The following is a 277,194-nucleotide window of genomic DNA, read 5'->3' as shown; positions in this document are numbered from 1 at the left end:
GCAATTATTTAATAATTAATTTTCCTTAAGGGATATATGTGTGTGTGTGTGTGTGTGTGTATCTGTGTATATAAAATATATGATTAAAATTATATATGTTTATACTGTTATAGTATAACGGCTAAAGTTGATTGTTTCCCTCTGCAGGAAGAAGAGTGGAAAGTTGAAGACCTCCTACAAAAGAGAATATGTAAATCTAGGCTGCAACATAGACATTGATCTCTCTGGACCAACCATCTATGGCTGGGCAGTGCTAGGCTATGAAGGCTGGCTTGCTGGCTACCAGATGGCTTTTGATACAGCCAAGTCTAAGCTGTCACAAAATAACTTTGCCTTGGGATATAAGGCAGGAGACTTTCAGCTGCACACTAATGTGTAAGTATTATCTGAGCCTGGAAGAACTTTATCAGAGCAGCCAAACTAGATGAGTGGTGAGAACTTACTGTACGAGGTAAAAGATGGATGGAAAGAAGGGCGATGAGGATTCAGTTGGTTTTAAATAATTCACATTCTGTGTTTTCATCTTCAGTTCAATTCAGGTGGGGCCGGGCGGCAACTTTACAACTTTTGGTCATCTTCTGAGACTTTGTTTCAGAGTAATTTTGGTTTTGTTTTGTTACAGGACAGCGAGGGGCAAAAAAGCACTTTAGAATGTTAATTTATTTAGAAAACTGGAAATAAAATCTGTAAACTTCACTTCTATTTTAGTGGTAGAAATAAAGGAGCCTTTGATTACACTAATGCACCCTTTCCCCCACAACCAGAAAGTTTCTAGATCAGAAGTGCCCAAGATGGAGGAGAGAGGTGTGTTGCATCATACCCCAGTGTTTCCAGATATCAGCTTAGCTTAGCTCTAGTCTTGGTGTTCACGTGCGCTGAGAGGCTTTCAATTTTGTGTATTTAAACAGCTGTCCCACAGTAACACTGTTTTCAGTCTCATTCCCATTTTCAGTGTTCTTAACAAAAAAATGATAGCTGACTTAAGTCTCCCTCTGACTATGTCTCTTTATGTATCATTACAGGCTTGTTTTCTTAACTTAGAACAAACAAGTAAAGTTCCCTGCTTTTTTTTTTTTCTTTTTTCTTTTTTTTTTTTTTTTTTGGTCAGAATCACAAACCTTGTGGCTCAGCTGTTGGAAAGGCCCTTGCCATTCCACAACCTAAACTCATGTTTTGGGTCTAAAACATCAGGAGTCTGAGAGCTCCAGCTAGGAAGTAGATAGGCATGGATCCATGAAAGCATTCAGACTGTTGGTTCGTTGTAGAAGAGAGAACGATCAAATGATTGTGGGAAAGGGAGGGTTACTCTAAAAGTTACTATTTTTAAACAAGAAAATTCTTGACCCACTTTTATTTATTACGAACAGGAATGACGGCACTGAGTTTGGTGGGTCTATTTATCAGAAGGTTAATAATAAGGTTGAGACATCAGTAAATCTTGCATGGACTGCTGGCAGTAACAATACACGGTTTGGTATTGCTGCCAAGTACCAGCTGGATGAGAAGACCTCCCTTGTGGTAAGAATTTTGTTACATGAGCAAATATTTGAAATAAGTTTTCTTAAATGCTGAAAATTAGTTGTATGAAGTAATTTCTTCAGATATTGTTACTGAGAAGGTATGGTAGGTGGAAAACTGTGGGTTCTATTGTGGTTCAAATGTAAACTAGGCCATCATACATTGTATTTGTGAAACATGATACAAAAAAAAAAAAAAAAAACCTTCAAGGACTCTTTTCTCCACGATGGAATAGTCACCCATGTGTCTAACTTAAACTGTCGTGCTTGAGGCCTCTACAAAATATGTTTTCTTAAAAGTTAATACTAGTGTGAAGTCTATGAGAGACATTTTAGTTGTCTAATTCTTAACTAATGCATAATTTAAAACTAGCATAGTCAAATGAGAGGAGGTATTCAGGTGAGCTTACAGCCCTCTCCTAAAAATGGCTTAACCCTCAAAAGTCAATTCAGGTCCTGAGGTAAGTATTACTACTAACACTTGCAAATTCTTGCATAGATGTAAGCGGGGTGGAGGAAGAAACAGATTTAAATAATGAGGGAGATGTCTAGGAGACAAAACATGTCCACCAGGGAGTGAGAGTGAATTACAATATGTATGTACAGTGTCTTACTAAAAACTATAGTAGTAAGCATTTGTTAGGCTTTAAAACAAGAGTTAGTCCTGGGATATGTCTGCCGAAACAAGAAATAGGAAACACTGTTGTAAACAGATCAAAACTTAGTAATGTAAAAAGAGGTTTGCACATTCATGTATGTGTTGCTCATTTCTAAAAAGTCACTACTAAACTACTTGTGAACACTGATTTGTGAGCAAGACAGACTTTATTGGTTACTAAGGGACTGTAATAACTAGATACCTTAAAAGATGTAAGGAGACAAGGATGTGACAGTGAAGGACAGGAGAGCACGCTGTAGGAATAGTGAACCAAAATTTGGGGGTTGGGGGGGGGGGAGGACTGGAACTAATACTCAAGCCTTTTACAATTTGGAGTTAAATTCAAGGAACCTACTTACAGTTGGGTAGACTGGAAACTTTTTGTGGGGAAAAGGAAATACGAGAATGTACCTCTGCTCGAGGTTAGTCTACAAGAAGCTAGAAGTAGCAACACGTAAGCAGCCTTCTCGAGGCAGTGGGACTATTCTATTTGAGTATTTATACAGAAGAATGATTTCTTTTTCCCTGTAGGCCAAAGTGAATAATGCCAGCTTGATTGGAATTGGTTACACTCACGCCCTTCGACCTGGTACGTAAGTCCAACTGGTAGCAAGTCTAATTACAGCTATGTTGTGGTTTACTTTAATTTCCTCTCTTAAACAGAATAGATAGATTAAAAAAAATCATTAGAAATCTTACATAGGTTCACAGAAATGAAGGATGTGCTGAAGTTCCTAGAGCAAATGAGAAGCTTCGGTGAGGCTCAAGTACTTTGAGAGAGTTATGCAGGGATGCCAGTTCTGAACTGCATTCTATTTTTTTAATATTGGTCTCATTACTTGTTTTTCCAGGTGTAAAGTTGACTCTCTCAGGTTTGATTGATGGCAAGAATTTCAGTGCTGGAGGTCACAAAGTTGGGTTGGGCTTTGAGCTGGAAGCTTAACGCAGTTTTGAGTAAAGCAACAGATAGGCCCTGAGAGATGAAGAAAAAGTATACCCAGAGGGTTTGGCCTTAACATTACTCTGAAATTTCAAGAAGTGTGAACTTTTACTCTTCCAAAGAATTGCTTTAACCCAACACTGAAGCCCAGAAGGTGCAAACACCTCAAAGGAAGATACTTGAAGGCATGCATGGAAGTTGTAATGTTTGTGCCACATTCCACTTTTTAATGTTTTAATTGGGCTCCTAAAGACAGCATAGCATCTTGTTACAAAGGAAGAAAATCCCACATCTCCCCTCTAGTATATTGCATCCTGCATGTCTTACACTTCACAACCTTTTATAGAAATCGTCTCTGTGTTGTAGTGGAAACTTTGGTTCTTCATCAGAACAAAATAAAACCAGTCACAGTTGGAACATAATGTTTTTGTGTCTCACCTCTTACTAAGGCTCAGATAAGCACAACAGTGTAGAGCACTGTTGATGTTTTTTTTGGTAGAACTTTAAATATGGTTAACAGGTATATAATTTAACAAATCATTTGCAGTTTATCTACACTCTCTAGGCTCTCTAGGATAATATTCTTACCTCTCACATTTCAGAGACCTGCGCAATGAAAGCAGCTTTTTCATTAAAATTGTATTGATGGTATCAAATAGAGCAAACCAAAAGTTTACACATATCAGATATTTCGTTCCCATATAGGAAACAAGTATTAGGTAAGTACAATATTACACTTAAGGAAAAAAGTGCAAATCGGCAGAGTTAAGAAAATAAGTTCACAGTTCAAGTATATTAGGAAAATGATTATCTACCAATGACTGTGCAAGCTGATTGTGTAAGTTGTCCACTGTTCATTAGAAGGCAGCAAAACAATCAAGTGTAATGCCTAAGGGAAAATAGAGAAGGTCAGAAAGCAAGAATAGCTGCTATCTCAAGGCATGATTAACAACTTTTTCCAAGCAGGCATTTCCTACTACATCCCTGTGAAAAAAAGTGTTTGAGATTCAGACATTAAAAGCTAGGCCATGTGCATCACAGAAGCAGTAGGTGACAGTAGAAGGAGGGACTTAAACTTCCCTTTTCAGATGCAGCAGCTTATCACAGTTGGCTTCCTTATGTAGCATGTCTTCAGATACAACTGAAGCGACTTTACATTTGGTTTTGTTCTGGACTGTTTCTTTCTTCTACCTGAAGCTGCAGCCAGCTCCAATCTAGAGCCTAAAGAATAAACAGTTAAACCACAAAGTTCCAATACAAGCTTATAGTTGAGACTACTTCCCCTTTATTCTGGAAAAATTTTAAAGAATCAGATTTTAAAATTTCACTCCAAAGAAATTGCTCAAAATAATTTAAGAGTGAATCCTTTAATTTATTTAAAGGAAAACTTTAAACTACTTGTGTTACTCGGGATTTTCTTTTCAATAATCTACTTCAGTGAACAAGTCCATCCTCACCACCCCCTACACTGTTGTCCTTTGTTCCTGGCCAGCGTACTGCCACCACAGGAAGATCGTGATTGCCAAACTGCACTTCTACACATGTTTTTGTACAATAGCCAAGTCCTCTATCTCTCCAGGGAAGGGGAAGCCACAGTATGTCCAATGCCGTGTTGTTCAGCACAAAGTCAGTCCCCAAAGCATGGCTCCCATTCCCTGCAAGTAGGGAATGGGTTGGTCAGCTGTTCAGATGGCAGAGTGGGGGTTTGCATCTCCCACAAATCCTACTCTCTTCTTAGACAAGAGTAATATAGAAATAAATAATATCTAGTAATATAGTAGAAATCTATTAGCCATATTACGCATTGCTAGGAAAGGTACACATACAGAAGTTGGAAACCATAGACTTCCACAGTCTACTTATACAAAAATAGCAAAAGTGTTACCATAAGGCTCTGGTCCTGGTCCTTCATTGTGTCATGCATCACGTTTTCGAGTTGGCTGCAGAGTTTCTGTGATTCCAGCAGTAGCTCCTCACTGAAAAGGACAATTGTTATACAGTTATTTTCCACAGAAGTTTTGTCTAAAGAGATGCTGCCACTACCTTGGATGAAGAAATACTTGTAGGCAGGTATGCTGCGCTGCACTGAAGAATATTAAACTTTATCAGTCAGCTCATAAGCTCATAAGCTGGTGATTCATATTACAACTGAGAAAGTCAGTGGCATCCCCACATTTACTGGGACTGGGGAAAGGAAGGGATGTTCAAACTGGAATCAGGTTTTTACTATATCAACTCGCTGTTAGGGAAAAAAAAAAGTTACAGAACAGCCTTTAAAATAAAGGATTAAATATCATACAAGCAAACAAGCTAAAGTCTGTCATTCCAGAACTGTAAAAGGGAACCCCATTCCTCTAAATAAGCCAGAATCTTAAGTGTTTGGTATAAGAAGCTCTCCTTTATGATACAGCCCAGCTACCATTATCTAAACATGGTAACACTCCAACAATTTCTGCTGGCACTATACTTCAATAAGCACAACCATTTCAGATAAAACAAGCCCCTATCTTTTCAGGGCAGGGAGGTGAACTTATACATCATTCCCAGTTGTTCCTAAAGGAAGATTCACAAGCCCCAGGAAATCCAGCTATTAGGTAGAAAACACTGCTGACAGTGGAGGCTGAACACAAACCACAGAATGTAAGAAAGCCTTTATTTCACAAAGCAGGATCCCCAACCTTGTGCTGCTAACATTAGCAGCTACACAACTCCAGACCTCACCTCACCTTTTCCTGATTGATTCTGGTAAATTGTAGGTTCCAGAAGGGACCTGCAGTAGCAACTGACCAGGGCTATTAAGTCGTGATGTGTTCATGCTCTCTGGACTGCCAGTAACAGGACCACGTACTTTACTCTGAAGAAAAACACAGTAGATTTAGACTGCAGTTATTTCCACTTAGTTCCAGCAGTCAGGAGTACAAGAGCTCAGAGCTTGGCTTTAACCCCAATACAAATGAATGGCAAAAAGCAACCATAGGACGTACCATATACACTACTACTGGTTTCTTTTACTCTGTGCTACTTATCCTAAAAATACGGTTTTACTCAAAATCTTTTTTCTATTTCCACTTACACAAGCAATTTTCAGCAGGTTCCACAGTTCTTTCTGTCGTTTCTCCTGAAGCCTAACAACTGTATTCTCATCTTCATTCATCAGATTCATCACTTTCTCCACTCTAGGGAACAATTCCAGTGCCTTCTGCTTGCAAACTACGGTTTTACTGTTAAAAAAAAAAAATCAGGTCACAAATGGGCAGCTGCAGTAGGGGAACTTGTCTGAAGTTCCTTATCCTCTGTAGCACTCAGAAACCACATTAGCTGTACACATTTGATGTTTAACCTCTAGAACAAAACCCCGTTGAGAGAATGCTTTTTCCCCAACCCTCAATAAAAGTTGACTCCGAAGCTCACCTGAGTTGAGCATAAATGACCCGGACTTTTTTTTCAAAGGTTTGGATGGCCTGTAAGAGCAGTCGTACTATTTCTTGGCTGTCACCACTGGTCCTCTGATCTGGAATAAGAGTCAGATTAGAACACAGATAAATAGGCTCATAAGGCAAACACTGAGAGGATTCTTAGTGGTTTGTTTCCACTTCTTTAATCCTAAAACATCAAAAGTTCAGAGCACGCAAAAGTGAGTGGGATGAAGGACACTGGATTTTAGCTACCCTCTTCAAAAGGTGAGAAACAGAAAGCAGAATTGGAATGGCAGGTCTACTGCCTTGGGACTGTGTAGCTGCTGAAAGGAACAACTGCCAACTGCCCTTCGTGCATTCTACATAGAAACATAAGCAGCAGTGTATGACTGCAGCAACAACTTGCTCTGAGAAGAGCTCAGGAGAGTCTCACAATTAGAAAGAGGTAGCAGGAAAGCCAGGCTTGCCTGGTTTAAAATTGACTCACTGACTCTCCTCTCCAAAAAAGTCAAGTCTAGAGGAGGCCATATGCATCTAGTGTATAGCCAGGCCTGGAACGCAGAGGAAGTTTTCTCAATGCATTTACTGCATCTCCAGATTTCAAACTCACACAGAGCAAGCTGACCTTGACCTAAAATGTCTTTTACCTCTTGGCTTCTCTCTCAGCCTCCGGTACAGCTCTCTGGCTTGTTCTTCTCTAAAAGAAAGAGGCACAGAACAAGAAGTGACTTCTCCAAGATTGGTATTATGAACAGTTACTTCAATAACTTAAGTCTTCTATACACCAGTCTGCAATTTCAGACTGACAGGTCAGGAGTCAAAAACTGTCTTTTAGTGTCATGTTAAGTCCTGCCAGTCCCCCATAATTTGGGCTGGAACTAAGCTACACTAGCAACACTCCTATATATGAAGTTCAAGACGGTTCAACTCACAAATCTTCCAGTGTTCCTCCTTGTTTACGACCTAGTGGGCTTCGCTGCAGGTCCACAATGTCCGTCTGCAAGGCCATCATCCTCTTCACTAGCTGATCCACATCATCCTCCTGAAAGCAGGGCAGCACATAAGCAATGGGACAGTCTCATACTAAGAGACACTACCTCACTGGCTCTTCCTTTCTCACTCACATTTCCAAACACTCACATCAGCAAAATGCAAACAGCAGCCCTGGACAAAAAGGAATGAGAATGTTTTAATTTCCATTCAAGGAAATACGCTTGGTGCTCTGGGATAAAACAACTTCCAAGAACTTTTCTATGCTAAATTTGGCCCATGAAAAAGAGCCATTGAAGGGTCAGACTTCACAGTAAATGTACTGCTACTTCCCATGCTGTCATGCTTCCTTTTCCTTGCCACTCTAGCTGATGCTCTCCCATCCTACCAATCTCTGTTCTTCCCCTTCTTCCTCAGTGCACAACCACACCCTGCCCTGGGACCCCAATTTCTGCTTTTCACCTGAATTTGTTCATATGCAGAAACATGAACTGCCACTTGTCAGACAGTCATTCTGCCACTCTGCCTCCTCCCACTGCAGAAGGGCCATGTGTTGGCAGGGAGTCAAACGTTAACTAGTCACCTTTCACTTTTCATCTGGGACAAATGGTCCTTGGCCCAGCTGGCAGGGGTTACATTGTCTTATGTCAGAAGGCTGAATCCCTTAGGGGGAGCAGGTGCATAGCATGCAACAAGAATGGGAAACCACTGCCCTGTAAAGCATCAGTATTGAATTGCGAAATTCTGGTGTTCGATCATCTAATCATTCACTTTCCCATTCGCTTTTAACCTACTGTTCCAGATCCTCTTTTCAGTTATCCTGCTAAAACTCTCCTGGCTCCAGGATTGATTAGCAGGACAGCAAGGACATTCCTCAAGATCGCTCTTTTCCCTGTGTCTTACAAACACAGAGAGATCCATGAAGTACTGGCAAGGAAAAAGTGATGCAATCCAAACCAAGATAGCGCGATGTCTGGAGTCAGCTCAAGCACAAGAAGTTTTTATTAAAGGGAGGACAATGAGAAAAGCCTCTTTTTCTTAAGGCTAAGCAATTAGCTCTAGAAACATACCCGCCCACAGAGTTCCACAGCCTGCTCCATCTCTTTCCAGGCAAACAGCAGCTTCTCAGAAGCTACAGGAACAAAAGAAGAATGATGGCTTTTCTTAGGCTGATACAGGAAAAGGGAGGTAGTATACTGGGGCAAGAGGCAAAAGACCTCCGTTTCCTGATGCAATACTCACTAATTCCAAATTCAATCTGTTCTTTATACTTCTCCAGATCAATCTGGATGCTTGTTTTAAAGAAGTCCAGCTTTGCTTTCAGCTGCTGGGAAAGGGAGGCCATAGAATTCTTCATCTTCGACAGGGTACTATTGTAACGCAACAGATTCATCCTGCAAGGACAAGAAGGTCATATTGCATGATCAGACTATAAACCCAGACTTCCACATATATCAAAAGTAGATAGTGCTGAGTGTAGCAAAGACCACAGAAGCAGCTGTGTCAGAGGACACAACTCAGCTTTTCATTAGTTGTAAACAGCTCCACTCATGAGCTCCCCCCTGTAATAGGGTCCCATTCCTGCCCTTTCCCTTTCAGAGGGGAGCAAAGGCAGAAATAAGTATTCTAGAGAGACTGCCACCATACATGGCTGCTCGCTGTCCCTGCTGAAGCCGGTTACAATCCTCTTTCAGCATCCGGATTGTGTGCCAGATCTGACCCCACACTTTCCGCAACTGGAAAAAGTGGAGATTCTTCTTTGGATCCTGAACTGGAAACAAAGGGGAGGGAGGAAAATGTACATATCAGCATGAAGCCTCAAAGTAGTAGTATCACATGACAAGACAGACCAGAACATCACTCCTTTGATGAGCACGTAGCCAAAAGTCTACCTCTTACAGTCTATAGCTGGCTATCCCCTGGGGAGCTCCTCCCAGCATATCACATCTAACCCTTCCTTCCCTCAGTTAGGCTGACAAATGGAACGAACACTATACCAATTTGTTTTACTGCTTCTCCAGTCCCAATAGGCAAAGACTCTCTCTACTCTGCACATGGTACAGACCACAGAACATAGGCAGCCCTTTCACTGGAGAGATCCTCCCACATCCACACTAGAGAAAATCCTTACGGATGCAGTCAACACTTTCTGGGTGAGGACGCAAGGCAACCTGAGCCTCATAGGAAACTTTCTGGTTATCAAAGAGGAAGAGGAGGTCTGTGTCTGTAGCTGCAGCATCATTCACCTGCCAAAGACAAAAAAAACCCAACTGAGCTCTCTCATAAACAATAATCCTCAGTAACACCATAAACAGTTCTCCACAGTGGAGGAATGTTCTGTTTATAGTGTTACACCAAAGGAAATGGGGTGCCTATTCTGCAAAGGGTTAGGTCTGCGTGGTTACTACAACTAAGGACTGACAGAACAGCAGGGAAGTATGCTCTGCTCCCAAAGAGGGAACAGCGCTCGCTGATTCATTGAGCGGCATGGAAGGCAACATCCAGACTCACCTTGCTATCAGCTATATGCTTAGTGGCCAACTTCTGAGGAAACAATGCAAGTCCTGCTTCCTGCAGTAGCTCCTGGTCCTGTTCCGGGATTCCAGTATCTAACTGGATCCTGGCCTTCACAGTCTGCAGAGTTTCCTCCTCTGTCACAGGGTAGGTGTGTACAGTTCCCGTAACCATGTTCAAAACATGAAGCAACTACAAGAAGAGCAGTGTGATATGAGAAGAGCTGGAGATGCACAGGTCATGTTTGAGCAGAGATTCCAGGCCTGAGACACCAACCACCAAGAAACTGTTTCAGAGTACTTGGCAGGGCTCAAGAAGTTGCTTCACAGCTACTTCATAACATGATGCCAAAGTCCTTGTCCTCCAACAGCTGGAAGAGAGGCCACATGGCAATTAAACAGCTTCACCAGCAGAATTCTCCGCCAGCACACGGAGAAGCTATTTACTAATCCAAACAAGCTCAGTAAGTATTTCTCCTCAAATAAGCAAGAGGAAAGCACATGCCATTAGCTGTCATCCTAAATGGGTTTTTGTGCTGCTCCTCCTCCTATGCCTATGAATCAAGTCTCTTCCCTCATACAGCAGGGACACCTGCTCTGTGGAAAACTTTTCAGAGGAATTCAGGCCCACTGCTCACCTTCAGGTTCAAAATGTCATCCAAAGCTTTGAAACACCCATTGGGTCCATATGTAGGATCTGTACCTCTCTGCCGTGGGTGCCACATTAACATGAGCTGTAGCCATTTTTCCAATCTTCCAGCCAAAACGCTGCAGGACCAAAATAAGAACAGGGTCAGAAAAGACTGAAGTGCATTTGCAGCCACCATATGGCTTGGCTTCTGCAGGAGGACTGACACACAAGTCCTTTTTCTGATCACAAATCCACTGTTTAGAATGCAGAAATAGAGACTCTCTCTATCTACACAAGTCCGCTGAGGGACATAAGCACTGTTTGTATCATGCATTCTTCCTATCTACAGATTAACATAGTAAGGAACCTGGTTCACTCTCAGGAGAAACAGTTTATCCCCGCATGGCACAACAGATTTTCAGTCCTCACCTGTTTAGATTGTTTGGGTAAGGTAAAGTGCTAGAAAATTTGACTTCTCCAGATAAGTCTTCTGAAACGACAATATCCAACTCACTCTTCTGTCGCACTTTTGTATGCCTAATGAATTCAAGCAAGTACAGTGGTGAAATAATCACTTGTCTTTCCCAGCATGCGCATTAGTAGACTCTTACAGTTACTCTTGTTAGATGTTATCTAGATACTGCTTTGGTTTCTGCTACCTGCCCTGCAGGAGTTAGTCCTGATCCCCAAGAGAAGTATCAGAACTCGGGGGGGGGGGGGGGGGGGGGGGGCGCGGGGCTGGGGTGGTCAATAAACTCCACTGAAGTATCCATTCTCCATAAGGCAAGAAAGAAAGATATTAATTCCCCCCAAAATCCAGGGACTACACCCCTCCTTCACATAACCAGGACAGTGGTATTGCATGAACTCTTCTTATCACCAGACCCTGGGTCACTCACCATTGCACTGGCTGCCAGTTGGGTAGGAATGGTCGGAAGCCTGTAATGCACTCAAAGGCTAGTGTGCCAAAGCTCCAATAATCCACTGTCACCGTATACTTCTGCTGCTCCAGCAGCTCTGGAGCCTGAGACAGTTCACACACACAAGAGACAAAGCCACCCTTCTCTCAGCTCTCTACCTCTTCGGAGCTCATTAATATTTGTACAACACATTACAAAGACCATGCTGAACATGCTACCTTTAAAGAGCTTTGATATACTCTCAGAGTGAATGCTACACTCCTGCTTCTTATTTACAACAGAAATACCTAGCAGACACTGTGAAAACACAGTGTCAGCAAAACACAGTTACCTTTCCTTGCTAGAGCAGCCCAACTGTACCCCTTCTTGGGCAAGTACTTTGCCCAGCCCAAAATACAATTACGCTGTTGACTTCATCCCACAATGTGGTAGCTGCTCCTCTAGCCATATTCTTTCCTTACCAAGTACTGTAGTGTCCCAACGAAGGAAGTGCATAGGCTGCCCTGATCCAACTCCTTAGCATAACCAAGGTCAATGATTTTGTGTATTAACTGAAACACACAACAAAGAGCAAGGACTGGGGAGAAGTTCTCTTAAAAACATACCACACGGCAGAGAAAGCAAAAGTTCAGCTCTTCAAATCTATGCAGGAAAGGTGTCAATGAAGAGAAGCAGGAGGAAATAGGAGACTCCTGCAGGTTCCTAAGACCAAAGGTACATAAAATTGTCATTGGCTTGATATGCACAGGAGATGTTACTGCTAATTCAGATCTTTGGCCAGTCACTACAATCAGGTTCATTCATCAGTATTTTAAGTTGAAATACCAGGTATTACCAGAAGTCTAATACAACCTCTCATCTCAGTTGCACAGAATACTGTTCCTCCAACACAGAGCTCCAAGCTAGCTGTTACCCTGGGTTGAGAGCTCTCGCAGAGGGATCACTGTAACTGTCTGGCACATGCATGTTCCTCTTACACTTACTTGTCTGTGCAGCAAAGACACCCGAGTCCTGCTTACCCTTTGCTCTCCTTGCTGCAGCACAATGTTCTCTGGTTTCAAGTCTCTGTGGATGATCCTGTTTTCATGAAGGTATCGGAGAGCAGAAGCTGAGACACAGAAAGAGCTATTTGTTAGAACGTGACTAAGAGTACCTAGCATGAGCTCAGTAAGGATGCATTTTTACATGGTAGAAGCATGGCTTTTGAGTCAAATCTTGTACAGTCAATTGACCAACAAAGTATCGAGTTGAAAAGCAAGCATCAAACATTTCTGGACGCAAACAGAACTTGCTCTGTTGGCAGCTATTTTTTTCTGAAGGTATAGTAATCTCATTTCACCCAAAATCTTCCGATGAACCCTTTCCCAGATGCTGAAGATTAAAAATTATAACAGCGGCACAGAAGCAAAGCATGTCCTGCGGCTAAAGGAGTGACTAAACTCAGCTTTTCTCAGTACGCCTCTTTCTTCAACAGTCTTAACCTAAGATCCAAAGGCTGCTCTACCAGAGACTTTGTTCTGTCCTGTCCACAGGCTGTTGTTCTGCCCAATTTCACCTGCAAAATTCTTCCTAGGAAATTTCCACCTAACATACGGTTTCTGCTCACAACCACCAATCCCCCACAACTTGCAGGCTGATAAATTCCATTCTACGCTGGAAAGATAAAAACTTCATCTTAAGAATAGTAAGGCAGAATAAATGCCCTGTATTTCTCTCACTTGGTCAAGATAACACCTTAACATATCTTCCATCTTGTGGGTAAAAGGTATGGTTTTAGGAAAAACAAAACCTGACAGCATTTCTACAGTTTGTGCTTTTTGGTGCTAACTCAGGCCTGCGCCAGAAGGACTCACTTTCTGCTCTTTGGGACTTCATGTCCCTTCTGACAGTGCTGCATTCCCAGACGCAGCTCTCCTATGCAGTATGGAATGATCTGACTGGACTTTCAGGAGTTATCAACAAATATAGCCTTCTCCTGCAGGACAGTAACCCTAGGAAGACCAGCTAAACATGCATTGTAAGTGATCTGAAGAACAAGTTATAGCAACAGTTTAAAATGGTTCTGATCAGTTGTGGTTCAGATCATACAACTGGAGATTCAGAACTGTCCCTCTTCTCCTGTACACACATGCAAGTGCACAAACACAAACCGCATTCTAAACGTGACCTGTCACTGTCTCTGGTCAGTTCCAAGTATCTTTTCCTGATCAGGAAGAAGTAAAAGGATGCAGACAGCAGGGAACAAATGCTCTGGGAACACAAAGGACAGGAGATTCTGCCTAGCAGTAGGAGTACTAACAAATGCATGTTTCTCCTCTTGCCACAAGCTCACTTTCTAAGAATCCACCTACCACAAAAGCACTTTTTGAATCTCTTCTCTTTAAAGCCTTTGCACCTGTCTAGTTTCGCCTCTGCTGTGACCCACATAATAGCCCATGATGACAACATAGCTTGCTAAAACAATGACAAACAACAACAACAAACACCCCAAAAGTCTCTAGACAGCTCTCTCTAGTCTTTGCATCACACTGAAAACATGAGAACTGTCTCAAATTCTACATAATGGTTGCCCAAACGCTAATGGAAAACAACTGATCACACACACTCTGCAGTGCTGATGATAAGCTAATAAACTGAGGGTGGAGAGATGACGTACAATATAAACTGGAGTCACTTAGCAAGCGCTCAGCTATCCAGAACCTTCTGGGAAATCCTGAGTAACATTTTTGCTGGAAAAGAAAAATCCATCTCAACACTGGAATTGCAAGAACAAAAAATCAGATGTCGGCTTTCTTAGAGAGGACTGGTAGAACAAGACTAGAAGCATGTGTACTATTCAAGGCCTAAGAAGTCACTGTCACATAGCCTTTGAGTGGATTCAGCAGTGAAAGGGCTTCCACATTTGGGACAACTGAAGATACTGGTACAACTTACCAATATCAGACAACAAGATAAGAATAGCTTCTTCCCGCAAGCCACAGCAATTTTCCAGCTGATTCAGGTACTGCAAAAGAACAACACAGAACATACGTAATCTTTCCCTCCTATGTCTTAAGCAAAGGTCTACATCCCACAAACTCTCAAGGATGCAAGAAGTTCCAGGGACAGCAATGAAATGGAATTGGGACCTCTGGTAGCAACAGTTACCGCCCAAGGCCTTGGTCTACCCTGGAGAGGAGAAATGGCGGCTGGAAGAAATCAGCATCATCCCCATCCTCTTCCTTTTCCTGTCTCCACCCTTCATAGCTATTTCCCCTGTGTCCGACAGTATCAGCTCTAATTTCAGCTGTATGCTCTGGGTTTTATCAATAGGCAGGTTATAGCAAAAGTTAAAAAAAGAACTATCAAGGTTAAAATAAACTCAAATTATTTTTTCCTATGACAGAGAGAGGTTTATCAGTTCCAGGAAAGACAACACCCACAGATCTGCCCTATGATGTTCTTGGCCACACTTGCATCCTGTTGTACATCTCTCACACACACCCCCTCATCCTCTATGTGCAAATTCCACATGCTATCACTTGTAGCCAAACAAACATGGGAAGTTTCAGAAAATGCTTACGTTTTTACAAGAGGAACTTTATCAAGAACCAACCCACCAAATACTGTAACTACCATGACATGAATTTGGAAGAAGAGCAGAATTTAATAAATAAATAAATAAATAAATAAATAAATAGAAGAGGCTTTGCACTCCAAACCAAACTTTTTTGAAGAAAAACCCCAGGTCTCATCCTGCTGAGATCCCTTAGTCACCATTATCACCATTACCATCCCAGTGAACTCACCTTGCGGAGGTCTCCACCTTGGCAGTACTCCATGGCCAACAGCGGCAAGTCATTTGGTGCAAGCTTCTGCATCCCTTCAGGAACATCACGGGCAGCCACTACATTGGGATGGTTCAGCCTAGGGAGTGGAAATGAGGCACACATTCATACCACCACAACCATGGCAGACACCTGAAAGCCAATCACTCTACAAGAGCTCCACAACTTCATGTGCACATGGTTATCAAACCAAGCCCCAGAGGAACCTTAATCCTTTTAGAAATGGAAACAATGTAGTCTAGAGGTCTGCAATTCAGAGACTCAGCTCAACTCCTTGCATTGGGTGCGCAATTGGTGCGCACTGCCTCGGTGCACGGTCAGCGCATTGCTTTAGTGAACACACACAACAGATCTCAGCAAGGCATCTTCCTGTAGCTCCTAGGCAGGAGTCTAATGCAGCCTGTTAACATGCTTCAGAAAAGATCCCAACTACTTTCAGACTACTGCATCCTACACAAGTAATCCAGCATCTTGAAAGACAACCCAGCACACACATTAAGCCAGGCAAAAGAGCAGCTACACAGCAAAACTATTGTGACGCTGAAGACAATAGCGCAGCCTCTGAAGAACAAAGCCTTTAAACCTCAAGACTCGGGAGCGCAGGGAAAACACAAAGCAAGGTTTTCTTCCGCGCGCACCCAGCTGCTGCACACCCGCCTCCGTGGCGGGGCAGGCACGTTCCGGGAACGGCAGCAGGTCGCCGCCTGCCTCTCCCGCCGTTCACCTCAGCGCCGCCGCTACCGCCTCGCGCGCCGCAGGGCGGTGCCGCAGCGGCCGGCCCGTACCGGCGGCGAGCGGGAACGCGGCCCGCGCTCCGCCCGGCGCCGCCGGGAGCTGCAGGCCGCGCGCAGGCCGCGCCCCGGCTCGCCGGCGGAGCGGGCCGGCCTCACCTCTTCATGATCTGTATTTCCAGCGCCCAGCGGTCGCGGTTGCGCGGGCTCAGCTCCTGCCGGCACTGCTTGATGGCCACCTGCTCGCCGGTCTCCTGCGGACATAGCACGGGCGCGGCTGAGCGCGGCCGGACGGCCGGGCCGGGCCGCGCCGGGCGAGAGGCCCGCCGCCGCCTACCTTGTTGTGCCAGCGGATGACGTTGCCGAAGCCGCCGGTACCGAGGCGCTCCTTCATCTCCCAGGGGCCGCAGGTCTGCGCCTGCAGGGCCGCCGGCCGGCTCATGGCGGGGCCGCGGCGCTCCCGCTCCAGCTCTGCGGGGCCTGGGCCGCGTCCGCTTCCGGCGCCAGGGGCACGTGGTGCGGCCGCCCGCCCTCGGAGGGGCCGCGGGCCGCGCGGCTGCAGCTGCGCGGGGCGCCCGCCGGGGGGCGCTGCAGCTGCGCCGGGCACCTCGGCTGGCGGCGGCGCCGCCTCGTCCCAGCCGCCATCTATCCGCAGTCGGGGCCTCCGGGTAAAACGGGGGCAGAGTCACGGGCTGTTCAGTTACCTAACAGTGGCAGAACAGCTGTCTCCTTCCCACAGCTTCATTAAAATCTGCTAAATGTACTAAAATGTACTTTTTATCTCAGCCCCCACTACCCCAAACTAAAGTAGCATTCCGTGCGTTACACTGTTTTTAGGTATTGTTTTCTCCTGATCACTTGCTATGAGTTGGCTTAACTGCAGTGCTCTAAAGCCGCTGCAAACTCGTGCACAGCGGCACGGGGGAGGCATGCAGCTCGGCCTGCAGCACAGGCGGTTGCCTTCGCTGCGGGCTGCCAGGCCCACCAAGCAATGCGGCACCAGCTGGGGGTGGGCAGCAGGCCACAAGCATGGCACAGCTAGACGGACGGACAGATGGACACACACACAGACACACCCCCCTTCCTCCATTGCTTCCAGTCTTGGAAACATCTCTTACCTAACTGCAGTTCTGAAGAGATGCCTGCAGCTGGTGAGGTGAGGATTCCAGGACAAAACTGGTACTGCACAGGGCAGAGAAGGTGTCAGTGGCCACTTAAACACGATACTTGAGGAGTACAGAAAGTGGACGGCTTTATTCTTGGGGAGCATAATTGCTAGGCTTGGGGCACACACAGAAACAGTGCTATGCTAACTTCTGCACAGAGCCTAGATGACTCCAGACATGTATATGCTGCTTCTGTATGTCTTGACATTAACTGTTGTACATTCATCTTTCCTCTCATCTCTGAAATTTGTTAAGTCAGAAAAAGTCTGTCTTTAGAAAGAAATTGTTTATTACATCACTGTCCTGTAGCCAGAAAAGATTAAGTGATCTGTGCTTACCTTGAGCTAATTATTGTGAGTTCTGAGGACAGTAAGAAGAAAGAGCCTGTTGGGGAAGAAACTGCCAGTCTGATGGGAAAGGAATGCAACTGCTCCTGTGCTCGAAGACTCTTTGAGAGGGAGGGGGGGCAAGTAAAAGTGAAGGCAGACCAAAGACGAACAGTAGGGAAGCAGCCAATGCCTGCCTCTCCTGTATTGCTGTTCTTTTGAGAAAGGATTAACAATTCATTGTTTCTCAGTTACACAAAGAACTTTCTTCACTATAAATGTTTAGATGAGCTTAGGCATTCTGAAAAATACAAACTGTTTGATCAACCATCTCTGGATTGCATTTTGAAGGTGTGAAGCCAGCTGAAGATGACAGGTCTGAGCTATGAGTATTCAGGCAGACTGGATGAAAGTAAAGAATATTCAGAGTCCTGCTAGGCTGCCAGAATACTTAGCTAAGGATCTAGATGGGGTTCACAAGCCAACACTTCATGAGGCACTATCAGTACCTATTTATGTAAATTTTACATATTTTAATTTTATGTAAAAGTTTACTATCAGTAAACTATTTATGCTTATAAACTAGTTTTATGAAGAGCTGCAATACCACTTTTAGACTGCAATGCAAGCAAATCCCTAGTCTTTGCTGTTACACTAAATGGCATGAACTTGGCAAATTTTTCAACTGTTCTTTTAGGCTTGGTCATTTTGTATTAAGGATTCCAAAAAATCTCACCTACAATGTGCACATAGCCTGCAGCCTATTTCCTGAACAACTTTTACGGCTCTTCTTGGGTACAAAAGCTACCAATTGCTGATAAACAGGTGGATCTGAATCAGAGCACGGTGTACATGGGATGGGAAGACAACGACACACTGTGTCCCTAACAGTTAGAGCAGGTTAAAACCTCCTCTTAACCCAGGCTTCTAGAGAAGAATTTTGCTCACACATTCAGAAGCAGAGCTGTCAGATCAGGACACTGGTGCCTGGACTACTGAGTCTTTACAGAACAGCTGTGACCAGGCTCCCAGTTGCCCATCTAATTCCCCTTTAAACTAGATGATTGTCACTCAGGAAAGGCATAGAGAAAGCATGTTAAATCATAACTGCCTCAACTATTGTCTCTTCAGGAAAAAGAGCCAATGCTCTTCCTGTGTTAGTTAGTTGCCTGACAGGAAGTCCTTGGATAACCACAGCCTCTTCACCTAGTACCCAGTACCTATGTAAGAATAAGGAGCTGCTGCTGATAATCATTTTCAAGAGAGCTGGCTTCCTTGTCTTATTTACAAAGCCAAGACTGTTGGTAACTAATCAGAGTGAGGCCAGCCTAGGTGAAGACAGCACAGGGTGAAACAGTACTAGGAATCCTAGGAATTTATTCAAATAACAGAGCTCAGGGAAGGTGCAGAGTGAGGTGACTGCAATAAACCTGGCTGCTGGCATTGGACTGAACTTAGTTATCAGGACCAGAAATGCATCAATACATCCTACGAGAGGAAAAGGAGGTTGGGCAGTCACTGCCTTGAAAGAAGACAGTCAAGATCAGCTGCTCAACACATACCTTCCAGGACAAAAGCACATTGTGTATCCTGATTGCTCAGGAAGGCTGCTGCCCAAAGAGAGGGCCAGAAATCCTCCGCACCTATGGCAGCAAAGGATTGCCAGGAGGAGGATGCACAGACTTTTGACATGGTTATTGAGGCTTTATTAGCAAAAATCCACCTCTAGAGAATGCTGGCAACTTGTGGCCCTGCTGCTAGCATTCATTTTCAAAAAAGTCTATCCTCCTTTCTGCTAGAACACTTCATCAAATATTTCTGTGCATCAGAACATTCAAACCCAGTCACAAGCAGAATAGCGGTCGAATCTGAGTAGCTTTCTGCACGTACTTCAAGTAACTCTGAGAATAATCCCAAACAGGATTTTGTATGAGGAAGAGGTAGAGTGATGATAAAACAGATCTGTGCAAATACTTTATTCATACCACAACATACCTCTTTCACCTTAGCAGACAGTGAACTCTTCCCCCATGAAACCAGAATATGACTTCATTTTCTATTTAAATTAATAGAGAGGTTCACGCAAATATGCAACAGAGGGGGCTCTTGGACTTGAGCTGCCTGGAGCACTGCTCTCTTTACTGTCAAATTCTGCATACCAAAAAAAAAAAAGCACTACAAATGACACCTATACCACACTCTCTAGTGAGCCACAGAAAAATCTTTTTTCCACAGGAAGTGCCCTTAAACACAAGCTGTGAAAAGCCAGGAAATAAAATAAGTTTTTAAATCCCGCCCCCAACCACCACTTTGTTAGCATCTTTAATCTAGAAGTCCAGTAGCAAATAACTGGAATCTTTACAAATAATAAAAATTAACATCTGTTCTCTGCAGTGTCCAATCATCTTTTTCTCAACAATTGTGAGAAGTTGTTCTTGTTGTCCCTGTGGTAACAGTCAATACCAACTGTCCCTAAATCAGTTTCATGGCAGTTATGTTACCGCTTCCGTTGTAATGCTCAGAGAAACACATCTTATAAATCCTGACATAGATTTCCACACAGAGAAGAGATTATCATTATTCAGTCACCAGTGTTTCCTCTTTGCCAACGTGCTAAATAACCCCTGTCAAGTTTCCCAACAGAGAACTCTCATGCAGCTATTTCCTGAAAATGAAAGTCCCTCACGTGCTATTTCTTATGTCAGTGCTTACACTAAATTGTATCAGGAACCTCATTGCTAGTGAATCAGTTCCTAAAAGTTAGCACACATCTGTTACTATAACCATTACATCACTGATACGTGTCATATCCTAGCGCTAGGTTCAGATCTAAAACTGATCATTTGGATTTGTCCTCCACACCTTGATATTGTGTACTGTATGCTGGTAAGTAGACCACCATTTTCTAGGATGGTCAGTATGACTGAACATTTAACCCTTTGGTCCTTACCAGCTACTCCTCACTTCCAGCTAAGGGTCCTTAGGTTCTGCTCACTGCATGTAACTTGAGAGCTCCACTGACAGTTTCACCTCCAAGTAGTGCTGTTCATGGCATGCTCTGCTTCACTGACAGATCAGGCCAAAAATTCTCAATAGATATCGTTTGGACACTGCACATCATGCTCCTGCTTGCAATGGGAGCTCCTACAAGTTGCAGGCCTCTACTCATGTTAGAAATAATATATTCATACATTCACTGGGGCACTGCTCGGGCAGTTCTCTCACGTTCCTACAAGCATGAAGAAACAGCTCTTCATGAGGGATACATACTACTCTCTCTCTCTCTTCCTGAGCCTTAAGATGTTAAACAGGTGGGAAAATTGTTCTAAGGACTGAATCTGAGCTCTGACTGGAATGGAGAATGAACAAAAGCAGTCGACTGTAAAATCCAGTATGCCCCACTACTTTAGCAAGCAACCTTTCTTCCTACCCTGCACACACACACTCCCCAATACCATGGACGCAAGCCACCCTGTCCTAGATCATCCCCACAGCCTGCCCGCTATCTTTCCTCTGAAAGGAAAAAAAAAAAAATAGTTCTGCCCTACCGCCCTCTTTAGTCTCCACCCCCTTGAGTAGAGTTTTAAGTAGGACAGGAGCTGTTCAGAGAGATCAGAGCTGAGACGCAGAAAACATAACCAGACCAGTCTGTAAAGGAAATCATCAGCAGAATACAGAAGAGGAAAAGCCAAAAGGTAGGTGCTACTCTGCACCTGTTTCAAAACATGTATTTCCCATTTTAAACATCAATGGTGTTATTGTTAAATACTACTAAACATTATTATTTAATAATTAATCACCATGGTGCTTTAGTGGCATTTATCTGAGCTACTGCCTTTCAGCGTTTGAGGAGATTTAAAGTTGCTAGCTTTTAGCTGTTTCAGGAAAGCCTCAGCAAGCCATTCCAGGGAAAGGGCTGACAGCCTCAGGCTCTGACCAGTCAGCAGGGAGGAGTCTCCTACACAGAGAAAACCTGGCAAAAGAACTTCAAATCAAAGAAGAGTTATAAACGAATGTCCTGATGGCAAGGAGAGACCCAGAGAGGCAGCTGTGAAAGGATTATTTATCGTCTTCCTGGCAGGAGATCAGACTGCATTTCTCCCTAGGCTCCCAACCAGGATAATGGAGGGACAGAGAGGAGGAGGGCGGGTCTTCTTCAGTTCTCCCTGAACACTCTCCCTTCAAATACAGCCAAAATCACAGGAAATATTGAGAGTGATTCCCAAAAGGAAGCCGGACTTTGATATTGTCATTTCCTCCAATGCCTTCAAAGACTTCAGATTCTTACTGTTCCTTTTATTTCTTCTCTCCAAAAGAAGAGATTTGTCCACGGTCATACTTTAAAGGGAAACAGTAACAAGTCTGAATACTCACGTGCTCCATTTAGAAAAGAGATACAGCAACACTTTCTCCAGAACGCAGGAAAAGACAGAAATGATCTGCAATCCTTTTCTTTGAGCTAATTCAAGATAGTGGTTTACCAGGAAGAAAACCATTAGTACTGTAGATTCAGAAGCAAAGCAGTATTCGCTAATGGACAGATCTGGGACGCTGTAGGGGAGGGATTTAGGGGGGAGTCGTTTTTAATCTCTGTTCTCCCAATGACCTTTTTGTGACCTTGGTAAAATGCTTTTTTTTTTTTTTTTTTTAAATAGTTCTTTTTCTACATTTGTAAGATAACACTCATACCCTTGCTGCTGAGAAAGGCTGTTACGAAAAATAAAATCATTAATAGTTAAAATGTCAGATTTAAAAGTATCCCTGCTGATGATGCTTCAGCAGAGGTAATGCATCCACAGCATTCCTTATCAGGTTGATTCCATGTCTGTACTGAGTTATAAGCTGCTAACTCAATACTTGTACCATGTGTGGCATCTCATGAGCTGCTGGTCTGCTTGATTACCATGTAATAAACAATCTCCAGCAAAATGCTATAGCATGTTGGTTGCAGCATGTTTATTCCGCTTACTCCACTGCATGCTGGCTAGCATAAAGGTCAATAGGAAAAAGATTAGTATACTGCTGGCTCTTCTAAGAGTAGAAAGCCCTCGCTACAAACCTAGGCATCCATTGTAGCAATTCAGTCCATCCTTTAAAACCTTGATCCATCTTTAAAACTCTGTATTTCAGCCAAACCTCCAAATTCATCCTCCTCAGCTCCATTTCCCTCTTCTGTCTTTTTCTCTTTTTAAGGAAAGTATTTCCTTATTACCCACATGCTCGCTCAAAGTCTAATTATTAACAAAACAAGCAGCTTCTAATTCATTCTGAATTCCAAAAGAATTAAGCCTAACAGCCACTACACATTCAGAGTATCATATGCCTTTATGTCCTAGTATATGAAAGTGTAGAATCAAAGTGTCAAAATAACACATCTAGGTCTCTGACTTTTTGCTGGATTATTTCTCCATCAGACATCTAGGCCTCTGACTTTTTGCTGGATTACTTCTCCATCAGAGAAGAAGCAAAGGGTCAGAGCAGCAGGCACACTCTTTAGCAGAGCTCTGCAAGAAAGAGTATTGCAAGCAGGTTTCTGCTTGCAGTCTTGTAAACACAGTATTTTTCAAACAGCCATATGGTTTAAGTTTGATAGGGCTTATCATTCATAACATTCCAGTTGACTGGCATAGGTTCTACCTTTCCCAAAAATGAGACTAAAAAGATACAGCTGTCAACATGTTACCAACTTTCCATGCGTAGTGGGATACCAGCCACAAATGGATGGACAGGCATGGGAGGAGGAAGGTGGGTGGAAGGGCTGTGGCATTGTAATACCAGGTAGCCTGAACTGGGGCAGCAAAAATAAGTGGAGGAAAGGATGCAATATTTGATGCATGGTAACTGCAGAGATACAAGCTGTAGCATTCTGTGGTATAAGCACATGCAGCATAAGATTAGAATGCACTTGTGCAGCAGACTGTATGGGATAAACTTGATTATAACATTAAGTTCTTATTCCAAGTCATTCAGGTGCTCTTCAAATAGGGATTTCTTTCACATCAGTCTTTAAGATCCAAATATATTTTTTGTGAAAGCAGGGTATTTTTCCCCCTCCCTTGTTAAAACTATCTAGAGTTTCCTGCTGATTTCAGTCATCTTGGACTTCCTCCAAGATATCAGTTAGGCTGGATTTGCCACTCTATCCTACAAAAATAAATAAATTTAGATTTCACCAATGTTGACCTATTTCATTTCCAGGGTATCTTAACGTGTACCTCAGAAACGAGGTCTCAAGAGTTCTTTATGGTGCTTCCCAGAGAGAAATTCTAACAAAGCAGTTCCTCTCAAATAAGTAGTTTCATTTAAAGAACCTTTCCTTAATGAGGTCTTAGCTAGCAGAATCTCATTTCTTAAAGCTGCCAGTGAGAAATCCCAGCCTTCTTCACAGATGGCAACAAAAATGATCAGTGGTATTAACGAATAGAAACTGAAAACCTTGCAGCTGTGGGATTCAGAACACATCCTTGCATAGCTCTGGTAACGCTGACGGCTGCAGGAATTAAGTATAATATAACATGGGATTTCAGGAGCAACCAAGCGACTTCTGAGTAACAGTTCAGATCCTGCACTGTATCTTCAGGAACTTCACTGATTTAGTTCAGATTCAGCTAGCATAGTTCTGTGAAGTCAATGCCTACTTGAAAAACACTATCCTTATACCATTTAAAAGGGGCTTGCTATACAATGCAAAATGATTCCTAAGAGGTGAGAAGGGATTTGAAAATATATGGGGATTAATACTAAATCTGCATACTTAAACACACCCCTCAGAGATGCTCTGAATTATACAGATTTCACTATCAAGATGTGGTGCAAAGATAAGACTTGGACTAACTAAGCATCTCACAAGTTGTTTCTGTGAATCTTTTCAGTCTGACTTGCAATTTAGCCTCGCCTTTGTGTGAGCTAAATATGAGAAATGGCAGCCTAAACTATCCTGGTCTACTCTCACTTCTGCCTCAGAGACTGGAATATTGGTATCTTTTGCTTTTCTTTGAGCAAACCCATTAAAAAAAAAAAAAAAAAAAAGACAACTTAATTCTTTCTCCCTTTTTTAGCCTTGGATCCCAGCTTACGACTAATTCATCTGTTGCATTCCAATTTACCAAGCTACTATCCAGCTGCCTTCTCTACCTTCATGTAAATAGACCTGAGGTCCTTGTTTCTGAAAGCAGTAGCTCTCAAATAACGGTTTGGGTTAGCTTTCTGCTTGCTCAAGGACCGTATCACGTAGATGGTAAAAAGACAAGAGTGTGGGAGAGAGCACATGAATATTATGTCAAAGATTTGGAACTGCAGAGCAATCCTAGGGACTGAAAATTGAAACAGAAATGAGACCTTCTTGCCTGCTACTTTGCCTCATCCCCAGCTCCTGCTGCGTATAGGAGCCATAATATCTTTAAAGGAAGAGAGAAGATGCACCTTCTGGTGCTGGACTTGGTGAAAACAGCCACATTCCCATCTACATCACACTATTTATTCATCCTCTCAGCCATCTAGACTGACTGCAACAGGAGTCCTGGCTGCTACAGAGTATCAAGCTAATAATCTGTTCACTTCCCTAATTGTCTTGTTCAACTGTAAAAACAGCTACTGTTACTGCATGCAGGAGTAACTAACACCCTTAGGAGAGAAATTATGGGCCTATATCAGAACCCCCTGATACAGTTCTTTATCTTACTATAAGAATTCAGATTAGATAATAAAGATAACTCTTGTCCTTAAAATCTACTCAGATGTGAAAACTGAAAATACCTTCCCAGATTTTCACAGATTCTCTGGTCCTTGCTATTTAACACCATGTTTCTATAAAGTTCCTAAGGCTCTAAGTTTCTATTGGTACTGTACAATAATTTGCATCCATCTGACCAATTTATATTTGCCACAAATAACATTCCCCCCCACACACTAACAGAGTCCCATTAATGTCCCAATAAATCCTTATTTTAAATTCTCAAATTCAGCAGTATTTCTAAATAGAAACTAGAACTTCTCTAGCTGCTGAACTCACTATTAAGGTCAGGCTTTACTGGAGTTCTCTTACATACATCCATTTTTCTGGTCTTTTACAGTTACTATAAGGTCATCAAGATAAAAGAAAGGACGAAAGAGATTTTTTTCAGGGAATTTTCCTACAGGGATTAACAGAGGATCCAAAAGCCCATAACAAAGGGCACTGCCCTTATAGGCAACAGACCACCTCAGAGAGCACTTCATGGCCTTCATCTCTTATATTCATGCATTTTTCAGGTATTAGGAAGAGAAATGCGTTTTGGTCCAACTAGAGGAAAAAAATGTGTTGCTTAATTTCAGCCATAAACTTTATCATCTGCACAGGACTGAAGCTGTGTTATGAAATCGCCCCCCCACCCCGTGCTCAGAATTTTTCTCTACCTAGCAACTGCCCTAAACCAGTACGCACTTTTACAAAGCTTCTCTGCTCCCATGAAAGAAACCACTTGTTTGTCTCCTTTGTCAGGAGACAAACTGGGGGAAGGGGAACTGGAGTTCAAGATGGTACATGTCTCCCTGCAGTCAGTGGCTACAGAAATCTAAACTCATGCTTCTGCCAAGAAATTGCCCACTCAAAGCCAGCTAGAAAGATATTTTGCTACAGAAAGAAGAAATACAGACTGAACACAGTACCTAAGTGCCCTTTCTATAGCTATTTGTGGCAAGCCAGGTCAGAGCAGGAACTTCACCAGATAGGAAATCAAGGTCTGATGAGGAAAGAGAGAAGCAGATTTTCAAAGCATATGAGATGAATGGAAGCAGAGACCCAGATTCATCCTTAACACCAGCCACTTCACAGCAGATGGTGATCTCCCACAGCAGAGATCATTGTGGGCTCTCTCCCGAGACTACTACTGTGGGAAAGAATATGTAAATGAGTCTGGAGGAAAAAAAAAAATCTTTACACGGGATGGAAGAGGGCTTTGTCTGAAGTGTAAAGCTGCTGAAAGGATTAAAAAGAATAAGAGGTAGTTGTGACTGCAGAGAAGTGACACAAGGAAAGAAGTGCTGTAACGAATAAATGAGAGTGCCAGACCAAAAGCTAGCTTTCCAGCCAACTATCACACTCCCGGTTCTCAGCAAAAGCATATGACAGCAGAAATTAAAAGCTCAGCCAGGGCAAACAGGGAGAAGATAAAGAAATATTGAAAAACAAGTACATAGCAGTGCTGTCCCTGCATAGTCCCCATCGTAGTCTCCTTCTTGTCTCATCTATCAAGAGGCAGTGAGACCCTCTACAGGAGAGGCAAGCTCTCACTCCTACCCAAAGAAGGTATCTGTGCATAAAATGCAAATCCTTTCAAACCATTGTGATCACAGACTGACCCTTAGCAGATTTTTGCCCTAGAAAAGATCTCTGCGTAAGCCTCAGTGAGCTGAATCTCAATTTACACATTCCAATCAGCATTACACTCCTTCATTAGACAAGTCCAGTTCTCTAATATTAGCCACAATATTGTTGACTTCCAGCAACCTTGGAAAAATGGATTTGGAATTGCCTTCTGCCAGTGCTGTTCCCCTGGAAACACTGTATGAGTGGCTAGACCCTAGACCCAGAAGAGCATGCTTTAGGTTGTAGGGTTTCTACATATATCAGGTAGAGCCATGTACGGGTCCAACCTGGCAGTTTCCCCCCTACTCAGGGACACCAGGACTGCTAAATGCAACGACTAAGAACTGCAGAATGCAAAGTGGATTTAACCAACTCTTGTAAAAAGAATAGCTTCACCTTTCAAAACCTTTATTTAAGCTTACAACCTGGAATTCCACTCACACTGTAAAACACCTTCTTTGTTCAACATCACCTTTTTACTTTTGTCTCTACAGATACTTGAGATCTGGAGGTGATGTGGAAAACACACAGAATGGAAGGCAAACTCCCATGCCTCCTCCTACTGCTGGGCGCATTCACCACTGTTCAATGCCAGGTAACAGGCCGATGTAGCAATGCTATTCTTGCCACCCTTAAGTACTCAACCTAGATTTTAGCAGCACTCTCTTACCAGTGACTCTAGCTGCTTGTATCAGATGGAAGGAGGATCTGGTTATATTGCTAGAAATCAGAGGAAGAAAAGCCATACAAGGCAGTCTGTGTCTCCTTTGGGATTATTTCTAGTAATATATTATCCTATCTGGTTTTCATTTCACTATGCAACAAGTCTTCCCCAAGTTTTCTGGGTGCATCTGTTGAGCCAGACACTGCTCACTGTTAGAAAGAATTCCCTTGCAATTTTCTACTGTCATCATCCTCAATGATTAATTCTCACTTACAACTGTTCCTTTACGGTTCCCATTTCCCCCTCACTGTAAGCCTCATATTGCACAGCCTCAGTACACCATGCACAATTTTAAAATGTTTAGTCTTTTTCTCAAAAACTTGCTACTCCAGCCTTCCTCTGTCTTTTCATGCTGTTCTTTCTCTTGTGGCCTGATCAAATAAGTTTTCTTCATAACTGGGTTTCTTAAAATTTTATCTAAATTTTATCTATCTTTTGCATAAAAGGAAGAGTCACATATCATTGCATACAGATGATTCAGTCCATGCTCAGCTTCTGCTATCACTCACTATTAAGACTTGCTCAGAAAAATCAAAAGTAATCAAGGTACAAAGACTCATGGGGTGCTGCTTGTCAGCTGAGCAAAGGTAACTGCTTGCTCACTCCTACCTCCTTGTAAGTGGGAAATTAAACCTGTTGGCTTAAACCTCCTGTAAATAATGGAAAGCTGACAAGCTTTAGTTGGCAGTTGCAATGGCCCGGAGCACATAATCACTTCAGGCATTACATGTGTACATACATTGCCAAGCTCATGTCACTCAGCTGACAAGTAGTAACCAAGTAATTTGTGGTAATCCAATGGTTTACAATTCTTTGTACCTATGCTGAAGCACTAAAGGCACTTTTCACTGTACTGGCTGATAGTGAGGGCAGATGGTTGCTCAGATGTCCCCTGATTTGCAGGACCTCAAGAAAACGACTGGCTTTTTGGAAGCACTTGTTCTCTCAGTTTTCTTAAGGGAGCAGTTACTCAGAGAATGTACCTTCTTTACTTGCAGGGCTTCCGCATGCGTTTCAAACGGGGAGCCAGATCTAGAGGTAAGCTAGGCAAATTACAATCATTCTGCCTGGAGCTTTATGAACACAGGAGGGGGAAAGCAGATGATGCTGAGGGAATAAAGCTTGAAAGCTGCTTGCTGTGGTTATGTAGGGAAGTCCGAGCATGCCAAACACAGGAGACAAAATACCAGAATATTAATACCTTCAACAATTCACAGAATGAAGTTTTCCTCTCCCTCTACTCTTATTCAAAGACCAAAGAGGCTGGTGAATAACAGAACTGTACATCCAGCAGCATAGCAGTGCGACAGATAGGACAGCTCTGGTCTGGGAAGGAAAAAAGGTGGCTCCTTAGACAGATGCTCCCCTATCACAGATACTTCTCTCCTGGAAAGAGAGATGACTTCCTTTGCTCAGGCATTTCTGTTCCTGGAATCTCTAAAAGAGGGTTTCCTGTCTCCAATTACAGCCATTTGCACAGACCACTCATCTGGAGAGATTTACCAGCACAGGGGGACCTGGCTGAGACTCTCAGGGAGCAGAATAGAATACTGTAGGTGTGACAGTGGTCGGAGTCGCTGCCACACCGTGCCTGTCAGAGGTGAGTATGAAGAGAGGAAAAATAGAAAGGAAATGGGGGAAATGACTGACTGTCCATCTAATCATTCTAAAGAAGAATTTCACTGTGAGGGAAGGAGTTATTACACAGGAAAATTTGGGCTTTAAATGGAAGGACCAGTATATACTGACTCAGGCAGGACTAAGTGGGAATGGGCAAGGGGCTGAGGGAGGCTCAAAATACTGTTTACAGAGAGATTAGAGCAAAGGAGGAATGTAAGCACTACATTAAAAAAAGAAAAACCTGCAAACACAGGATAGTAACAGGTAGCCAGGGCAAAACAGAAAAGAGCTGTCAGAAGAGATAGATGTATGCTGCCAGCTGCTTGCTACTGTGAAATCTAACAATGTTTCCTGGCTTCTGTTTATCCCACAGGCTGCACTATAAATAAATGCTACAACGGAGGACAATGTTCACAGGCATATTACTCCCCACAGCTCTTCATTTGCCGGTGCCACCAAGGCTTCTCTGGGAAGCAGTGTGAAACAGGTGACTATATGAGGTCAATTACCGTGGACAATGCTGCTGGGTTTGGCTATACAGTGTAGAAGGAAGAGATCCTCAGAAACTGCTGCTGCATACTGGGCTCTCTGTTAAGCTGCCTCTTTTTATTCTGAGGCTAATTCTACAAAGAATGCGTTAAAAGTGGTCTCAGCATCTCTTGCTAAAACTTTAAATTTTGGAGTCGAAGACTTTTGCGTATATTTACAATCTGTCTGACAAGGCTTTTCACCAACTGGACAAGACATCTAGGAGCTAATTTTAAACAGAACAGAGAGGGGGAAACAGAGCTTGGGATGCTGGCCTTATAGTGACATTTTGTTCCCTTTGGTTCAGATACTGAAGTTAAGTGCTACCAAGATGCTGGAGTAACATACAGGGGTACATGGAGCATGACAAAGAGCGGGGCTGAATGCTTAAACTGGAATATGAATGGAGTGATGGATTGGAAGTACAGTGGCCGAAGACAGGACGCTGCTGAGCTGGGATTGGGCAATCACAACTACTGCAGGTGAGGGACTGATGGCACACCAGTTAGGTCTGCAGGAAGCAGCCCATTCTGAGAGCACAGGGCAAAGGAAAGGCTCTTTGCAATGCACGCTAATACCAAGCAGAGAACACTGTGCACAGGTGCAAATATCAGCAATTGCAACTTCTGTAGACATATCTGAACTACTGACTGGGTGTTTCACAGACTGCAAAATGTGGGCACCTCTCACCCCCCAGTCTTCCCCCAGTCTCCATTCACACCCTTCTCACACCTTCTCTGTGCCCAAAAATCCCTTTGAAAGCCAGTTTCCTCCCAACTATGCCTGCTTCTTGAGATGCTCCTCAAAACACTCTAAAATATACCGCTTCCTGCACATGAACTAAACTGCACAAACAAGCTCTCCACTCCTGCTACTGGCTGTCTCATCTTCATCTCCATGTACTCCACACTTAAAATAGGAACGAAAATTATTTCTGATGATTCAGTCCACCTTCCCACTGCAGAGCAAGATCAAGTTATTGAATGAGATGGCACACATGGGACTAATAACAATAGCTTTATAACAATGCATACTGTCATAACTCTTTCAGAAACCCAGATGAGGACTCCAAACCTTGGTGCTACATCTACAAAGGGGGAAAGTACACCTGGGAACACTGCAGTGTGCCTTCCTGTTCAAAAGGTACTTGCAGGGGGACAGGGAAAGGACTTGAGTGTCCATGATTCACTGCATATTTAAGGATTCTCTATGGACTTGTTCTATTTCTGTCAACTGAAAACGGTAAACAACTGTTCACGTCAAACAGTGCTTAAGCTTTTAACGTTTACAACACAGAGAAGCTGAGATAAAGATAGCTGATCTATAGATGCCTTGACAAAAATCACAATAGGAACACCTGACAGTCATGTTTATCAGTTAACGTGCAACTTTCTTATTGAAGTTGGGAACATCGACTGCAAATCTGGAAGAGGCACAGATTACAGAGGCAGCCACAGTGTTACCAGTTCTGGAGCTACCTGTTTGAGGTGGAATTCTCGAATCCTTGCCAACAAGTTATATACTGCTTGGAGAAGAGATGCTTACCAGCTGGGCCTTGGTAGTCACAATTTCTGCCGGTACGTAGGCAGTTATAGTATGAATTAAAAATATATATCTTTCATTGAGCTATTCTTGAGGCAGGGCTCCGATCTTTTATATGAATTATTAAAGCACAGGAAATGCAGTACTGCTGGGAATGAAGCTCACTGCCAATAGGGCAAGTAGAATGAAGATGGACATCTATGTTCCTCTATCTCTCTCTAGTATCAGACTCCATAGACGCAAATTCCACTTGCTGCTAGTGCCCTTTGTATCTCCAGGAAGATGAAAAATAGTACAGTCAGTCTCAGTCTGTGCTCTACTCAGATATCTCCTTCTCCCCAAACTCCCCGCAGACCTGATAATACAAATAGCTTTTCTCTTTCCTGTGCTGCAGGAATCCTGACAATGACAGCAAGCCTTGGTGCCATGTACTGAAAGGAAACCAGCTCACATGGGAGTACTGCAATGTGCCTACTTGCTGTAAGTAACCCAGCACTCCTCCTCTTTCTTTGATGCATTACTGCTCTGCATGTCACATGTGTTAAACTCAAGCCTCTCACAGCAAAATAAGAGCTGGAAATAAGCTTCTCAGGGTTAGAAAGGGATTCTGCGGTTTGGCTCTTGCAGAAGTGCCTTTTCCTCAGCCAGCAAAGATGATTGCAGAATTGGGAATGCAGAGAAAAGGCAGGGCTTCTTTACTGTGGTTTTCTGAACATAACACAAGTCTCCTAGGAAATAGGAATGAGTCAGATCCTAAACAGCTCATGCCAGGTTTCCTCAGCATGCACTGACAATTGACAGGCTCTTCACCCAAAGGCAGTGCAAGAGGGGCTGAGCACAAAACCTATTTCTGGGTTTGTCATCCACAGCCACCTGTGGCTTAAGGCAGCGCAGAATACAACAATACCGGATTAAAGGTGGCTCCTATGCAGACATTGCGGCTCACCCATGGCAAGCTGCCATCTTTGTGAGGTATCGTCGAGCTCCTGGAGAGCACTTCCTCTGTGGAGGAATTCTGATCAGCTCCTGCTGGGTTTTGTCAGCTGCTCACTGTTTTGAAGAAGGGTGAGTTGAAAATTCAGTACTGCCTACTGAAGAGATACAGGAAAATCATGAGAAAAATCTGGAGAATGGAAGCATCCAGTGCAGCCTTATTGGAAGGATGAGGCTTGGAAAATCTATTAAGCTTAGTAAGTCATCCTACAGTAAAAAGATAATCAAGTTAAATGTGATGAATGTTACAGATAGGCATTTATTGGGCAAACTAGCTGTATGGCATTAAAGATGTCTCAGCAGAATATCAAACTACACAAAGCACAAGTCTGTCAATACAGAATGCAGAGCTGTCTGAAACTTGAGAGCAGGAAGGGTCTGATAGAGGAGCTCTGTTACGACTGCTGTAAGCAATTAGTCCCCAGAATAAGGCAAATAAGACATCTAAGGTGAAACTGCCTGGGTAATGAAGTAGTAAGAGTGCTAAAATACGAGGAGGGGAAGTTCCAACAGCACACCTTCAAGGGAAGGATCCACTCCATTCAATGCTGGAAGAAAGTAAAACTCTTTTTCTTCAGCTTTAGTACAAGTCAACTGAAGATTGTGCTGGGCAGGACTTCCCGAGCAACTCCTGAGGAGAATGAACAGAAGTTTCAAGTGAAGAACTACACTGTGCATCCAAAATTTGACTCAGAAAACTATGACAATGATATCGGTAAGAACTTTTCTGACCTCATGACTAGAAAGTTTATGGTTGGCTCAAGCTTGTTGTTAAATCATGATTTAACATGTGGCTTTTTTTCTCCTCTTCAGCTCTGCTGCAGTTGAAGTCTGACTTAGAAGAATGTGCTGTTGAAACAAACGCTGTCCGTGCTGCCTGCCTCCCGACACCAGAACTGCAGCTGCCTGACTGGGCTGAATGCGAGATCTCTGGTTATGGCAGAGATGAAGAATGTAAGTAGAAGATACACTATGTCCATAGTTACCCCCCCCCCACAAGAATTCTTGCCTCTAGCATTGCTGAACATGTGACCCTTTAACTATTGTATGGGCCTTAATCAGCACTGCAAAAGGTATGTGCAAGTGGAACACACAAGCAATTTTTGCTTTAAGTTATTTCACCCATCTGAGTTCTGTCAGCTGCATGGGCTAGCAGAGTCTTCCTTGACACTCTGCAATAGTGGAAAGATTGCAGATGGCATAATGGATGAGGAAGAGGCACATTTTTGCTATACTGTGTTTAGGTTTTGTCATTCTTATGGAAATCCATTTCTGTCAAGATTTACTACACTATACAATTGCAGATTGTTGCATTATTCTAAAAGATACATAAGCTGTGCAGTAATTGGCAAAGAAAAGCTAAAGAAGTAACAATCCCAGCTATATATGAAGTGGCCAGCTAACTTTTTTTAAATGAGCTGATTAAAAAAAAGCCAAGCAACAAATAGGAACAAAACCTGTTTGAAAGTACACACAGGCTGACCTATATAAAGAAGAAAGCACTGTCACGTTCTACTCATTTCTTTTTCTTCTCTTTAAATTGTAAACTCTTTGGGGCAAGGACTTTGATTGTGAAGCATCCATCGTAAAACGCAGACCTAATCACGATTTGAACACCTTTCAGGCTTTTGGAACAGACTTGAAGATTTAACGTTAAGTGTAGCATAACTTGTTTTTAAAGTGTTCAAAGTAGCTAGCCCTCAGCATTGCTTACAGTGAACATATGATAAACTATTTGAGAGGGGAAGGATGCTGCAATTATAATTCAAAAGTAGACAAAAACAACAATCCTGCCAACTTTCAGCTTTGTGCAGCTGTGCAGGAAAATAAAGCCAAACTCCCCCCACCACCCCAAAAAACCATTCCAACATAGCACGAGACTGCATTCCTGTCCAGTTACACATTATTGTGTACAACAAGACTTTGGTATACACAGAATATCTGTTTTTGTTAGAGCAAGTCTAATACTAAAAGCCAGGATCCCTTTCATATAGTTTGTGATTTTCAGAGGCATTTCCCATGACTTTATTTAGATTGCTCAAACTGTGCGGAGAAGCATTCTCCATCCGAGAAACCCACCAGTCTTTAATTCGCAGCCTGCAAAAGCCTCTGAAACATTTAAGCTTGTGCAGTTTGGACAGTGTAGCCGATTTAAAGCAGCAATGCTCTCTTTCAACAAGATTTCAAGTTGTTCTCAACTAGCAAAGCAGAACACTCACGGATTAAAAAGATTCTTTGGAAAGGAAATATGAGTTGTTTTTCTCCCGCTCCACCCCAATCCCCACCCAGCTACTTCTGTGTCCTCTTCCCTAAACCATCAACAGGAAAACAAACTGAACTGCAAATTTTAAATGTGTATATTAATTTCCCTTCCAGTTTCTCCCTTTTATTCGGACCATTTGAAGGAAGGCCACGTCAGACTGCTTCCAGCCAGTCGGTGTACAACGCAGCATCTAGACAACCGGACAGTTACAGACAATATGTTATGCGCAGGAGACACAAGACACCTTGATGATGCCTGCAAGGTAAACCCAATTCCGCTCCTCTTTCTAATTCTAGCCTCGACAGTCTAAGCTAATCAAGCAAAAAGCCTCAGAAAATAATTTAATGAAGTCCACTATCAGGCTACATGCAAGTTCTACTAGACTTTTGTTCAACGGAACAGCATCTCTCCACCCCTCATAGCTGGGAAAACAGGCCACACTTAACCAAAACAAACCAGGACAATACAAACTGAAAATCTCAAATATAGGAAATACCACAAAACTGAGTAGGAAACTCCACCTCATCAGGGTTTCCTAATATTTTCTCTTAGCAAGCATATGAAACATACAGCAAGAGATTCAGTAAGAGGAAGGGGGTACTGCTGTATTGAAAAGCAAAGAACTCAACAAGCTGTGATATGAGAAACGAGGGCACACATTCAATTGTAATACCTAAAACAAAGATTGAAACTTTTTCAGTTTCAACAGCTCTTTAATAATCGTACTTTCCTATTACTCACAGCAGCATAAAGCATTGTGGACCTTTAGAGTTTCAAGGAGAATATTTCTCTTTTTACTCCTAACAATAATGCCTCATCTACATTTCGCATGTGAGCACCAGGCAAAGTTAGAAACTGATTGTTTTGGTTCTCTCCCCTGATACTGGATGGGAGCACTGATAGATTCTGTCTGGAATGCTGTTATCAACAACACTGGAAACATGGTGTCTCTTGATGCACGAGCATACCATGTAAGGTATTTATCTAGACGCTGCAGATGATATCTAGAGCACCATTAGAGCCAGTGAGAAAAGGAAACGGAGATTCCTACTAACCTGCTGCTTCTCTGTAGGGTGACTCTGGAGGGCCTCTGGTCTGTATGAAGGATGATCGCATGTATCTAATCGGGATCATCAGCTGGGGAATAGGCTGCGGCCGCAAAGACATACCTGGTGTTTATACAAACGTGAATCGTTACCTCGACTGGATTGAGGACAACATGAAACCCTGAAGAAAAACAAACTCTCCAAAGTCTCAGGGCCATGCCCTCATAGATTCTTCCAGGGAGTTCTAAGGTTGCCCCTAGGGCCTCCTGTTTGTCCAGATGCTTATGACTTTCAGTAAAAAAGGCAGGCACACCACAACATGTGTGCAGGGTGCACACTCAAATTACTTTCCTTTCCTCATTACCAGTTAGCAGAATCTCAGTCTCCCATCCTGTCCTATCCCCCCTACCCCACAAGCTTTTTCCTGTCATTGAACCACATGGTACAATTAAAAATAAATTTTGGCCTGAGAGAATAAACCAAGAGAGAATGCCATGCATCCAATGAGCAGCTATGTTGTTTTGGGAAAGTGAGTGAACTGAAGGCAAAGTAGACACATTTAATTTCTTGAAACTTTTTTCTCCGTCTCTAGAGCAGAGGAGGGGAAACTTAAACACTGAAGTATGTTCTGAAGCACACAGGCATGGGTCCTCCAGAAGATGGCCCCAGGGCAGAAATGGACATATTTCACATAGAAAATTGGTTATTATTTAAATTCATTCCCACAAAACCCTTTCCCACCCCATCTCCTTGGAGAGAAAGGCTTTTTTAATAGCATTTAAGGCAGGGGACAGAAAACTTTCTCTCTCTTTGGACGAGGGGCTAGAAACTGTCTCATATGCAACAGCAGGAACACATTAAGAAATATGCAATGGGAAGACATGTCTTCCCATTACCCAAAACACAGCTATCCGCAGTGAAGAGAACCCTTCAAAAGTGTCCTGAATTTGAGCCTTCACTTTGTCTGGGCTCATTCCAGCTTGGGCTGCTTCCATTTGGATCTCACAGAGCAAAAAGAACACAGCTGTCTGATGTCCATTTCACAAACTACTGCAAGGACACTTTTGTAGAAAAAAGTTTTTATGCATTTATCTACACAGTTCTGAAAGATGATTTTATACTATGCAGCTATTTTAAGCTTTCTATGCTTGTTTTGTTGTTGGGTTTTGTTTTTCTTCTTGTATAATAGTAAAATTTCTACCACTGCAAGAACAACTGACAGGTCTAAACTTGTCCACCAAAACATCAAAATCTATATTCACCCACTAACTTTAGATCTGTAATTTTCTTAATACAGCAATGGATTTGTTAATAAAAGTGCTATTTCTTATTTGTCTGTAAATTTGGAAGACATTCCAGTTTGGATTAAGCTTGTTCTTATGCCGCTTTACTTTGGTTATTTAGGGTGGTTTCAGCTTGACTCCAATAGGAATAGCAAAGCCGTATGCCAGGGCTGCCAATTTCCATATCAAAATACCACTTGCTTTTTTGGTTTAGAACTGATTCATTAACAGAGTCGGAGCTTAAGCTCTCTCAGCAAATACAGGATGGCGTGCCCGTTAGGATCTTCTATTCTTCTAGTTGCTTTTCCTCCCGACAAAAACTAAATAATTAAGTAAATATGGAATAGGAAAAACTCATTATAGTGGCCCTACCTGCAAAAAGTCAACACAGTTTTGACTATTACATTTCCATGTATTATCACATGAGATGATAAAGCAAAGGCTCTCTTTAGTGCAGCAGAGCTGAATGAAGAGCCAGTGTAATGACAGCAGTCTCGGGCCTGCCAGATTTACATGCACGACTAAAGATCAAGTCAAATTATACACAGCTGGATTTATCCTTTAATAGGAAACAGGACAGGCATAACCAAGACACCATTAACCAGAATCTCAATAATTAACACTGAACAAACAATGCTCACTTGCATTGCAATTGCCATGCCATACTAAGTGGTGTTTAGACACCCACTAAGAGTTAGGCCTCTTAATAAAAGATTCTCTCTCGCCGAATTATTTTATAAAGTGAAAAAAAGCAGGTGTGACTGCCATTCTACAAAGGGAAAAGCTGACACTAAGGCTGTGAAAGGAATTTAGCTTCAGTATCAATCAGTCACTTTAGCTGGAAAGCTGGTCTTTCTATTTGGGAAACTCAATACATGTGTGTTTACTCTCACAGTTTTAAGCAGCTCTCCAATGATCTACTAGCACAGCCTTTAATCAGAGAAGCTTATGCAATAAATAAGTATGAGAAAGGAATTTGGTAAGGCTCATCACTTCCTCAAATGGGTACTGTAAATATCAACTTTAAATCCCCTAGGAAGCGGTCCATGTCTTTCTATCTACCAGCTTGCAAATGGACCTCAAAGAGGTCATCCACAATGTCCTCAAACTTTAGTATAAGTCACCTAAACTTCAGCAACGAGCACCAGGGGAAGAAATTTATAAACAAGCTGTAGCTTTTTTTTTATTGCTTTTTATTAAGTAGAAATGACAGCTTAATTTCCATTCCTCTCCCCTAAATCCATTTCCAAGAATTGCTGTACCTAACTATCCTGGCATTCACAAGCCTGTCAAATAATTTCACCCTGTAAAACACCCAAGACTGTTTCAGAAAGTAACAGATAGATGCCCTCATGAATGCAACTTTTGTTCCAAAATTCAGACAGTCCATTAAAAACGTTTGAGCTATACGCTATCTAATGGCCAGCAGTAAAATGTAACTGAACCACACCCTGCTACATGCTCTTTTAAAAAAATATATTCTATAGAAATGTTATTACAGAGAACAGGGGGCTCAAAATAAATGTTTTGCATCACAGCCACTACCAGCTCCTTGCTCTATAAATTACTCATTTGAAAAATACCCTGGCATGAAATATCCAGGGTGACAGCAAATAGCAGAGTTACACAAGCCTTAGCTGCCATCTCTGCACAGTCTGTATCCTGGTCTGTCTGCTGTTACATCTTCTCTATGACTGACTTAAGTACGGGCCAGAATCCACTCCAAATTTTTCCAAACACCTCCTTATCCCCTGTTTTGTAATAGATTCCTAATGTGGGAGATTTACCAAATCCCAGTTCAATAACTCGAATTCATGCTCTTCAGAGTTCCTTTAACTTCTCATGTTTCACTTCTGAAAAGTTGCTGGCATCCAGCTCTAGCATATTTGACTAATCTTGAAAGTAGTACTCATTTATCTGGCTTGTTTACTCACTACATCCCTTCCCTTCCCCCCCAACCAATGAAAATCCTCAAGTCTGTTTCTATCTCTACCACATCAGCTTTTCCTCTTCTCATCCTGTTTTTTCCCTACTTGTCCTCTTCCAGCACAGCACACAGACACCATTCTGAGACCAAGTCTACAACAGTGCTGACTGCCTTTTGCCAGCCTCGACTATCAGCTCTCTTCTCACTTTGCAGATAGCTGGTAAGGCCACATCCAAACTCTTTCAGAACCTACATGTCACCATCTGCATTTATTGCAACTGAAACACCCAGCTACACCTCACACGTCCCTCCATAACTCCTTAAATCAAGTTCTATCAAGTTACCTCACCAAAGTTGTCCCCTCCTGCCCCCACTTTCTGTCCTGCTTCATCTTTCATTCTATGGGAATTTGCAGCCATTTCAGGTCGAGATTCAGAAAGCTTATCATAAGGGCCAGACATCCTTATACACATAAAAAGCCCTTCAAAATTTTGAGTAACATGAATCACCTCTGCAGGAAAAAAAAGTTATTTTAAAAAACAAAGCTACAGAGCCAAAGGACAATATCAGTACCTGAGGAGCAGGAAGGTAAGAAGGTGTTTCTATGCCTTCATAATTAAAGCACAGCCTTTAGCCTGCTACTAAAAACCCCATCTAATACAAGAGATTTGTCTACATTTCTAAAGACATCGTTTCCCAGAAGTTCTAGGAGGAGTTCAGCATTGCTTTTGGGAACATTAAGAATTATTTCAAGAAAACAATTTTAGCTCTTCCAGACAGGAAATTATCCCCAAGCTTACAACTGAAACTGTATAACCATGTTCATCTCCCTAAGGCACCCACTACTCAAGGTTCAGTTGGCATGATTTACCTTTATCCTTGAACACCAACTGTACATCTTGTAAACCCCACACAAATCACTGAAATGACACAGATGACAAGTAAAAATGAATTTTATTGATGCCCTGGTCAAAGGTTATATTTGCACTGAACACACTCAGCACTAAGGCCACCTGCAGTAGCATTCGTAAGTTGCACTGGAACCTGCAATTACAGAGATGAGAGGCCACTCACCCGCTGCAGATATCCATCACACACAAAACAGAATATGTATTATCCTTCATGTTGTTCAGTTCGCAAGCACAAACTACACATGCTGGACTCCACAGCCACCTCACAGATGCTGTAGTCCCATGCACAGCAGCTTATGGACAGGTTCTGCTACCGCAGAAATAAACACATTGGCATCTAGTGGCCAAAGAGCACATTACAGACAATATGGAACAGCGCACATGCCTTTCATTTCATATTTATGCTGTATAGAGAGATGTAGCATAGACTGAGATGGGCAGATGCAGCAGCATCTCCTACAGAAGAGATGGCCCCAGAGAAAAACCCAGCGTAGGCTAGAATTCATCTGCACAGCAGCTGATTGAGATAGGAACTGGAATGAGGTAGGACAGTCAAACACACCACATAGGTACCAGGACACAATTATCTCATATAAAGACATCAGTGAGCAGAAGAACGGCAGCATCACCTTCATTCCTAATAGGCAGGCAGAGGCAAAAAGAGGTTCTGACAAGTTACTAGGATTGCAATCATCCACCTCATTCAGCTGCCTCAGCTTCAGTTTTCAGAGTGCTATGATTCCACACATGTTCTCACACAGCCTCTGGCTCTTCCCTGACCCCCCAAAGAAGCTATGAGAAACCCTACTTCCAAATATCAAGCAAAAAATAAGAGAGAGAGAGTTGCATTCAGAGATCATCGCCCATCAGTTACAAGATAATCTGTGCTTCCGCCAGCTCTTCATAGGACACCATACTAAGATTTTAATGAGTTTCCAGTCTGTCCCCAGAGATACTTAATTCAAGTTATTTAATGACAAAGAGGGTTTCTGAAATCTCCAGACATTCATTTCTTCCCCTCCCCCCTCCATGGCACCACACACAAACTCAGACTTAACTTCCCATTCTGGGTAGGACAATCTACCTTTCCACTTCTTCAGGCTCTTTGAGGCAGAATGGCCAGCTGACCTCTCTGCCTGCAATAACTATAGCTCTCCAAACACCCAGTGAGGGAGAAGAGCAGATGCCACACCATCACACTGGAGTTGAGCTTTATGGAAATACAACTTTGTCATCTGCAACAGGATAAAAGTCAACCAAAACGAGGAACAGGAGATACAAATAAAGGAAATTCTAGGGTTTTACTGCAAGACAGCAAGGTGAAGGTGATACGGGCTTACATATCTGACTCACTAATCCCAAGGGACCTGAATACATCTCCCATCTGCCATTGCTCTCAGTAGTTCAGATGCAGTTAGGGATGAGATGGTTTCAGGTAACCCCTGCTTTTTGCTGCTCCCCAGCACCCCAAGCATTGGCTCTCCAGCAGAGGCTAGTACAGGTAAGGGGGCAATCCTAAATGCGTGATGGTGGGGAGAGGCTGCATCCAACAGCTAGGGATAGGAGAAACAGGAAAGCGCTCTCACTATCGGGCTCCTCTAGGTTCGGACTTGGAACTTGCCAGCCTTAGTCATGTATTTTATCCCCTTGAAGGGCTTGTACTTCTCCCCATACATGTCCAAGCGATTCACCTTCAGTCCTAAAGGCAAACAAAGACAGCATGAGATTGAGTGCTGCCACAAAGCTGACAGATCTTCAGAATAAAGGAACAGAAAACCATACTAGAGGCACAAAAGGCATAGGGGAAGTTTTAGCAAGCAGGAAATAGAATAGAGGAAAGCTGGCAAATGCAAGTTGTCTGCAGCATCCTTTACAAATACCCCACCCTAAAAATTCTTTATAGCGCTGTAAGCAAGAAATTCAAGAGGGAATGGGTAGGCTGTTTTACAAAGCAACAGAGAACAACAAATCTGTATATGGTTCTTTTACTTGATGAACACGTTTCAGATAGAACGTACTTCAGAGGGCATGCAGAGCTATGTCAACTACCTGCTCAATCAGCACATGGACACAGCACAAAACATGCACCTTCTTCGCCTAACAATCACTTACCAGATATAGCCAGCTGCTGAATTTTAAACTGCAAGTTAATGGTGGGGTTCTCGTCAGGTTTGGATGCCCCAGCTTGCAGGCTCATGGTCCCTTTCAAACTTGGCAGCTTCTGGGGGTTTATTTTCCCAACATCCCATGAGAGCAACTGCAAGGAACAGAAAATGCAGCAGTGAAACACAGAAACAAAGTAACACCCTCTAGAGAGAAGTGGCCTTCCAGCGACAGTTCTTAACATTTCTCTAAGCAAAAAGTCTTTGTCTCAGCATCTTCCCCTCCCCATTGGATACACAGCACTCTTCCCTTCTCTCAAACAAATCTGGGGTTCTCTGCTTCAGACACAGTACAGACTTAAGGAGCAGCTGTCTCAGACTCCCTTGTTCTCCCTCTCTTTCTGTGAGACTCCCCCAAAACCTATCATGCAGAACATTCCCACTATTCGGGCTACAGGCTCCATTTCCTATGGGTAACAGTGGTACAAATAATGCAGCACCTCCTCCTTTCGAAGGGGCTGAAGCAGTGTTGCTTGAGGCTCTACTGTGGATACACCATCTGATTTAAGTTTGCAGTTAAAAACAAAAACAAAAACACACACACACAAAAACCAAAAACAGTGAACTCAGGGAGAAAAACAAACCGAAACCTACTAACAAACCCAAATCTTCACTGCTTGCAAAAAACAAAAATCTAACATGCAATACTAGGCATCACAATTAAATATGTAAAAATCTGTAAAGCATCCACCAGACGAATGCTGCATCATGCAACAGCAGTCCTTGTAATTTCCTGTGCTCACCAAGCAACCACACCTACAATCCACTTGGGACACCGAGCTATAGGCTGTTGGACTTAAGACAACTTCTAGTATGCAAGTCTCCTGAATCTAGAGGTATACGAAGTTCTGACCCCAAGAAAAGACATTACCTTCAAAGGCTCAAAGTTCAGAGAAACCAGGTGAGCACGAACAGCTCAACCTCATATTGCTGAAAGGTTAAAAATTTTGTTTCCCCTCTTTCCTCTCACCTTTGTAACTGGATCAAAGATATGTGTTCCCTGTGATGGTGTGAGGCTCATGTTTAAGACACCTTTTGGCATCTGGCTAGCGACCATCACTCCCTCTATCGTCTTCCCCATAGTCTGCTTCGGCCCCACAGTGATCTCAAAGCGTCCCAATGAGCTGCCATCACGGAAGCTGATGTTGTGTTTAACATAGACAGGAATTGCCACAAGACTAGAATAAAAGACAAGAACAGAGAGTCCCTGTCAATCTCTCCCTTCATCTTCACTTTTCCTGATGCAGTCCTTGCCATGTTGCACACTGAAAACAGTACACAACAATCTCCATAAAAGGAGAAAGGTAATCTATGTGGACTTTATTTGCTGAATCACAGAACAGAGTCAGAACGCTGATCTGAAGTGCTAATTACGCCTTTTTAGCATGGCTTCCATATCTTAATTTTCTACTTCCCATCACAGGAGGGCTAAGAACTTGCAGTAGAGTAGGAGACTTGAGCAAAAGACGGGGAATCTTCTTGCACGTCACAACCAAACTGACAATTAGCTCCAGACAGTACATGCGTTTGCTTTCAATTGGACTTCTTCTTTTTTAAACTCCTTTTCACCTACTTGAGATACATCTGACGAAGTCTAACAAAATGCTTTGGCATCTATAAACCAAACTACTACTGAGTAGCCTGCTTCCAGAAAAAAGTGCAAACAATTGGCAAAAAGTTATAGTTCTATTAAAGGAGACATAAAAAAAATAACTGGATTACAGAATTATCTTGTTTAACCTTTAAAAAAATTTGTAAGCACAGAAAACCGTCAGGTTGGTAACTCCCTACTACCCAATTCATCCTTGCCTTAATTTGTTCATCTGCTATTGGTCTTCAAATTGATGGGAAAAATTACAGAATCACTGCTCCAAACAAGAAAACACGCATTTTAAAAAGAAAAAGTGAAAGTTATCATGCACTTCTACTTCATTTGGCAAAGTAAGCCACCTAACCTTTACTAGCAATTTCTTCTTTTCCCAGCTGAGAAGATCCAAATTATAGGATCTGCAGCACTAAATTCACCACTTACTTCTGAGCACTGACATGGTAGGAAAGCAAGCGAAAATTTCCATCAGGTGGAATGAAGGAGAGTATTCGCTCTGATTCCCAGCGCTTAAAACGTACACATGGATGAAAACTGACATCATCCAACAGTCGGGGATTCTGAAACAAGAGAAAGTCACAAAGCTGAACAAAGCAGTATTACTTACAATAATCTTTTCTCCTCAACCTTCCATCCATGAATTGCAGACCATTCAATACCCTCTATCTACTTGAAGGTGCCTACAGTCAGATACATTAAGCTATTTGATGCTGTCACATCTGTAAAATAGCTGTACTCAAAATACTCTACCATATTTTAACAAAGTTAGTCATGTCAAATAATTAAATCGATGAATATTCATGAAAAGATGGTCCTTTAGCATATCTGCCTAAAGCATCACTTTATATTAGAAATCTATTACAACACATGAATAGCACTTTTAACAAAGCATCCAAAAATAAAACCCTTGGGCTCGAAGTTGTTGAAGTTCACTATGAGCTTCCATTGTCAGTTCTTTCTTCGGCATATGCAGGTTCTGATCTACTAGAATCTATCCCAGTAAGATGAAGATCCTAGTAGCAGGATTGGGAAAAGCAGTTAAAGATATTTAAGTAAAGACACAGCATATAATGTCCCTTCCTTGAGCTTTACCATAAAGGAAAGGGTAAGGTCTGGCATCCCAGTCAGCTTGACGCAAGCATCAATAACCCCTTGGATTTCAGCAGTAATTGTGGAACCTGCAGAAATAAACAAAGGAGGTTATATGAACCTGAACAAAACTCATCACGGCATGAAAAAGATACCAAGGGGGAGGGAGGGAGGGAATCTAACACCTTTATGAAATGTCACAGCTCATTATGTTGGCTGCTCAACATATTTTTCACTCCCAAACACTTCTAGAGAAGATGCATACCAATAACCACTGACATCAGCAACATCCATTTTGATTACCAATGACTACGGCTCCCAACTATAACAAGACCAAGAAGCACTGAAACTAAGAGAATAGCCCCAGGAGGGACAATTTCCACTCACCTTCTATTTTCCAATATAGAATTACATACAAGATTTCATAGACAGTCAAAGGAAAAGGACAAAGCCAATTTCTTGATGCTTCACTAACACATTTGACTAACTAGCACCTACAAGTTGGCAAGACTCCAGAGTAAGAATATGAACAGAACTTCCCACATTTGAGGAGAGCGCAACTCTTTGGCAAACCTTCTCTTTTCAAGCACTATCAGGACATGCTACTCCAGTCTTAGCCAGAGACAACTTCCATACCTGATTTGTCAATGATTGCATCTATCTCCTCAATCACATCAAAATATGCTTCATTGTTGGTATATTTCACACCAGTACGCCTCCAAGGCACCACTGATAGCTGTCCAGTAGGGAGCTGGTCACCCACATTTGTACTTCCTGGAAAAGGAAAGGTGATCAGAAAAAACACAAATGCCAGTCAATGCTCCAGAAGTCATCCCTGGCCTCATCTAACTAAGCTGTAATTAATTTCTGAGAATCTCCTTTGCAGGAGAGCAGTTACTCTTCCAGACTCATTGTCTATATTCTACAATTTCCATCTCTTCTACATCTGACTTCAGAACACACCCCCATGAAGCGCAGGATAGAGTTACTTAAACAAAACAAACAAACAAAACCAAAATAAAACCCAAATCCCACTCATCTAGGACTACATTGTGGCTATAACTAGAAACGTAGTCTGTATATTCTGTCTTTTTTGTTAAAGAGATGCAAACGATACTGGAACTGGGACAAGTCTAAGAGCAAAGCACTATCACAGGCCTCCCAAGATATTGCTGTGTTGGAGTTCAGATGCTATCGGGCAACACAAATTCTCTTCTCGACCCATATCCAGATTTACTTCTGCAGGAATACTGCCCCAGCTTATCTGCTTTTTGTTTCCCTGTACCTGTAATGGTGTTGACAACTGTTCGCAGGATAGTAGGAGGTTTTATCAGCTCCTTGAGAATATTAGATTCCGTTGCCAATGGAAAGCCATTGTCCAGCATTTCCTCCAGCACCTCATAAACCACCACAACATTGTCCTTGATCATCACCTCTGAACAGACACCGAAATAATCCTGTGCAAAAGAAATAATTACTCAACAAGTTTTAGAAGCTGAAGATAAGAGTCTTACTGATCATTTAGTGCAGTGTTCTGCTACACAGGAATAAACCAAGCCTCCTTGTTGGAAACAACACTGAAACTCCATGTATTTGTGGAAGCCCATTGGACAGACTGAGCACTCCAACAGATGTGCACAGTTCTAAGCGTATTTCTACCACTGCCCCAGCAAGCTGGCAAATTAGTGCATCGCGACATGCTCCTGTTTTCTCTCTATAAAAAGGGACTCTCTCTTACAGCTAAGAGACTTGTTTAAATTAGTGCTTACAAAGTGGTTCAGTTGCAACCAATTAAGCAGAGGTATTAATACAAAAAGCATATTTCCTTCAGCCATTACTCTGACTTGTGTATGGTGATGCATTCCATTAGAGTCCAGTATTAAACACACAGCCTTCCTTATCTGTCCTGGTCTTCACCTACAGTACTTTCAATATCTTAACCAAGCAGCACTGCTGTTTAAGGAATTCAGCATCTGCTGATCAACATCTCTGATCAAAGCTTTCCATTTAGTTTTGTTACAATGCAAAGCATATACATGTAGGCATAACACAATAAGTAAATTTAAAAAAATATTTACAGAATTAAAGTTATTTTGCTGTAGAATACAGGGAAAGAACAGCATCAAACTCTTTTTGCATATTCTGCCTAAGTCCATGTTTGTTTTATAGGAGAACATCCCTAAAGTCCCTCTAAAACATTGTACATGTTTTTTTGCTCATACCACCCCACCTAGCATATGTCAGACTGCTCACACATTGTAAGAAGCCTTGGACAAAGAACAGAAGTCCAATCTTCCAAAAAGCATGAAAAATAACAACGAAAACCCTACCTTGTAATTTGAGAAGCGTATGAATTAGAATCTTAGAAAGTGAGTCATAAAAGACCCACAGACAAGCTTATTCCCCAGCTTACTCAGCTTGATTCCTCTACTTTTTCTTCTCTTACTCCATAACAATAACAAGCAGTATTAAAATTTGTAGAGAAAACGCATCAAATTAATTGGGAAGCCAATGAGACATTGTAAGCATAGAAAACTAAATGGAGAGCTTTCAAAAAGATTCAGCATACGTTATAGGAAGCAGTGCTAATAATTCAGCCATTCTTTTTACTTGAGTACTGAAATCACACCATAGTTTTATTCTACAGGGACTCTGTGCACCTTTCTGGAAGAAAAAAAAAGCGGGGTAACAGCAGGAGAGGGGCAGCGAGAGAGAGGCAGCTTCCATCCACTTAGAGCAACCAAAGACATCAGGCATTCTACACAAACCAAGAGCCTACATCACCTATGACACTCGAGCAGGCCTAGTTCCATGCTACAAACACTGTCTCTTTTCCAGACACATCAGTTTTTTGTGTACTGCAAAGCCAGTAAAATTGCACCCATGCCTTGTTCCCTCAGACACCAGAATCTAAGCTTTTGCTTCAGAACAAAAATCATGTCTCTAGATGGTACAGTTTCTGAGACAGACTCAAAACTGTGACCTAAGTAACTGACATCGTACATTTTTGGCCTGAACCCGAAACAGAACTGACTCTTCCATCTCAATAGCAGTAACTGAGATTCTGATTGTAATAATGCTTATTCCTAGCTACTCCAATATTGAATGAGGCCTGTGAAGAAGAAAGAGAACTGCTGAATGATAGGCTGGGTATACAACTGGGACAACTCTTTTTGAAAATTCCAATGAAATTACTTATCCAGTCAAGAAGTTTAGTCCAAAGAGCTCAGCACAGCATGAGATCCAGTCCTTGGCAACCTAAAGAAATGAATACGTCTCACTAACAGAAAGGCAAAGATAAGAAACCCCAAACTCCTTGAATTTGGACTCTGGCAGTAAGTGAAAGGAGCCAATTCACTCCCTGAACTCTGATAACTCAGAACCTACATCCACGTGCCTGAATAGCATGTAGAAGCACAGCTCACATGATACTCTTATTTGACCAAAGCCCCACATTTCCTATATTCTGGCAGGCTGTTGGTCACAAGACACTTTGCATCCAGACTACACAACCATGTCAAGAGCAGACAGAAAACAGATGTCTTCGGTGCTTCCCCAAACTGACCTGCAATTATGTCAACATAACATAGAGGGGAATGTGGTTGCTCTGAGACAACTACTCACTTCCCTAGAAAAAAAGATATGCTTGCAAGAAGTACCACAAGATGTAAACACGAAAATAAATGGTCACTAACTGACTAAAGCACATGGCTATGAATCCTGCACTCCTGGAGAGAACAAGCCTAGCTTTGTCTTGGTCTTAGTTCACAAGTCCTGGAGAGACAAGGCTGAGAAACAAACCTAAGCCTTGGTTGCCAAAAGCTCCTGTGAGCACAAGCTGATCCTGAATCCATCGCTCCCTCAGGATCCACTCTAGATCCTCTCACATGCAGAATTAGAGTTATAAGAGATGGAAAAAAAGAGGAAACTAAATGCCGGTAACGTGAAAGGCTCTCCTTTCACCTGTTCTCCTTTGCAGAAGACCCCCCAACACTGCAGCCACCCGGGGCTTTTCCCTTTCCAGAACCGCCAGAGCACCACGGGGCCCGCGGCCGCACCTGGAAGGTGTCGACGACGCGGTGCAAGAACTCGATGACGAAGAGTGGCGGCACCTCGCTCTGGATGACGGCCACGAAGAAGATCTTGTGGCGGTAGACGCTGAGGAGGTAGTGGTGCGGCGTGGGGATCACCGGCGGCACGTTCTCCGCCTCCGAGGCCCTCTCCTGCGCCTCGAAGAAATAGTCGCAGACTGAGCGGCTGACGACGCTCTTCCAGTGCTTCTCCAGGAAGATGTCCCCCGAGGCGTTGATCAGGAACAGGCTGTGGATCATGGCGGAAGCGGCGGCGGCGGCTGCTGCGGGCGAAACGGGAGCGGCGGCAACCAAAGCCCGCACCCGCGCCCCGGCCGCTGCAAGCCCAACCCCACAGCGCGCGCGCGCCCTGGCAGCGCGGAAAAACTTCCCCAGCCCTCTGGGGGCGGGAGTTGGCAGCGAGCACTCTGATTGGGTGACCCACTAACAGAGGCTTCCGATAGGCCGAGGAGAGGCGCGCGGATGATGACGCATGCAAGCGGAACACCACTCTCAGCTTCGATGGGAGACGCTGCCAGCCCGGGCTCGAGACAGGCCCGAGCGCGCGCCCAGCAACGCCCCACCAGCTGAGGCCGAGCTGCCGGAAGGGGCGGGCCGAGCCCGAGCCCGAGCTGCCGGAACTCCGCCGCCCCGCCCAGGAGCAGCACACGTCATCCGCCCCGCGCCCCGGGGGGGCTGTCGCGGGAGGACCCGCCTCGGCTCTGCGCCTTCCAACTCCTGCTCCAGCTGATCAGGCTGAACTGCACTGGATGCACCGTTACCAGAACTTGTCACCTCAGCGTGTCTTTACCTTTTCTGTGGTGAACATATCAGTACGGTCCGTGAAGCACGTTTAGGAACCCAGCTTCTATAGTGAGGAGCAGCCAGCCAAATGCTTTCCGCTCCACTGTTCTGTTTTTTTCACCGCAGAGTCACCACTACTGAAAAGACAATCCAGCTGGCATGAAAAACAATCGTTATGCAAAATGCATATAAACTCTATACCACGTGGCTTCTTCCCATAATTAAAAGAGGTTTATCATGCGTACACCTAGCAGATCTACGGACTTCTGAGTACAGCGATGCCATTAGCAGTAATTTCCCCATTTTATTATTCTGGAGGGAATGGTCGTAAATACAAGAATAACAGAAAAGGAGCCCTTTCTATTCCATGAAATAAGCTATCTATCGTACAACCTTCATCAAATGTGAAGGAAGGTGACAGCCTACTGGTTAGGACAGCTGCAAAAGCATCTGAAGACTTGGGTCTGAGTTTTCACTCCTGACTTTTGTTCATGCCTGGGGGCAAATCATTCAGGCAGTTCTATCACCGAGTTCAGAAAATGAGTAAGCTGGATGGACTGATTATGCCAGAATGCAAAAAACTGCACAAGTTTAAAGTTTACATCTTATTTTGTATTTGTATGTTGTGACTATTTTTCCCAAGAAATGGGGGGGTTTGGTTGGTTTACTCTGACATTACCTTTTATTACCACTGTATGCATACATCCTTATTTAAGGTATTAGATGATTCAACATGTGCCAGATCAGATTTTTACTATGACAGAAAATAATGAAGGAGAAATGACCTATTTACTAATTCACCTTTAACAGTCATGAATTGTATCAAATGCATTTCTTAAAATATAACAGGAAATACTGTTTTTAAATTCTTTAATTCAAGTTAAAGTAATGGATTATACACTTAAGATCAGCATAGCGATAACAGACATTCAATCATGACAGTATTTTAAATTTAAATAATTATCATTTTTAAATCATCATTTTACTTTTAACAAAAAGGTATTGTAAGGATTACTACTTTAGGCTATGAGGCACTTGGAGAGTGTACTAATGGGAGCCATATAGGTATGGCAGACAGGAAGCAGCAACACATAGTTAAATTGACTAATAGCATAGGTAATTTTTTGCTCATATGCATATAAAACCTTTATACATATACAAGGTTCTTTGAGAAGCTCAAACTTTTCTATTTTAAACCTGGAAATTAAAAACTGCAGTAAAGGGTATCTCCTTTCAATACAGGTATTTCTTTTTTGTCTCATGAAACATTGTTCAGGTTTGACTGTATTATATATTGCTTAAAAACTGCCATTTCCTTCTGATTGCTTGCATTCATCATCAAAATTGTGAATATTTACTCAGTTCATGATGTTGTTGATTCCGTATTTTTCCTCTGGTAACATCAGGTTTTTTTAGTCATCAGGAATGTCAGTACTGATGCAAGAGCAACCAGAGAGCAAGAAATTACTTGTGCACACCAAAGGAAAAGGTTGCTGAGGGAAGAGGGAGAATACATTTTTCTTCAAAATCCTACAGATTTATGAAAAAGTAATCATGAGAGATACTTTGTCAAAATCCTTTGAGCAGTTCTGACCTTTAAAGAGTTCCTGTGTAGCTGGGACACTACTCTGAAATTTAAACTTTTCCAAAATTTTTCCAGTATTTTACTGACAACTGCAGAGAGTAATTTGCCATTATACAGCTGTTTACTCCTGCAGAAATGCCGCCTGTCTGCTTCCAAACCGTTAGCACAAAGATCATGTTTTGTTCTGAAAGTGAATAAATGCTTTTCTCCACAGTGGCTCAGGAGCTTATACAAACTGGAAACTAAAAGGAGAACATTGCAGATGATGCTGCCAGAACAGAATTTCGTACTGCTGGATAACTTAGTGACAGCCTGAAAACAGCTCAGTATACTTTACTTCAGGTACACAACCCCCCCGGGAAGCCTAGGCACAGTCAAAGAGCCATGTTACAAAATGGTGTTGCCAAACTGCGCACTGTCTTTATGATAAAACAATTCCTTACCATCTGTAGTTTGCCATATGCAGGAATTCTGATGATTTAACTGTCAGCCTGTGCTGTGAAAATAAAAAAAAGAGGGTAGAAGAAAACAGGCCATTTTTTATTTCTAAAATACTGCAGAACATCTATTAATTTTGCAAGGGTGCTAATAATAACCTACTGCAAATTGTGAGATAGAAAAAAGTCTATAGGCTGATACTCTGTTCAAGGGACATAGAAAGTTTGGTTTCACTGTTACGTACTGCATCTCCCCAGTACTTGCTATGCTTACTCACATTGTCTTCTGTGTAAGTTACATTTATATCCTCATGAGCTTTTATGAATTTAGCATCGCAGCCTCCTAATTTAAGGTCCTAGAAGCCATGCAGCACTGAACTTTGAAGGCTTGGGAACAGGGAGGAGAGAGGAATTTGTAGCGAGAAGCCAACTCTGGAAAGGCAAGGCCAGACCCCTCCTGTCTACAGGGCAGAAACAGAACTAGTTGTACGGAATCTAGTACAGTAGCACTTCAAAGTCAATTGCTACCCAAACGGTTCAAGCAATAAGTGACTGAAAACAATTACTTTCTTACTGAAAAATCTATTGTGTTAAAATGTCAAAAGAGTTCCTCTTGCTCAACAAAGGAATTTCTCACTAAACAAGTTTATCAATTCTGTCTCCAAAATGTTTAAGACTCTTCTTTTCTAAAAAGGGAAGCTAACATGAAATTTTACACAATACTTCTCTAAGTCAGTGGTGAAAATTGCCTTTCTAATGTGCATGTGCAGAACTAAAACAGAGCTAGAAAGAAAGGCTAAAGACTTGCACACAAAACATAACCATACAGTATGAATAACCAAATAAGATTATTTTAATTGAGTATTATGTAGGAGACAATGCTCTAATTTAAAGAGTTATAGTTTGTGAATTTCTGTCTACTTTTGACACATGCTCGATCAATATAATATACGCTCAAAACAGCAGACAATCACTCTGTTCTATGAACTAACCAAAGAAGGTGAGCCTTTGGGTCCAAACACACACTGACTTCAGTGACAAACAGCCAGCTTTGCGGAGCCTATCGCACAACCAAGACAAAATATGTAACTAGGTCCCAAGTTATTTCAGTGTAGAATAGCTAATGTTCTGGCAACATATTTTTACACTACAAACTGGAATGTGTCTCAAAAGAGTATGTTATATTAGAGATAACGTCAGAAAGTTAAGCAAACTACTTTACAAAGATACCGAAACATAGAGCAGCCTCTAAGCACACGCAGGGGTAACTACTGCTTTGCACCTTCTCAAGCAAAGCAGAGGTTTGCTGCCGTGTGCGACCTACCTCCGGGCAGCCGAGCCCGACCCCCGTCCGAAGCCGTCGCCCGCCGCGCGCCAGCGGCCGCAGCCCGCAGCGCACCGCCGCGCACCGGCTCCGGCGGCCGGGACGGGCGGGGGGCGCGGGGAGCCGCGCGCCGCCGCCTGCGCGCACATCGCGGGCCCTGAGGGGGCCCCTGCGCAGGAAGCAGCTCCCTGAAAACAGACGAGGTCTCCCGGCAGCAGGGAGGCGCAGGCCGCGCGGACCCCCCCCGAGCTAAGCGGTGCCGTTACTTCAGGACACCCGCCGCCTCGGAATCCTGAAGTCAGAAAAAACAGAATCACCGCTCTACGTACGTGCTTAATTAAGCCTGGGAAATGAGTTTCGTAGTTTACAGATTGCAGTCACCTGTCAGTAGCGCACGGTCACTAGCCCAGACGCTCCCGCTGCCCGCGATTCCCGCGCGGTCGCCGGTGCGGGACAGCCCCACCTCACGGCTCCTTCAGCAGCCTCACCGAGCGCCGCCGCCGCTCCGGCCCGCTCCCGCCGCTCCGGCCCGCTCCTGCCCCGGGGCGGCGCCGCCGCCTCTCGCGCCGCGCGCTCCCGCCGGCGGGGCCCGCGCAGCCCTCGGCCCCCGCCGCCCCCCCGGCGGCGGCGGCGGCGGCTCCCGCTCCCGCCCCGCTCTGCTCCGCTCCCGCCGCGCTGTTCCCGCGCGCGCCCCCGCCCGCCGCGGGCTGTTCCCCTCCCACACCCCCCTCCCCCCGTCGCAGAGCTCCGGACCCAAGATGGCCGCCGTGTCAGTTTCGGGCTTCGCCGCCGTCCGGCCTTTGCCTCTCGGTTCTCGGCTCCCGCAGGCCTCGGTGAGTAGCGCTGGTGGGGCCGCGCCGGCTCGGGTGCCCGGTGCAGGGGAGCACGGGGACGGGCGGCTGGCGAGCACCCTGGCCTGGGGCGGGGGAAGGCCTGCTGGGCGCTCCAGGCTCGCGGCCTGCTCCGGCCCCGCCGCCGCTCTGCGCCAGGCCCGGGCCCGGCCGCCCGCTCCCCTGGGGCCCGCCGGGCCCTCGGGCCTGGAGCCCGGGGAGGTGGCGGCCACGGCGCGGCGCGGATGAGGCGGGCGGCGCAGGCCGCGGGGCCGCGGACTGAGCTCCGCTCGGTCGCTGGCGCCAGAGAGCGCGGATGAGGCGGGCGCGGGCCCGGCCGAGCCGGTGTGAGGAGCCGGGCGGCGCTACCGTCTCGTGGGCTGGGGGTGGAGAGCGGTGCGGGCCCGGCTGGCTGCCGGCCTGCGGCCTGCGCCCCGTTTCTCCGGCCTCCCCGGAGCGAGTCCCTCGCCTGGGGCAGGGCGCCCCTCGGGGCTCCGTGTGGGGTCCCGCCCGGGAGGCGGATGGGGGCGAGCGACAGCAGGTGCAGGGCTGCTCGCTGCGCGGATAGCCCGCGGGTGCGCGGGCCGGCGCTGGGACGGTGCCGGTGTCGCCCCAGCCTGGCTGGCGGTTACGTAACGTGCCGGGCCCCGAGCTGTGCCGGGCAGGGAGCGCTGCCGGCGCCCGCCGGGTCCTGGGGCACCCCCGGAGCACCGCTTTGCTTTGCCGGGGGTCTCGAGGACCGTGCTCCCCTCTACGTCTGCTAGTGGGGTAGGAGCTCTAGGCAAGTACTGCCGCTCCTCTGGTCTGAACGGCAGTTCTAAATCTTTCTAGGACTGGCTGCGTGGAGCTGTGCAGTTGAGTCTGGTGCCATGTGCAAATGTGTTTTGTGTGTTGATAAATTCTTTAGTACTTCCTAGAAAGCAGAACGGGAGAACTGAGTTGACAACTAACTCCTAACTAAACCTTCCCATGTATAAAATCTTTTCCTTGCAAATAAACAGTTTATAAATCCTTCAGGGTTAGCATACTTTCACAGTAGAACTTCGGCACAACATATTGCTATCACAATAAGAAAAAGTCTTTTTTGAAGAGTGCTAAAGACTGTGAAGTAGAGCCTCATAACCTTCCGTCTGCATCTTTAATTAGCAGTGACATAAGCATTCCTTCTTCATTGTGTATGGTCACCTGTTACTTTGTCCTCAAGTGTTTTCAGTGTGTCTCATCTGTGGAAGATTATACTGTTGTATTCTTCTTTTCTATGGTCTCTGAAAGTGGAACATTTAATTACAATCTCAAGCTGTGTTTTTTTTCACTTTTTTTCTTGATGGAACAACTGTCGTAGCTTTTCTTAGCAGGAGGGAGTCAGACCTATGATTACATTCCTGGAAGAGTTCTGAAAGTTTCCCTCTTGCTGTTTGCTCAAGGCTCTTGACAATTCTTACTGCTTTCTGTATTAAGTTTCAGGCACTGTCTTCAGTATGCAAAAATCATGAGAGCTGCCGCTTTTTAAAAATCTTTGAATTGTTTTTTTTCCCCCCATTAACGTAGATTGTGATCATTAGTGATATAAAACTCAGTGCAGAATTAACTGACTTCTGACTCTTTTATTTTTTTCCCCTCCACTAGGGTATATTGAGTTAGTTATTTCAATGTGAAGTATTTACTTGCAGTAAATATGACCTTAGGTATATACTTCAGTGTTTTGGAACTGCAGTAATGGATTAAAAACGCTGCTATGTGTTTAATGAATTACTGTAGGCTTTTTTTTTTTTTTTTCATTCTTTGAAAATGACTATCTTCTTGTTTTCTTCCAGGCCTGATGTTACAGTTTCTCTGGTTGTGAGTGTAAAGACCTGAAGTTGAGGTGAGGTGTGCTGAAATCTTTATATCTTTGTGGAAAAACTTCCTCTGAAGTTGTTATGAGATTTACTATAAAGAATGAGGAAATTTATAATTCTTTTGCTTTCCTCTCTTCAGTGTGAAAACAATTCATGTTTGAGAAAGGAGGAGTAATTCAGGACAGAAAACGTGTATGCTATGGTTAACTGTTTCCCATCATCCGAGAATCTGTTTTCCCATGGTGTGAAGCTTGTTCAGCATCGGGATAAAGGATAACGACTCTATGGATATACAGAATTCTTCACCATGGTAAAACTCGCCAACCCGCTGTATACGGAGTGGATTTTGGAGGCGATCAAAAAGGTAAAGAAACAAAAACAGCGTCCTTCAGAGGAGAGGATATGCAATGCAGTATCTTCGTCACACGGTTTGGACCGCAAAACTGTTCTGGAACAGTTAGAGTTGAGTGTTAAGGATGGAACTATTTTAAAAGTCTCCAACAAGGGTCTCAATTCCTACAAGGATCCTGATAATCCTGGGAGAATAGCACTTCCAAAGCCTCGGAACCATGGAAAGTTGGATGGTAAACCAAACGTGGACTGGAATAAACTTATCAAACGCGCAATCGAGGGCTTGGCTGAGTCTAGTGGCTCATCCTTGAAGAACATCGAGCGCTTTCTGAAAGGTCAGAAAGATGTGTCTGCGTTATTTGGAGGTAGTGCTGCCTCCATTTTTCACCAGCAATTAAGATTAGCTGTCAAACGTGCTGTTGGCCATGGGAGGCTCCTTAAAGATGGACCTCTGTACCAACTCAACACTAAGGCAACCACTAATGCTGATGGGAGGGAGAGCTGTGAGTCTCTTTCCTGTCTCCCTCCAGTGTGTCTCCTTCCCCATGAAAAGGATAAGGTAAGACCCCATTTGCACCAGAATTTTCTTGGCATTGATGAAATGTGTCAATACAGAGTTACAATTTGAGGTCAGTTTAAGTTGCACCTTGTAAGTTAGAAATGACCAATGTGCTTTGAGGATCCTGCTTCCTCCAAATTTCTGACCATGACCAAAGGAAACTTAATGGGTAAAAACTTGCACTTTGGACCTGAAAACTGCAAATGACCTACTAGGGGGAATTTAACACTTATGTTTATGTATGGTGGAATTGAATACATGATGAGAGGCTTGTTTGAGTTATGTTAGCAAAACATGGGAACTAAACCTTCACACTGTAAGGTGAGGTGGATTTGCAAAGCAGACTTGAGATCATCTTATTTTCACATTTTTATCTGACTGCCACCTCAGCTTCTTATCTGGATACGGATAACATAGTGAAGCTCTGATTAGCAGCTGGGGCCTAATACTGTGTTAGAGGCTTTCTGCATTTGCAGAAAAAATTTGATTTCTGTCCCAGTACAGATTTGTTGTAAAATATGAAGAAAAAGTACACAGGATATAGCAGTTAAGAGGAGGACTGAAATCAGGGGATGTGGAGAGCAAGGAAATGTTGAAATGAACACTTGTGAACTTCTACTCCCTTTTGTGTGCCCTACAACCTTTGAGTGCAGTTCATGAGAAAAAAATAAAAGCACTTTGTGTTTTTCTTATTTTTATGCCTTTTTTTCTGCCTTCCATCTTTTCGCATGTGAAAGATCTTTTACTCTCCACTACAACACTGAGATCAAGTTGTCTGAGTGAAACTGATAGCCAGGCAGTATCTTTCCCATCCCTGCTATGCTGCTGTGGAAGTAGAGTAAAGCTAAAGTCTGTTCTTTGTTTATTGTAGACCAAGTTGCCAATAATACCTTTGCATTACAAGCCCAGGATTTCTGGGACGTGAAAATTATTTTGTTTGTTCATAATATTTGAAATATTTTTCAGATGTGATGCAGACTTTTTGTTGGAAAAATCCTCCTCAGTGATGAGTTCTTTAACCATGTGCTGCTGACACTTTTCAAATCTGTTTCACCCTCCAGAGAGAGTGCTTCTTTATGGTCTATTAGAGTTTGAAGACTTGAGTATTGTAGGAATCTTCTTCCTAAAAAACCTACAAAGCTGCTGTATCACTAGTAAAGGTTCTTTTGTGTTTTAATTGTGGGAGCACTACTGTGGACACAGTACTTACTAGTGACAGTGACGTGTTGTGGACTGTTGGAATGTAGGATTAAATATCACTATGCTGAAAATTCCATCAGCTTCTTCCATCCTTTTCTAAGTGCTCTGTCTACATATGTTTCTTACGTACTGCTCCAACAGTATCTGTAGCCAAACTGGCAGAGCTATTAAATGGTATGCAAACGGCTTGTAAACAACCCTGGCACATGTGGCAGCTGGATTGAGAGTGGTAGTAACAGTGGAAAATATTAGCTGTGCATATTATTATTACCACACTGTGTTTCATAGCCTGTCCCGTTTTCTTGTAATGTGCCAAAACTCAGGACCAGTACAATTTTTCTTTTGGGTGAATTGTTTCATGGGGGTTTCATCATCATAAGATGGGATATGTCAGAGTGGTGAGTGATAATATGGGCTACTATAAACACTGCATTTGGTTTGGGGTTTGTACCCCCCCCCCCCCCGCCAAGTAAAATATATGAATTAAGATCGTGTGTGTGGTGTGTGTATAAATACGTATGTATGTTTTGGGCTGTTACATATGCTCCTTGATTCCTCTCTACCTACTGAGGTCTGAGCAGTTTAAACACTAAAAGGGTTGTTAGTAACATTAGAAATGGTGTTACGTGCTGTAAGCTCTTTTGCAGTGCGTATAACAAATTTTGCAAGTGACTTATTCAATGAATTCTTACAGTCTTTCTTTTAAACTAAGATCCTAGGTTTCTGCTCTTCATGTGCCATATCTGTGCTGTGTAACTAGTATGAAACTCAGCATGGGTTTCTTGAGTCATTTTTGAAGATGTGATATTAAAACATCTGTGTAAATTCTGCCAGTTTTAATTGACCTGCAGGTCAATGGAAGCCAAAAGGTCAATTTCTATTGTGCAGAATTGCTAAGCCATGATTTTTTTCTGCAGACATTATGTGATAATCTTCCTCCACTACTGTCTTGTGTTAAATCTGAAACACTTATGCAGGTGCAAAACACATATCATGCAGCAGTCAGTTTCTTGGGTTATTGGGTGCTTGAGAATGGTGTGTGGTTTTTGTTCTTTTTTTTGTTTGTTTGTTTTTTCCGAATGGAATCATGCTGCATGGGTTCTTAGGGAGTTCGGGAGTATGGCAACAATGTGACTCGGATTCTTAGAACAGTCTTAGCAACCATATCAACATAACCCCAGCCTCCCAAACCTGTGAATAAGAGAAGTGTCCTTTTGATTTCTGTATTTTTATTTTCTTTTATTATTGCACCATGTTTGGTCTTTAACATCCATTTAACAACTCTTCATATTTTCATATGATCCAAATTTGCGATCCTTAAAGGAATAATATTTTCTTCTTTTTGTTCATTTAAATATAGCTTCCACTGAGCGGCAAGTACTCACCTGGCAGTGTTTGAGAGTAGTGTCACTTCTGTTTAGATGCCTGAAAGCAAATATTCAGCCCTGGATGTTTTTCCTTTTATTATGATTAGCTTGCAGGAAGTCTATGGAAGTTGTAGCCTTAAACTTTTAACATAAAATAAATGTAAAACAGTACTATAGAAGTTCTTATGTTTAGTAAATCTTTCTTTCTTTCTTCAAAGATATTTTTACCTCAGTGCTCTGTGAATACTATGTTACAGCATTCAGTGCCAGAAAGCCTGGCAAGTTATCATGGTTTCCCGGGCTGATGCGGTAGTGACATGCTGTTGACAGTAAGGTTTTGAAATCCTGAGTCTAGAAACACTGTTTGGATTAAAATGAGCAAACAAAAAAACCTTGCTGATGGGCAGAGCTCATTGCTTAAATTTGGTTATCTGTTAGGGACGGTGGGTAACAAAAAGGGAGTTCTCAACTTCAGTTTTAAGTACTGTATGTGCTTTCACTCATGCACAGGCTTTTGGGAAGTGTGGCCTTTTCTTCAGTTTCCTGTAGTTTAGAAGCTAAAATAGGAAATGCAGTTAAGAGCTATTTTTACCTTCCTTGCGACGTCCTGGACCAAACGCTGGAATTGAATTTGATGTTGTTTGTATGGTAGGTGACAGACTGATAGGATCCATGATACCTATCCCCTTTTCTGGAAAGGGAGGAGGTAGACAGGGTGATGGCTGAACTGTTGCAATAACTAGAAGTAAATAGAGTTTGTACTGAAATTGTAATGAAAGAGTAATGAAAAAGAAAATGGTGAATTGCCACCTCTTGGTTAAGTATCAGGCAAGTACCGTCCCTTCAGCGTAGCTGGAACTGAGGACGTGTGGATGTCAGGCCTCCCGCATTAGGTCAGCCAAAGAGGTAGTAAGCGTGGAGCAAAGACTGTGCTGCACCACATCCAGCATCCATCAGTGATGGTTTTTTTTCTTCCCATATCTGTAGGGAATGAGCAATGCTGTGCAAGCTGGACTGTAAAATATGTAATTGTACTATTTCAGTCCAATTTCTACAGTAAAGCCCTGATTAAATATACATGAAAGATTGCTTTAAAGTGTAACTGTCACTTCTGTTTCATGTGCAATTAGTCTACTTGCAGAGTGAAATGATTTTAGTCTTTAAAGTATATTTCTGAGATTAGTATCTGTATGCTAGCACTTGTTCAGAGCATCAGTTTTATTCCTTGAAAATTCCTACAAATTATTATTTAAAAAATTCTTTTTCTAAGTGGAAAAACCTCTTTGCTGCTTTAGAAATCATAGCTTATCTTATAAAGAATGCCATGGATCTTTAGATAGCTGACAGAACTTGTTCATCTTCATAGAATTTGAACAAAATTAACAATCATACTGTTTTAGCATGTACTAGGTATTGGGTTGTGTTTGGGAATAAAGTCTTGACAGACGGGTATGCGGAAAAAAACTATAAACTATCTTGATGAAATTTTCTGGGATATTTTACTGCTGCTTGATTTGACTTGGGTTTTTACTGTTTTTGTTGTTGCTCGTGATCAGGGTGGTACTGTTGGGATGATTTAGGAAATCAATTTTTCCTGACGACACCTTGCATCTCTGCCAGGGGTTATCACAGCCATTGCAAAGACGAGTGGTGTGTTGCTTCTCAACTGCTGCAGTTTGTAGCTCAATGTGTTACTGTAAAATGAAATTGATGGCTTTATGTGCTGCACAGTGAAATACTATTGCTGTTGGAGGGAGGGGACCTTCCCCGAAGGGCCAGAGGACAGCAGGGGGCAGTAGCCTCTCTAACCGGTCCTGTTGTGAATCGTCAGGACATCAGGGGCCCCGGCTGCATGCTTTTGAGTCTGCAATGCAACCTGCTGTACCTATGTTTTGTCTATATCACCAATACTTTTATTTCTTTGCTTACCTTCTGGTACAAAAAGTTTCATTTGCAAGATGACAAAGACTGATTTCTCTTTTTTTTTATAGTCACTTAGTTTCAAATGCTCTATTAGTTTGAAGCATGAAAAGTAAACTATATCATATTTCTGTATGACTATCAAACACATCTATTTATTTGTGAGAAACTTCTCACACGGATCTGTGAGAAACTTCTCACGCGGATCTGTGCTGCATCTTTAGAATACTGAGGGAAAGGATTACAATACATCAAGAGTGCTTTTGATCAGATATGCTGAAATAGATTTGGGGGCTTTTTTCCCTTTGCTATTGGACAGTGCTGAAATAGAAGACTCACTGAATCTTTGTTGGTCTGGAATGTCCTGGTTTGAGTTCCTGAGCAGTTCTCATTGGTAGAGCAGCCTTTATTTGTAGGGCTGTAACATCTAATAGTTTGACTTGTATTGTATTGGTACTATACGAAAGGGTAACCCAAAAGCATCTTGTTCTAGAAAGCTTGGCATTTAGAGTAAAATAAGACAAAGTACGTAAGACAGAGCACGAGATAGTATAATCTGTCTAATGGGTAGGGGTCATAGCATGCTGGCTACATGCTCAAATTATTAATTGTGTCTCTTAGCGATTACAAAACAGATACGTTAATGGTTTTGAGATGAAAAAAATTTTATGGCCATGCCTTACAGCAGTATTTATTGCAGTATATATCATCCTTTGGAACTGTTTAGCTGGATCTCATATTTGTGTAATATGATGGTCAATCTAGAAGGAAGAACCCAGCCACAACTTGAATACTAGCTGTAGACAAAAACTAGTGAAGATGTAGGAGACCAGAGCGTAGCATTTGTATAAAAGCCCAGGCAAACTGTGTTAATAAGATAACAGTGCAGCAGTTTTTGAGAAATGCTAAAGCTGTTATCCCCGCCGTGCCAGAGTATGATGTGTCACTGCCCTGTAAACAAAAATAGCAATGACATTTAACAAATAGAAATCAAATTTACCATTTGTGTGGCCTATGTAAGGTGTTTTTGCTGTATGACTGCAATTAACAACGGTATTTAGTACTGTTTAGTATTTAGTACAGTATTATTGCAATTCAACAGTTACTACAATACAACAATATTTAGTACTCTTTAAGAGCAAGGAGATCTTCTGTGGTATATTATTGTGAGGAGCTAGACAGTAAGACGCAGTTGTTAAGGCTGGAGAGTCTAGGTGGAAATAGCTCACCCTGTTTTTTTGTTGACATCTGCTACAGAACACAGTTTTAAATGGTTGTAAGAATCTCTGTTAACTTACTGTTATAACAAATATGATAACAAGAAGTCAACTAATCAAAAGAGACATTGAAATAGTTGCTGTATGGGGTGGATGTTTCCAGAACATTTGAAATGTGGTCTCAGGACAAAAAGTAGGACAGTTTCTGTCATAACTAAAAGGAAAGTACCAGTCATATTAATCTCCATTTGTGATCTCTTTAAAACTGCTTTTTATGTCAGTTAAAATTGGAGAGGGCTGTAGTAGCCTTTAAGTAAATAGCTAAATATTGTCTTACAATACATCTGAGTGTATTGAGGTCTGTAAAACAAACAAACAAACAAACAAAAAAACCAGTTCTGAATGTGTTTCCTGAAAAAATCAGGAAAACTTTTTTTGGCTGAGTAATAGGATTATTAGAGCAGTATTTACTTTGCTGCTACCTCTCATGTGTTCCTCATGGCATATGTTTCCTAATTTTGTGTTGCTATTTATATCTGTCTGTATTTATCAATCATTTTTAACTGGGGGGTATTATATATGCAGCATCCTTTAGGTCTTTCCCCGTTGCAAATAATAGTTCAAGATCCCTGGGTGCACTCATTGTGTTTGTCAGATGAAGCCAAACTTCTTGTATCCTTTCAGAAAGTTGTTTTGCTAAGAAGGCATCATAGTTGTTTTGGAGGCTATTAAGTATGGGATAACTATTGCTAAATTGTGCCCATTTTAGAGTAATACCTGTTAATTCTGTGTCTTAAAGCAAAGAACTGTCCCATTACTAGTAAGGAAGTTATTTGTGGATTGGTTTGTTTTGGGTGGAGTACCTAAAGGATCTGCAACCAGAGCACTGTAATTATACTTGGAGAGCTCACCCTTGCTCTCCAAGGGTGCTCTTCAAGCTTTAGCTCCCAGCTGGAGTAGGATTAGGATTCACTCTCTTCCAGCTGGTTCCTTGGAAGACAAGACTGTACTTCTCTGTCTAAAAAGTCATGGTCGATAACAGATGGCCTCCATCTGTACTCTGTGTAATTCTGGAAACCCAAGTGCTAAAAAATTACTCTGAACTTGATTCACTTGGTTAGTGAACACATGAAGCAGTTCACAATAATAGACCAAATTTAAGTGGGTCGGAAACGTTACCATCATGGACAGCTGTGAATGGATGCTATAAGATGATGCATTTTGGGGGGAAATGCTCCAGAATGAGACCAAGAGGAGGTCTGGCAGAATCTGGAATACTGGTAACTTAAAAAACAAAACAAAACAAAAAAACCCCAGTTATTATGGAAAGACATCAGATGTTACTGTGATAGAGTAGCTACATCAGTGGGGTACTGCTGGGGAGGAAGTGTTTGTAACAGCATGCTCTGACACAGCTTCAGTAGAAACTGAATATAGGATACCAGTCTTTAATGAAATGAGACTGGTCCAATGTGTTGGCTGGATCCCTGCTGTTAGTGCTTTCTGTCCTGGAGATTGTTGGCAGATATGGAATGACACATCTCTGAAGTGTGGTTAATAAAGGAACCTTATTTATTGCAGAGTTTTAAAATATGGTCAGACTGGGAGGGTGAATGATGGAGAACATTGTTAGATAAACCGCAGCCTGGTTCCACTGTTAGCTTTGTTATGTAACAGAGGGGAAAAAACAGCAGAGAGAATGATGGTATATAATTCTCTCCCTGCCCTTCCCCTAGTTTCCCAGCAAGTCTGTGCTTGGTGCAATGTCCTTTTCTACTATCCCTTTTTATCTTAAGTCATTGTGGTGGAAAAAAATAGCTAAAAAGGCATTAGTATTAAATGAAGTAATATATGGCTATGTGAACACTTTTCCTTGGAACAGGTACTAATACTGCTACATGCATTGGATGGGAAATTGTAGTTTGTTGCTAGTTTCATCACTCAAGAATCTGTCAGTCCTTCAATTGTTGTTGCTGTTGTGGTAAACCTGAACCTGTAGTGAGATTCGAAATGAAAGGAGAGAGAAGCGTGTCCAAAGCTATTGAGCCTTGTGTAGGACACAGAATCCCACTGGCGACATATTTGCTTGCTTTGAGTTACTTTTGTAGGCCAGTTAACTAGTCTGTGGACCCATATATTAATGAATTACAGCTTAAAAATAATGATTTTTCCAAGCATGTTGCTATGAAGATCCATGAATCACCAGCACTTTTAATTGTCAATGCCTCAATCAGTTCACTGTATTCTTAAAAACTGGAGAGAACAAATTATGGATCTTGCTATACAGCTAAATATCTGCGTAAGTGTTATAAAAATATAATAACAGAGATTTTCCTATTCCAGAATCTTTGCTTTCGAATCTCAGTATCCACAAATTGAATCACCATTCCATCTCCATTTTTTCATGAGTAAAATGGGAATTATGTCAAAACGGTGTTTTGACTTATAAAGGAAATCACCTTTTCTATTTGTTTTCCCTCGATTTCTGTTATAGCTTGTAGATCTGTATATGTAAGTTTGACTTCACTTAAAATCATTTAAGAATATGCAGTGCCGCCCCCCCCCCCAAAAAAAAGAAATAGGTTTCCCCTCAGTCCTTAAGTTTTAATCCTGAATATTTAGTAGTAAAGTCTCTTGATCGGAGTGCTGGATCTCTGAACTTGTCTGGACCCATAGTGAATTCCTTGAAGGCCCATATGGAAGAAAAGGAAGTAGTGCTGCTGTTCAGTGTGACAATAAATAAGCTTCAGAAATTGCTAATCGTTAAGGTCCATGCAAAAGTGTTGTGATGATCTCAGGAAAACATAGATGCCCTTGTTTTGTGCTGATACTGAATACTTTTTAAAAAAAATCCATCCGTAAAGCTATAGTGACTGACTGCCTTACTTCAGCACTTACTCTTCACGTGGATTTGAAAACACAGGGTGCCTTCATATGGGCAGTCTCTCAGCAGTAGATCTCTTTGGTGGAAAAGGTTTTATCTGTGCCTGTTTGGGTTCTTGCCAGACTTGCTGTTAAAGTCTGTGTAAGGCTGCCTACGTAAGAATGTTCTGTGCTTGTGCAGACTGCCCAGAGGTGGGGGAAGAAAAATTGCTATTGGAGCCTTTGTGCTGTTTGACATATTAATGAGGACTGTGGATCAAGAACATGGGACTTCATTAAACCGTTCTGTGAAGAGTGTAGTGTTACAAGATGTTGAGCAACCGATTTTGATAGTGAAGGGTTATATGCAGAGGGTTGGGGGGGGTTGTTTGTATGGCTTTTTGTTTTTGGTTTGTTTTTTTTTTAATCTAGTGTTCAAGGTAGATCTTAATAAGTAAAGTTCAGTCCCATAGTTGTGCTTGTGTGGGTATCCTGAGTAAACTGCAAATAGTGACCCTGTATCGGGTATTTTCAACATCTGCTGAATTCTCATTCACAGTCCCTTTGGGGCCTTCTCTATTAGCGTTTTTACATGAGCCTCTGCATTGTGTTAGATATTTTTGTTAGTTCGTGTTTGTATTCTAATCAAGGTGTTTTCCCTTCTTTCGTGGGGACAGGTAATGTTGAGGTAAAGCAGTGTACAGTGTCTAAAGATGGAATAACTTACTGCATATATGAAAATTACTTAGGTGCTTACAAAAGCTTCTGCTAAATAAAACCTTCCTTTTAGAAGTGAAAGTCAATACTGAAGTTGCTTATTTTCTGTGAAAAAGAGAAGTATTGTGGAATGCAGACTGTTCCCAGTGGGAGGAGTTAAGACTTTAGTCTAACATTTTTGTTGGTTTGAAGGGTGTGTTTTGCTTCTGCAGCTGTGGAAGTCTGACTTAGAAATATTATTTCATCTAAAATTGTGATGTGGTCATCTGTTGCTCATAAGATAACATTCGTTATTTTCTTGAAAATTAGAAAAGGGCAAAGTGTAGGAGAGAACTTAAAGGATGTGGCTTTAGGTAAAGAAAACCCCAGTAACTTGAACTGCCAGGTTCCTGAATCAGAGGGTCAAATGAAGTGGATTTCTTTTGGTTGCAAATTAAGAAATTTGAGTCTTCCTCTATATGCCATCTCCCTCCACACCCCCACCTCCCCTTTTTGCTCCCCACCCCCCTGTAATTTGCAGGCAGGAAATCTTGGCATGTGATTCTGACTGTGATGTACAAATCTTGAATTCTTTTAATCCTCTGATGAGAGGAGTTGTTAGCTCTGGGAAGTTTATTTAATGGTGGATTGTCTAAATATTTCAAGCTGAGATTCTGTAAAGTTCTTGTGTGTGTGTCTAATTTTAAGGTATTTTTTCTGTTTGAATGTCGGCCTCAATCAGTATGCACGTTGTTTTGGGTTTTTTTCCCCTGAATTTACAAATGTCATAATCACTACATAGAATTCAGCCCATATATGTTGCACTAATATCTTAGCTATTAATCTTCACATTCCACCTTACTTCTATAGTTAGCATTTCACATATTGTCTCCCTTGCAGTAGTCTTTCTCCACACAAGAGCAGACTTATTTTGAAAGTATTTATTTTAGAAATTTTAAAAATCCTTTCTTTTTTTGATGTCCTGTTTATATTTCTCTTATGAAGACATGGTGTATTTCATACTTGTCACTTCCATTGTATACTTCTTTCTCATCTCTTCCCTTAGGCTCATTTTAATGCAGTCATGTTTTAGATCATATATTCTGCCATATAAATATGCTTAGTTCTCTCAAATGAGACCCAGCCAAATGAATTGGAGACAAAATATCCATTGACACAGACAAAAATACTTACACGTGTTACTGTAATAGTCTTTTACATGTTTCATAAAATATACTTAGCATTGTTCTCTTGAGCACAAACCATATTTTAAGGAATTTCTCTTTTAATCTTAAGTTGATTCATATTGTTCCTTTGCAATACTGTTAGCAGAGGACATTAAGAATTGGGATTTGATAACACTTGGAAGAAGAAAGGTGGGTGACTCTCCAGATGAAAAAAAAAAAAAAGCCTGTACACAGCACTGCCACAAATTGATATTATTGAACGGTACTTCCCAAATTATGCTGGTTTCCCTATATACAACAGAAAAACATTCCTTATAAAAATTACTTTGTTAGTGTAAACTTCACTAGCCCTGTTTTACTGAGGCACAGAGCTGAAGCAATTTCCTTCCCCACCCACCCATACAAAAGGCATGGAGTAGAATCCAGATTTTCTGATGCCCTCCTCATTGAAACATGTTACCTCATGTTTTAAATCATTTTCTTCATATGGTGTAGGAGGTACTTCCTTTCTAGCTTTTCTGGTTCATCTACTCTCTCCGGTAGCTTCAGTATCTGAGGCAGACCTTTGCAATAGCATCAGATATTTGAAGTGAGAAGCAATAGTTTGTCACTTGTTTTTTTGGGGGGGAGGGGGGGTGGGGGGTTTGTTTGCTTGTTTGGGGTTTTGTTTTGTTTTTCTAAAGACCCAGAATTAATTCTCAGAAACTGTCTGTCAATGCTCCTAGGTGATATACTGTAGTGAGGAAAGTTCTGTAGGCAGTTGTTGCAGATTATCTCTCTGGGGCACTAACGTTCAGGGCATCTTAAACAGTGAAGAAAAAAAGTGTTGGTATCAGTATGTGTATGTTTCTTTTACATTAACTTTAATCTTATGCTTACTGGTTCTCAGCCACAGAGACAACCACAAGCAGACATATAATGATGGGGCAAAGATGGTGCTGGGTATCTGGTGAGCCTCTGATGGCATTAAAATGTATACAGGAAGGATAGTGTGTTCAGGTTACTGACAGTGACCACTGATGGGGTGGGCTACTGACTTGGCTGTAGTGGTTTTTCTGTGAGTTTTGAAGAGTTTCCTATCTCAGCCTTCCTGAATTAAGAAGGCTACCAAGCAGAAGGATTGGCCGAAAATGAAGCATTTAAATACTTCCCCCGCTGCCCCCTGCTTTTTCATAGGCACCTCGCTTCCACGTAGTTGCTTTTAGGAGGGGGTATGGTCTGCGAATCTGTACTGCATGTTGGGTTTCTAGACATCCTTTGTATAGTAACAGCATGTGCTGAGAGGCTGGCAGACTATAAGACAGTGTCATTCCCATTCGCTCTGACTCCCTCCCTCTCTGGATCTGGTGACATTACATAGATAGATGTGCTTGCGAGAAAAACAGCAGAAGGAGTTGAATGTCTGCCAAAAATTTGCAGTATGAAACCGAGCTGGCTGCTTCCAGTCTTGTTTTCCCGGATCTTTCATTGTGTGCTTGCATTCTTCACTTGCCAGGATGTTCTTTGCTGAACAAACACACCAGCAGTGAGATCTCTCCATCCTTAGCATAACACTGTCTCACACAGAAGCTTTGGTAGGGAGTAACCTTATCTCTCCATTCTAAATTATCCTAATTTAATCAATTATTCTAAAACATTTTGAATGCTACTAGTATCTTATTCTGTATTTTCCCAAAGTTGAGCTGGTTTGTTTTGTAAAAGCAGTTAAGTATTTGTTTACAGTTTCAGAAGTGGTAAACACAGGAAACAGTCAAGCTGTGAAGGATAAAATCTTTCATCTTGTTCTTACAAAGCCAAACTGTATTTGCATGATGGGCCTCCAAATTTGAAGGACTATGGGCATCAATAAGGTGTGCACAGACATTGGCTAGAAGAGATGAGAAAGATTAACTTAGAATGTTAACTGTGCTGTGGTTCTTTAAATTTCTCTGGTTAAACAAATTGCTCATGAACTTCCTGCAGACAGAGGATACATGAAAAATTGCATTAGTGTTCAGGTTTGGCTAGGATTTGTCACTTTGACAAATGACCTGGGATAGACAGCAAAGTGGCTTTTCTTCAAAGGGCCGTGACTGTTGGAAGAGGCCAGCAGTGTTTGGGGATTTCCCCCCCAGCGAAATGGTATATGCTTTCTCCCCCTCCATCCTGCAGAAAAATAGTTGTATTGGGGGGGGGAAAAAAAGAAAAAACAGAAAACAACTGTAACTTGCAAGATATCTAATGAAATTCACTCTTAAGCTTTACCAGTGGACCTCAATAACCATCAGAAAAGTAAGAGATGAGGAGAACCATAGAAGATACCGTTATTCATGTGTTTTAATGCGTTGCAAGAAAGATGCAGCTATCGTGGTCATATAGGCATTTTATAACTAACACAGTGGCATGGCTGGAAAGCATATATATTTGTCTAAAATTATTACAGAAATTGGAACATTCAGATATGAACTGCTGATGCAATTAATTCTCCATAACTTGTATATGGGTCTGCAGGCCATAGTACTCCTGCCTTTTTAATCCAAGAAGAAGGTATTTTGCATTACAACTAGTGAAACAAAGTCCTGGAAATCTCCCTGATGCAACAATGAGTGGCAATTTTGAGTATCACTACAGTTTGATTACTTGTTTATTTGAATGTTCTTTATTTGTAATTCATCTTTATCTACAAATTGGGTTTCTTTTGGCTGTTGTCATATGCTTTCTTGTAACTATATGAGGATTTCGGAGGTGAAGTTGGATAGAAGCATATAGGAGGTGAATAGAAGATTCACAGTTTAATGATATTAAGCAACTCGCAAATACAAATGCAGTGTAAGCAAAAGCAGAAGAAAAGTATGCAAGTGACTGGGGAAGTAATTTGGAAGCTCCTCCTTAGGGAAGGAGGATGCCAATCTAACAAAATATTTGCATTACGTGTTCTACATCCAGCTATTAATTAGACCCCAGCTTGCTTGATTGCACCTATCTTTTCATGCTCCCCACCTTGTTGTTGTTACATTATAATCAAATTCTGAAACATTTCAGTAAAATGATCCGCTGCCTTGGATTGCACAACTGCTTGAAGTTTTCCCCAAAAGTCAAACTGATAAAAGAAAAAGAATTCCTCTCTTACTGATACCAGTTAACATCCAGTAGTAGTACATATACACAGATGAATGAAAGTAGCTGAAATGACAGTGAAAGCATTTGAGTTTTGAGCTTTAAGTGTAATTCCTGTGCTGAAATTGACCTGGAATATCAAAATTTAAGAAAGGAAAATATTGTTCTGGATAGGGTCCTGGGCAACATGTTCTAGGTGACCCTGTGTGAGCAGGGGGGTTGGACTGGATGATCTCCGGAGGTCCCTTCCAACCTCAACCATTCTATGATTCTGTGAAGATCTGTTCAAAGTATCTACATCTATCAGATCTTTAATGAGATTGTTTCCAGAAGTTACATGAATTGGCACATCATTTATATGTTCCTATAAAATGTAGTGGGTACTATCAGCATTCATTGCTGTTGGCTCTCCTGTGCCAAAATGAGTGAAACTGCTACCAGTCACATTCTGCTATGCAAAAACTATTCCAGTCTGCTCTGCATGCCTACTAACAAGTAGATACTTTTAAGATGACGCCTGCAAAATTAACCACTGTGTTAGGACCAGCAAGATGCGAATATGCAATTGAAGTCAAAGGGATTGCTACCTTCAGTGGATAACTGGATTACTGGTATCCAGAAATGTCTACTGTTACTTCTGAAGTGCAACTATACCCAGTCTTATCATATGAATGAATTGCATATACTTTGGTAACAGATTCAAGCGCATAGAGATGTCTCATAGTCTCATAAAACTTCTCCCGTCTCATAAAACTGTATCAGATGGTACTGATGACAGAGGAGGATGATACATACAACATCATTTAAATGAAAGTTTGGACCAAGAGGGAAATTTGATATCATATAGTCAATATTGCTTGAAATACACAAGTGGTTTAAATACGCAATATTTCTTCTAATATATTTAAACAGTAAACTCTTTTAGTTCCTTTAGTTCTTTTTTGTTCTAAGGATCACTTTTTGATCAATAAATATGCAGGACTTAAGGATTCAATGCCACAATATTTACCACTGGATAAGAAGGTATCAGCTTAAAGGACGTATTTAATGCTTCTAAGCTATCACTTGTTGAAGTTGTTATTTCTTAGGAAAGTCTACAGAAACAGATCTTTAAAAAGCACTGTGAAGGCTCGAAGTGATAATAATGTCAGCTTTTGGCATTACTGATTTTGGCATGTTACCTCTAACTTAGGCGACTTTAAATGACTTTAAAAGACTTTAAAAACTTAAAGACTTAGGTTTGCAGAGGAAGGCATCTCATTGGCATCATTTGGTAGGATTACATCAGTAGCTTTTTCCCAAAAGAAGGAACAAATATCTACTGAATGCTTCTGCGTTTCTCATGTTTATGGTAATAATTCTATGATGTATTGTAATAAGTGCTGTGCTTAGGATTCTTTACCCATTGCACATTGAAAAGAGCTTCTTAATGTCTATAAATCTTCTGGCTCTGGATTTTTCTTATTTTGTCTTTATTAACTGACCTATTTAGCTGCTTATGCAGGGAAACTGTTGCTGTCTAATGTTCAGTCACTTTAAGGATTTGCTATTAGAAAAGATAAATGTTTCTCTTTACCTTCTCTCTGAAAGATGGTTACGATGCAGTCGCGATTCCGTATGAAAAATCATCATCACTTTGGACCAAAATGAATTTTCCTGTGATGAGAGGAAAACAGATAATTCCTGAGATGTTAAATGATGTTTAATGAGATGATTTCTGAAAAAACTGCCCTTGTAATTTTGTGGAGGTTACAACATGCTTTATTTAAAAGAATCTAGTGAGGTTTGTTTGTGTGTGTGTGTGTGTGTGTGTGTGTGTGTGTGTGTGTGTTTTTAATGACTGGACTAATATATGACTAAATATAAAGGATGAGTGAATGTGCTGAAGTTGTTTTGAGGGGACATAAACCATTATACTACATCATTGCTGTGAATCAAGAAAATCACTTCATTTCTTTCAGAGAGGACCAGTAGATGCCTAAACAGAGATCAATGCATTTTTCAGTTCTGTTGCTGATCTGCTTGGTGACGTTACTCGAGGAGCTTTCTCTGAGCATTTCTTTACCTGTAAATAGGAATAATGGTGCTGATCCACTCTGTGTAGTATTGAGATGTGGATAATATAGCAAAAAAACCCCTGGATATTGTTCTTATGGGAAAGATCAAGGTTAATTAATAACAACTTGTTCTGAGGCATAGTAAATATCTTCCTCAGGAAGAGACTGCGGGTAAGGAGACAAGGGAATAGGAATGCTGCTGAGAATGTAGAAGGTAAAAGTAATTCCTGAAATCTTGATTCCAAAGAAATTAAGTACTGACACATCCTCAATACACAATTTTACCCCAATAATCCTTATACTGACTACAAACAGCTGGCTGCGTGGCATCTGGAGTCTAGTCATGGACAAAAAGAAAAAAGGTTTTGTATACCCTCAGTCTGCTCTTCCAGTGTTAAAAGAGGATGCAGAATCCCTACATAGCTGATTTTGGCCCATGTTGCTATGGTGACTGTGGCTGGGGAGATCCTTCCTGGCTTTCCGCGAAAAGGCAAGTGCTGGTTTTCTCCTCTCACTGGGAGATAAATGATTTGTGTGCTTGGCATTGTTATCTACAGTTGTGTTGTTTTCTCCCTTTCCCAGAAGGAACAAAGTGGAATCCCTCCCTCAAAGCTCAACCTATAAATGTACTGGTACTGAAGTATTTTGATAAGCTTTAGGTGATTTCTTATTAGGTTACACTTAAACATCTTCTGGGCCTTACCCAAAGGCTAAGATAAACACACGTGTTCAGGATGAGGAGTTTTAGGCTTTCATTCCCAGGTAGTCATTCCATGTTGTGTAGCTTAATTCTGAAATGGTACTCTGAGAAATTTTTAAGGTGTTTGTTCTGATTGCTTCCATCTAGTGGATGTTTTGAGGAATACACCTCAGTCTGTAAGTATACTGCATTCGTGCACTGTTTCAAGCTATATTATTGCAATGTAAAGCAAGCTGATTTCTGCAAAAAAATATTCTGGATATAGCTGTTGCAATGACTTAGCTGGAATAAAGATTAGTACGCTTTCTTCTGGCATATGCTTATGTTCAGTGATTGTGTAATATGCTCTGCAAAATGTATGTGTGAAATTATAAATTGAAACATAATACAGCTATACAAAGAATGTGTCTGAAAGGTACCATAATGTAACTTTTTTCACATTTCCAGTGTTGTAAACACGATTGTAGCGTATTTTTTAGTATAATTTTCTAGATTAAATTTACCTTATATCTTTGTTCCTAAAACTGTAAGTTACAGACTTGTCTTAGGAAAATGCAGACTTGGATTAGAGAAAATTTGCCAGGTTATGAAATCCAGCACCAAATATTACAGGCAGTCAGGTTATTCTTTCTCTTTTGTTAGTTGATCAATAGCCATTTTAAAACCAATCAGTTTGTTGCATTCATAACTTCTTTGGGGAGGCTGTTGTAGAATGTCAGTCCTTTGATTTAAAAACTTCCTACTTATCCCAGGCTGAAAGTACGCTTGGTTAGTTAATACCTATTTGTTATTTTGCTAATATTGTGCCTCGTCTGAAATACCTCTTTTTCCCTACCTAGTGTTTAAGACCCCTGAACTTTTTTTAATAGAGATCAAGCCTTTTCTTCTGCTGCTTGGGTGTTGAGTGCTAAACAGCATACTCCTATAACTTTTTTTAATATGATTTTGTGTATTTTATAATTTGCTCCCTTATGCAGTTGGGCAGTAGAATAGAAATTGATAAACTCCAGTGCCTTTAACCTCTTTCCCCTTCTCTTCCCCCCACCCCTTTTCTTCTTTCTCTCACAGCCGGTTGCAGAACCGATTCCGATCTGCAGTTTCTGCCTTGGTACAAAAGAACAAAATCGGGAGAAGAAACCTGAAGAGCTCATCTCTTGTGCTGACTGTGGCAACAGTGGTAGGTGACCACTTACAGTACAGCTAGTAAGACCCTTGCTATTTGACACAGAGGTCTAGTGTAGTGACTAATTCTGACCCGTACGTATGAGGACTATGTATCTGTGACATATAATACAGTTAATAGAGCTGATTCTCATGCTCCTAGGCGGAGACAGTTGAGTTAAACTTAACGCACAAATAGTTCATTTGGCCTCTGGAAATTTCTTTAAGAATGTAGTGATGACGACCAGTTTTATCATGTCTCTCACTTCAGTTATGAAAAAGAGCATCTTGGTGTGCTTTTGTACATTGCCCTGCCACACGGTATCTAGGGTATTGTTTTTGTGTTATAAGTAGATAAGAATAGAGAGGCACGTAAAAATAGAAGTAGGAAATACACAATTGCCAAAGCTATTTCTCATCCCACTATCTGTAAGTGTTAACAGCACTGAAATAGTTTTACTGTTATCATTTTTCTGCTTTTTCAACAGGTCATCCATCCTGTTTGAAGTTTTCTCCAGAGTTGACAGTTCGAGTGAAAGCCTTGCGATGGCAGTGCATTGAGTGCAAAACATGCAGTTCCTGTCGAGATCAGGGCAAAAATGCTGTGAGTACAGTAGGCTATGGACTGAAGGAATAGAATGTCAGTCTCGTGGATGTTCTGTTAAATACAAAATAAAGTCATTGTGGAATCAAGTATTTGCAGCTTCTGTTTATGTCTGCTAGTCTTTGAGACCTGTGAAATATGATGATATATCTGTAATTAAGAACTATGTGCACGTTTTCTGAGATGGTGACAAATTAATGAAGGGCTTGATGCAGATCTAAAGAGAGATTAACTTTATCTCTCTTCCACAGGATAACATGCTATTTTGTGACTCATGTGACCGTGGCTTTCACATGGAGTGCTGTGACCCCCCTCTTACCAGGATGCCAAAAGGTGAGGACTTTGTGATGAAAAGGGTAATTAAGGATGATGTTGGAGGAGATTGGTGAGTAGAAACTGCTTCCACATCTTTTCTCCTCTTACCTATGTTTAACTCACTCTTTACATCGTTGCTTTTCAGGTATTGGAACCTATAAAGTTAGTCTGGGGAGGGTCAAACCTGCACATCCAGATTTTCCATTCTTGCCTTTTGTTTCCTGTATATTACTATCTATGCAGGGTTTTGAAAAAATCTTTGAGATCTGAGGAGATGGAAGTGATTCTTACAGATTAAAATGATCAGCTTATCAACTTCCATTTGAATGAATAGCCTAATAGAAAAGGAAGAGATGGGCTTGTAATTGTTGATGGCATGTCCATTTGAACGGTAGAGAATCCTGGAATGTAACCAAACTTCTCACTTCCATCAGACAGAGAGCAGGTTATTTGTGGAGGATTCTTCCTTCATAGCTGGAAAAATCTTCCTGTAAGAGAATGTACTTCCTGGTTGGAAGTAGTACATCTGTAAGCAGAATATGAGATTATTAAATGTGTTACCTTTTCATATTTTTTGGATAGCCCGCTACCAGTTAAAGTGAATTCCTGAGTAGTTGTGGGAGGTACATCTGGAGGGCGGGGGGGCGGAGGACTTGAATTTATATTGCTGGATCAGATACATGATTTTTCTTGTATGTGTGTATATATGATAATTGGGGCCTGTGGGACTGTTTCTGTCTTTTTCATTGGAAGGCCTGTATTCCCTAGGGCCTGTAATTCTCCTTTCATCCTGTGTAGATCCATTTGCATCCAGTGATGGGGATTTGTGTCTTTACAGGTATGTGGATATGTCAGATATGTCGACCACGGAAGAAAGGAAGGAAACTTCTACACAAGAAGGCAGCACAGATAAAACGGCGCTATGCTAACCCAATAGGACGTCCCAAAAACAGGTTAAAGAACCAAAACACAACGTAAGTCTCTTATGAAGAGGAGTAAATTGTGTCATTTTTGTAGGGCAACAGGTGTTTCTGAAGTGTCTTACCTGTTCTCTGTGAGAAAATTTCTTTTACAGTGAAAAGCTTTTCATTATTCCTTAATACAGAATGTAGTTTCTGAAGAGTACAGTAAAAAAAATAAGAGTACTTTCTCAGTGCTTCTTTGTGCCTAGATCTTTGACTCCTTGTAATAATTAACTATTTAGTTTTGAACTATACCTTAACAATCAGATAAATTTTTGCTGTTTGCATCAGGTCTGTTCTGCTGGATGGCTGCTTCTCCCAGCATAGCTGTTTTTGTTTTGCATTTGTCAAGAACTGTTATTGATGCTTATAGAATCTAAGTGAATCTAGAATCTAAAATAAAGCTGGTGAGACTATAGTTTGGCATGTTTAATCTGATGCAGCTGCCAAAAAATTTGTCCTTTCCCTGCTTCCAGCCACATGTTTCTGCACTTGCATAGCACTCTGTATGGGCAGATTCTGTGGCTTTGTTGTGGTTGTTGTGGGGGAATTGCGTTAAGGTTTGGCTGGGAGAAACTGTTTGGATTACTTCTCAGCCAGAGCAATTTCTTGAATTATGGTTGCTATGCAGTGCTTGTGATGCAGCACTGTTGACAGTGCAGGGGAGGAAATAGCTAAGGAGCATGACACAAGAACCTCTGGTTTGGGCATCAAGCCAGCTTAAAAAGAATGTTGAGCCAACACTTGATTCTAAGGAACCGCCATCAAAGGATGTTCTGCAAAAAGTCTTACGAGGTTTAATGCCTGAAAAAGTAGAGGGAGCATCTCTTAAATATCTTAATTTTCAATGTTCTGTGATACCATGGTATAGAGGAATCTTCTGTTTAATTCAGAGCAGTGAAAGGAAAGTTAGCTATCTGCTATGGCTGATTTTCTTTGTATTTCACCATTTGTTCACTGCTTTTTGCATTTATTTCACCAGTTTGCTTGCAAAATATACCTGTAGAATTATGCACAGATGCTAAGATTATCTTTTTAGGAAAGAACAGCCCATTTCTCTCCTGTGTAGTTGCAAAGAATATAGCTGAAATCAGTCGGCCTTCCTGAAACAGCAGACGGTCTAGGGCAATCCCTTTGAGAAGTGATAGCTACTCAGTTATCTCAATGGATTTTTAAAATTTCTAGCCTGAAAGATGGCTGGTTGAAGATCAGCACTGTTTCTGCTAACATGATCAGCAGTGGTATGGATTCTTAGATTCTTAGCTAATGTGCATATCCTGTCTGCCCTAGCTTTCTGCCTAATTTTAATGATAACTTCCTATCAGAACAAAAAGCTTTGGCAAATCAAGAGCGTAAACATTTAGCAAATGTGTAATTGAAATAATACATGCAACATATTTATTCTAGCTACTGTTTTTTATAAGTCTAGTATTAAATTCAGTAAAAATCTGCTATTTATCTTAATTTATCTAAACTAATTGCACATAATGTTCAGTGTGTGGGGAAAATAGCGCAGTACTTTTATTGAGGAGTTTAGAATCCTGGCTCCTGTAGGATATGCAGGTTCTTGACTACTCCTTTATTGTTAAATTCTTCATGTTTAGCTTCTGAGTGATTAAAAAATTGGTAGGAAAGATGCTAGCCCACTCTGCAGCTTGAAAGAAACCCCTTTACCAAATCTTTTGACTGTATCTTTCCTCTTCTGATCCTTTAGATCAAAAGGCCCCTTCAGCAAAGTTCGAACTGGCCCTGGTCGGGGTCGGAAGCGAAAGATCACTCTGTCCAGCCAGTCAGCATCATCAGGAGGAGGATACCTGGAGCAAACGGATGTCTTGGACTTCTGCAGAGATGGCAGCACCACCTTGAAGTTTAACAAGAAAACCAAAGGGCTTATAGATGGCCTTACTAAATTCTTCACTCCCTCCCCTGACGGACGAAAAGCTCGAGGGGAAGTGGTGGACTATTCTCAGCAATATAGGATCAGGAAAAAGGGTACCAGGAAATCTAGCACTTCAGAATGGCCCACAGGTAAAGATTTTTCACCTTGCCAATATAAGTATCCTCTACTCCAAGAAAATATTCAAAGACTAGGGTGTTGAAGTGACTGGAATTGGCAGAGAATAGGAACCTGGAGCTGGAAGTGACACTCAAATGCAGTGATCATTCATGCATCATGGTAGAATAGGAGTTTGAAAATGGAAGTCATTCTGCAGACCTTTTCCTATATATATATACATCTAGATGTGAAGAGGACTAAATGCTTACTGTTGGTAAAATGCCCTTTAATAATGAGGGGCTGACGGATACCTAAGAATTGTGCAAAATAATGTCACATTGAAAAAAGTAATTTAGGGAGTAATATGCAGTGGCTAATGAAAATAAGAACAGTAATGTGGAAGTTTGAAATGGGAAATAAATAACTAAAACCCATGTGAAAGATCCTATTTATGGTATGTGCTTGCATGCAAAAGGTTCTTAATTTTCTCAACTGTAGAGGAGCAGGCTTCAAACAGTCTTTCAGATCACTTTCCTGCTGGAAAGCATCCCTTCCTTTAAACATGGGGTGTTGGGGGGGTTGTTCCTCTTCTTCCTCTTCCTCTGTGATTGCACCTTGATATAATCTTTACATTAAGATCTTTACAGTCTTATTCATTAGTTTCATAGCTTTAACTGCTCCTTAACAAGCAGTGGGTAATATTTCACAATAACATACAAGGGTCATAGCTTTAGAATAATGTAGTTATGTGTATTAGCCTGGCTGATGTAGAAGAAGAATAATACGTCTTAATGGTTTGAAGGTGAGGTGAAGCGTCTTGTCTGTTTTGTTTTTTATGGAAGGGCTATTTCTTGGGTCGAAACGTAACTGTCCTGACTTCGGCAGTGGCATATATGGCCTTTAGGTAGTTGGAATTCTTGTTTATGAGAAACAGGCACAGTGGTAAGCCGTTTATCCAAACCTATCTCATTGTTATAAATGCCGTCATGATATTATGAATGTTAAAGTGGTGAGACCTGATTAAATATCTGATATTAGTTTTGACATGATCACAAGTCCAGATCTGCTTCTGCCTTTGTGGTCCCAAGCCCACATAGAAACTTGCTCATCAAAAGTCTGGCAAAGTGACTAAATACAGCTAAAGTTATTTGCTGCTATACTAAAAAAACATGTACCCCTTGTAAATGGTAAATGAAGACAACTTTCTCTTATTTACAGACAATCAGGATGGCTGGGATGGAAAACAGGAAAATGAGGAGCGTTTTTTTGGGAGCCAGGATGTCTTAACTGAAAAAGACATGGAGTTGTTTAGAGATATTCAGGAGCAAGCATTGCAGGTAAAATCAAATTTTCAGTGTCTGATAATAAGTACCAAACCTGACAAAGAAATAAAAATACCAAGAAAAAAAGACTCCAGGTGAGTCAGTCCATCAAAGACTGATGCACATAGTCAACAAAGCTAATGCACTTGTTTTTGCTGGTTGAGAGTAGTGGGGAACTGACCTCATGAGAAATGAAGCCTAATACAAAATTGAGCATAAGAGTACTAGAGGTTAGGGTGAGCATCTAAAAAGCCTTGAGTTATGTCAGAGCTGTGAAGTAGCTGGTAGAATGTGTTAACTGTTAAAGCGGTAAAATAGGAGAGCTATTTGCTAACAGCATGGATCATGTGGGGCCTCTGCTAATTAGAATATATTAATATATATTGCCACCTATACCTTGTATTATTTTGTATCTTTCAATAACTTTAATGGTTTTATGACTTACTCCTTCTGAAGCCAGGTGAGTTACTTGAATTTATGTGGTGACTTTAATGACCTGGGCTTCTCTCGAGTGTAACAGTCCTTTTAACCTTCTTCAGATATTTTACTTCTGTTTATGTATCTATGATTCTGTCATGGGTTGGTTTCACTCCAATTACTAAATATAGTCTCTGTACCAAAAGAATTAAGGAACGAAGAATTGTGAAAAGACTGAACTACACTATGTGTGTGATAAAGCACGTTAAGGTGGAGTGTAATTAACTTTTATTGAGGTGCAAATACAATAGTGCTGTATAATGCTACTTATTTCTGACCTTGTTACAGGACTGATTCAAAAAACTCAGCATGTGCCTTACTGAGTAAATTGCACTTGAGATTAGCATTTCTGAGCATAACTATGGTTTAGGAAAACCAACTGAAGATTAGCTCTATATTAGGTCTATGGAAATACACCCAGAAATAGAGAAAATATTCTTCTCCAAGCACCTGCTTGGACAAAGAGCATGTTTTAGAGAGGTGCTTTCTGTTTGTTTTGCCTTATGTGGAGAAAATACATGGTATAGACTAAATACTTTAGATTAAAGTGGCATGTTGTTGGTTTTGGTGGGGAAAGGGTTAACCAGGGTTGTGATGCAGCTGATAGCAGAAGGAGGTGTGTGTGGGGGGGGGGGGGGCGTGTGTGACACTGAGCTAACTGCCTTACCCAAGAGAATGGAAACACAAAGAGTGCTTATTAAACGATCAAGAAGAAAGTAGTTTGGAGCTATCTACCACTAGCATAGGAGCTGAAGTAGTAGTTTGCTGTTGAAGGCTTTCTTCTACTGTCTGTGATGTGTAGACAGTTATACTGGAGCTGGGTCTCTACGTTTGCACTGGGCATTCATTTGGAGGAGAGGTTTGTTGCTGAAAAGGTGGCACAGGTGCAGGATTCATTGCTGGAGGTACATGCTACTCTCTTTTCCTTGAGACTTGTCAGGATGCCTGTGATGATTGTGTTCGCTACTGACCTGTCGTACTGGGTGATGACGGTGACCCCTTTGAGAGTACAGTGTGGGAAGTGCCTCACTGTAGATTGTTGTAGTTATAAGGAGCTGCCTTCACAAATCGCTCTTCTGATGGTTTGTTCTGCCAACAGGTGAAATTCTCACGTTGCACTCAACCTTTCTTTCAGCTGCCACAAACAGGATTTGTGCTTTCCTTTTCTCATGGAACCCTCACTACATAGCAAAAGCTTTTAGCACCAAAAGTTGTGCTTATTTAATAATATTGTCTTATTCAATTTTGATAAATATTGGGGATTTTGTTCAGTTATAAAGCTGGACTTAATAAAGAAGTAAGGTAAACTGACTTCCATATGTAGCTTCCTTCCTATTAGGTAGCCTAAGATGAATCCCTCCCTTACAAAAAGGGGAAGCCGAAGGAATCTATCGGTAAGCTGCAGATAATTTTTAAAGTAGTCAGACTTTGGATCTGGTGCAGGTAGTAAGTTCTAACTCCTAAGACCTTTTTTGGCTGACTGCTGAAATATTCTGTTTATCCTCTGAGTAAGAATAGAAGGAAGCATGAATCACTCTGGCTCCATTTGGGGCTCTTGGATTAAGTACTACAATAGGAGATTACTATCCTTTTAGCCTCTAGAGAGAGTTCCTTAAAATGTGTATGCCTTGACTTACATGCTGAGCTGTATAATGCCTAGACCAGTCCTGCTTAGGAAACTTAGAAAAGTGTTAATTTTGAATGTTAGCCTTTCAAACCCTAACCTGTTGTCCTGGATACAGTTTCATTCTGCTAGCATAAATTTGCATATAGATATTTCACTGATACTTTTCACATTAGTATCTGACCTCTTACTTGAAAAGCTGTCTCATTTATTAATAGCTTTGCAGTCCAGGTTGGTCATATGATAATGCAAAGGCAATGGGAATATTTGGAATTTTAACTATGTGAGTGACAGTCTTCTGAGGTAATATCTTCCTGGACTGACGAGCATTTGTTTCTGAAGCAGAAAGTATTTATTTCCCTTATTCTTAGTTCCTCTGAAATACACCATTACTACTAGAGAGTCAGCAAAAGGTTGTATAAATTATTTTAAAATATTTTAAAATATTTTATTTTCTAAACTGTTTCTAATTATTTGATGATTTCCCCCCCTCCTTTAAGTCTTCTAATCTCTTCATGATAAGCTAAGTAGCTATACCCTGAAAATTGTTCTGGTAGATATTACATTCACTGTGGTACTTAGAGTCTACTTGCTGGGAAGACAGTGATTGGATTCATGTTCTATATCCTAACCATAGGAGCAGTTTACCTGTTTCTGTTCTTGGATATTAAAATAAGAGAATGAAATAGCAACTATATTGAAAGATTACGTCAAATTCTGCTGTGCACTAATTTGTCTTTAAGATTACTGCATGTAAGAGTGTGAAAGGCAGTGGAAGTATTTGGTAAGACGATGTTTACTGGTTCTTCCTTTTGTGGATCAAGTGTTTGCTTGAAGTGTGACTGGTGTTGGTTTTAGTGTCAGAAAGCAATGTGCGCATCTTTCTATTTCTTCATGGGTTCAGGTAGATGAAGATGGACTGTGTGGGTATAAACACTTTCATTTATTTCAGAAATTGCAACTAGAAGTCTCTCACTTGGAAATTCACAAAAACAATTTTTTTTCTTGCATAGAAAGTAGGGGTGACTGGGCCTCCTGATCCACAGGTCCGCTGCCCTTCTGTCATCGAATTTGGCAAGTATGAAATCCAGACTTGGTACTCCTCCCCGTATCCACAGGAATACTCAAGGTACGATTGAACATTCTTCTCCTTTGTTCTACTTCAGTATTTATGGGAGAGCTATACTTCAGCAGGTGCAGAAATCGTAAGAAGGTTCTATCTGAATGTAGGACAGAAGCAGTTTGCACATCATCCAATACTCTTCATGGTAGTAATAGATGTCTTGAGGTCTTTTTATATATATGTGTGTGTATATATATGTATATTTTAAACTTCTATTCCTTATAGAGTAAATAAATGCTGTGGCTTTAAGTATGGTGGAGGGGTTTTTTTTTTAGCCTGGTTATCACATATTTAAGTTCAGTGTGTACTAGCTTTGTTTTCATCAAGTTCTATATCTGCAGGACTGAGAAGTTATATACAAGAATATGTTATTTTGAGTCTTTGATTTTTCTTTACCTCTGCTTATAGGCTACCCAAGCTGTACCTTTGTGAATTCTGTCTAAAGTATATGAAAAGCAGAACTATTCTCCAGCAGCATACGAAAAAATGTGGCTGGTTTCATCCTCCAGCCAATGAAATTTACAGAAAAAACAATATTTCAGTCTTTGAGGTAAGTTAGGAAACTAAGCCGCTCACTTTTTTCTTTCTAAAATAGGGTCTTTTAACACCCAGTAGTGAGATGAGTGTTACATAGTCCTAAAAATCTCCATTCTTGAAACATTCAATTGCTGAGAGCAAAGAGCTATGAGCAAGCACTGGCTGCTGATCTCATATATAGATTATTCGTTCATTAAACATAGAAAAAGGCTTGTTTTGTACAAATGTTTATTAATTTTAGGAAAAAGAGTTTTAATTTCTCCTTTAAGCTAATGAAAGTAACAGTGACTAAGCCCCAGTCCTTATTGCTGTGAAAGTTGGAATCCTTTGAGATGCTACCTTTGACGTGGAAGTCATGTTAGATGCTTCAAACCTACTTGGATACCCAGATTAGGCAGGTGCTTGTATGACAGCAAATGGAATGACATAATTTTTCTTCATTTCTGTAAGGTTGATGGCAATGTCAGCACTATTTACTGCCAGAATTTGTGCTTGTTAGCCAAACTCTTCCTGGACCATAAGACCCTCTACTATGATGTGGAGCCATTTCTTTTCTACGTGCTGACACAGAATGATGTCAAGGGCTGTCACCTTGTAGGCTACTTCTCCAAGGCAAGTATTACAGTACTTCAGACTTGAGGTTGCATCTACTGTGTGAGAAGTGTTGCTTCAGAGTCTTTTAATTGCTGTAATTTCGGTTTTAGATTTTAGATAGTATGACATGTAGACACCCGTTGCTCACAGAGTTTACCTAAATTACATTAGAAGACCTGCACCAACTAATAAAACTAAGTTTCCTTGTAGTGTTGAATAGCGTTTGCTCTCTAAGGAACTCGTACTGCAACTAGTAGCACAAAGGGAAAAGTCTTTAAATGAGTTCCTATTCCCATGGTGATGGGTAGTACTGCTTTTGAGAAAAACAGTGTTACCATATAGTTCCATCTCATCTTCCATTCAGTAAATAAACTTGTTTTCCAAAATTGAAGTTTACACCTCTTTTTTTGTTTGTTTTGTTTTCCTGAACTAGTGGTTTTAATGATGGTAACAGATTTGATATTGTTCTGTCTTTTCTATTGAAGTCTTTCCTTTGCTCACATTCGTTGCTGTCAGTAAGGAACTTTGACTGTGGCTTTCGTTCTTGGTTTCTGCTATAAAAGTAATTATGGACTCGCACAGGAAAACCTCTACTGTTTCTCACTGGTCTCTTGTTTTTAAAATTTGCTGCTCTTTTTCCGACAGGAGAAACACTGCCAACAGAAGTACAATGTTTCCTGTATAATGATTCTTCCACAATACCAGCGTAAGGGCTATGGCAGATTCCTAATTGACTTCAGTAAGTCTTTTTTTTTTTTTTTTTTTTTTTTTGGTCTTTGTCTTTTTATATCTTAAAGAAAAGGTTAACTATGGAAAAGGATTTCTTTTAAATTAAAAACATCTCAGGACAAAGGATGTGAAAGCTCACAAAATCATATGCACTTATAACTTACTCTTTTTTTCACAGAAGACAAATTCTGAAGACAAATTGATCACTTTTCTTCTAATTTTCATGTTTCTTGTGTAAGCATCTTGTGATGGAAACTACAGGCATGTGGCAGTGTACTATTTTTAGCAGAGGCTTGCCTTCTGCATGTAGTTCTTACTGCAGAAAATCAACTCTAAAACTACACAGTCTGAAACCTTCAGCTGCTAGATTAAGTGAATGAGTGTCTTAAGCAAATAGTAGCCATAATTAGGTTTTGATTTAGCCTTTGAGAGTAACAAGAACAGCTATATTTAGGCTCTGAATACTCAAACAGTTCTGAGATTCATACATGGATTTCAGTGAGTTCACTGGAAAACTTACCACTGTAACTATACTTCTCTTTATTTTGCTGATAGATCCCTCCCAGTGGACATGCTAATTTTGGACTTAATGTCCAGAGGAAAAATCCTGCTGGCATAATTATATGGGAATACTTTTGCTGGTAAATTTCCCTCTGTAGATAAGCTGTTGTTATCCTCAAAATACTGGCGAAACAAAGGAAGTCAGTGGTATTTCTTGAAAAATGAACAAATTTTGGCTATTTCAGACCAGCAATGGGAAGACGCATTTGTCAATTTGTCAGCTTTTTTTTTCTTTTTTTCTTTTCTTTTTTTTTTGTCATACTGGGATGATAAAACCTCTCTCTTTTTTATTGCAACCATGCAGTGTATGACAGTCTCAGATCATTTAAAGCTCTGTAGTCAGAGCTTGGTACTGTCCAGTCTGGCCATAAGTTTCACAGTAGAGAATTTTCAATAACATATTTTGCTATTTTAGTTTTACATGGTTAAAATGTGTTTTCCCTCTACCATCTTCAAAATTACTACTGCAATTAAATTTTGTGCCAAATTAATGAGTTTCACATACATAAAATAATTGTCACAAGTTATGCTTGTCATTACAAGTTATTATTAAGTTATTACAGGGTCCTTAAGTTTTTAAGGTATTCCAGGCAACGTGGTCTAGGTGACCCTGCTTGAGCAGGGGGGTTGGACTTGATCTCTAAAGGTCCCTTCCAACCTCAGCCATTCTGTGATTCTGTGATATGCTAATAGCAACCTCTAAAATTTATTTGCTTTCAAATCTTTTATCTCCTTTCTAAAGCCAAAATAGCCCCTTACTGTCAGAAAGGTCAGGTTTCTTTTAAATGACTTAATGACTTCATTGGCAGAGTTGAAAATTCAAATATATTCAGAAGACCCTACACTGTTTCTGTACTTCCTGCTCAGTGCCTGCGGAGCAGGACTAATGTGCTTTTGTGTCATTACAGTTTCAAGGTAGACAAATGCCGCCATCTCGTGGCATTGCCCATAACCAAAGGCAGTGTAGTTTAGAAATCTCTTACTCTTATCATTGAATAACAGGTACTTGAACTGAAAAAAGTTGGCCTGATCATGCAGTGCATCCTTCAAAACTGTAATATATATCTTGTAAGTAGAGTTCAGCTACTTTCTGGAAAAAAGTCTGTGTAGAAGTGCAGTGACAGGAAATAGTAGCTGTATGTGCCAGTTTTATGAAGTTTTTTTCTTGTGTTTCTTTAGGCTACCTACTTTCAAAGCGTGAGGGTCAAGCAGGATCACCAGAAAAGCCACTGTCAGATCTAGGGCGGCTCTCGTATATGGCTTATTGGAAAAGTGTAATATTGGAGTGCCTTTATCATCAACGTGACAAGCAATTAAGCATCAAGAAGCTGAGTAAGCTGACTGGAATCTGCCCTCAAGATATCACTTCCACGCTGCACCACCTGCGAATGCTTGACTTCCGTAGTGATCAGTGAGTACAGTAGTCCCGTTGTGTTTCCAGATAGCTTCAGATGGATTTCAATGAAATCGAATGGTATTTGGAGACGAGTCATGCCTATAGGCTTGATTTTTATTTAACACTTGCATGTCCAGATATTGGCTGTTCAGATGCATGATCCTTGCATGTGGGTCAAGAATTGTTCAATGCCAAAGTTACACCAGGTTAGCAGCTCTGTAGCTATGGAACTTCTGGGTCATTTCCGGCTATGAGAGAAAGCAAGCCAGTCTTTTGGCCATGTTCTCTGGGGGTCCATCTGCATAATCAGTTTAACGTTGTCTCAAAATGGACCAGTAGGATATCTAGGGGAAGCTGTTGCCCTCCTCATCCTTTTTTCCAGTGGCTGAGCAGTCAATTTTCTCCTCCTCCTTTTCTGTGTGAGGTGACATCTCATTCAAAGATGCCATTAATTCTGAGGGTTAACACAGAAATTTTAAAATGGGACAGATCACTGGGAGAAATGAGGTGTGTGGATATAGAATAGAGATAGTTTGCTTGGCTAGCTGCATGTACCAGTCAAGTGAAATATTCAGAATTGTTCTTGGATCAGACAGTAGCAGTTTTGGGGAGTGGGATTGTATTCTGCTGTGTTTTGCGTTCCTGCTTGGAAGTGATTTGGAAATTTCAAAGTTACTTGAGAAGTGTTTTATATCCTTATTTTACCATATGCATCCCACTTTACATTACAGAATTAGTCAGTGATATTAGTTCCAGCCACCTGAATAAAACCCACTGGATAGTGGGAATGTAATTTTTTTAAACATTTCTTTCATTGTCATTCAGACTCTGCATGTCTCATGTAACTGATGTTTGGCATCTTTCACTTTAGATTGTCTGTTTCCCAGGTGGCATACCCCTTGTGCATTTAACATATAACAAAACCAATAGTCCGCAGGTGAATGTTACCTATGTAAGGATAATGGCTTCACCATTAGCAAGAAATGGAAAGAATTTTAGTAGCATTTTCTCAGTTTTAAGATGCCTTATCTGTTAGTCTGAAGATACTGCAGACTGTAGAATGTTAATGAGCTGTCCCAGTCTTTCTCTCCACTCTGAAGTTATTCACGCAGCACTGCTTGAGAGTAAACAGATTTTTTTCTGTCATATTTTGTTTTTATCTGTTTCACATGATAACATGTATAGCATATAGCCTACTGTTGATCAGCGTATTATTACTGTTTAGATTTGTGATCGTTCGTCGGGAGAAACTCATCCAGGAACACATGGCGAAGCTTAGAACTAATGTCCGACCCATAGATGTGGATGCAGAATGTCTGCGTTGGACACCTGTTATAGTTTCCAACTCAGTTGTCTCTGAGGATGAAGAAGAGGAGACAGAGGATGGGGAAAATGAAGAGCAACAACAGCAGAAAGAAAAAGATCCAGAGGCCAGTGTAAGAGTGAATCTAATACTCTTATGTGATGTATAGTTTACATTCAGTGCTCTCGTGCTTTCACAGATGGTGCTAACAAAATTTTGAATGGGAAGCTTGGGCATGTTGTATAACCATAAAAAGCATTGCAGTCATGATTAGTATATGCATCTTTACAGTTTTAGATGAGAAACTAAAAATAGGAAAATCAGTGAAGCAATATCTGGAGGAAGGTTCAAGTCTGTCTGTCTTTACTGTTGCTGAAAAGAGTAAAAGGCTTCTTCTATCTCTAATGCTTTTTTCAATGTAAAAAACAAAAAATCAAACAAACAAAACCAAAATAAAACAAACCAAAGAACTCCTGCACTCAAGCAACCTTTGATTCTCATCAAATTATTGAAATGGGATTAGGTTTGAAAGCACACAATTGTTCCATAAGTGACAAGTAGCATAAGTAAAAATCAGTCAACTAAATGCTTAATGTTTTCTCACCAAAAATTTTTGCTGTTTTTTTTTCATCGAGCCTGTAATAGCTTTGATCCTAAATCACTGTATGCAGAACAGTGAAAATTCCTGAAATACAGGAGGGCTGCACTCTCACATCAGGTGATTAGAACTGACTAGACTACTGTTTCCAAGAGGCAAATCGTGCACTGTTACTGCATTTAAATTAAATTAATCATGCATTGTTACCAAAAAATAGCTTTGAAAATCTCTTATCTCACTTTTTCTTGAAAATAGCACAGATACTGTGTTTGGATGTAGGAAGATGATGTTTGCATTCCAACAGGCCACTGAATGGCTGTTGCTGACTGAGGTCACCTGTCAGGAAGCTAATTGAGATACATTATCACTTGAGAGGGGAAGGAGTTGCAGTTGGCACTGTTAGAATCTCGTAAGGTCAATTTGTTTGTCATCATTCTTGTTAAACTTTTCTGAGTGCATTTGTTTTTTAGTTTTATTCCTTTTTGTTCAGAAGCTTCCTCTGAATAGAATTCAGGATGGATGTGTATACTTAAATAGGAAGTGTGAAACCTATTTGTTTTTATTTAAATCAGATGGTAAAATCTGTATCATGGGAGAAGAAGGAGCAAGAGCCTTATTCTCCTACAGAGAATGAAAAAAAGCCAGACATTGTTGCTCCAGCCAATTCTACGCGGCCAAACAAGCACATTCTTCCTCTGGATAGTCTTCCTGCAAACAGTCAGCCATCACGAAGAGGTCGATGGAGCCGCAAGGGCAAAAAACTGCGGGAGCCCTTTTGTGAGGAGGAACCGAAATTGCCCGTTGAAGAGAAGACAGCAGTTCCCAGTGGGCGTTGCAGCGAATGTGAGGAGAAGTCAGCAGCCTCCCGAGGCCGGTGCAGCGAATGTGAGGAGAAGTCAGCAGCCTTACAGGGAAGATGTGGTGAATGTGAGGAGAAATCTCCAGTCCCAAGGGGCCGGTATTGTGAAGATGAGGAAAAATCTGCAGCTTCCCAGGGGCAGTATGGCAAAGGTGAAAAATCTGCGATGCCCCGTCGGCGGTACAGTGAAGGTATGGAAAGGTGGAGAGGGCAGTTGAAAAAGAACACTGAGCCACTGAAGTGCAGATTCTCAGAAGACTGCGACAGATTACCCCGCCGCTACAGCGACAGTACACTTCTGAGGTGTTTTAGTGAAAGTAGTGAAGAGGAGGAAGATGAGCCTGTGAGTCCTCGATCAGACTCTCCACCAGTTCTCACAAAGCCAACATTAAAACGAAAGGTGTGTGTTTCTTTTTTTCTTTTTTCTTTTGTCTCTGACTATGTTATGCAGTCTGTTTTTTCAATATGTTGGTGCTATCTTGAGGGTCAGTGCAGCTCATGAAATGTGTATTAAGTGTACAAGTAGCATCTGCACAGTTTTTTCCAGAAATGTCTGCAGGACTATTGTCTCTAGGGAAACAGTGGTATAGCGGCTGGAGAGTACTTGCTGCTATTTGTGCTTTTGATTTTTCTCACCTCAGTTGTTAAAGATGTATTCCGTCACACCAAATAAAAACAGATAAGTCCTACTTGTAAAGGAAACTTTCGAAACACAAACGTTACCTAAACAACTAGAATCATGGCATGAAGGCTTTGGAATGATTTACCTTGGAGGTGTGAATTCTATAAACATGAGCAAGAAAATCCTCTCTTCATGGGATGCTGCAATAAAAAGTTATCTTCTATATCATCTTTGCAGCTCATTGTAAACTGTTCATATCTATGTTGTAATGACTGTGAACTTTTAACTGTTATGTATAAGGTCATGGATGGGTTATTAAGCTTCAGCTGTTCAAATGGGTTCTATCATTACGCTGATGCCAGTCTCCTAATCTTGAGGGGAGTCAGTGGTCTTGCATTGTATTTGACATCTGTCTAACTGAAACACTGGTCAGTGTTTTCTGTGAATTCTGGATTCCAGAAGGAACCTCTCTGGTTCTGTTTAGCGTTGAGCTCTGCAGTTCATGTTTTCTGTTTAGCAGTGTTTTATTTCAACTATGCATGATAAAAATGTCTTCTCGTCTCCCACCTTCCCCTTTCAGAAACCAATTCTTCATCGGAAGAGGCGAGTCCGCAAGCGTAAGCACCACAACAGCAGTGTGGTCACTGAAACGATCTCTGAGACCACAGAAGTACTGGATGAACCATTTGAGGACTCAGACTCTGAACGACCAATGCCCCGATTAGAGCCTACCTTTGAGATTGAGGAGGAGGAAGAGGAGGAAGAAGAAGAGGAGGAGAATGAACTTTTGCCTAGTGGATACTTTCGGCACTTACCCCCACAAGACACCCTTAGGCGCAGACCTTCTTCTAAGAGGAAGTCCAAAGATGAGGAGGAGTCTGATGACACTAATGGTATGTTTGATGGTATGCAGTTGAAAGTTTGATATAGATAAGGGTGCATCAGTGTCAGATGATAATAGCTGATGATGGAAGAAGTTGTTTACCTTGCTTTGTAACTTCCAGCCAAAATACAGGGTTAGGCATAAATCACCAGTCAAACCAGCCTAAAATATTCCAAAGTCTCACAGAAACATGGTGCTTGTGTTTAACTATCTCATCACCAATGAACTGATAACAGGTCATTTTCAGATTCAGCTTTTCCAGTGGAATTGATGTCTGTGGTTGTGGAAAAGGTTATGCGACAAGGTCACTTTAGAGAAAAAAAGCAGAAACGAATTAAAGAGCCCTCAGAGTCCCCCAACAAAGACAAAGAAAAATAACAAGTGATCTGTTTTGGGATACTGTTCTTCATCAAATTCCTCTCAACTTCATCCTCTCAACTTTCATATCTCCTTAAAGTTCTCTGAACCTTCAATTCACAAAATAACCAGTTCTAACCAAATGTTTTTATTTAGAGTGCATTGAAGATGCAAAATAAACATCTGTCTTTCAGATATTCCATTAGTAATCTTCCTTATTCTGTTATTGCTCAATACATCATGTTCCCAAGAGAACTTCTCGATGGCCTATGTAGTGCAAGGCAAGCAGCCAAATAAAAATAGAGAACTGTATGAGAAAGATGTATGGTGTTCTTATCCCGCTATAAATGATTGTTACTGGAACTAACTCATTAATTTATGGCTTTCAACTGGCCTTTGGTTAGCAGAAGAGAATTTTTCTCTAAAGGTACTTAAATACTGAAGATATCAAAGTGATTATAGTCACCTGTACTATTCATTTAGCATCAGTTAACCTTAAATCCTTATAATAATATATAACTATGTAAATTGAGTGCAAACACATGTTAATGCAGCATTAAGTTTGCTGTTCAGTGGACATTTGTTTCCAATCAACACATACTGTATTTCTGTTTTGTAAATTCTCTTTTGATCAGATTGCTCATGAAATATATCTTATGGTACTCCTGCACCATTAATAAGACTGTACAGTTGGAAGCAGACCTGTTAGATAAATGTTTTTCAATCTTTTTGTGTTCTTCTGGATGTTTTCTGGTGGAGATGCAGATCCCTTTAGAGATTTCACACACACATATTGCCTTTAAAATGCAATGGTATTTAAGCAGTGTTTTTTAACGATTTTTTGCAGGTTACAGATAGTCCATAACCCCAGGGGTCATGCATGACATTTGGAAAACCACTGTTTTAAGTTGCATCCACTATGAACTACAGTGAAAAACTTCTTCCTTACCTACTTTACAAATATTTTACTTTCTTACTCTCCCCCTGTAATTCAGTGCTTCCTATTCCCTAGTGTCACTTCACTTGATTTTTTTTCCTGAACTTCTACAAATTTGTCACTAACTCTAAGGTAACAAGGTGCCAGTAATAAGCCTGCTGTTCTAGGATATTTCTGCTTCTCGAATCATATGGTATCTGTTTGCTTTTTATGACTTTGACACAGGTGCCTTTACACAAATATAGTAAAACTGCACTGATATTAAAGAAAATAAAATTTCTATCTAAACAGATGTTAGTGGATGAGGATAATGATTTAGTCATTGTAAATAGCGTAATGCTGGCCATTTTGAATAAAGAGTTAAGCTGTTGCGGGAGGGCATTCACTGCTTTATTACAATTCACAAATATATTATTGCAGTCACTTATACGTGGTTCAAATTTAGAATATCTTAGTCATAACTACAAGAGTTAGTATTTATAGGAAGCTTAGATTCTTTGGAAGTTTTACCTTAGCTACAGAAACCTGCTTGTGTGTGTGTGGTTCTTTTTGTTTTAAATGTTCTGACTAAGGGTGGTTTGGCTTAGATTTTCCATGAGAACTTTGTCTCTGGTTAAGGCAATGCGTGGAAGTTGTTTTATAAATTCCCTGAGATGTAACATTGCAGTCTCCAAAATCTGGTGTGTGATCAGAATTTGAATTGGTTCTGATTGCTTTTGGGGCCAAAGTGAGAATGGAGTGTGGTATTATGATTTGAGGTCAGTATTTTAAAAGGATTTGGCATTCTGAAGAGAGAATGTGTTCTATGCTGTGGAAAATAAATAAACCTTGTCTCCCTGTATTCTACTAGTTCTGTGCAATTTGGTTACTTTTGCATGGGAGAAGGTGAAGCTCTTTAATAGGTTGGACCACATTATTTTGGTTTTCCTGGTTCTACCTGTAAGTTTTATTCCAAATGTGAAAACCGTAAGGATTTTCTTTCCAAGCTTAACTGCATACTCTTTTAGCTAAGTCATCTGAATGAGCATGTGTGTATCTCAACATCCTTGAAAACAAGGTGGATGAAATTGACTGGTCGTAAAATCCATATTTTTTTGCAAGGACAGAGTCGACTGTATATGATAAAAATATTGCATTATTATAAGGGGAGCCTGCCATCGTAAGATCATTGACTTTTGTTTTTGTATTCTTAAAAATATTAAATCCTTGACAGGGCACATAAAAGCATGGGGTCTTTACCGAGGAGATACTAAAGGCTAATCTTCTGTAGTAGATTGGAAATGTGAAAGGAGGAGTTAAGTGTTAATGCTTTAACAAATTCTGTGAAGGTCATGTTTTCTTCTGCCTGCCCAATGATATTCTGGCTTTGGCAGATCCTTTTTTTATTCATGTTCCGAATATTTGTTTTATGGATGACTTCAAGGGATTGTTGAACTCTGAACTCAGTGTTTGTTTTGAATTCTTTTCTTTAATACCCAGAATTTTTACAAGATGCTTATGGTCAGAGGTATTTAGAGTAACTGCCTGTCTGAACTTCTCGGACCTAATATATGGTGTATTTCTAGGTTAAAATAATAGCATTTCAATGGAAAGTGAATAACTTTTTTTTTCTAAGTGACTAATTGTGGATGAACTTGCTTCTAAGAATGCTGAGTAACTTCTGACAACCCAGAACACTGTTAACATCCCAATCACTTCACAGACTTGAGCAAAGGGCAAGAGTAACTCAGCTGACCTTTGATAAGTTTGTAAGAAGTGTTTGTGGACTACTTGGACTATATATTATTCAGTTTTACCTTGGTTGAATTCTTTGCATAAGTGTGGATTTACAAAGCTCCTATTACAATAATGCTTGGGAATTGTATAGCATGGAATCGGCAACATTTTTCATGATGGTAGGAAGGCAGAAATGTGACTATATCTGCTCTGAATCTGGGGGGAAATTTGATCTTATATCCGTATAGTAGGATGACCCAGCCGACTACCCACCCATTACCCTGACATCGATCCTGATTTAAACAGTAGGATGGCTGATTTGTGACCCAGTAAAAAGTCAAGGGATGGTTATTTACTTAATACAACTGAACATTGGTTTGTGAGAAATAGGTTTTGTCAGACAATACGATACATTTTTGTAAGCTTATAGCTTGGTTAATACGGGTGATTGATGTTACCTACCTAGTGCTTTGTGAGGTGTTTAAATGGTTTTGATTAAAAGTCAATTAAACTGAAATGTTATGGAATGAAGCTAGTACATATTAAATTAATCAAATTGTAAACAAGGAGTAATTGAGCAGCTTTGTTATTCTTTGGGGTCCAAAGGAGATTGGTTTCGGGGTTTTGTTTTTGTTTGTTTGTTTGTTTACTATTTATCTATAAAATAGAAGTAAGGTAGCAGCTGAAAGGAAATTTGGGGACTTGATAAATGAAGTGGAGGGCATGGCACTGACATGGTTTCTGAGAGAGCATTTGAAGGTCATGTCCAGTAGTTAGCAGAGAATGATTTCCTAGCTCAAAGCCAAAGAGACTCAGATGATCCTTTAATATGTGAACAGGAAATCTCAGTAATGTAGGCACCTTCTGTCATCTCTGTTTAGCTTTAGCTGCTACTACTGTCTTTACTCAGTTATTTACATTTGGTACGAGTATTGACAAACTGAGATAGTTGAAAGCACAGTCATGAGCTGATTAAGGCATTGGAAATTTTTTAAGTGATAGATTCAAAGAATTCAGTCAGCTTAGATCATAAGCAAAGGAAAAAGGATGACCTAACAAGTTTACAAATTACTTGTGTGGGAACTATTTTTCATAAGAGAGATTCTCTGCCTAGCAGAGAAAAGAAAATTTAATCCAAAATCAGATTAAGAAAAGCTAGTGTCTGAAGGCAGAAATTCAGATGGCAAGGTGTGAGTATTTACCAATGTCAGTGGTTAACTATTGTGGCAATTTACCAACAGTTGTGTAAAAAGTCATTGATTATCCTAATTGACAGGTTCAAAACAGAATTAACTCAGGGAAGGCCTTACACTGTTCAGTAAGTTTTCAGTAAGCAATCATAACATTTCTTTCTGGCTGTATAAGCTATGAATATATCCTAGGATTTGGAAAGCCGCTGAAATGCAGGAATTGTTCCATCACAAAGAAGTCAGATAAGAAATGAATTCTGCTTCCTTTTAACGTTTGCTCAAATACACAAAACATTTTGCAGCCAAATTCAGGCATCTGTGTATTTGTTGGCATTTTAAAATGTAAGCCATGACAAAAAGCTGAAATATTTCTTTCCTTCATCAGATACATGAAATACAGATCTAAATGTAACATGCTTTTATTATAACTTCATGTGTTCCCCTACTCTGGAACATTTTCATTTATGAACGTATCGTATAAGTAACACTTGCATTGGGTGGCTAGTCTTTCCAGGACTTCATCATGTAGCCCAGCATTTAATTTGGATTGTATATTAAAAGCTCAAAGCTCTGACCATGCAAAACCTGGAAAGAAGGTTCTTTGAAAATGTAATGTGTAATGTGATTGCTAATGAGCAGACCTTGATTCTTCTTGTTACCCTTTGCAATATTTCTCTAAGCTATTATTGGTATATGAAATTGATAAACATGATGGGATACTTGGGAAAGCTTCCATGAATGCTCAGGTAAAACAAAATATTTGAACAGTGTCTTTCCATTTATGTTTTCAGGCACCCCAACCTTGAAACCATTATCTGTGCTGAGAAAATGTGAAGCAAAGGATTCTTCACTGGAACCAGATACTTCTACACCCATGAAAAAGAAGAAGGGATGGCCAAAAGGCAAAAGCCGAAAACCAATCCACTGGAAGAAAAGACCTGGACGAAAACCAGGTTTTAAACTGAACCGGGAAAAAGTGACACCATCTGTTCAGGATGAGGGAATTGATGCAGCGGTAGCTAGCTCAAAAACAGGGCGTAAGCCCAAAATTTCAGATATAGAGGAAAGTGTTGAGCAAAAAGAAGAGTTGCCCCTTATTGAGGAAAGGAAAGAAGAAGATGTGAATATGGAAGCAGAAGAAGTGGGAGAGGGGGAAGAGGAAGATACAACCAGCAGTGAGGTAAGGGCAGTTTCTCCTGTGGACAGCAGCAGCAGTCCAGCGCCAGAAGTTAAAGAGCCTGAAATAGAGGAGGAGGTAGAGGAGAAGCCACGGGTTTCAGAAGAACAAAGGCAATCAGAAGAAGAACAGCAAGAACTAGAAGAACCTGAGCATGACCATGAGGAGGAAGATGAAGTTGCAGTAGTGACGAATCAAAACGAAGACCATGATGCCGATGATGAAGATGATGGTCATCTGGAGTCTCTGAAGAAGAAAGAATTGGAGGAACAGCCTGTGAGAGAAGGGGTGAAGGAAGAGCCTGATGTGCAAGAATGTTTTTTAGAAACAAGCATATCAAGCAGTAGAGAGGATGCAAAAGGAAAAGATGAAGCAGAGGCAGATTCTGAGGAAGAGCAGACTTCTAATGAGACATCAGTGGGCTCAGAGCATGTCCCTGGATCTGAAGATGATCACGAAGAAGAGCAAAGTAATAAAGAAGGGTTAATTGAATTAAAGGAAGAAGAGGAGATTCCTCATAGTGAACTAGATCTAGAAACTGTTCAAGCAGTCCAGTCCTTGACACAGGAGGAGAGCAATGAGCATGATGTAGCTTACCAGGACTGTGAAGAAACTCTTGCAGCTTGTCAGACTCTGCAGAGTTACACCCAGACTGAGGAAGATCCTCAAATATCAATGGTTGAAGATTGCCAGGCCTCAGAACACAACAGTCCAATATCCTCCGTTCAGTCCCACCCCAGCCAATCTGTGCGTTCTGTCAGCAGCCCAAATGTGCCTGCTCTGGAGAGCAGTTACACCCAGATAAGTCCTGAACAAGGATCCCTGTCCGCACCCTCTATGCAGAACATGGAGACCAGCCCCATGATGGATGTGCCTTCTGTATCAGACCACTCTCAGCAGGTGGTGGATAGTGGCTTCAGTGACCTTGGTAGCATTGAGAGCACCACAGAGAATTATGAAAACCCCAGCAGTTATGACTCCACTATGGGAGGCAGCATTTGTGGAAATAACTCTTCCCAGAGCAGCTGTTCCTACGGGGGATTGTCGTCTTCTAGCAGCCTCACGCAGAACAGTTGTGTTGTCACTCAGCAAATGGCAAACATTGGCAACAGTTGCAGCATGATGCAGCAAAGCAGCGTCCAGCCTGCAGCAAACTGCAATATCAAGTCACCTCAGAGCTGTGTGGTAGAAAGGCCTCCTAGTAACCAGCAACCAACAACACAGCCACAACAGCAACAGCCTCAGTCACAGCAACCACAGCCCCCACCTCCACCTCAGCAGCAACCTCCACTGTCTCAGTGTAGCATGAACAACAGCTTCACTCCAGCACCTATGATCATGGAAATACCTGAATCAGGAAGCACTGGTAACATAAGTATCTATGAGAGGATTCCAGGGGATTTTGGGGCTGGGAGCTATTCACAACCATCAGCCACATTCAGTTTAGCCAAGTTGCAGCAGCTGACAAACACCATTATGGACCCTCATGCCATGCCTTATAGCCATTCTCCTGCTGTGACTTCCTATGCAACCAGTGTTTCTCTGTCCAACACAGGATTAGCTCAGCTAGCTCCCTCACATCCATTAGCTGGGACACCACAAGCACAAGCTACCATGACACCCCCACCAAACTTGGCATCCACCACCATGAACCTCACGTCACCTCTGCTTCAGTGTAATATGTCTGCTACCAATATTGGTATTCCACATACGCAGAGGTTGCAGGGGCAAATGCCAGTCAAAGGGCATATTTCCATTCGCTCTAAATCAGCACCACTGCCCTCCGCAACTGCGCACCAGCAGCAGCTCTATGGCCGCAGCCCACCTGCAGTTGCCATGCAGGCTGGCCCTCGTACATTAGCTGTTCAACGGGGTATGAACATGGGAGTCAACCTAATGCCAACCACCCCTTACAATGTTAATTCCATGAATATGAACACCCTGAATGCCATGAACAGCTACAGAATGACACAGCCCATGATGAACAGCAGTTACCATAGTAACCCTGCCTACATGAACCAGACAGCACAGTATCCTATGCAGATGCAGATGGGAATGATGGGGAGCCAGGCCTATACCCAGCAGCCTATGCAGCCAAATCCTCATGGAAACATGATGTACACTGGCCCCTCCCATCACAGCTACATGAATGCTGCTGGGGTGCCCAAGCAGTCTCTCAATGGACCGTACATGAGAAGATGAGCAAGATGAACTTGCAACCTAAAAACTTAAATATATATAAATAAAGGAACCTTTTATACTGACGAACCAGAGAAAATGGACCTTTTTCCAGTTAAAATATTGCTGTAGATTTAGAGGGATTTTCTTTGGTTTATTTTATTTTTTAGGAAGCCTGGTCTTTGTTTTTTGTTCTGGGTTTTTGTTTTCTTCACAATCCTGAAACATTTTACAGCTAAAGTCATTTACAAATGTTTTTTAGGGGGAAAACATGCACAAAATCTTTTCATAATTTAAAAGAGCCTTACTTTGACCACTTGGGCATAATATGTGCAACAGTGAAATCATCTTTCTAAATTTTTTTTCAAATGTATGTTCTTCTCCCTCTCCTGTGCCCCTCTGTAAGCAGTTCCGAGTGCTGCGGTCATGTAAAATGTCTGAAATCTCAAAGGGTAACAACCCTTCCCTCTAAACCCCACCTAGCATTTTCTACTTCTAGCAGGAGGCACTTATTGGGAGACTCAGAAGGGGACACGGAGGATAAACGAAGCTCTTTATTTCTGCAAGTCAGGAAATTTTTTTCATTATTAACTTTCCCTGACTCCCTCACCCTCAGTAACATTTGGAGTTATATGTAAACAATAAATTCTATTCACACTGGTGTTTTTGTAGATGAATTAATTGAAATAGTCTGTATGTTTCATTCTGAAAATATAATGTAACTTTTGAATGATCCCATTCACCACTCAGAAATGCACTCGTGCATGCACACATGCACGCGTGCATGCGCGCACACACATGTTCTGTCACTGAACTAGTAGAAGCATCTCTGGAGAGAGCTGTTTATATCCCTCATGCAGTCATGAGGAGGATAAGGTGGTTACTGTCTATTAGGACAAGAAAATGGCTGCAGGCTCTTGTTTTGGTGAACTGCAAGTCAGCCATAACTCTGAAATCCCAAACTCTGTTTTAGTATGTACTTTGAAAAGCTGAGGGTCTTGGTTCTGAGCCTTGGAGTCAGGCTGAGCTCAAGAGCAGCTGTTTCCAGTGGTCTGCCTCTTAATATCTTTACTTGCCTGTTCTTGGAAGATGAACTGTATGTTTTAAGTGACTTGAGAGGAAACCTGTGGTGTCCTTGTCACTCTTCCATTCCTGGTATGTGGTAGGAAATTGCTGAATGTGCTGCTTTCTGGGGGAGTCAGTGTTCTTAAGCAGATACTTCCCTGATTCTTCAGCTGTGTTTGACACCACTCTATAGGGATAGCCACACTTTTGAGCTAGTGTGGGAAATGAAGGGAATCAGCCTGTTTTACAGGAGTGAAACAGTCTGAACACCACAGTAGGAGGTAGGCAGCAGGATTTGGCCGTTTATTACTGCATAATCCATTCTTTTTTTTGACTACACTGCTCTGTGATAGAGACAGTACCTGCTGGCATGTCACCCAATACAAAAAGGGACAGCATTATTCACCCTTTAATGTAAAGTTCTTTTTTTTGTTGATGTTGATGTTGTTGTTGTATATGAAGTAGAAATACAGACACATTAATAAGACTAATTTCTTTTGTTTTTAAACCAAAAGAATCCAAATGAAAGTTGGGGTTTCTTCAGATGCACTAAAATGGACTTTCCTCCAATAACTGCTAACCATAAAAAGCAGAATACAAAGGACTTCCACTTTTTATTTCTCTTTGGTTTTGAGCATGTACAAGGCTGTGTAGGACCCCATTTCTCTGTATATACGATTCCAGTTCCAAATCACCCATGTAGAAAGCGCACTGTGCTGCCCTCTCCTTTCTAGATCTTCAGCTGTGTCACTGCTTCCTGGTTGCTGGAGGGGGGTGTGGGCTGGGGTAGGGGTCTGAGATGGGAGGAGAAGCTGTTGAAATGAGGGCCGTGAATTTAGTTTGTTTGCTGTTTGGTTTGGTTTGGTTTTGTATTTTTTTTTTTTTTAATCAATTGGGCAGCTCCCTTTTCCACAAGCCTTTGTGACTGTAGAACTATTGTAGAAAAAATGTTCTTTTCTATATATAAAAAGAAATTATCCAACGCAGTAATATTGGTACCTACCATTTTTTCACTTCTGTTTAAAAAAAAATGTATTTTTAGCAAGATAACTTGGGTAATCTTCTAAAAGAAATTAAAAAAAATCTCACTGTTAGTGACTTTGATGCCTTTTAAAATAAGAGCTTTTTCATTTCATTCCATCTTTAAAATTTTTTATCTTTGTTGTAGAATATTAAAAACTATTTTAAGAAAGATAAAAATTCTCTTTAAAGAGATCTCTAGAGTGTGTGAATAGGAGCTCCAGATGCCTCTAAAAGCCGCATGTACAAATGAAGCTGAGTCTATTCCTGTCTGTTTATATTTGCTTTTCCTGTTTTGTAACCTCTTTGTACTTTGTTCATGGTGACTTGTAAGCTAAGGGGAAGGGGTGCCTAGATGCCTTTGTAATTCTCCATGTCATGCGCTCCTGGCCAGATGGTCTCCCTTCCTCTCCTTGTATGTAATATCACTTTTTTTTCCCTTTCTAGCAAGTACTTTCAAAAGAACTCTGTACATTTTAACATAAAAAATAAATTATGTTGAGCCATTTTGGATGTCTGTTGTGCATGAGGATTTTTTTCTTTCATTTGAGCACTGAACTTTTCCACTGATATTTGGGCCTGGGAATGATTCCCTGTGTGTCTTTTGATCTAGAAGAGAGGCGGTACTTGGAATTTAGATGCACGTTCTCTGACAATATTAATTTTTGATTTACAGTTTCTATTCAGAGATTAAAAAAAAAAAAAAAAAAAAAAAGCTTCTCCAGAAATCTTTAGTTTTAAATTCTTCTCTGCAGGGTCAGCCAAAACCTTAAGCTAAATGCGTTAGCTGTTTTTCATCAGCATTTGTTTGTAAAATCATCTTGAGAGTTTTGACTTGTGCACTAAAAAAATCTCAAAGTGTATTTTAAGCTTTCCCCCCCTCCCCTTCTGGTTTCAAATTGCTTTTTGATCTTAACAGTTAGCAGCAGAGTTACCCTGCAGCTTTAAGGCAGAACTGGATCAGTCATGAGCTTTAAATAAATAGCGCTGTCCCATTATGCCACTTCTTCTGGGACCTCTTAGGGTATGCTTGCAGAGTTTTTCCTCAGCAAACTTACAACTTTCAAAACACTAGATGGAAGCAAAGTTTCACTTGCTGTGTGATTATCACCAAAATTTCATCTAGGGAAACTCTGTGACAGATAATAATCATTAGCTCAGCTCCCTTTAGCAATTCAAGAGCAGACTTTTGCCCGTTGTTTCTGGTGGCTGGCAGGGTTTTGTGGGGTACCGGTGCCTGGCCTGCTGCAGCCCTTCCTGCAGCCCAGCAGCTCTGGGGAGTAGCGAGCAGGGAGCTGTGAGGGAGCCAAGTGGGGACAAGAGGCTCTGCTAAAGGCTTTTCCACAGAAGTGTTTTCACAAGTATTTCTTGAAGTAAGCAAACTGTGATTGTGTATTGGTAAATAAATGAAAAGGACCTTGAGATTCAATAACATTATTTTTATTCCGGTTTGAACTGGAGATACTAAATTTATATAAGGTGAGGACGTTGCCGAATCTTCCTTTACCCTGATGTATTTTTCTTTGAATTCATTATAGTTGTTTTATTGAGAGATCTGAATTTTCAGATGTAAACGTGTAAGTCTATAGAGATACAAATAGAAGCTAATCGTAAAGGACTCTCCTGGTTGACTTGTTCATTTTTTCCCCAATAGTTTTAGGGTGTTCAAGCAGGAAGGAGAGGGAGACAGGGTGATCTGAGATAAGGTTTTCACTACAACTTTAATCACTTGTGAATTACAGTAATGTACACCGAGAGTGTTACAGGTAAGTTGTCAGGAGCTCAATAAATGCATCCTGTGCACATGCATGTGTGTATATTACCTTCTTGTCAGTGCCGGAGTGGAGACTGGGTTAGCCATTCTATGCCAGAGAGCTGTGTTCAGTCACTCATAACTTTTTTTAAGATGTTATTTAAAGGAAGCTTTGTTATTGTTGAGTAGCAAAGTTGTGAGGTGGTGGGGTTCCCCACTCTCCCCCCAAAATGTGCCCTAGTTTTCTCATTGTTAAATGACTAAGGTTTGGGATCTTTGGGTTTTTTTTTGTTTTTTTTTGTTTGTTTTTTTTTTTGCTTGTTATTTTCTGTATATACTGAATTTATGGGGTTTAATTTGACCACTAAAATGTGCTTGGGTTGATAGCTATCTACAAAGAATCCCTGCCTAAGGCTGCCTTTATTTCTTACCAATTTTCAGAAACATCTCTCATTTTTAGGGTACAATATGGGATTTAAAAATAAAATATCAACTGAAAGCAAGTATATTTCTTCCAGCAATTGGAAATGGCTTAGATTTCAAAAATTAATGTGCTGAATGATTGGACTAGAACATAATTCTGATAATTCTGTTGCTTTAGGTAACTCAAATCCAAAATGGTCATGGCAAATCACTTCTGTGAAATGACAGCATACAGTTCTGTTCTGGCAAAATGTTTGTTTTGTAAACTGACAAGCAGGGCAATTCAAAGGTTTTACCTGCTGTCCTGGTACCAAATTATGGTCACACCTGCTGATGTGAAATGCTTCTCAATTGTTTTGAGAACTTTGCAATGCTTAATCAGAAGCTGCCAAGCTTGGGACGAACAGGGCCAGTGCTAATAATACATTTAAAGTAAGCTTCTTGTGCATTTCTCAGTTCTTAAGGTTGTTGAAACAGTTTTAAGAAGAAAAAGCAAACATCTAGATATGAACATAATGGTTTATAACAACTTTATATCTCCCTCTGTAGGCCGGAGTACAAAAATAAGTGTTTATGGATATCTATAAATAAGATAATGGAAATGCAATTGAAGAGTTAATGAGCTGATAAACAGCAACTGCTACACAGGAAATGTTTATAAAGAGCATTGTTTGTTCAGATATACTGCACTGTAAATAGCCTCTGTGTTTGTTGTATTAAAAAAGAAAAGAGTCCTGTCTGAGTGGGCTAACTTGATGATAACCACATTTGGAGCCTTGAACAGGGTGACCTCTTTTTTAGTATCTTGTCATTGCAAACTATCAAATCTTACCATTAGAGGAAGACTAAAGAGTGGAGTTTTTTGAGAGTTGCCAGGCTAGAACAGGGTTGAAATCAGACTGTACTGAAGTGCAAGAACTGTTAGTACCTTGTAGCATGGGTGTGAACAGCTGCTGCTGCCGGCTGTGCATTGCCACGCAGTCAGATCTCACACTGTGGATGTAGTGAAAGTTGTCCCATTCAGCGCTGGCAGGTTTGCTCTAAATTAGTTGACATGTGGACCAAAACCTCTGTTACTATCAATGTGCAGGAAAGAGTTTGAATGTAACCCACAGCAACGTACCAACTTCTAGATGAGTGTTGTGGCTTTGAAAGATGCTAATTGAAAGGACAGTAGTCTAAAGGCAGCTGACAACTCTAAAAGCTCATCAGTGAGAAAATTAAGGAAATGCTAAAAAGAATGGAACCATCTTAATTAGGTTCCCAACTTGGGGTAGAGCTCCTTGCTGAGATCCGATCTCTGCAGTAATTGGGGAATGCAGACAGACTGAGGCAGGTTCAGCTTATAGCAGCTAAGGTGTGGCCTGCAGCATCTTTTATCTTCACAGCATGTCAGCCAGAATAATTTAGGCTAAAAATAACTACCTGAAATCGAGCTTGGAATGTTAAATCATTTCTCCCCTAACACAGGGAATCTCAGCAGTTTCATCAAACATTGATTTTCAGCTAGGACAAGACAAGGCTGCAGCTACACATTTCATCTCTTGAAACAGCAGGCAGGGACAGGAATTCCTTTCTTTCTGTGCTTCCTTCCTCACAGAAGGTTCATTCTGGAGGAGAGTTGTGTATGTGGAATGGCACATAATGACCTTGTTCATTCGTGTGATTATTTTCCTAATGGTTGCCCTGTCAGTATCCATTTGTTCTCCCTTGCCAATTAGTTTACATTGTAAATTCCTTTGGACAGGGACTCTGTTATCCCTTTTGTGTGTGTGTGTGTGTGTGTGTATGTATGTATGTATGTATGTATGTGTGATTTGTCCAACATGGTAGAGTCTCAGCTTGTGATTTAGGTCCCAGAGGGTTATCATAATACAATTAATTTGTTTTGAAGGAAAAAGTGGTAAATATGGTGGTGTGAACCAAAATAATTAAATAAGATTCTTGAAAAGTTTCTTTTCTCATAACATATTGGTTACTACATGTGCACGGTACCTTTCAGCTAAAAGACAAAGTTTGCTTACTGAAATTCTGTCATCCTTTGTTTCCCTATTTTACATAGCTTTTATGTTTGTCCATCACGAACAAGCAGCAAGAAGATATGATCCATAAAGTGTTTTCTACGGTTCTAAATATTTCCTGAGCGCCATCTTCAAACAAGAGAAAAATCAATGTTGGAGAACAATGAAATGGTAAATTAAGTGATATTACTAGCAAGCCCATTTCCCACTTTCCTACCTGTCCTGTCCTAAGTGCTTGCTCCATTCTGAAACAGCAAGGATGACAAAGAAGGTGAGCTTCTCTTCACATACAGCAGATTGCTCTGGTCCCCTAATACCAACCATACACCCACAGCACACACAAGCTTGCTACCAATTGCAGGTCAAGCACTTCATGACTTAGAACATCGTGTTTGTAAGCCCCTGCAGAGGACAATCCAGAAATAGCTTTCCCTATGTGTATGGCAGAAATATCTAATTCTAGTTAACTCAGTCTCTTAAACCATGCTGTCAAAATTCAAGACAGATGTTTCAAGAACTGTCAGTGACTCAGAAGCTCCGTTAACAGGCACGCCTCGAGTTAGCTAAACATAACTTCAAACACTAGCGGCTGGGGTTTTACTAGGACAACCATGCTGGACCCAGAGTTTGATAGGGATGAAATCCTTCCTGGTATCTTGAGGGAAAAGGGTGTTACATAAGAAGAATTAAATTGTTAGTGGACAGCAGATTTCCTGCACCAGAGCTTCAGTTAGTTCTGCCAGGAGGAGTTATCCTATGGAGCAGCTGGCTTAAATTGCATCGGTGTTGCCTTCTGATATGTCTTCTTCTGAATGATGTAGGCAAGATTACAGTTGCTTTAGGAGTCCCCTTGTACTCCTTTGTGTTAGTGAGCATACAGTTGAGACTAAAGCAAGTTGTGGAATTCGGTCCTCAGCAAGTGATCAGAACTGCCTGGCCCTACAGCAAGAGGTCAGTAGGTGGTGGTAGAAAGTCTGAGGATAAAGAAAAACACTGAAAAACAGTGTCTTTAGGCGCCATCACAGTTGCCCTTGATCACCTCTCTGTGCCTCTAGATGTGAGCCAGGCACTTTGATCTGTTAGGAAATGTGACTGCTGGCCCCAAGAGCCTTCAGCACAAATACCATGCAGCACTCGGTGAGGGGAAGCAGCACGCTGGAGTAGGAACAAGGTAAACAGGGAAAGAATAGTGATGTTATGGGAAGCCTCTGTTTGGAGGCTTCCACAGTGTGCGCATGGCTGTGGACCGCTGCGCTATAGTCAGGGGTCTGAAAAATACAATATTACCCTGGATAAGCTGATAACGCAAAGAAGTTTGAACAGGGAAACATTCCTGGCTTTAGGAAAGCACGGGGCTCCCTCTCAGCTGCACTGATGAAAGTGACTGATCTGCTCAAGTGCATCCCCCTTTTCTGATGACAGTGAGTGAGTCTTTTGGTGCCCTTTAAAGTGTACCTAAAGGGGAATAGATCAATATTCCCTCTGACTTAGATAAAGTATGAATCTGGGACTGTCTGGAGTCTTACCAGATACTTCTCTCCTCTGCTTTGTGGACAGGCAGTCCAGAGTAGGAGGTCTTTTTATTTGCGGAATAGCCTGTACAAAAGTTGAGGCCCCCTTTACATTAGCAGCTATATCCACCTATGTTAATGGGGCTTATACTTTCTCTGAAAAATGTCTCCTTTATGGTCACTCCAGGCTCACAAATACATATCTGGGTTCTCCTGAGCCCCACTAAGCTTGTTAATAATTTCTCTCTTAGGTGGTGTGTAGAATTCTACCCTTCAAGTTGTTTAAATGCCCCTGTTCTTTTATGATGCTGTGTTTTCTGAGCAAAACAGGCCTTTGTTCAGAGTCTGGCAGCACTGCTTAAAGCTCCCTGGAGAAGGAAAAGAAAAGAAAAGCAGACAACTGAGGTCTTGGATGTTCTCATTCACAGGTTTCTAATTGTGCAGAAAAAGAAAGAAGTGTCTGGTTCAAAAGCTGGCAGCTGTCTTAAAAGGTTAAAAGCAGTAGAGACAAAATAAAAAGCTTTCCAAGAGACTCTTGGTCTCAACAGACTTGTCAAAGTGAGGGTTCTTAGCTCTTCTACTGCGCAGTCCTTCCTTTGTCACCAGAAGAGTCATGCCCTAGCCAGCATCTTCTCTATCCCACTGCCTTCATTGCCCAGTGTTGCTAGCAGGTATTGGAGCAGGCCTTTACCTCACATGCTTCCCAGAGTTGGTGGCAGTAGCTGTCCTTCCTTCTCCTCATTCCAGAAGAAACTTAGGAATTTTCCTTTTTAGCAGCTGGGAGGCATCTCCCCAGAGGCAGGCAGTGAGCTCTGCAGCTGTAATGGTATGATGAGTATGCAAAATGAGGCAGCCCCAGGAGAGGCTGTGAGTGTGCACAGGCTGACTGCCTCACCATGTTGTTCACCATTCCCTGGCTATTTGCCAGTTAAGGAAAAAGCTAGGATAAGCGCTGTGGAGAGCAATCTTGAGTTTCATCATTCTGACATCAGCCATTTGAGCCATTACTCCTGCTAAGTCTCCAGGGTCCATTTCTCCTTGCTCAAGCATGAGACCCTCAGTTTGTGCTTCCAGCCCAATAACAGTTCGCTGCTTTGGCTAAGAAGGGCGCGCACGAGCACTAGTGTCAGGACTTGCACTGCCACCCAGAGTGCATGCCAGGACATTTGCTCTTACGCCCCAGGGTCAGGGCTTGTGCTGCAGCTAGTGTGTGCTATAACCGTGCTTGCTGTCAGCCTCAGGTTGCAGGATGATTCACATCCTTGTGCTAGTGCCAGGGTTCATGCTGCAGCTGCTGAGCGTGATGCCTGCACTGCTGCACAAACAACAGGTTTGTGCTGTATTGAGTCGTGGGCGATTCTTGCTCCGGTGTTAGTGCCAAGGCTCAAAGTGATGTTTGTAACCAATTGTCAACTAAAATGAGCTAAGGTGACTTTCTGCTCCTGCAGTCCTGCATTGTGGAATTGCTCTGTAGTCAATGTAAACTTCCAGACTGCTGCTTTGATTTTATGGGGACAGTACTGTAAAATGTGGGCTAGATGATGTAGTTCAACCAGGCAGATGCCCATCTGGGGCCGTAAGTCTCCATGTGGTCTTGTTGCTAACATCTGGCTGTTCAGTGACTGCAGGAGCAGGCTGTGCTCTGTGCCAGGGCCTGCTGTGTAGACAGGGCGGGAGTGAGGGAGAATTCAGCCAGCTGCTATGGCTTCTGCACCTTTTCCTGGTGCAGAGCCTGCATGGACAGCAGTGGCTGCAGCAGTTTCATGCTCACTCTCCCTCTTGTTTTAAACTGTTCATAGGAAGCAGTCACAGCTATTGCAGAGACATTTCCAAACCCAATCTCTGCATGCTCTGAGGAGCCAAATCAATACAGGATTAATTGGTTCCTCTTTTTCTTCTACAGAAGCCTCTTAAATCATTCCATGCAGCATCTTCCTCCTGCAGCCATGGCTAGTCATTGTCATATCCAGACATTTCTCAGTGGTGTTCTGCTGTCTTCTGATACCAGAACTGTGCATGAGTACCGTTTGCAATGGGTCGGAGATGTGGAGGTGACAGGAGATCTCTAGCCCAGGCTTGAGAAAGATACTGTGCCTGCTCTGCTAGTTTTGCTGATGGTTCTCACTTGCAAAGACCACATCTAGCTCTAGAGTTTGTGCATATGGGCCCTTAAACACACTGACCTTTACTTGAAATACAGAGTAAAGCTAGTGTACAGGGGAAGGGAAAGGAGGAGATCAATGTTTTTTAATTTGAGTCGAAGGAAAGGGAGAGAAAGCATCTTCCCCTTTCACCGGGGATGATATGCAGCAGTCTCACTCACCAGCTTTGGGAATTTGTCCCAGGTCCTCATAAGGATTCTCTTCATGACACGAGATTCATTCTATGGTAAGAAGCTAGCACAACAGACACCATGCGGGTCTGTCCTCCATGCTGCAGAGCCAGTACTGCCAACTTCAAATACTAGAAATCTGACTCAAGCCACCCAAATTTGCCTGATTTGTGATAGATCAGGGTTTTGGAATTGGCCCCGATGGCTCTTTACCTTGTGGATCTCAAGCCTGTGGGTTCCATCCATCCCATGCTTCTCAACTTTTCTCTGCAATCATTAAGAGCTTAATGCCATTTTTTAAAAAAGCTTTCGTATGTTCTCCTGGTTTCAAAATCAAGGGCTTTTGAAAAATGTATGAAAAAATGTGAAACCCATGCTAAAGCTGGGGGAGAGAGCAAAATCACAGTGCCACGCCTGCCCTCTGACTTCATTCCTCTTTCTTGACTGCAGCTTTATGCAGTCAGAGGTGAGTGTGGGACATTCACAAAGAATGCTGTGGGGAAATGGTGGGTAGGCTATTAGGGGGGTCTGCAGATAAATTGGCATTGGTAGCTACCTGGTTGGCTATGACAGAGCCTATTGGCTGTAACAAGTCAGGACAGCAACTTGAATTCAAAATCTATGAGCTCATGAGAATGTTCTTTTTCCTTCTGTGAGACTGAATTTCTTTCCTCCTGTGTATACACTGGTGGGGAACAGGCTTTCGGACTGGCTTTTAAGAAGGTGCTTTCTGATGTTGTCCCCTGGAGCAGATGTCGCAGCAAAGTGTGGCTCCCCTCGCTTCTGTGTCTCTTTTCCCATAGCCCAGCTCTCCCTTGATGCTTGCTTTTCCTCTTCTGTGCTCACCCTATTCTGGCTTACAAGGAGTTAAGAGGTGGGACCTATCTGTAGGAGGAGGCAGTGTCCTAGAGGCATGTACAGGCAAAGACTCTGTGTACTGCCACTGTCTGCCAGTTTAGCCGCATTTATAGCGGATGCATTGTTGACATCAGGAAATAAGGGCTGCCTACGCCAAAGCCTGGGCTATAGCACAGCTGCCGCTTAAGTCCAAGCACGCAGACCTTGCCACGTAACAGGGCTGGGTTTCCCAAGTCTGATCCAGCTCAAGTCATGGAACCAGGAAGGCAGTGTTGTGTTAGGGATGACATGTTACATCCCAGAGGTGCCTTACTGCAGCCTTGCTGGCCATGCCCAGAGAGCAGGTGGACAATGTGTCCTTTAGCACAGAAGGATCAGCAGGACCCAAACGCTAGTGAGGACATGTGGTGGGAACTGATGCAGTTGTATGTAGCAGAACTTGGTTTCATTTCTGAATTCCCTATCTGGAAAAATTATGAAATTTCAAGGAAAGAATTCCAAGCTAGCAGAGAGCTGTTTTAGGATGCAAAGTCAAACACACAGAAGTAAGGAACTTGCAACATGTTATGGTTAATTGCAACAATTAATTTGTTGCCCATGTGCCTGCTGTTGATCACAGACCCTTTTTTTTTCTATTTGGTCCCTTCCTCATTTGGCCTGCAAAGTGCTCATGTGGAAGAGGCAGGATTAGTGTGGCTGGTGCAGCTGTGCACCTGGCATCTCCTATCTGTGGAACCTTTCACTATGCAGCTTTTATTAAATTTTGTAATTTTTTGCATGAGCATTCATAAGGCTTTGCTGTATAAAGATGTGCAGCTTTATCTACTCTTGAGTGTATCATTTATTCATAGGGGTACAGTACACAGAACTAACGCTGTCCTTGGAAAAACCCTGTACAATTTAATGATTTCCTTTTCTTCATTCTTTATAGGACTCCATAAGCCTTCTATATACTCTCACCCCTCATACTCTATAAAAGCTACAGGGAGATCTTTTTTATGTTTTTAGCACCCTCCTTGGTCTGTGCATGGAGCAAGAGAAGCAGAGGAACCTCAAAGAGGAAAAGATGCAGGAAATTATGCAGGAAAACTTACTCAAACAAGCCTCTTGGGCAGAAAAGTGACCTATATTGTCTGTGTGGTTAAGTCCACATCTCTCAGGCTCCTGCCAGCCTGAATGATCTGGGAGTGACTGTCGAGTAGTTGCTGAGAAAGAGCTATTAATCCCTGCTTGCCTATGTTTTGGCAGCAAAAGGGACCCTTTCTGTTCAGAATAAGGTGGGTTGTGCCAGAAAAGTGCAGCATGTGCAGGGCTTCCAGCTGGACAGGTGAATGGTGATGCTCCTGGGGTTATGGCTGTGCCGTGGGTTTGCACATAGGGTGAGGTTTTTTCGGGAGAACAGGAGTTGAGCGGATAGAGACGTGGCTGCTTGTAAATGTCTGAATAGCACAGCACATTCTGTCAGGTCCCGTTATCATCATGACCAGAGTCCACCCCAGTTTTATCCTGGTCCCCCTCACACTCTGAGGCCGTGTGGAAGAATCTAAGTTACACCTCCAGGCTTCCAAAATGTAAATTGTTTGTGCTTTGGAGAGGCAGCTGCAGGTGAAATGCGTGGATGTCACTGGAGAAGGGGTCACTGACCCTTCAGGAGTGCTGGCCAGGGGTCCTCGGACAGGACCTGAGTTCTGGTGGTGCAAAGGTGGGCAGGAGCTGGCGGTCCCAGTTTACTTTTCTGGTGCTGCGTAGTCAAAGAGCAGTCTGAGTTCCTGGTTTCTGACTCCCATTCGCAGACAAGATCCCTCCCCTCCCCTTGCTGCTCACTCAGTGGAGGGATGCGAGGAGGGAAGGATGCTGTTAAGCTGCACTTTGCTCCAGTACTTGGCACATCCTTTGCAGTATTGGCTGTTTTCTGAGCAGAGATGCTGCCTGCCTCCTGACAGTGTGCGGCGATTCCCTATTACTCCCCTTGAAAGGAGCTGCAATCATAAGCCAGAGAATAAGCGAGTGATGCGGCTGCTGCACAGAGAGTGACTGAGAGGAAGAGAATGGGAGAGACTGGAATCTGTGCCTGCCTCAGCAGCACTGCAGTGGTAAAGCCACCGACTGACTACATGCAGGTTACTGCTCATAATGCATTGCTACAGGGAGCTCAGAAGTCAAGATGAAATGCATCGGCCTTCTCTTTCACTGCTTCTCTATTGTCATCATGCATTAATTGCTGAGAGTTATTTTTCTTCCTGTGGCTGACTGCCTGCATCTCTTCTTGTACTGCAGGAGAGACAGTGAGGGAGAGAGCACAGCACCAGCCAGGTGTCCTGTCCCACAAAAAGGATTCTGCATGATGTGCCAGTGCAGTCAGGGGCTGCTGCAATGGTGTACAGAACCTCTGGAACAGCTGGATTTAGGATTATTAATGTTTTATAGAGGTGTCCTGGACTCCGTCTAGCAATTAGCTTGAGACATCGGCTGCCCTTTGGGGCTTGTAGTCTGCTTTCCATCTTCCTCTCATTACTGGTTTTGCACTCATCTGGGTCGGCAGCATTTGAGCTAGAGGAAGGGACTTTCTTGGCCAGGAACTGGAGGGTGCTGTTGGGAGAGCGCAGGTGTGAGCTCTGGAGAGAACTGCAGCCTGACCAGCCATGGCTCAAGCAGCTAAACAGCTGAAGAAAATCAAAGATATTGAGGCTCAGGCTCTGCAGGAGCAGAAAGAGAAGGAAGAATCCAATCGCAAGCGCAGGAACCGCTCTCGGGACCGGAAGAAAAAGGTAAGTGGCACTGGGGCAGGCAGCTTTATATCCAGATTCCTGTGCTTGTGGTAGTGGGTGCAGTTTGCCTGGCAGGGGGGAGTGAGGGGAGTCAATTCCCTGTACAGATCTATGTGCTTCAGTCTGCCAAGCGGAGGACAACTTTTGGGGGCAGTGATCTGCTCTTTGCCCTGAAAACTTAGAGAGGGGATAGAAGAAGGAGGGTGAAGGGAGGGAGGAAGCAAAGGGTTCATCAAGGTAGCTCGGGAGTCTCGCTCAGCCCAGTTCCAAGTCAAGCCTTTAATAATCTACCAGTAACAGATTTGATCTCCAGGGTAAAATTTCTGGCTTCTACCGTTATGCAGCTTCCCAGAGCTGCTTGGTTTGAAGAGTGGAAGGGCAAGACACCTGCACCCCTTTCTCTAGTGAAGAAGTGGTTTTTAACGACCACCCGATGTCTTGCTTGAGCTCTACCAGGACACTGAAACCAGGGTACAGTGAAAGCAGGCCACTAAAGTAGAAAGAGTAGTTTTATGCAGGAGGCTGCGAGCTGTGCCACTACTTAGGGAAAGATGTGTTTGTTAGTGGGACACAGGTCTTCCCTGCCAGCAAAGACATGTTACTTGCTGGCAGCAGGTGAGTGGGGGGTCAGGAGCAAGAAGAGGTGTCTCTCCCCTCTGCTGACACGATCATGCTAGAACCTTGGGTCCCCCAGCTGCTCCAAGTGGCAGCTCCTCTCTGAAAAGTCACTGCCCATTTGCTTGTCAGCTTCCCGCAGGAGCAGGCATGGGGCTAGGAGAGCTTTGCTGCCCCTTGGAGACCTCTTGAACAGAATGCTTTTCTCACCACAGGGTCTAGGGACGTATGTGCTACACCAGTGCAGAGAGGCAGTGAGGAGAGAGGTAAAACCAAGGGAAATCCAGAGTGTACGTGAGAGGAGGTTGCAGTACAGAGGTGCCTTGGGTGGGCTCTTGCTCTGCGTTTAGCAAAAGACTTCGAGACTTCCGTGTGCCCCTGCAAGCAAGGGCCTTACAGCAGTGCTCTACTGCTCAGAGCCCGTCAATAGCTGCTCCTGGACAGCCCTGAGAAGTGCCCTGCTGAGATGAAAGGGATGGGCGCTGCTAACCAGCCCTCAGGCTTTTATTTTTCCTGCCACACTGCTGGACAACTGCTGGTTCACGCTGTCTGGCCAGTGAGCTCTTGCCCAGGGCCGGTGCTGAACACTGGAATTCTTAGATTTCATCCCTTTTCCTGTAAAGGCTTGCTTTGTGTGGCTTTGAAAAAAACCCAGCCTCTTCCCCTCTTTGCCCCACCTGGACACACAGCCTAAGTGCGTCTTGGTGACGAGTTGGGAGATCCAAGATGCCTGTGAGGTGACTGGAGTTCCTCAGATGGAAGGTACTAGAGACGGCATCCTATTGCTAGTTCCTTGTGAGGGACCTGAGTTGCACTTGCTGCTAAGACACACTGTGACACAAGGAAAGAAGCTGGAGAAATACCGTTAAATAAACCCAAAGGGGTCTGGTTTCCTGGGATGGGATGGACTTTATAGCCATGAACAAGCCTTTTATAAAGTGTACTATTGGGGACTGTTGCAGTGTGGGGAGCTGCGAGCAAGGTCTCCCTGGAGAACTCAGCAGGGCTCTGGCACACTGAGGACGAGTTGATCTTTAGCTACCCCTTCCAGAGCGGTAGTTCCTAGGAGCATGCCCTGGCAAGGGAAGCCTGCCTACCTGTCAGCTCAGTGATCACAGTCAGCGTAGGCAGGATCTGTGTTCACCTGCCCATTCCTCTCGGGACCAAAGCTGGGTGTAAGGGTGTTTTCTATGTGACTTCATGCCAGACCATTTGACCAGGGCATCCCAGGATGGCTGTGTCTCTGCAGAGAGCAGAGAACTTCTGGGAAGTCAGTGGAAGCATTCAGGACAGAAGTGAAATCTGCAGACAGCAGCTAGGGCCTTGGCTGTGGGTCTTTCAGCTACCATGATGCTATCATGTCAGATGCTGCCTTCCTCAATGATAGCTGTTTGCTGTACACAGGCACAAGGCTTGTCCCCACCGGGACTCTTGCTCTGTGCTGACAGAGCAGCTTGTCTCTTATGTTACCAGAGGGCTGTAAAGGGGGTCTGGTATGAAGAACTACCAAGCCAGGAGATTTTGCTGTAGGTCCAGTTCTCTCTCCTTATTTCCCCTACCCCAAAGCCTGAGTGTCTCTGGTGACAGTGGTTTATCCTACAAGTCTCCTTGTTGGTATCAGGCTGGAGGCTACCTGAATGCATTTGAATTTCCTGTTCTTTTTTGCTGCAGCAGCTGTGGGAGTTTCATCTGTGTTAGTCTGGTGTCTGGTTGGTGCCTTGTGAGTCTGTATTGGGCTCTGACAGCATGTAATGTCTGTGCGAAAGGCCTCTGTTTCAAAAGGCTCCTGCACTGGCCCCTGGAATGGGTTGAAACCACTGTTGTGTCACGGGATCCTTCTATTTCTCTACCTGTGCCTGACTATTGTCCCTTGCTTTATATACAGATGTAGGTATAGGCTCTTTGGGGCAGAAACTGTTTATTTGCTCTATGTTTGCACAATCCGGCATGTCAGTGTCTCAATTTATGACTGATCCCACCATGCACCACTGCAATGCAATTTGTGTTAATAGTAGAGAAGTAACCTGTGATCCAAGGAGGTCCTAGCACAAAGCAAAGCTAAAGGAAGGAGATGATGTCCCCGGAACAAGTTTCTTCTCATCCCATGTAAGCTGATGAAAGTTTTGTATCCTTTAGCATTTCCAGCCATTTTGGCGTGGTTGTATGTGCCCCCTGAACTGCCCAAATTACTAGTTGGGGATTGAATCCTGTAATCCCTTGTGTCCTGTTATATCTGGAGGCAATGAGTTCTGTTACTTAATTCTGTGTTGCCCAAAAACCTTCTCTGTGGACCAAGATTATAGTTGTTGCTTTTTAGTTTCCATGGCAATTCCTTGGCTTTTGTTTTGAGAAAATGAAACAAGCACCTGACTGACCTTGTCCTTCCATTTTCCTGTCGTGTCCCTCTCATCTGTCTCCCAAGCACAGTGATGGTCCTTGTACATAACCTTGCCACTCCTCCAGTATTCCCTGTCTCCACCTTTGTAACTCAGATGATGAGAGCTAATGTATAATTTGACAGGATCCGCGTCAAGGATATAAGGAATCATATTTCGTTACTCACCTCTGCGCTTTGTGTAATCCAGCCACACAAGTGCCCTGGGGACAAGTGGTCTGTTCAACAGCCAGACGCTTCCTCAGAGTGATCCCCGTCTGGGGCCTCTGCACTGTGGTTGGAGTTTGCCTCGGTCTGAGGATGGCCCCGGAGAGCCAGGTTTCAGTACAGCCTGTGCCATTACCACATTTCGCAGAAGGGCTGAACTAGCATGAAGTGTTGGTGGCTTTTTAGGATGCACTGCGGGCAGACAGGTGTGACAGAGTAGCACGTGAGCAAAGGAGAGTACGAATTAAATAATGGAAGTTCACTGCCATTAGAGAACTTGTCAAGCACCATCTAGGATGGCTCCTAGCTCCAAATCTTTAGGTGTTTTGTTTAGATGGCCAGTCCACAGCCCCTCAGTTACAGCTGCTGTGCTGTGTGCGAGGTCCCTGATGGGGCCAGCTGCGCTGACAGTGAGGCAAGTGGTGACTGACAGTATTGGTGTCTGGTTTTTGGATGCAGCTATCTGTCATTTTGTGTGGTTCTGGGTGATGCTGTTGGTAAAGAACACTCCTTTCCTTGCGCTGCGGTTGTGCGGCGGTCACTTGAGAGGCAGAAAGCCTTCCCTCGGAAGTCGCAGAGCGCACTTAAAAGATGCAGCCCTGTCTTCTGCAGGATTAGGCAGCACAGCACCTTGTGAGCATGTGGTGTTTTGGCACAGCTGTGAGCTCGTCTGTGAACGCGTTACGTCAGTACAGTGCTATTAAGTTCTTTTCCAGTTGTATGTAGCTTCTTGCTGTGGTTTTATATTAAAGTCAGAAAATGGACTGAATCCCTTCCAAGAAGCTCTGGAAGAAAGAGAGGAGCTCCCCAAATCAGTTGCTAGAAAGGGCCCAGGAGGTGTAACCCCACGCTGGGGTTAAGACCAATAGCACTTCAGTATGAGTGACAGTGCCAGTAATCTCCAAAGGACACCTCAAGTGCACAGGAGCGTGTGTGCGCCGTCTGCGTGCAGTGTAACTCTGGCTGCTATATTAAAAAACAAGCTAACCAAAAGCTCAGAAGCTGACAATTTCAGTGGCAATTGCTATCAGTGTTTAAATGATAAGCTGTTAGTGTGAAAGATGTTCTACATCCTCCCGGTATGTTCAGGGTAAGCTTTGCTTGGGCATGGTAGTGTGTTGTAAGAAAGAGAGCACAGCACATGCACTGATGTCTGAATTTACCGCTATTTTTTGTTTTTGTTTTGAGTGATGAGGAACAAACCCCTTCTTTTACCTTTCCCCTCCTGTCTACTGTGTTTGGGTGCAAGTGTCCAAGAGTAAGTCAGTCGCTTGCTATGGATTAGTACAGCACCTTGCACAGTGCAGTCTTGAATGCTGAAAGAAAATGATTCCTGATAAGAATTTCTCTGCATAAAACTCTTTCCCTTGTTTGTAGTTGTCCATTTCCTGGAAACAGAACACAAACCAGTTTGGGGGTTCATGGCTCTCCACAGTATAGGCTGGCACCCATGCTTGGTGCAGTGCTTCTTTTACAAGCTGTGGCAGGAAATGTTTTAGTGCTTGCTGTTACAAACTGAAATACATCACAGCAGGAGAGGCTGGGAGGATGCTTCAGATAAGGGAGACAAGAAATTGTCAGACAGGGTTTGAAATAGAGAAGAGGAGAGACAGAGAGAGGCTTTTCTGTTTGACAGAAACTCTGGAGGAGAAAGTTCTTCCACCAGCTAGGATGAAATGATGGGAAGGAGCAAACAGAGCACTTAGCAACAGCAGATGGGCTCACCCTCTTTCTATTCTTTGGCATGAATAGAGGATATTTGTAAGGAATAACTGTGAACATAACCAGTTGGCACCAACTTTCAGAAGAAACTCCAATCTGAGGTGTGTGAGGTGAGTTGGGAGAGAGGCTAGATCCTGGATGGGCAGCTCTAAGGAGATAGAGGGGGTATTGAGGGTGCTCATTCTTTTGCATAAAAGAAATTTTCTTTCCTTAGGGAAGTAGAGAAGCGTGGTAAAGAGAACAAGTCAAACAGGGTTTGGTACAACAGCCACAAGTTCAATCAGACAGAGGAGCAATGATGCTTCCTTAAATGTAGGACTACCAATGATCACATAGGGTGACCACACTTTTGTGCTTGGTGTATTACAAGCTGAAGAGCTCATTCATCTGCTGTTTGCCGACGAGCAGTATCAGGGTGAAACCTGAGACCAAGCTTAGGATCCCTGACATGTAAAATCCAGACACCCCATCAGAATTATGCAATAAACACATGAGAAAATGGGGTGAGAAATGGCTGCTGGAGTGCTGCCAAGGAGAGGCCACTAGGGCTATTCTCTGTGCTTGCCTGCCATCCTTTCCAAGGGCCATCATTAAGCAGCAGCCCTCAGCTTGCAGTAGGTTTAGAGAGGCTGCACAGAATAGTGATGGACAGAAGGAGAGCAAAGGATTTCAGCAGACCTGGGCTGCAGAGAGCTTAGAACATCCCCAGGATGAGCCTGGGCTTCTGAGAACAATTGTGCACTTCTCCCATCAGTGTCTGGCCTGACACAGTTGCTGGATGGGGCTACCTGGATTCTCACATTCAGCGGCAGTATGTCCTGTGAAAGATGTGAGATGTCCGTCCGTCGCCCAGAGCTGCACTGGCTGCTGGGAACTGGATTGGTGTCTCACCTGCAAGCTGGATCTTGTCTGCAAGAGAAAGGACCGTGCCACCTGCAGAGTCTCAAGCACAGAGCTGCTTCACCTTCTTTCTCTGCCTGCTCCTAGAGCAGCAGCTGCAGTGGCAAATTCTGTCGTCTCCATCAGCCAAAATTCCTGCTGCCCAGCTTTGGGTTGGCTTGGCACCAGGGTGAAATAGACAGCACTGCGGATGCTGAAGCAGGTGAAGCCAAGAGATTTTCCTGGCTGGTCTCGCAGCCCAGTGCTTGGATCTTGAATTTGCTTCTGGCTGTGTCCACACTTTCTTGCAATGGGATGTTGCCCAAGCTTGGGCGTACCAGCTTTAACCCCTCATCTGGCATCTTGTCATTGCCACCCTCTCTCTGAAGGCTGTCCCTGCAGGGAAGCGCAGGAGATGAGAGCCTGGAGTCCTCAGCAGCTTGGGAAGAAAAGGGAAGTGATACACTGTGGGAGGCCCACTGGGGTCAGTAGTCCCATTAGCTGACCCTGCACTGAGAAGCAGCAGGGAGGACAAGCTGAGCAGGGAAAAAGGGTGTTGAGGCGCAAGTATGCTATCTCATTTGAGGCAGCAGCAGCACAGCAAGAATGGTGGTTTTGCAGACACCCTCCCATGGAAGTTAACCAGCTCATGGGGTGGGACAGCACTGAAGAAAGCACCTTCAGAACCACCTGAGACAGGAACTAGGTTAGTCTGTTAGGACAGAAGACACCCCAGCCAGGTTCCAGCTGTCAGCAGAGCTCTTTGCAGCCAGGACTGGGTACTCCGGTACTCTCTGTCTGAAGCACTTCACAGAGGAACTGGTAACTTCTGCTTGCAGCATAATGCTACAGTGCAGTGGCAGGGAGAAGGGACATGGGATATCAGAGTAGCCAAAGCTTTTGAGACTCAAGGAAGCCCTAGCCTTACCACCCTGAATGTAACTGCATGGGCATGTAGACAGAAAATTAGACTGTGTGCCCAGAAGTGGGCTCAACCATTACCCATCTAGCAACTAGGTAGGCTTTCAAAAGCATTTTGCCAAACCAAAGGACCATCTTAAGAAATCTTTCCATTGTTTCTGTGTGCATTAGACTCAGCACAGCACTAGTGTTGCATCTGCTGTGCTACAAATATCCAGCATGTAAATGGGGGCAGGGAGGTAGCTTTTCTTGCTGGGAAGGTGAGTGTTTTGCAGACGCAACTGCTGGCAAATGGGGCAAGGCATGAGCTCCTTTACAGGTGCTGCAGTGCTCTGAGTGATGGAGCAGCTGTGGAGGATTTGCACCCCACCTCTGTCTGTGCAGCATGCCAATGAGGAACTGCTTTGTGTGAATACAAGGTGACCCCCCCCCCCCCCCCAAGCTCTGTCAAGATTGTTGGGGAAGCAAGTCCCATCAGGATTTGGGGGATGACGTCAGCTGGCTGCACTGTTGGGAGATTCAGACCTCTGACTTGGAGAAGCTTAATAAATATGCAGTCTGTGTTTCAGGCTGGGCTGAGAAGTGCAGGGGCTGTGCGTTCTGTGTGTGACGATGGCTTCCTCTGATGCTGTTTATCTGGCCTGCCACTGGAGTCCTGTACAAATGGAAATGCTGACAGGATTAAAGATAGCATCAGTGCTCTGCTTTATTGCACTCCGTTGCAGACTGAGGCCTATAAAGGGACACTTCTCCCTCGCTCCACCCAGGTTCCCACTCCATCTTCCCCCTCCCTCCCTCTCCCAGTATGGAATTAGCTGGAAGAGGAGGCTGTTTCAAACTCACCTTTGGCTAAACGCTTTGTCTGATTTCAGCCACTGCTGCTTGCAATCACCCTCTAGCAATTTCCATTAGGCTGCAATACAGCATGCACTGGTTATAATGGGAGCATCTGTGCTTTCAGCATTTGTGTTTTCATTCCAGTGATTGCATTAAGTAAAGGGGAGGGATGGCAGAGGACAGCATGTGGCACATTTGTGTGCAGGAAGGGAAATGGCACTGCAGAAATTAGACTGCTCTCAATGCTCCTTCGCATTGGGGAGGTTACAGAGGCTTGTGGCTGAGCATGGGATGTTGCAATGGGCACAGACCAAGACCTCTCTCAAACTGCTCAATTAGAAAAACAGCATATTTGAACAGTGGCAAGTTCCTCTCTTGTGTTTACCACCTTCTTTCACTATCTGCCTTGCTCTTTGCAGGATGCAGTGCCCAAAGAGCCTAGTCTCTCAGATAACGTGAGCTCAAGTATAATGGCTCATGTTTGCCTTAGGAAGTCCATTCCTTTCCCAGTAACTGGTTGTCCACAAATACTAAAGTCAGTTGTAAGTGAAGAACAGCTTGTCCATGACTTGGCTAGTAAGGCATTTTAGACCCTGTGCCTCTGTTCTTTCCTGACATTTCCAGGCAGGAGGAAAATGCAGTGCCAGTGATGGGAGGGGGACTGGCTGGTGGATAAAACACAGAATATAGGCATCTGGATGGGAGGGACATCAGGTCAGAGCAGACCCTGCTGCAGCAGGGCTAGCTGCTAGAGGGAGGGGGCACTGAAAGGAATCTGGTGCCAGTCTGCACTGCTGCGCTGCAGGCTGTTAAATTATTCAGGTAATGTTGTCTAGTATGTGCTTGGTGAGCCCACCAGATACCAGGATATTGGAGTGGGGAGAGGAACGTTTGAAACTTTGCAGTATTCAGAAATCTGATTCATGAGCAAGTTCTTTCAGTCTGCGCCAAGGTGCTGCCCAAACACGACGCTTGCTTTGTCCATGAAGCGAGACCCATCTGGCTTGCAGAGTGTACCCCCAGGAGAAGGCAAGGCAAAGGATTGTGCCCCTTGTGAAAGTTCTGTGCTTGACAGCTCACGGGGCTGTTTATTCGCTGTAGGAAGCCGGCTGTAGTGTGCTGCAGCTGAGGCACTGCAAGTTAGAGCTGAGCTCAAAGGAAAGCAGCTTTAGAGAGTGCTAAAATTAGAAGTTTAGTCTGAATTATGCTAATTTGGTTTAATTGTCTAAGTATGTCAAGGTTCTTCATAAATGTACCCGCTCCGTGCCAGTCTGGGAAGGTGCAGCATCACTGGGGGCATGATGGAGGGATGGGTCAAGGATTGCAGGGGCTTCTGGGTTCCCTGCCCTACTTGTATCTCTGTAGCAGTCCTCATTGCCAGCTCTCAATATGCTATGAGATTCTGAAAACATCAGCCCTGGATTGGATAGACCAGCCAGGTTAAAGTCTTAGATGAGCAGAGGGCAGCTTCCTAGGAGCGGGGAAGTTCCTGACATCTCCCTCTCTTTGTAAGGGGACTGCTCAGCACCCCAGAGCCCTCTGAAAATTCACATTGCCATTCGCAGCTGAACTGTGTCATGCTTTGAGCCACAATGCTGCCGACAGCAGCAAAATCCAAGCTCCCTTCCTATTTGTGAACCAAATTTTGCTGAGTGGCTGAAACATTAAGCCAGAACCATACATTTCTATGCTGGGGCTGCAGGAGTAGAGGACTATGTTAAATCTAGGGCTTATTGCAGCCTGTACAATTGTTAGCAAAAAAATCTACAGCAGAAACAAAGCAGCAGGTATTCACCAAAGTGTTTTGGGAGGTGGAGGCTGGGAATGCAGCAGCAGGATAGCATTTAGAAAACAGATGAAGTTTCTATATTTATACAGAGATGAGAGAAGAAGGAAAAAGAGTGTGCACGCGTGCGTGTGTGTGTGTCCAGGTCACTGAGAAGCCTCCTGTTTAAGCAAAAAGGTACTGCAGAAAGACAAAAAGTAGAAATGAAAGCTACAGTTCTTTACTGCAGCACACTACTGAGCCTTTTCAGGGCTTGTAGGATGTGTTCACATGCATATGTTGGACCTCTTATCTGGGAAATGCAGGGAACAGAGGGGTGAAACCTTTTGCCTCTATATACCATAGAATATAAACTATGTTAGGTCTTTAACATGTCTGATGGTCTCTTCAAAGGAATTGTGAGTAATTACATCTTTCACAGTGTCATTTGTCCAGAAAACGAAGGCTTCCAGATAATCTACAGGAATGCATAGTGTATTCAGGGTCCAATTAGTTCTGTCATGATGCCATGCCTGGAATAGGGAGCATTGCGTCTTTCCCAGGACTTGCTGATTACAGCACAAAACGAAGAATAGGATAAATGCTATGAAAATGTGCTGTTGTGGTGGGTGAGTTTGAGACAGATGTGGGGTGGGTTAAGGACAATTTCAGCTTTAACTGTGACCTTCCTGACTTTCATGTAGCAACTCTGAACACAGGAGAGGTAACTGCCCCTTTCTGTGGACTGCCCTGTGATCACTGTGCAGATATCTCGCTGCAGGCTGTACGCAGCAGAGGCATTGGTGTGTCGGTGCGATTGCTCCATCTAGATCCTGTTCCAACTCTATCACCATGTCATCTGGCACTTTCGTGGACCTTGAGGCAGCACAGATGTCTGCCATCCTTATACACTGGATAGGATGCACCCTGAGGGTCTGCCATCTATTTTAAGTGACATATTGGGGAAGAGAAGAGGGGAGTGTCTGTGCTGTCACCTCGCAACAACTGCTCAGCTCTCTGATCGACTGAACCAGCCTGTGGTCACGCCTGGTCCCAGCGCCTTGCCTTGGACGAGCGTTGTGGGAAACTCCAAGGCATTTGACCCTTTCATCTCCAGACATGCTGCAATTAAACTCAACATCTTTTTAGATACTTGAGCAGCACTCTCTCCCTCTCTGTCCCCAGCTGCAGGCACTGCCTCCCAGGCCTGAGGTGCTATGTCCTAGTGTGCAAACATTGCTCTGCTTGGAAGGAACTTCTCTGCTCAGCAGTAAGTGCTGTTTTCTTCCATACCCCAGCTCTAAGTGGCTATTTACAGGCCAGCAGTTGTGAATGGCACTCAAAGACTTTAGAATCTCCTGTGTACATACTGAGGGTCCTGGGCAATTGCAGAAGGAATGTGCCATCAACCTGCTAGCTGTTCTCATCTAGCAGCCTTCTGGGTGAGGCGTTGGTGAGGTTCTTGTGGAGAGTTTGTCATGCTGCTTCCTGGAACATGCCTTGTCTGTGTTGCTGAAGCTACTAGTCTGTTCTGCTGCACCTGACGGTCTTCCTGAGTTAGGAGTTAGCAATGAGAGAGTCTTGTGCTGGTGCTTTGGATGGACATCGAATATGACTGAATTTGTTGGAACTGGAGAGTCCAAAACAAGCCATCCCTTTTGCTCCATTATTCTCCATGATCTTTTAAAAACAAATCTAAGCTGGCATTATCAGCAGGTGGAAAGTTGCAGAAACTACCAGCCTTTTTGACACCTCAGATTGGCTTGCTGAGAGAAGCGGAGTCTCAAGATGCAACAAGTCAGGACTATGAAAACATGTTGGAACACAAGGCAAATTCCTACAGGTCAGTCGTCTGCCTTTTTGCAGGTGTCATGCAAACTGAAGAGATGGAGGACAAAATGTCCGCTTTGGCCTGTACTTTGCTTCCACTGGACAGACTATGTCAGAGCTTTAGGCAGAGATGGGACACCATCTGAGCCATTTCTTTCATTCATCGTAAAGGGAAGGGGAGCAAAAAGGAGGGGCTCCTCCTTTGATCTGCTTGGGAATAGGCTGTATTCTGCTGATGACTGAAAGTGTGAGCTTTTACTGTGTGCCACAGTCATGTGCACACCTTTTCCTTTTTTGGGTTCTTACGCTGCTGTTTGAATCAATAATGTTCTGTTGCAATGATTTGCATGGATTCGGTTATAGGAGTAAATTGTGTGTTCTTAAATAGGATTTTTTTTTTCTTTCCTCCTCTATTTGTCTTGCGGTAGATGAAAGTACTCAAGCTGACAATGGCCATGGGGAATGGGGGTGGGGAGGGTGATGTTCCAGAGAGCTCTAGTTAAGGGAAAACTTATCTAATTGGCTTTTGATGTTGCGCTTGCTTTCACTGTGGTGGGGGAAGGTTATGGTTCTGCTTCTCATCTTTTGTGCTGAGGCAGAAGTTATCCTCTGCAGGTCAGTGTCTTTGGCACTGGAGCACTTCAACTTCAGGGCAAGAGGTCTGAGGAGAGCCAGGAGGAAGTGCATGCAGGAAGTATTTGCCTGCATGGTGTCTGTATTTGGCACACAGGCTGTAATTTTCTGAGCACATCCTTCAGCTTTTTGACTATCAGATCCAGCTCAGCTCATAGTGACAGTAGTTTTGGTCCAAGCAAGAACTGCTCAGTGGAGCGTGGCACGGCAGCTCTCTTCACACGCAGGTCGGACGTGCCACCACACTAACGCATAACAATGTGTTCCTGTTAAACAGCAGCATGATGGTCAGCAGGCTGACCTCCTTTCCGTGTATGCTGGGAAAAATGCTTCCTGTCAAACCCACTGTCAAATGTCTGCAGTGCTGAGATTGCAGTAAGAGGAGCTGCGGTATCACGGGACAATGGTATAAAGTATCTGCTGCCCGTCAGTCCTGGGACACTGTATCAGCAAAAGTCCTTCTCAACATGTGGGAACTCATCCCCATCAATGGTGAGGTATGTGCCAGAAGAGTGCCCCAAGGCCAGCAGCAGCACAGAAAAACATGAACAACATCACGCTCTTCATTGCCAAAATGCAGGACAGCAGCACTCGCTGCCTCCTGACAACGCAGCAGCAGGGATCAGCAGCACCTTCTTACGGGGCCTCCCAAGGCACCACGTGGCACCATCGGCACTGCCAGAGGGGACGTGGGGAACACTCATGCTGCCTCTCTTGTGCTGCCATGGACTCTGTGGGTAAATTGCAGATATTTGGGCAGAAGAGCTGGCACCTTTCACTAGTTCACTTTGCTTTAAAGTCATGCTCTAGAACTGGGAGTATTGTGGGCATGGGGCAAGCTGATCCAGAGGCTCTGCTCACAGCTGCGGTAGTGAAGCTGCTTCCTTATGTAGGAGAGAAATGCTGTGGGGCTCAAGCAGTTGGATAGCCAAGGTGCTTCCTTCACTGCAGGATCTGACCAGGACCTTGAGGCAGCCAGGTGTTGCTGCACTGCCCTCCAGTTACAGCTCAGAACAATATATATCTCAAAGCAGGAACTAACCTGAGCTGCCAGTTTCACTGGCATTTCCTTTGCCCTCCACCAGCAGCACCAGACACAGACAGCACGTGTGTCTTCAGAGTAGGCGGGCATCAGCCTTGCCTCCCACCGCCACCGACTTCTGGGCTGCACGCAAACCTCATGATCCTGCGAGCAGCCTGCCTGTCGTCTAGCCTGTGGGGAGAAGGGCTGGTGCTTTATCACGTAGGGCCTCACCTGCATGGCGAAAAGGACAGTCAGAGCTTTGTCCGCTGCACCATGCTTCTGGCAGACTCCATTCAAGAGCTGCTCAAGAGGCAGGGCCCTGGTCGGAGGGTTACCTGCCTTACGCTTGTTAGTGGCAGCGACAGAGCTTCAGCAAGGAGCTGAGGGCACCCAGCAGGACGGTATTCCAAAACGTGGTCGGCAGGTGATGCAGCAAAGCAGCCGTGAGGAAGCCAGTGTCTCTGCCACAGTGCGTGCTGTGGCTAAGATGTGCTTCCCAAACTGCACCTGCTGGCAGCAGAAAATGGCCCTTCTTTTCTTTAAAAAAGAACTTGAGGAAGCCACAAAAGGAAATAATTAATAGGGTTTTCTTTACTGTTTAATCTCATTCACAGGCATGCACAGCCAGGGTATTCACTGTAAAACAAGTGCTTAGCTTGCCCCCACATTCCTGAAGTTAAAAGGAGAAAACCTAGAGGTTTTGGGTTCAGCTATCTTTGAGCCTAGTTGCCAGCAACCCCCATAGTTGCTGTCAGAGTTCCTGTGATGCTTTTCCCGAGAAGGGGTGTGTGTGTGTGTGTGTGTGTGTGTGTGTGTGTGTGTGTGTGTGTGTGTGTGTGTGGACTGACTCCTCTGTTCAGCCAAATTCTGTTTCAGGTAAAATAGGGTCACGAAGATGATTAAGGGACTGGAGAATCTCTCATATGAGGAGAGGCTTTTCAGCCTGGAAAAGAGAAGGCTCCTGGGGATCTTATCCACGTGTATAAATACCTGCAGGAAGGGTGTAAGGAAGACAGGGCCAGACTCTTCTCAGTGGTGCCCAGTGACAGCATGAGAGGGAATGGGCACGAACTGAAACACAAGGTATTCCGCTTGAATGCAGAAGACACTTTTTTACTGTGAGGGTGGTTGAACACTGGCACAGATTGCCCGGAGAGGTTGTGGAGTCTGTCCTTGGAGATTTTCAAAACCCGACTGAACGTGGTCCTGGGCAACCTGCTCTGGCTGACTCTGCTTGAGCAGGGGTGGTCGGACCAGATGGTCCCTTCCAACCTCAACTATTCTGTGTAATTGCATTCTGCTTCCTTTGATTCACTTTGCAATTTTAATTGGAGTCAAGTTTCTCCTGTCCCCTAAGTTCTCTGTAGCATTTCTGTGGGCTGCTGAAGGCTGTTTCCTCTTATTCTTGGTATGGTCACATTAGTTTAGTGAGAGAGTGAGAGAACACAGGAAAACATTTTTGATTGTGAAGTAGGCTTCAAACAAAAGTGGTGGAAAGGGGAGAGTGCAGGACATATGTGTTATCTCTGTAGGAGACTACTTCAGGTTCCTGTGGTTCATGTTGTAATGCAAATTCTGTGTGAAGTCTAGCATAAAACCCCCTCACATACATCAAGTCTTCCTTGGTGCCTTCACATTTCAGGGCTTCTTTGACTGTCCTGAACTACCCTAGTCCTTGCTGAGCTACCAGGCAGGCATGCTGCAGGGTTAGTGTCTAACATTTCCTGGCACTGGCAGCATCGGTTTCATACAAATCCTCAGGGAATTCTGGTGCTAAATGCTAGAAGAGAGTTCATCTTTGAAGGTAAAATAATGGTGCAGTCCTTTGGAGCTTGGAGGTATCCTTGCAATGCAGGGAGATCTCTGTGAGCTGCTGGAGAGGAGATCAAACAACCTGCTTTTCCTGTGGTTCACGCAACCTGTTTGTCATTTAGAATCGCTTCCTCCTCCTCCTCCTCCTGTGGCGCAATGGGAGATGGGGATATGCTATGCCACGTGCTGCTTGGCTCTGTGGCATTTTCACGGCCTGTAGCAGCCCTGCCTGCCTCCCCGTTAACTGCTCTGTGGCCAGCACTCTCGTGGTGCTTGGCTCCCAGCACTCGCTGATAGCTTGGAGTAATAATATTTTATTTTTGAATCATTGAGTGGGGGATTTTTTATTAATAACCCAAACTAGCTTGCGAAACAGCAGCTTGTCTGATGTTAAATATTAAACTCCACTAAGTGGGTGAGTTGGAGCACGGGGACAACAGCATGCTGGTGATGACTCGCTCCGGCAGGAGACAGCAGCGGTGCCTGCCGTGCGCAGAACCCCTTGCTCCTTGGGGAGCGTCTGCTGGCAGGGCGGCCAGGTGCCCCTCTGGCAGCTCTGCAGCTCCTGCATGCCATTTTGCACGCTTTAAACAGATCAGCACATCAAAGGCTGGTGGAGGCTGGCTCTGGTGTTGCCATGGCAGCAGCAGCTGAGAGGATTTGGATTATTTGGATGTTTCTGGAGTGGGACTGCATCGCCAGCTGTGTCGGGGCAGAGCAGGGCTGCTGTCCACGCCGCTGTGTCCGGTGTCCTGGCACTGCCAGGGGCACGCGGAGCCCTTGCTGTGGAAGGGGCCTGTCCACCCCGTGGAAGGGGGGTGCTCTGGTGCAGACCTCTGCATCCGCACTGCCCGCCTCCGCGCCCCCCGGTCGAGAGTCCTTCCCGTGATGCGTCGCACACGGAAGTAGGTCGGCTGAACTGCGCCCTTAAAAACGCTCGTCTCTGCACCGGCTCTTAAGGGAGCAGAGGCGGCCAGCCCTGCTGCAGGTGTTGGCTCTGTGGGCGCCTAGCACTGGTGTGGCGAGTCTGCCCTTAGGGCATCTGCCCCAGGCACCTCTTCTGTCCCCTGCGGCTCTGTGCTCGTTATGGGGGATTACCGGGAGTGAATGCAAAACTGAGCTTTAAACGCTGTGGAAATTTGGCATGGGTCTGGGCACTCTCGTACAGGAGCATTACCAAGGGGTCTGCTGCTGGCCCTCACCGTTAATCTCTTGAGCTGAAATGCTGCGTTTCCTTGGCAAAGTGCCCAACCGTCATTATTGTGTGCTATAATTGCCACTGGAAATTCATCGCTGCTTTGTGAGCTGTCCTCTCTTGGATGCTTCTGGCACTTCCAGCTAATGTCTGCTGAGGGAACAGGCACACACGTGTGACTTATTCTGACACGCTCTTAGTCGGTGGCCTTTGGGGTACAGTGGTGGGTGCTCAGGAACAGCTAGGTGGTTTGAGGAAGGAGAGCAGGTCATCTCTATCACCCCCCTTGCTCCTCATGCTGCTGTAGCTTGGGCAACTAGCTGTCAGTACTATGGCCTTGGTGCTGTTAGCCAGTGCAGTCTTCAGAAGACCATGAGGTGGTAATAATATGCTGTAGCATGGTTTGCAGTGGCTGCAGCATCATTGCCACTGTCAAGTTGCAATCACCTGAATTAATTACAAACAAACCTGCAACAAAAGGTGCTTTCTGTTTTTGTTGACTCTATGTGCATAGGATTAACGTCTCTGCTTCCTGTAGGCTAGGGCTAGACTTCCTAATGGGGTGCAGACCCAGTGTTCCTACAAGCAGGGGCATTCCAACAGAAGCATGTTTTTTCTCTGTAGTATCTCAGGAATGATGCTCTTAGAGTATGCAAGCACCTCTCTTGCCTGTCTATGAGATGATGATGTTCAGGTCAAGTTCCTGTTGCTAGAGGACTTAGCTTCCACAGCTCTAGCGGTGGCCTATAGAACAGGTTTGCTCTAGGGCAAAATCAGACTTTTTCAAAAGCAGTTGCCTGCAGAAGGTCTAATTGAGGATCTGGGGTATGTCTGGTCCGTGGGGAGGTTGATTGTCAGGAATTTCGTATTGCAGCATGTTGCAGTGTTTTCCCAGCCTGCATTGACATTCTCACAGTTCTGACCTGGGCTCGAAAGTGGAGGGCAGAGAAGCTGGGGATGCAGTGACTTTGCATGTCGGAGAAGTAGAAAGGCAGGCACAAGGACGTTGTTGACAGGAGTGTAGCAAAGACCATGAAAGCTGGTAGAACAAAGTCTATTGCCCCTTTGTGTATTTACCCTGAAGTAACTTTGAGCTGATTCTGCTGCCAGGCTGCAAGAGACCTATGGGAGAAAAAAACCTGATCTGTTATGTAGAATAGGAACACTTTGGGGTTCTCTATTGCTCCCTGGACAGTGACTTGCTGTCTCCTACAGACTCTGCCTGGTGCGCTGCTCTGCAATGCAGAATTGGATGCTGAATGGAGAGCAAGAGCTTTCATTCCACTGCCGGCATGCACAAGTTCTCCGGCGTCTACGGCAGGGAAAGCTGACCCAGAAACCATGAGTCTCTGGTCACACTCTTGCTCCCTTTCACTTCTACGTGTGTTTTATTCCCTGTCTCTAAAATGGAGTGAGTATGTTCAGTTTGTGCTACTCCACTGGTTCAGGAGCAGATCGAAATGGGAGGGGGCACACCTCCTCCCCCCCACCAAAATGAAGCTTCCTTCGTTTGCAGGGAGCACTGGGGTGGCTCTCAGCCAGGGTTACAGGCTGCTGCAGGGCGAGGGGGGTTCAGCACGTTCTGGAAGGACTGGGAAAGCGAAGGGGCTGGCTCTTGCCAGCTCTGAGAGCAGCCTGCTCCCGGTCCCTGTGCACAACAGCTCACAGTTGGGAGCGCAGTGAAGGGGAATGAACAAATGTCTGCAGGCTACCTCCTGCTTCCCTGCTGTGTCCTTGCTGCTATCCACGTTCTCCTCTCTGGTGGAGGCAGGCCTAATGCGCTGGCTAGAGCGGTCGGAAGTGTCTCAGTACCGCAGTGGCGATGTTTCTTGGTGCCAGCGTAGCCTCTGTAGATGCTGCGTTGGACTTGCTGGATGCATCAGCCGGGGGGATTTCGGCAAGCCCGACTCCGAGCGCCAGGCCTGCTTGCGCAGCAAGGGCAGTTCGGGACGTGTGGTCCGTCTGACACGTGATCTCTTTGGAAGAAGCTGCAGAAGGTCCGAATCCTGCCTGGGGTGGCAAGGCGGACGTGGATAAAAGGCAGCGTGTCCAGTGATAGCAAAGCTTCCTCCCATCTCTGTGCATATACTTTTATAGGCACTTCAGGCTGCAGAGCCAAGGTGAACGCCAAGCAGACTGCTGTGGGAAAGGCCACGCTGGGCTTGGCTTTGCGGAGGCCTGTTTGTGTCCCGCACTGAGAAGGGCCATGTGAGTCTGTGTGCGACCTACGCGTCCGCGCTGTTGGGGTTCCTCCGTCGTCTCTCAGCCCTGTGGTGGTCTCCTGCCTTTCCCTGAGCTTGGCTCCTGGCCTCTCTTGGAGGTCAGATATGCAGTCCCCGTACCGCTGGGTCCTCTCCGTGTCAGCATCACAACTTCCTCCTCTTGAGACTTCTCAGACTGCCTTTTCTTGATAATGGTGATTCTTGGTCTTTTCCTCTGAAGTGAAACACCTAATTTCTTCTCTGCTTCATGCTCTTATCTGGGCTGAGCCTGCAAATGGCCCCACTACGCTGCTGATGAGCTCAGGAGCATTTGTCTAACATTACTGCAGGAAAAAGGGCTGCTGGTCTGGGAGCCCAGAGCTTATTTTCAAGTATTTGGATGACATTTGAACAAGAGAACAGTACATAATTTGCTAAATGAGTTACAAGAAGAGATTCCCCTTTTCTCTTTTGCCTTAGTGCAGTGTCCTAGGTGGCCCATGCTGTAGTGCTGGATTTTTACAGTACATATTGGGGAAGGAAGGCTGGGGCCTCGATTAGGCAAACAGCGATAGGAGAGACTGCTTTTGTAAGAGCTCTGTGATTTCCAAACAAAAAGTGCCTAAATGAGGACTTGCAAGGTAGGTTTGTGGAGAGAATTTTTGGAAAAGTCCTTTCTGTGGCAGGTCTGCTCTGCAGGCTGTAATGAATGTGAGGGCTAGCGCTGCGACGGGTACACGAGCGCTGCAGCACAGCGCCCAGCATTGCCAGTGCAGTGTCTTGTGCTACCCTGAGAAGCAGGTGAACGAGCCACTGAGGAGCCCTGTGCCGTTGCAGACATTTCGGGACTGGTTCATGGCTGCTACGTTCAGAGTGTCGGTGTGTCCAGCAGTAGGGCAGTTTTATCCGTGCCTATGCTCTGGTGACGGTGACCACTAGAAGCTTTGTTCTGCTTCAGGAATTCGAGTTGCAGAAGGCATTTGGCTAGCCTGTGAAGAGGAGCAACTGCACTGGTGTTTTGCAGCTGGCAGGGAAAGTTCACTTTTGGAAGTAAACACCCCTCACCCCCTGCATGGTAGCTGACAGAGCTTTAGGGGCAGGTTCCAGAGAGAAAGCAGTCTGGTGTTACTGCTGAGGCTAGAGAAAAGTGCTGATGCTGTAGGCATTCAGTGAAAAATGTCAGCTGGGAGAAATAAAATAGTTGATCTTCAGTTTTAGAACAATAGCGAGATTTCCATTAACTCTGCTGGGTCAGTGGAGTTCTGTCCTCACTCCTCTTCTGCAGAATTGTTCACTTTCCAAAGTAGTAGGGGTGAGTATATCAGGGTCTCTGCTTCGCTCATCCAGAGGCATCTTATGTAATTCAATTAAACCTTAGGAAAAGCTACTGTAAGATGAAATCATCCTAAACGCTGATCAGTGAGAGCAGGGCTGTGGGCATACAACAGAAATGTGCACATCTCTTCTGAATCATTCATTAATTATCCTTAGATGGAACTCATGGGATTTAAGATTTCAAGTGGATTTTTCTGCAGATCTGCCAAACTGTTCTTCTGAACACGCAGTAATTGGAGAGAGGTGCAGGCTGCTGTATTGTGAGCAGGATTCAGTAGTGTGAGCTGGGTTCTTGCTGTAAAGTTTATATCATGTTGCCCAGGCATGCCTGGGGTGCTTGAGAAATAAATAAATCCATGGTAACTGGTCATCAGAACGTGGGATGGATCTGCATGCAAGAAAGCATTTGGCTCATTCATTTGCTCAGCAAGGTGATCAGCAAACCTACAGGTTTCCTAGATCTTGGCTGTCTGTGAGGGACCGAACTCTCCTGGAAGGAGTAGGAATGTGCAGTTGCACCCCAGACCTCAGGGCATGAATTTTTCTGCTCCGAAGCTTCAGATTAGGCCTTTAGGAGGAGCAAAGACTGCAGGATTGAGAGGCTGGAAATGTTTTTGCAAAGCTGCTCTCTGCAAATTGAAAACAATTACATCTTTTTGGTCTGCTTCTTAAACAAAAAAACCCAAGGCATTGTAGCATTTGTTGTGCTTGTCAGCATGCCCGGCTCTCGTATCATTCACGGTCACTCAGCAGGAGGATTATTGCTCTTAGTGGATTTCTTAGCGGAAAGAAGAAGATGCTTAGAGCTGGCTTCTGCAGCCTTACAGTACCTGTCCTTCTCAGAGCCCAGCACTGCAGGCAGAGGAGCCATGCACCTTACCTGCCAAGACGTAGCTGGCCCCTGCTCCTTCTGATAGCGAGGAATGTAACTAATGGGTGCATGGGGCTAAGCGTGAAAATCCCTCTGACTGCCTCCTTCATTTGCAACTTCCCGTGGTGGTGTAGAACACGGCCTTAAGATCAGACGCTTACATATGAAGTGCTTCAATTATAGTTTGGGAAACGGGAGAAAACAATGGTTTTCCCTCTTCTTTCCTCTCAAAAGTCTCATTGGGTTGAACTTTTTGTACAAGCATTAATTGCGTCTGGGTAAAATAACTGCACAGACAGCAAATATGACAATGCTTCTGCTAAACAGTGAAGCATCAAAATAGTCAGAACCGGAAGGAAAGTAATGGGAAACAGGATGGCCCTTGTCCCGGACATCTCAGGCCAAGGCGGAATCTGCAGCCTGCATTTTCTGTGTTTGTAGCTGTGGAGGGCCTGTCCTTGACACTCTTTCTGGCCCGTAAGCGGAAGCAATATTCAGCTCTGGTTGCAGTTCTGGGCCCAACTTCCACTCCCTGAAACTGTTTTCCCTGGCGTTTGCCCAGCCCAGGCATCAGTGGTCTCTCTTGGAAGCTTCTTCTCAAGGAGGTCCAGCTGTGGGGGCCCCTCTGCAGAGGGGCAGTGCTGCGCACATCACAAACTGGCTGCCGGGGCCAGGGCTTTTCGTGTAGGGCCGGCTCTGCCGGTGTGAGTGGTCTAACCTTGTCACAATCCCCTTAGACACCCTGCTCGGAAAGAGAGGAGTGAGCTTGGGAGCGTGTGTGGAATCTGCTTTCAGTGGCAAGTGAGGCTCCGACCTCCTGGGAGAAGGTCAGCGCTTTATTTGTGAGGGACCTGGAATAGTGGGACAAGTCTGGCTCCATGTGCTGCTGTAGGATAAATATTTCATGACAATTTCAGTGGCTCTCCCTGAATAATCCCCAAGAGCAAATATTAGTGACAAATGGGTTTTACTAGCACTTACTGTTTTCAGAGATATTCTTGGAATTTGTTTTCCTTTGATGTTGATGGCATAACGCAGTCGAGCTGCGGTTCCAGCTCCCATGTAAGGATGCTTAAAGACCCAGGTCAATCAGAGATGTGTAGAGAATGGAGACTTCCAACAACTTGTGTATTTTTGTTTGTGCCTTGACTCTGTGACCATCAGTTCACAGTAACCTGCGGCACAGCACTGCCACTGATATTGCCTCCTGACTTGCCTCCTGCCTACAGCTGGGCTGCACTTGCAGCTCCACCAGGCTTCTTGCTGATCCTCATTGTGTTAATTCTGCCCAGCTGTGTGCCATGTCTGCCTAGAGGAAAAAGCTCAACAAGTTGCAGTCGATCGTGGTGTGAAATAATTTTTCTGGGTGCAGACCTTCCTGCCTTGTTATTGATATCTGAGCCTTTCATCAAACATTAGACAATTCCTGTGTCAAAGCACAGGTGCGCAGCTCACTCTGTTTCTTGCTGTGAATATTAAAAGAGAGACTTCTTCTTCTCCTTGGTGAGCTCTGTGCCTTCCAGAGAGCAGGCAACAAGACTGCATACACCACAGAGTGACTCAAGCTCAGAAGATTTTCTTGCTGGTACAAGCCCAGAGGAAAATTATTTGAAAATAAAAAGAGAAGACATTTACAGAAATGGTTTCTAAGTTCTGTCAAGCTGCCTGAACGAACGTGACTGGACAGGAGGATCTCAGGGTGCAGACCGTGGCATCTGGGGATGTTGCAGGGCTCGAGGACCGGGCGATTGCTGAGAGTAAAGCTCAGCTGAAAGGGGCGGAGGCACAAGGGTGGGGTGAGACCTGAGTTCTCGCTCCCCGCCTTCAGGGCTCGGCAGCAGAGCAGAATATTTCCTTCCAAGAGGAGCAGCGTGCCGCGTGCCAGGTGGGACCGTGTGTTCATCTGCTCGCGCAGGATGTCGGTCTGCGCTGCCTCCAGGCACGCACCGCAGCCAAGTGCTGGATGTCTCTCCATCCCGAGATCCCCAAACAGGCAGCGCGGTTAAGGATCTTGGTGGTGCTGTAATCCCTCAGTTACAGCAGGATACCAGCAGGATCAGTAGGTGGGACCGATTACCTGCAGGCTGATGGGAGTCTTGTTAGGTCTTTCAGACTGGCAGCTGCCGGAGTGAAAGAAGAAACTTGCACCATAAGCAGTAATTAAGTAGTGATTTGCCCTTGGCCCATGCTGAGGGCATAATGCCAAACCGACTTCCCAGAGCTGGGATTTTTCGGCGATTCAGGCTGAGCTAGGGGATACTGTTTGCTCTCAGGACTGGCTGGCCTCCAGCAGGAGAAGAAAACCATGGATGCTAAACCTCTGGTCCACCGGATGGGAGAGCTGGATGGAGAGGGTGCCGAACACTTTTGGTCTGTGCAGAAATCTCCTCCTTTGCAGCCAGGACAGCACAGAGCTAAGCCCTCACTACGCTCATGCAGAGCAGCCAGGCAGCTTCATAGCATTTCCAGGGACTAAGCTGTGGTTATGGTGGCACTGGGCAGTTGTCTCTTGGAGTAAGAGAGAAAGCTGTTTGGTATCTGAAATCATCCGTTTGGAGGAGACATTGCACAGCTCAATAAACACAACATTAAGAGCATCTATTCAATTTATATTTCTGGATTTCCCTTGGGAATCCCACAGCTCAAACACTTCTGAACTAAGGTAAGACCATGAAAGGGTTTCTTAGATCAGAGGTAAAAGGGGGAGACACTTCCTTCATCTGCTGGGGTTTGTGAGGCCGATCCACTGGTTTTCCTGCAGGTTGTCATCTGTCCCATGCTTCTGGCTGCTGGTTTTTTGAGTGGTTTGGGGAGAAGTACTTGTAAGCTGGCTTCCCCCACCCCTCCCTCTCAGAGATGGGACAAGCAGGGAGAGAGGAAAAGCTGGAAAGTCTATGCATAGCAAATCTTTGCCCCTCTCCCACTACATAACATTGTATAGCTCCTCTTCCATTAGAAAGCTAAAGAGTGGATGTCTGAAGGGACATACATATTTCACATGCTTTCTCTGTTGCTCATGGCTGATGATTCCAGCACTTTGGAAGCTGAGGGATTAGTTGTCCGAAAGGTGAGGCACCCATTGACTTCCTGTGAAATTATGGATCACCATGCCAAAAACAGCAAATGACACAGAAAAGCAAGTCTCAGCCTTGCTGTGCTCAGAGGACTGCCTGCTCTGAGCAAAAGAGTGCTTAATTCAGCACTGCAGAGCATTGTAATCTGCATATTTTCCCCGGTATTACTGCTGTTCCCTCTTAACAGGAGGGAGCAGCCTGACAGCTGCACTGATTTTCATCCCGCCTCTCTCCTCGTGTGCAGTCGAGTACCTCCCGTTATCCATGACTGGGCAGCAGTAACAGATTTGCTAAGGACTTAAATTATTCAGCTTCTGCTGCTGACTCAGCTTTAAAACTGCGTTCGTGTTTCCTAAGGTAACAGCTTGTTGACCAGAGCTGGGGAACCTGGCTGCTCCTTGGGGCCTCAGCAGATGATGGAAGCCCAGGAGCATTTTCCTCTGTAAGCGGAAAGGGGACGTGCTGGAGGAAGGTGAACCCCTGGCATACCCTCGTCCTTGCAGTGAGCGCTCAGAGAGGAGCAGCTCTCCTTCAGGGACTTCAGCCCTGGACTTGCTTTAGCATCCCTTCTCGACCTGCCGAACACAGGAGGGGCTGCATCTAATTCCTGTGAGAAAAGCAGTTTCCTCAAGGTAATGAAGCACACTGTTAAAGACAGATATTTACCCTTCCCAAAGGCAGGGTGTTTAAAGCTCTTTGCTGCCCACACTGCTCATTCCCTTCAGTGAAAGGAAAAGAACAGCTGAGGATGGACTGGCAGCAGACAGCAAAATTGCTGGTGCCCAGAGATCGCTTCTCTAGTTACATGGGAGATAACAGCACAGAAGAAGGAGCCTTGCATTCCTTCACAGCTACATCATAGTGCAGTTGAAGAGTTTCTTCACAGTCTCTCAGGAAAAGGTCAGAGGCAGAACTTTGTATCCTGGAAAAAACAAAACTCTTTGTAGCTGAAGGAGAAGTTACAGGTCTCCTTTCTTGCTCCTGCCAAACAGCTTCACTCTGCCCCACCAGCTCTGTCTGCAGTTGCTGATGGAATTCATTATTTTGGGGGGCTGCTGAGTCCCATCCTAGAGCTATCACAGGACAGCAGAGGGAGAAATTATTTTTCTCATGTGTATGATAGATTTTGTAGCATCCAGGGAACAGCACTTAGGAAACACTGGAACCCCTGCTTGCAAAAATCCCCTGAAGCTCATGGAGTGCACAAAGGGGCACAGGTAGGAGCTGACAGCTACTGTTCACTGCAGCTCTTGTCTGCTCTTTTGCCCCATGAGTTTGCTCTTTCTTAGAGTTTCTGTTGTGTCCATTGTAAACCTTTGCAGAGCTCTGATTTAGCTCTGTGTTAGCTTTTGTGGGGGCAACACGGTGCTGACATGTAGAATCTCAGAGGCCTTTAAGGAGACATTCACATACTCAGATGCCGCTAGGGAAAAGACATGGTGTAAAATCTTAGCGCACGAGCCACCCAGCCAACCTCAGTTTAGGGTCAGGAAACAAGCAAGTGTTAAGGAATTGCCTGAGAACTTAAGCTTTCGAGGTGTTTTTGTGGAAATGGAAAGAGCTCTTGGGACTAAGAGCTATTAGTTTATTAGAGCTGTATTCATTAAGTTGCATGCTCTTCCAGGCTCTGGTTTCTCAAACAAGATTGTGCCCATACTGCTGTTTTCTCCAGAACTGTGAGCTGTGTCAAAGATGATGCTGTTAGATCTAACAGGCAAGAGGATGGTGACAAAATGCTAGTAAAGTGAGTTGATCTAGAGAGTTACTTTCATCACTGCTATGTACAACTCACCTGTCCGCAGTCAGGGGGAGCTTCAGAGGCAGAGTTTGCCTCAACCGAGGTGCTAGTGAGTGAGATGAGATCTAGTAGAGGGATCGGGGAAGCATACAGAAAGATGTGATTAATGTGGGACTGCAATTAATGTAGCAAAGAGACCAGCTCCCTTAGGGATGAAGCCTGCATCAGCTCTACAAACAGCCAAGGAAAGCAGTGGATCTTAGTGTATTACATGCTTCGAGGCATGGAGCTCTGCTCTTCCCCTTCTTCTGGGGAGGGGGCAAGCCGTGGCCAAGCCTCCCTGCCACCTCGCAGGACCCCGTCCATTCACGCTCTTGCAACCACCGTCATTTCTGGAGCTGTAGACATGTGGCTGATAGATTTGACCCTGTGGCCTCCATGCAGCTGCCTAAAGACAGATATCTGGTGCCATGCGACATGCCCATCCTCCTCGGCTGTTGGTCTGTGGGTCTGCCACCGTCCTGTGCCCGCCAGCCTGCGTGGACGTCACTGATAGCCCAGGACCCCTCAGCTGCCTCCGAGCACGTTCCCCGATGCACAGGGAAGCTTGTGCGGGGCGGTTGGGTGGTGCTGCTTGGGGCAGCTGGCTCTTCGGGAGCCCGGCAGCAGCCGTGGGCAGAGCCCCAGGTCTGGGCAGGGGAGCAAGGGCTTCTGACGTGGCTGGGCTGGTCAGGACAGCGCCTGGCGGTAAGGTTTCTCCTTTGGCAGTTTCCTCATTTCTCACGGCTGCAGAAATGCTCTGGCTGAGTGGTGGGGACCTGGGGCAGTTCCTTTTTCCGCCAACCACACGGCTGCTAGGCAGGAGCCGATATACCCCGTGGTGACCGTAACGGTACCCCACCGCCGCCACAGCCACTTCCTGCTCTGCACGCCGGCCTGGGGTTTCCCTCGCTCAGGCACGGCCGGTGCAGCTCTGGGCGTGCCACATGCATGAGGGAATCCTAGGCAGGAGCCAAGTGCCAAAGCAGCGTCCCTTCCTGCCCTGCACGGGGCCTGTCTCCACCCCGAGGAGGAGGACGTGGCTTTGCCACCCGGGAGATGCTCCCATGCCTGAATTTCCCTGCACCATTTTCAGGAAAGCCGCTCTTCCTTATCTCCAGGCGTTTACCACTGCCAGAGGCTGCACAAATCACAGCTGAATCCTAGTCTCTGTCTGAAGGAGTTCTCATAAAAACAGCGGGGGAGGACTTGTTCAGCAAACAGGTGGAGAGGTCTCACAGGTGCTTTTACACTGTTTTTCCCGGAGGTGTGGTATGAGGTAGCCCCGAATGAACTGGAGCACGCAGGTCCCATTTCTAGGGCTTTTTCAAGAGTGTGTGTTACCTGGGTGTTTGCAGGGCCTGAAGGAGGTCTGCAGTATGCTAAGCCAGGGACTTCGAAAAGGCCTGTCAGCTCTGATGGGTAAGGTCCTGACTCCAAAGTGCAGAGGACTCTTATTTGCATTCATGACATGCAGTTATGCAGGAAAAAAAAAAAAAAAAGCAATATCTGATATATTGATGCTGTTGCTCTGTAGGTTCAGAGCAGCAGTGCTTTTTGGAGTAAATGTAGTGTGCCAGTCCACAGTTGCAGTGCCCATCCTTCTGAGTGTTTACACTTGAGCTCTGCCTGTATTGGAGGTGGACTCTGTTATAGGTCAAACATCTGAGGGATCCCAGACTTCCAGGGAAGTACTGAATTGCACTGGACAAGGGGAAGGTGTTTTCCTTATACTGAGGTAAGGATTCCACTTTGTTCTAATGCTTCGACCTGGCATTTGCTCAGTTATAAAAATCCCCATCGCTACATAATGCAAAGCATTTTTCTGTCCTAACAGGTTGTCTTGATCTACTTCTTCTGCCTCCCAGCTGGTATAAGCTTTCTCAGTTGTGGGCTGGGCTGTTTTATAGGAATTCCCCAGTGAAGATACAGCCGGGAGAGCTGTTTTTGTTCTTCCTGAAGCTGCAAGTGCTACAAGTCGTATTTGTTTGTATTCTGCCTAGGCCTTCCCACATGTGAACACCTCAGGGCCTCTCATTCACCTGTTTGGCCCCGGTGCCTGGGAGAAAGCACCCTGGCCTCTTGAATCTGTCATTCACAACAAGGACCTGGTAAACAGGAGCTAGAAATAGAAACCAAGCTGTACAACTCCCCTGCACTCCCCTACTGCTTTGTCAAGACTGCCTAGTTTAGCATCTGGACCCAAAACAGAGTTAGCAAAGCACTGGCACGTTTTACTAACAGCGGGATGGTTCTGCCAGCCAGAAGTGCCCCGTGAGCATCGCTTGGCGGTTCGCTATCCTGTGCCCGAGCGTGCGGCAGGAGGGAGGGTGGGAGCTGTCTCCAGGAGGTCTCTTCCTACGAACAATTGGTGTGACTCCTTGCGTGTCTTTCAGAGAGGGCATGCACCAACCACTGTGGACCCCTTGCCTTCTTGCTGCAAGCAAGGATCTCCTGAAGGGATGCTGGAGCAGGAGTCTGCTGTGCAGGTAGAAGGGGGGAAGGGGCGCGTTCATTGTGTTGCAGTAGGCCCCGGGCCCTGCAAAGGGCCTGGAGCTGCTGTCGCTAGACGTTATTTGCCATTTCAGTTCCTCCTCAGTGTCCCTCACTTTGGGACTGTGCCCTGGCCGAGGTCTGCGGAGACCGGTTATGTTAACTGCCTCGGGCCCGGCATGCTTTGTGCAGCACAAACCCGGAGACAGCGGTGTTCTGGCCATGGAGGAGCTTTATTTTGTTTCGTACTTCTGAAGTTTCGTCTTCATTTGTGCTGGTTGACGAGCAGGGCTCAAGCACGTGGGCTCCACCCTGTTTACGGTTCACAGATACGTTTATGAAGTGTGCCTCGGGCGCAGCACCCACCAAACGCTTCGTGTCCAGCCCGGCAGCTCTGCCCAAGCCCCTGACGTGGGTCACCCTGTAATCTCCAGACCCCAGGCAGGAGCCTCCCTGCTGCGCCTGCGTGCAGGCCCGTGTGAGCAGTGATAGGGAGCAGTCCCGCTGCTGATAAACCTCCTCCACGCTGCCGCTTGCACTTGGTTTGGCTGCAGCGTAAGCGGGCTCGTCTGACCTGCAGACCCTGGTTATCCGGGGGGCCCTGACTTTCTTCTGCAGCGATGTCGTGCCTGCGTTACCTATGGGTGAGTATTTGGGCAGCTCCAGCTGTGGTAAGGGGCTCACTGGGCAGCACTGGGGGAAGAGGAATAAGGTCAGCTGTCCGAGTGTTCGTCTGCATGCAGGAATATGAATATATCCTGGCCAGTAACGTGGACCCGAGTGTGGTCCAGAGAGAATGGCCCTTTTCACAAGAAGATTGCAGTCTAAATGGACCTGGGAATGGCAGAAAGGGTTTGCTGCCCTTTAGTCTCTGGGGTCTTGCCTAAGGTCGTGCTGGGAGACAGCGGCAGAGCCTGGCACTGAATCCAGGATTCCCAGGTCCCCCTGGTGCTGTGCTCACCTCTGTCCTTCTCACCACCGGTTTACTGGGAGATGGGAGGTGCCTCCCAGTACTGGGGTTTTTTTTTTGCTCTATTCTAATGGTAAGTGTTGGTTTTTGTGTTGTCGTATCTTTTTTTATCCAGCAAAGCTCTGGACCAGGTGCACAGGATGACATTTCTTTCTAGGCACGGTGCTGCACTAGCCCTGTTGAGGAGCAGGTGGCTTTGCTGCCACGACTCTTGCTTGCATGTCAATCCTACGGATCAGCTGGCAGGAATATATTGCCAGGCCTGTGCTTGAGGTGCTTTCTTGGCGATGCTTCCTTCCCTGCATGGCTTCTGGAGGATGTACCCCCAAGCGCTGGCCAGACCAGCCTGGCCGAACGCTGCTAGCTTGCAGTCTGTTGCAGCTATGGTGTAGGGTCTGCACTGTGATCTCTTGCAGCGTGCAGATCCTAACGGACAGCTCACTGCTCGGAGCTGTCTGCCCCGCGCAGGCAGGCAAAGCAGGTGTGGACTAGCCCTGCTGAAGCAGAGGTAGAGGATGAGCCAGAGCAGACTGCAGAATTTAGGAGCAGTTTATAAGCAACCCTAAAAAAGAGAAGGAAGCTTCATCCTCCAGGCAGTGTGGGTTGGACTCTGACAGTATTTCTGGACTTGAGCCCATCTCCTGACCACAGGGGCACCGCGCAGAGCCCGTGGCAGGCTGGAGGCAGGTTGACAAGGTGTGCCTCACAGTCCCTGGCTTACATCAGGCAGGCTCAAAGCAGTCCGTGTTTTCCTTCTTGCAGTGGCAATCCGCTAGAGCCCTGCCACTCTGAGCCTCCCCAGGATCCTCTGCACATGCCTGCCTGCCTGAGCTATGTCAGGATCCAGGGAAGAAAGGCATTGCATTAGGGAAGAAAGCCTCCTCGCATTAGGCAAGGAGGAGATAAAATCAAGCAGTTGCATTTCTGCTGTGTCTCTCTAACCAGCTATAAACCCTGTTATGCTGTAGAAAGAGGTGGAGTGTATGAGCGACAGGCTCTGGTGTATTGTCTTCAGTCACAGTCTATATACTTTCTGGTGAGGTAAAAATAGCTTTCCTTTTTCAGGATGTGCAGAGAGCAGAGGCTCCTGCTAACACCAGAGGAGAGTGACAGCTTTCCCCTGGGTGTGCCGTGCAGGAGAGGTAGCTCTGTTAATGCTTGCCTTGCTTTGGCTCTCTGTGAAAGGAACAGTGCTCTGGTCTCCATCTCCCTGTGCAGCCTCTGTTTCTCTGTCTCCTCATTGCTGCTGGACCCAGCACTGTATTTCACCTGGGAAATGATGGTTTGCAAATGACAGAGCAAGATTTTGATGCTGCTTCTTAGAAAAACCCTTAGTAGCAGGTGGGAACTGACAGAGGTAAGCTTTCTTAGAGCTGTAGGATGTAGCACCAGGGGATCCTTATCAGAAGAATCGGAGCCTACTGTGTAGGGGTAGCTCCCAAGTTGTTGCTCAAGACAGATTAAGCCGTTTCTGATATCCAGCCTTCTTGCAGTCCTGAACCTGTTCCAGCTTCAGCATCTAGCAAAGAGGACCTGTGAGGGGGGGAAGGCGGGAACCAACACAGATGCTGTCAGGATATGAACGTGCTCAGCAGGGACAGAGTTAACCTTGGCGCTGAACTGCACCACCAGTGACAGTCCAGAACCACCCTTCTTGTTGGAAGTGCACAAAAGTGGGTTTCCAAATGCTAATTACTCATTATTAGGTAATGATGGAGGCTTGTGCATGATGAAGGATCCAGACTGGCGACTGCATCTGAAAACTTGCCCCTTCTTCAGTATTTTCAAAATGCAAACTAACTGACAAGATGCCTCCTTTCCTGCAAACCCACGAGGGGCTCTGCTCCCTTTGCTTTGGTATTTCTCCTCTGCTGGTTGTGCTGAGTTGTCTTCCCAGCTCTAAGAGCCCCTTGCTGCAGGAACATGAGCAGATCCTTCTGTTTCTGCATGCTTTGATTCCCCTGCTGGGAGCTGGCTGGGTCCCTCCTTGCATTCTGGTCACTGGGGCTCTCTGCTGAGCATGAGCCGTTGGCCTGTGATAGTCAGTCAGACAACAGTGCGTGCCTTGGGGAAGATTGGTGGTACTGTGAGATTTCTGCTTAGCAGAGAGCAGCATGGACAAACGGTCTACTTGGGGTGATGTATGAAATAGGGACATGCTCACTTGGCAGATGCCCTCCACAGATGGCCTCTCCTTGTCAGTGCCTTGACTTTTGTCAGTCCTGTTAAGATCTGTGGTCCTGTCCTGCACCATTTGGGCCAGGGATGAGGATGGCAACAGAATAATATTTGGATGTATGGATTTATCCTTTTATCTGACAAGCTTTCCTGATGCTTTTGCTTTTCTCTTTCATCTGAGTTTGCAGTAAGTGCCTGGTGGAGTCTTCTCTGTGCTCCTCTGCCTGCCTGCCTGAGGCCTTGCTGCTATGGCCTCTCTGGAGATGCTGTGCTCTGCCGAATCCTTTCTTCTAGCCAGTAGGCAGAAACCTGCCAGAGGGTTTTATTTCCGCCACAGGGACCACTGGGAATGTCAAGTTTTTGTGCATACAGATAGGGGAGAAAACTCTTGTAGGCAAATGCAGTGCGATATCTGTTTTGGGCGTTTTGAGTTGAATCCCTGATATGGCTCCCTGATCTCCTTAGGGAGACCCTAGAGGCCAGCTCTGACTGCTTTTAATCTTGGCAGCCAGTGTGTTTCCAGGGCTGATGTATTCTTCCCATCCAATGAGAAAGAATCCAGATTATTACCTGCTGATCTGGACATTTGATGCCTGCAAGGCGAGGAGGTTTGTATGAGCTCTGGCTCCAGAGAAATCCCTGGGTTGGCCGGTGTCTTACAAGTAAGCCACTACACTGATGTAAGGGTTTGTCCTCTCTGCCGGAAATAATGCATCAAAGGAGTTGGCTGTACCTGAGGACCATGCCCACTGCTGGACACAGGCCCACGTGAGCAAAGCCACTTCATTCTTTTAAACAAAAGTCAAGGCATATTACAAGGTTTATTGCGCTACCTCCCCAGCTGGCAGCACTGTGGATTCCAGCACCCTGGCGCTAAGAACTGGAAGTGGCTGAAAGACCTCCTAGGATCTGGTTTGGACCTTTGCGTACAGTCTAGGTAGGATGCCCACAGCAGCACGTGGCTTAGTTGCCAAGAGTTAACTGTGCATCTTGCTGCCAGTTCTGGGGCTTTTTTTGGTGGTTGTGATAAATGTGTGCCAACATCAGGCTGCCAGGTGCATCCTTGCGGGGCTGCCTCTGTCCACTGCTCCAGGAGCCCATTCCTCCTCGTTAGTGGCTCTCCTGCTGCTGTCTGTCTGTTGTCCACAGGCTGCTTGCACACCCCAGTTTGCAAGATGCCTCAGCCAGCTTTGCTTCTAATGTATCCCAGAGAAAGCGTGGCACACTTTGCTCCTGATACGGGGTTTGGAGAGAATGTTAGAGCCATGGCGCTGCAAACAGATGACAGCAGCGTGCAGAGCAGGAGCTACCAAGCGTCCTGCTGGTAGGAGCGCATGGCTTCCAGAGAATACGAAGGAGACAAGAGTTTGAAGATGCAAAGTTATCAGTAGTGGCAAAACTCACGAGATAGGAATCTGCTTAGTGGTTTAATTGGGTCTAATTGCTTTCAAGATCCTTGCTATAGAGCAACCGTAGGAAGCTTTTAATGCAGCAAAACCTGCTGTCTGTGAGCCTCCTCACTGTCCATGTTTTTCGGTAGCTAGGCCTGGAAGAAGCCAAGCTGAATGAGTGCTAGGGCTGGAAGGAGAGAGCCTGCCCTGAAGACGATGTATGTGGCCTGGTCTCCCCCTCGTGCTGATGCTGTAGACACAGCTGAGGAGCTGCAGTCCTCGCCCAGGCTGCCTCCCGGCTCCAGCAGAGAACTTGCAGGTAGAAGAGACAAGTGGGCAGTTTGCTTCTTGCCTGTCTTTGTGGCCCAGAAAACACAGTGAGATTAGCATGAGTTTCTGAACTTATTTTTGCTTGCGAATCATCTACATTCAGCATTTACCAGCCTGTGCAGAATGGGTTCCTGGGGACTGATAAACATGTCTGCCTTTCACAGAAGTAGGCAGTGTTGTTGAGATCCTCCCTTCCTTTATCAGTGATGTGCAGAGGGAGCTGGTGGGGGCCCCTCCCTGGGTGGGAGCACGAGCAGGGGCACTGCCAGAATAGATTAGAGAGGGACTCTGACCATGGCCAGAGGACAAGCAGAGCAGGACTGCTGAACCTTTGACTGCAGCCTGTGAAATCCATCCTGAACTGTTTTGGCAGAACTTTCCCTTTGCATGTTGCTTTAGCCACAGCTGCGATGCAATGGACTCCATCAGGTCCTGATGTCTTATTTTAGGGTGAAGGGAAGTTAGGAGCTAGGGCACGCATCTGGCAGCAGTAACGCTTTGCAGAGCAGGGCTGTAAGAGCAGGAAGGCATCTGTGAATAGGAATGGAGCAAGCCACTAATCAGGGCAAGGAGAAAGGAAAAGGGAAAATCTAGATTGTCAGGAGACAAGGGGTGCTGTTTCCTGAAAGAAAAGAGAGGGAAGGAGAGTAGAAGCACAGTCCAGTGTGCTGTGTTATGTTTTTTACATTAGATAGTCTTGGAGCACTTTGCAAACTCCAGATCTGAGGATTTTCCCTCTGGGAATTACTGGAAACAGCATCCTGTCACTTCACAGCTCCACGAGTCTGTGGAGCATGATGCCTGTGTGTGGAATGCAGCAGTTGTGTAAGAGTGCGAGTGGTACACAGTGGCGAGTAAGACAGTTTGTCTTCTCCCCTTGGAATAACTCCTTCCTGGAAAATTGCTAGGAAGACAAAGGAGAACAGAAACACTACAAACCACAAAGATAGGAAAACCACTAGAGGCATTCTCTGCATCTGGAAGCAGTTGCTGCGTGTTCTGGGGCACATGGACAGCAAGTGACTGCATGTGCACTTGTGTGCAGCAGCGTGTGCGTGCACACATGCCAGGTGGGTGCATGTAGTGTGCCTGTGCGTGGGTCTGTGTTTAGGTACACTCGTGTTGTGCCGACTGGGCCGTGTGTGTATCTTTCAACTTGCATATCTACTTACGTTCATAGGGTCTCTTCATTTCTTGCTGTTGCAGCTTCCTTCTGTTGAAATTTAGGAGATGCCAGGGTCCCAATCCATGCTTCAGTTCTCCTGGCTAATTTAGTGCTGTCTTGATCCCTGTGACACCCCAAGTAACAGCAAGCTGCTGTGAAGGAACACCCCTGAGTGGTAGGTAGGCAGTCCCAGTGTGCATACTGGTGTCGGGAGGGCTTGCACATCGGTTTCCTCTGCTTCTACTGTGTGAGCCGAGCTAGCCCTTCTTCTCTGGCCGCGTGTGTGGTCTGACTGCTGGCGTCTGACGTCCTGCAGTTCTCCCTGCATCCCTGGTCATGGGGAGCCAAAGGGCACCCAAGCCTCACCGCGTTCTCCGGGGCCCTGGCCCCCAACAGCCGGAGGGCCGGGGAGGGGGTACCGCGACGCCCCTGCGCTGTGGCGGGGGTTACCTGGGGAACGCCAGGCTCCCGGGGATGTCGGCGCGGCTGCTGTTCCCAAGATGGCACCTGCAGCTCTGACCCACTCCCTGCACTTGGCAGCAGTCATCTGCTTTCCGGAGGTGGCTTGGTATTAAATATCCTGTCTGACACAATAATGGAGAGAAAATGAACAAATTCCATTAGCGGCTGGCGATCCCTGCAGGGTCTGCGTTGGAGCGAGGAGGGAGCCTGTATTTTTAGACAGAATGCAATGTAACTTACTGGCTCTCTCAAAGCTGGGGAGTAGATAACCAAGGAGGGGGAGAGGGGACACCAGGCTCAGGTTTCAGCTGAAGTGCCGGACTATGGCAGCACGAAAGGGCAGGTCCGGTCCAGACGTTGCTGTGAGTATACAACGCACTTCTCCTTCATGCCCAAAGAGACCTCCCCTTGCTTTTCTGCTTGCTTTCTGCCTGTGGTCTCCGCTGCTGGGTGTGCTGGGGCTTTGGGAGCCCCTTTCCTGTTGGAGCCTGTAGAGTTTTATCCTTTTAATCTTTGCAGCTCCCCGTGTGTCCTCTGGGTGGGAGAAGCTGGCTGAGCTGTGCTTTGAACTTCCCAGGGGTTTGCTGCGGAAGGTCTGTGCTGTGGCTAACATGTCTGCAGCGTAGCTGAGTGCTGCCCCGTCCCCGCGCCTGACCGAGATGCAGAGGCTTAGCGAGGTCCAGAGTTGGGAAAGTCCTTTGCGTTAAATCTGTTGCTTGGAGCTGTCAGTATTTTCTTGCTGTGAGTCATGCCCCCCAGACGACATGTAGGACTCTGCGCACGAATGTGCATTTCCGAGAGCTCAGCGCTGGTGCTGCGTCCCGCCTAACGCGGTCGATAAGCCTGAATGAGCAGGAAGCACCGAAGTGCCACGTTGTGGCTCCTCAGTGCTTTGGCCCTCTGCAGAGTGGGCAGGTCGGCCTTGGGTTTGGGGACGCTTTACGGATGAGCGAGGCCGCTCTGAGGCGGTAGCAAGCCGGCCGACGGGGGTCACGCAGTCAGCGCGCTCCCCAGGCGCTAAGCAGCGGTGCCGCCCCGGGGCGTGAGCGGCCCGGGGGGCCGGAGGGGCTCCGCTTCGGGAGCCGTGGCCGAGTGCCCTGGGGGGGGCCCTGCGGGGGGGCCCGCGCAGCCTGGCCGGGGGGAGCAGGGCTGGGGGCCCCGGGCTTGGCTGCGTTTCTGTGGGCCAGGATGGTCAGGGCAGGAAGGGTGGGCTGGGGGGGCAGGGGGAGGAGGGCAGAAAGCGGCCGAACTGTGCCCTGCTTCACTGTCCAAATTCGAACGAGTGACACTGAGAGCGGAGGGCAGGAGAAGAGCCCTGGGCCCTGCCCGTCTCTGCCTTGAGGACTGCGCGCTCTGGCCTTGCTGCTTCCAGACCCTTTCCCAGGAGCTCGTTAACCCTGGACGCTCTTCCGCAGAGAGGCTGTAGGCGTTGCAGGCCAGCCGGGCTGGGTCGGGTCTCCTGGCGCGGGCAGCACAAGATGATTTCTGATGTTCTAGTGGGGCTGGAGGTGGAGGAGGGCGTCCGCCCCCCTGGCTGCAGATGTCTCGTGGCTCTTTGGGCCTGACCCGGTAGGCAGGCACCGGCCCTTGGTCACCAGCCCGGTGTCCCTGCCACGTGGAGCTGCGTTACCCATTCCCGCTGTGCTGTTCTCCAGCTGCTGGCAGTCTGTCCCACCCGGTGCCTTACGCTACCGGACAGCATTGCTCGAAGTATTGCTGTGCGTGGCCGAGGTGGCTGTGTTTCAGCGGTGCAGGGGAGGCACTGCTTCATCTCTGTTGAAGAGGAGTGCCGCGATTCTCCTGGCTGCAGAGTGCTCAGTCAGGGTCACTGCTGCTGGAGCCGGTGCCTGAACTTACCGTCAGGGCTGGCCAGCAGCCTCTGGAGAGCAGCAGAAGTGGGCGCAGCCAGGACGAGTGTTTCCTGGGCCAGGGGAGGCTGCTGTGGCTGCAGCAGTCCCCTTAGCGCTTCCTCCGCACCCTGCTAGGGGTATCGGGGTGAGCTGCAGGTTCTCCTCCCCCTGGCATCTCTGTCAGCAGACTGTCGTTAGAGGGGTGCTCTTGACAGGAGCTCTGGTTCCCAGCCCTGTGTGATTCTGGGCACCTGGGTCCGTCCCAGCAGCTCCCACCCTGACCTGCCCGTCCTCCGCCTTTTCTGGGGGGTTTCTGCAGACTGCCGGCTCTTTGCTGTGCAGCTGTGCAGTGCCTGGTGCGCAGGACCCGGAGCGTGAGGATCCACGGTGCCGAGGTGCCTGTGGCATGGCCACGGGGAAGCCGCCAGCAGCGTGCTTCGGGACAGGGCCACAGCTCCTGCTGCAGCCTGTGCGGCCCTCGTGTGCCGGCTCGCGCAGAGCAGGAGAGCGAAAAGGGGCAGCCGCCATCTGGACGTGGCTGTCAGAGGCCCTTCTCCCACATCCCGCCTCAAAGAGCCCAGAAACACTCTTTTCCTCACGGCTCCCTCCCTGCTCCGTCACCTCCTGCTCGTGGTCTGAACTGTGCTCACAAGGTTTTGCAAGGGATGTGCACGGTTAATAACAACCCCGCGTCCGCGCTCACCTGCGCTGACCAGAGCACCTCGTCATCCGCTTGCGGAGGAGCAATTCCTCTCCTCCCCATGGCCAGACAGATGTTGCGGGCTCCCGCCAGTGCTCTCGCCGCTGCTGTGGGACAGGCGCAGGAGAGCTGCTTTATCAGGCACCTGCGGAGACGGTCCCACCGATGAGCTGACGCCCAGGAGCGTCCAGGGACCCACGCTCGTGGTGCATGGCCACAAGCCTCTTTCAGGAGGTTTTCGCTGCTTTCTGAGCTGGCAGCCCCAGCTTCCCCTGGCCTTACCTGGGGAGGCAAGGGACTCCTGTAGCCACGGCTAGCAGGCAGCTAGACTGTGGCTCTGTGAACCTAGAGAGGGGATTAACTTCTCCGTCTGCTCCCAGCTGCTGTCGCTGTGAGAGGACCGTGCGTCTCAGCAGGGGCTGCTTCTCCGTGCAGCTCTCCCTGAAGGTTTAAACACAAACTCAAAGCAACCCAGCGCTCTCTGGCTGGGGTCTAGCTGGGGAATGCATGCTCGTCCATGAGAACGAGGATCCCTTTACCCTTTCAGTACTCTGAGAGTCAGGTTGGGTGGGAGCCTTTGAGGAGGTAGGAGCCTCTCTCTTGTTAAATGCATCCTAAGCTTACCTGTGTCCCGGCCCTGACCGCCTCATCCCTCTTCCCTTCTGCTCCAGCGCAGACCCTTGCCCAGGCTCTGGTTGTTTGCATCCTAGCTGCTTCCCAAGGCTGGTGGTCAGCAGCAAGGTGCCCGGATTCAGTGCCCTGTGCCATGGGCTGACTGCAGTTGTGCTCTCTGCAGCAGAGTGAAGAGACGGCCCTGAGCCGGTTGGGGGGGAGAACAGGGGGACTCTGAGTCTCATGCTTTTTCTTTTTCCCCCAAAGGCTGATGCTGCAACCAGTTTTCTGAGAGCTGCAAGATCTGGGAACCTGGACAAAGCCTTGGATCACCTCAGGAATGGGGTAGATATTAACACCTGTAACCAGGTAGGTGAAGCCCATAGGGGTTCTGGTACCATCCCTAGTCCATGTGCAGCTGTGCCATGCTGTGGCTCCCCAAGGCCCAGGTAATGGTCACTGCATCCCTCCACTACACTGCTCCCATAGCATAGAGGCAAGGAAGTGCCCCACAGCAGCTCACTTCTCCGCCCTGTGGGTCTGGTCGGGTCTGCCTCGATCCCACAGTCCTGCCTGGCATGGGGCAGGTATAAGATGGCTGGTAAGCACTGTGGCAGAAGTTTAAACACTTTGCAGGAAGTGCTGCCTGTCCTGACCCCACTCCCCTCCTGTGCCCGGTGTGCCTGGGTGCGAATAAAGCTGTCCTCTGGGCTGATCTGCAGCCTCCAGGCAACTGTCTCTGGAGCTGCGACGTGCCTGGCTGAGGGCTGGATGCACAGCACCTGGCAGAGCGCAGGGCTGGGACTGCCAGCGTGGCGGGATGAATAACCTGTGCTGAGGCCACGCTTTGAAGAAGAGCGAGTGGCTGGTGGGACGTACTGTCTCTGTGGATCCCTTGGGTGCGGATCTGGCAGTCGCCATCCTCCCCTTCCCCTCGCTCCCAGGCTCCAGGCAGTCTGTAGCCCTTGTCCCAGCCCAGGCTGGTGACCCAGGAGCTGCTAGGCAGGACTGAGCTGGGGGAAGGCGGGTGCCGCACAAGGCAGACTGCAGCATGAGAGCGCTTCCTCGCTGGGGGGGCTCCCACAGCGCTGAGCCCAGTGCAAACGGGTCCTGTGCCAGGGAGGAAAACAGCTGACAAGAGAACAGATCTGGACCAGTTGTCTTTAGGGCAGGAAGGGCTGTGATGCCTCAGGGTCTGGGGTGCCTGGCAGCACTGGCTGGAGCGTAACAGAGGGAGTTAGCAGGTGGGCAGAGAGAGTGAAGTGAGGCTCCTTCAGGGGCACAAGCAACCGGGACAGCTGGAAGGGGCTCAGTTGCTTGTCAGAGGGCAGAGTAGATGGCTGTGAAGAGTGCAGCACAGTGGCTAGGATGCTGCAGGATTCATTCTTGGGGATATTCTCTTTGCTTGCAATGCTCAGGCTTCCAGATTTGCAGAAGCTGCAGCTGAACATGAACAGGGAACGTTTGCAAATGCCAGACTTGCTGGCCTGGGATGTGCTGGGCAGGTGGAACCCCTCGTAGCCCAGAGCAGAGGCAGGTCTGACCCGGGGAAGAAGAGCTGCAGGCACAGAGGAATTGTTTGCACGTAATCGACGGACCATTTCATCTCTGGGCAGCTGTCAAGTGCCAGTGGCTCAGGCTGAGTCAGGGTAGTGCTGCGGCGGGAGGCTTAGGCTCAGCAGGGGACACAGGCTGTACTGTTGGCTGCTTTCTGGAGCAGCAGTGGTTCTGGGAGGCTGTCTCAGCATGTAGCACAAATGTAGGTTCACCTGTTTCAGCATCAAGCCCTCAAACCGAGCACAGTTTATATTTACTGATCTAAGCACTGCAGCGGCTGGTGCAGTTACTGCAGACAGGTTCTTCCTGGAAATGTCGCTCTCCTTTCCTTTTCTGACCAGTGGTGCCATGCAGATGCTGAGCTTTTGCAGGCTTCTCGGGCACATTGCAGCTTGTGTTCTGCTCTCTGGGGCATGAGAAGAGGTTTGGAGAAAGCTCAAGAGATGCTGTTTTTTTTAAATCGCTGTATTATCTGAATTATTAATGTGTATTATCAGCATTGATGGAATCTTAAAGACTTCTACCATCAGGCTATGTGGGGACATAGGGGTTTTAAGTCAGAGGGATCTGGTAGGGAGAAGTAGTAGAGACTTTTCAGTTTCATAGTCCTTTGAAGATGAGATGATGGGCTCCTGTTTGTGGGACAGAGGCTCTAATGTCATAATCATTGTGGGTTTATGTATGGTTTGTGAAGAGGAGAAGCCATGTGATGCACTGTTAGCACTGGGCTGCAGGACTCAACTGGACTCAGCACTGGCCACATCACATGCTTGCACCAAATTGCCTCCGAACCAGGCAGGATCTTCCAAGTTGCCATACTTTATTTCAGCAGTTGGCCCACTGATTAAACCCAACTGCTATTCCCCTGAGCTCTCATGAGGGAGCAGAAGCCCCTGTAATTGAGCCACAGCAGTGGGCCAGTCACTGGAAGCACCCACAATGCTTGTGGTTCCATTCACGCAACCACGAATGACCAGAGATAAACAGTTATTTAATGTACCAGCTGCTCTCTTACAAATATCCAGGAAAGCAAGTCATGGGGAGCGGGGAGATCATGCTGCTCAAATCTGTGTCACACTTCTCTCCAGGAAGGACTGGGGATGCTGCCATGTGTGGCACATTCATGCTTCATGCCCCATGTGTGCAAAGGCTGGAACAGAGCTTGTCAGGGAAAAAAAATCATCTTGCTTTGCCTGCTCACAAACGGCTCGGAGAATTCCCTCCTGCCGGTTTCCTGTGGGCATCCAGAGGAGAGAGGCAAGAGCAGGTGTCGGGGGGGGACCGTGCTGAGCCAAGCTGGTGCATGCCTCTTGAGGCGTGAGCATCACATGGATGTTCACTCATTTCTGATGACAACCCTAAAAGCAGAGGGAGGATCTCTATGTCCCCTGCTCCTGTACCACTAGTGCAAAGGAATACATGGTTCTGGAGAGGGCTCTGCAAGGAGGAAAAGCAGAGACCCAGCCACAGGCTAAAGACAGTGGCTTTGAACTTCTGCTTCCTCACCCAAAGGGATGGTCAGTCACCACTTGTGTCCACTCGCTGGCTGTGGGGCCAGTCTCCAGCCAGATTTCTGCTGCTGGTGAGGGTATTTAATGCGTCGATGGGGAGCACATGGCTGCAACAGTATGAGGCACTTCTTTCAGTGATGTCTTTGCACTGGTTCCTGCCATCCTGCAGTGGTTAGATGGCACTTTGGGGTTTCCATCTGAGGAATATCAGACCTGTGGGAAAGGTCCAACCTCACATGTCCTGTATAGAATAAAGAGGGATGTATGTGGTCAGACCTATCCCACAGGCCCTGTATTCTTACACAAATGCAGAGACCTTGACATGCCATCTGATCTTCATCCTGCCGATTTCATCCTTATCATTGTTGGCATCTGCATCGTCGTCATCATCCACCTCTTTCGTGTCTCAAACTCCTGCACGCTCCCGTCTCATGTGCGAGGAGCTGGCGGCCTGAGGATGAGCAGACCTTGCTGCCAGGACCCTCACCAGCAGGGACTGGAGCTGAGCTGTGCTGGCACACGGGTTCCCAGAGAGATCGCTGTTGGGGTGGCCAGTCCTGGTCCTGGTGGGTAGTTCGAGGCAGGGACCTGCTTTGGCGCAGGCTAAGTGCAAAGCCCCATCGTTCGTGTTTTCTGCAGGGCTGAGTTTGCTGCACTGGCAGCCAGTGACTGGGATTTCTGGGAAGTGTTTGCAGCACTTAGTGAGGGGAATGCAGCACCTTTCAAATTAGGGCACATCCCGTGGAGGTTTTGGGTCAGATGAGCTGTCAAGCCGAAGGAAATGTACAAAACAGCTTGCACTGTTCCTGAAGCAGAAATATGACATGATGCTGGGAAACAGTCTTCTACAAACACTGCGCGTGTATTGCCAGAGAATAATCATTCCTTACAGGTTTTCAGTATTCAAAAGGTTATTTAGGAACCTCTTGCGTAAAAGGACATATGTGCTGAGGAGAGCAACTGAGCGTCCGCGGTCCTGTGCTCCGTGTTTCTGTTGTGCGAATGTAACAGAGGGAAAGGCTGCGTCTGCGGCCACAGGCCAAGCCTGCGAGCCCACGAAGCTAAGGGTGTCAGTCACCATCTTTACGGGACTGTGTAGGTCAGTCGAAGAGGCTGGCCTTATCCGAGGCCATGTGTCCAGCATAACCAGGCCTGGCCTGGGAGTGTTTTCTCTTGGTGGCCCTGTTCTGGGAGTGTTGCAGCATTCTCGCTGAATTTCCCCTTAGAAAAAAGCCTCCTGTGTTTGAGGCTTTTAGGGACTTTGGAGTTAGTTTGCTGAGGAAGCCTGTGAATACGTAGGTTTTTGCTCTGCTATGTGCTGTAATCAGAGTTGAACAAAAGAATTTGTGTCTCTTTGACCGAGGTGTTGGATGGCTGTTGTTTCCAGCGAGAGAGACGGAAAGCCTTTTCCCAGTATGATGACCCACTCTTGAAGCTGTTCTAAGTTTAACTGGATTGTTGCAGGCTGGTGCTGGAGCCCCCTGGGCTTTTTCTGCTCCCCTGCCTATATTCAGGTGGGATTGAAGCAACTCCGCGAAGTGACCTTCTAGGCTTTACAGGAACAGAAGCAGATGGTTGGGAGGTGGAGCACTGGGGCAGGGCCGTGCGCTCCCCAGGAGCTGACGGCTCTCCACTGCTTGACAGAGCTCCGTAGGGGTGAGTGAGCTTAGCACATCTGCCTGGGAGAAGTGAGACACATGGGAAATTTCCCTTGGGGGGGAAAAGTGTCATTTGAAATTGCCTGTGAGTATTTAACCTCTTTGCTAGCACAGCATAGCCCAGCTCTGTTGCTCACATCTGGGAAGTGGAAGAGTTTGTCAGAAATAGTGGAGGAGAAGCTGTCTCAGCAGCCTCTGGAGCGCTGGCTGTCCTGATGCCTCCTTCTCGCATCCGGGGATGCTAGCGGGGCCCTGGCCAGCCGTCTGCACTTGGTGCTCAGGAAAAGGGAGAGCTAAACTGGGGCACACACAGAAATGTCCCTGGGAAGTCACTTTACTCATGCCAGCACTATCTGGAGCTGGTAGAGCTTAGCAGCTGCACAGCCACCGCTTCCTCTGCATCCTTTGCTCCAGCAAAACTCTGAGGGATAAAAGTGAGCCCTCGGGGTGTGTGTGTGTGTGTGTGTGTGTGTGTGTATATATGTATATATATGTGCACACATGTGCACGCGCGTGCAGGGTGGAGCTGTTGGTGGGCAGCCTGCAAAGCCAGGAGGAAGCTAGCTGCCGGCTTGGATGCTCCTTAATCATTATGAGTTAAATTTGGCTGCTGCTTGGACAAAAATCACTGTCCCAAGCAGAACTTCTTGCTGCAATTCTCTTTGGGTAAATGTTAAATTTTAAGGCTCGTATGCACACAGCAGTTCTGGTGCATCCTCATTCTGGGCCATGAGCTGAGCTCCGCTCTGCGCTTTAGATTTGAAAAGCATGACTGTGGGCAGGCGATAATGAGGAGGGATCTGGCACGCTCAGGAAAGTCATTTTTGCGAAGACAGGAGTTGGAGGGCCCTGAAAGTGCACCAGTGAGCTCAGGGATGGCCACAAGCAGGGAGGACTGAGACAATGTATGTGGAACCAAGGGCACAGGCACTGGGTCGTGGCGATGCCCATCCATAGGAAATAGACTATGGTAGCTGCATGTTTTGCTCGTGTGAGAAACCTCTCGTGTTAGGCAGCGAGCTGGCATTCAGGGCTGCATGCAGGTGCTCTGGCAGCGTGGAGCCTGCTACAGCCAGCGCAGGACTTGGTGGCAGGGTGATTGCTCCCGCTCCCAGCAGGAGTGCCGGGCCCTGATGCTGCTGCCTGGCTGCGCCACGGGAGCCTGACGGGTTTCCTTGGCTCTGCAGCTGTCCCAGTGGTGGAGGGTGTTTTGGTGCTGGCCCGTTGCTAGCAGGTTCCCTGGCTCCTGTATCTTCCGGGCGGGATGCAAGGTGGCTGCTTCCCCAGCCAGTCTCACAGCTCTTGGAGTCTAGCTCCAGCAGCAGCCGGTACTTGCTGGTGCGTGGGGAAGAGCATCTGGGGGAGAAAGGCAGGAGTGTGGAGACCTTGGGCTCATCCCTGTCAGCCCTGCTTCCTTGCTGTGCCCACACCGGGGACCAGGAGCCGCTTGTGTCCTGGGGCTGTGTGTACCCAGGAGGCCACAAGACCTGGCTCTGCTTTCTCCAGCGCTGAGCCAAGTGCCTACAGCTCTGTACAGGAGCTCAGGGCAGGTGTTTCCTCAGACAGCCCCAGTGCGTGACTAATGCCCCTCTCCCACTTTTGCTCCCTCCAGAATGGGCTGAACGCTTTGCACCTGGCCTCCAAGGAGGGCCATGTGAAAATGGTGGCAGAGCTGCTGCACAAGGAGATCATTCTGGAGATGACGACCAAGGTGAGGATGAGGGAGGCTGGTCGCGTTAGTCACAACTCGCCACCCTGACACTGCTGCCAGATGCACCAGCAATAGCTGCACAGGGAATCATGTTGTTTGTTTTCATCCCCCTGGGAAGGTATTTTGGTGGCAGCGCTGCTGAGCTGGGACCTGGGTGGGGGCTAGGCTCTGCTTTTAGCTCACTTGCAGCCTGGCTCCAGGTGGGAGCCTTCCTCTCCATGCACCTCCTCCTTGGGAGCCATGAAAGCTAGAGCACCACAAGCCCAAGAGGACAGTGACAGAGACCACAAGATATGCCAATGCTATCTTCACCCACTTCTGCCGGCATGGGCCACCACATTCGGACCAAGCCCGTGTTTCCCCAGGGCAGCCCCCTACACGCTGCAGCACAGGGATGGCTTCGGTGCCGTTGTCGCAAGCCCGGAGAGCTCTGGTGCTCCATAAATGATAAATAGTTGTCACCCTGCATCCCCACAGCGGGGAGTAGCACTTGCTCAGTGACGAACAGGACAAAGACGCAGGCAAGCAGGGCTGATAAATGAGCAGCCTCCAGCACTGTCTGAAAGGAGGTGTGAGTGGGAGGGAGCCTGGCTCGCCAGCCTCTCTGTGCTCTGGCAAGGCTTGGTGCACAGCAGAGTCTGGCATCTGTTCCAGCGCGGGTTCTCTATCCCCACCACCCAAAGGCAAATTTTGGAGGAGCCCGCGTCTGCATTTTCCAGCCTGCTTATCCCCAGCGTTGCTGGGATGCCTTGGCTGTCAGGATACACTCTGCAGCGTTGCCTGAAGACTGCCATCTCAGCTCCCTCTCTTCCCTCCTCTGCTCATCTTCTGGTGCTGGAGACGCACAGAGTCTGAGTCAAAGCTTTCAGCTTTTGCTGCCAGTAACTTCCTGAGCAATACAAAATCACTCTCTTCCTGGCCAGCAAATGTGAATGGAGGTGACCTGGTCTGTGGCCTGGATGGGGTGCAGAGCACAGGCTGCACGGCCCCAGAGGCTTGCCCTGGCCAGGTGCTGTCAAATGGCAGCAGCTCTGTTTGCATGTGTGCTGACACGTCAGGCCTGTCTTTCCTCAGCGTTGTGGGCTGTTCCATGTGCTGCCCCTGAGTGCTGCCTCATGGTGTCTTTCAGAAGGGGAACACAGCCCTGCACATCGCTGCCCTGGCTGGGCAAGAGGACGTGGTCCGGGAGCTGGTGAACTATGGGGCCAACGTCAATGCACAGTCTCAGGTATGAGTGACCTGGGCTGGAGTGGGAAAAGCCCCCAGCACACACCGTGGTGATGTCCTTGTGGTGGGAACTGTGCCCAGCACGGGCACCTCAGCAGCCCTTGGCAGCTTCTCCCTGGTCCTGTTCAGGCTTTGGGACTATCCTGCCAGACTCCTGAAAGAGCACGAGCACTTGAGCAAGTAGAGAGGGGAGGCATGAGGGAAGGATGGGGAAAGGAGCATGGTTTCTTTCCTGAAGGAGTCCATGGCAGCACACACAGGCATGCTGAACCCTTACTGAGAGGACTCATGGGCAGTGCTGCCCTTGTACAGCTACAAGCTCCCCATCACGTTCCTGCAGCTCTGTGCACCGTGTCTCCTTTCTTCTCCTTTTCCTGGACCTGGTGTGGCTGCAAACTCTTCAGCGTGTACCTGGTGGGAGAACCATCCCCAGGGCAGGGGAGTGCAGTGGCAGTGAGTGGAAGGCAGTACCACGTGGGTTGACTGCTGTTGTGAAGGATCCCCTGGTTCTTTCTGGATGTGGGGGGCCTCCAGCTCTCCACAATTTCTCCACGATTCCTGCTAGGTTTTCGCTTGTCCCACCCATGCTGTGTGTGCTTTTGCCCCAGTTCGGTGAGCTGGGTATGAGGAAGGGGCATTGGTGTGTAGGTCTGTAAGGGGCTTGAGGCACTCAGGGAAGGGCTGTGTTGACACGCATGGCTCTGTGTTTGCAGAAAGGCTTCACACCCCTCTACATGGCAGCGCAGGAAAACCACCTGGAAGTTGTCAAGTTCTTGCTGGAAAATGGAGCCAACCAGAACGTAGCTACAGAGGTGAGACGCCTCTGGGGAGGACCCTAGAGCCCTGCCTTTCGGAGCTGCTGTTGGGTGTGCTGGGTGCTGCCGCGGCCCTTGGGTCTGCACCTCTCATCCACCTCTCCTTGGCAGGACGGCTTCACGCCACTGGCAGTGGCTCTGCAGCAGGGGCATGAGAATGTGGTTGCTCACCTCATCAACTATGGGACGAAGGGTAAGGTCCGCCTGCCCGCCCTGCACATCGCCGCCCGCAATGATGACACCCGCACAGCTGCTGTGCTGCTGCAGAATGACCCCAATGCTGATGTCCTCTCCAAGGTGTGTGGCTCTCCCACCCTGTCTCTGGGAGCTTTCCCACATCCCCAGGGAGAAGAGCAGCTTGGTATGCTGTTTTATCCATCTTTTCAGCAGGAAGCATGAGCCTGGCTAGTCTGATTCCCTCCTTCTTTCCCCTAGACTGGATTTACCCCCCTGCACATTGCAGCTCACTATGAGAACCTCAATGTGGCTCAGTTACTGCTCAACCGTGGAGCTAGCGTCAACTTCACGCCCCAGGTGAGTACAAAGCGGGGAGGTCACTGGGACTGACATTGCTCTGGCATCGGGGAAGGGAGCTGTGCCTCCTTTCCGCGTAAGAGCACCAGCAGGTACCAGCCAGGGTACTGTGGTGAGGTGGGACCATGTGGAAAGTAGAGCACTGGGCACGTCTGAGGACTTGCCATTAATACCCAGCGTGGGCCTTTTCTACTCTCTCACCTCTCTCGCAACCATGCGCCTCTAGAAGCTCTCGGGGCCTTGTGTCCAGGCCAAGGGAAGCTGGTGCTGCCATTGCAGGGCAGAGCTTACAGCCCCTGCAGCTGACGTCTCTCCCTGTCCCATGGGCGCAGCCAAACCCATGAGCTGGAGTTTTCCTGTGAGCTCTATGCAGCTTCTGTCCGCAGCTTTCAGCCACGCTCACCCTTTCTCTCAGCCCGGTGAAACAAGCTGTTCCTGTACACCGTCCCCAGGCAGGAATGTGCAGCGCTTCTCTGCCCTTTGTGCCCCCCCCCTTGCAGCCTCGTGGAGGAAAGGGAAAGGGCTGCTCCCTCTAACAGATTGCTGTTCCTCCTGCCAGAATGGGATCACACCCCTGCACATCGCCTCCCGTCGCGGAAACATCATCATGGTACGGCTGCTGCTGGACCGCGGCGCCCAGATAGAGACAAGGACCAAGGTGAGACCGCTTCTGCATCACCAGCAAGTACACGGGCCATCTCCCTGAGCTCCCTGCACCCAGGGGAGCAGAGCCATGCTGCGCTCTGCAGTGCAGGCCACGTGAACCTCTCGCTGTGTGAGAGAGAGTCCTTGGTGACCAAAGGGGATAGACAAAGTGCTTTACTGGTGCATGCGGAGATGAGAGGAGGCTGCATGGCTGCATCTGGCATGCCCTGGGGTCTGAGGGCAGACTCTCCAAAGTCCATGTCCTCCCTCCTTCCCTACGGTGCCCTGCCCTTACTTGCCCACAGCTATGGTGCTTACCTGGCCCACGCTGAGCCTCTAAACCCGACTCTCTCCCCAGGACGAGCTGACTCCTCTCCACTGTGCAGCCCGCAATGGACATGTGCGAATCGCAGAGATCCTGCTGGACCACGGGGCTCCCATTCAAGCCAAAACCAAGGTGCCCATGGGACTCTGTGGGGTTGCCCTTGGCATCGGGTCCCAGGGAAGTGCAGGGGTAACAAGCTGTGCAGAGCTGTTCGATGCCATCCACGGCTGGGCCTCAGGGCTGCCCTGCTCCTCACCCCGGGGGCTGCTCCTGCGCAGCCAGGCCTGTGCTTTTGGCCTGCCAAAGGGCAAGTAACTGCCCGACCTCCTCCTTGGCCCCGGCAGAAACCCTCTGCCGGAGGGGTGCATGCTTTGAAGGGAGTGTCCCTGCTGGGAGCAGCCTGCTCAAAGGCAGCAGCTCTTCAGGACCTCCCCTCAGCTCAGCATTGCTTCCCTGGTGAGGGATCTCAGGGTTCCTCTCCGCTAGCATCCTTGGCAACGTGGGATTCCCTTCTACCATGGGGTTTCGGCATGGGGAATGGGGCAGGGGCTGCGGTGCGATGCCCAGGTCCCCGCCTGGCCCAGCCTTGAGGCCACGATCCCTGCTTGCAGAATGGCCTGTCGCCGATCCACATGGCAGCACAGGGCGACCACCTGGACTGCGTGCGCCTGCTCCTGCAGTACAACGCTGAGATCGATGACATCACCCTGGACCACCTAACACCGCTGCACGTGGCTGCACACTGCGGGCACCACCGTGTAGCCAAGCTGCTGCTGGAGAAGGGGGCCAAGCCTAACTCCCGAGCCCTGGTGAGTGAAGGAGGGTCAGGCAGGGCCAGGGCCTGGGGGAGAGGGGGGCTGCGCTCACAGAAAGTGACTCACCTGCCTTGTCCATCTCTCTCTCTGCAGAATGGCTTCACGCCTCTGCATATTGCTTGCAAGAAGAACCATATCCGGGTGATGGAGCTGCTGCTGAAGATGGGTGCCTCCATCGACGCTGTCACGGAGGTGGGTGGGGCTGCAGTCCAGTCCCCAGCTCTCCTGCTGCCGCCTGTGCAGAGCCAGGCAGGACTGCAGGGCGCTAACGGCCCTGCTGCCTCTCCCTACCCCCAGGCACCTTCGTCTTTGTAGCTTAGAGCTCTCTGCAGCTCGGTGACCCACTGCGCTTGGCAGCATCTGCCCCGGCCCTGCTCCCCACGGGATGAGGGGTGGCAGAGGAGGCAGCAGCTCTCCGTGGTCCCTCAGCTCATCTGCGGGACTGCTGGGGGCCAGTCTGGGGGCCGAGAGTCTGCCTCTGTGCTGGAGCCTGCCCTGGGGGGGGGCTGCGGGAAGGGGTGCAGACAAGGACATCGGCCCTATCTTGGCTCTCGGGTCCTCTCTCTCCACAGTCCGGCCTGACGCCCCTGCACGTGGCTGCCTTCATGGGTCACCTATCAATTGTCAAGACCCTGCTGCAGCGTGGAGCATCTCCCAATGTGTCCAACGTGGTGAGTCCAACCCTGGCTGGGATGCTGGGAGCTCATCATGGCGGGGTGCAGCAGGAGATGGGGAGTCCCTGAGTCCTGTTCTCTCTGGTCTCCTGGGCAATCCTTGGTGGACCTCCCCCGTGATGGCAGGTAGGGGCCATAACAAGATGGGGACAGTGCTCTCCCACTCTCGGGGACCAGAGGAATGATTGCAGGAAGGCATCTCCCCTCCTATGGCCTCACTGCTTTATTCTGTCCTTGGTACAGAAAGTGGAGACACCCCTACACATGGCAGCCAGAGCAGGCCACACAGATGTGGCAAAGTATCTGCTGCAGAACAAAGCCAAAGTGAACGCCAAGGCCAAGGTAGGTGTGAAGGGTCTGGGTGCTGGTTCCCTCGCTCTTACCTGCCTGTGGCCCTGCCTGCCAGGGGCTGTGTAACAGCAGGGGTAGGACCAGGGCTCCCTTGAGCACTGAAGGCCTGGGACTGGTCCAGCATCTGCCGACTGTCTCTGCTTCCCTCGCAGGATGACCAGACTCCTCTGCACTGTGCTGCACGCATCGGCCACACCAGCATGGTGAAACTCCTGCTGGAGGACGGCGCCAACCCCAACCTGGCCACAACAGCTGGGCACACGCCGCTGCACATCACGTCCAGAGAGGGGCACGTGGACACGGCACTGGCCCTGCTGGAGAAAGGGGCTTCACAGACCTGCATGACCAAGGTAGCCTGATGTGGCCTGTGCCGCTGAGCGTGCGACCCAGCTGGGCCGAGGCCGGGCACAACGTTTCTCTCAGAGAAGGGGCAGCCTCCTCGTACGCTGCAGCCTCCCTCCTTGTGCATGTGCCACTCCTTTTCTCATCTTCCCTGTGCACCCTGTGATGGGCTCCCTTTCTCCCCAGAAAGGATTTACCCCTCTGCACGTTGCAGCCAAGTACGGGAAGGTGGATGTGGCTGAGCTGCTGCTGGCACGTGATGCTCACCCCAATGCAGCAGGAAAGGTGAGTGCTGCTCCCGAGGTGGCCGGTGGCTGTGGGAGGAGTGGTGTGGGGACAGTCTGTCTCACTCGTCTCTGCTTTCTCCCCCTCCTCAGAATGGCTTGACCCCACTGCATGTGGCTGTGCACCACAACAACCTGGAGATCGTCAAGCTGCTGCTTCCCAAGGGGAGTTCTCCGCACAGCTCGGCCTGGGTAAGGCTGAACTGGGCGTTCCTGGGGGTGTGGGGTTGAGCCGCGTGTCCAGAACAGTCCAGCCTGGGGCCAGCTGTGCCGTGCCCTGCACCACCCATCGATCCTGATGTGCCGTCTGGCAGCTCCTGCTGCTGGAGCGTGTGCGAGGGACCGGTCACCCGCCAGCAGCTCTCTGCGCCTGCTGCTCCTGCCTGCTTCCTCCCTTGCACCAGCCTGTGGGGCCGGCAGGGGTGTCGAGTGATTACCCTGTGCAGGCAGGACAGATCGTCCTGTGTCGGGGATCTGCCCTACTGGAAAGGTAGCGGCTGTTGCTCGGGGATGCCGTTTCCATGGCAAGCCCTGCTGAGTCGCCCTGCTGTCTGACAGTCTGGGAAACTGCACGTGGACATTTGCATGCAGCTGGAAGCAGCAAGACATAAAACCCACCATCTCATGAGAGTCCCCAAGCTCAGGCAGCGCATCGCCCTGACGAGCAGTCCAGCAGCCTCGGTGACTGCATTTGTAGAAGCTGCGTTCTCTGAACAGGCAAATGCCCGCCGGTGCCGGCCCTCCCCATATGGCACTCCCCTCTCCTCCCTGCGCTGGCTGCCAGCAGACCTGCTGGGCAGGCATCAGGGGAGCAGCCGGTCTGCATGCTGATCCCCTTTGGTCTGCGTCACTGACAGCCTGCACGTCATCGCGGGCGCAGGGTGCCTGCCAGGCGCTGTGCTCCTGCAGTGTCGCAGCGAAGGCAGTGCTCAAGGCCCTGCGGTCTGTGCCCGAGTACTACCCTGTATGTTGCCAGCCTTGCTCCACACCTCAGCCAGGCATTTCCTAGCAGAGGTCTCTCTGCCCCGGCCTCTCATGGCTCCAAGTGGCCAAAAGCTGCTGTAGAAATTCATGTGAGCAGAAACCCCGGAACAGCTGATACCCGTCAGGACTGAAGCAGGTGATCTTTGAAATCCTTGCACTGACCTGGCTGGAAGAACAGGATTTTCCCTCAGCATCAGGGCTAGTTGCTGTCGGGGAGGCGGTTTGGGTGTAAGCCTGCCTTCCGCCCTGGAGCGTCGGCTCTGGTGGCGACTAGGAAGGGCAGACGTGGCCTGGAGAGGGAGGGTGGCACCTTCCGTCCCTGCTGGTCTGCCCTGTGGGGGCTGAGCACTGTGCAATGGCTCCTCTCCTTGCAGAACGGGTACACCCCCCTGCACATTGCCGCCAAGCAGAACCAGATGGAGGTGGCCAGCAGCTTGCTGCAATACGGGGCTTCTGCAAATGCAGAGTCCGTGCAGGGAGTCACCCCCCTGCACCTGGCTTCCCAGGAGGGGCATGCGGACATGGTGGCACTGCTCTTCTCCAAACAAGCCAATGGCAACCTTGGCAACAAGGTAAGCCAGCCTGGCACTTCTCTGCCAGGGTGGAGGCGGACACCCTGGCAGGGGTTAGCAGACAGGGTAGCAGACCCTGCTGCCTGCTGGTAGGCAGCCACAATGCTGGCACTACCGTTGTGCCTGTGACCTACTCTTTTTGCAGAGTGGCCTGACTCCTCTCCATCTCGTGGCCCAAGAGGGGCATGTGCCGGTTGCTGATGTTCTGGTGAAACATGGAGTCACAGTGGATGCAACAACCAGGGTAAATTAGAGGGCTGACCCTGACTGAGGCGCAAACACATGGAGGAATCGTGTCTCGGGCTCCCTCCAAGAGCAGCCTTGCTCTTCTTTTTCTCTGTGCAAGTGCCTTCCCCTCTCTCAGGCGTTCCTTCCCATCCTGACTGTGTCTCAGGGACTCGTTCCTCTTCCCCTCGGCTCCCTGGAGGGATGCTTCTTGTCTGCTCCCACAGCTCACCGCTGTACCCCTGGACACAATGTGGCGTGGGCTGCAGCGTGCCCTCCACCCTGGCCTTGGGCTCTGAGGCAGCACCAGCACACGTGCCCTGTGGAGCTTGCCCATGGGAGCAGCAGACCTAAGCCCGAATGGCAGGAAGAACTGATGAGCACAGGCTGACACCCTGTCTTGTCTTGTCTTTCAGATGGGCTATACCCCGCTGCATGTGGCCAGCCACTACGGGAACATCAAGCTGGTGAAGTTCTTGCTGCAGCACCAGGCTGATGTCAACGCCAAGACTAAGGTACAGAGATGGCCTGTGCTCCAAGGACCCTTCTGCCCTGGGCAGCAGCACCTGAAGGCTGATGGGGAAGGCTCAACCTCCCCCCCCCCACCTTGCTCTGAGCCCTCCAGTCTCCATGGTTGGGTGCTGCTGTAGTCCAGCTGCAATCCTGGGCAACTCCTGGGTTCTGCAGAACGCTCTGCTCAGCCCAGCAAGGCAGGAGCAGCCCTCGTGCTCCAGGCATGAAGAATAGCTTGAGGTCTGGGAGCCCTTCTGGGGCAGCAGACCGCTGGAGCTGACAGCAGCACCCTCTGTCCTCCTCCGCAGCTGGGCTACACCCCGCTGCACCAAGCCGCGCAGCAGGGCCACACGGACATCGTGACGTTGCTGCTGAAGCACGGCGCCTCTCCCAACGAGATCAGCACAGTGAGTACAGCACTTGGGCCCCCCGCTCGCCCTGGGGCAAGCTCAGATGCCCACCCGCCAGGGCTTCCCCACGCTGCAGCTGACCCCCGTCCTGTCTCCTTGCGCAGAATGGCACCACGCCTCTGGCCATCGCAAAGCGCCTTGGCTACATTTCTGTCACGGATGTGCTGAAGATCGTCACAGAGGAAACCAGCATCCTGGTGAGTCCCTGGAGGATGGGGCTGTCTGGGCCCAGAACCCTACGGAGGAGGGCTGGGGCTGGAGGCAACCAGGCAGGCGTCTGCTGCCCTCAGCCAGGCAGCAAGCCCCAGACAGCCGCCGTGGGCTTGCTCCGGCGTCAGAGGCTGGCTGGACACAGCTGAACCCCCGCTGGCAGCATTGCCTAGCCAGCGTCGAGCGCCGGGTAGCCAGCGCAGGGCTGGGGATCCCAGCTGTGGGTGGCTGCACAGCAAAGTGCAGGCCTGCTCTGACTCCCCTCTGCCCTTGCAGCCGGTCAGTGAAAAGCATCGCATGAGCTTCCCGGAGACTGTAGACGAGATTCTGGATGTGTCAGAGGATGAAGGTGAGGGGTCGGAGCTGGGGTTGCACCGCCCCAGGGATCTGCTGGCTGGCCGGTGCGGCAGGCAGGAGCCCCGGGGATGGGCGCAGGTGTTTCTGCCGGGCAGGGTCCGGGAGCTGGATGGCCCCGTGGAGGTCTCGCGGGGAGGAAGGGGGGAGCCCATGGGACTCCTGGGTGGCACCTTCTGGCCAACACACTTCCCTGCACTGTGCAAGAGAGATGTATGTGCCTGCACCTCTCCATGCCCCGGGGGCAAAGCCCTCACAGGGAGCCCCGGGCACGCAGAGCATCCTGCAGTGCCCTGCTCCCCCGGGCGCTACCCCTCCCAGCCCCTCTGCCGCTGGACACCTTGTGCTCCCTCCCACCAACACCTCACCTTTGCCTCTTCTTACTTTGCAGGCACTGCTCACGTCACTGTAATGGGTATGAAACGTGTGTCCCTATGCCCTGGCTCAGTGGCCCATTTCACCCCACAGCCACTAACCATCTGCACGCCACATCCATCCGCTGAGCCTTGCTGATGAGCTGGTGCTCTGCGGCACAGGCCCTGCCATCCCGCCCTGCCCGTCTGTCTGTGCTGCTCGCTGTGGTGTGACTGCATGAATGGGACCGTCCCTCTGGCATCTCGGGCTCTGGCTCTAGCTCTGCCGAGCACTGGTGCCAGCCCACGACCGCCCTGTGCCATTCTGGCCGAGGATGGGGGGAAGACTTCTGCCCATGAATGGGAGCGCTGGGAGGGTCTCCATGCTGCCCTGGTCCCCTGCCCCTCGCCCTGGGGCTAGCTCCTTGCTTTGGGAGGAGCTGGACCCTTTCCCCTAGGGCGTTAGCAAAAGCCGAGCCTTGGTCGGTTCCTCAGCAAGCATTAACTGGGCCAGCGGGTAGTGTGGGACAGGGGCCGTGTCTCCAGCGAGGGGTGCGCTGATGCACTCAGCATTGTTACAGCATCCTTCCTGCGGCACCAGCCCTGTCCTCACTCTTGTCCCCAGCACCAACCATGGAGTGTCCCCAGTGGGCCCTGCTCTGTGCTTGGGTGCTGCAGGAAAGGGGCTGTCTGGCTGCCCAGGCTCCCAACAGCTATCGCAGCTCCTGCCACACTAACCCGCGCCGTGGGCCTCGCTGTGGCCAGCACAGAGCCCATCTAGCCGAGGGCGAAGCGGGCCTGTGGCTGCTGAGGTCCAAGTGCTTGGTGAGGCCAGCAGCGGGAGCAGAGCAGGGTCCTGCTGGCTCAAGCCCGGAGGGAGGGCACCTGTGCTCCCCGTCCTTCCGCCCCGCTGTGTGCTGAGCCAGCCCTTGGTTTCAGAGGAGGAGCTGATCGCACCCACGCCCAAGACACTCGATGCCGGGGACCAGGAGGGCAAGAGGGAGGTGCTGGAGTTTGTGACCGAGACGACACTGGAACAAATGTAAGAGGCCCTGGATGGCGGGGAGGGAGCAGCTGCAGGGCAGGGGGCTGGCCGGGTGCTGGGGGCAGGAAGGGAGAATGCTGGGCAGCAGATAGTGCTGAGCATCCTGGCATCGCGAGCACAGCTGGTGCTGGGCAGCACCAGGACCGGGGGCTGCTGCAGAGTCCCCCTGTGCCCTGCAGCCCTGGTGTTCCTTGGAGTTAGGCTAGGGGTGCTCAGGGGCCTGAGGGTCCGTTGCTGCAGCGACCACCGTGTCCTCTCCTGCACAGAGTGGAGTCTCCAGCCGTCCTGCAGATCCCCCACGTCCCACCCGAAACTGTGGTGACCAGAGCAGAGGAGCCCGAGCAGGTAGGAGCTATCGAGGCAGAAGCCGAGCAAGTCAGTGTGCTGCATGCACCCTCGGTTCCCCCGCAGGAGGTGAGCGCAAGGCACAGGGCCGTCACGGCCCCCAGCGCCGGGGCGTTCCTGGCACGCGGCTGCCCGTGCTGCCCGCGGCTGCTGGGCACAGCCTGCAGCGTGGGGCGAGAGCGGGGCCTGCGCGTGATGGGGGCTGCGGGGGGGGGGGGGGGGGCGTCCCTGCGTGGTGGTGTGGGAAGGGCAGGTGGGGTCAGGGCCCCCAGGCAGGAGCCGCATCTAGCGGGGCTGCCCGTCTCCCGCAGCCCTCCAAGGAGTTCGACGAGGACTCGCTGATCCCCAGCAGCCCTGCCACGGAGACCTCGGACAACATCAGCCCGGTGGCCAGTCCCGTGCACACAGGGTGAGCGCCCGGCCCCTGCGGCCGGCACGCGCCCGGCACCCGCGGGCCCGGCTGGAGCGCGTCCGCCCGCCTGCCGCGTCTCTGCCCCTCAGGTTCCTGGTGAGCTTCATGGTGGACGCCCGCGGCGGCTCCATGCGGGGCAGCCGGCACAACGGGCTGCGCGTGGTCATCCCGCCCCGCGCCTGCGCCGCCCCGACTCGCATCACCTGCCGCCTGGTGAAGCCCCAGAAGCTGCCGGCTCCCCCGCCGCTGGCCGAGGAGGAGGGCCTGGCCAGCCGGATCATCGCCCTGGGGCCCGCCGGCGCCCAGTTTCTGAGGTGAGCGCGGGGGGGGGGGGCTGGTGCGGCGGCCCCGGGGCTCTGCCAGCACTGGGGACGCATCTTGGCTCCCCGGGGCTCTGCCAGCTGCCGGCAGGACCTGTGCCGGTTCCTGCCCGTGGAAGGTCCGGTGCGGGAACGTCCCCGCCACGTCCTGCGGCAGGGGCTGGCCAGCAAGGTGCGCCCAGGCCAGGGGCGGCGCGCTGCCGGGCGGGTTGTTGCAGGGTAGCAGCGCCGTGGCTGTGCCACCGCGGGAAAAGACCTCACAAGCAGGGTCCCGCCGGCGCAGAGCAGCCCCCCGCCCCGGGGAGGGGTGTGCGGGGTCCTGCCCTCCTCCTCCGGAGTCCGTTGGGAGCGGGTGAAGGGCTCTGCCCGGGTGTTGGCGGGGGGCCGCTCGCCGGCGGGGCGTCCGGGCGGGCAGGGTGTGGGTGCGAGCGCCGTCCCTCTGCCGCCCGCAGCCCCGTGATCGTGGAGATCCCGCACTTCGCCTCGCACGGGCGCGGGGACCGCGAGCTGGTGGTGCTGCGCAGTGAGAACGGCTCCGTCTGGAAGGAGCACCGCAGCCGCTGCGAGGAGAGCTGCCTGGAGCAGCTGCTCAACGGCATGGACGAAGGTGAGCGTGCCAGGCCGGCGGGGACGCGGCGTTGGCGGGGCGCAGCGTCGGCACGAGGGGGCTGCGGCGGGGCCGGGGCCGGGGCCGGGCCGGGCCCCAGCGCGAGGCGGCGGGGTTGGTGCTGAGCGCGGCACGGCAGGGTCGGTGCGGCTCAGAGGATCCGGCAGATGAGGGCCAGGGGCCTGGTGTGCGGCTGGGCCCCGCGCTCTGGTCGCTGTGCTGCCTTTGCAGAGCTGGACAGCCAAGAGGAGCTGGAGAAGAGGAGGATCTGCCGCATCGTCACCACAGACTTCCCTCTCTACTTCGTGATCATGTCCCGGGTTTGTCAGGACTGCGACCTGATCGGCCCCGAGGGAGGGTGTTTGAAAAGCACGCTGGTGCCCATGGTGCAGGCCACCTTCCCGGAGACGGCTGTCACCAAGAGGGTGAAGCTGGCCCTGCAGGTGAGCCCTGGGGGCTCCAGCAAGCCTGCTCAGGAGCCGGGCTGCGCTCCCGCGGGGCTCGGGGCTGCCCCGCGCATGGGCCCAGCCCCGACACCCACCCGCGCTGCCCACAGGCACAGCCCGTGCCCGACGAGCTGGTGACCAAGCTGCTGGGGAACCAGGCGACCTTCAGCCCCATCGTCACAGTGGAGCCACGCCGGAGGAAATTCCACCGCCCCATCGGCCTCCGCATCCCGCTGCCGCCCTCCTGGAAGGACAGCCCCCGGGACAGTGGCGAGGGCGATACCACCAGCCTGCGCCTGCTCTGCAGCGTCATCGGTGAGGCTGCCCAGCCCTGCCACGCAGGGAAAGTGTTCTCCGGTGGGGACGGGCTGGGCGGCCTGCGTGGGATGCAGCTCCCGGGAACTAAGGACAGATCACAGCAGCGAAGTGGAGAGAGCAAGTGTCAGGGGAACGCAGGGCTCAGGCTTAAGGAGAGGCAGCTTGCTCACCCTTGCTTTCTGCTGCAGGAGGGACAGCCCAGGCTCAGTGGGAAGACATAACAGGCACCACGAAGCTGGTCTATGCCAACGAGTGTGCTAACTTTACCACCAACGTGTCTGCCAGGTGAGCCATGGGTGGGCAGGTGGTGAACAGGGGGCATCTGCTGACTTTGGGCCACCCTGGGGTGCAGCCTCTGTGCTCACAGTCTCCTTGGTGCTGCCACATTCCCATGTGCAGGGCGGTTGAGACCTGCCCCATGCTACCTCTGCACGCATCGGGAAACGTGTGACAACCGGGCGTGCAGAGGGGAGCGGGCGCTCCCTGTGCCGGGGCGATACCTTCCTTGGGTTGTGCTGCCCCTGTGCCCAGGGCTGCTGGGGGCACCCTGTGCGGTGCAGTTTGTTACCAGGCTGGGGGTGGGGTCAGCTCTCTTGGGGCCACGGACCCGGCAGCCCCCGCAGTCCCTCTGACCCAGCCCTCCTGCAGGTTCTGGCTGGCAGACTGCCCGCGCACAGCTGAGGCCGTGCACTTCGCCACCACGCTGTACAAGGAGCTGACAGCTGTGCCCTACATGGCCAAATTTGTGGTGTTCGCCAAGATGAACGACGTGCGGGAAGGCCGGCTGCGCTGCTACTGCATGACCGACGACAAGGTCGACAAGACTTTGGAGCAGCACGAGAACTTCACGGAGGTGGCCCGCAGCCGGGACATTGAGGTATGTCCCCAGCGGCATGCTTGGGGGGCGGCAGGGTGAGGACTGCCCTGGAGCGGAGACCGATGCCTGTGGAGGGCCTGGCCCTGATCCAGGGAGGAGAGCCGGGAGTTACCTGTGCCTGTCCAGGGGATCGGGAAGCAGCGCTGGCTGTGGAGGGGCTGAGCCTGTTTTCTGCTCCCCTGCCAGGTGGTGGAGGGAATGCCTCTACACGTGGAGCTTTCGGGCAACCTGGTGCCTGTGAAGAAGGCTGCACAGCCACGCACCTTCCTCTTCCAGTCCTTCCGGGAGAACCGTCTTGCCATCCCTATCAAGGTAGGGGCAGGGCCCGGGGCTGAGCTGCAGCGCGGTCCCCGCTCCTGCCCTGCGTGGGCCCAGCTACCCCGGCTCTCGCTGTGCAGGTGCGGGACAGCAGCCGGGAAGCCAGCGGCTCCCTGTCATTCCTGCGCAAGGCCATGAAGTATGAGGACCTGCAGCACGTTCTTTGCCACCTGAACATCAGCGTGCCGCCCTGCACCAAGGTCAGTGCCGTGTCTCAGGCACTCCTGGGACGAGGCGGAGGGGGCCTTTCCCTCCTTCAGGCACAGGGAACGGCACTTGCTGGTTGACTTTCCTTCCCCAGCTGCTCCAAGGGGCCACGCTGTGCTCTCCCAGGGCTTTGGGAGAAGTGGTGGTGTCAGGGCAGAGCTGCTGCCCTGTCTCTGCAGGCTGGTAACCCCTTGGTCTGTCACCTTGCGCAGGGAGGTGGCAGTGAGGAGCGGAGGAGGACGCTGACGCCGTTGGCTCTGCGGGAGAGATACAGCATCCTCAGTGAGAGCAGCCTCGGTACGCAGCCTGCGGGCCTGTCCAAGCCCTCCCGTCACCCGCACCCAGGGGTAGGGATGCCCAGGCCGGGTGAAAAGGCTGACCCTGTCATGCTCGCACTCCGGGCAGGTTCCCTCTCCCTAGTGGTTCCCTGGGCCCTGCCCTGTGGTGTCCTGAAAGGCGAGCGCAATGCCTCCAGGTCTGCGCAGAGCCCTGCAGCTGGCAACGCTTTTACCTCCCCCCCCCGCCGGCGCAGGGCCCTGCGTCGGTGAAGCCGTGACTTCCCTCTTCTCCTCCAGGCTCTCTGAGCAGCACAGACAGGGCAGACCAGAAGATAGTTGATATAGCGGAACAGCTGGGCCTCAGCTGGGCAGGTGAGTCGACGCCACGCAGACTCAGGCGATGCACGAGGCTCCTCTGAAACCTGGCACTTAACGTGGCTGGAAACATGCTACTGGGAAGAGTTTGCTTTGTGCTGTCCAGGGGAGTCTTGCTGAGAGCCGGTCCCTGGTGCAGCTTGTATGCATGCAGTCCGCGCTAGCTCCTCTGACAGGCTGGCTGTGCAGGTCCCAGCGCTTCTGCTAACCTGTGAACATACGTTGGCACTGAAAGGAGCCTACCTGCAGCTGTGCATGCAATGCAAAGCATGCACACGGATGCCAGGCTGGGGTTTTGCTCTGAGTGGTAAGCCTTGCTGCTGTTCCAGAGCCGAGGTGTAAGTGGTGAGCACCAGCAACACGGGCCCAGCACCCTCACTGCAGCCGCACACCCAGCAGCAGCATTCATGCTTCTCCTCAGCCTGAGACACTGCTGAGCTGGCTGCAGCCAGCCTCGGCAGAGGGACTTCAACCTCTGGCCTCTCCCAGCTCCCGCTCCTGCACGTTCTGCTGTGTTTGGCTGTATGAGGGGACTGTGCTGGGTCTGGCTGAGCCCCTCGTGACATCCTTAGCCTTCTCAGCTCATGAGCTGGCGGCTGGTGCCTGTGTGCGATGCTTAGATGTGGTGTCTCCCCCAGAGCTGGCACGTGAACTGCAGTTTGGGGTGGATGACATCAACAGGATACGTGTGGAGAACCCCAACTCCCTGCTGGAGCAGAGCATGGCCTTGCTCAACCTCTGGGTCAGCCGCGAGGGCAAGGATGCCAAGGGTGAGTACCCGCTGCCCGCCACCCGCCGCAGCTTGGCGGTGGCCCTGCGAGGTGGCCAGCCCTTGCTGCTGGGGTCTGCTCGGGGCCACAGCTCTGGCCCAGCAGCGCTGTCCCCTCCCTGATCTCTGGGAGCAGCTGGGGTAGCTTGGCGCCCTCTGCGCGGAGCTGGGGCAGGTCCCCCGAGCCGGCTCTCTCGGACCCAGGCGCAGGGCCCCCCAGCACCGGCGCGCGCACCCGCGGGGCGTTACGCCTGCGGGCACGGCCGTGCTGGCTGTGCACAGCGGCCGCGTAGCACACCCGTGCCTGCCCGCGCGGGGTCCCCGGCTGCATTTACCCAGCCGTTTTACGCACACCTGGCTGCCTTGAGGGCGGCGGGGGTACAGCTGTGTCCCCAGCCGTCGGCCTGCCCTGCCGCTTGACGACACTGACGTCTCCCTGCAGTCGAGAGCCTGTACACGGCGCTGAGGAATATCGACCGCGGGGATATCGTCAGCATGCTGGAGGCCTCCGGCCGGCAGAGCCGCAGCCTGAAGGGCAGCTGGCGCTACACGGACAGGGACTACGCCCTCTCGCCATCCCAGATGAATGGTGAGTCCCGAGCACCGCTGGGGCAGCGGGGAGAGCCCCTGGGGAGTGGAGCGGAGCAGAGGCAGGCGTGGAGCTGGCCTCTTGTCTGCCAGAGCCGGCCGGCTGCAGGCGAGGCAGTCAGCGGTGCGAGGTGGGTGCTGGACCCGGCACCCCCCAGCAGTGCGGGCAGACAGAGGCAGCTGCTGCACTGAGGCCTTTGCTGTGGAGAACGCTGGCCAGCCTTCAGGCAGAAATCTGCCTTCCCCGGCGCTCTCTGGGCGGGACGGGCACCTAGTGCTTCCCCATCCTGACGTGCCAGGGAGGAGGGATGCCCCGGCCTCCCGGGCTGAGCCGCGGCCCCGGAGCTCGCAGAGGCCCCAGTGTCTGGCTGCGGCTGCGTGCCTGGTCCCAGGCGAGGCGTGCTGGGTGCGGGGCGGCTGGGTTCAGCTGCAGCGTGTCCCAGGGAGCAGGGATGGGGCTGCGTGCCGCTGCGGCCCCACCTCATGCCGCTCCTGCTGATCGCTCTCTCCCCTTCTTCTGTGCTCTCTCAAACATGCCTCCCAGCGCCATCAGGTGTGGGCACTTCTGTGGGTCACTTCTTGTCACCTCTCTCCTCTGAGCTCATCCTGGCCTCTCCTCTCATCCTCCTCCACTGCCTGTCTCCACTGTCTCCACCTCAGCTGAGCCCTCTGGGAGCCACGTCCAGCTCCAGCGACCGCATGTCACCAGGGACTGCCCCCGCGCATGGCTGCGTGGCCCCCGCGGGCAGCCCCCCCAGGCGACCCCCTCCCATCTCCCGCACTGCCTCGCGCACCTCCCTGGGTGGCCCTGCACGGCTTGCTCCTGCCCGGGGAGAGGGCACCCTTACTGCGCTGGGGGCTCCCAGTTACCCAGTTGGCTGCTGCTGGCAACTCCTGGCTGCCTGGGGAGCAGGACAAGTTCTCTGGGGGTGAAAAAGGGGCCAGTGGCTCAGAGCTGGAAAAAGGCTGAGCAAAGCCACCTGCTTGGCTGGGAGAGCCTGGCCCAGCTGCAGGCCATGTCAGTGCACCTGGGCTGTCCGCTCCACCACGGACGAGGACCTGACAGCCACTGGTAGCCCCGGAGATGCAGACAGGTTTATAGGGCCCCGGCTACATCCTGCAGAGCCCCAGGGCCGCGCGGCATGAGCCAGGGCCCCCGAGCAGCACCGTCTGTCCCTGCTCCCGGTGCTGCCTCCAGCCCACTCCTCTGCGCCGTGCGGAAGGGTTAGCTTCACACGCTGGTGCCCGCAGGGCTTGGCAACGTGGGCTCTAGGCAGACCGTCGGCCAGCCGGACGGGGCTGTGGGCAGCAGGCGGGAGCTGAGGCCGCGAGGTAACCAAGGGGCCTCTGCCCTGCGGTGTGCACGGGGCGTTCCTGCAGCCCCCAGCTGCTGCCCTCTGCACCCCGGGGCCCGCCCAGCTCAGAGCCGGCACTCCAAGGGCAGCACTGTGGTGCTTGCAGGGGCAAGAGGGACCACGCAAAGGCCGCCACTGCTGCCAGCCACCCCTGCTCAGCCTAGCAGATGGGGTCCAGCGTGGCCAGGAAAATGCTGTCCCCAGGGCAGGCACCCTCCCTGAGGCTGCTCCCCTTCTCCCAGCTGCGCTTGTGTGTGTGTGAGACGGCTGCTGGAGATATTGCCTCTATCTGCCCATGTAGGTTATGCTTCGCTGCAGGACGAGCTGCTCTCCCCTGCCTCCCTGCATTACACACTGCCGTCCCCGCTGCGTGCCGACCAGTACTGGAATGAGGTGGCCATCATGGATGCCATCCCCATGGCTGCCACTGAGCAGGACGCCCTGATGGAGATGTCTGACATGCAGGTGTGGTCCTCGGGGCTCACCCCTTCACTGGTGACTGCTGAGGACTCCTCTCTGGAGTGCAGCAAGGCCGAGGACTCGGATGCCACAAGCGAAGGCCGATTCCCGGGTCAGCTCCTGGCAGACGCGCATGGCCCAGACCACCTGGGCTCTATGGACCTGGTTGAGGATGACACAGTGGACTCAGATGCCATGAATGGCCTGATTGACCTGCTAGAGCAGGAGGAGGGTCAGAGGCCAGAGGGGAAGATGCCAGCCAGTGATCACCAGCTGCGGATGGCCGGGCAGCAGGACCCAGAGAGTGAAGTCTCTTTTGTTTCAGTTCAGCAGAAGGTGCAAGCCAGGATCACGGCATCACCTACTGTGAGCCACGTGGCTGAGAAGAGCGCGGACAGGTACCGTGGCCTGGGGCACCAGGGAGGCTGTGGGAGGGGAGGGGAGGGGGGCGGAGCTGCATCACCAGCTACTGCCCTGTGCTGGGCCAGCTGCAGGCGTCTCCCAGCCCCGCTGGCCCCTGTGCCGGTCTCCAGCTCTGGAGCCCGAGCACCTCCGGGCAGACAGCAGCAGCTCGGGCTGAGCCCCTGGCACCTCTCTGGAGATGCTCTGTGGGGCTCCTTGCAGGGTGCCTGGGAGGGACCCCGTGCAGACAGCCAGGCCCTGCGTGTAGGTCATGCTTGCCAGAGCCAGCTCAGCCTGGGCCGCTTCCTCCCGTGCTCTCGGTGGCACCGATCCTGCTGAGGTCCCCAGCAGAGCCTGGTGGTGCGGGGTGCTGCCTCAGACCCCCGGCAGACCGGGGTGCGGAGCCCAGAGACGGCTGGGCCGCGAGGCCACGGGGCAGGCAGGGAGCACGGGGAGAGGAGGCATGCGCCTTTTGCGCATCGGCACCTCGTGCTGCCCCGGGCCCCGGTGGCACCGGGAGCCGGCGAGCCTTGAGCCGGGGGTGCAGGGCACGCAGGCGCGTTTGCGAGAGGCAGGCTGGTGCTCCACGGCGCAGCAGCTCTGTGGCGAAGCTGACTGCCTCTCTCTCTCTGTCTCTCTCTCCCTGTCCCTGTCCCTCTCCGGTGCCCAGGCTGAGGGACTGGAATGCAGAAGGCTCCTTTATCTCCTGCCTACAGGACCTGGCAGCGGGCTCCTGGCAGGAGGGGGTCACCCAAAGGCTGCGCCTGACGCACGCTACGGCCTCGGGGGCGCAGGGCCAGGAGCAAGAGCAGGTCCTGGTGCCAGCCGTGGAGCCGATGCGGACCAGCTCCGCAGAGGACAGCGACTGGCAGCCCTGGCACTCCGCGGGCCAGGCCTTCGGCCGCTGGCAGGAGACAGACAGCAGCTTCTTTGTGCAGATGAGGGTAAGAGCAAGGAGACCGGGACCACGGGAGGTGGAAACCCCACGGGCAGCTCGTTCCCGGGCCCGCCGCAGGGCCAGCTGGGCTGACCCGGGCTGCAAGAGGCGGAGGTGTCCTGGCAAGCTGCCTGCCCGCTGCCTCCGTGGGGCCCCTCTGCCTGGGGCCGGCCCAGAATAGCCCGGTTCACGCTCTGCCTGCGAGTGCCTGCTCTCCTTTTATAACCCAGCCGGTCACCCCGCTCGCTTCCCGATAGAGTATCTCCCTCGGCCCCCGTCCAAGAGCCTGCCAGCACCGGGCACAGAGCGCCCAGAAATAGAGCTGGCCTCGGGGCCGAGCTGAGTGGCGGGCGTCCTGCCGCAGCCCGGCGTGCCGGGGGCGCAGGGCGAGGGCAGGGGTGTCCCGGGACGGGGCGCGCACCGGCGGCTCGGCGCCCGGGGGTGGCAGGGGGAGCAGCGGCTCGGCTCGGCAGGGCCCATCTGCAGCGTCGCTTGCGATGCCCGCGACCCCCCGAGCCCCCGGACCTCCCTGCCGAGGGCTGCGCTTGCCCTGGGACCGAGGGCTGCGTGCTGGCTGGCAGGGAGGGGGACGGGGGACGGGGCTGTCCCCGCCGGCGGGACCTGCCCGGGGAAGGGTGGTGCTGTCGCTGCCCTGGCTCTGAGCGCTTGGGCAGAAGCGAGCGCAAAGGACACCCCAGCCGCCTTCTCCCGCCCACGGCCAGCTGATCCGCGGCAGCTCGAGTTACGACTTACGCCGCAGCCAGCGCAGGGCCACCCCGCCGGGGCTGCTCCCGCGCCGCGGGGCTCCGCGGGCACCACGGCCGGGGTCCGAGCGGCGGGCCGGGACGCCGGGAGCCGCCGGGGCGGGATGTGGGCTTTCCTGGCGCAGCTGCTGATCGCCCTGGTGCTGCTGGCCTTCTTCCTGGTCAGCTGCCAGAACGTCCTGCACATCGCCAGGGGCTCCCTGGGCTTCCTGCTCAAGCACGCCCACCGCGAGCTGGACAGGGAGCTGGGGGAGAGCCGGGGGCTGGCGGACGACGAGGAGTCGCTCTCCACCAGGGTCGTCCGCCGGCGCGTCCTGGTGAAGGTAACGGGCAGGGGGCCGAAAGCCCAGCCCGGGGCTGATGTGGACAGGAGAGCAGTTAGGGACCGGGGCCCTGCGGGAGACAGAGGCCGTGGGTGCGTGTCGGCGTGTTGTCCTGCGGCAAAGGGGCGTCCCTCGCCCCCCTGAGACACCCGCTGTCCCTCCTCTTGCTGCAGGGGAATGAAGTCCTCACTCTCCCCGGGGAGCAGGTGACAGAGGAGCAGTTCACGGACGATCAAGGCAATATCGTCACCAAGAAGGTGAGTGGCCGGGGCACGGTGCCGGTGGCGGGCGCGCTGCAGGGCTCTGCTCCCGCCTGTCTGCCGGTGACGGTCGCGGCGCTGCTCCGGCCGGACGCCGCGTGCGGGGCGCGGGCGCTGGCGGTGACGCCCACGGCCTGGTCTCCTCCGCAGGTCATCCGGAAGGTGGTGAGGCAGCTGGGCCCCGGGGACGCGGGCAGCAGGCGGGAGCACGAGGAGCTGCTGCTGGAGGGGTTGCTGCAGCAGCCCCGCGAGCTAGAGGCCGAGGCCGATCACTTCATGGACTACACCAGCCTGCACCGGGACGGTCTGGGGGCCAAGGTACGGTGCGGCTTGTAGCCCGGCCCCAGGGGCGCTGGCCCCGGGCCAGCACCGCCTCCGCGGGGCGGCAGGGCTCCCGTCCTCCCTCCTGTCCTGCTCTCCTCTCCTGCCGCCCCTCTGCGGCTGCTGGGCAGCTCTTGCCCACTGCGCCGTAGTCTTCTTGCTCGGTGTCTTCTGCCATCTGACTCTGCCTTTCCCTCTCCTATCCTCTTCTGTCTGTCCGTCTGTCCGTCCACCGGGGTGGTGTCCTGCCTCCTGCCCCTGCGGCTCCCTCAGGAGGAGGTGCGAGTCCATGTCCCGAAATTGGAGGTCTCCGGGGGCAGGATGGGGGCTCAGATAGTGAAACGCGCCAGCCTGAAAAGGGGAAAGCAGTGACCCCCTCAAATGGCCTCTTTTGAGGTAACCCCACCTTCGTTCTTCCTTCCGCCCAGCTCCCCGCGCTGCCTCGTGCATGGAGCTGCTGGACGCATGCCTCGTCCCAGGGGAGTGCCAGCAAGGCTGTGCCCAGCTCCCGGCCTGCCGCGGGTTGCTGTGCTGCAGCCAGGAGCTGAAAGCAGGCAGCTCTGGGGCCCAGCTGCCGGCCTGTGCCGGGGCCCAGGGCCTGGGTGAGGTGCATGGGCTTGTGCCCCCCCCGCGGTGGTCCTCAGGCAGCTCCTGGTGCTGGATCCACGTTCGCACTCAGCTCTCCACTGCAGCGCAGCGCTGGGGCGGCTGCTGTGGCCACAGCAGCCCCGGTCCTTGGAGTCATTACTCCAGTGCAGTCCCACGTCTGCAGTGACGGGGCCATGGGGTTGTTGCTCCTGGTCACAGCCGGCTGCGGCAGAGGGAGGATCTTTGTCCAAAACAGCTCTAGGGAGTGCGTAGCGCTTGCAAGGGGGCAGTTCCAGTTCTTGGCCAGTTTCTTCTCTCCCTGCCCCGTGTCTGGCCTGGAGCAGGACCTGGTGCTGCCGTTACTGTTGTGGGGTTGACAGTTCCCCCACGACTGTCCCCTCCAGGACAGCCCCAGGACTGCCCCAGTCCAGAACAGAGCTGTCTCCTCCATCCACCGGCACCAGCCGTGCAGCCTTGCCGCAGAGGAGTGGTGCCCCGGAGCCTGCACCCCCGGAGCCCGCACCCCCGGAGCCCGCACCCCCAGAGCCCGCACCCGCGCCTCTCCGTCCCCTGGGGCGTAGCCCAGTACTGGCGCGGGAGCGAGGCAGATGCGGGTGTCGTGGCTCTGCCGGGCCGGCCTGGCCTGCTGCCTCTGCTTGCAGAGCTGCTGGTGGGAGCTGAGAGCAGCTCCTGCTGCCAGCCTTCCCTGCGAGGCGGCACGAGAGGGCGGCAGCGAGGTTTGCTCAGGCTCATGCAGCTGGGAAAGAGCGGCAGGCGGCAGCGGGCTGCTGCTGCTGGATGTGAGGGGAGCAGGAGTGGTGAGGTGCAGGGACATGATGATTGTCAGAGATGAGGGCAGCGGACCTGTCCTTGGCGCAGGGCATTTCTCCCGTTGCTCCCAGGGTGGGCACTGGAGCATGCCTTCAGCCTTGCGCCTTTCCTGCTTCCCTAGCCTCCCCTCTTTGGTGGAAGCGGGCCAGGCCCAAGGCATGGTGCTTGGCATGGCATACTCAGACCCAGCTGCACTGTTGTCCTCTGCATACTCACTGCTGGGCTGAGCAGCACAGCCTTTGTAGGAAGGTGCTGCAGGTGTGCCCGCGCCAGCAAGGAGACTGCCAGGGAAAGGCAACCGCTGCTGTGGCCTCTGCTGCACACGCGTGTCTGTTTTTGTCTGCCCTCTCTCTCTCTCTCTCTCTCTCACTCCCTCCTCTCTCCCCACTGTGTTAGTGGGATCTCTGTGGGTGCGTCGCTCTCAAGAGGCGTGTGCCTCTGTCCGCGCCTGTTGCTTGACCCACGCTGCAGGCAGTGCCTGGGGCTGCCTCCCCGGGCAGCAGTGCTGCTGCTCCGCAGCGGGGGGAAGCGGCCCCGTGGCTGCAGGCAGAAGGCGCAGGTCTTCCCTGCTGCTGTGAGGGCAAGGCGCGGTCCGGTGCCCCAGGCAAGGCTCGGGGCTCAGGGCTGGCCTCGGAAGGCAGGTGTCTGTCCCGGAGCCTGCAGCTGCCCACCCGGCTCCTTGCCGGTGCCCCACTGCCTGTGGTGCAGCCCCACCCGGGAACGAGCCGGGAGCTGCGAAAGGCGCCGCGTCCTGCCCAGCGCCAGCAGGAACCGGGGACGCCAGCTGCGGGGACGGACGGCACCTCCTTTCCTGCAGCACCTTCTCTGCCTGCATCCCCCGAGGCTCTGCTTACGCGGCCAGCCCTCAAAGCCTCTTCCCTGCTTGAGCTGCTTGCCACGGGGTGCTCACAGGAGAGGTGCAGCCCCGTGCAGGACCGTCCCTCCCCGCTGCCCCGGCCCGTGGTGGCTGATGCACGCCAGTTCACACATGGGCAGCCCATGGGGGCTGGGGAGCAGGGGAGCTCCCCGCAGAGGGACAGCGCTGCCGCTACCACCCACCCCAGCGCTGCTAGTTCCAGGCAGGGCACTCAGCTGGGCTCTGGTGCCCCTACAACCTGCCGGGTGCTGGCTGGCAGGATGGCTGCATGTGGGGCCGGCACGGGGTGCAGAAGGAGCTGGGGCTGCTGCGTGCCCAGCGGCCCCCTTCCTTTTTCCCTGCCGTGCCACCGTGAGCCACTGGTAACCCCGTCTCTCTCTCTGTCTCTCCAGGATCTCACCTCAACACCAAACCACTAAACGCCACACATGTTCTGACACATACCTGAGAAGAGGAGAGAGGAAAGCAGAGAGTGGAGGGGAGCAGGGCTGGCTGTACATGTTTCTATAGGCTAATGGCATGATTTCTGTATGAGACATACTTACCGTCCTATTCGCATGACTGACTGACTGCAGACGCATGAGCTACAGTACTTAATACCGACGGAGGGGCCTCCGTCCCCGACCCGTTGCCGCCAGGAGCCCAGGGACCGTTGCACGCGTTAGGGGCACCATCCTCTTGGCTGCGCTGGGAGGCAAAAGCCGGGCTGGCAGCAAACGCGAGGGAAGGTGCATCCACCCTCGTGCGTGTGCGTGTGCGTGTGCATCCCCAGGCCCCTGCCCCAGCCGCGGGAGGGAGGCCGGGGCAGCACGGCACCACCCGCCGTGCGAGGAGAGGGTCTCGGGCCCTGTCGCCGTGCTGCCGCTGCGGGACCCGTGCCCCATCCCCAGCACGCGCCGGAGTGTGGGGAGGGCAGCGGTGGCCGGGAGCATGGGACAGGCGGGCTGCAAGGAGCACGGCCGCCCTTGGCAGAGCGGCCGGGGCAGGGCCGCCCCTCCTCTCCTCAGCACGTGCACCGTCTCCTGCCAGGGCAGGGCTCTGGCCAGAGCGCTGGGCTCGTTGCTTGTGTTGAAAGTGCGAACTGTACAGCGATCAGCCTTGTGTATATGAACCAATAAATACTATGCAAACCCCTAGGGACACTCTAGCCGTATGTACAAAGCACTAACAGCTCTGCTCCCAAATACCTCTTCAGGCTGCAGGATGGGCCAAGCCCTTGGAGAACGGGAGCAGCTCTGGCGACTGGCGCTGGGAGGCTTTAGGAGTGGAGGACAGCCGACTGCTCCTGCCCCGTGCCCCTCTCCGGTCACCTCCTGGCCTGAAGAGGGGGGCCTGAGGGAGCAGTCCCACGGGCCTGGCCGCGGTGCAAGCCCCAGTTTGTGCTGGCTCCAGCTGGGGTGAAGCTGGTAGCCTGCATGGAGGTGCTTGGGGCCCAGGGAGGATGGGTAGTGACAGAGCAGGGGACGCTCGTGCCGCACATCGGGCTGTGCCTGGCTCTACTCAGCACAATATCTGCTCAGGAGAGGAGCCAGGAGCTGGCAGGAGCCAGCAGACCTGCACCACGCACCCGCACAAGGGCTCTGCAGGGTCCCCTGGCCTCCCGCGGGGGCACAAACAAGCACAGCCCCGACCCCCGCCAGTGCCGACCCTCCTGGGACCAACCTGGGCGTGTGAAAGGCCAGCGGTCGCCCCGAGAGCTGGACCCAGCCCGGAGCCCGCTGCTCCAGCCGTACCGGGCAGCGCTGCCCGCGTGGCTCAGGTCCCCGCGGGCTGAAGCCGCTGCGGTACTTGACCCCGGGAGATCAGGGAGGAGCAGCAGGTCCCGCGTCCCCCGGCCGTCCTTTGCCTCGCCCAAGGCGGGACCGGGGTTTGCGGGGGCCGGCTCTCCCCGGGAGGTGGCCATGGACCTGCTTCGCAGGACAAGCCCGTGCGAGGGGCCGCGCGGCGGCAGCGGGTGTCCGTCTGCCAGGGAGCCCCAGCTCCCCTGCAGCCCGGGGAGGAAGCCCAGCCGCAGCGAAGCAAACAGCCAGCTTAGTCTCAGAGAGCAAAGCGTTCCCCCCGCCCCCCGCCCCAGGTAGAGCCATGTAGGGCACAGACTCTCCATCCATCACCCTTGCTGCGTACAATAACCTCCCCAGACCCACCGCTGCAGCTGCCTCCGATAGCACCGCCGTAGACTTGCGCGTGGGTCCTTGCTTTGGCCTCGTATACGCCTTAGGGAATGTGCTGTGCTGCAACCGTGCCGGGCACCTGCAGTGGCATTGCTTTGCGCTCGGATTGCTAGTAGGGCTGGTAGAGGGAGGCTGCATCCGACATGAGCCTAGGGAATACTGCAGTCTGCACACTAGAAGCTTTTTAGAAGTTTTAAAAATTACTTTTATTTCCTTTTTTTAATTGTTATGGAAACAAGCCTTTTGGATCTCCCTGTCTTAGCCCCTGATGTATAGATCATTTCCCTGTACACCAGCTACTGGACTATGAATTAATAAAGAAAATGACACAGTGTCTCGTCTCTGCTTTTTTGGGGTGCTGGGGGTGGGGTGGGGGTGAAGCTCCAGGGAACATGGTGAGATGAGGTTCCCCTCTGTCATCCACTACGGCTGGGTGGGTGCGGGGGGGGGGGGGGGGAGGGCAGGAGGCAGCTGTTTGTGCCCTGCCATTGGTGGGGAAAGGCCAAAGGGTGCAGAAAGATCCCCACCCCACCACCACCCCTCCTCGTGCACCAAGCAGGAGTTGGGGGCTGACTTGGCAGGAGCCTTGCAGGAAGGGCTGGGAAGGGGCTGCCCATCTGGTGCCAGCTGCTCTCCGTGTCCTTCTGCTAGTGCCCACCCAGTGTGACCGGAGTCCGCACCGGCCTGGGGCCGCGAGCACCCTGTTCGCACCCACGTCTGAGCCGCAGGAGGTCACACAGCCATGCAGAAGGGAGGTGGTGCAGCTGCGTCCCGTGGGAGGTGGCACTGCTGTGTCCCATGGAGCCGGTGCTGCTGTGTCCCATGGAGATGGTGCCGTTGTTTCCCATGGGGGATGGCTGCTGCTGCATCCCATGGGAGACGGTGCTGTTGTTTCCCATGGAGACGGTGCTGCTGCATCCCATGGGAGGTGGTACTGCTGCATCCCATGGGAGATGGCACTGCTGTGTCCCATGGGAGGTGGCACTGCTGTGTCCCATGGGAGGTGGCACTGCTGCATCCCATGGGAGATGGTACTGCTGTGTCCCATGGGAGGTGGCACTGCTGTGTCCTATGGGAGGTGGCACTGCTGTGTCCCATGGGAGATGGTGTTGCTGTGTCCCATGGGAGGTGGCACTGCTGTGTCCCACGGAGCCGGTGCTGCTGTGCAGCCCGCAGGTGCGTGCGCACAGGCCCCGGCAGGCGTGCACGGCCCACAGCATCCCCAGCGCCGCTGGCTTTCAAAGGGCAATTTGTCTGGAGCGAGCCAATCGCGGGCTGGCCCCATGGGGCAGCCAATGGGAGCCGAGCCCGCAACGGCCCAGCCAATGGGAGCAGTGCCTGCCGCAGCCCGGCCAATGGGGGCCGGGTATTCTAATGGGCCACGTCTTTATCAGAGAAATGTTGCCTCTGCCCAAGCCCAAGTTGAGTGTCTGGTGCTGGTGGCGCGTCGGGTGTGGGTCAGCCTGGGCCGCCCGCTCCCCTCCCACCGCCCGCCCGCCACCCGCCGCCGTCCCCACCGGCACCCGCGCCAGCCTGCCCGGGACCCCGGGCCGCCGCGGCACCGCCGGCGAGGCGCCGGCCGGGTGGACACCCGGGCCCGACGGCTCCGGGATGGGCCGCTCCTCGCGGCAGCGGGGCGCCAGGCTCTAGGGCTGCCGCGCGCGGGCGGCAGCTCACGGCGCCATGGACGCCAACCTACCCAGCACCTTCCTGCTCAACGGGCCGGCGCTGGGCCCCTTCCCCGAGGCCAAGGCGCCCGTGTGCCAGTACTCGGTCCAGAGCTCCTTCTACAAGCTGGGAGCCCCAGCGCTGGGCGCCCAGCTGGCCGCGGGCACCCCGCACGGCATCTCCGACATCCTCAGCCGGCCCGCGGCGACGCCGAGCGGCGGCCTCCTGCCCGGCTACCCCCACGCGGGCGGATTTGGCGGACTGAGCTCCCAGGGCGTCTACTATGGGCCCCAGGTGGGGGCCTTCCCCAAGGCCGGCGGCGAGTACCTGCCGCGGGGCCGGAGCTGCTGGGCGGAGGCCGCCCCGGACTGGCGCGGCAGCCGGCAGTGCGGCGGCCGTAAGTACAGCGCGGCGCGGCGGGCGGGCGGGCATCGCCGCGGGCACCGGCACCGGCGCGGGCAGGGCTGCGGCCGGCTCTTCCCGCTGTCCTGTGTGGGCACGGCTGGAACGGCCCCGGCCCCAGCGCCCGCGCGGCCGGTGTTTGCCTGCCCGCGGCGGTCTCCCGCTGCGTGGATGGAGCAGGGTCGGTCCACGAGCAGGGGTTAACTCCTTGCTCAGCCCCGAGGCGAGCCGCAGCCCGAAGCGGGGGCCCGGCCTGGATGGGACGGGACGGGACGGGACAGAAGGGCAGAGCCATGGCCCCGGGCGGGGGGGGAGGAGCTGCCGTCGGCATTCCCGGAGCAGCGCTGCGGGGACCCCCCTCCCGGCACGGAGCCCCCCCGCAGCCCCGGGAGCCCTGGGCAAGGCCGGGCACTGCCAGCCGAGCAGCTGCAGCCCTGGGCTGCGCCTGGGGCGAGGGGCCGAGGCGCCCGGCACCGCCGCCTGCTCCCTGGCCATGCACCCGGCGAGGCGAGGGCAGGACGCAGCACCGGGCCATGCCCTGCTGCGGGAGACGGGCGCGATGCAGCGGGTGGGCGCAGCCTGGCTCCGGCAGCGCTGGGCTGGCTCGGAGGGCAGTGCCGCCCGCCCGGGACGGGCCACCGCCGTGGGGCACATGGGGTCCAGAGGGGAGCGCGGGGGCGGGATGGCTGGTGCTGGGGCAGGGCTTGCAGGCTGCGGGGAGCCTGGTGCTGACCCGCTCCTCCCTCCGCAGCCCCGGCCCACCTGGCCGACAGCATCCACAAGAAGAAGCACACGCGCCCGACCTTCACGGGCCACCAGATCTTTGCGCTGGAGAAAACTTTTGAGCAGACCAAGTACCTGGCGGGGCCGGAGCGTGCCCGGCTGGCCTATTCCCTCGGCATGACGGAGTCCCAGGTGAAGGTGAGTGCGGTCCGGCAGGGCCGGCCTGCCCGGGCACGAGGCGGCAGCCACCGACGGCACCGCTGACGGTGCCGGCACCGCGGGTGCAGGTGTGGTTCCAGAACCGCCGGACCAAGTGGAGGAAGAAGAGCGCCCTGGAGCCCTCCTCTTCCTCACAGCGGGCCGGGGGTGCGGGTGGGGAGCGGGCAGCCTCTGAGACCGAGGACGACGAGTACAACAAGCCCCTGGACCCTGACTCGGACGACGAGAAGATCCGGCTGCTGCTGCGGAAGCACCGTGCCGCCTTCTCGGTGCTCGGCTTGGGCTCGCACAGCGGCTGAGCGCTGCCGCCGCCGGTCCCGGCACCTTGGCACGCACTGCCCGCCGCGGCTGTGGGGCCGCCAGCCCTGCCCTCGCGTTGGCGTGGGTGGGGGCATGTTCCTGCCCTTGGGAGCCATCCCGGGCCCCGGGAGCCGTCCCTGATCACAGAGCCTCTCCCGCGGTGGCCAAGCCCAGCCCCGGGAGGGGGAACGGGAGGCCACGTCGCAGAGGCCACGGCCCCCATGGCCCCGTCCGTCGCCGGTGCTGCCCGGGGGTCGCGGTGCGCTCGGCCAGGCTGGGGGCAGGCGTCAGCGCCGTTGCCCCGTCAGCGCTGGTGAAATAAAGGTCCCAGCCCCAGGCGAGTCCCGTGTTTCATGGTGCGCAGCCAGGGCGGGGGGGGGGGGGCTGCATGTGGGGCTGGGCTATGTGTGTGGGGCTGGGCTGTGTGTGGGGCAGGGACCGTATGTGGGGCAGGGGCTGTGTGTGGGGCAGGGGCCATGTGTGGGGCAGGAGCTGTGTGTGGGGGGCAGGGGCTTTGTGTGTGACAGGGGCCATGTGTGGGGCAGGGGCCATGTGTGGGGCAGGAGCTGTGTGTGTGTGACAGGGGCCATGTGTGGGGCAGGGACCATATGTGGGTCAGGGACCATATGTGGGGCAGGAGCTGTGTGTGGGGCAGGGGCCGTGCACGTGGCCTGGGGAAGGGGTGTGCAGGTGGGAGGCTGGCGGGACCTGCAGCCCATGAGCCCGGGGCTGAGCCCCGTTCCCAGCCTGGCCCCGTGGGGCTCCGCTCCTGCCCCCCCCCCCCGTGGGGCTCCGCTCCTGCCCCCGGCTGAGCACGGGTTGGGGGGGAACGGGAACCTTCCCGGGCACCTCCCGGCCGGGGCGCGCCGCGCCGCGAGAGCTGCCGGTTCAAAAGTCCCTCGTTGGGGCCTCTTGTAGGAACCTATTAGCAGCGAATAAATATCATTTATCTTAGCAGCGCGAGCGCGAGCCCATTCACCTGTCGGGGCCGCAGGATTGATGCCGCGTCGATAGCCCCGGCGTGTTTGCCCCCCCCCCCCCCCCCGCGGCGCCGCGCCCCGCGCCTCCGCACACGCGTGGGGAGCCCCGGCCGCTGCCCACGGCGGGCGCCGGCCGAGCCGAGCCGAGCCGAGCTGGGCCGGGCCTGGGCGGGCCGGGGTCTCGCATCTGCCCGCCGGCCGCGGGGCTCGGCAGCGGCCCGGCGGGAGCCGGCGAAGCGCCGCCAGGTGCGAGCAAAGAGCCCCGCTGCCGCGCGGAAATCGATAGCAGATAAGCGGCTGCAGCGCTCGGCTCGGCGCGGCCGCCCCAGCACCCGGGCAGCGGCCGGGACACGCGGCGCCGGGGCGCTCGGCCCGGGATGCAGCCCTGCCCCGTCGCCCCCCCGGGGCCCCGCCGCCGCCGCGTCCCGCTGCTCCCGGGCCGGGGGCTGCACCGGGAGCCCCGGCCTTGCTGCAGCCCCTCCCCGGGGGTCCCTGTCCTGCCCCCAGCAAGGCTGGGGCATGTCCCCCCCCACACACACCCCGGCTCGGCCCCCGCAATGGGCAGATCCCACGCGGTGGCGGTGCCAAAGCCCCCTTGCAAGGGCGGCTCCGGGGGATGGGCGGCTCCGGGGGATGCGCGACACCGGGTGACGAAGGCCGCCGGCCCGGCACGGTGCCTGCTGGCGGCTCCCGCGAGGCCGAGGGGCTCCCGCGAGGCCACACACCCCCGGCTCCTCTCCGCCGGGGCTGGAGAGGCCGCGTCACTTGTCCGTGGGCAGAGCAGGCCCTTGGCAGGGGCTCTGCACCGGGAGAGAAGTGCCGGGCTGCTGTCGGGATATTTTTTTGACATTTTCTAAGCTGCCCAGCGTGGCTGACAATTTTTAATGTACTAACTGCCTGGTCCAGTGAGCTGATTAATTGGTGCTGTGGAGATCAATACAAAACAGAAAATTAAAACAATTTTAAAGTGATTAAGTAGTTTAACACCTGTCTGATGCCACGTCAGGGCCAGGAGACAAATAAAGCAGGTGGCAAAGGGCCTGCTGCAGCCGGGAGAGTGACAAATCGCAGCTGCAGCCGGGCTGCCCCTCGCCGCCGCCGCCTCCGGCCGGGCCCACGGAGCGGTGCCGCTCAGCCCAGGGGCCCGCGCTGCGCCCGGCAGCCCCCTCCCCTCCCGCCGCTCTGCCCCAGCTCGGATCCCGCAGCACCGTGTCCCGCTCCCGCGCCGGCCATCAGCATCTCTCTGTGCGGCGCCGGGCCCGGGCCAGCCGTGCGCAGGCCGCCCGTGCGGAGCCGCTGGCGGTGAGTGTCCAGCTCTGCCCCCGTCCCGCCTGCGCCCGCAGCTGGGGCCAGCTGTGCTGCTGTGGGGCAGGGGACAGACCTGGGGTCAGGAACTTGGGGAGCGCACGGGGCAGAGCACCAGCAGCATGTGGGGCAGAGCACCAGCGGTGTGTGAGGCAGAGCTTGCGCAGTGCATGGGGCAGAGCACCAGCAGTGTGTGGGGCAGAGCTTGCGCAGTGCGTTGGGGGGGGGGGGGGGGGGCAGAGCACCAGCAGCGTGTGAGGCAGAGCTTGCGGAGTGCGGGGGGGGCAGAGCACCAGCAGCGTGTGGGGCAGAGCACCAGCAGTGCGTGGGGCAGAGCTCGCGGAGTGCGGGGGGCCGAGCTTGCGCAGCGCGCGTTGCAGAGCTGGGGAGCGCACAGTGCCGGCCACGCGCGCCCCACGGAGCCGGTGCTTCCCGGTCCCGGCTCTCCGGCCGCCTCCTCGCAGCCGCCGCGTGGGCTTGAGGGTGGCGAGCGCAGGCAGGGCAGCCTGGCAGGCAGATGGATAGTGGCTCTGCTTCAATTCCGCATCGCTTTTCTCCCAGACAAACCCCGTCGGATTTTCATAAATCAAAGCGCCACACTGTTTAATAAAAATTTATTGACTTACAAGTGATTATTTATCAAAAGGCCATTAATAGCGGCTCCGGGAATGATGTGCTACTGGGTGGTGCGGGGAGACTAATAGCAAATCAATGCCGGCATCCGGGCAGAATGCATATGAGGGCCCCCGGCCCCCGCGGGCTGCAGGGCTGCTGCAGCCAGAGCCCGCAGCCGCTGCCCCGCGGGCCGCCCAGCGTTGCCCCCGGTTATTTATCGCTTACAAATGAAATGATCGATACTTTTAATCTAGAGCTAAATTTATTAACTTTCCCATCGGAGAGAGACGTATTGACTGGGGGCGCGGGGAGGGGGAGCGTGGCGGGATGGATGCATGCCTCTTCACCTGTCCGGCGGGCTCCCGCTGCGTCCCGGCTCCAGCGCTGCCTGGGGCCACCTCGCTGCCGGCGACCAGGGCGGCTGCGGCAGGACCGAGCCGCGGGCGCGGGGTGACGCTGCCCTGTGCGGCGGGGCCGTCGGCGCTGGCTCCCCGCGGGCCGGGCCGGGCCGGGCCGGGCCGGGCCGGATCGGGTGCCCCCGCGGCTCGGCACCCTGCGGGGCCCCAGCGTGGCCGGGGGCTCTGGCGAGCCTTGTGCCGGAGCAGCTGAGCGCGGTCCGGGCAGAGCCGGGCTGGGTCTGACCCTCCCGCCCGGGCGGAACCTGCCAGAGCCGCCCCGGAGGCCAGCAGCGGCCTTTGGCGAGCGTGGGGCTCCGGAAGGAGTCGGGACAGCAGGGCTGTTAACTGGCGTCGGCAAGAACGAGGGCACGGCACGGCACGGCCGCCTGCACGTGAAGCTCAGCCACCGGCCATAACGCTTATGTTACACCCAGCATTTCTTATAGGACTAAAACGTGATGATGAAAATCTATACATAAAGGTAACAACTGCCAAAGACACAAGGTTTGCCTTTTTTTCTTTTTCTTTTCTTTTTTTTAAAGTAACAGAGAGCCCCAACAGTTACCAAACACAGACAGGTGACTGGTGAACAGGTGTTAGGAATAATACCTAACAGATTGGATAAGAAAAAGGGAACAAAAATGCTAGTGAGCACACCCTCAATACCGCTATAAACTCCTGCAGAGGGAGAAGTTCTTGCCTGGGTGACTAGGATATCTATTAATAACAAACTCTGTTATTTTGTCTTCCACAGGTAGCACATGAGCGTAAATAATCCATTCCGACCCTGTAGATAGTGTTAAGTATCTGCTGCTTGGCTTCAGCTGTTTTTGTTTTATAACCTTAGGTGGAAGGGGAAAGATACCAGGCTTTTCCTTCCCCTGGATCAGTTACCGCAGCTGAAGTTAGACGCCCGAGAGTAATACGAAACTGGGGTAATAACAAAACTGATTTAAAGGTGTCTCCACTGCCGAGCAAGAGCAACCTCATTTCTCCTGGCGAGGCTGGATGTTAATGGTGATCATGTGTAACAGATCACTGATAATTGCATGCAATGTTTGTGTAGCTAATGTGTCTCTCTGTGTGTATATTTATAAAGGATCTTATTTTGAGCACACAAGAAGAAAAGGTGAATCAATTAAGTATAGAAATTATTTCCCATAATTGTACTTTAACAGTTTGTGTAGCTTTACATCATTGTGACTAGAAAGACTGTTCCTTCTCAGAGTATTGTATTGGGAATATTTTAGGACATCTGTGCTTAAATTGATGGTCTTGGGATAGGTAGAAAATTGCATGTCATGGAAACTTGGGGTCCTCAGTTATAGGGAGAAATAATATGCAATCATCTATTAATCTATTGAAAAGGTTCTTTTTATTATCAAGGAACTGACTAGGTTGGTATAAAAAAAGTTTGACTAATGTGTTTTGTTCAAAAAAATTGCAGCTGATATCCATCACTGTAAAGAAGTCCTCTGATTTGAAAACTGTTTTTTTTCTTTAGTTCTGTGAAAAGCATGTATTGTATGTCAAACACTTTAAAATTGAGACCACACTTTACAAGCAGGAATTTTGTGTTATGCACCTGTATCCCCCTGCTTGGGTGTGCAGAACTGGGCAAAACAAAAGTGCTACTTTAGTAATTTTCAGTGGAATCAAGTCTTTTGTAGTCCTTCAGCATTTAGTATGTTACCTAATATTTTGTGCAATTACTGTGTTATTAGTAATACAGATTACGGTATTATTACATACTATTTTTTTTGTGAGTATTTTTGGAATCATACCTCTTGATAAAACCATACTGAATATAAATTGTTTGGTTTTCTAGTACTTTGGATTAGAGTAATGCTACTGAATGCAGGATGTCATTTGAGCTGAAAACCAAAACCCTTGAAAGCAGGATTGATGTGAGAATTGTGCGTAACCTGCTTACAGATTGTCTGTGCACTACTAAAGACACCCTAACTGACCCAAAAGAACGGTTTTGAAGCCACTGACAACGTGAAGTGGGGTGGTTGCACAGAACTGAACAATGTAAGTGAGTGTGCATGGTTATGTATTTTGGGAAAGGTCAGGCAAGTTTTTGGTCTCTCTCTCTCTCTCTCTCTCTCTCTCTCTCGATATAATGGTATTTTATCGGAATTAAAAACAAGCAGGAAGGAGACTACCTTGAATCCGTGTCGGGAGCTTGTACAGAAAGATTTGGATTTAAGGACACTTACACAGGAGAGTGGTCCTAACCTGGGCGGTAGCAGATGCCTTCCCCCAACAAACTGCAGTTGGGGTACACAGGAGACATTTAACAAATACCACCTCTGTGGTTCTAGCAAAGGCAAGCAGGTGAACAGTGCTTTACAGCTTCTGCAGGAAGCAGTTAAACAGCATTTGCTTGTAAGAGCAAGCAAAAGACCTAATGAAAGTGTAAAAGTTAGTAAGAACATAAGGATAACTGGAAAGTACACAGGGTGAATGCACAAACGCCAAGCTGTTTTACTGAATAACATACAGGCAAAGCGCAAAGGGAAAGGAGTACCACCTCCAGCACAAGATTTCAGCTTCCTTACAACAAGCTGAGGTTATACATGTGCATGTTGGTGCATAACAAGACTAGATCCCACCATCTTCCTCAGGAGACATTTGAAAGGGGATCTGCAACCCCCACCATGGAGTCTCAGTCTCTCCTACCTATCCTGGGCTCCCACCATAGTGCATATGAATTTGTCAAGACTCTTGCACACCAGTGAAAACAGCCTAGCAACCTGCAATTCCAGGGGATAGAGGTAGGCTTCCAAGGAGATTGATCCTCACTGCTCGAGGATCTCCAGCAAAGAAGCTGTTACTGAGATGCTGGAGAAGCAATGGGCTAGGTCAGGACATGACAGGAGGATGACAGAAGGAAGAGGAAAGATTTCTCCTTGTCGAAGTAAAGCTGGAAATGGCCTGACAGACCACATATTCCTCCCAAGAGTTTTAGGCTGCAGACATGAGAGGCACAGGCTCATGAAGATTCCCTTGCTTGTCAAGGCAGCTCACCATTTTCTGTGCCCTGAGAGACTTGTGACTCACACACACACTAATCAACACACCAGCCCTCCCACTGGGCCTGTAAACACCATATGGAAGCATACGACACCATAAGTGTTTCATTTAATATTGCCCCTGCAAGAGGCTTCACTGTAACAGTAACAAGAAGGCATATTTGCCAAGAGCTGCCCAGGGCCTAAAGACTCCAGGCAGCAATAGTGCCTCTGGGAAAAAAGAGCCAGAGGATGAAGGAGCAAGTCCCAGCAGCTCTGGAGTAGCCACAGTCCAAAGATACAGAGCTGTTCCAGACAAGCCCTGGCCAGTGCTGGAGGCAAGGACTCTCGCCAGGCCCAGTAACAGTGCTGGAAGCAGAGGGCTCAGGAGCGGCTCCGGTCTTCATGGTTGCCTACAATCATTTTGCTGTAGAGTTTCTGTTGTTCCTCCTTGAACGTGTCTTTCACCTTCTCCCTCTTCAGACCTCCGTCCCTGGGGAAAGAGTCATATCATCACAAGAGCACTGGGCATGCACTGTACGAAACTTCTGCTGGGGCTGCTCAGAGCAGGCTGCAGCTCCTACAACACCTGAAGAGCTGCATTTGTATCCCAGGCTGCCAGGGCTCACTGCAGACAGTTCATCCCCAAGGGGAGTTCCTTTCACACACTCCTCTGCCAGAAGCTGCACCCATGGCCCCACACTTTGCTCAACATGGCCCCACTCTCAGAGGTATGAGCTTCGATACCATTACCATGCACCACTTGCAGAGTCTCTCCAACTCCCAGGCTCTGAAGATCTCAGTGTCTGAAAAGGGATATTTCAAGCTCAACCCGCTTTGCTGAGTGGCACTGAGTCAGAATCAGGGCATCCCAGTGCAAGCTGGGATCACAGAATGAGGCCCTGGTGCCCAACACACAGTGGAAGCAAAAACTTTGGTCCCAACTTTATATAACAGTAGCTTTGGAGGTCACAGGCAAGATCTATCTCCATTTCCCCATAAGCCTACTCTGCCCAGTGCAAGACACAAACCTAGCACTGCAGCACACAAGCACACGCTGGGACCCAGGAATAAGGAAGCCTGTGACCAGGAAGAGAAAAGCCTGCTTGCACTCACCAGAGCAGATCCACAAGGCCTCCCTGCCTGGCAATGGCCGACTTCACGCGATTGGCAAACTGGACAGCGTCCTCTTCAGGCTGTGGGAAAGTAACACTCTTCAGTACGAGCAAAGGCAGAAACAGGTAGCAGCTCGGACAGGCCAAGTCCTGCTTACTTACCTGCCTGGTCATTGGGGGCAAGTACCAGACACTGCACACAATGGCCCAGCTGGTCATCATCCTAAGGAGGTAGGTCACCATGCCGTATTTGCTGCTGTTCCAAAAGGCATCTCCAAACTGTGGGTCATACTACAGAGATAGAAGAGTTCATGAAACTTGGGCGATGTGCACACCCTCCGCCAGGCTCCAAGCTCTACCCCCAAGCCCAGAGACGGGCCAGCCCTCTCCAGAGCATTATACAGAGTGACCTCAGCTCCCCCATGCCCTCAGCCCAGGCCATTAACCCAGCCATGCCAAGACTGGGGAGCCAAGATTCAGCTCTCATGCAGAGAACTACTTGTGCTGTAAGAATATTTGCCTTCTCATACCTTAATGGCCACAGGATAAACTGTGGCTCCAATTTCAAAGCTTCCCTTCTTGAACATCATCACAGATGTATTGTTGATGCAGGTCCCTGTAAAGAGGCGAGCACAATCTCCTCAACTTCCCAAGTCAGTTTATGAGTCTAAACTATATGCTTGAAGGCTAGGCCACAGGCATCCAGCAGCTCCTCCACTCACTCCAAACCCTGTCCTCTACGGTTTGCATGGGATACGCAGCATCACTAAGACATCATATATCTGAGTTCCACATTCTGGGTTCAATCAGCTCTAAAGACACTATATCCCCTTCACCTCAGTGAAGGGTCTCAAGGCCCTTGGCCTTGAAGTAAGGCAGACTAGAAGCTGCCTCAACATACACTTTCCACCAGGTGCTTGTTCAGCTTTGCTCCACAACTCACCTTCAGGGAAGATAAGAATAGGCAGTTTGCTCTTGTCCTGGACATGCTCTGTCAGCCTGAACAGGAGAGTCACTGATTAGCACAGTGCTTAGGGTCCATGCAGCACACAGTCCCGTACTCTGCAGTCAGCGGGGACTATTTGGGTGCAAGCAACACTGCCAAAACCTCCCAACAGCCACAAGGGGAAGCAGTTTCCTCACCCAAGGAACCGGGCAGCCCCACCTCCTCCCCGGCCTTCAGCCCCCCGCTGCAGCCAGCACCTGTCACACCTTTTGGCGACGAGGTGACGATCTTTGACCTCAGAGCGTTCAAACCAGACGTGGGGGCAAGCTTTCACCATAGCTCTCTGTATCACACCCATAAGCCCTCCGTGGATCTGGCCCACCTGAACAGGGCAAGAAGAGACAGTTTACAAGACCTGAGGACACACGAAGGCCGAGGCATCTCCTAGCTTCACAGCTGAGTTGAGTTCTTCTCTCTATCTCTGCCCTGATAAAGCTGAGAGGAAAAGTCCCAGCCTCTGACTGGAAGGACAGATGTAGCAAGCGCCAAGTGCTTTCCACATTAAAGGATACCAAGCTGAGGAAATGCTCTGCCCTTCCATGGACAGCAAAGCCCAGAGCTGCACTTGCAAAGCAGTGTCCAGAGACCCTTGGTGCTCTGTGTCCCAGGCCAAACTTGCTGGAAAGCTGCACGCAGCACGGTGTGTGTGCACAGGTCTGAGGGAGCCCTGCAATGTCATACAAGGCAAGGCAGTTCTGCAGCTCAGCCTCTTGCTGCCTACTCCTTGTCCCAGGGAATACAATTGCTGCTCCAACTATACATAGGGCAAGGCCCGGTCAGACAGAGCTGTGGTTGAGGCGCAGACCTTACCATCGCATAGTAGCCATCACTGGCTAGGATGATCACATCAATGGGGGATGTGTGATTGGCCACGCAGATACCTCCATTTCGGGGTCTGTTTTCTCTAAATGTAAAACAAAAGTACAGATGAGGACAGAGGAATGAAGTGTGAGACCTGTAAGAGGCACAGCATGGAGCAACTAGTGGGGAGGGATATTCTGCAGCAGAAAGTGCCTCCTTACCGGTCATGGTAGGTGATGATGGCTGTGAGGGCACGCACACAGATCCGGTAACACATCAGGTGGACATGCTTGCTCAGGAACTCCTTACACCTGCAGCCCAGGACAGAGACCATCATGCCCCAGTTTCACAAGCCCCCTGTACTGGTGCCACTCAAACCAGCTGCCCCAGGCAACAAGATCCAGCTCTAACATCACATCACTCACATACAAACACTTCCTGTGCCGGGTTTTTGCTGTCAGCTTGTGACCACTGATTCTTAACTCATGAGAACCAAATTTTGGCCTTTTCTCTTTTTCTTCCTTTCAGAGCTCAGGGCGGAGAGCTCTGCCAGGGGCATAATGCTCACATTTTGGCCCCTGGTATAAAATTACAGGGCATCTGTTCCAGAGAGGCTACAGATGCCAGGACCACTTGCCTTTTCCTTGTCTGCAGCAGGCAGAACAGCCAGGCCTTTGCAGGAAAACTTCAGGATTATCAGCTCTTAAACTGCTCTGTCCCACAGGTGGCTGTCCTGTCCCCTTTTCTCTCAAAGACCAACTCACCTTCCGTTTGGCAAATATCCCACCACTGTAGTACCAGTCACCAACAAGCTGATGCCAGTAAAGGCTAGGGCTATCCTGCAGAAAAAGTGAAGTTACATGCTAGCAAATCCAGGCCACAGGCCCTACTTATCAAGCAGCCTGCTTCGGCTGATCATGCTGAACAGGGTCAGTGGTGCTTGGAGACTAGCTGTTCCCTTGCTGCCGTGGGAATGGGCTGACAGCACAGTCTCAGCAAGCAGGTTCCTGCAGCAGCGCTCACCTGAGGGGCAGAAGGAAGCAGTAGCGGATGAGCATGCCTAGTCCCCAGAGTACAGTGAGGCGCAGGCTGATATACTGGAAGTTGTAGTTGGTCCTGCTGAGGAGATTCCAGGACTCCAGCTCTTCAGCTGAAAACCTCTTGGTCACTTCATCATCCATGATGGTCTCGATGCCTTTGCGGCAGAAGTAGAAGATATCTGAGAGCTCAAACTCTGGTGTGTCCAGGGCTTTGCCACTGCCACTCCGGCGGATCTCCTTGATCTCCTCTTCCAGTGATGTGGGCTCCTTTGCAATGATACCTGTAACACGCCACAGGCAGCTCTGAGCAAAGTGTGACTTACCCACCCAGAGACAGCTATGAGCCAGGATCCTTAACCCCTTGCCCTCCCATAGGGCCCTCCACCTTTCTCCAGTCTAGACAGGCATAAACCAGTCCTTCCACCAATTCAGAGATAAGGCACTCCCTGGGTGCTTCCTTCACCTTCCTCATGAAATGGACCTTTCCATAGTTCCCTCCAATCTATCCACATGCAACGGGCTTCCCAGAATACATCAGCTGCTCAGAGATATCCCATTTACCTCACTTCCCATAAAGAATCTTGAACTTCACATGCACCCGCGCGTGAGGATAGCTAGCACTCCTTTGGGCAGGATCTTACCATTGACATAGGGCTTGTATAACGGATGGTTCTTCTCCTTGGCACCACGCTCTATTCTCAGCGTTGCCCACTGCAAGAGACACACACAGTAAGCAGGACATATGTGCTGAGATTAAATGTTCCTGAACTGAATTAAAGGGAGAAAAAAATTTCAGATAAACCAAACTTCTTTTTAAGTTTCTCTTCCAGTTCAGCCACTAAATGTGAAGTCAGGTCTTCAGACATCCGTGTTAATGAAGCACCTCACTAAGCCCTGGGTCTGTCCATTCATACCTCATGCTTTTGGGAGAAATAGAGTTTAAAGAGCTGAGCATTGTGAGCTCCAGGGCAGCCTTTCCAAGCCAGCCAGCAGAGAGGTACTCCCAAGGAAGACCAGTCCTGTTCAAACAACAGTATCTGTACCACAAATCCTCTAGCAAATTGAATTCTACATCTAAGAATGTGAAACTTCCCTATTAAGCACAAGGTACCTCTTTTCCTTTTCCTTGGGCTGTCAGGGTGGGGTGGTACAGGTATCATCTATAGGGAGTTTGGCAGAAGTTCTGGTCTCACCAGGGACTTGACTCAAGTAGAGGTGTTGGCTATGAGACAGCCCAGAAAGTCAGTCTGCCAAAGGCAGGCAAGGGAACAGCATGACCCCAACTTGGAAAACTCCACTTGGCTTCCCTGCGCCAAGAGGGGCAGTGAGGGCTGCTGGTTGTCCTCAGAGGGCTGCAGGTCCAGAAATGGCTGCTGGACTCAGCAGACAGACAGACAGCACTCTGCGTTTAAAAGGTATTAAGAGGTCTGGGTTCCGGCCACAGAGCGTTCGAGGCTTGCAGCCCAGAGCACAGAAAGTCCTGACCTGCCTACTGCTTTTGCTCCATCCAAACATGTATTAAAGATAAGCAGCCCACTGACTGCAGCCTTGTCCCTCCCCATTCACGCCCGACACCCCTCTTAGCTTCTTTCCATATTGAACTGTAACAGCGCTCCGCCTTGCCTGGGACATTAACCCATCCAAGCACCTGCCTTCTTGCAACAGAGCTACACTATCCTACTACACTACCTGCAGCTTAATTACAGGGAAAAAACAGCCCATGAACAGAGGTCTAGTAAACTGCACTTGGCTAAGATGACTGCAAACGGTCATCTAGCAATCGCCAGCACCACCATATGCCACCAACAAACCAGCCTCCCACCCCAGCATGTAGAATCCTCGGCTCAGAGGCAAAAGCCTCTCTTTGCCAGCTTGACTGCGCCTCACAGGACCCCTATAAACATGCCTCCAACGCAGCAAACTCTGAAAATGTGACTTACCTGAAAAATCTTTAATAATGTTTTCATGTAAACCTTGCGGATGCCGAAGGAAACTCCAAAAATTGCTGGCACAATGATGAAAACCAGAAGCAGAGTGAAGAGGACAGTTAAAGAAATCCCCAACAGGTTAACAACCAGGCTGTCAAAAGGGAGCAGGAGGAACATGGTGAAGGGCCCAGGCAAGGCTGGTGCCCTGCAACCCTGCAGCCAGAGGGGAAGGCTGCCCGCAGTGATTAACCAGTCCTCCTGTTACTCAGCAATAGTCTCACACATGCACTGAGTCTGCAGCTGCTCACAGACCCCATTCCAAAGTTCACATCCTTTTTGGGTTCTGCAAGGGAGGGAATGCAACAGGATCAGGGAAAGCGGCTGGGAAAACAAGCGAACAGACTGTTGGGAGCGCAGGTGAGTTCAGACAGCTCCGGCTGAAGGGCTTAAGGAAGATGGAAAATATATGTAGGTTCCTCTGTGGATTTGCAGTGGGCACTGCAGCGAAACAACTGTGTGAATGGGCAGTCTCCTGAGGCACCGCGGAGCAAGTCCTGCTGTGGAGCAGCTTGTGAAGAAGCTGGGAGGAGAATTCCCTTCTGGCTGCTGAGAGCATGCAGAGTCTCTTCACGGGGACAAGGTGGAGTCCATCCCTGAGCCTGCATTGGAGGAGATCTAGGGAGTTGGCACTTCCAGGAGCCTACCGTACGCGGAGCTATTACTGTTTTTTCCACGAAGACACAGGCACTGGCGCAGATCCTCTCATGACGCCTGTACAAGGTTAATTCCAGAGGCCCCTGGCACCCACTCACGCTGAACGGTCGTAACAGACACAAATGAAGCCTGTGTCCCTGGAAAGCTCTCCAAACAGCAAGTCGGCTTCTTGGCAGAAGAGGCACTCACATGCCACCCAGCCCTGGGGTGGAAAGAGAAACCAAAGTCAGGCAAGTCACACAACTCGGAGAGAGGTCAACTCGAGATGGTGGCAGGAGGCCAGGGACAGTGGGCTCTGAAACCAGGAAGGCAGTGCTCAGGCTGAGGATACATCATGCACAGAGCAGCTCCTGGAACACAGCAGACTTGGGCTGGCACTCCAGCTACTGCCTTGCACTGTCAGAGGCTTGGGAATCAGCCCCCTGCCGCCACATGCCCTGTATTTTCATCCCAGATCCACAACTCAGACTGAGCAGACTTGTCCAGAACAGCCCCTCTAGGGAAGATGTAGCTGGCCTCTATAATCAGGTCCCAAGACCAGGAGAGGAACCAACAGAGTGACAGAAAACCTTTCCCAATGACATAGATCTTATCACTTCTCTCTCATTTCAGAGGAATCTGAAAGCACTGAACTAGCTACAGTACCTGGATTCCTGGGTAGGAATCATTTCCTCTGCCACTGTACACACATCTCCTGGGTGCGGTTCACCAGCTGGTTAACGCAGAGCAGCTTCATAAACAGTTCATGACAGGAAGTTAGCCCAAGGGGAGAATTATTGCTTATAATTAGCCAAACTATAACTTGTTAGGGCACAGGGACTAACCAAAGGTCAAAAGCCTGGCACTTTGGCTCCTCTGGGAGTGGATACTCTCAGCAGCACAAGCACACATACCAGAGCACAGAGCCAACTGAGACTAGCAGAAAGAGCTGAGTCTGCTATGGGGAGACTTCCCTCCGGATACCGCCTTCGGAGCGCTATGAAAGGCCTAAGTGTCAGCCTAGGGTAGGCCTCATTAATGCACTTCACATGAGCATAAGAGCAGTGGTGAGAAGCTGGGAAGAGTCCTTAGCTGCTCTGCACAGTTTGTCCCAGATGCTGGCTCAGCATCATTATTCTGATCATGCTAAGACATCATTAGTGCTTCAAAGAAACATGTAGGCCTGTATAAGCCATCTCCCAGAGGAAGCAGCTCCTGTTCTCTGCCCGTCATGCCAGACCTCTCATGCACCGAGCCAGGACTCATGCTCACAAAGTAACCGGTCAGACCAGCCATTTGAACTGACACCTGGGTGTCCTACAAGGGACCCAATTAATGCATTCCTTCACTGCATCACCCAGTTAGGGCCTAGCTATCAGGACAAGCCATGTGCCAGCCAGCATGCGTGGCCAGGGGCAACGTGTGATGAACCCCGGGCAAGCTCAGTCAGCTCTGCCTGCTGGCTTCGACCTCTGCCAGCTCAAGGCAGGACAAGGCTAGTGACGCACGGCAGCTGCCAGGATTTCTGGCCAGCACCACGCGTGTAACTCCCCTGTGCGGAGGCGAGAAGGCTCCCGGTGAAGTCACAGCCTGAACAGGCCATCGCGCCCCGGCAGAGGCTGCCCTGGTAATCTGTCGCCTCCAGGTTCCAGTTTCTGGCTCAGCAGCACCAGCGACCTTGGATGGAGACCTCCCACCCAAACCACCAGATGTGCAGGACAGCGCGTCCGGGGCTGAGCAGCGAGGCCGGGGGCCGAGGCGGACATCGTCCTCTCAGCTTTATTCACGGGACAGAGCGGCGGGCAGCGGCCCGTGACCGCGGCAGGCCGGGGCCGGGGCGGCCACCCTCGGCGCCCGGCGCCTCGTCCACGCGCCGAGCAGGAGCCGAGGCGCCCGCGGGGGCGGCAGCGCGGAGAGGCCGCCGGTGTGCGGGGCCGCGGCGGCGGTGACACGCACCGGGGGAGCGCGGTGCGGCGGCGCGCGGGGCGGTGACTCAGCTTCCGCCGCCGGGGAAGGGCCCGCGGGAGGCCCGGGCGCTCCGCCGTCCGGGGCCGGGCCGGGCCGGGGGGGACTCACGGGCGGGGGCCCGGGCCGCACCGTGGCGGCGGGGTGGCGAGGGGGTGGCGGCCGGCACGGCGCCGGGGCGGGGCGGGGCGGGGCGGGGGCCGCCGCCGGCAGGCGCGGGCGGGCCGCAGCGGGCGCGGCCGGCACCACCGGGGGGGCGCGCGCTCCGAGGCGGCCGCCGGTTAACGGTCTGCGGCCGGGCCGGGCCCACGCGCCACCGCCGGGCGCCGCGAGGGAGGGGGGGGGGGGCGGCGGCCCGCGCGGGGGGCGGGGGCGGGGAAGGAGCGGCCGGGCCGAACCGGGCCGGGCCACACACTCACCTGCCGCCACTGCCGCCGGGCGCCGGCTCCGCCCCCGCCACGTGCCGTGCGCGCCGCCGCAGCCGCCGCGCTGACGTCAGTGCGCCGGCTGCGGGGCCGCGCACGCGCACCGGCCACCGCCGGCAGAGCGCCGTCGCCCCGCCCCGCCCCGCCCCGCGCACCGGCCCCCCCGCGGGCAGCACAGGCGGAGCCAGCAGTCACGGCAGAACTCGACTTTATTAGCGACCCGTTACAGTCTCCGGCGGCTGTCGGCGTCCCCCGCCCCGAGCCCCACGCGCGCGTCCGGCGGTCGGAGCCGCTGCGGGGCGGCCGGCCCACAGCCCCAGCCCCAGCCCCAGCCCCGCCGCTCCGAGGGGAGTCTGCTGCAGCGCCCGGCCCGGGAACCGGCTGGCCGGGCCGATACCTTTCATCACCTGCAGGACTAAAAACCCAGCGGTCCCCCCCTCCCCAAGGACCATGGCGTGGAGAAGTGACTGCAACTAGGACTTGTGCCACTACACAGAGCCCTCTCCCAGGAAAGCTAGAACGACATGGGAGCCCTGGCTGGCTGCTTGTGCTGAGGCCCCTACTACTTGGGAGTGTCAGGCGCTGCTTTGGGACCCCAGGCACAGCAGGAGGGGGCATGCCCTTTCTCCTAAACATCTTCCCTACGCAAGGCACTTGGGCAGCACCTTTGACTCAGTTCCATGTTGCTGCTTCTCACCCTAAGCAGCCTCCAAACACAGATGTGGTCCATGGGTCATAGCCCCTTCCTTCTGTCCCTCTCCTGCTCTCACAGTAGCATTTTGCCTTGAGAACCTAGAAACAGGAATAACAAGCAGCAGCAGCTTCCAGCCTCTAAGGCAGGAGCCAGCATTGAAGGAGCTTCCACAAAAACCTGTAGCTGCTTGTACTGCAGCAGGTCAGAGACATGGAGGAGCTAGCAAAATAGCAGGCAGCATCTTCTGCAGCTGAACCCCTCCCCAAAGACCTCTGCACCAAGGCAGGAACATAGAGGGAATTTACACCCCCTGATACACTGCTTTCCTACCAATAAGGACCCTGGGCCTCTGAGCGATGCCAGGTCTGCAGATGAGAAAGGACAAGGGCTGCAGCCCGAGAGGTGCTGAGATGGCGCTGGGCCCCACTGGCACTCTTTGCAGCATGGGAGGGTGAACAGATCGTGCCCACATGGAAGATCTTGTAGTTCCTCCCATGGTTGTTGTCCCAGTGGGTTGCCTGCCCGCACTGGAAGGAGATGCAGAATTCTATGGCTCTGTGGTAGTTAGACGGCTTGGGCAGGGTAAGCTCGAAGGAGAAGGTGTCTGTGTCGGCTGAGCCATACGTGCTGTGCATGTACTGGCAGGAGACATCACGGAAGCTCCTCCAGCCATCGAAGGTGATGCGGACCATCACTTTCTTCTCGTACTCGATATTTCTGACCTTCACTGTCCCCGACAGGACTCGGTCCTGGATCAGGCAGTTCTCCAGGCAGACCAGGTTGCTGTGCAGGCGGCTACGGAAAGCCACATAGTCCACAGAAGGCTGTGAGAAGTCCAGCACATACCTGCACACCTGCAGGCGTGGGTCCCGCAGCCTGGGCCGGAAGCAGGTGAGGTCAGACAGGGCATGCTGCAGGTCACACAGGTCCTCCTCAATCTTTGAGAAGAAGCGGACAGCAGTCAGCGAGAGCCCCTTCATGTCAGCGAACACCACCCTCTTCTTCTTCTGACCTTTTGAGCTCTTGGTGCTATCTTGACGCTCAGGCTCTGGTTCAGCACTCAGCTTCTGGTTGAGACAGGAGCGGAGGGGTTTTCGTCCCCGGCTGCTCCGCAGCTCCTCATAGGAGTTCAGCAGCTTGCGGATGGGAGGCGAGTGGCTCAGGCAGAGCCGCATGGCCAGGTCCACGGGCATGGCTGGGGGGGCAATGGCCCGCGTGCTGAACACCTGGAAAAGCCTGGAGGCAAAGGAGGGGAGGTCAGGCAGTGGTGCAGAGCAGGGGCTCTATCGGAGCTGTGGCTGCCAGCAGCAGCCCCGGCCGGCCGCCAGCCCCCCGCGACGCAAAGCGCACCCCCTCCCCTCCGCCCGCCCCAGCCCCGCGCTCACTCGCCGCAGCTCATCGCTCCGTCCCGTCCCGCTCCCGGCGGCTCCGCGCGCTCAATGGAGCCGTGGGAGCGCCGGCGACCGGGACACCTCCAGGGCAGCCAATCAGCGCCACCGCCACGCCCCCGGGGAGCCCCACGGCCAATGGGGGCCCGGGGCTGCCCGCCCTCCCGCCTCCCCCGGCCCGGCCCGGCCCGAAACGCCGGGGAAAGGGCGCAGCCCTCCCAAGCGCCGTCGCGATGCAGCAGCCTCTCCCAGCAAAGCCGATTAATACGGGGTGGACCGACCCGACTGAACAGAGGGAGCTGAGCACAGAAACGAACAGGACTTGGCCAACTCCGCACCGAGCACTGGTGGCAACACCAGGTCTCGCGCCAGCCCAGCACCCTGTGCGCAGGAGGACCATCCTCTGCCAGGTCCGACAGGCCCTTCCCACGCTCCCCTGAACGGCACCGCGTTCAGCCCTCTTGGCTGTAGCCTTCTCATCCTCAGTGTGAGGGAGAGAAGTTCCAGATTTGTACTGCTAAATTCAGCTATGAATTGGCTAAGAAGAGCTGGAACACAGAAAAAGCTCCTGATTCCAGAATGACTTACACACTTTTACAAAAATAACACTTACCAAACTACAAATGCCCAGGGGAAACTGTGGGAAGAAGACAAGTGTGCTTTCTCACACTGTCCTTTGTGATGGGAGGCCTCAGCTGCTTTTATGTATCCCTTCCTCTTAAGTGCTTGTTCTAGGACAGCTGTTCAGGGTGTCTAAGCATGAAGATAACCCCAGACTCCATATTCAACCTATACCAAAGCGAGTCTAACTCAACTCTTGTCCCTGGTTCCTCACCCTGAAAAAGAAATTCAGTTATACCTGAGTAGGCAAGAGAGAGTGTGGTGTCCCTGACATTCACATTCAAAATCACCTTCACTATTTAGCTTACATGTGACTCCTTGACAGAAAAGACTGTCACCTAAATCAGATCACCCCTGCCCTGTACTACCTGCTAATCTCTCCAGAGCTGTCTAGCTATTTATGTTAAGCAGACCTGATTTTTCCTGCTGACAGCACAGATCTTCATCAGCTCATGACACAACCTATCTATCAATATTTATATATGGCTTTCCATCGCCCCTGTGTCTAAACGTCTTCAGCACAATGCAAAACACACCTCTCTCTCAGGATGGCCAGGAGAAGCGAGCCTGAACTCAGTGCTCTGTTGGCAAGTTTGCAGTTCAGTCCTGGCCTCAGTCAGAAAATACATCAGAAGCAGCAGCAACAAAGCCAAAGCTGACATGCTGTACTGTCCCCTAGAAGCACCTGTGGCACTGAGGTCATTGCTGGTCCTGCCTGGGGAGGAGCACCGCAGAGCTCTTTGCGGGTAACCAGGAGCCAGACACGCTTGTCCACCTGGGGCTGCAGGAGCTGGGTGGCATCTATTGTTGCCCGGTGCTCCCTGGCTCCCCAGCCTGGCAAACATCAGCAACCAGACACACCTACGGGGCCTATTAAGTCCATACTCAGGCCAGATCTTCTGCTGTCAGCGCACACCTCATATTCGGATTGAGAAGCCTTGAGCTGAAACCCTGGCTGGCGACTGTGCTAAGGCCTGAGCTAGAAGCAACACTTCCCCTCTTCTGGGGCCAGCTCTGGGCAGAGGCAGCTGGGAAACCAGGCAATGTCACATCCTTCCACAGAGTTCAGCTGGAGGATCAGCCACAGTATACTCACCCCTACAAGGTTTAACTGCATCTGGAATTACCCAAGTTACAAACCCAAATGACAGCTCCCAGGGTCATGACAGCAAACTGACCCCTCTTCTCTGAACTAAAGGCTCTTGCTCATGGTCTCAGACATTGTCTGCTTCTGAACCTCTGAACGCTCAAACCTTTTCTGGCAGAATTTCCAGGTGTTTCCCACTGTCACTTTGTGCAGATAGTTCTTCCTATTTACTAAGTAATAATCACCCTCACTGCATTATACACGATTTGAAATCACTTTCCTGTAGATACCCAGGAAAAAATAAACCAACCCACCCTTCAATTGGTTTTGCTATACAGGACTTTCAGAAAAACTCTCGATACCAGCTCTAATACAGACATTCCTCAATTCTGAGCAAGACTACGCCACCCAGAAGCACAGCAGCCTACAGCCAAGGTTAACCAGGGCAGCAGAAGAGAAAATCCTCATAAAAATGCCAGGGACTGGTTCTCCACACACTCCTGGGTGCCAAGGGAAGACGATCCCCCTGTGCACTGTGGTGATGGATTGCATACTAGAGGAACTGCACACGCTCACAAGCGTAGATGCCCTCTAGCACATACAATGTAGAAGGTGGCGAGTCAATTTTCAGCAGCAATTGGCTCAGTTGCTGAAAGTGGCTGAGGTATACCTGTTGCTTTCTGAGAACCATCTGTTCATCGGATCCTCTCAGACTGACATGGCATGTGTCTTCCACTTAAGTGGTTTGGGGGAGTCAACACAGCAGTGAAGGAGGCTTCCTAGCAACCGAAGCACTTGCCCCACCTTTCTCCTGCACTCTGAGGAGAGCAGATCCGGTGCAGGCTGGAGGCTGGGAAATCACAGCTCATCATCGGTGCCCTCCACATGACCTCTTTCGCCATCCTCCTACTTTGCCTTTAGAGCTAATCACTCAATAAACCCAAGCTCTCTCTGCCTTGGAGGGAGCAGAGAAAAGGGGATGTATTTCAGCCCAACCCCTACAGCACACCCAAAATAAACTGGGAAAGTTGTTCCCACTCTGTGCATTCTCTTCCAGAAGCACAGATTAGGATGGATGGACTGCTGGGTAATCCCCTCTAAGAGTATATGCCAGAGGCAACCCTTCCTTGACAAAGCAGTAGACACTTCTTCCCCCAACACAGACAGGCAAACAGATGCACAGTGCTAGCAGTGAGACAGTATCCAACCCCAGAGGTGTCCAGGTATTTGCCATAGAAGGACACAAAGAACAGACAGTGGGATTTTCAAGTATGCCTAATCTGAACACCTGCCTCACTGATTGCAGCATATATCCAGGCCTCTCTAATGACCATTTCCAAAAAATCTCATTGAAACTAATTCTGATGCAAAGTGCCCATCCCCTTCATCCTGCTCAGCCTGTGATGATGCTGCCACGTGAAGGCTGTAAGACCTCAGAGGGAGCTCTGTACTGAAGCTGTTCTGGGAAGAATCAGATCTGGCAGAGATTCAGCTTCCACAACAGTACAGGGGCTCCTTTGGCTCACATTGCTGCCGACACGTGAGATGCAGCCATGGGGCAGATAGTAAGCCGTCTGGACAATTGCTCAGTCAAACTAAATAGGGCCAAGGAGAAAGTCTGCCAGACATGCTGCATAGGCATTCTCCAAGCAGCTCTTCTATAGCGCATTTCTGCAGCAGCGGATTAACAATGACTTTGGCTGGGAGCTAGTCACCTTTGTGAAGCTGCCTGGGAGGGGGAGGCTATAGGTGTGGGCAGAGCATGGTCTACCATCCTTCCTCAGGGCTGTGCAGAAGTATGTGCTACTGATTCCTAAGGATTAAACTCAGCTTCCTCTTAATGTCTATACTTAAAAGAATCTTCTTTACCTAAATGGATTCATTAGGAACACTATAAACCAAACCACATGCAAAGCCACTCACACTACATGACACATTGCATCACCCCTGCCTCCCCCTCACCTGGCAGAGAACGGGGAGCACGTCAGAGGAGCACCAGGCTGCTCCCCACGCAAAGCATGACACAGGGAGGACCCTGCCCTGGAAGAAAACGAACCACAGTCTGTCCATGCACCTGACAGGCACTGGGCTGAAGTAGCAAGGGGCAGCCTGGCTGCTCCTTCAACTAGGAGAGGCATGCATGGGTCAGCAAGGCAGGAGGAGCTTTTCCTGTCTGACCAACATAAAGGAATTTCTTGTCCCTCTTGCCATCCGGTCCAGTATCCTACTACTAGCAAGAGTCACTCACAGCCACTTCAAAGGAAGGCCTTAGAAACCCTACAGATCATCTTCAGTGCAGCCTTTTTTCTACCAGCTCCAGCAGAAGGGGGTTTCACAGTTTGCTACCCTCACAACTGCAATCAGAGGCTGTAGTGGAACACCATGCTCTGAGACAGGATGGTTTTCAGAACATGCAGAGCAGAAAGTGGCTTTCTTCTGTGCTCATGTTTATGGTTGTTCCATTTTAGTGAAACTGGCTGCCACTGTTCTTAAAAAAAGGTACCCAGACAGCTACCCACTGAAGGTTTCCAGAATACTCCCTCTGACTTGTCACTGCACCTGTCCTACTGGCTCAAGTCTCTCTGCACATGTAGCTGAACGCTCTGCTGCAGAACTCAAATACAGAGCCTTGGCCCAACGGTGAGGGACACGAATAATGCACAAAACACAGGGAGGTGGAGGCAAAAACAGGAAGACTTCTGTTCCTCTCATACTGCAGCAACAGACTGCTCTGGGAAAGCTCTGTCAACCTCATGCTCCAACACCTCTCTAAACAGCACAAAGGCACCATGAACCCTCACAAGCTGACAAAATTACTCAGAACTCTCCCAGACAGCGCTCAGCTGCCAATTCATGCATACCATCCTGCATCACGGGCCCCACTTGCTCTCGAGTTCACCCAGAGTCAGCCTTGAGCTTGAAGATTAGCTGTAATACTGGCACAATCTTCCTGAAGCCAGTCAGTCTGAAGAAGCAGGTAAGAGACCAGAAAAACAGAAAGGCCTCTGACCCCCAGTGCAACGGGATCTGCTCTGGTGTTGGCTTTACCCAAATCTGTGAATGTAGGGGGACAGTGGCTCGAGACATGAATTTCACATGGGTTTATATGAAGACCCCATAGCTCTGGCACAAACACCCTGAGCCTGAACTAGTTGCTCTTGTTAAGAGGTTTGGGCCAAGCCTGCAAATGCTGTCTGACATTTCCAAGGCTTTCATCACGATTGCACCATTCACAATCTGATCAGAGAAAACACAGCTGCCTGTGGCTCCTGGAGGCACTCACTCCTCAGCCCAGGTCAAGAAATACTACTTCCAGCACAAGGTTCAGGGAACAAACTCAGATCCAGGACTACTCTGCAGACGCATCTCAAATACCTGTGATGGCCAGAATGGATATTTTACCAGAACATTGCTATTAGTGCCAAAACGCCAGGACAAAGCAGCATAAATCCTCTCCAGCCATATTAGAAGGTGCTGTACTGACATGACTGTATCCACACTGGGACACAGGCTGCTCAGCTTAACTGCACAGGCAGAATAAAGTTTGTGCAGCCTGCAACATAAGTCCTTCCTTCCCCAAAGGCAGAAGCTTTCCCCCAGGGAGGACAAGTTTGCTGTTTGGCCTGCGTAACAGTCCTTCACACCGAGGGCAAGTAGAAACCCTGAATTCCAAAACTCATGGCTACCTCCCAACTGATAGTAGTCAGAAACAGAAAGGGAATATGCTTGGTAAAGGCTCCATTCTCCCTACCCCACTGCAGGTAATAAGCTAGTGCTAAGCAACCCACAAACGACCTGTGGCTCTCCTCTGCTTACCCATGACATTCTCTTTGCTCTACCTGAGCTGCAGTTCCCATCCCCATCTTGTTCCCAATCCTTCCTGCTCTTTGTGTGAGAATCAAGATTTGCTCTGCAAGCAAATACCTTCACATGTGGTGTTTTTTTGCTCAATGCATCATGTGGAAAGGGTGGTGCAGAAGTATGCCCCAAGTCACCTCAGAGCAATCGGGCACTTGCACAACATCCAAAGTTGCACAGCCCCTGTGACAAGATCAAAGCTGAGGGGGGAGGTGGAGTTTACATAGCACGCCCTTCTGTCACAGTTCCCACCCGATAGCCTGATTTAAAGGACAGTGCTACATTGGGGCAGGAACACACACACACACAACTGTAGGCCAAAGTAGAGAACACCCTGCTATTTACAAGGGCTATATTTGCCTTTGCGGAGAGATGTGCTCTGTCCACATCTGCTGTCAAACCAGCCTGAGAGCTGGAGAGACAGTATCTGCATCTGTCTTCCCTTGGGACTCCAAGGGAGTGCTGTGACACAGGCTGCCCACGCTCAGCAGCACAAAGATAAAGGAGTCTGGCTGTATTCCAGGCATGTCATAAACCATCAAGAGTTTGATTAAGCGTGGGGGCAAAGAGCCCTTCTGTGTTAATAGAGGAAAAGACGTTCCGCTGGTTTGTTTGCATGCTTTCCAGGATACACCTGTGAACATCCCCTGCTGCCTTGTCCAGCACCAACCCTCAGAGCCATGTCACATCCTTGGGGTCACTGCCCCAAGTTGGCCCCATCGCCCCGGTCCTTTCCTGCAGCGCAAAAACGAGACAGGGTGCTGCTTGTGTTTGGCTTGAGGGGCTCTAGGCCGGGCCGGGAGGCAGCGAGGGGCTCTGCCCTGCTCCGCTGCACGGTGCCCACTGCTGCCTGCGCACGGTGCTGGCGGGTGCTGCCACCTCCCGGCCTCCACGCTGTACCACCACCACCAAACCGGGCCCACCGTGGCCTCAGGGCAGGGGGTTTGCAGCCACTGCTGGCCGCTGCTGCAGGCTGCCATCACGGAGGCCCTGAGGTCCTGCGCTCAGCGCTTACCCCACACCCCTCAGATGAGCTGGACCGCTCCCGAGGCCACCAGCGGGGCGATGGTTTTGTAACGGATCAGATGCTGTGAGCCCTCCTCCAGATCGATTGTGTACTCCCTGCAAGAGACAGATGGGGGCTGAAGCTGCTGCTTCTTTTTCATTTTAACCCACACCAGTTTTGTGGAAACCCAACTTATGCAAGCGCATTGTACAGGTAGGGACCCACGTACCTCTGTTCATCAGTCTCTGGCTCAACCAGGATGTTCTCCTGCCTCTCCAACACCCTCAGGAATACAAAGGAGTCCAAGTTGGGCTTTGGAACTGCAGAAGCAATGGATTCAGAGCACAAACTCAGCATTCAAGTATGCTCCTCTGCAGGACTCTGAGCTAACAAAAGGGTGCTAGGAACAACAAACTCATGGCCAAGAAAGGGAACATTAGAGGCTTCCAATCAGATGCCGTGTGCGTGCCCCAACGTGAGATCACACTGAACGGCAATGGCCAATGTGAACCTCTGACAGCAGCACCACGGGACAGCAGCACCAGCCACGCACCACGCAGCAGAGCAATGACATGATGCTGTCACCGTGTTGTGTATCCTTCTACCAAGCACCAGCTGAAGGACGAGTACTTACACTTCATGGTCCCAAGAGCATTCCCCACACACCCGTTGCTGTAATTTTCCAGCTATCCTGGAGTCTGGATGTACTCACCTGATTTTAGGAGAGACACTTTCTGCAGGTTGGGAGGCATATGTTTTAGGGCCACATTTTTCAGGTAAGTCTCTGTGTTTGCCATGTACCTGAAACATATAATTGGAGCAACTATTAGTTTAATCGAAAACAAATTTGCTAGTAGAATATTGACTTAGAATACCAGCAAGCAATGCCTCCTGGTCTTACAGGCATGGCCAAAGACCAGCCTAATGGCTTGCCTTGGCAACTGGTCCAGGTGCTTGGCATGATAGAAACTAAGCAGAAAGGTTATTTGACTCTTTCCTTGACCATAAGGAAAGCTCCTGGTGAGGCCCCTGATTCTTACTGCAACCCTATATCCTATTGAGCATAACATAAGGGGGAGTTCTACAACCTGTGCAAAGGAAGGGAGATGCATTCAAAACCTACTCACTCTTTAGCAAAAGCAAACTCCTCTGGTGACAGAATGGAAGGCTCCCCTTCTGCTCGAGACTTCTCCTTCTCCAGGACATGGGGGAAGAACTTCTCAATCTGACATTGGAACAAAATCCCAAAGATTGAAATAGAGCTTTCCTAGTAGTCAGTGCCTAGAATCCCTTCTCCTCAGTAAGAAGCTTCCCCTCAAAGAATTGATCCATCACTGCACAGATGCATGCAGCAGCCTCAGGCCTGTCCAAATACCTGCTTGTGAATTAATGAAGAGATGGCCAGCTAAGGTTCCCAAGCTGCATGGACATGTGTGTATGTGGCAGGACCCATGCAGGACATGCAAGAGTTCAGCCGTGCCATCCTGTGCCTACAGGAGGTCACAAAACACTCATGGCAATACTGTAATCCTCCTTGATCATAGTAGAACAAGGTGCCCAGGGAAAGAGTTCCCGTGGGTCATGCTTAAGAAGACATAAAGAGAGAGAGAGACATAAAGAGAGAGAGAGAGAGAGAGAGCGAGAGAGAGCGAGAGCGCGCGCGCGCACGCTTTAATTGAGTGTCTTTGCTGAAGCAGGAGGCATTGCACAGGTAAGAAAGTCACTTCTGAAGTACCCCTCTTCCTCCTCACTGAAGCACAGCAAGCATTACCTTCACAAGCCTACACCGCAAGTAGCTGCTGAGCACATAACGGATCCTCTCAATCTCCATGTGGTGGACACTGACCTTCAAGTCTCCTTTCTTTGCCCGTTTCAAGTTTGCGTCCTGCAAAGAAAGGCAAAGAAAAAATTAAATAGTTCAAATGCCCAATAACAAGAAACACAGAGAAATGGGGTTTTTTTCTGTACACAGGGCCCACAGAAACAGACTGCAGCTGATTTTAACCACACGAAGCACTGGTTCCCTGGACCTCTATTGCATCTCCCAACCCTCTCTTCGTGACCTGCTTTCAGAAGTGGCTCAGAACAGCCCTCTCTCAGGAACAGAGGAGCAGATGAGCCTGGCAATCCCGGAGGGAGCCCGGCACGCACCTGCCCTGTCGACAGGCGTCAGGTAACCGGGGCACTGCAACCGGCCTGTTCCCAGCAGAGCCTACCATGTGGTCCAGCTGCTCCACGACGCACTCGATGATCTCAGGTTTGCTCTCCAGCAGCTCCGGGGCAAACTTCTCATTCAGCCAGGCCTGGGGAGGGGAGGGGAGGGGAGGGGAGGGGAGCACGCTGTAAGCGGCGGCCAGGATCACTCCTGCTCTATGCCCGGCCCCAACCCAAACCCAGGCCCCCCCTCGTCCCGCTCCCCCCCCCCCCCCCCCCCCGCAGCGCAGCGTCTAGCCCGCCCTCGCCAAGCCCCTCAGCCGCTCTCCCCACGCCGCGTTACCTGCTCCAGGCTGCGGATGAGCTGCGCCGGGGTGAGCACCAGCTCCTCGCTGCCCCCGTCCGAGTCTGGCTCCTGCTCCGTCCTCATCCCCTCACCGCCCGCCGCCGCCATCCCGCCGCCGCTTCCCGCCAAGCGCCGCGGCCGCGCGCGCATGCGCCGCCTGGCCCACTGCGCAGGCGCGCACCCCCACTGCGCAGGCGCGTCACACTACAGAATCCGCCCACTGCGCAGGCGCGCCTCAACAACATGGCGGCTGCGGGATAAACCTTCGCGCTCAAGCAAATACCACAGTCACGAGCTGTGACAAATGTCTTAAACACAAGGCTACAGTAAAAGCGGAAAAACATAAACGTGCCTCAGAAACCACCTCGCTTTCTGTCAGCGGCACACAGAGGAAGCAGCCCCCGCCTGAGCACCTGCCTCTTCAGCCCAAGGTGAAGGGGGGAAGGCTATATCACACAAAGGCCAAGCTTCACATGCTCACATCAAACACCTTATTTCTACGTACAAAGATACCCTATAAATGTTAAGTCTAGCCGAAATAGTGCTTGGTTAAACAGGAGAGCCGATCTGAAATTTTTTGTTTGTTCAGTTTACCCTGCAACTGGGGTAAACTGCAAAGCTCAACAATGCAGCTACTTTATGCAAGGTAGTGCTTTCAAATGTGACACAGACACAGTTTAAGAAAAATTTACTAATCCATTGGTACTTCTGCAAAGTATTGCAACAGATGTGAAAGGCAAACACCATTACAGTTTAGAAAAAACAAGTTTCATACAATTAAAATGTTAAACAAATCTCAAAAAAAGTGGCTGAGTAATAAGCCTGGAATTTCAGATCCAGTATTAGCACCTACAGTATCAACAAAAGCCAAAACACTCCATCTATTCCGCACATTTTTCCTCATTTTCTCAATTCTTGAATTCCTTCCACAATTCAACAATGACTCTCAGAACCTAAACCAAGACATCCTTAGTCTGATAAGTGAGAAGGCTACAACAGAAAATATTAAGCCAACTTGATTTGTGGGAAGTTTACATTTGCAGGTATTGCTGAGGAATGTCTATGCATGGGGGATACTAAATAATGCACAGCTCTACTTTTCAACAGTTTGCCAGCAGCTAGAGTTAAGAAACCATTTTACACAACACCTAACAACTTGTCAAATCAACATTTTCCTATAAATTATATATAATAAATCCATAAAGAAACAGTTTTACATTTCACATATTAATTGTAGGGTAGGGATTATTACGTTCAGTGGTTCAGCATCCATTTTGTTGTACTTACTGTTTCATGAATGAAAAAATAGACCTTCTCTTCTGACAAGCATAGACAGATGCAGTAACAGCACAGATACGGTAGTAGCAAAGAACCCAGTATTAAACTCTAGCTATTTCTCCCCCTTCTAAACTAACTAAAGCATTAAAACAAGAAACACTTTGCCTTTTAGTTTTCAGTGAGAATCAGCACAGGAAACTTAAAATGCTCAGTGCCTTGAGTCACTTCTTGCCAGTCAGAGGCACTGCACATCACTCCAGTATTGAACTGGAGGGAAGGCCTTGTTCCTGGAAAACTCCCAACTCTGACTTGTAGCTTTCCAAAGCCCGACTGATGTACAGAAAGGTTCAAGAACTATGGAGGAACAGCGCTGCACTCAGGTCTAAAATTAGGCTTCTTTTGGGCTAAGTGCCCAATTTCTTTCAGCAGAGTAAGCAGCTTTATCACTTTTCTTCAAAAACTAAAATGATCCCATTGCTTAGAAGTTTGCCCAAAAATGGATGCTGACCAGCTAGGAGGTCACTCCATGTGGAGTAGAGTTTTAGGAAGTTAGTCCTTGTAGTAGATGGCACTGTGGATCTGGCAGCAGAGAGAGGAATGATGCTCTAAAGTAGGAGGTAGGGAAGCTTTGATACGGTGAGTCCATTGCTGAGCCATCTGCTAGAAAATAAGAGTTTCATGGCATTAGAAACTGTAACAAAAAACAAAACTAAACTAAAAATAAAAACCCTACCATACACAAATCTTTACATAGCTATATTCTGTTCTCTCAGAAGGTATATGGCAGGAAAGGTGGGGATAACACGTGCTATGAGAGTAACAGGAATGGAAGCCAGCACTCTGGATTTCCTGGAAGCCCTTCATTTCTGTATTCCTTTCTGCACAGCAGGCATAAACATTTACAAATCTTTACAGCACACACTACCAACAACCTAGACTACTACCATCCCAGGACCTGCAGAGTACCTAAAACAAAAGTACCAGTTCAAGTTTCAGCTAGGTAAAGCTCCAGTTCCAAATCAGACTTATTTTGCTTCTCAAACTGCTTTAAAAGCAGATACGTACTGACCAGAAGTATTTGCAATTCATTAAACTATCCAGAAGTTCACAGTATAAATATTACCTCATTCTCCAAATTTCACAGTTGTTGGGGTTTTGAGCAATTACATAAAAGCTTGTTCTATCAGGATTCCCAGTAAGAAACTATTCTAAGCAATAATCTTTAGGAAAGAAGTCATGACAAATGATTTGTACCAAACAGATGCAGATGCAGTAAGACACAAACTTATTCCAACAACAGAACACAAATGCCATGCAATACAACAGACTCCCAAGTGCTAATAACCAGATAAATCAGGATATTTTGAATCAGAATTAGCATCTACAAGCAGTGCCACTTTATAAGCCAGAGTTTATTAGAAACAGATAGGCATCAGCAGGAATCTTCAGCATTTTGCTTTATCAGAATTTCTTGTCTTGGTTTGCTCCAGCTTGCAGTCCATTAATCTGATTTAGAAACACTGTAAATATGCATTAATCTTGAGCAGATCACCAAAAGAAATTCTAGAGACATACTACAGAAGCAGAGTAGTCTGCTACTCTGAAAGAATTTAGTAATAATATTAAGTATAGTTAGTTGCATTTTTCCTTTAGGCTGTGTAAAATTTGGCTTCTGATATGCCATATGCCTGAGACTCTGGCCAGCAGGTAAGATATTCTGTGTTTATACAGTATCAAATGTTTCAGAACACAAAAGGTTAGAAGAATCCCATCACCTGGCATGAGAAACCAAAACATTATCCCCAGCAATGCTTGCTCATGATTCAAGTCCCTTCTAGAACAGAAAAGCTGCCATTCAACAGTATATAGAATGGAATATTCTATCTGCTTGGAACCAAGAAGGCAAAATGTAATTACACCGATTTGTTCAGGATTTGGGGGTTAATCATATTGACTTCTAGGCAAATACAAGCGGATCCTTAACATGGTATGGTCATGCCCTTCATTACATGTGCTTGAAACACAGAAGCTTTTGCAAGAGATCCAAGCCCCCTGTACTACCAAAAAGTACTTTGAAAGGAAAAGCTGCATCTTTGACAGCAGTATACAGAAAGCATCAATTATTTTTTTGAATATTTCTGAATGTCTTATGCTATTAGGCTGAAATCTGTTCCAAGATCCAAAAGTGACCTATTTTAAAGTCTGCTTTTAAAGGGAAGACTTAAGGTTCTGAGCAGACAATCTTATGTCAGAGAAACTTCAGAATCAACACTTGTGGATCTACAAATGAGAGAACAATTTGACATTACACAGCACAAGTTAGGTTTATACATATTTACACAATCAAGACCTGCATTTCATTAAAATTACATCTGGTATCATCTGAACTTCATTATTATTCAGTGGCATACTGCCTACTATTGCTATTTTTACATCTTCAATTGGAATTTGAAAACCTAATCCACGTAAGATTTATTTTAAAAGCCTTTGACTACATGTAGTGATTGCATAAACATTCTCTCTCAGCAGGACAGAGTCTATCCCTCTGAGCATACAGGAACAGGTTTAGATTGACACGTAATACGAAGTTAATAATACCTTAGACTCCACAGTTTTATCTTCCACTGCTCATACCTCTGTCTTCGTAAATGGTAATTTCAATCTGCAGAGAAAGGCTGTTAGGGAAACATACTATAAAAAGATTATGAAAACAAAGACAAAAAAAAGCAAAATATTAAAGCTACAGAATGCCATTCTAACTGAGATGAAATGCCAGCATTTCATAGATGGACAAACCAGTAGACAATGTAAGAAACCACTAAAGGATACAACTCTTAATCCTCTCTCAATAGGGTCTGTCAGAAGGAGGCCCTGAGGAGCATAGATCTTCTCATTCTGTTCCTGAATGAACTTGGCAATTTTCTTTAGAACCTGGTAACAGAACATAGAGGTCAGCTTCTTAGTCAGCTTTTACCACATTAGCATCAGAGCCCCAGCTTTATCACAAATATAGCAACATTAGGGGAACCTAACATCACAATGCCAGTTTTCATTACAGACAGAATTTGCATGATTCTTCAGAAATTTCAAGCACAAGGGATCATTACATTACTCAGTCTGACTAACATAAGAGACTTGTCTATATATAAAGTCATTTTGCAGTAAGATCTGGTGTCTACGTAGAATTGTAGAAGAATGGTGCAAGTCACAGAAAACCTACCAGGAAACAAATCCTTAATTGAAGTCTATGGAACATACTGCCTTCCAAGCAATAAAGTAAACAAAAGAAACTCACCTTTTCATAATGCGTTTCCATGCACAAGAAGATAGTATAGGCAGTCAAACAGGCCAGACACCCTTCAAGGTAAGACTGGCCTCCAAGTTTTTCAGCTTCTGCATAAAGGTTATTCAGTGTTCGGACGGTCTCTTCAAACTGCTGCCTATCAATCTGCAGAAGAAGTCAAATTTATCAGTCATGCCCTGCACACTTCAAAACTCACAGATATTATCAGATATCTGCCCTCATTTACTGCTTACTTGCACTTCCAAACTTTGTCAGAAGCATCACCTACAAACATCTAAAACAGGTAATATGTTTAGAGCCAAAGTTTGAAGGACACCTTGAGTTACGGACCTGCAGTTCTTTGGTAAACATCTGCTAAGCGATTAGATTAAGTCTGAATTCCAAACCAATCTAAACACAAAAAAATTAAGAGTAACAAGTAACTAAATCAAAGTGTAATTCACCTAAAAAAAAGCCCCAATCACAAAAACTTAATCCACAGGCAGAGATGTCCACTAGATTAAAAAAAGCATTGAGTGAGTGGATTAACAAAGCTAACTCCTGATATCAGTAATTCCTTATGGCTCCTGCAGTGCTGCTCAAATAACCCCTCATTAAAAATCAACAAAAAAAAGTGGAAGAGAAGGACAGTGAGAAAAAGAAAAGGCATTAGCAAGGAGTGGTTATTTTGCAACCAGTTGAAGATGTCACATTTGTCAGTATGAAGGTACTTGAGACAGTACTTGTGAGGCTACTGAACAGGCTCAGCAGACCTGTCTGGTCTCCACAAGAAAAAACAGTGTTAATGCAGCACAGTGCAACAATGCAGGCTTTATTCTCATTGACATAATGAATGCATTTTATTTTATTGCTACAAAGAACTGCTGTTTTCCTCAGAATTAAAGACAGCACAAACCACCAGCATTTCAAAAGCACTGAAAAGAAGAATTTTCAGGAATTTTAGGTGTAGATATTCACATCAAATTAAAAGCATTTTGTAGCCACAGTAAGTCAGAAGTGACATTTACACAATGAACAATATTTATATGCCAAAAAACAAAGAACGTGGAAAGCATGGTATGCTTTCAAACTTCTAAAACATGCCCTTACACGATGTGCAGACAGGATCAAAATAAGCGGAAAAAAACTGTTACCATCTTTAAACTTAAATACGAGAGCACTCAGCAGAACCCCCTTGGGGTGCAGTGGAGGGGGAGCTACTCCCGGGCCACGCAGGGGGGTCCGTTTCTCACCCCACTCTAGAAAGAGACCTTTAAGTTAAGGGGGGGGGAGGTCAGCGCGGCGGGGATCCGCCGCGGTGCTGGGGCTCTCCAGCTCACTCACGAAGAGCACGAGGCCGCCGCCGCCCCCCGCGGGCACCGCCCCCCGCGGGCAGGCACAGGCACAGGCACTGCCTCCGCCCCGCCAGCGGCCTCGGCCCCGGCCCCGGCCCCAGCCCGGTGCCGCGGCGAGCGGGCCCGGGGCCGCCGCTGGGGGCGGCTCGGGGAGGGGCGCCGCCCGCCTTACCCGGTTCTCCAGCTCGGCCGGGAACTTGCTCTGGAACTGGCACCGCGTGCCACCACTGTAGTCCCGCTGGATGAACACCTTGCCCGACACGGGCGCCTGCTGCGGCCTCATCGCTCCGCGGCGAGTCGCCGCTACCGCCCGCTCCGCGCACCCCCGGCCGCGCCGCCGCCTCACTTACGGCTGTCGCAAAAGCGTCGGCGTTGCCGAGGGCCCGGGAAGAAGCGGAAGCGCCCGCCCTGCGCATGCGCCTCCCCGCCCCCTGCGGACGGGTCGGGAGAGGGAACGGGGACTCTCTGGGCACGTGCTCCCCCCCACGGCGCATCCCGGTGTTTGCAAGGCGTGTGCGCCGCCCGGCATTGGTCTGTTTCCCCCCACGGGCACACTGCTTGGTACAGCCCCCGTGACCTCTGCCCCCCGCACGCACATGGTACAGTCCAGATTCCCCTTCCCCCCCCACCCCCCCCGGCCCCCGGCCCCGGCCGGACCCTTCTGCGCCCGACCCGGCTGCGCGAACGTGTCGCTGCAGCCCGCCCTCCCCCGCCCAGCGCACCTAGGGGCAAGGCGGCGGCGCAGGGAGGCAGGGGGAGCGAAATGTGCCCCGCTTCAGCCCGGCCGGCCCCCGCGTCCCCTCGAGGGACCCCGGCCTGCGCCCGCTCCCTCCCCGTGGCCGTTGCTCTTTCCCGTCCCCGCGTGCCCGTCGCGCTCCGTCGGCCCCGTGTCTGCTGGTTGCCGCATGCCTGGCCATGTGGATTCAATGAGCGCGTTTCCAAGGTCCCCTGCCCTGTTATCTCTTAAACGGCATACAAAAGTGTCTCAAACGCACTTAATTGGAAACAGGCGGATGCTCCTGGAAACGAATCCTTACCGATGAGCTGCGCGGAGCGGCCTGGGCAGCCTCCTGTCCCCCGGGGCGGCTCTGCCCCGGGACGGGCCCGGCAGCCGCGGGGCACCCGGTCATGGCGGCCGCCTGCTCTGTGCCGCGGGGGAGCCCCGAAGCGGCGCTTCAGGGCAGAAACGGAGCGCTCGTGACGTCGGCGCTGCTCGCGTGGGAGCGCGCACAGGCCCGCGAGGCAGCCGGCGGCCCGGGCAACGCTCCCTTCTGCGGCCTTCGCTGCCCGGGTGTTAATTTCATTGTGTTTTCTTAGGAATTCGAGCCAGTGGGAACAGCCTGGCATTCGCTCCAGCTTTATTCCAAGTTTATTTTGCTGATAAGCATATGATCATTTCCAGGCCCATTAACCTTTGACCTTGGGAGCCCTGCTTCTGCCAGGCATAAGCAAGGTCAAAGATCGCTCAGTTTAAGGAACACCGGGAAACCAAAGCTGGGCCAGCAGCAAAGGCAATTACTCAGTCCCAACCCAGAATTTTGCACCTTGTCTGCTCTCCCCTCTTCGACTTACGTTGTTGCGAGACACCTGGGAGCGACAGGTAGGGCAGTGCTGCCCAAGCGTATGGCTGATCCGGCCCCGCGGAGGCAGCTCCCGCGCCAAGACCCCGCGGGCCCTGATCCTCCGTGGACCCCGGTCCCGCGCACAGCTGATCCTCCGCGGACCTTTATGCAGGTTCAGAGCTGCAGTGACGGGCTCGAAAGAGCCCCGTACGTTCTCCAGGACCTGCGGGAGCCCAGCACGGATATCTTGTGGGTAACAGGAAATTAGATATGCAAAGAGATAGTTTCGTTTGAAAGTCGTTTAGGCAGTGGGAAGATCCACATGCTGCAGCTAAATGGACTCTGGATTTAACGACATTATTTTAAAAAAATCAACTGAACAAAAACGTAAGGGCAACCTCCTCGGGAGGGGGAATGCTTCTGTTCAGTATAACCAGTGCTGTGGCCTCCACAGACTCCCTGAAAAATGACAGTAAACTTTCAGCTAATTCAGAAACCAGGAAAATTGGAGAATGATACAAATGAAGGAAGATTTCCAAGCTCCCCATGGCAAGCTGTGCACGTGGGATTATAAAAAAAAGCAGCCACTGATGAGGGGCGTCCCGAGCCTGCACTGCCGCACAGTCCTCAGGGGGGATTTCCTGAGAAGTGGGAGATCCTAGGAGCAACCCTTCCTGCAACAGCCATCGGCCAATTATTTAGTGTATGTCTGTGTTAATTAAGGAAGCACGCGTGTTTTGTCACTCTTTTCCTCTTGCCATAGCAACCAGGTACATGCACACACACACACAGTGGCAAGTCTATTTCCTTATCTCCAGAAAAAGGGCATTTTTCAGGCATATTCTATCAGAAGATTGTTTTGGCTGCTGGCAAGTTGGTGCTACCTAGAAATTTTCTGTGTGAACCCACTGTATTAACTTACACTGTTTCTTCTTGCTGCCTCAGGTGGGAGACTTTTCGGTTTATTTCAGGGATAATAACTATAAAAAGCAAGGAGATGCCTTTAGTTTGCACCAGGCAAACTAAATGAAAACTTACAAGGTTTCAAAGCTTGCTGGTGAGCAGCTCCGTGAAGCTGCGCGTGTGGGAGGCAGCGGTGCCCGGCCCGTGCGGCTGCTGTGGGGCAGCAGCCCCGGTTGAGGCGGTGTGGGGCGCGTTCTGCAGCTCCCAGCTCACGTGAGCCGAAATTTTATTAGCAATTGCTGGTTCACTTGTTGGCACATCTGCAAGTGCACACTGAGCTGAGGGCCATGAAATGCAGAAATGCGTCGACCCATCTCTCTGTTGAGGAAATGCTCTGTTTTCATTAGTTCTTGGCATCATTCTGTTTAAAGCACTTTCTATTTTTTTCTGAATCTTTTTCATTCTCGCTGAGAAAAGGATTATGATATTCTACAGTGCAGTAATAAACTATTATTATTTATTAAATAAGAAGACCCTGTAAAAAAAAAAAGGAGAATTCAATCCAGATGTTATCTATTGCAAGGGCATTGGAATTCCAGATGTTGGTAGTAAATTGTGGTCTCTAATTCGTGTTTTTAGAGGCAGAAATGCTCCTGGCTGGGTGACCTGGCCTTGCTCAGTGCGGCTGTGCTGTTTCACAGGCCTGCCCAGCCCTGGCACGTCTGGGAGCGGCTGCAGTATCTGACTGTAGGGTTCAGCTTTATTCCTCTGCTGAAGGCACTTTTCTGCATTTTTATGGCTAAGAGGGAGATTGCAAGCACGTCAAGCCGATGGTGTATGTGTTTTATGATGGCAATAAACCAGCGGCTGCGGAGCAGGCAGCCGTGTTCACGCAGCGGAGCGGCGGGCTCGGGAGCCATCGGGAGCCGGCGCTTGCGCAGAGATCGGTAGCCCGTCCCGGAGGACAACTACCAGTGGCGTGCTTAGGGCTCTCCTCCCCGGAGAATATGTGCAGGCTGGTTACAAATTTGGACTCATGTCGTTATGATAAATTGCAGGCTGGTGTGAGTTCATCTTTTCCCTGCAGGACCACGGCACCTCACTACTTTGCTTTTATTCATTATTAAAAAATATAACATGCCAGTGGGAGAAAGTCTGCTGCCACAGAAGGTGGGTATGTGCCTGGCTTTCTTGTATCCCTCAGGAGGCCCTGAGCTATCTTCACCCAGCACGAGCCCTGCACAGCCCCGGGAGGGAGCAGGAGGGACCGGACCTCTCTCTGGACTGTGCTTTGGCCACACACCGGGAGCCGTGTGTGCAGCGTGGGGTCTGGAGAGGAGAGGAGGCAGTTCAGACCTTCTCCGGACATCCCCTTTGGACCTTTATTTCCCTTAAATTTCTGAAAATGCAGATGTTGTTGTAAACGTCGTGCTGGAAATGTTAGGGGAGCTGGATGCCCGAGTGCTTGCACGTAGGGTGCATTAATAGCTGCATGATTAGCAAGGTCTGGACCAGCTCCCGGGAGTTTTCCTGGGGGGGTCCTCGGACGCTGAGACCCCTCTAGTCGTGGAAAAATGCCGGGGTAATGCCACCCCCAAGGAATCCCTCTTCAAAGCCCTCCTGGGGCTGGGCAGGGACTGCCCTGGGGACCTGCAGCTCCGCAGGGAAATCGCCATCCCACAGAGCACTCAGAGCCTCTTTTAAGTGGAAATGCCTGCTTTTTCACGATTAGCTGGAGCAGAAATAATTAAGTAGGGCCACGGCAATTGTTATCTCGTACCTGACTGACAGAGTTCAGTCTGGCAGGAATTATTTCAGTGTGCTCTTCTGTTACATTTTCATTTTCTTTCGCTGAAAAGATGATAATGTTTGTTCTTTCTGTCACAGGGGATACAGAAATCTGCATTCAGAGCAGCCGCTCCTGCACCCGACCCGACCTGCGGAGTTTGTGGGCAAATAAACCACAGGTAAGGCCACTAGTGCAAACAGAGACGATACAGAGGGTGACAGACTGGGCTGGGGGCATCCGGGTACACAGGGAAAGCAGACAGCGCCAGACTGTCTTAAAGACCTTTTTCTGTCTGCATTTAACCCTTGTCTTTCTGGAAACTGCTCCAACTCACCCGGGAGGCCGGGCAGGCCGTTGAGGGGGGAACACGGAGCCAGGGTGGGAATGGCCATTCCTCTGTGGTCCTATGCTGAGCGCGGCGGGAGTGAGCTGGGGACCCACCGGGGGTCTGGCCCTCCTGTGAATCCCGTTGTTTCAGCATTTGCAATTCCCCCTGTGCGCGTTGGCCAAGCCGGGCTGCTTCATCCACGTTGCAGCAGCGACTGCCGCAATGTTGTCCTTCCTCCGCAAGAGGCCTTTCGATGGCGGGGGTGATCCAGAGCTGGCGGAGCAGCAAGAGCCGCTCGCCCCATCCCTCGCCTGGGGTGGGGACGGGGAGCGGACAGGGCTGCTCACGTCTCCCGCGCCCCGGCGGCTCTGCGAGCACCCCGGCCTCTTGCCCGGGTGCACTCTCTGTGCTAAGCAGCTTGCAAATGCGATAATGACACTCCTAATTTGCTCAGGGAAGAGACAAAAAGGAAAAGAAAAATCAGGCTAGGCGGTGGGTTGCCCTGGGAACCTGGGTATCAGCAGTGCTGATCTTGCCTCACCCTTGAGCCCCCCTCGGAACAGCCTGAACTAATTAACCCTCTCGCACTCCATAATGAAGGCTAATAAACACCTAATTGGCTTGCTTGAACAAACAGTCTCCGCACAGGCGTAGGAAGCGCTGAGCTGCATGGAGCTGAGCAGCGAAGCCAGGGGTGCTGCTGCCGCTGCTGCTCCCCGGGTCTCCCTGTGCTGCCCACCTGAGCCTGGAGACCTTCCTGGTCCTCCCTGCGCGCCTTGGCTGTGCCCGGTGCCTCCGCCGCGGCCGGGGGTCCGCTGCTCCGATGGGGGCCCTTGCCCCGCGGAGCAGGCGTCACGGCGCTGTGGGTGCCATGGCCCCCCAGCTCCTCTCTCCAGCCTGGCCTGCTCAGGGGGGCCTGCGCTGGCCTCCGAAGCACCGGGGGGCTTTGGGGGTGCATCACCCCGCGTGCCTGGGAGCACCGTGCCGAAGGGCGTGCCGGGGCGAGCGGCGTGCAGGCTGCCGGGCTGCAGGCGCCAGCGGCACGGCACCGTGCGGACCCACGCGCGTGGCACCCTGCGAGCCGCCCGGGGCGGGGACTGCTCGCAGCCGCCCTGTGCCGCGATGGGTGCTGCCCCCTCCATGGGACCCGGCCACAAGTGGGGTGAAAATAAACCAGACAAACTCCCGCTGCGGACGATGCGCCCAGCATCCTGGCGAACGCGGCGCAGCGCGTCGGTAATCCCTCGGAGCAGGGCTCCTGCGCTGCCACCAAGCCCAGTCCTGCAGGAAACGCACCCAGAAATAATCTGCTTGAAATACTGCACCAGATGGACCGCGTTTTCCTAACCTTTAGCTGGTTCCAATGTGCAAACAGTTAAGATCATAATGTTAACATTTTCTCAGATGTTTTATGTGCATATAAAATATTCTCAAAGAATGTGCTTTTGAATGCAAAGTTTGATCCAATTACAATTTTACTAGAGTTTATAAAAACATAAAAAATATGTTTTCAGGGTGTCTGAGATCCCACTGGCCTTTGTAGTAAACGGTGAAGCCCTCGCAGTGGAATATAACTACTGCTACATGGGAGATGGCTCTGTGGAATTTTTATAATTGGGTAAATGTGCCGATTGTTCAGTCCCGTATCTGGTCATCTCTGGAGATGGATAACATAAGAATAGTTACGAACAAATAGATTCTGTCCCCGCACCAAAACTTTCTGTTTTCTGTCAGGGCCTGAAGGCTTGGCTTCTGTGGACATCAATGGATTAGGATCAGATACTAAAAATACAGCTGAAGAACTGAGAGCGACCATTCGATGGACTGAGTTGTTTAGCTTACTTCCCAGCAAGCGTAAGAATAGATCTCAGTTTTCCTGCCTGGAGACTGCAGCCTCTGACAGGCCCGGAGATGTTAAGTGAGAATATAGTTTTCCATGGCTGAAAACCTGAATCAAGAAAGGAGGTAAATGGAATTTAATTGATATTAGTTTTAGCACTTCTACTGTTGCATTTTTGGAACAGATAAAATGGCAAATAATCATTGGGAATCCCTTAGGTTTGCTGTGTTAACATGAAGGCTGAGCATGGAAAATTTAATCACATAATCAGTCCATTCTAAAAGATCCACTTACTGCATTAGAGCGTTTTATGATTCTGTGCATAAGTAGTTCATAATTTTAACAGGCTTATTCCTATTCAAAGATGGTGAGTTAGAATAACCCTGTTAAAATTATATAGCATGTGTGCATGAAATCATAAAGAAAGGCAGTAAATTACTCTGTTAAAGAGAGCTAGGCGCTGTGTCCAAGCTGCACGCTGCTGAGTGGTGCCCGAAGCGGCTCGGCCCCTTCCAGCAGCACCGCGGTGCTTCCCCGGAGCCGTGCCTTCGGCAACGTGTCCTCGCCTGCGCCCGCTGCGAACGCGGGCAGGGAAGTCCGTCCTGTGCGTGCACCAAACCCAGGCCTTCCACACCCGCCAAGGTCACGCAGCAGTGTATTTGCAAGCTGGGAAATTTAAATGCACTCATGTATTGCGCTGTTTTAGGGAAGGAAGGAGTGATGCTCGCGAGCCGGGGTCTGGACAGCCCTGCTGCCGACCCCTGTGCCATGGGGCAGTGTTCTCCAAGGGCTGCCCAGCCTCCGCGTGGCCCAACCATTGCTTCAAGGCCACCCAGACAGGATGGCAGCTTATTCCCAGGGCTGGGAAGGGATCAGGGAGCTGGCGGAGGCTGGGAGCGGAGCATGGTGCCTGCTTGTGCCGGGATCAGGGAAGGGAGCGCGGCGCCAGCCTGGCTGTGGCCCTGCTGCTGGTCCCCGCGGCCCCAGGAGCAGCGGAGTCCAGCCCCAGCCCCACTTGCCGGGGGCCCCCAGCCTCTGGCCCCGCTCCAGAAGGCTTCCCACAAGGCGGGCTGCGCGGGCAGCGTGGCTCCCACCCTCCGGCACCGCTCGGGGAAGGGAATCTGAACCTGTATCAGTGGGGATCCCGCTCGGTGTTTACAAAGAAAAAACAAGCGCAAAGAACAGGATTGCATTTGTTATTTGTAAGTCAAACCAGCTGTGATCCAGAGGCTGCAGATCCTGCCTCTGAGAAATGCCACATGTTGCTGCTGCTCGGAGCCTCTTCCCTCCTTTCCTGGCAGAAAGCTGGTTCTCCTTCACTGCAGCCTCCAGGTGTCAATTTGCTGGGTGAAGCCCGCTCAGCTCCGGCGGGATTCCTGGTGGGAGCACCGCAGGGAGCAGCGCCGTGGGGAGCAGCGCCGTGGGGAGCAGCATCGCGGGAGCAGCATCACAGGGAGCAGCATCGTGGGAGCAGCATCGTGGGAGCAGCATCACAGGGAGCAGCATCGTGGGAGCAGCATCGTGGGAGCAGCATCACGGGGAGCAGCATCGCGGGGAGCAGCGTCGTGGGAGCAGCGCTGTGTGGAGCAGCATCGTGGGAGCAGCATCACGGGGAGCAGCATCGCGGGAGCAGCATCGTGGGAGCAGCATCACAGGGAGGAGCATCACAGGGAGCAGCATCACGGGGAGCAGCATCGTGGGAGCAGTGCCACGGGGAGCAGCATCGCGGGGAGCAGCGTCGTGGGAGCAGTGCTGTGTGGAGCAGCACCACGGGAGCAGCGGTGCCCTGGCGATGGCCGGGACCCTGTGGCCGAGGCACAGGAGAGCCATCCGCGGCACACCGGGTGCTGCGGGCCGCGAGCCCTCGCCGTGAGCCTGACACAGCTGGGTGCAACCGCGTGGGGCTGACGAAAGAGAGGGAAGAGCCCTGGAACAAAGGGTCTTTCAGGCCACCGAATGCAGGGGAGATCCAAGGGGACAAATCCGCTTTACAGGCATAGCTTAGATTGTGAGATATGCTTGCAAAGCCAATTTGTTTTGTTTTATAGACTTGAAAGATTCTAAGTCAGGGCTCCCTGTATGGTTTGAATTAGGTTTGGATAGTGGTATTCTGGGAAGCTGGATTGGGAGACATTTTCACGTGGGGGCTCGTAGTTGAGTCGGGGCCCTCTAGCACTTCCGCAATGCTTTCAGATAAAGTAGCCCATGTATGCCCCAAAACAAGGACTTTTGCCATGGTTAAGAAAATGGTGAATACCTTAAAATGGAGGTATTCATCTGGTATCAGGTGTTTAGGAATATGGTTCCACACATGCATTGGCAGGGAAAGTGGGAATTTCAAAAGGGTACTACTTTTAAAAAAGAGAAGGTAGCTCTTAGTAGCACCAGAACGGATTTCTTTTTCTACCAGCTTGTATCTCTGCTATTGAAAAGGTCATCAGCCTTTTTGCCTGTGACTATGCAAAATACAAAAGCTGTAGTGAGCTGCCGTGTAAAAGCATAGCGGTGACAAAGCTTTGGCAGACGGACTCCGCGGTCTGCCAGGGGAGGCTCTCCCCCCCGGCCGTGGTGCAAAGCGCAGTTACTTTATCATACGTTTCCGAGGGACCCCGTTTCGGCCGCTTCTCTCTCTGCAGCACAGTCGTTGGAGCCAGTGCGTGGACACGAAGCGACGGCGCAGCGCGCCGGGGCTGCGGCTGTCGGAGGGGGACGGGGTCTCCCGCGGTGCCAGGCCCTGGCTGCCCCGCGCAGCCAGACGAGGGACGGGAGTACGGGGCCGCACGGCGCTCGCGGCCAGGGGAAGCAGCCGGGCCAGCACCAGGACCCCCGGCGGCGCCCCAGCCCGCCGGCACCGGGACGCTTCGGGCAGCCTTGGGCAGCGCAGGCCGTGCCCTGAAAGCCCACGGGCGTGCGGCGAGCGCTGCGGCCGCGGGACAGACCCCGCTCCCGCTGCCGCCACCGGGACCGTTCCCCGGGAAGGAGCACAATCTTTGTTGAGTCATTAAAGCAGAAAAATAGAGATGGAATCTTAGGAAATGCTTGAAAAGATTAGGTGATCTTAGCTCTAAGGAGCTAAACAAATGCAAAGCAATCCCCCCCCCAGCCCCTCGTGCTGCTGGAGAATGTAATCTCATTTCTAAACACACAATTAGAGAAAATAAAAAGAAAAGAAAAGAATAATTAATTTCTGCTTCCTCATGCAAATCCTCTGACCAATCATTTAGGGATCAGGAGCAATTCAGCTTCTTGTGCAAATTCCAAACTGAAGGCATGAAAAAGGAAAGTGAATGGATTTACTTTTCTAAGAACCAGCATTAACAAAGGTCCCATTTTCCATGGTTATGTGTCTGGCCAGACAGCCCTTGCTGACAAGCTCTCAAAAAACATGTGTTGGCCCGTTGAAAAGGCCTCAGTGTTGACTGACAGACAATTGAAGTGACAAATTGTCCCATTGTACTTGCCCGGGAGAGCGCTGTATTAGATAATTGCGGCGCGGAGGGAAGCGGCAGGTCGCAGGTCAGAAGACGCGTCTGACCCCGCTCCGCGGCAGCCCGCAGCGGAGCCGCTCCGCGTCCCTGCCGACGGCTCCGCGCGGGGAGCGGGGCGCGGGGCCGGCGGGGAGCGGGGCCGGCGGGGAGCGGGGCGCGGGGCCGGCGGGGCGCGGGGCTGGCGGGGAGCGGGGAGCGGGGCCGGCGGGGAGCGGGGCTGGCGGGGCGCGAGGAGCGGGGCCGGCGGGGAGCGGGGCCGGCGGGGAGCGGGGAGCGGGGCCGGCGGGGCGCGGGGCCGGGGGGAGCGGGGAGCGGGGCCGGCGGGGAGCGGAGCCGGCGGGGCGCGGGGCGCGGGGCCGGCGGGGCGCGGGGAGCGAGGAGCGGGGCCGGCGGGGAGCGGGGAGCGGGGCCGGGGGGAGCGGGGAGCGGGGCCGGCGGGGAGCGGGGCGCGGGGCCGGCGGGGAGCGGGGAGCGGGGAGCGGGGCCGGGGGGAGCGGGGAGCGGGGCCGGCGGGGAGCGGGGAGCGGGGAGCGGGGTCGGCGGGGAGCGGGGAGCGGGGCCGGCGGGGAGCGGGGAGCGGGGCCGGCGGGGAGCGGGGAGCGGGGAGCGGGGCCGGCGGGGAGCGGGGAGCGGGGTCGGCGGGGAGCGGGGAGCGGGGCCGGCGGGGCTCCGCCGCCCGGTGTCGCCTGCCGGGGAGCGGCCGCGGGAGCGGGGCCAGCGCGGGCGGGCTCCGCGCGAGGGCTCCCGGCCCAGGGCTCCGGCCCGCCCCCGCCGCGGCACCACCCGCCGCCCGGCCCGGCCCCAGCGCGGCGGCTGCTCGGCGGAGCGGGGCGCGGGCCGGCGGCGGTCCCGGAGCAGCGCTGGCCGCGCGGCAGGGCCGGCGGCGGCGGGAAGGGGGGAGCCCGTGGGAAAGCGGGAGCAGGGGTGAACGGCCGCAGCGCCTCTGCTTAGCCGCCCGGCGCCAGCGCGGGGATCCGCCGGCCCGGCCGGGACGCGCAGCCCCGATGCCGCGGGCGCGGGCGTCGCTCCGCCGCGCTGCCTCCCCGGCGCACGGCACCTCCCGGCCCGCCCTCGCCCCGGCCGGCTGCCTCCGCCGGCTGCCGCGGAGCGCAGCTAATAACTCTGAAGCCTCTCTCCCACCATAGAAATAAAACACGGCGAGGAATCGCAGCACAGCTATGCCATTGAGAGCGCTGCTCCGCGGAGCAGTGCCAGTAATTCAAAACAGATGAGCCGCAGGCTCAAACACTATAGACTTAGTCTCCCGATCTGCCCTGACCCCTGGAGCTCGCTGAAAGTTGCCTTGAGACTCACCAGAGCTCTTTGTAACTTCTGTGAGGGTTATTTATTGCAAAGTCATAAATATTTGTTATGGATTTTCTCCATCAATCTAGAAAATGAATTAGGCTAGAAAAAATTTATGCACTTGGGTTTTGGGCATGTGTTTCTCAGGCAGGGGAGGAAAAGTCGGATCTTCATTGTGCCGGGAACGGGCCGCTGCAGAGCTCTGGGCTCGGCTGCCTGCATTAATTAATTCCCTTCCGCAAATGGTTTAAACCGCACAGCACAACTGAGCAGGGGGGAGGGAGCGAAGAGGTTCTTCCTTAAATCCCTCTTAAAATCTTCCATAAAACTATTTATGGGGGAAGGAAAAGTCCATTTCCCCCTTCTCCCTCCCAAATGCACTGCCAGCCCCTCCAAAACAAGAGACTTGGGGGCTGCTGTGCCCCAGAAAATCAACCTAAAGCCAGCCTCTCTCCAGGCGCTCTCCGAGGCCGCACCAGCAGCAGCTGGGCACAATGGGGAGGGACAAGGGAGGATGCTCGGCCTCATCCCGTCCTGCTGGTGGCACAGCTGCCTGGGGCAGAGCCACTCACCCCCTACTTAAAGCCCTGGGGAAGGGTTGTTCCTGCCCTGCAGGCACTTTCCTGCTGAATTGAGATGTTTTTATTCAAGAGAGCACGTAAGCAAGTGCCCACCTTTGGGCAGGTCCCCTGGTCGCGGTAGGTCTGGGCCCTGGCTGCCGCAGTGCTCTGCGGGCTGGGGCTGCACGTGGGGCTAGGGCAGGCTCCGGGGCTGGGGGCGGATGGGGGACGTCCACCCTGCGTCTGCCCTCTCAGCGTCTCCCTTTCCCTGTGCTAACGTGAAGTGAAATGCACTTTTCTCCCCAGCACTCGGGGGCTGTGTTTCTTTTTTGCATTAGTTTTATAAGAACCCCAGAAAATCCCAGAAGACCTCACAGGATCCCACAAATCACACCAGCACTTTTAAGCTGTTGGCACTGCGGCTAATGAGCTGCTGTTTTAAGAGGTTATTGCTAACAGTTAAATCTGGCTGATTTTTTGTTTGTTTGTTTTGAAATTGGTTGTAGCATCTGTGCTTACCCTGAATGTAATTTTGATGAGCTCAGAAGAGACCCTGCCTCGGTTGGGAGTGGTTTTCTGCTGGTTTTCCCTGGTCCCTGTGCCGGCCTGCTGCCGGGGTGGGAAACGGCCGCTTTTGCCGGCGGGAGCGACGCGGGCGGAGGCGGAAGGGGTGGCGCGGCGGGGTGCGCGGCAGGGGCGGCGCGCGGGACACTGGGCTGCGGCAGCTCGGTTTGTCCTTGCAGGGACACGTGGAGCTCCCACCCTCACCTTCCCCCAGCAATGTGGCAGCACCCCGCAGCCTGCGTGGTTCCCCCTTCAGTGCTTGTCTTCCTCAGGCCAAGTGGTCTTGTCTTTTCCCACTCTTCTCTAGCAGCAGCTGAAGGTGGCCTTGGATCCGGGGTTCGTGTTTTGTATGTGCTGCACGGCCAAAGCGAGAGAACGGCTGCCGCCACCAAGGTGGTGTGATGCCAGCAGCGCTTCCCCCGTGGCTCTGCGCACAGCTCCGGTTTCTGGCGTTGCACATGGCAGGGGTTAATCTGTGCATTTCTAAAGGCATCGGAGCAAAGGGAGGGCTCAGAATTGGTTCCCTATGTCACCTTGAACACTTGAAATCTCTGTCACAGCGGGGAGGACCAAGAGCAGTAACTTGCTGACGCTTCTCCAGGGTTCGTCCCGGCTCGCTGCGTGGGGGGAAGGACACCAGGGAACTTGGTCTGGCTGGGATTTCCAAGCCGTCCTCAGAGGCGCCCCAGCTCCGCACGCCTCCGTCCCCTGGTGGCCCTCCGCTCCCGGCGTGTTTCCCGGGGTTTGCAGGTGCCGAGGCCTGGCACCGCGGCGAAGGCGGGTCTGTGCGCTGCTCCGCAGGAACGCGACCGCATGTGGTGCCACTCCCTGCAGAGGTGCCTGGGTTTTACGGCCCCCCACCACTGCGAGCACTGTTTCTAGCCGGCAGCATTCCCCTGCACCCTCGGTTTGCAGCAAAGGCAGCGAGTGCGGATCCCACACCGCCTTCTCCCGTGCTGCAGACGAGCACCGTGGATGTGACCGCGCGGGACACGTGCCCCCGCTGTCGCGCATGCTGGGACGGGGAGTCCTGCTCTCCCATGTCTATCTGTCCAGCCACCCAAATGCTCCCGGGAGGGCCTGCACGAATGAGCTGGTCTAGCTCAGTCTCTGCTCTGTGCCCTGCCCGTCCCCCTTGGCCTGTGCCCGGCTCCGTGGCCAGCGGAGCTGGGGCTTGGCCACGATCGCTGCACCGCTGGCCAGATGCTGTCACAGCTGCAACAGGCTGTAGCGGGTCTGCCCACGGCAGGGCTCACAGCTCCTCCTGCTCCCCGGCACCGGCGTGCGAGTGAAATACCAGACGTGGCATTTTTCTGCGTCCTGCCCAGGTGGTGGGTGGATCTGGCCCCCCTGGCCGGGCCGCGCACGTGGGACGCATGGGCAGAGGAGAAGGGCTCCACCTCGGACCTCCGCCCTGGCTGCTGGGGGGCTCCCGGGTCGGCTCTGCGGGGGGGTCTCCACGCGCAGGGGCTGCCGCTTCCCGTCCCCGGGCAGGGCGTGTGGGCCGGGAGCGCCCAAGGCCTGCACAGGGCTTTGCGTCGGGCCACTTTGCGTCCGATGACGGCTGGATCGCAGTGACGCCCCGGGTCACAGGTGCAAACCCGTCCGGGTCTGCGCGCGGCCCCTTGCCCGGCGCCTCTGGGATTCGACAGGCGCTGCGAGGACGGGGTCCGGCACGGACCACTCTGCGCGGGGTAACATAGTAGTGGAAAGAGCTGACAGAGGCAGCATGACACCAGGAGCTATTTGTTCAATCAATGATTTACCAGATGTGTACACTGTACTAAAGGCTTGTAAACATACTTTAATGGCCAGCTGTAAATCCAGGCAGTAGCCGTGCCAACTTCATCTCCATCGGACACACTTTAGGAACAGCAGTGTGAGGGCTTTGAATCACTTTGTTTTAGACTCTGTCAGTTCTGCAATTGTACATGTAAATCAAAGAACCAATGTCCTCAGGTCAAAATTATTTGAATGTCAGAAAAGGTTTTATGATCAGCAGCTTTTCCTTTTCTGGGTTCCCTGCAGTTTCTTGTCTCCAGCAAACTGCATCTCCAGATCATCGGGTTTCCACCGAGTGCCCCAAGTGCGTGGCTGTGTTTTCACTGACTATGCTGGAAGTCTCTTTTGTTAATCACTGAAGCAAAGCATCATTAGTGAGAAGTGCAGCGTATACACAAAGAGGAACTTGCCAAATTACTAATAAGCAGAAACTCCATCCATCTTAATGAGACAGGGTTAAGAAAATAGCAACCTAGAATATACACAATGGAGCCTTTCCATGCTGTTTATTTATTCATGTTAGAAAGTAGTTCAGACTCCGTCTCTGATGCTCCTCAGATTTTAGCATGGCTTCCAAACCACAGGCTATTTATGCTTTTGCAAATCATTAAGCATGAAAAAGATAAATAAATAGTTGGATGGCTCAAAAAATTATTAGAGGGAAGATAAACATCTGGCCTCCCCACAAGTGAAACAACAACACGAGAAAACACGGGTTCCAGGCTCCCTTCTCCGCTGAGCAAGCCGTGTGCCGCAGACAGTGAGGAAGAGCGCGCGGCTCGCGGCGGGGCTGCGAAAGCTGCGCGGGGGAGCGACGCTGCGCAGTGCCGGCTGGGCAGCACCCCGGCGCGGGCAGCTCGTGCCGCTGGCTCTGGGCTCCAGCACCTCCACTTCCTTCCTTGAGAAGCAGAGAGAAGCATTCACTAGGGGTAAGTCAGGGAAAAATTATAAATCCACTGATTTTCTGGTCCCTGCTACGGAGGGTTCAGAGAGGAACCTGCAGAAGCCGGAGCCCGCAGCCTGGCTTTCCCGCGGGGCGGAGACCCGGTGAGCCCTGCAGGCCCTGGGGACTATTCGCGAACCCGCCCGGTGCCCGAAGCAGACACCCGTGAAGGAGCCTGCGGTGCCTGGTGTTCAGTGTACCGAGTCTGCGGGACCAAAGGTCCCGCTGCGGTTCCTGCTGAATTTGCAAGTGTCACCGTTGGGGAGGGCAGCGCAGGTTCAGTGCGCCAGGAGCTGCCGCCCCCCCGGCGCACGCAGAGCCGGTTCTGCAGCGCAGCGGGTTGGAGCGGGGAAGTCTGCCGCGCAGCGAGAAGCGCGAGGACGGCGGTTTCCTCCCGGTGCGCAGGTCTCCAGCTCCCTTCTGGCACGTCTGGGCTGGAGCGCTCGCTTTTCTCAGGCTCCTCATCGAAGTGGCCGAGTGCCCACGTGTGTTAAGTCCCAGCGGGGTTGCTCTTAGGCGCTGCGAGCCGGGCTGAGGCCCCATCGCATCAGCCCCGTAGCGTGATTTACAGCTCTCCAGTGACTTGCAACACGTCCCCAGGTTACTCTGGCAACGGGCAAGGAGTTTTCACCCACACCAAGGTCTCTGCACACCTGTGCTGCCGAGCCACATTTTTCTTTTGTTGGGTATGAAATGACTTGCAGAGCATTCCACGCAAGCAGCTCAGCTGCTGCCTATTTTATTGAACGCCAGCGCTCGCTCTATGTTATTCAGACGTACTTTATATCTGCTACAGACCCTCTCAGCAGCCTGCACCTGGTCCAGGGTAACGCTGAGCCTTGTGGAGAGGAACGTGCTGTAATGCAGCAAGTTATTACAGGATAAATATTTATAAGCCCCTGTAAATATTTGCCATCGGTTCTCTGCTGGGATTAGGGGCAGACGGTCAGAATTTTCAGCAGGGCTGAAGGCATTAGCTGTTGCAGTCCTTTATGTGTTATCTCGGCTAGTAAACCCTTTGCTGATTGTGTTCAGTTACAGAATTTAATGGTGCTAATTTCACACTAGCAGGAGACAGCGGCTGGAAGTGCTGAGTGCTGTGATCCCGGCCCGGCCGCGGGTTAGCCTTCGGGAAGTGTCGTCTCCAGCCCAGGCCGCGGCCGGCACTGGGCTGGGGTGGCAGCGGGGGCTGCTACAGCTGCAAAACCTCCACGTGCAGATTTCCCCCTGCAAGGGGCAAGGGGACATTCCTGGCTGTATCAGTGTTATTGAAACCTCGGAGCTATCTGCTGAGCAAAAACAGAAAACAAACACAGCAAAACTAACATCCTCCTCGGCAGCCTGACCCCGGCCGGGGCTATCAGCTCTCTGCTGGCGCAGGGGGTGTCTAATCTAGAGCAAATATTCCCGGGGGTTCCGGGAGCTGTCCTGCGGCAGGGCGGCGTGGCCGGCTCCCAGCGCCGGGACGTGGCGGGAGGCGGCCGGTCACCGCCGGCGCTTTCCTGCCCTCCTCGCCCGGGGGACGAGCGCGGGACGGACGCTTCCCGCCGGTGCGGCCGCGCGAGCCCTGGCGCGGACCGGTGCCGGCGTCTTTGGCAGCATCGCTGCTTGGAGCGGGGATGCGGGATGCCGTGGCTGGCCGCTATCAGCTCTCCCCCCACTGCCGCCTCTGTCGGGGCTGAGACGGGGCTGGTGCCGCGGTGGGAAACCGGGGAAGAAATGCCAGGGCAGGCAAGGCCGTGACTCCCCCATGCCCTGCAACGCAGCAGGAGGACAAAGGGCCCCGGGCAGCAGCGCTCGCTGGATTGTTGCGCGGGACCCGGCCGGGGGCTCCGCTTTGCCGCTTATGCACGAAAGCCAGTCATTTGGCAAAAATCAGCTCAGTTAGCAGCCATTGTTCGTAGAGAGCCCCAGGCTGAATGGGCTCCGGGGCTAATATATTCTATTATCCCAGGCCTGCCGGTGCCCCCGGAACGGCGCAGGGGCGCGCGCATTCCTCCGCCCCGCGGGCAGGGGACGCCGGGCAGGCATGGGCCCGCTCCCGCGCGGGCAGGGTGGGCGCCGAGGGCCGCGCTGCCGGGCACCGGCGGCTCCCCGTGATCCCAGGGCAGCGTGCCGCGCCGGCACAGCCCGACGACTGGCCGAAGCGCGTGGGCTCTACGGGGCCTGCTGCATCGCCTTCTGCTGTGCGCTGGTTTCTGGCTCCGTGGTGCCTCTCCGACCCCCTCGGTGAGGGCACAGCGGTGCCGGCGGCCTGTCCGCCCCGTCTGGTCCCTCCGGAGCTGCGTGCCTGGGGCAGGCTGGCGCGAAGGACGGCGGTACCCCGGCTGGGCACAGCCGGCAGAGGAAGCTGCGGTGGACGGCAGTGCGCTTGGGCCCTGCAGGGATTAACGACGGAGCCAGGAACAAGCATGGTTAATTGGGCTGGGCTTTTCAAAGCGTAGAAGATGACCTGGGATAGCCAAAACTGTGCATGTTGCAAAGCATCTCATTATTCAGTAAGAATATGTTGGCCCCTGTGGGAAAGCCAGCAATAAATGGCTATAAAGCAAAGTTAAATTATGACATTAGAGACTATGCACAGGCTTAAGAAACAGCAGGCTACATAATTATAAACTGAAATGGCTGCACAGGCTTCACTCAGGAAAGTTAACACCCAGCTTGAAAGGGGTTTGTCAGAAGAGCAGCCCGTCTTGGGCAGCTGTTACTCAAGGGGCTTTACGCTGTGTATTAAGCAATTTAGTGGTCTAGACCGGAGCTGTGTTTTTTCTTTTTTCTTTTTTTGGTTTGTTTGTTTTTTAAGGAAAAAAATGGTTTGCTGGACAATTCCACTTCAGTTTGCGATTGACTCTTGGATTCCCATACGGTCGCTGCTGCCGTGAACATGGATATCGAAGACAGCAGAGGGGAGCCAGCGAAGACTCTCCCTGGGCTGAGGACAAGAACTGTCCATGCTTTGCGTGCGGATGGACTTAGCAACCAAAACTCACCGTCTTGTAGCTTTCCCACGTGGATCAGGAAAGCTGAACTCTGGTGGGCAGCACTTGGACCTCAGCAACTGCTCTGCCGCGTGTCAGGGTTGCATCCAGCCCGGTAAGCGGTGCGGGATGCTCCGGGCACGTCGCACCAGCCGTTGTCCCTGGAATGACCACGAGAAGACATTTTCCTTTCCACTCACCTTTCCTGTGGTGTTTGCCCAGCTGTGGATAACCGGAATCATGACTGTAGTTTTATTGCACTGCTATGGCTGTCACTTCTGGAGAGCTCTCCAGCTCTCGAACCAGAGCTTGCCTAAGTCCCCATCTTGCCTGCCTGGCTATGATGTTTCTGTTACACTGTTCAGCCTAGAATAAAAAGATTGTAGCACAGCCAAGTAAAACAAGTCAGATGGCCAAGCTCACTGCGCTCTGAAAACGGAGAGGCCCTGAGACTTTCTTATGGTCTTGCAACCAAGAATGGGGAGTTACTTGCACACGTTGGTCTCCAAGTGCCCCAAAAGAGAAGGGATTCTGCGTTCTGGACCAGAGACTCCTACGTGAGAACGCAGCACTCGTGTGCAAGCAAAGGTTCTTGAAAGAAATTCAGCCAAGGAGTCCTGAAGCAGATCAGTGTTTTGTTCTGCATACCACAGTGTCACGCTACCTGGACATTGCAATATTCTACAGTCGCAAACCAAAATGTTTTGATGTTTCTAAATTTGCAAAAGCAAATTCTAGGATGTCAGAATTTCCCATGAGATGAGAAGTCCATTTTGAAGCTGTTTGTTGGTGCAAACAGTGATCAGCACTTTGCTACCATTTACTGAGCCCCAGAGGCAGGAGAGGGCCTGCTCCGTCCAATTGCCTCTTTCATTCCGCTACTGGCACTTAGGGGGATGATTTCTCTTGTTTACTGCTGAATTCTCCACTTCATTAGTAGTGCTAACTGGCCTCGGTCTTCTGTTAGGCCTCAGGTGAAAGTGGCTCTTTCACGCTTGCAGGCTGCAGAGCCTCTTCCATTTACCTCTCAATGAGGTGTAGTTCCTGTACTAAATAGCACAAGCTGTTTAAGCAAAAGGCAGCAGCAGTAACGGCAGCTTTGCGTGATTCCAGAGGAGGGAGCTTGGGAGAACCCACCGGGACGTGAACGCCTGGGCACGCGGGGCAGAGTGGCTTGATGGACACATCTTGTTCTCACGGGGAGCGAGGCAGCTCCTTCTGCCTGGCTCGAACCCAGGGGCATCCTGCTCTGCCCCGGTGTGTCTGCTCTGGCACCGGGGAGGTTCACCGCCACCTCCCGCAGCGCGCTCAGCTCTTGGCTTTGATGAGCACTGTGCTTTGCATCCCGACGTCCTGCTGGGGGGAGCGGGGCTGACTTCTCCCCCCTCTCCAGCACAGCCGTGTTGTGACAAGCGTCTCCTGGCATCCCGTTCCGCGTCAGGGCTGGCTGATTCCTCTCCAGACTGGATTTTTAAGCAACAGTCACATTTGAGACCGAAACAAAAGTGGGGGCCAGTCGAGGTAAGGAAACACGCTGGAATCACCTTGCGCTGGGTTTTCCCACGACCCGCGGCTCCCTGGAGGAAGCCCGGTCTGGCCGGGGATCACGCCGGTGCCGGCCGCGGGCTCTGCAGGGGATGCGCTGGCTGCAGCCACAGGCCATCAGGCTCGCTGTGGCCCAACTCTCGCCCTGCAGAACTGTCCGAGCAGCCGCTTCCCAGAGCTCCGGGAAGCACTGGCCTGTGGCAGGCAGCGCTGCTGCTCTGCTTCGCCCCGTGCTGTTTCCCGGAGAGGGGCTGGCGAGCGGCTGGCAGTGCTGTCGGGGAACAGTGGCCGCGGCTGCTGCACAGCTTTGGCTCCCCTGGCAGGAGGGAAGACTGAAGCCAGGTTTCCCAGCGCGCAATACCTCTTTAAGAAACAGACCCACTCTTTCTCTCGCTCGCTCTCTCTTTTTTTTTCAAATACCATAGTTTTCGTTGGAATTTGTCCATAGGGAAATGAGGTCTGCAGGGTCCAGTCCCGGTTCTCAGAAACATTTTGCAACCGTGAAAAAACCGTTTGGGGTGCCGGGGCCTCCCGGAGCCGCTCCGACTCCGACACCCCCGGGCGCACCAGAGGCAGGAGGCTCCCGGTGCCCCCGGAGGCAGCGGGCACGCAGCGGGGTTGTCCGCAGTGCTCAGGCGGCCCCATGCAGGGGAACCCCATGGTGCTTTCGGAACTGCCACCGGCCGCCCGGGCACCGATCCGCCGCCGCCGGGGCGACCCGGCCGCCGCAGGGCTCCGCGGGCCCGTCCCCTGGTTCCCGCGGGGCGGCCGGTGCCGCAGGGCCCTGGGGAACCGCCGGCTGCGGCGTCACCCCGCGCGGCTCCCGCACCGCGGCGGCCCCCAACGGGGGCGGCGGCCCCGCGGGTCCCGGCTCGCGGCCGCCCGGGGCTGGGGCCGCCCGGGGCGCGGCGCCGTCGGGCCGGGGCCGGGGCCGGGGGGGCGGGGGGGGCGGGGGGGGGGCCGGGGGCGGCCGGGCCGGGCCGGGATTGGCTCCCGGCGCCGGTGATTGACACCGGCGGGCGAGCGCGGCGGGCGGCGCCGCCCTGATTGGCTGCCGGGGGCTCACAAACCCGCGGCGCGGCGCGGCGGGGCCAGACCGGGGCCGGGGCCGGGGCCGGGGCCGGGGCCAGAGAGGGAGCCGGGGCCGGGGCGGGTGGCGGCGGCGGCGGCGGCGGCGGCTCCGGGGCGGCGGCGGCGGCACCTGGGGGCGGCGGCACCTGGGGGCACCGGGACCTGGGGGCACCGGGCGCTGGGCGGGAGCAGCGGGAGCGGCTGCCGGCTCCGAGCGGGCGCGCCGGGAACGGAGCCCGGGAGCGGGCGCGGGGCAGCGGGCAGGAGCGCGCGGCAGCCGCCGTCGGGGCCGCCGTCGGGGCCGCCGTCGGGGCGGCGGGGCGAGCCCCGGGCGGGCGCAGCGATGGGCCGGGCGCGGGGCGGCTGCGGGCCGGCGCTGCGGGCGCTGCTGTCGCTGGCCGCCGGGCTGCTGGCGTGCGGCGGGGCCAGCGAGTACGACTACGTGAGCTACCAGTCCGACCTGGGCCCCTACCCCGGCGGGCGCTTCTACACCAAGCCGCACCAGTGCGTGGCCATCCCGGCCGACCTGCGCCTCTGCCACAGCGTGGGCTACGACAAGATGGTGCTGCCCAACCTGCTGGACCACGAGACCATGGCCGAGGTGAAGCACCAGGCGAGCAGCTGGGTGCCGCTGCTCAACAAGAACTGCCACATGGGCACCCAGGTCTTCCTCTGCTCCCTCTTCGCCCCCGTGTGCCTGGACCGGCCGGTCTACCCGTGCCGCTGGCTCTGCGAGGCCGTGCGTGACTCCTGCGAGCCTGTCATGCAGTTCTTCGGCTTTTTCTGGCCGGAGATGCTCAAGTGCGACCAGTTTCCCCAGGACGACGTCTGCATTGCCATGACGGCTCCCAATGCCACCGAGGTCTCCAGGCCCAAAGGTAAGACGCGCGCCCGGAGCCGTGGCCCCTCTCCTCGCCTCTGCTGGGGCGGCAGGGCGGTGACCCGCACGGGAGGCTGCGCTGGAAGAAGGGGTCTCGCGGCAGGGCACGGCTCACCCGATCGCTGCCTCCCGGGAGCAGTCCCTCCTCCAGCCGCCAGCGGGACGGGCAGCCTCGAACGTGTGCGCTGACGGTACCGTGCGTGGCAGCCGCTGCGCCTCGCCCTGGCAGGGCCTGCTGCCCGCCCAGCGCCCGCGGCGAGGGTCCGTGGGCGGGTGGCCGGGTGCGTGACCGCTGTGCCTCCGCCTGCGGGGACCCGGGACGGGCTTGGATGCCGCGACCAGCCCCTGGCACGCGGAGGGAGGTGAAGCGCGCCGCGCCGCAGCTCTGCTTCGCAGCACTGTGTCCCCGTGCACAGAAAGTGCTGCCTGGCCTGAATAAACGGTGCGGATAACGCCGAGGGTGGTGCCCCGCTTCCCGAGCAGCCCAGCGTGGTGGCTGGGCGGCCGCTCGAAGGACGCAGCCTTGTCAGAGAGCAGAGCACAAAACCAGCCCCAGCCCCTGGGGTAGGGCAGCGCGCTGGGCAGAGCTGCGTCCCGGAGAGGGTGCTGCAGCCTTACTGGGACAGGAGACTTACTGAGACACTAATGGAGCAAGTGGAAGTGATTCTTGTGGGTGTTTTTTTTTTTATTATTATTATTGTTATATTCAACAAGACTGTTTGGAATTAGACTGGCTTGTTTGCAGTGAGTTACAATGAGTGTTGCTTAGAACTTTTTAAAGTAAATGAATGCCCTAGTGCTCTAGCTCAGCCATCCTACCTTAAAGCGTTTTGAAAAGCTGGCAGGAAAAATACCTGTAGAGAGAGACAGCAGGGAATTATAGAAGATAATGTGATTTTTACACCCCCCACCCCGTGTCCAGAGCTCCCTTTGAAAGGGACGGGCTCCGTGCTGCTGATGAAGCGCAGGCTCCTGCAGGGAGCTCGGGGCTGGCAGTGCCGTGCTGGAGGCTGAACAACTCCAGCAAGTTGTGCGCCGTGTGTCCGGGGCTCGTCTGCAGAGCAGCTTGCCGCTGTGAAGGCTGCTGGAGTGCAATTACCGTTAGCAAACAAAGACTTCGTGCTCAGCTCTGCTGGGAGCCCTCGCCCAGCTGGCCCGAGTCCCTCCTCTCGAGGGGCTGCACGGTGTTATCCCGCTTTTCCCGGTGGTGCTCGTACTTCGTGGAGTTCTGCAGTTATCCTTTAGCTTCCCTGGTTTTGGGGCAGGAGCGAGCGCTGTGGGGCGGAGGAGTGGCGTGCCTGGGGGTGCCGGGCAGTGCCTTGGGCTGGTGGGACGGGACGGGACGGGGTGGGATGGGGTGGGCGAGGGGGAGCCAGCGCGGGCTGCGGTGCGGCTTGGCAGGGAGCACGCCTGATGCCTGATGCTCGCTGGGGATGTGCAGGCAACCTCTGTCCCCCGTCCTGTCTCGGCAGCGGGGTCTGGGGCAGCTCTGTGGTGTGACGTGCTCCCGCGCCACGGGGTGAGGGCCGGGGTGCTCTCGCTGCTGGGGTGCAGCCGCTCCTGCACGGAGCAAATGGCAGCGCGGGCTTTCCGACAGCAGCTCCTGCTCACCCATGCGATTGCTGGAGGAAGCTCTTTGTTTTCAAGGCAGTCTCTAGAATCACTGTCCACTGTGAACTTAGTCTCTTGGTCAAGACTGCTGTCGCATTGTGTGTGCGTGTACAAGGGTTGCTTTTATTCCCCTGGGGCTTCCCACCAAGAAGTGCTTCCCACTGTGCTCCTGGGACAGGCTGGGACTGAGCTGCTTCCTTCCCAGGTTCACTGCACTCTGGGCTGCTCACTGGTCATTTGTTTTAGAGACATGAATTGCCCAAGAGCCAGGAACAGTCCTCGAAACGAGTAGCCTCTGCTGCATTTTCCCTGTGTAGTCAAACAAGTAACTTCCCGGTGAGCTTTCAGACCATCCTGACAGCAGCGTTGGGGTGGGACGATACTGCTGTCTCCTAGTGCTGCTAACGTCTCCTCGGCGCGGTATTTGGGCACTGTCACTCGCAGGCAGTGCTAAAGGGACTTCAGTGCAAAAAATCCCGTCAGCTCAGGCTGCAAGCATCTGTGGGTCCCTCTTCCCCCTCGTGTTTGGGATGCAGGGAGGACTTATTCTGCACAAGCCTCGGGGTGCATTTACAGTTCACTTGAAGCATAAATTAGTAACCAGAGCTGGGCAAGCAGTGCACGGAAGTATCACAGCCGCTCAGATAAATGCAACATCTGCTAAATAGGGTTCACAAATCTTATGTCCCATGCACTTTTACATGAGCAGTTTGTTTGCAAAGTTGTTTAGAGAAAGTAAGTCTTTAAAATTCTTGCACAAATGTGAATGCTCTTGAATGTTCAGCAGAGAAGCTTGTGCAGCCATCTTTACATCCCCCTAGCTGCTTGGAAGTGTTTCAGGCAGTCTAGTTGTAGGAGAAACTGTTGGCCGTGATACAGTGAGCACTGGGAGCCCCAGGGGTGGGCCAGGCTGAGCCCCCGCGCTCATCCCCTGCCCGGAGCACTGCTCCAAGAGAGGACCAGAAATCTTGCTAGAAAACACCTCTTCCGCGCGAGAAGGCTGGGCCCTTCGGTGATCGTCCGGGCTAGACCTGCTGCCCGCCGGCGTGCCGCCTTCGCGGCGCTGCGCTGACTTGCAGCAGAGGGACCTGGATGCGGTCGCCCACGGCTCGCGGGCTCCTCTGCCCTCGGGGCCCTGCAGCGAGCAGAGCTGCGCGCCGGCCGTGCCTGTCTGCGCGGCTTTCTGCTGGCGCAAACTCCTGGAGCCCCCTCGGATTTCAGGCACTGGGGTGTGTTTCCTGTTGACTTAAAGAAGGTCAGAGCCCAGCAGTGTCCCCCCTTTTCTCTGGGCATTAATAAGAACGAGCCCTTTCAGTATTTTTCCCCATTAACACCTTAAAATTGGAATTTGTTTCTGCCTCTCAAAGAGCTGACCTGCTGAATTCCTTTCTCCTTAAGCATGAGGCGGTAAAGCCTGCAGGCCCACAGGATGCATCAGGGGAGTTGCAGATTAATATAGCATTACACATTCCTTTTCCTGCCCCTGGAGTAAGCCGGCTCTAAAGCCGTGTGTTAGAAAATGGTCAGCGGGGGAAAAGCAAGCTGGAAACGGGCTGAGGTTGTGCTTGACGTAAAGCTGCCAAATGCAGAAGATGGGCCCCACTGTAACTGCTGCAGGGTAAGAGATGGAGTCCAGCCTTCACCCCGGCTGCTTGCAGGGTACCCCGAGCCTCCTTGCTGCTTGGCGTGAAAGTGCCCCGCCGTGGGACCCCGGAGCTGGTGGCACCTCGGGCCCCGCGGTGCCGCTGCCGGGTGGGGCGGGCAGCTCTGCCCGGTGCCGCCGCTCCGCCGTGACCCCGCGGGCTGGCACTGCCTTGCCCGCGCTCGGGAGAGGGCTCGGTGCCGCGGGGCCGGGCGCCCCGTGGGGCTGTTCCTGCCCGGGCTGCTCCGCAAAGCCGGGGCAGCGTTTTCCGTGGGGAGAGGAGCGTTGGCAGGACGTGCCGGCAGCGTGGCTGTTGGATGCGCTGCCTCCCCGGTGGGAACGGGGCAGATGCGGTGGCGGCTGCCGGGGGTGCTGGATCGGCACCGGCCGCTTCTGCTGCGGCGGGTCCAGCGCTGCTGCCGGCCCTGCTGGAGCTGGGGACCTGGGGGACGCGGGGTCGCGGGGTCCGCGCTGCCGCGGCATTGCCCGCCGTGCTGTAAAGCAGCTGAGCAAAGCCTGCGTTTTCACCAGGGGACAGAGGAGTCTTCCTTCTTCCCTCCCTCCTTGGCTGCAGGGAGACCTCGTCGGGTGGACCCTGCACTGGCTTCTGCGTGGTTTTTCTGGCCCACGTAGGCTTGAGAAGTCTCCTGGGGCGAAGGTGGGCTGCCGGGGCAGCGGGAGCTGCTGCGGTCGGCCGACGCGTGGCCGGTGCCCCCGTCCCACCCCCGTGGGACCCCGGTGGCCTCGGCGCAGCAGCCAACCCCGGGCGCTGCAGCTGCGATGCCGCTGGGCCGTCGCCCTCCACCAGCATCCCTGCTCCCGCACCGGGAGTTCGTTCAGTGTGCAGCCTGGATGGAGATCGCCCTTGACTGCTCATTTAAAAATAAAGTGCTGGGGACGTTGCCACATCCCCAAAGGCTGGCTTTTGCCTCCGTGTGCGTGGCTGTAAGTTAAGATGGGAGATGTGGCTCTGGCACGTGAGGGTGTTGGAAGAGGCTGCTCTCCAGCTGTGCTGCGTCGTCTCCCGGGTACGGAGACGCCCCTGAGTGGGGCTGCTGGCTTTCGGGTGCTGCGAAGAACACCTTGTACCTTGCTGTGCGTATGTCGGGGCAGCTGGAAGGCCAGTTGTCCTGCCTGTGTGATTAATAAAGACACGGTGCGTGATCCCGGGAATTAGCACTTGGCACAGAACAGGCAGCAGGGGAGAAATGAGCTGCAGCAAAAAACCCGTCTCGGCTGAAGCCCCGTGGGGCTTCTGCGACTGAGGAGACCTGAGCGCGTGCAGGAGGGCTGCGGCAGCACCCCGCTTGCGGCGGTGCCGGGGGCCTGGCTGTGCCGGGGCCCCGCTCCCGCGTCTCCTGCCCGGCACGGCGGCAGCTCGCGGCCGCGGGGGAAGCGCTGCTCTGCACGCGGGAGCCGGCAGATGTTGTGCTGCAGCGCAGCGCTCGAGAATAGCTCTCTTGTGTGGGAAGGAGCCCTCCGTCCTGCTGGACCGGGAACAGAAGCAGCGTCTCCCAGCTCAATAAATTTATCCGTCGGTAGCACAAATCTGCGTCTGTGCCGCTGGGTGGTCCCTGCTCTGGCTGGAGACAGGAACCTGGAAACGGTTTCTTATTCTCTGGATGAAATGAACTTTCCTGCCGAGATGGATCCCAGTGCAGCGTCCCGGGGCGGCGTCCGCTCGGGAGGGCGGGCGGCTGGGGAGCAGAGCTGGCATCCCCCGCGCAGGAGCGCCGAGGCCCTGCGGAGAGACTTGGCCCCGAAAACCCCGCTCCTCGCCGGTGCCCGTGCCGGTGCCCGTGCCGGTGCCCGCGCTTGGCCTCGCGCTTGGCCTCGTGGCCGCTGGCAGTGCTCGCGTGCTGTTGGCGAGGCAGCAGCAGCCCCCGGTTTGCACCGCGCTCCCCGCTTTGTGGGAGCAGCCGCGGGGGCTCCCGCGTCCGACGCTGCCGCTGCCGGTGGGGACCCCCGGGGGCCGTCCCGGCTGCCCGCCCCCCCCCCCCCCCGCATCCGTGGCGCCCCACGGCAGCGGGACCGCCCGGCCGGCAGCCTCCGAGGCTGCTGCTCATCGCCTCTTCTCGCCTCTCCCTCGCAGGAACCACCGTGTGCCCCCCGTGCGACAACGAGATGAAGTCGGAGGCCATCGTGGAGCACCTGTGCGCCAGCGAGTTTGGTAAGGGGAGTGTTGCCGCGGCCCTGCCCGCTCGGGGCTCCGGGTGCGGAGGAGGAGGAGGAGGTGCTGCGGGGCGGCACGGCTGCTTTTCCAGCTGCTTCCCAGGCAGGCTGGCCGCCTGCTCTGGGCCCCGCGGGATGCGGGAGGCCGTGCGGGCTCGGCGGGTGGCCCGCGTCCTCCCCGGCGGTGCACGTGCCTCTAGATGTCAGTGTTGCCCCACGGAGGCGCGCGGCGTGGGGACGGGACGGGGACAGGGACGGGGACGGGGACCGGGACCGGGACCGCCCGGCGGGTGCAGCCCCTGGGGTCCCAGCCGGCTTCCCGCGCGCCCGGCCTCGGCGATGGCGGCGGTGGGAGTCCCGGGTGCCGTCGGAGGGCGTTTCTGCGCGTCCGTCCTGCCCCGTCGAGGCGAAACGCCTCTCGCGGGACGAGGCCCCCGGATGTGGGGTCCCCCGCGAAACGGAGATGCCGCGGGCTGCGAAAAGCTGCTGCCGTCGCCTTCGGCCCCAGCGGGGAGCAGGAAACCAGACACCTTCACCCGAGCGGCTGGGTGGCTGGGAGGTGGTGGTGGGTTGCGCCCGGGCACGGGGCAGAGCGGAGACGTCCGACGATGAGCGCGCGCGGTGTTGGCAGGAGCGATGCGCGGGGCGGACGCTTGCTCCGCTTGCAATGACGAATAGGCAGACTGGCTTCTTCCTTTCCCCCAGACCACCTGCACTACTGGGTTTCGTTCCAGCAACATTATGCTGCTCTTGTCAAATCCAGATGTATTTAAAAACAGACAAACAAAAAAACAAAACCCAAACCCCAAAGCCAGCCCTTGTCTTGCTAGGGGGAGGGGGAAAAAATGCAGAGCTACTTGAAAGCTGTGTCCTAAATGCATCATGGCTGAGTGAGTGAGTGAGACAATCGTAGGTAAACAGAACTTCATAAAAAATATCATAGAGAAAAATATTAGCTTTCTCAGATCAAACCCAGAATTAACCGGTTTTGACATCCTTGCTGGTGTATGTAACTTTCCTGGAAGGTTATTAAAAGCGTATTGAACAAGGTGTGCATTCCTCGGGGATTAGCACTTGAACACGTCCTGTGCCAGAGCGTGCTATGCAAACCCCAACCTGCTCCGTGTGCTGGTGCGTTGCCCTCGCTGCTGGAAACCAATTCCCCGCTCTCCCGCGGGTTTGGTATGCCGAATGTCCCAAGTTCAGCGCAGACTTTTTCCAACGGGGAAAAGCGTCAACAGGAACACCCATGTAATGGTTTCTCAGGAATGCGCCTGCTCCCAGCCGGATCGGGTAGCGGAGGCAGGAATTCGGTCTGGCCGAGGGGCGGATGCGCGGCTCGCTGTCCGTGGGGCCGTGCGCCCCAAGGCGGGGGGCAGCGGTGCGGGGCAGCGCGGGGGCTTTGGGCTCCGAAACCCGCGCTCGGAGCAGCGGTGGGTGGGAGCAGCAGCTCCCGGCTGCAGACGCAGGTCCGGCGATACCTGCCGTGTCCCCGGACACCTGAGTGGGGAGTGAGCGTGGTGGCGTCCCGCCGGCGGGACAAGTGCTGGGAAGGGAAAGGGAAGTTTGACCGCGGGCTTGTCGTCAGCCCCTGCCGCTAACGGTCCTCCCGGGGCGCCGGGACGGTTACACAAGGAGGAGGGGAGGCCAAAACAGAAGTATTCGCAGCCTGGGCAGAGGCTTGAGCCGTGGACTTGCCTGCAGGGAAGGTCGATTATTGAGAAATGTTGCGGTGACGGGGTCCGGAGGACGGAGGTGTTTCCCGGCGGGGTCGGGGACGAGCAGGCACGTCCAGGGTTACCGCGTGCTGCTGGACAGCAGAGCTGGAAACGCAGGAGACCTCAGCCTCTGCGTCCCCCCGCTTAACCCAAGTGCGGTGGAGGTTTTCACGGAAACCTCCTTCACCTCCCGCCTCCGGCCAGATTTGGGGACGGAGCTGCCGGATCCGGGCCAGGTGTGCGGGGTCTGGCAGGGATTGCTTCAGGCCTGGTGTCGATGTACCTGCGTCAGCACGTGTACCGGCCCCCCTTGTTAGCGCGTTTCCCCCGCTTCATACAGAATTGTCCCTTTGCTCTGCCAGAGCAGTCCGGGGGTTTTTCCAACCATCCTAAGTAGCTTGGGATCGTTCTTTGTTCTCCGGCTCAGCAAGAGTCCAACACGTAACTTTAGTTTTAAACACGTCAGAGCTCTTGCCGATGCTGAGATTCCTCCCATTCCTCCGTCTTCCCACTGCTGCTTTCTCTTTTTGTCTCGGAAAGAGGTTTTCATCGCACAACAAGTTGACCTCCCTGCTGCAGAGACGCCCAGATGCAGCGGAGCAGGACACAGCTGGTGTCTGCTGCATGCGAACCATCGTTCTTCTTCTCGATGGAAAGCCGGTTGCGTTTTGGGTATCCTTTTGCTCCCCGGTTCCTCCCCGTCACCAGAATGAAGAGCAGTGAAGAAGCTCGTCTGCGTGGGTTTACGGTGGTTATAGGTTTCACGCGGCGGCACGCGGTGTTTTCCTCCTCCCGCCAGCGCGTTTCCCCTCTCGCCCAGCAGAGTCCCGGGGCGGTCAGTGCTGCCTCCGGCGCCCCGGCAGCGGGGGCCGGCGCGAAGGCGGCGATGCGGCGTCCCTGGCCGTTGGGCCCCCGGCCGGCAGCCTGAGCCCCCCGCGCGATGGGGCGGCAGGGGCCGGCGCCCGGCTCCTCCCCGCCGGCGTCAGGGAGCTGGTGAGCGGCCGAAGCAAAGCCGGCAGCAGCCGCCTTTGTCCCCGGCACGTCCCTGGCACCGCTGGCGTGCTCGGCGCAGAGGACGGGTGAAAACAGGAGATGCTGCCGGCACCCTGAGAGGGAGGAGAGCGCAGGGGACGTCCCTGCCCGGGGAGAGCAGCCAGCTAGGGATGAGTCGGCTCCCAGAAGTTTTCCCAAAGCAGTGTGCACGGCCCTCGGATCTTTGTTTCGTCTTTGGGGGTTACTGTCGTGAGGGTGATTTCTCAAGGAGAGCTGTTTATCTGGCATTAAAATAAACTCCCAGCCCTCCAGACCGAGGTTTGTCATGCACATCCACCAAGGTAAACACTGGCAACTGACAGGTTGCAGAGCCTCATCAAAGCCAGACGTGTACAATAAATGTTTAAACTATCGTGTGTCGCGAGGGGCAGCTGCTGGTGGGTCCTGCTCGCCCGCTGCTCCCGCAATAGCGTTGCTGCGGGTTTCACGCGTGTCCCAGCGGCTCGTCGCAGGCAGGGCGCGAGAAGCGCTTTGCCCACCGCTGGCGTGGGGCCGTGCTGGGGCGGGAGGCGGCAGCCGTGCGCCAGCCCCGGGAGCAGTGTCCGTCTCAGGGGCAGCGAAGGAAGAGAGCTGGCTCCAGCTGTGAGCGCGGGAAGACTGTCAGGAAAAGGGGCCTGTCTTTCCTGGGTCAGGAGAAGGGGCTTGGACAACATGCTGGTGCGCGGAGGGGTGCCGGGATCTGCCAGGCTCCTGGGTGAGCAGGATTCTGGATTTGCATTTCTTTCAGCCGTGGCGAATGTGGTTTGGGGGAACTCCACTGCCTGCTGGGCCCACGCCGCTGGGCAGCTCCTTTCAGGGCAGGAATAGCAGGCCGAGCTGAATTCGTGTGATTAGCAAGGTCAGAGCCCCTGCCGAGGAGATCAGAGCCCGTTCCAGGCTTTGCCAAGCGTGCCAAGGCATTTCACGGTGTTGGTGCTTTGAGAGCACCGTGGTGTTGCTTGAAAACAAACGGCCTGGAGCGAGCAGCTGCCCCGGCAAAGAGGAGCGTGTCCCTGTGCGAGCTCGGCGTGCGTCCTCCAGGTTGCCGAGAGCGGGGCTGTTCTCTGCTCGCTGGTGACGCAACAGGTTTTCAGGCGTTTCCAGCAGTGACGTGTCCCAGCAGCCCTCCCCACCGCCCGCGGCTGCGGATACCGGTGCGTGAGCCCTGGGGAAAGTGAGAGGTAATGCAGGAGCGGCTTGGTGCTTTGGTAAAACTCTGCTTCCAAGCGCCGTCCCTGGTGTGCATCCCTGCTCCCCGCCGGACCCGGGGCGGGACGGTGGGTGGCTGCTCGGGCTGTCGCTGGGGAGCAGAGGAGCAAAGACAGGGCGAGAGAGGACCTGGAAGGACTCCTGGGGCCTGGAAGCAGATGTTCCTTCTAGCAGCCCAAGCTCTCCGAGTCAGCAGGGCCAAGGGGGGGAAGACCAGATTTGGCCGCGGCTGCCACCTAGGAGCCTCCTAAGTCACCACGCACTTGGGCTGGTGGGCACCAGCCGAGAGCTGGGAGTCCTGGGTGGCTTCCCAGACGTACAGGAACCACAGTGAGGAACCGCAGCGCGTCTCTCTACCAAGAGCATGGCCCGATGCACAGAGCATGGTCTGTCCGTGCCAGGCGAGCTGGGCCTGCTGACCTGCAGCCTGGGTGCCCATCAGCAGGGTTTGCTGACTGCCCTCGGGCTCCCTGCCAGTCCAGGCACCGTGCTGCGCTCGGGCTGGGACCCGCCCGAGCAGGGGAGGTGGTGCCTGGAGCAGAGCTGGTCTGCCGGCGCGGGGCAGGGCGCTGGCTGCAGGCTCTGCAAGGGGGAGCCTGCGGTGCCCGTCTCCTCCCAGCTGAGCATCCTCTGAGCGTGCAAAGCTCATCAAGGGGCTGCTCACAGCAGGTCAGGGAGATCTTCCTCGGCAGCAGCCCAGGAGTAATATCACCGCTATGGTGACCCAGGGGCTGGAGCCGAGCGTTTCTCGAGGTGTCCACATGGCCCTGGCTCACGCCTGCCCCGAGATTGCTGCACTGCAGGAGCGGCGTGGGCACTCCCTTACCTGGGCAAAGCATTTGGCTCCATCTCTGCCTGCCGCTGTGGCTGTCCTGCCCGTAGGTGGGACCACTGGCTCTGGAGGCGCTTGGAGATTGGCTTTTCTGTTCTGTATTTCAGCAACCTCCAGGAGCTGCCCTTTTCTCCTCCCGAGCTCTCTGCTTGGAAGTACAGCAAAGCACATCCAGCAAAGGGGAAAAGTGTTTGACCCCAGGATCTCTGCATGCGGCTTCCCAGTGTTGCACCTAGTTTGCTGCTCCGTTACTTGCCGTAGCAGCAGTCCCCGTCCCCGTGGTGTGCAGAGAGGTCCTGTCACGCCTCTGGCTATGAGCGGGTGCTGCTTTGGCCGGGCCCTGCTCCAGGTCTGCCTGCCGGGCGCGGAGGGCTCGGACCAGGTGGCAGAAGCATCACTGTGGGTTGGAGCAGGGCCGGGACCTGCAGAGCAGGGGGTGGCAGCGCGGGGTGGCACAGGCGGGCCCCAGGAGTGGCCGGGCCAGGCACGCTTGGGTTAGTTGCGGTTCAGGCCTTGGTGCAGCTCCAGTGTGCTGGGCATGGTGATGGAAGTGCGAGATCGCCCTTCTGTGCCCCCACAGCCTCCTCCCCGGCCTCCCTGGGCTGCAGCCAGGTTTTATTTCTTACTCCTTGTGCAGGCTGGGCTGGCCCTGCAGTCTCCTGGAGTTCATTCCTCTCTCTCTCTCGGTGATTTTATTTATTGTTTCTGCCCTTTCTCCGGGGTCTGAGTGGATCCTGCTGAGCAGGCTCTCACTGCGCTGGAGACTGCGGTACAATCAATACATGCTGTTTATTTTTTCCCTTGACTGACAGTTTCTTGCCTGCAGCCTTCTCCTGTTACAGCCCTAATGTGTCTTCTGGCAGGTTTCCTTCTCCGAGTGATTCCTAAAGGAAGGAGCAGTGAGGCTGAAGGAACAGCAGAGCTTTTCCGTTCTCTCACGTTCCCTTCCCTGTCCCCGAGGGTGCTGGAGTGGGGCCTCTGCCCATGCACGCGGGAAAGCAGCAGGAGCGGGGTCCCGATCCCCGGCTGCTGCACGCTGGAAAGGAGGGGTTGGAAGTGCCTGGGGGGCACGGTGGTCGTGGTGCAGCTGCACAACTCAGAGCTCACGCGGCTGGGCTGTGCCGGATGGGTGGAAGTTGCCTGTGCAGCTTCGGGGATGCACCCCGGGTAGCTGGCGCGTGCCCTGCTGCTGTGCAGCCCCGCGGCTCCTCGCCCAGCGCGGGGCATCCAGCGGGGGAATGACGGAGGGCGACGGCACGGGAAGCGTCGTCCCCCTCTCCCGTGTCATTCTCGGAGGCTGCAGAGGAGCCGCGAAGCTGGGTTTGAGGCCGAGCGTGGGGCTGTCAGACCCGTGCCCTCTGCGCCCCGGGCTGCAGGGCAAGGAGCAGGCCCTGGGGCTCAAGGTCGGGGCAGAAGCAGTAGGCAAGGAAACGGAGGGGGACGAGGGGTGATTTCCCCCGGGTGAGTAAGCGGGGACGACACGGGCTGCTGGGACGGCTCGCGTGCATGTGCGGCTTCGCCCAGCGCGCTCCCGGGGCAGATGGACAGCTGCCGGACTTGCTGGGGAAGACGAATAAACAGACTCCAGTGTCTGACGCATGTCCCTCCTCCGGCAGCGACGCAAGCGTGGTGCTTACGAGGCCGGGGGAGAAGCAGTCTGTAAAGCAGGAAAAGTGCCTCTGGGAAAAGAGCAGGCGGCCGAGCTGGGCAGCCCTGCGGCGCGGAGAAGGCTGCGGGGGGGAGAGGCAGCCTGGGGTTTGCTGGGCTCTCGGCGTCTGGTGGGTAAGTAGGAAAAGGTGGGTATTGAGGAGGGAGGCGATGCTCTCCTTGGGCCTGGAGAGGCTCCTGGCGCTGCGGTGACAAAGCCGTGCCGGGTTGTCGGGCTGCTTGGTGGCGGGTGCACCCGGGTGCTGCGGCTGGGTTGCACGAGTGCCCTGTGCTTGCCAGCCCGAGGCCATGTAGGGTGGCAGCAGGAGCTCGTCGGTCCTGCAGCCAGCCCGCGCTTCGGCTGCGCAGCGCTGCGGACCCCCGGCGCTGCTGGTGGCTGACGGGCGCTGGCGCTGGCACCGGCAGATCCTCACCGGGATTATTTGCTCCCCATCAGCCACCTCGTCGGTCTCCTCGGCGCTATCTGATCTTGGCTCTGTATTGCTGCTTTGCACAAGCGAGGCTTGGACGGGTTTTTAGCAGCGCCTGGGCTCACAGCTCGCCCGGGCTGCTCCCGGGCCTGCCCCGCCGCCTTGCCGTGCGGGGAGGGAGAGCGGCGTGCTCCCGCGGCGCGGGGCTGCCGGCCGCTGCCATCCCGGTGCTGCGGCGCTCGGAGCAGCCCAGCACCCCCGCTAGCTGCCGGAGCAGCGCGGCGCTCAGCTCGCGGTGATCCTAGCGAAGCAATTCGCAAACAAGCCATTTCTGGAAAGTCTCTTGTTACTGGTATTATACTGTTCCTCCTACACTGGAAACCGCTGTGCTTAGTGCAAGAGTTCAGAGTCAGAACTGATAAAGAAATTGAGGTTCATAATGAGGGATGCTGCTGCCCAGTTTATGTCATGGAGCTTGGAGCTGCATGAAAACTGCTGCACTGCTTTCCAGATCCGTTGCAAATTGATCTGGTTCGATGTCTTTAGTTCCTTAAAGCTTTTATCTCTTTAGCTCCTTAAACATCCTGAAATTGAAAAACAGATGGAGTAAAAATTTCACTTAGGTTTCCAGTCCTCGATTACTTTCTTGTACAGTAACAGTGCAACACAACAGGGCTCTTGGCAAGCGCAGCAGATATTTCTGGCGCACGAGCAGATAAATGCCGTTGCTGCCGTTGCCAGTGCAGTGGCTGGGAGCAGGGGGTAGTGCGCAGACCCCGCCGCCTGTGCAGGGCTGTCATCGCGCTGCCCGGCTGCCATCCCCGTCCGGAGCAGTGCGGTCCGTGCAGCCGGTGCCAGCGGAGCAGGACCGCGAGGAGCGGCGCTGCGGGGACCCGCCTCCGTGCCGCATCCAGAGCCTTGGCAGTGCTCCCTGCTGCACACGCGTTTGGGAATCAAACAAAAGGGGACAGCAATCGATCACTGTCCAAGTGCTATTTGTCTGCAGCTCTGAAGTAAACTCCCAAATGATGGAAATATGTTAGTGATTTTTGGCCATATGTGCTTTTCCCGAAAAACAAGGCAGAGCCAAATGGCACAGAAGTGATACTTTAATGTACAACATATTTTCATCATTTTTCCCATGTATACTAAATTCCTCTGGTCATGGCAAAGGAACATGATTTTTTTTATTTGGGTTGCGATTAACTCAGGAGAGTGCTGAACCCAAAGAGGAAAATATTTTCCACTGAAGTGGTGTTGGATTAGCTGCCGCTCTCCTGGAGAAGCGCGTGCGCTGCCGCCCGCTCCCTGCACCGCTGCCGGAGCAGCGCGGTCCTGCCTGGGCGGCCGGTCCCGTTAGACCTGGCTCTTCCCAAGGGACCGTGATCACTCAGTGCAGAGACGTGCCCTGCCGAGCTGACCTTTCAAACGGCCCTTTGGGAAATCTCTTGGAGCTGCTAGGGCAGGGCAGTCGGTGGTTCACTCAGGGAAGGCTTTGCTAGCAGGAGTGCACCGCGCGGCCGGACAAGTCTCCCTGTCGCCCCGGAATGGCCGAGCGTGGCTTGTGGAGGGGAGGAGAGGGAAAGGGGTGCTGACGCGTTGCCCTCCTGCGCGTGGGGATGGGGACAGCTGTGCTCCATCGGAGGGGACTTCTGCATCGCATCCCGAGGGCCGGGTCGTCTCCAGCAGCCTGCTTAGCCGAGGTCTCGTTATTCCCGGGAACGGCTTCGTTTGCCCTGTACCGGGCAGCGGCTCTCGCCGGTGGCACCGTGCAGAGGGATCGACGGCCCGAGTCGTTCCGGGGGCTGGGGGAGCGGCGTGGGGCGGTGCAGGGTGGGGGGTGACTGCGGCCGTGCAGAGAGGTGCTGCGATGGGTGCCCGGGTCCCCCGTCCCCAGGGCGTCCTGCCTGGCCGCCAGCAAAGCCGATCTTCTGTGCGAGTGAAGGTGGCTCAGGAGTCGCTTCGTTTTTCGCTTCTCTCTGTCTTGTTTTTCAGCTCTTAAGATGACCATAAAGGAAGTGAAGAAGGAGAATGGGGACAAAATGATTGTTCCGCGGAAGAGGAAGGCCCTGAAGCTGGGGCCCATCAGGAAGAAAAACCTCAAGAAGCTGGTATTGTTCCTCAAGAACGGGGCCGACTGCCCTTGCCATCAGCTGGACAACCTCGGCCACTACTTCCTCATCATGGGCCGCCAGGTGAAGACCCAGTACCTGCTGACGGCCATCTACAAGTGGGACAAGAAGAACAAGGAGTTCAAAAAGTTCATGAAGAAGATGAAGTCTCCCGACTGCCCGACGTTTCCGTCCGTCTTCAAATGACGAGGCGGGCGGTGGGGTGCTGCTGCCTGGACCTTGCACAGCCCCGGGCACGGCGGTTCAGGCCTCGCTCCTGCGCGGGGGCTGCTGGAGGCCCGAATCCTGCCTGTTTGACCCTCTATTTTTTAGCGCTTCCTTTGCAGACCCCAGCCCTCCCACCTGCCCCGTACCGGCCTTTTCCTGAACGCCAGCGTGTGCAAGGGTGACGAGTTTATTCTAGTCACCGAGGTCACAAGCTATTTTACGTCTGCAATATCCAAAGACCTATAGCTGTAAGGATATGTAAATTCATTTAAATATCAACTATCAGGTAGAGAGGGCAGGTGGAGGGGTGTGACGTTACCGCAAGAGATTACGTGATCGGAAAGGACCCCGTGACCTGTCTTACTCTCGTGCTTATGGCTCCAGGGTTGCCCTAGATTAATTCCTGCTTGAACCAGAGCCAACCTGTTAGAAAAGCATCTGATCCTGATGATAAAAGTTAATTAATGAGTTACGGAGAATCTATTACAACCTTTGATAAGACCTCCCAATAGCTAATTGCCCTCACTGTAAAAAAATCGCTCTATTTCTAGTCTGAATTTGTTTGGTGCCAGCCTAGCCACGGGACGCTCGTGCGCTCCTGCTCTGCTGGCCGGAGAGCCCCGCTCTCGGCACGGGGTCTCGTAGCCTCGGGAGGACGCTCGTCCCTGCCGAACGAGGCCGAACGAGCCCCTCGAGCCTGGCGCTCGTTTCCCCGTCCCTGGACCTGCCCGCGGCTCCTCCGGCCCTTCCCGGCTGCCGCGTCCCTGTCTTCGCACGTCCCTGCCCCGGCTCCCGGGCGGGCGCCTTGTTTGCGGCCGTGCGGAGGTGCGTGCCGGGAGCCCGGGACGCCGGCCTCGGGGAGTGCTCGCGGTCGGCTCCCCGGCTCGCGTCACTTGCTAACTTTACCAGTGATGTTTTTATAGCTTCTTCAGGCTGCTGGCAAAATATCGGGTTGCAGGAGGCCGAGGACCGGTCCCCGGGGAGCGCCGCGGGAACTGCATCGTCTCCGCGATTCTCTCTTTACAGCCGCTTCGGGACCTATCAGTTTCCAGTTTTAATCCATTTGATGTGTGACAACTTGCTTTGTATCATTCTGTTTTTTTTTTTTCTTAATCAAAATGTCATGTAGTGTGAGGTCAAATAGTTTATGAAAGACAGAGTACTGCATCCAAATGATTACCTTTATCGACCAAGCTGAAACTCATTATTCTGTTAATTGGACAAGCTCTCTTTTCCATAGACCCACATTGCTCTGCATTAATTATAGTATCCTGCTTCCATTCATGATTCTCATCAATCACGATTACTCCAGCAGAATGAACATCAGGCAGTCGGACATAATCCCGCTGATTTGGAGTTAAGTGAAATAACAAATCCCTATTTTTGAGGTTTAAATCAACCCCCCTCAAAGCTGGTAAATTAATTATTCTGTAGCTAGAGGGGCTGGTTATTCCCTGCGTGGGGATGGAGCTGCAGACTTTATTGCAGACAAAGTCCACGAAGAAGCCAAGTGCTCTGAGCGATGCTCTAAAACCTAAAGAGCGATGCATTTAGGACACGTAGAAAGTCCTGCGGAGTTGTCTTAGGCCACCGTTTGTACTAGCGTTGTTTCTTTGATGCAAAATTAATCATTGTAGATAATGTACTTGATCAGCTCATTAAAACGAAACGGCAGGGCCCAGGGTAGGGATGCGGCGCGCTTTGAGCTCAGAAGCTGGTTGACGAGTGCAGCGGGGCCGCTGGCCGCTGGCCGACTAGTCCTCGCTCCAGCTCCTTGCTACTCTCCCTGTACATGAAGTGTTTTTGGTAAAATTAACAGCACTAAAAGAAATGTTTGCTGTAACATCACATTATTTGTAGGTGGTTGAGGTATCTTTAAATTTTGTTTTGATGTAACTTTAGAGTGCTAATTTAGGAAAGTGTGGCAAATTGGGCAGGGGAGCCTTTTTCTGTTTGGACATTTTGAGAAAGAAAAAATGTTAAAGACTAGAGAAAATCAGCATTGCGAAGAACCCCCTTCTCTGGGCGGTGAACAAAAGCAGAAGGTCTTTCATTGCCGTAGCTGGAATGATTTTCTTTTACTTCACTGAATAATCTCACACTCCTTAAAGGCTAACAGAGAGAGAACTGTTAGCGGCACGAACCCTTACTCTAGGAAGGAAGTACGACGTGGAAGCAGTTCCTAAATGTCTCAGCGCGGTCAAAAAAGGAGCTTTTCACCCCGTCCGGCCCCGCGGGGGTGGGGGCCGCGATCGCTGGGCGGCTGGCGAGGTCCCTGCGCAGGGGCGGCTGGGGGCGAGGGCGGTGCTGCGGCCGGGCCGGCACCGGGACTTCGGGCACCCGGCGCTCGCGGCGTGCGTGGCCCGGCCCCGCCGGACGCCCCAGCACCGACGCGCTCCGCTTCCCGCGGCTCCTGCACTGGCCGGGCAGAGGCAGCGGGTTTTCGCGTGAAGATGCTCTGGGAGGAAGGACCCGGCTCGTCTCGCGCTCCCCGGAGCGACGTGGGCCCCGTCCCCCTCCGGATGCCGGGCGAGCGCGGCCGAAGCGGCGTGCCAGGCCGGAGCCACCTCCGCGAGAAGCTCAGCTCCGCGAAAGCAGCGTCGGCTTCCTCCTCCTCCTCCTCCTCTGTGTGCGCGGAAGTTTCAGATGCTGTGAAAACCTTCAGCATCGTTTTTATTTCTGACCAGCAAACTTCAGCAGCGTGTTCACAATACTTTATTTTAGGAGTTGTTTTTGATGTTATGACTTACATTTATTTTCAAATCTAATATCGGTTCTTTACTTTTATGCTTTTCCTTCCATGTATCAATACTCACTTAACTAAAATTGCTGAATTACTTGATTACAATGTGATTCCCCCTCTCCCCCTTTTTATAAAGAGATGTTGTTTTCTAGCCTGCGTTGGTGCTTTCGGGGTGGCCGGCGGTGCGGCCGGCGCAGCGGGGATGCGGGGGCTCGGCGCGGCCGCGGTGCCCGGCCGGCTAAGGGGACCCTCGCCAGCGCTGCCCTCGCGTCCTGCTCCCGCGCTCGTTCGGCTGTGTCTCGAGGGTAACGTGGTTTCCTCGAGGCGGTTTTTGGCCGTTCAGCCATCTCATTATTCCCTGTTCTGTTTGACATCTTGGCAGTGAGAACTTGTGGCCTCGCTGTGCCCAGTGCTAAAATTTCAGTTTATTGAAGGAAAATTGCCATAGCTTTTCAGTAATAAGATACTGGAGCAAAATTTGGCAGTATCTAACTGACGAGATTCCACAAACCGGCGGCGAGGGGGGGCACGGGAATGTTTTCCCCTCCCTGTGCGCAGACGCCGGGCGACGCTGCTGGAGCCGCTCGCCGTCCCGGGCCCAAAGCCGCGTCGTGCCCGAGCAGGGGTTTCCGTGCGGGCGCAATGTTTTGGAGAGGGGTCACGCGTGGGGGGTGCTTTTGGCTGGGCAGCCCCCGGCCCGCGGCACATTGCCTGTCGCGTGGGGCGCGGGGCCCCTCCAGGGAGCCAGCGGTGGGACGGAGCTGCTCCGAGCGCACCGCAGCCCTGGGCTGCGCCAGTGCCACCCCGGCAAGGGGAGGCGAGCGCGCTGCTGCGGCGTGGCTGGGACGGGAGCACGCTCCGCGGTGCAGCCCGCTGCGTGGCAGCGCCCGGTGCATGGCAGGGCCTGCTGCACCGCGGAGCTTGCTTCAGGGCAGAGCCCAGCCCGCTGCACGGTGGTGCCTGCTGCAGGGCAGAGCTCGCTGCAGGGCAGAGCCTGCTGCAGGGCGGCACCCGCTGCATGCAGTGTCCGCTGCACGGTGGAGCCCGCTGCACGGCAGCGCCTGGCACATGCAGCAAGGCCCCACGCGCCCTCACCTGAAAGCGGCCTCCCGAACAGGAGGGGGGGTGAGTAGTGAGTACCGGACCCGCAGGTAGGGGCCGGAGGGTGGTGAGGGGCCAGCGCTGCTCCAGAGTCGGCAGCAGCTCTGCTTGCCCTGGCGCAGGCCAGGCTTTACAGAAGAGGACTAGACGGGGGTGAAGCCCGGCTGCCCGCGCTGCGCCAGGCGCAGGCTCTGCTGCAGCGGCAGGCGTTGGGGAGCAGCCGGCCCCGCTCAGGGCGTGCAGGGGGCTCAGCTCGCCGTGTCCTGCAGAAACCCGGGCGGTCGCTGCCCCGGCGCCTGCGGGAGCGAGCAGCGCGGCTGCCCCGGGCAGTTTGGCCCCGAGCTCCCCGCTCAGTCCCGACCACGTCGTGCCGTAGACGTGATGCAGCCTGGTGCCGGGATGGCCCCGGGCAGGGTCCCCCGAGCACCGCACCGCTCCGCAGCTCAAGCGGCACGCGAAACGCTTCCCAAGCGGCGATGCCCGGGCACCGTCCTGGGGGGGAGCGCGGAGGGGCCTCGGCGCGGGCAGGAGCCCAGGGCGGCGCGGGAGCCCTGGCGGCACGTGGGAACCGGCACGGCCAGCCCAGCAAGCACCGCCTGCACCGCTTTTCTCACGGTGTGTTTTGAGGAAGAAATCTGTACTTGATTGCTTCTAAACCTCTGGTTGATGTAAACACGTTATGGCTTCTGTTTCTCTCCTGCAATTGGTATCCTTTCCCTCGCCAATAAAAGCCTCTTTTATTTTAAAGTTGTTTTTATTATCGCCTTTTCTGTACCAGCTGCATTACTCGCTCCACGGGTGCTGACGTCCCCAGGCCCCGGCGCCGTCTCCCTGCGAGGCAGCAGGAACGATGCAGGAGTTTAAATCACAGAAGCACAGTGCTGGGACAGAAAAGACTACTGTCAAATTGCTGCTGTTGGCCAGTATTTCATCGGTGTGTTTGATCCCCACTAACTGTCCCTGCTGTGCACCGGCTAGCGCAGCCGCAGCCCCTCGCGACGGTCCGTGCCTCCGGCCTCTGCCGAGAGCCGTCCGGAGCGGCGCAGAGCGGGCAATCCCCTCGTTCCCTCGGACAATTCCCACGCTTGCAGACTCCCCTGAACTTTTGAAGGTTTTAAGATGAGCTACCTGCTTTCCCGTGGGAAGTCGGTGCTTACCTATCCCCCGCCACCCTTTCCTGCGCCCTCGGTTGGGAGTGCCGCCCACCCGCGGGGAGCAGCCCCGGCCCGTCGGGAAGTACCACAGCTTCCAGCAAGGCCGCGGTGGGAGGTACCGGTCTGTGCCTGTGCAGTGAAATAGTAATTGTCATAGCTTTGTCTTTAGGGAACCTTTGCTTTGCTTCAATGGCTGGTGCTCGTGCTTTGGGGAGAAGTGGCACCCGCACAGTCCTGCCCTTCTGCTTCCAGGGACAGGGCACATCGGAGAACAGGGTGTGCGAATTTAGCCTCATTACAAACGGGGTTCTTTGCAACAGCTGAACTTTTTGAACAAGAAGGAAAAAAAAGTCATGTTCAAAGCATACAAAGATTATATTTTGTTTTATTGTGAAGTACTTTTGCTTTGAAAATTTAAATCCACTTTAATTTTCTTGTATTTCTTGTATTTCTGTGTAATTTTACTGTAACTGAACAGGTTAACTCTCATTCATACAGTGGGTGCCAGGAGTTTAACACATGGCAAACTTGATATTTGAGGCCATTAATATGAACCACCAGCTTCCTATAAAAATTCCTGCAATGCTTTTGCTCCACAGAGAGACCCCTCTGTTTAGACTACCCAGAAAAGAGGCTCGTTACAGAGCAGGTAACCATGACAATTCACCGATGCCACCACATCCTCCTTCATGCCATCAGATGTCTCATGGCTCCAAATACACTCATGCAATGAAAGGAAAGCAAAAAGCTCCGAGGGAGCAAACAGTATTGCCCGGGGGAATTGTCTTCCCATTGCTCCCTAGAGGAAACAGAGCCGTTGCTCTGTTTAGCTGGTTGCAATGAAAGTAGGCAAACTTCCTGGAAAACTGCACCTTCAGCCAGTCACTGCAGGCTTCAGCTCTCAGGTTGTTTTGATTAAAGTGGTTTCCTCACTCATCATGTGGGAAATGGGCAACTGGTGTGACTGCATCATGGGCTGGGCTGGGCCCCAGGTGGATGGGAGAGGTCTCACACCCCAGAGGAACGCGCAGGCTCTGTTCCCGCAGTGCTTTCGGCCAGAAGTATCGATGGCAGCAGTGGTGTCACTGTGAGAGTGCGTAAGGTCAGAAACTCTGGTGTTTTGGGGGATCCTTGCCTGTATTCAGAGCTGGTATCTGGGATCGGTCACAGGCTGGGGCGGAGGCTCGCTGTCTCCTCTGGGCTTTGTGGCTGCTGGAGTTTTATTGCTGGTTCTTCTGTAATTAATAATCAAAGTACAACCATCAGGTAGATTTGAAGAGATGGGGGAAACCATGCCATGTGTTCACAGAAAACTTATGTACTCAGTTCTTTTGTTAGCTTCTAGTGGTATCTGAATACAAAGGGGAACTGGCAATTCCTGCAGTGTTTTTGGGTCGTGGAAAAAGCCACGGTCAGCTATTGCAGGAGGATGCCTTCATGGCCTTGGGTTTGCCATTTTGCTCTCTGACAAAAAAGGCTACCGAAACTGGAAACATCTCCTAAGTGTAAGCCCTGGGGGAGCACCTGAGAGATGAGCATTAGACGTGTAGGGTCAGATGGGGGAGCAAACAGCTACTGGCAGGTGGAAGCACGAGAGCCTGGTTAAACTGGAAATTGGCTGAGTATCTGCTGATTTGGGATTCCCTGGGAGTGGAAAGGCTGGTGTGTGTGTGGTTCATGTGTCTATTGTACACTGTAACTATAATTAATTGAAATACTGATGGCTGTAATAAGTTTGACTTTTAAATTACAAATGTTTGCCCATGTGCTCAGTTTAAACTGAGATAAACCTCACTGGGATGGTCTGAGATGGGAATGTGCTCCTTGGGCAATGGGATCCCCTGGCTTCTATCACTGATCATCTACCTGCTGCTTTCTGAATAAACGGGGCTGTTTCTCCGAATTGTGTGGATGCTTTGGGCACCTTCTGCTTGTGTTGGGGCTTCCAGCGATGTTGGGACCCTGCAAAGCCCGGCACGTGCTCGGAGCCTGCTGAAAAGCAGGAGGTGCAAAGCAATGCCCAGAGCTGGGGGAGGGCTTCAGCTCTTTGCGGCTCTGCAGCTTCCCGAACCCAGACGTGCCGGGATCTGGGCTCCCGCGCCCGGCAGCAGCGAGGCCCGGCCCCGAGCGCCCGCGAAGGCGAGAGCAGCCCTGGGCCGGCCCCCCCGCCCCCTCCGCAGCCAGGGCGAGGGCCGTGAGGGTTTTCACCTGTGGGAAACCGCTTCTGGCTTGTGCACAGGATGCAGCAGCTAATTTGGGAGGAGAGGGAAGGGAAGGCTGTCCAGGCTTGCTAGCTGCCTGCCCCGGGCTTGTCCGAGGTATGAATCTTGCATAAAACGAACTATCATCATTTTGTGACTCAATTTATCCTCCCAATAATGTTTATCTTGTTATTTGCTCTGGCATTCTTTCTGCTAAGTATCCTCTTTTAATTGAGTTTCTGGCCTCCAGTTTGTAGTTAAGTTATAAACAAACACAATTTTCTTTCGTGCTATACAAAATCCATCTTCCATCCCTCAATTAATTTCCTACACTGCTGGCAGTGAGCATTCTGCTTTGACCCTGCTGGGAAATGCAAGGCTGGAAAGGGCAGCTGAGCGAGCGGGGGGGATTCCTCCTCCTGGAGAAGAGCAGACACCAGCTCCGCGTGTCAGCTGTGCAGCCAGCGCCTGAGGGCTTTTGCCAAATGTCCCTTTTTGACACTCCTGCCTAAGGAAGTAATGTCCTACAGACGTGGCAGAGAGCTCTGCACATTGTTCTCACAAATGGGAAGGATGTTTATGCTCTAATATGGAGATAAAACCCGGCAAAGCAGAGGGCCGCCCTGCTACGAGCGGCCACGCGAAGCGTAGACCGGGGAGAGGCACGGAGCATTGACAGGGGACTCGCGATGTCCGAAGATGATGAACAGAGCAGGAAGCGGGAGAGAAATGGTTCCTTTCCTTTCAGACACTTTCGTGGAAAAAAGATCCATCAAGGCCAGCCGGAGGCACAGATCCCCGCTGGGGCCGCGCGGGTCGCGGTGCCCCGAGCTGCCGGAGGGCTGGCGGCCGTGGGAAGCGTCGCGCTGGGCTCGCTGCGCTCGTGGCTGCCGCCGCGCAGAGGTGGGACGGGGAGCCTCTGCCCCGGCGGAGCAGCCGCCGTGTCCGAGGGCCTCGGCCTCCGCTCGCCCCGGGAGAGGCCGGAGGAAGGTGCTGCCGTGCGCTGGCGGAGCTGCGCTTGGAGCGTGAGGGATTTGCACGTTACGAGCGACTACGAGGGCAGCGTTAGCTGAACAGCAACGGGGCTGGAAACACCAGGGCCTGGAGAAAACGGGGAGGCAGCTCTCCTGCGTGAGCACGGACGCTGAGACCTCCTCTAGATGAGTCTGCCGGGGCTGGAGGAGGCTTGTTGCCAGTTCACAGGCAGCTGCTCTGGGCTCGTCAGCCAAACATCAATCATTCTCTGCAATTTCCCTGTTTAATCAGCTTTTCCAGCACACAGGTACCCAGCTCCTGCAGTAATAAAACCGTCATAACTAGAACAGTCTATCCTCAGTGGCAGGAAATAATAAGAAATAACAAAGCTCCTTCCTCTTGCTTGCAGACAGAGACGCGTTTTTGGCGCTTGCTGCCCCGCGGTGGGTGCGGTGTCTGGCAGGGAGGGAGGTGAGGTGATGCCGAGTCCTGCGCTGCTGGATGGGCCAGGCGGGGAACAGCTGCCGGCTGAATAAGGGAGATCTCTTCTGGTGGGAGTTTTGGGGCATCTCCTGAAATGTTCTCCAAAGCAGAGTCACAAGTCATGGTGAAACCTTCCCTCTTCCCCAGCAGTGTTAGGAGAAAATGCTGCATGGAGTTTCACTGGCTGCTCCTGCTTTCTCCCCACATCATGTCAGACAACCCTAATGAAGGGTGCACGTGTGTAATTAAAGCCAACCTCGGCCCCAAGGCTGGAGTGGCATTTGGAAACCAGTATTCTCTGACACAGAAGCTCTCTCTTCTGTTCCAGAAGAGCAATGCCCAGCCAAGCCTCGTGCGTGCTGCAACTGCACTGCTGTGGAGAGAGGGGTCCGTTAGATCAAGCAGGGGAAAAGTCTTCTAGGATGGCTAGCAAGTGCTTTTTAAATCTGTTTTGTGAAAGCCCCTTTTAAATTATTATTTTTTTATTTCTTCTCCAATGAATCCCACCTATGCAAGCTATGCATTGGCTAAACTGCTCCCTCTTGGTTGTCCAAGTCATGCTTGAATGTCCCGCTTGGAAGGCGCGTAGGGAGAGCTGGCGGGTTCCCTCGCTCTTTTGAGACTTGTCATGTCGCAGACAGACCCGCACACAGGTCCAGGGAATCTGCAGCACGTGGCTTCCATAAGCAAAGCCACATCCCAGAGAGCCACGAGGGAGGGATATCAACCTGTCAGGGCAGCCGACTGCACTGCTGAAGCTTCCCAGCCTCTGGAAAATGAGAGCTTTGTTTCAAGACCTTCCCGGCTGAGCCTGGAGTCTCCCCTGGACCAGCAGCCTGCCACAAGAATGCCGTCTCCACCGCGGAAGCAGGTCCGCTACACCCCTGCCATCCACGCGCAGGACGTGCCAGAGACCGCGAGCACCCGGAGGAGCCCGGCCCTGTCTCCTCTCGACGCATCAGAGTGATGGATCTGTCTCCTCTCACCAGCGCAGGGGCATCAGCGCTCCGCCGCACCGAGGGATTTGCTCACAGCCTGCCAAGATCCCGAGAGCCGCAAGCAATCAGCAAACCGCCCTGCTTTCTGCAGAAATGCGCGCAGCCTGGAAATTTGTTGGTGTCTGTAGCTTTTTTCCTTTAGAGACAAATAAGAGATGTGTGCCAAGTCCTTGCTCTAGAAAGAAGGAGGAGGAAAGCCAGGACATGTCTGGAAAGAGCCATACCTGATAGCAGCCAGCTTGTGCTGGGGTCTCTTGCAGTTTTGGGGATCCAGCTCTCCACTTCCATCCTGGAGATGCAGGAAACTGCCGCATTTGAGAGCACGTACAGCTGCTTTGCACTCGTATGTACCAGCCCCAGCTCACAGAATAAAGGCCTGTTGGGGGGCAGCAGGAAGCAGCATCCGATGGTGTCTGTGGGTATCTGCGCGTGGCACATCGCATCTGGAGTTATTAATGCAGCCGAGAGATTAATTTGCTAGGAGGTGTAGTGTGCGTATAAATGAATCACGACCCCAGAGGGGCGGCTGGGAGCCAGAACCTCTGCTGCTGCTTTAAGGCAGGGGAGAGATGGGGGCATTCGTCCTGGTGCGGCCAGCGAGCGCACGCACAGGCCCTCGCGTGCGGTGCTCGAGACGAGATAAAACCAAGCAAGTCGTGAGCTCGCGCAGCTGTAGCCAGGCACAAACGTGACGCCTTTGAACCGGCTGCCCTGGGGGGTGGGAGACGGCCTGCGGAGGGGGTCCTGGGGGGCCGGGTGCAGGCTGGGGGGCGGCGGAGGGGCTGGGGCCCCCCCGGGCAGCGGGGGACCAGGTTGAAAGAGCTGGCGTGCTGTGAGCGCACGCAGGCCAAGATGGCACGTTTAAAGTTTCATGTTAAATGATCTTAATAAAGCGTTAATATCAGGCTAAATGTTCATAGAAGTCTCTCCCCCTGAATTAATGCTTGCCAGAGAGCTGAGACATAATTATGGGTGATCCTACTTCCATTATTAAACATCGTGCTGCCCGCCGAATTGGCGTAGCCCCTAACCGCCTGCTCCGGAGTATTTACAATTTCTTCACCATTTCATGTTCTTTCCTCTCACTCACCCTAAATGTTTATTTAATAATCCTGAAAGACCTTTTAAGCTTCCTGGGTTTAGTGTTTGCTAAACATCCTGTCACTTCCACTTCTATTGATAATTCCCGGGCTGCCGCAGGGTGGCCGGGCTCCGCGCTGCCTGGAAGCCTTTGCCGGAGGCTGGGCCGCCTCCAGCCTGGCTATTTCCATCCCCGGGGCCCGGGAGCCCCGTTCGTTCACTGGGAGCAGAACCGAGGGATCCAGCCCTGGATCAGCACCTTGGGGCCGGGGGTTGTCGCCCGGCAGGCTGGGTTTGGCGGGGAGCGCGTGCGGGGGTTAAAGGATCCAGGAGACCCCTGTGCCGCGGGGGCCGTGCAGCTCGGAGGGGCTGCTCCCACGGCGCAGTCTGTCCCGGCACAGTGCCCTGCCTTCCCCGTTCCCGCCTGGCGTAGGAACCTTTGAGAGGTCGACCTGGAGCCCGGGGCTGCTCCGTGTCCCCGTCTAACCCGTGTGAAAATAGACATCTGGAAAGCAATATTGCTCATGCAACGTGTGCGTGGAGAGGAAGTGTCAGCTGGATAACCTCACCTTTGCAGTGCGCTGCCTCAGCCCCCGAGCTTGCCTTGGGCTCTGGCAGTATTCACTTCAGCAAATGCCCTTTCCTTCCCAAAAGCTTTTGGTCACTTTGGGGTTAGGGACTGCTTTAGCGCTTGTTGTCTTCCTGAGCTGCCTTGTTTGCTGCAGTGTTTAGACACTGGATCCATGCAAACTTAAACTCCCTGCTCCTCCAGCAGCTCTGTTCCGCGAAATCTGTTCTCTGCTTTAGTGCAAACTGGTGATGGGAGACAGCAGAGGGTCTTCCTGCGTCTATTTAACATGTCAGCAGAGAAAGGCATCTGCTTACAATTATGGGTACAGCCTCGCTGAAGGATTGGCGTGGTAGATTTTATAAGACGATAGGAAGCCTTTATCAATTCCTGATTCCCTGTGTCATACAAAGGAATACATCCTAGATATATCTATTTTACAAAATCAAAGGATAAGCCACGAGATTGCTATTGAGGGAAGATGCCCTGGCGCGGAGGAGCCGCGGGTGTCCAAGCGGAGGAGGGGGATCGCTTGGTGCGGGAGCGCTCGGCGGCCCTTGGTGCCCCGCCGTGGGAGCCCGGCTCCGAGAGGCGGGAGCGCTGGCGGAAGCGTCTTGTTGCTGGTTTCGTAGCGTGCTCCAAAACACGGAAATGGTCCCCAACCTGCTACCCGAAGTGCTGAAAGCCCTTAAAGGGGCCCTTTGGCTGCAGGAAGCTGCTGTCAGCTTGGCCCTGCTGCGGGGCCGGCCCCCCACGCCGCGGGCGCAGCTCGCTCCATCCGCGCCTGCTCCTGGCCTTCCTCTGGGGCAGCTTTAGTGCCCCAAGGACTGGACTGCTCAGCACGAAGCTTCGGCTCAAGTGCAGGAGGCAAAAGGATGCGGCCTGAGCGCTCGGGGGCTGCTACTGTGCTGCAGTGGAGATGCCAAGCGTGCAGCCCGCAACTTCTGCTGCTCTGTGTCTTGTTGCTGGAAACCTCCTCGTGCGGCGATTATACGAACCGTGCCCTGGCCCAAAGCAGCGGGGCTGCGTGCTGCCGTCAGGCCACGTTTTTCTGTATCCAGCGCAAGAGGTCCGGTGGGGGCCTGTCTGCAGGAACCTTTGAGCCCCCCATGCAGATGGTCGTGCTACAGCTCCGCGGAGCTGGGCGCAAGCACAGTACGGCAGGGTTCAAAAGCACTGAAATGCTGGCTGCTCTGCTGCGGGCAGGCGTTGCTTGGCCGTGGCTGCGGCGGTCTGTGGTGCCTTTCCCCTGCGGCGTGCAAGGGTGCGGGGCTGGCAAGGTGCTGCAGCTTGGCCCTTTGGCCGCATTCGGGGCGTGTTCACGTCGATGGGAAGGACACCAGGCAAGAATGTGAGCGTGGGCTGGAGGGAGCCTGGTGTCGGACACGGGGTGAGGGAAGGGACCGCGCAGGACCCCTCAGCTGCGGGAGGGATTGGGATTTACCCCGCAGGGGATGAGGGGCTGGGGCACTGGGGCTGACTATCACCTGGCCCCGGGAAAAGCAGCAGAGCAGTTTGTGTTGCAGACAGTCTTGGGAACAGAACACACAAATAAGAAGGTGAAAATCTTGGGCTAATTGCTAAAACATGGCAGAAAAATAGCCAAATCCTTCCGAAGAGTGGGAGCAGGTGCATGTCGGGGAATGCAGCCTGGGTAAGCGGCGGGCAGGCCAGCACCTTGCTGAGTTGCAGAGAACAGCAGCAGTTCAGCCCAGGGCTCCTTGGCAGCCGGTCCCCAGTGCCCCAGCACCCAGTTTCGGGGCCGGACGTGGGGCACGTGCCCTCCCGGCACGCGGGGCAGGAGCCTCCGCTGCGTGCCGGGGGCAGACCTGAGGCAGCCGCGCAGGCGTGGGAGCACCGGCCTCGGGGAGCTGCTGGCAGGCGATGTGATGCGGCGAGCGGCGGTGCGTGCCCTCCCCGGCTGCGTGCCACTCCCGGTCCGTGCCGGGGCTCGGGTTGCAGCGCGCTGGCAGCGCGGTTTGCGGGGGCTGCGCGCTGGCGATGGCGGTTCCGCGAGCCGCGGCGGTCCCGGCGGCTGGGGGCGGCTCAGCCCCGCGGGGTGCTGTGCGGGGTGCCGGGCTCCCCGTGCTTGGGATGCGTCTGCTCCTCGCGGAGCAGGAACAGTCTGGTTTCAGTTTAAACTCCCAGATGTTGGTCATGTTACCAACATTTCATTTTACTGAAGCAAGTTCAAAACATCTATTTTTCTTTAAGTTTGCAGACATGAGACGCAGGGAAGCTCATGTCTGCGTGGCTCCTGACCAAGCGCAGACCGGCCTGGCGGCAGGCCCCGGCCTGGCAGGGCCGTGCGGCGGCATCCGTCCTTGGAGCGGGACGCGTCTCCCTCGGGCTCGCAGGCGGGGTCTGCAGGAGCTGCTGTCCTGGTGCCAGGCGTCCCCCCGGGCAGAGAGCGCCCCGCCGCATCTCGGGCGCGTGTGGACGGTGCTTCGCGGGCCGGTGCGCGCGTGCCGCGTGGCCCCTCCGCGGAGGGGACGCAGACCTGTCCCCGGCAGCCCTCCAGCTGCAGCTTCCCAGATTCCCGTGGGGTGGTGAACCCGGCTGCGAGACTGGTGCTGCAGCATGGGGCGAGGGCAGGGCGATGCAACCCAGCCGGGTGGGAACGATGCTCCTGCGGAGAGACCCAGCCCCAAACCGGGCTCAGATGGTGCTGCCGGCTGGTGGCCACAGGAATGACTCTTCCACAGTGCTTTAGGATCTGTGTTTTGCCACTATCTTTGATCATGTGAGGCAGAGAAGAAGCTCATAAAATTTTCTTGCCTGCACGGGGTTAGTGGGAGCTGCCTTTCTGTGCTTTCCCAAGGCCTCTCAACAGGCAGCTCTACCGTTTGGCCAGTTCCTGTCTGGCCCCAAGAAGTTCTGCAGAGCAATAGGGAAACTCATGTCTCCGGCCGCTCAGAGACAAAAGCCAGATTTCACTTTGGTCTTAGCGGAGCCTTGGGCATTCGGGCTTGGAAAGGGAAATCTAGCCCCTTTTTTCTTTTCTTTTTTTTTTCTTTTTTTCCTCTGCGCGGCTGTGGCATTAAAAGATAGAGATGCAAGATCCAGGAAATCTCCCTCTCAACATCCATAAAGACCCAGTCCGCAGCCAGTTCATCAGGTTTCACACACATGAACGTGCTGATAAACTGCCAGCCCAGATGTGTGGAGTAATGGAAATTCAAAGCCTTTTTCATGGGCCTGTTGGAAGATTATTAATGAGCAATTAGTTTCTGTAAGTGCTTGACCTCGGGGCTACTTTATTTCCTCATTCGCCACAGAAAGGGAGTAATGAGCGTGCAGGACCCAAGCTTCACTGTGCTCCCAGGAAAGCTGGCTGCTTCGCCAGCACCCGGGGGTGCCCGCCGCACCCGTGCAGAAGGCGAGGGCGGGCGTGGGCTGCATCCGTGGGGTGTTCCCACGCTGCAGGGTTGCCCTGCTCTCCCCATCCTGGAGCCGCCTTTGCCGCCAGCTCGGAGTGCGATGCCGGTGTGGTGCTGGGAGCACTGGTACGTACTTCAGCGATGCAGTCCGGTGCTACCTGGAGTACCGTTCCTGAGGGAATTCACACTGGTTTTGGTTGTACAGAGAGGACAAAACGTGCCAAGAGCTTTGGACTCTTGCTTGTGACTGGACTTTGCATCTTTCTTGCTTGGAAACATCACTTATTAAACAAAACCTGGTCCTATATGTTTTAATCTTTAGCCAGAATCTTTGCTTCCACTATATCCAGGCAGCAACACAATTTAATGTGTCTTTCAAGAGAGATCTAGAGAATTAAAAGCACTTCCTCTTCTCTCTTGGCTGTTGGAAAATTGACCTTCCTCCACTGTGCCGGTTGCAGCGAGCTTGGATTTCAGGAGCGCATTTCCAGTCTGCTCGCAGCCGCTGTCCAGGCTGGCTGCCACAGGGCACAAATGCCCATCTTAATTGCTTCGGACTTGGGGGCACGGGAAGCGGCTTCTACCTTCTATCATGATGCATAGGTTTTACTTAATTAAGACTTACTGAGCTGTTTTATCTTGATGCCATGAACAGAGCATTGGATCCTTTAAGTTTCTTGCTGCCAGGCTGAAAAGTCCCCGAGAAGCAGAGCAGACTGATGTTCAAAGGGAGCCTGAGCTCTTTCTTGCCCACCTATGCCGAAGTGTGCGGCTGGCAGGGCTCCCTTCGGGGCAGGTTAGGGCAGGTTGGTGGCTGGTTTTGTTTGTTTGTTTGTTTGTTTTCTTTATCGTTGTTCAAAAGACACTGGAAGCAGAAGCGGACCATTCCCTGCAAACCCCAGCCCTCGTGCCGAGCCCTGGGACTTAGCCCCGGCCCGCTGCCTCGGGTGCTTTGCCAGGGGCCGCGTTCCCCGCACAGGACTTGCCATCTGCAGCTTTCCCGTGGGACACGACTGCCAAAGGCAGCCCGTTTTCCCTGGAAAGGCAGCAAAACCAGGCTGCGGGACTGCGCGCTGGGGGAGAGCTGGGAGACCTGGAGCAGCTGCACCCGGCAGCGGTGCTGCTCCGGTGCGTGCGCTGCCGGCCTGCCGCTGATCTGGAGCGTTGGATTACGCAGGGTTGAGCTGGATTTCTTCCCCCCTCCTCCGATTTTTAGTAGCTGACAGTTGTTACCAGCGCGAGGTACTAACTTTTTATTTTGAACGCATGAGTTCAGGCTCGTTAATCACTTCCAAATGCCCTCGTCTAAAGGCTATATTGTTTCAGCATTCAGCCACTAATTTTTTGAAATCTCTGAAATAAGACTCTGCTCTCGAACATGTGCCGGAGAATCGTTCCTTTCCGCTGTATTTTTAAAATATACATGTGGTTTAATTCAACAAGAGGACTGGAGGGGACATTTTTCCACCATTTTTTTCCCCCATTTTTCTTTAGAGTTGTATCTGCCAAACCACTGGGCTCTGTGCCAACAGCAGCCCCTTGGATGATCCCAGTTGCATCTAGGGGTTCAAGCGTGCGTTGCCAGGGAAGTCCGGAACTGCCTTGCACCGTCGTTCTTGCCGTGCCCTGGGGGCTGTTCCCCAGCCCGTCCTGCTGGCTGAGGACGAGCGGTGCCAGCTCGGGGATGATGGCACCAAAGAGAAGTGAGGGGAAAGGGCGTCAGACGGGGTGGGGTTTCCGGCAGCTCCGGGGCACGTGCCGCCTTGCAAGCTGCCTGCCTGGACCAAACAGCCGGACGGTGCTTGGAGCCACGCTGGCCTCGCGTCCCCGCTGCACCCCGGCGCGGGAGAGGGGCCGCCCGAAGAAGTCTGGAGACCTATGATGAGCAGTGAGGGCAAACCTCGCCAGGCAGCTGCCTTCCTGGGAGGGCAGAGGGCTTCTCGCCCCCTTCGCTTCCCGAGCGGAGAAGGCGGTGCGTTGCAGCGCTGAGTTGCTGTCGCTCCTCCAAGCTGGAAGCGGAGCCGCTTCGCTTCCTGGTAGGAAAGGTCTTGCGTGGGAGTTTGGTCTGCCAGGTGGGGATGGTTTCTGTGAGGTTACCAGCTCCCTGGCTGGGATGCGCCAGGGCTGTGCTCTCCGTTGCTCTACCGGTGCAGCTGCACAGGGAAAAGCCCACGACAGCAAAGGCTGTACTCGAGGGCTTTATGATACATGTGAGGGTGCTGGTTTTGGAAAGGCAGCAACTACTGCAAAACCAGGGGAGAAACGGCAGCGACTTTCTGTGAACACTCGCAGCTTGAGCAGACTGTGGAAATCCATTGATAAATTAAAGCAGTGGGCAATTATGACTCAAAAATGTGAAATGCAGGGAGGATTCCTGCCAGCCACTAAAGCCCTCAGAAAGCCTGGTTGTGTCTGGACTCAAGATTCCCAACAAAACACTTAATTCTGTGATTAAAGTTGTTTTTATGTTCCCTAGCTTTGGCAGGACTCTTGAAAAGACCTGGGTGCTCTGTAGGTCTGGCAGACTGCTCTAAACCCAGATAACAGGCACAGACCTCGGGCTTCAAGAGAAAGAGATGTTTTTTAATTATTACTGCTTGATTTTAAAGAAGAAAAGAGAAAAATATTTTTAAAAGGCAAGAAAAAGCTGTTGCCGTAGCATCCAGTAGAAACAGAGCAAGGGAGGGGGCTGGATGCCAGGCCAGTGCTTGGGTAACAGCCGAGTCGGGCTGTGTTTGATCTGGGCACACGGGTGATGGCTTTGCCGGCTGGACAGTGCCTCAGCCCGGTGCCATCCCCGGCAAGCTCGGCTGCTGCCCAGGGCCGCCCGCCTGCACGGCCCAGGAGCCGGAGTCGCTCTGAGCCCTGCGGGGAGCTGTGCCCTCCCCACGGGCTTGTCCCGTGCCACCTCCTTGGCACGGCCTGGCTGGGGCCACCGAGGCGTCTGGGCTGAGCCGGGTCTCCTGCGTCGGGTCTCCTGCGTCTCCGTCCACAACGTGAACCACAAAACCTCTCCCCTCCGCTGGGCAAGTGCTGCTGCTGGAAATCCTCTTCCTGGCTCAAGTGCTTGGAAGCTCTTGAGTGTGTCTGAGGCTGTTACGTCCTGCGGTTTAGTCAATATTATAAATAGATTTTGTAAGTGAACATGAAAGAATTTTTGCTGACCAAGGGCTGCTCTTACTAGAGGCGATGAACAAGGAGGGGCTGACTGCTGCCGGGCCCCGTCCCTTGCGTTGTGCTGTCTCGGTTCCCGTGCCTCTCCGCCCCTGCTCCGGGGGATGCCCCTGCTCCGGGGGTGCCTCTGCCAGGGCCCGGGGGTGCCTCTGCCAGGGCCCGTCGGTGCCGCGCAGGAGCTCCCTGCCTGGGGGCTGCAGGGAAGCACCCCGGCAGCTCTTGCTCCCGTGCTAGCTGAGCAAGGGTGCCTGCAGCCCCCTCGCCGCAGGGAGCGAAAGTGCCGGGGGAAACCTGGCAGGGCGGAGCAGGACCGCTGGTCCTCAGGAGCTTCCCTTACCGACGTGCTCTGCTGATGCTCCGGGCCCGGAGGAAGGGCCGGGCTGGAGGAGGTCCAGGTCGGTGCGGAGCGGGCCGTAGCAGTGCAGCACAGCGGTGCTGCAGAAAGCAGTCACCCACGTGTGAAGTCACCAGGGCCATGGGTCCTCGTGGTTGGTGCCACTTCTGGCAGCCTGGACCACCCAGGTCCCTTGTAAAGGCTCTGGGTCTGCTCCTGTCCCCACTGCTTTCCCCTTGGCACTGCCAGGCGTGCCTGGTCCCTGTGCCTGGCGTCAGGCGGTGCCTGTGCCCTCAGCTGCAGCTCTGCAGGGGCGTCCGTGGGCGCGAGCAGTGGGAAACGGCCAAGCGTGGCCGGCCTGCGTCTCGGGAGGAAAGGGTGGTTAGGTAGCGCTTACGTGGCACTCCTTTATTAAGGAGAAGATGGTTTTCCAGGAGGGAGATTGGTGCTGGAGCCTTTCTGTAAAAGCTTCTGAAGTGAAACGCTGCTCAGAGCATGTGTGGTCTCCGCAGCCTTTCCCCGTCCACCAAAACATATTCCACGGCCGTAAAACCCCCTTGCAGGAGCCAGGCTGCGCGAGCCGACCGCGTGCCGCGTAGGACCGCTTGGGCTCCCGTCTCGCGGGACGCTGCGGTCGGCTGCCCGGCTCCTCTGCGTGCGCCGGCCGGTCTGCGAGCCCCCGGCGTGCTTTTGGCAGGCGAGGTGCGATCTTCCTCAGCCGGCGTGATCCGTGGTGCGCGCTGGTGGTGGCTCATCGCCCCCGAGGAAGCAGGACTGGGAAACGAGGACACATGTTCCTCACTCCGCTCTAGTGCCGTGAAGGTCGTACGCGTAATTGCTTCAGCGTGGCCGCGCGGAGCGGCTCTGCAGTCAGTAACCACTAGCAGAGATTGGCATTACCAAACCAAACCGACACGAGCTCCTGTGAGCCTGGGGAAAGCTCTCGAGGGTAGATCCTTGGTGCAACGCTGACTCTGTGTATAGTAAGAAAACGAACGCAAACTCTGCTCTTCGTTGTCTGTCTGTAACCTTTTTAAATTGCGCAGTAGCACAGCAATTTGAAGATCCATTACACGACATTGCTGCGAGAGTCTGACATGCTGTTTGCACAGATCATTAAACAGCCTAAGGGCTGGGACCCAAATAGCACGTTAGCATCCTGTTGGAAATGCATGCAGTGTCTTTGCAAAATGCCAGATTATGTTTTTCCGTAAATTGCCTTCTGGGCTTGGGCATCTCAGCCTCCCTGCACAGGCAGGTTTTATGCGGATTCCCACAAGCTCTCTGCTGTCGTAAGACGGGCTTCCCTCCAGGTACCATGCGTCAGGCAGCTCCAGATGAGTAGCCCTCTCCCAGGCCCCTGGGAGCATGTGCGTGTTTGTGCAGGCTGAAAGGAAAGCCAGGAGTGATTCGGCCCTAAACCAAAAGACAGCCCAGCCCTTGCAATTCTTCTGCTTTCCCAGTAGGTTCTCTGGACTTTGCTTGGCTCGCGGTGGATGCAAATGTCATTGTTTATCTCGGCGGGAGGTTCAGCACGAAAGAATTGATTTAACATATTTTGCCTTGGCTGCCTGGGCTGGTGCGCTCTGCAGACAGCGTGTCGTTCCAAAGTCAGCATCTCGGCTTGCAGGAGCGCACCTACCTCCGTGCTGCTGTCCTGGAGCTTCAGCTCAGAGACTTGCTGCTTTTGGCCCGGGGTACAGACTTTCCAGACCCCAGGTTTTCCTTGGTAAAAGTATGAGCTCAGTGTGCCGCTCCAGTGCACGGGAGATGTTAAACTGATGTGCTCGCTGCTGGTGCCGGAGCCGCTGGCTGGGATGCCTGCGAGCTCCCTGCCGTCGCGCTCTCCCGGGGCCCGGGGCTGTGCTCGGGGCAGCGGTGTCACACGGGAGATGCCAGATGGCCGGACCTGGCCCGTGGCTGGGCGGCGGGTGGCACGCCAGAGGCTCCCCCGGGACGCGCGTGCGGCTGCCTGTGCTGCCACGCTTCCTTCCCGGTTTGGTCGGGAAACTCCCGGTGTCTCTGCTGCCGTGGGCATGTGGTGCAGGAAGTCCTCCTCTTCTCCCCGGGTTTTGTAAAGGAGGAAACCTCCTCCAGCTGGAGGGCTAGGAAAGCTGAACAGAGTCACTCCGTGTGGTTAAAAGGCAAAAGCTGAATTAAAAATACACAGGATCCAGGATTTTAAGCCTGTCTTTTGAGTCTGGGAGTCCTGGCTTGTGCCCTCCCAGCACCCGGGTTCAGCACCTGACTAGCAGGAGCAGGGGTGCTCCCACCTCCCCAGAGGTGCCTCCTGGCTCCCACAAATGCGGTTTAATGCCTTGGGTGCCTGCTGCCAGTGCTCTCTGCCTGGGATGGAAAAGATGTGCTGTTTTTTCTGCTTCAAGTTACTGGAGACTCTCACAAGCCCCCTCAAAGGTAACTCAAGCAGAGGCGAGAGGAGCTTTTGAGCAGAGTTTTGTGCAGTTGCTCTCGTTACGATCAGATTCAGCAGCCAGAATAAGCAAATTCCCATTAGCTTTTACCAGAGAAACAATAAACAAGGGGATTAAGCGGTCCTGTGCGGGGACAGCACGTCAGGCTCTGCGTTCCTCGGGTTGCGGTGTAACATGAGGCTTCGGCTCCGATGACAGCGGGACCTTCAGGGGCTGGTCCCCGCGCAGCGGTGCTGGCAGGGGCAGGGGAAGCGCGGTTTGCGGGGGCCGTGAGCGGTTCGGCCGGGGCAGATGCGACGTGCTGGGGGCCTCCTGTCCGCGGCTGCCCGCGCGGTGCTGCCGGGGATGCCGCTTTGGCCGACTCTCGCCTTGCACAGCCAGCGTGGCAGGGGCTCGAAGGGCCCGCGGGGCCCTGGTGCCCTCAGCTGCTCGGGGTGCAGAAACCCCGTGCAGGGAGCGCCGAGGCAGGGCAAGACCCGGCCCCGAGGGAGGCCGGCAGCGGTCGGCACGGGGAAGGCGCGGACACCGGACGATCCCCGCGCGTGCTCCGGAGCATCTCGCCGCGGCGGGTGCTCTGGGGGCGTCGCGGAGCTGGGGCGGGCGCCAGGTCTCCCCTGCGCCCCGGGCCTGGCGGTGCCCAGCGCGGCGGGCGCCCAGCACCCTGCACGGGCCGCAGCCGCGGGGGCCGGGTGCCATCTCATGGCGGCGCGGGGGATCGGGCGAGGGAGCCTGGAAGCCTCCCTCGGGGAGCGTCTCTCCGAGCTGGGCCGCGTCTCCCCCCTCACAGGCGGGACCCAGTTTCTTGCCCGTAGGCAGGCGTTTGCACCGCGGTGTAGCTTTGCTGTTTCCACAGCTGCTTTTCTGCTTTCTCCCCTGCCATGCCGATCTCTCCGTTGCCTCTCAACACCTCTGCCCGCATCCTGCTGCAGAGCCAGCGCTGCCGCTGTCTCCGTCCCTGCTGCTGTGACCCTTTGACTGCAGGGGATGGAGAGCCGCGACAGCCCCTCTGAGCTGCCCTCGGTCCCTGGCTCTGCATTAACGATTTCTGTATCCCACGAGGAAGGAGATGCGCTGTATGGTGTATCAGGAACTGGCGGCAGATGCAATCCCTGGTGGGTCTTTCAGCGAGGAGAGGGGGCTTGGGTGGACGGCTTTGTTTAGCAGCCGGACTTCTAAATGGCCTTGCAGCAGCAGTCGGGATTTTAACCATGCAATTTCAAATCAACCAAAGGGTTAATATGAAAATCTCCTCCATATCCATTCCTGCAAAATGACCTCTGCAGGACCCTCCCAGAGATGCAGCTATCTTGTCTCCGGGCTATAGAGACACTGCTTATCCTGAGCCTGACAGTTTGCTGCTGTCTCCAGACACTTCCTTGGCAGCTGGTTTTCATTATCGTCACCATGTGGTACCTCACCTGCTCTTGCAAACTTGGCACCGTCAGCTACTGAGAGCTTGAAGGAGTATCGCATGGTGTCCCCATGCCGGACGGGAGTTATTGCGCTGGGTGTCAGCATGGGAAGCTTCTCCCATATAGCTCCTCTTCCGCTGCACTGGCTTATGGCAGGTCTGAGTTTGGCCCAGTGAATAGAAAGCATCTGCCAGAAATGCTGCTTCATCCCTCCTGCAGCACTAGAAGTGCACAGTTTATTTCTGCTCAGTTTATTTCTGCAGCTCGTCGAGCTGCCTTGTGCAGCTCAGCTGTCGAGGCTCCGCTGGGCTCGCGGTGAGGAGTCCGGCCGCGGGACACGCACGGCTCTTTCCCTCCGCACGCGCTGCCACGCGGCTTGTGGGGGCAGGACCCAAAAAAGCTTCAGTCTGGAGGAGAGGGGCCCTTAACTCGGCAGCGTCACCTCCTGCCAAGCTCGTAGGCCTTCCCCGGGAGCCGGGAGCAGCCTCTGCCGGGCGTGAGGAGCCCTTGCAGCAACGGCATGGCGTTGCAGCCGCCGCCGAGGTCTGACCCGGCCGGGGAGGTGGTGGCCGTGGCCCATCTCGGCAGGCTGGAGGCCGCTCGGTTCCCAGCGAAAGGTGCAGTCCGGAGAGCTGCGAGCCGCCAGCCTGGGGCGTGCAATGGATCGCCGCTGCGATCTCTGCCGGGAGACGCGCAAGCGCGGCGTGCGCGGTGCCGAGGAGCACTGCCTGTGCAAGCGCCTTTCCGAGGGTGTGTTTACACCAACTTGTCAGCTAATAACAGCCTTGAAATAAAGCAAAAGCATCCCAAGGAGAGGAAGGGAAGGAACCAGCCGACCAATTTGGTGAAGTTCACGTTGGTTTCACTCGCTGGAAAAGAAACAAGCCCCAACCAGCACGCTTGGAGCCTCTCGGTGACAGAATCCAGACTGCATGTGTTTAGGAGCAGAAAACACACTGGCAGGTTAAAACAAATATTACAAGAAGGAAACTACTCATCACAGGCTCCTGGACTGCTGAAGGTTTCTTCCCACTGCTGAGAGTATTTCTTCCCTGGTGCCCCAGGCAGGACCAAGCACCTTTTTACTAGAGAGCTTTTTCCTTGCAGTGCCGGGTCAGCATGTGCTGAGCTTTTCCAAACTCTCTGGTGTATGCGCTGCTGCAAGGATCAGCCCCAACTGCGTCCTCTGTTCTCTCTCCTAGCCTGCTGCCTTCCTGTGCATCTCATTTCTCTGGGCTTCCTTCTGCTTTCCCCCTTGCTAGCAAGTCCCTTTGGTCTCCGCTCCCCCTGTGAAACAAGGTTCACTGGGGTGTGTTTGCAGTCGAACTTGCTTTTTAGATGCAGAGAGCAGCAAGTGAAGTGGCTTTCCCACCCCCATGCCCAGGGGCTGTGGTTGGAAAGGCCTCTGCTGTCCAAGTGAAAGCTGGATGCAAGCTGAGGGAAAACAGATGGTTTCAAGATCAAGCCCATCGTATGAATGAGAAGCCAAACTGCTGATGGATGGGGCAGCCTTTAGCTCAGGCATGGAGCCAAACGTAATGTTGTCCTTCGCAAACTGCAAACTTGCTGATGACCGAGAACCTAACCCTTGCTCAGGTCCAGGCGAGCCAGGCTGTAAACAGAGAACACGAGCTGGCTGTGGTGTGTGCTGAGGCTTTGCGCTCCAGGTCTGCGGCAGCATCGTTTCATAGCACAGGCTCTTACTGCACATTTACAGTGCAGTCAGGTGGTAGCAGCTGGTGCTGGTCTATTCAAGGGTGGTTTTCGGCTGCCCAGTTACGGCACCATGACTCGCTGTGGGCTGCTCCACCCCTTGGGGTCCCCAGAAAAGACCTGGGCTGTTGGTCCATGCTGAGCTCTCCGTAGCAGCCTTGGGTAGTTTGACTGCAGTGGAGACAGGCCCTCACTTTGGAGAAGCGTCTTCCTTTAGCCCGAGTCTCACTGCAGCCCCAGCCATCGGCAAAGCATCTTCCTTGGCGGTGGAGCCGAGAGGTGGATGAAGGATGCTACCGTAGTCTCCCTGAGACTCAGGATGTGACCCCAGCATTAGATTTTACCAGCTTT

General features: G+C 51.0%; 11 protein-coding genes and 1 long non-coding RNA gene across 32 annotated transcripts in view; 7 read left to right on the top strand and 5 right to left on the bottom strand.

The window, feature by feature from the left end:
• The window catches only part of VDAC3 (voltage dependent anion channel 3), a 15,733-nt gene extending 12,196 nt beyond the window's left edge, over positions 1-3,537 (top strand). For all 3 annotated transcript variants that reach the window (XM_026112215.2, XM_064497887.1, XM_064497886.1), the window contains 4 exons: positions 148-375; positions 1,368-1,518; positions 2,707-2,764; positions 3,027-3,537. In XM_026112215.2, coding sequence (XP_025968000.1) covers positions 148-375; positions 1,368-1,518; positions 2,707-2,764; positions 3,027-3,118 — 529 coding nt within the window. In that variant the 3' untranslated portion in view covers positions 3,119-3,537. The remainder of the gene's footprint in view (positions 1-147; positions 376-1,367; positions 1,519-2,706; positions 2,765-3,026) is intronic.
• Positions 3,308-16,682, bottom strand: IKBKB (inhibitor of nuclear factor kappa B kinase subunit beta). The gene is made up of 21 exons (XM_064497877.1): positions 16,481-16,682; positions 16,303-16,397; positions 15,374-15,491; positions 14,520-14,589; positions 12,605-12,693; positions 12,047-12,136; positions 11,565-11,689; positions 11,095-11,202; positions 10,673-10,802; positions 10,033-10,227; positions 9,653-9,767; positions 9,169-9,292; positions 8,764-8,915; positions 8,592-8,653; positions 7,464-7,573; positions 7,179-7,228; positions 6,527-6,626; positions 6,189-6,336; positions 5,842-5,969; positions 5,001-5,091; positions 3,308-4,336 (listed from the first exon to the last, which is right to left on the bottom strand). The coding sequence occupies exons 1-21, from the start codon at positions 16,583-16,585 to the stop codon at positions 4,268-4,270; spliced, it is 2,274 nt and encodes a 757-aa protein (XP_064353947.1). The 5' UTR covers positions 16,586-16,682; the 3' UTR covers positions 3,308-4,267.
• A 4,515-nt stretch (positions 16,683-21,197) lies between these two features.
• On the top strand, positions 21,198-37,039 carry PLAT (plasminogen activator, tissue type). The gene is made up of 14 exons (XM_026112199.2): positions 21,198-21,330; positions 27,476-27,576; positions 28,704-28,743; positions 29,174-29,305; positions 29,699-29,812; positions 30,161-30,335; positions 30,905-30,996; positions 31,256-31,430; positions 31,790-31,875; positions 32,265-32,460; positions 32,967-33,103; positions 33,202-33,342; positions 34,765-34,913; positions 35,724-37,039. Exons 2-14 carry the CDS (start codon positions 27,496-27,498, stop codon positions 35,880-35,882), a joined length of 1,677 nt encoding a protein of 558 aa, XP_025967984.1. The 5' UTR covers positions 21,198-21,330; positions 27,476-27,495; the 3' UTR covers positions 35,883-37,039.
• A 2,805-nt stretch (positions 37,040-39,844) lies between these two features.
• On the bottom strand, positions 39,845-53,585 carry AP3M2 (adaptor related protein complex 3 subunit mu 2). 10 transcript variants are annotated; one of them, XM_026112209.2, is made up of 11 exons: positions 53,277-53,585; positions 51,578-51,630; positions 49,557-49,686; positions 48,734-49,029; positions 45,961-46,132; positions 45,312-45,449; positions 44,679-44,764; positions 44,013-44,146; positions 42,951-43,158; positions 41,931-42,075; positions 39,845-41,517 (listed from the first exon to the last, which is right to left on the bottom strand). In XM_026112209.2, the coding sequence occupies exons 4-11, from the start codon at positions 49,004-49,006 to the stop codon at positions 41,417-41,419; spliced, it is 1,257 nt and encodes a 418-aa protein (XP_025967994.1). In that variant the 5' UTR covers positions 49,007-49,029; positions 49,557-49,686; positions 51,578-51,630; positions 53,277-53,585; the 3' UTR covers positions 39,845-41,416. The 10 variants fall into 10 exon arrangements, with proteins under 10 accessions (XP_025967994.1, XP_025967990.1, XP_064353948.1 ...); XM_026112205.2 differs by having other exon boundaries at positions 48,734-49,703; XM_064497878.1 differs by having other exon boundaries at positions 48,734-49,686.
• Positions 53,586-53,606: 21 nt separating this feature from the next.
• On the top strand, positions 53,607-100,594 carry KAT6A (lysine acetyltransferase 6A). Its single transcript, XM_064497876.1, has 18 exons — positions 53,607-53,728; positions 55,540-55,589; positions 55,703-56,473; positions 73,844-73,952; positions 74,425-74,540; positions 74,792-74,873; positions 75,694-75,829; positions 77,532-77,845; positions 79,032-79,150; positions 82,250-82,365; positions 82,768-82,909; positions 83,347-83,508; positions 84,136-84,229; positions 85,960-86,191; positions 87,402-87,612; positions 88,650-89,336; positions 90,139-90,451; positions 95,433-100,594. Exons 3-18 carry the CDS (start codon positions 55,871-55,873, stop codon positions 98,018-98,020), a joined length of 6,024 nt encoding a protein of 2,007 aa, XP_064353946.1. The 5' UTR covers positions 53,607-53,728; positions 55,540-55,589; positions 55,703-55,870; the 3' UTR covers positions 98,021-100,594.
• Positions 100,595-110,886: 10,292 nt separating this feature from the next.
• On the top strand, positions 110,887-181,586 carry ANK1 (ankyrin 1). 4 transcript variants are annotated; one of them, XM_064497758.1, is made up of 44 exons: positions 110,887-111,747; positions 149,259-149,360; positions 155,330-155,428; positions 156,558-156,656; positions 157,369-157,467; positions 157,582-157,767; positions 157,906-158,004; positions 158,564-158,662; positions 159,008-159,106; positions 159,586-159,783; positions 159,883-159,981; positions 160,362-160,460; positions 160,707-160,805; positions 160,967-161,164; positions 161,343-161,441; positions 161,534-161,632; positions 162,799-162,996; positions 163,142-163,240; positions 163,638-163,736; positions 164,043-164,141; positions 164,249-164,341; positions 164,631-164,703; positions 165,100-165,123; positions 166,001-166,103; positions 166,373-166,520; positions 166,763-166,860; positions 166,953-167,177; positions 167,636-167,790; positions 168,022-168,233; positions 168,347-168,551; positions 168,743-168,839; positions 169,203-169,431; positions 169,618-169,743; positions 169,830-169,949; positions 170,169-170,253; positions 170,532-170,606; positions 170,749-170,916; positions 171,248-171,379; positions 171,821-171,967; positions 173,623-174,178; positions 174,853-175,126; positions 176,380-176,463; positions 176,617-176,784; positions 179,476-181,586. In XM_064497758.1, the coding sequence occupies exons 1-44, from the start codon at positions 111,622-111,624 to the stop codon at positions 179,500-179,502; spliced, it is 6,018 nt and encodes a 2,005-aa protein (XP_064353828.1). In that variant the 5' UTR covers positions 110,887-111,621; the 3' UTR covers positions 179,503-181,586. The 4 variants fall into 4 exon arrangements, with proteins under 4 accessions (XP_064353828.1, XP_064353831.1, XP_064353830.1 ...); XM_064497760.1 differs by lacking the exon at positions 110,887-111,747 and adding an exon at positions 139,738-139,977; XM_064497762.1 differs by lacking the exon at positions 110,887-111,747 and adding an exon at positions 144,678-145,272.
• A 1,351-nt stretch (positions 181,587-182,937) lies between these two features.
• NKX6-3 (NK6 homeobox 3) lies at positions 182,938-184,581 on the top strand. The gene is made up of 3 exons (XM_064497651.1): positions 182,938-183,319; positions 184,076-184,245; positions 184,335-184,581. The coding sequence occupies exons 1-3, from the start codon at positions 182,938-182,940 to the stop codon at positions 184,563-184,565; spliced, it is 783 nt and encodes a 260-aa protein (XP_064353721.1). The 3' UTR covers positions 184,566-184,581.
• A 6,412-nt stretch (positions 184,582-190,993) lies between these two features.
• On the bottom strand, positions 190,994-199,921 carry GPAT4 (glycerol-3-phosphate acyltransferase 4). 2 transcript variants are annotated; one of them, XM_064497649.1, is made up of 13 exons: positions 199,849-199,921; positions 196,784-197,687; positions 195,485-195,554; positions 194,827-195,124; positions 194,568-194,642; positions 194,025-194,114; positions 193,813-193,906; positions 193,200-193,324; positions 192,940-192,995; positions 192,527-192,612; positions 192,159-192,287; positions 191,998-192,077; positions 190,994-191,374 (listed from the first exon to the last, which is right to left on the bottom strand). In XM_064497649.1, the coding sequence occupies exons 2-13, from the start codon at positions 196,946-196,948 to the stop codon at positions 191,266-191,268; spliced, it is 1,377 nt and encodes a 458-aa protein (XP_064353719.1). In that variant the 5' UTR covers positions 196,949-197,687; positions 199,849-199,921; the 3' UTR covers positions 190,994-191,265. The 2 variants fall into 2 exon arrangements, with proteins under 2 accessions (XP_064353719.1, XP_064353720.1); XM_064497650.1 differs by having other exon boundaries at positions 193,209-193,324.
• Positions 199,922-200,045: 124 nt separating this feature from the next.
• On the bottom strand, positions 200,046-211,178 carry GINS4 (GINS complex subunit 4). Of its 2 annotated transcripts, XM_064497864.1 has the most exons (8): positions 211,006-211,178; positions 210,725-210,811; positions 210,280-210,393; positions 209,636-209,733; positions 209,221-209,309; positions 208,738-208,828; positions 208,518-208,624; positions 201,648-201,784 (listed from the first exon to the last, which is right to left on the bottom strand). In XM_064497864.1, exons 1-7 carry the CDS (start codon positions 211,156-211,158, stop codon positions 208,528-208,530), a joined length of 729 nt encoding a protein of 242 aa, XP_064353934.1. In that variant the 5' UTR covers positions 211,159-211,178; the 3' UTR covers positions 201,648-201,784; positions 208,518-208,527. The 2 variants fall into 2 exon arrangements, with proteins under 2 accessions (XP_064353935.1, XP_064353934.1); XM_064497865.1 differs by lacking the exons at positions 208,738-208,828; positions 209,221-209,309; positions 209,636-209,733; ... (1 more) ...; positions 210,725-210,811; positions 211,006-211,178 and having other exon boundaries at positions 200,046-201,784; positions 208,518-208,620.
• A 503-nt stretch (positions 211,179-211,681) lies between these two features.
• On the bottom strand, positions 211,682-217,313 carry GOLGA7 (golgin A7). Of its 2 annotated transcripts, none has more exons than XM_026112230.2 (5): positions 217,097-217,313; positions 215,582-215,734; positions 215,116-215,217; positions 214,885-214,948; positions 211,682-212,946 (listed from the first exon to the last, which is right to left on the bottom strand). In XM_026112230.2, the coding sequence occupies exons 1-4, from the start codon at positions 217,205-217,207 to the stop codon at positions 214,901-214,903; spliced, it is 414 nt and encodes a 137-aa protein (XP_025968015.1). In that variant the 5' UTR covers positions 217,208-217,313; the 3' UTR covers positions 211,682-212,946; positions 214,885-214,900. The 2 variants fall into 2 exon arrangements, with proteins under 2 accessions (XP_025968015.1, XP_025968016.1); XM_026112231.2 differs by having other exon boundaries at positions 211,682-212,943.
• A 1,053-nt stretch (positions 217,314-218,366) lies between these two features.
• Positions 218,367-226,524, top strand: LOC112990464 (uncharacterized). Of its 4 annotated transcripts, none has more exons than XR_010385154.1 (4): positions 218,367-219,189; positions 221,277-221,356; positions 223,241-223,471; positions 224,648-226,524. It is a non-coding gene; the product is annotated as an uncharacterized LOC112990464 (long non-coding RNA). The 4 variants fall into 4 exon arrangements; XR_010385155.1 differs by having other exon boundaries at positions 218,368-218,739; positions 224,672-226,524; XR_003261083.2 differs by having other exon boundaries at positions 218,369-219,189; positions 224,672-226,524.
• Positions 226,525-237,770: 11,246 nt separating this feature from the next.
• SFRP1 (secreted frizzled related protein 1) lies at positions 237,771-255,989 on the top strand. Its single transcript, XM_026112222.2, has 3 exons — positions 237,771-238,460; positions 243,808-243,885; positions 252,752-255,989. The coding sequence occupies exons 1-3, from the start codon at positions 237,926-237,928 to the stop codon at positions 253,072-253,074; spliced, it is 936 nt and encodes a 311-aa protein (XP_025968007.2). The 5' UTR covers positions 237,771-237,925; the 3' UTR covers positions 253,075-255,989.
• Positions 255,990-277,194: the final 21,205 nt, after the last annotated feature.

This window comes from Dromaius novaehollandiae, chromosome 26 (genome assembly GCF_036370855.1).
Source record: "Dromaius novaehollandiae isolate bDroNov1 chromosome 26, bDroNov1.hap1, whole genome shotgun sequence".
Lineage (NCBI taxonomy): Eukaryota > Metazoa > Chordata > Aves > Casuariiformes > Dromaiidae > Dromaius > Dromaius novaehollandiae.
The sequence above is the reverse complement of the archived record's forward strand: the minus strand, read 5'-3'. Positions and strand labels throughout refer to the sequence as shown.

What these genes read in the sequence shown, in the direction of transcription:
- IKBKB (XM_064497877.1), bottom strand. Translation starts at nt 16,585, where the DNA reads ATGAGCCGGCCGGCGGCCCTGCAGGCGCAGACCTGCGGCCCCTGGGAG. An exon ending in AGAAAGTGTTGACTGCATCC is followed by an intron (nt 9,293 to 9,652) that starts GTAAGGATTTTC and finishes CTTTGTTTCCAG; the next exon opens with TTCAGGATCCAAAGAAGAAT. An exon ending in GTCATTTATGCTCAACTCAG is followed by an intron (nt 6,337 to 6,526) that starts GTGAGCTTCGGA and finishes TTTTTTTAACAG; the next exon opens with TAAAACCGTAGTTTGCAAGC.
- PLAT (XM_026112199.2), top strand. Translation starts at nt 27,496, where the DNA reads ATGTGGAAAACACACAGAATGGAAGGCAAACTCCCATGCCTCCTCCTA. An exon ending in TGGGAAGCAGTGTGAAACAG is followed by an intron (nt 29,813 to 30,160) that starts GTGACTATATGA and finishes CCTTTGGTTCAG; the next exon opens with ATACTGAAGTTAAGTGCTAC. An exon ending in CTGCAATGTGCCTACTTGCT is followed by an intron (nt 31,876 to 32,264) that starts GTAAGTAACCCA and finishes TGTCATCCACAG; the next exon opens with CCACCTGTGGCTTAAGGCAG.
- AP3M2 (XM_026112205.2), bottom strand. Translation starts at nt 49,006, where the DNA reads ATGATCCACAGCCTGTTCCTGATCAACGCCTCGGGGGACATCTTCCTG. An exon ending in TGCAATCATTGACAAATCAG is followed by an intron (nt 44,765 to 45,311) that starts GTATGGAAGTTG and finishes TTATTTCTGCAG; the next exon opens with GTTCCACAATTACTGCTGAA. An exon ending in TACCATGTCAGTGCTCAGAA is followed by an intron (nt 43,159 to 44,012) that starts GTAAGTGGTGAA and finishes CTTTTATTCTAG; the next exon opens with TCTTGTGGCAATTCCTGTCT.
- KAT6A (XM_064497876.1), top strand. Translation starts at nt 55,871, where the DNA reads ATGGTAAAACTCGCCAACCCGCTGTATACGGAGTGGATTTTGGAGGCG. An exon ending in CTTGACTTCCGTAGTGATCA is followed by an intron (nt 86,192 to 87,401) that starts GTGAGTACAGTA and finishes ATTACTGTTTAG; the next exon opens with ATTTGTGATCGTTCGTCGGG. An exon ending in GGAGTCTGATGACACTAATG is followed by an intron (nt 90,452 to 95,432) that starts GTATGTTTGATG and finishes TTATGTTTTCAG; the next exon opens with GCACCCCAACCTTGAAACCA.
- ANK1 (XM_064497758.1), top strand. Translation starts at nt 111,622, where the DNA reads ATGGCTCAAGCAGCTAAACAGCTGAAGAAAATCAAAGATATTGAGGCT. An exon ending in AGATAGAGACAAGGACCAAG is followed by an intron (nt 158,663 to 159,007) that starts GTGAGACCGCTT and finishes CTCTCTCCCCAG; the next exon opens with GACGAGCTGACTCCTCTCCA. An exon ending in ATGTCAACGCCAAGACTAAG is followed by an intron (nt 163,737 to 164,042) that starts GTACAGAGATGG and finishes CCTCCTCCGCAG; the next exon opens with CTGGGCTACACCCCGCTGCA.
- NKX6-3 (XM_064497651.1), top strand. Translation starts at nt 182,938, where the DNA reads ATGGACGCCAACCTACCCAGCACCTTCCTGCTCAACGGGCCGGCGCTG. An exon ending in CAGCCGGCAGTGCGGCGGCC is followed by an intron (nt 183,320 to 184,075) that starts GTAAGTACAGCG and finishes CTCCCTCCGCAG; the next exon opens with CCCCGGCCCACCTGGCCGAC. An exon ending in TGACGGAGTCCCAGGTGAAG is followed by an intron (nt 184,246 to 184,334) that starts GTGAGTGCGGTC and finishes CCGCGGGTGCAG; the next exon opens with GTGTGGTTCCAGAACCGCCG.
- GPAT4 (XM_064497649.1), bottom strand. Translation starts at nt 196,948, where the DNA reads ATGTTCCTCCTGCTCCCTTTTGACAGCCTGGTTGTTAACCTGTTGGGG. An exon ending in TATTCTTATCTTCCCTGAAG is followed by an intron (nt 192,613 to 192,939) that starts GTGAGTTGTGGA and finishes GCCTCTTTACAG; the next exon opens with GGACCTGCATCAACAATACA. An exon ending in GGCCTTGTGGATCTGCTCTG is followed by an intron (nt 191,375 to 191,997) that starts GTGAGTGCAAGC and finishes CTCTTTCCCCAG; the next exon opens with GGACGGAGGTCTGAAGAGGG.
- GINS4 (XM_064497865.1), bottom strand. Translation starts at nt 201,741, where the DNA reads ATGCCCGTGGACCTGGCCATGCGGCTCTGCCTGAGCCACTCGCCTCCC.
- GOLGA7 (XM_026112230.2), bottom strand. Translation starts at nt 217,207, where the DNA reads ATGAGGCCGCAGCAGGCGCCCGTGTCGGGCAAGGTGTTCATCCAGCGG. An exon ending in CGGCCGAGCTGGAGAACCGG is followed by an intron (nt 215,735 to 217,096) that starts GTAAGGCGGGCG and finishes CTTCTTCTGCAG; the next exon opens with ATTGATAGGCAGCAGTTTGA. An exon ending in TTGAGAGAGGATTAAGAGTT is followed by an intron (nt 214,949 to 215,115) that starts GTATCCTTTAGT and finishes CTTTCTCTGCAG; the next exon opens with ATTGAAATTACCATTTACGA.
- SFRP1 (XM_026112222.2), top strand. Translation starts at nt 237,926, where the DNA reads ATGGGCCGGGCGCGGGGCGGCTGCGGGCCGGCGCTGCGGGCGCTGCTG. An exon ending in CGAGGTCTCCAGGCCCAAAG is followed by an intron (nt 238,461 to 243,807) that starts GTAAGACGCGCG and finishes TCTCCCTCGCAG; the next exon opens with GAACCACCGTGTGCCCCCCG. An exon ending in CCTGTGCGCCAGCGAGTTTG is followed by an intron (nt 243,886 to 252,751) that starts GTAAGGGGAGTG and finishes CTTGTTTTTCAG; the next exon opens with CTCTTAAGATGACCATAAAG.